This window comes from Oryctolagus cuniculus, chromosome 2, assembly GCF_964237555.1.
Source record: "Oryctolagus cuniculus chromosome 2, mOryCun1.1, whole genome shotgun sequence".
Classification (NCBI taxonomy): domain Eukaryota; kingdom Metazoa; phylum Chordata; class Mammalia; order Lagomorpha; family Leporidae; genus Oryctolagus; species Oryctolagus cuniculus.
This window is the reverse complement of record NC_091433.1, coordinates 161,994,297-162,238,089: the sequence shown is the minus strand read 5'-3', so window position 1 is coordinate 162,238,089 and position 243,793 is coordinate 161,994,297. Positions and strand designations below refer to the sequence as shown.

Genomic DNA, 243,793 nt, shown 5'->3' with positions numbered 1-243,793 from the left:
CCTCCACCTTGCAGCACCGGCACACCAGGTTCTAGTCCCGGTCGGGGTGCCAGATTCTGTCCCGGTTGCCCCTCTTCCAGGCCAGCTCTCTGCTGTGTCCCAGGAGTGCAGTGGAGGATGGCCCAAGTCCTTGGGCCCTGCACCCCATGGGAGACCAGGATAAGTACCTGGCTCCTGCCTTCGGATCAGCGTGGTGCGCCAGTCGTAGCGTGCCGGCCGCGGCGGCCATTGGAGGGTGAAGCAACGGCAAAAAGGAAGACCTTTCTGTCTGTGTCTCTCTCTCTCACTGTCCACTCTGCCTGTCAAAATAAATAAATAAATAAATAAATAAATAACTACACATAATTGCTTACTTTAGAAGGCTAACATTTTCAAAAATGTTGCCAATTTTCATGTATCCTCCTTGGTTCTATATACTTATGCAATTTCTCTTTTTTGATGAATGTGGATGTGATTTACTGTCTTCACTTTGGGTAATAGGCCAGAATAGGAGATAAGAATCAGAAACACATAGAAACAGACAGCTTCCCAAAAATTATCCAGTGCAGCCTCCACATCAGATAAAGAAATGCTCTAATGAAAAGACATGTTTTCTTTTTTTAAAATTCTTTTTTTAAAGATTATTTATTTATTTATTTGAGAGGTAGAGTTACAGACAGTGAGAGGGAGAGATAGAGAGAAAGGTCTTCCATCTGCTGGTTCACTCCCCAAATGCCTGCAATGGCTGGAGCTGTGCCTATCCAAAGCCAGGAGCCAGGAGCTTCTTCCGGGTCTCCCACATGAGTGCAGGCGCCTAAGGACTTGGGTCATCTTCTACTGCTTTCCCAGGCCATAGCAGAGAGCTGGAATGGAAGAGGGACTAGAACTGGCGCCCATATGGGATGCTGGCGCCTCAGGCGGAGGATTAACCTACCGTGTCACAGCTCCAGCCCCAAGACATGTTTTTTTCTTAAATGCTTCACCGGATGGATGAACATCCATTTTGGTTTGCTCCTAATATTCCTTTCAGGATTTGTTTTCTCGTCAACCTAATAGGGTTCACAGTTCCTAGACAAGTCTTATCTACCACACACATAAAACCACAGCTTAACAATAAGAACACATTATTGCACTGTGGATGCAGAGTGGTTCAAGTTTCACATAGTGGCATAACCAGGGAATCAAAGTATCAAAGGGACTTTTTCTTTCTGTTATCACACTCTTCTTTACTCTTCACTCCACACCAAGATCTTACCAAGAAGCACCAAAAATTGTCTGCATTATCTCAAGGCATCATCCTAAATTATTCTTACAGAATTATTATCCGCTCTTGCTCAATATGTCTACCAATCTCCCAGTAGGATTTTGAATTATAGCATTTAGTTGATCCGTGGCTAATACATATAGACAGACAACAAACAAAAGGTAAACGTAATTCTAGAAATTAATCATTTACTATTAAACTTTTAGTCTTTTAAAATTTTTCTTCAGAAAAATTCCTACTCATTGTCACATAGCTTATCTTTCCAATGTACCTTCCTTTTCATCACATCATTCATCTGACCCATGGAAAAATACAGTCATTTAGAGTGACTTCTGCCTTCCTTTCCCATCTTATGGACTATTGCTATCAGTCTCTGGAATTGTTCTCTTATTTAACTTTACATCTGAAACTTTATTGATAATTTTTTAAAGATAAGGACTGTGTCTTAATCATCCCTCTGCACACCAAAATATAGTATTTAGAATATCATAGATATGGGATTGGTGTTGTAGTATAGGGTAGTGGGTGAAACCACCGTCTGCTGCATTGGCATCCTATATGGGCACTGGTTCAAGTCCTGGATGCCCCACTTTCAATCCAGCTCCCTATTAATGTGCCTAGGAAGGCAGCAGTGGAGGATGGTCCAAATGCCTGGGACCCTGCACCCATGTGGGAAACCTGGAAGAAGATCCTGGCCCTGTCTTTGGCCTGGCATAGCCCTGGACATTGTGGCCATTTGGAGAATGAACCAGTAGATAGAAGATATCTCTCTCTCTCTCTCTCTCTCTCTCTCTCTCTCTTTCTCTCTCTCTCTCTCCTTTCTCTGTGATTCTGACTTCCAAATAAATAAATTTTTTTAAAAAAAAAGAATATTATAGAAGCTCAAAAAATGCTTAGTGAGTGAATAATGCTATGTGATAGAAAGTGAACCTAATACATGCCTTCACATTTATTCTTAGAACAAAAATGAAATTGCACTGGGACATTTTTTTTGGTATCTCTGGCACAAGTATGAAGATGTATTAGGGATATAACCTTTGGGGGAGTTCCAAAATGGGGGAGTAGGGAGAGAGCTTACTGCTCTAGTCTAGTAGAAGATAGTTTTTAAAAAAAGTGGAGAGAGTGCAGTCTCAAGGAAGAGTTAGGGAAAAAACCACAGAGGAAACTGCAAATTAGAGGGACACAGTGGACCTACATGGAGGGTGTGAATGCTCCCAACTCAGGAATCCAGCAGCCAAGAGCCTAGACACCAAGTGTTAGAAAGTCAGATGAGACCAGACCACAGCAGCCCAATCCACTAATGATAAAGCTGCAGGAAGAGCTAGAGGGAACTAGGTTTGGAGCCCCATGGGGTATAGTGTACCTGCCAAACTAGAGGAAAAAAAAAAAAAGGAGGGACGCGTTTCTCTCTTCTGAATCACTTTACAACGGTGTCCTATAATAAGCTGATAGAGCAGGCACCATTATGGACACATGTAACAGTTATGCCAGCTCTTGTCTGTGCCCAGCAACCAGCTAAGTGGAGACTTCTGACTCTGGTGGGGAGAACTAACAGGGTGCTGGGAGCTCATGACTGTGGGAGGCTTGTGTGCTGGGACTGTGAAAAAAACTGAGGTTGTATGGGGTGACTCATGGTGTGGCTGGGACTTTGAGCGGTCATTGTGGGAGACTCCCTGCTCTCAGGATTTCCTGGTTACCTGGTGAGGGACATTGCTGAGGAGTCTGAGCTTACACTGAGGACTGCACAGATCCACTGTGTGGTCCTTGGGGCAGAGTGGATGGATATTAAACCCTCTGGGGGTAGCTCTCAGGTGCTGATCTCCTTTGAGGAGAGGAGATCATCTGAGCAAAATAAACTTCCATTCTGATTGAAAAAAAGAAAGAGGAGATTTACCATGCCAAACCTGGGTGTGTCACCTTAGACACACCCTTCACCCTGCTGAACTGAACAGAGCTCCCTGGCCACAACTACTACAAGGCTCTAGATATTCACTGAAAGCAGACACTCCACTTATCTACAGAGAAATAGTACAAAGATAAAAGCAATCACAAGAAAAAAAAAAAAAAAAAGAAATCAGTGATTATCTCCACAAATGCCAAACAACAAATGCACCAATTCAAGAAACAAGAATAAGGAAGACAACATAGCGCCCCCAAAAGAACACAACATTGCCATACTAGATTGTGAAGATGACGAGATGGAAGAAATGAAAGAAATGGAATTCAAAAAACTGATTATAAGATTATATAGAAGTAATCAGAAGCAAATGCACAAACTACTGAAATCCAGATAGGACATGAAAAAAAATTTCTCCCATGAAATTGATATCTTAAAGAGAAATCAAATTGAATTGAAGAATTCAATATAACGAATAAAAATGCAGTGGAAGGCCTTAACAACAAAATCGGTGACGCAGAAGAAAGAATATCCTACTTAGAAGACAAAGCACGGGAAATTATACAGTCAAACCAAAGGCAAGAAGAAGAAATTAGAAAACTAAAACTGTTCGGAATCTTCGGGCTACTATCAAATGACCCAACATATGTGTTCTAGGAGTTCCTGAAGGCGTGGAAAGAAAGAAAGGATTAGAAGGAGTTTTAGTGAAATAATAACAGAAAATTTCCCTAATTTGGAGAAAGAAAGGGGCATCCAAGTACAGGAAGCATATATAACTCCTAATAGATATGACCAGAAAAGATCTTCACCATGACACATTGTAGTCAAACTCACCAAAGTAAAACAAAAAGAAAAGATTCTAAAATGTGCATGAGAGAAATGCCAGTTACTTTCAGAGGATCTCCAATTAGACTCACAGTGGACTTCTCATCAGAAACCCTATAGGCTAGGAGAGAATGGTGAGATATATTCCATGTCTTAAGAGGAAAAAAAACTGTCAACCCAGAATACTATAGCCTGCATATCTCTAATTTATGAATCAAGGTGAAATAAATACCTTCCATAAGAAACAGAAAGTGAAAGATTTTGTTACCACCCATCCTGCCCTATAAAAGATGCTTAAGAATGTGCTGCACACAGAAACACAGAAACATGGTCATCGCTATAAAAGAACATGAAGGAAGAAAACCTCCCAGTGAAAGTTCAAAGTAAATTTGAAGTAAAAAATAGAAATATTTTTGGAAAATGGCAGGGCATTGGGACTGGCACCATGGTGTAGTGGGTAAAGCTGCCACCTGCAGTGCAGGCATCCTGTATGGGCATGTATTTGAGTCCTAGCTGCTCTATTTCCAATCCAGCTCTCTGCTGTGGCCTGGGAAAGGAGTAGAAGATGACCCAAGCCCTTGGGCCCCTGCACCCACATGGGAGTCATGGAAGAAGCTCCTGGCTTCGGATTGGCACAGCTCTGGCCATCCCTCTCTCTCCCTCTCTCTCTCTCTCTCTTTCTCTGCCTCTCCTTCTCTCTATATATAACTCCAACTTTCAAGTAAATAAATACTTTCTTAAAAAAAGAAAAATGGCACGGCTAAGTCCTTACTTATCAATAGACAATTTGAATGTAAATGGTCTCAACTCTCCAGTTAAAAGACACAGATTGGCAGAAAGGATTAAAAACAAAACCCATCTATTTGCTGCCTACAAGAAACATGTCTCACAAACAAAGTTGCATGCAGACTAAAAGTGAAAGGATGGAAAAAGATATTCCATGCCAACAGAAACCAAAAAAGAGCTGGTGTAGCCAACCTTTTTTTTTTAACTTTTATTTAGTAAATATAAATTTCCAAAGTACAGCTTAGGGATTACAATGGCTTCTCCCCCCCCCCCATAACTTCCCTCCCCCTTGCACCCCTCCCATCTCCAGCTCCCTCTCCCATTCCATTCACATCAAGATTCATTTTCAATTCTCTTTATATACAGAAGATCGATTTAGTATATATTAAGTAAAGATTTCACCAGTTTGCACCCACACAGAAACACAAAGTGTAAAATACTGTTTCAGTACTAGTTATAGCATTACTTCACATTGGACAACACATTAAGGACAGATCCCACATGAGGAGTAAGTACACAGTGACTCCTGTTGTTGACTTAACAATTTGACACTCTCGTTTATGGCATCAGTAATCTCCCTAGGCTCTAGTCATGAGTTGCCAAGGCTATGGAAGCCTTTTGAGTTCACCGACTTTGATCTTATTCAGACAGGGTCATAGCCAAAGTGGACGTTCTCTCCTCCCTTCAGAGAAAGGTACCTCCTTCTTTGATGGCCCCGTTCTTTCCACTGGGATCTCACTCGCAGAGATCTTTCATTTAGGGTTTTTTTTTTTTTTTTTTCCCAGAGCTTCTTGGCTTTCCATGCCTAAAATACTCTCATGGGCTCTTCAGCCAGATCCCAATGCCTTATGGGCTGATTCTGAGGCCAGAGTGCTGTTTAGGACATCTGCCATTCTATGAGTCTGCTGTGTGTCCCGCTTCCCATGTTGGATCGTTCTCTCCCTTTTTGATTCTATCAGTTAGCATTAGCAGACAGTAGTCTTGCTTTTGTGATCCCTTTGACTCTTAGACCTATCAGTGTGATAAATTGTGAACTGAAATTGATCACTTGGACTAGTGTGATGGCATTGAATTTATTTTATTTTACTTTATTTGACAGGTAGAGTTATAGACAGTGAGAGAAAGAGAGAAAGGTCTTCTTTCCATTGGTTCACTCCTCTAATGGCTGCTACAACTGGTGCTGCACTGATCCGAAGCCAGGAGCCAGGTACTTCCAGTCTCTCACGCAGGTGCAGGGACCCAAGCACTTGGGCCATCCTCTGCTGCCCTCCCTAGCCACAGCTGAGGGCTGGACTGGAAGAAGAGCAACTAGAATTAGTACCTGGCGCCCCAACCGGGACTAGAACCTGGGGTGCCGGTGCCACAGGCGGAGGATTAGCCAAGTGAGCCATGGCGCCGGCCAATGTGTAGCCATCCTAACACCAGGAAAAATAGACTTTAACACAAAAACTTTTAAAAGAGACAAAGAAGGACACTATGTAATGATTAAGAGATCAATTAAACAGGGAGATGTAACTACTATAAACATATATTTATGGGACACCTGGCTATTTAAAAGAAAAATTAAGGGATCTAAATGGGAACATAGACTCAAATACAGTAGTAATGGCAGACTTCAATACTCCACTTTTAGCAATGGAAAAATCAATTAGACAGAAAATGAGCAAGGAAACAGCAGATTTATTCGACACTATGGACAAAGTAGAACTAACAGATATCTACAGTACTTTTTATACTATAGTTGCAGAATACACATTCCTTTCATGAGTGAATAGAACTTTCTCTAGGATTGACCACATGCTAGGCCTTAAAGCAAGTCTCAGCAAATTCAAAAAAATTCAAAACCATACCATGCATCTTTTTGAACCACAATGGAATGAATATGGAAATCTGCAACTCAGGAATCTCTAGAACATATGCAAACACATGGAGACTGAATAACACACTCCTGAATGAACAGTGGGTCATAGAAGAAATAAAGAAAAAGAGAAATAAAAAAAAAATTTCTGGAAACACATGAACAAGACAACACAACATATGAAAAGTTATGGAGTATAGCAAAAGCAGCTTAAGAGGAAAGTTTATAGCAATTGGTGCCTACATCAAGAAATTAGAAAGCCAACCAAATAAGTGAGCTAGCAATGCATCTCAAGAATATAGAAAAACAACAGCAAAGCAAGCCCAAAACTTGTAGGAGAAAATAAAGAATTAAAATTAGAGAAGAAATCAACAAAATTGAAACCAAAAAACAATACAAATGATCCGCAAGATGAAGAGCTGGTTTTTGGAAAAAATAAACAAAATTGACACACCACTAGCCCAACTAACCAAAAAAAGGAGAGAGAAAACTCAAATCGATAAATTTAGAGATGAAAAAGGAAATGTAACAACAGACACCACAGAAATATAAAGAATCATCAGAAATTACTACAAAGAGTTGTATGGCAACAAACTGGGAAATCTAGCAGAAATGGATAGATTCCTGGATGCATACAACCTATGTAAATTGAACCATGAACATAAAAAACAAACAGACCCATAATGAAGACAGAAATTGAATCAGTAATAAAGGCCCTCCCCAAAAAGAAAGGCCCAGTACTGGATGGCTTCACTGATGAATTCTTTCAGACATTTAAAGAAGAACTAACTGCAATTCTTCTCAAGTTATTCAAAACAATTGAAAGGGAGGGAATCCTCCCAAATTCTTTCTATGAAACCAGCATCACCTTAATTCCTAAACCTGAAAAAGACGCAACAGAGAAAGAGAACCACAGACCAAATTCCCTGATGAATATAGATGCAACAATTATCAATAAAGTTTTAGCCAATCAAATCTAACAATAAATCAGAAAGATCACCCAATGAAACAAGTGGGATTTATCCTTGTTATTCAGGATTGGCTCAACATTCGCAAATCAATCAATGTGATACATCACATTCAGAAACCGCAAAACAAAAACCATGCAGTTATCTCAATAGATGCGGAGAAAGCATTTGATAAAATACAACACCCTTTCATGATGAAAACTCTAAGCAAATTGGATATAGAAGGGATATTCCTCAACAAAATAAAGGCAATTTATGACAAACCCACAGCCAGTGTCATATTGAATGGGGAAAAGTTGGAATCATTCCCACTGTGATCCAGCACCAGACAAGAATGCCTACTCTCACCATTTCTATTCAGGATAGTACTGGAAGTTTTAGCCAGAGCCACTAGGCAAGAAAATAAATTAAAGGATATAAATTGGCAAGGAGGAAATCAATCTATCCCTATTAACATATGTCATGAGTCTATATATAGGGGATCCAAAAGACTCCACTAAGAGACCATTGAAACTCATAGAAGAGTTTGCTAAAGTACCGGTGTTTATAGTCCATACACCAATGTCTTCAGCCTTTGTAAACACAGACTATGCCAAGGCTGAGATTGAGCTTATAAGATCAATCCCATTCATAATAGCTACTCAAATACCTCGGAATAAATCTAACTAAGGTTGTCAAAGATCTCGATGATGAGAATTATAAAACATTAAAGAAAGAAATAGAAGAAGATACAAAAAATGGAAAAATATTCCATGTTCATGGATTGGAAGAATCAATATCATCAAAATGTCCATTCTTCTGAAAGCAATTTACATATTCAATGCAATACCAATTAAAATACCAAAGACATTCTTCCAGATATTGACAAAATGATGCTGAAATTCATATGGAGGCACAAGAAACCTCGAATAGCTAAAGCAATCCTATACAACAAAAACAAAGCTGGAGGCATCACAATACCAGGTTTCAAGATGTACTACAAGACATTTATAATCAAAACATCCTGGTACTTGTACAAAAATAGATGAATAGACCAATGGAACAGAATGGAAACACCAGAAATCAATCCAAACATCTACAACAAATTTATATTTGACCAAGTAGCTAAAACCAATCTCTGGAGCAAGGACAGTCTCTTAACAAATAGTGCTGTGCAAACTGGATTTCTACATGCAGAAGTATGAAGCAAGACCCCTAACTAACACCTTACCCAAAATCCATTCAACATGGATTAAAGATCTAAATCTATGACCCGACACCATCAAATTATTAGAGAACATTGGGAAAACCCTGCAAGACATTGGCAGAGGAAAAGAATTCTTGGAAAAGACCCAAGAGACACAGGTAGGCAAAGCCAAAATTAACAAATGGAATTACATTTGCTAATTTGTTACATTTGATTACATTTGTTAATCTGAGAAGCTTCTGTATGGCAAAAGAAACACTCAGGAAAGTGAAGAGACAACTGACAGAATGGGAGAAATTATTTGCAAACTATGCAATTGATAAAGGATTAATAACCAGAATATACAAAGAGATCAAGAAGCTCAACAACAACAAAACAAACAACCCAGTTAAGAGATGGGCCAAGGACTTAAACAAATATTTTTCAAAAGAGGAAATCCAAATGACCAAAAGTCACATGAAAAAATGTTCAGGATCACTAGTCGTCAGGGAAATGCAAATCAAAACCACAATGATGTTTCACCTCATCCCAGTTAGAATGGCTTTCATACAGAAATCAATGCACAACAAATGCTCCTGAGGATGTGGGGAAAATGTACCTTAACCCACTGTTTGTTGGAATGTAAACTGGTAAAGCCCCTAGGGAAGACAGTGTAGAGATACCTCAAAAATCTGAATATAGACCCACCATATGACCCAGCCATCCTACCCCTGGGAATTTACCCAAGAGAAATGAAATCAGTAAATAAAAGTGATATCTGAATCTCCATGTTTATTCCAGCTCAGTTCACAATAGCTAAGACATGGAATCAACCTAAATGCCTGTCAACCAAAGACTGGATAAAGAAATTATGAGATGTACACATTATGTAGCAGTAAAAAAATGAAATTGGATCATTTGTAACAAAATGGATGAATCTGGAAAACATCAAACTTAGTGAAATAAGCCATTCCCAAAGTGACAAATACCATGTATTCTCCCTGATCTGTGAGAACAAATATAGCACCTAAAACAAAATCTGTATAGGTGAAATTGACATTTGGAGAAGGGATGACTTGAGCTCCCTTGTCCTGTTTAGTAACAGTTTCTTTTTTTGTTTTGTTTTTTCATATTTTTTTCTTCATACTATTTGTTGAACTCTTACTTAACATAGAGTCAATCATATGTATATAAAGTCAATTGAAAATTAATCTCAGTAAAAAATAAGAGTGGGTATAAGAGAGGAAGGATTAAGTTTGTAATTCTAAAGCTATATAGTTCTGCGTACATTCCTATGGACTTACTTCTAAGGGTACAGTTTAAAAACTTGTCTTGGGACTCCAAATCCCATTAAGCTTGGTGGTAAAAATGACATTTTAATTGTTAAAGTGATCATATTAAGTGTTAAAGTGAACATATAGATAGGATTAGGTGTTAAAGTGATCATATAAATAGGATCAAGTGTCTGGTAATAATAATAGATAGAATTAAAAAGGAGAGAATGTTACAACATGGGAAGCAGTCCACATAGCAGACTCATAGAATGAAAATCGCTTTAAGTAATACTCTGACCTCAGAATCAGCCATTAAGAATTCCTGGTCCGGCTGGAAATCCCGTAAGAGCATTACAGGCATGGAAAGGCAAGACACTGTAGCAAAAAATGTTCTACATGAAGGATCTCTGTGAGTGAGACCCCAGTGGAAAGAAGTGGCCATCACAGAAGGATGTACTTTTCTCTAAAGGGAGGAGGGAACTTCCTCTTTGCTTAAGGCCTTGTCCAAATAATGATAGAGTTTATGGACTCAAAAGGCTTCCATTGCCTAGGCAGCATATGTCAAGAGCCTTGGTTGTCACTGACATCATACATAAGAGTGTTAATTGTTAAATTAACAACAGGAGTCACTGTGCTCTAACTCCCCATTCAGAATTGCTGTCCTCAATGAGTTGTATTATGAAAGTTAACTATAAAACTAGTTCTCAAACAGCTTTTGTGTGTGTGTGTGTGTGTGTGTGCAGATTGTTGAAATCTTTATTTAGTATAAAGTTGGTCTTCTGTATACAAAGTTAATTGGAAATTAACCTTAATATAGAATTGGAAAGGGGATAGGGAGGAATTGGAAGTGTGGAACTGTGGGTGGGAGGGCAGATATGGTGGGAAGAATAACTATATTCCTAAAGTGGTACTTATGAAATTTGTATGCTTTAAATAATACGTCTTAAAAATCATAAAAAAGAAGATGTATTAGGGTAGTTGAATAATTTTATGTGCTTTTCAGTAATAAATACATTATTTAGAGTGAGTTGAAATTACTCATTTAGTCACTCAATTATACATCAAATAATTATATATTCTGGTTCAGGAAATGGTATTAGATATTCAAAATTAAGGGAAGGGTCACAAATCTGATCACACTCTCATTAAAATTTTCCAGGTCCCTATGCTCCAGTCATGAGTCACTGTGCACTTACTCCTCATGTAGGATCTCTGTCCTTAATGTGCTGTGCATTGAGATTTAATGCTATAACGAGTACTCAAACAATATATTTCACTTTGTGTTTCTATGGGGGTGCAAACTGTTGAAATCTTTACTTAATGCATACTAAACTGATCCTCTGTAAAAAAAAAAAAAAAGAAATTATCAACTCCCAACTTGACTCTCACTGGGATTAAACATGACAATAGGTCTGATCTGATTTCATCATCATTTAAAAAAAATCCTCTATTATTTTTCACTTTATGTTTCTGTGTGGGAGCAAACTGTTGAAATCCTTACTTAAGGTATACTAAGCTGATCTTCTGTATATTAAGATAATCGAAAATGAATCTTGATGTGAATGGAAGGGGAGAGGGAGTGGGAAAGGGGAGGGTAGGGGGTGGGTGGGACGGTATGTGGGGGAAGCCATTGTAATCCATAAATCGTACTTTGGAAATTTATATTCATTAAATAAAAGTTAAAAAAAAAAATTTCCAGGTCCCCTCCCCCGCTTTTTACCTCCCACTTTCCTGCCACTAACATGAGCACAAAATCTCAATTTCTTTACAAGAAAGAAAAAACATTTCCATCATTGCTTCCCAAGACTTTTCCCTGATTATCCCATACACAAACATTCAGATAATAGCAAAATACTGACAGAGATCACTCTAATGATTACCCTAGAGAAGTAGTCTGTGGAAAAGGCTAGGGGAGCCCTCATAAGTGCTGAAAACGGTGCTGTTTCTTCACTTATGTGCTGGGTATGTGGATGAATTCCATTCATGAAAACTTATTTAGTTGCATAATAACATGTTTTGTAGGTTTATTATTCTCCAATAAAATGTTTAGTTTCTTTAAATGCAACTTTGGGTTACACTTTTTAGCATGGTATTTTTTTGTTTTTATTGTTAATGCTTTGAATTATTAGAAATTATTAGATTATTAAATTATTATTTTCTTTTCCTGCTTGTGTCACAGTGGATATCACAGTGGATATTTATCTTTTTAAGGCAAAAGAATATTTAAATTTATGTTAGCAAAAGTATTTCTGGAGAAACCACATAACAAGTGATCTTGAATGTGGGGTAGAATAACAATAGAGTGTTAGAAGCAGATTTGACCTCCACTACTCTGCATATGTGTGATAAAAAATGAGGAGAAAAGATGTAAGCTTTCATTACACTCTATGAAAAAATAAAAAAGGTGACCCATTACCCTCCACTTTGAATTTCCATAGTTAAAATACATTTCATTATAATTTTCCAAACTAAATGCGCAACTCTCAATGTTAGTTAAATTGTATTTTGAATCCCCAAAGGTCCTAAGCTCATAAGCATAATCTAAAATGTAAGTTGAATGTCAAGTGAGCTTCTTGTTCATTTTAGATTCATAAATTAGAATTTAAATGTGATTTAACATGTATGTGAGTGGGTCCCTGAATACGACACCAGCTTTCATTTAAATCATTCTTATCTCATTTTTTTTCATTTTGATCCAAATCCTCTTTGAAGAGTGAAGGGTGTTAAAAATTTCAATACACATTTAATGAAACATGACAACCTGAATTGGTAGAGATTATAATAAGGACAGAATGCCACCACTAAATAATAATTTAACCTCTGTCTCTCAAAAAATTTCCACTCAAAGATTGGAAATAATTATTGATAATAAGAAATTAGTTATTTCTTTCAATGGTAATTTATTAAACAAATTAAATAAACATCTGAGATGGAAAACTAACACAATTTCCCTCCTATCTCTTGCCAGTACTGTACAGGATACTACTGATACATTAACTTAGTTATCTGTCTCCCTCTGTAAAGGGCCAGGAAACATATGTGCAATAATGTAACAGTGAGGCTAAAGGCAGGCTTCCCATCCCTCTTTTTCTGCTTACTAGTCATGTGACCTTGAGCACATTATTTAGCCATTCTTACTCTTTGCATCAAGGTCTCAATGTATAAATCAGTGATTAAATCATAGGGTGAATGTCAGAATTAATAAATTAATATATGTAACTTTTTTATAAGTGTGCTTGGATAATACTAGGAGTTCAACACATATCAAAATCATTCTTAGATCATTTGCTCAGCCTGTCAGTAAAGTAGCATAGCTGAAATTCAAATATGTATTTGCTTGAATTTGAAACTAAGTTCTTGAACCCCAAAAAAGTCCTTTTATTTTTATTAAATATATTTTATCCATATGGACAAATCAATGGAAAAATTAGTTAGGATTCAGAAAAAGTTTGTTAGACTTCTGGTTTTTTACATTAAATCCAACAACTTACAATGGATAATAGTTCACAAGTGTCATTTCATATACTGTTGCATTGTGGTCATTACTGTTATAGTTTATACTTTACAGAGAGGAAAGAGACTTACAAAAATTAGTGTCACTGTCCAAAGTGTCACAGTAATCAACACACTGGGCACCCAGACTGAAACACAGGCTTCTGACCCCAGCCACTCTCAGTGCCTAGTACTCTCCTCACTGCCTCCTCCCACTGACTTGACCTTATCATGGTCCTTACCATGGCCTGAAATGTAAAGGAGCTATTTATTTTATCCCCACCAGCATTCATCCCAGAATCTCCTTAGCAGGACTCTAACAGCCCTGTTGTCAGCTACTACATAAGTGGAACAAGTCGGCCACAGATTCTCTGCATCCTCTCAGTATTTTGCAGTGTGTTAGATTTACTCATATGCTTTTATATGTGATAAATTAGAATGTCTTCTGCATAAGATCACAAACTCTATCTCCAAAGTTCTTGGCACATACTAAACAAATAAAAGACAAAAAAGGGTATTCTTTCTCTTTTACTAAAAAATAAAAATGACCTATTTTTAATAAAATTGTTGTCACCACAAATTAGTATGCCCTTTAACAGTGGTTATTTGAGGATTCACTAAAATGATATAAAAGTTCATTTAGCAGTTGTAGTTATGAATCACAATATCACATAACTTACATATTTTATGTTACAATAATTGTGGCCAATATTCACATGAGATTCCAGCTCATGGGTATGAGAGATATCAATAGATTCATATCAATCCTTTATTACAGCGATAGCTTCCTTTAAAATAGGAATTCTCTGTCAACAGAGATGATATCAATAAAGCTTCCAAAGAAATTATTTTTTCTGGAAAAAATTATTTTTTAAAAAAAATCTGCAGGGGCTGGTACTGTGGTGCAGTGGATTAAAGCCCTGGCCTGAAGTGCCAGCATCCCATATGGGCACCGGTTCTAGTCCCGGCTGCTCCTCTTCCATTCCAGCTCTCTGCTATGGCCTGGGAAAGCAGTAGAAGATGGCCCAAGTCCTTGGGCCCCTGCACCCACTTGAGAGACCCAGAGGATGCTCCTGGCTCCTGGCTTTGGATCGGCACAGCTTCAGCCATTGCGGCCATCTGGGGAGTGAACCAGTGGATGGAAGACCTCTCTTTGTGGCTCTACCTCTCTCTGTAACTCTGTCTTTCAAATAAATAAAATAATTATTAAAAAAAAATTCTTCACCTAAGGTTCTGTTGACTCCTGCTGTTGAAATAAATTAGACTGGTTACTATTTTTTATTGCAAAACAGAAATAATTCTCAGTCTTGGCTGTAAGTTGCAACTTCATGAGATGGATTTAAAAATTAATATCTTTGCCTGGATCCTGTGTGTGTATTTATTCCATCAGAGGCGCAGTGTAGACATCACCTGTCCTATGTGATTCTAACATGCAGAGTGAAAATCATGGCCCATGTTAGGGTTAGAAGTCATTAGGATAGGAAAGACCATTTTCTTCTCAACACCATTAAGTACTATCTAATCTGTTTTCTTGCCATTACCTTATATGTCTTAAAAGAATCTTTAAAAAGATACTTTTTAAATTAAATTAAATTGCTGTGCAATTTTCTTCTAATACCTTCTCAGGAGACTGGAAAATATCATGAAACTTTCAGTTGAAGAAACTGAAAGAGGTATTGCCTGAGCAGACCGGTCCTGCTGAGAAATCCGAGTGATCAGAATTCTAGGGATCTGCACCTTCCGCTGATGCATGTTGAAGAAACACAGGGACTCTGGTCTACAAATGCCTCACCAGTACATTCTCCAAGTCTCGTGCCTTTTATATCCATTCTGAAGTGCTTGAAATCTTTGGCATTCTGCCTGGGACCATCAATATCTCTCACCTGAGCAAGGGGATTTTTTTTTTTTTTAAATAACCAGTGGAATCTTTCCATTAAATGGAATGACCTTTCCTGTAGGTCAAAGTGTTCCACGCTTCTGGGAAAGTAAATCTCTACTCTTATTTTCATCGGGAATATTGCCGCCTATGAATCCCCATGTAGCACTTCCTCCTCTTGCTCCTTGGAGTGTAATAGATTGGGCCCTTAAATACTCAGTCTGGTCATAACACGCAGATAGAGGTCTCAAACCTGTGCTCCATGTTCTTTGGACAAACTTCAACTTTCCTCTCACACTTAGCACCATAAATCTACTTCCTGCCTCGGCATACAATACGTAGAATATGGAAGCCCTTTTTTTTTTTTTTCACGTGAGACTGACAACACTTCCGACTCTCCTGCCCAAACATGATCATCTCAAGATTCTCTACATGTGCATTCATCATGAAAAGCTTAAGAAGTAGTGAGTCAAAGGGCAAGTGGCTTAACTGTTTACCATCAATTTTCTTCCATAAATGTTGACATACTACGTACAAAAATAGCAGTAAGTCATTCTCTATAACTTGCATTATGCCTCTTGAGTTCGTTTGCTAAAGAAAACACAGGAACAGACATTTCTCATGAGGAGTGCACGCTTGAAATGTACTTGGCAGGAAGCAAATGAGAAAACAGGAGATAATGACATGTATGCATTGCAACTGTTCACACTAGTGGCATCATTTATATGAACGTTTTACATATTGAAAATTGCAGAGACTCCTGCTGTGCTGTTCCTTTTGGGAAGCAGGCTGGTATGCAGTGTTTAATTAAGTATTTTAAAACCAAGCTTTTGTAGGCCTGTTCCACTTTAGCTAAAGTTATGACAGCTTGTCTCTGTTAGTTTAAAAAAAGAAGGCATAGTTTATTCCCTCCTCTCTCTCTCTGTTTCTCTTTCTTTTCCTCTCTCTTCCTCTCTCTTTTGCAGATACAGGATCTAAGTATTTTTAAGTGCAGTAAAATAGCCTATTTTAGAAATGTAGAAAGGGTAAGTTAATGTGTTTTTGATTTAATGTGTTATAAATGTAAATAGGCATGTAAAAGAATTTGATGAAAAACTTTATCTTTTAGTATAATTAGTTCAATAATGGCAATGTATTAATATTGAAATAAAACCACATTTGCTCTTTCTCTGCTACCATTTTGGTGACCTGGAACATTCACAGTTTAGAAGAAACCACTTCATTTACATCCAAGAGGATTTCTTTTCCAGATAACTGATTTATCCAAATAACATCATCTCTTTCGTTAGCATTACAAGTTATTTTTATTAATTTCTTGTACTTTTTGATTAAGCATTTTTGTGTCATGTTTCTCATCAGAGAAAGAAAATCATATTTAATATTTCTTTCTCCCCATCCCCCATTCTCTGTCATAAGATTAAAGGCCTAGCTAAATGAAAATTTAGCTCAATTCTTTAAGTTATTGACAATATTCTTAACAAGATAAATCTTGTGTTTAAATTACATTTTCTGGTGTAAAGTAACTTTGTCAGTCTTGGAAAATCACATGCATTTTATAGCTATGAGATGTAATATTTCCCTTGACATGGCTGGGTTTATCAGCATTCCAGCAAATAGAGACAGTGATATTGTTGTTGTTCATGTCTTCACATTCAAACCTGTACCTCGGGTTTCCAAGTCACGTGATTTTTGCTATTCTGCCACAATCTACTTTTGCCAAAACATTGCTGATGATAAAATAATAATCATCTTTGGTGACACAGCCCTTCAAGTTTCTCAGTTTGAAGTCATTAAACAAAGACGAAAGAAAGAAAAAATGCTAAAGGTACAGAGAAAAATCTAGTGCTTACAGCTGGTCTCAGCAACTTCAACTTGCGCAAGACCCCGTGTTTGTGAAAACAGCCCAAGAATCTTTGAACAGGATGTAATCATCCTCCTTGCTGCTGAGAAATACTGAAAAAATGACTTCAGCTGCCAAAAATAATAATGCCGTTCACAAGCAGCTCTTCCTATGGCTAAGGGAGGACTAGCCACACATGTGAGTTTCTGCTGGCTTCCAAGGAACAAGCAAGGAAAATGACAAATCTCATCTACCCCACCCTAAAACGCACAGCATCAGAACCCTGTGGGCATCCGGGGCCCATTCCAAAAGGTGCTGACAATGCCAAGGAAGACTCACGTCTACAGAAATCTGAACCGTAAGTGACCCAGAACAAAAGGATTTTATTTGGCAGCAAATCTGTGCTGCCACTTTCTCTCCGTAGCCAAGCCGCCCTGTCTTGTATAGGCAAAGCTGTTAAATACCTGTTAGTCACCAGCCCCAACCCAAACCTTTCTTCCTTTCTTTTTCAAAATATTATCTGGCACATTCTGGGAAAAGACTTCAAGGGCTAGGCAGGGAATATTCGTGAATGATCCTTTAGATAAGTTTCATTAGGAAAACTCTGCACCTACCTCTGTCAAGCCTTGGCTGCTCAGTCCACATGGGCTGGAGGTGGAAAAAAGATCCGGTGTGATGGCTTCTCCAAATTACCAGAAAGAAAGAACCTGGGATGCTTGTCCTTTAAGTGTCTCTAAACATGGCTTGCATAGCTGGATCTCAGCTTATCTGTGCCTTTCGGCTTTCGCTTCCATACATGGATCTGTTCCCAACAGTAACTCCAAGCTGTCGAAAAGAAGCTATCTGGCAGCTCTCTGCTCATCCAGCACACGGATGATAAAAATACACATGTAGAGATCCTTCCAGCCAGGACCATGTCCCACCCCACGGTCCTGCCGCTCTGTATTTTTGCAAATATTCTTTTGTGATTAGCATTTCTACTATTAGGATGTTTACAACACTGCCAATTTCTACCTGTTTCTTACTTAGAGTCTAAAGGAGTGGGTTTAGGTAGCTTTATGAAAATAGAGGCACCATTGTGCTTCCTTACCAAGATCTTTATCCTTACATCTTCTAGTGATATGACGCCTGTGAGACCTGTGAAGTGTTCAGTGAATGAACGACTGAATGTGTACGTGGATGGCTGAGCAAACAGATGACATTTTCATGTGAATGAATGACTGTATACTCCGCATATTTATTTAATTGGGAATGGAGGTTAACACTCTGGATTCTTTGACTTAAAAGAAAAGGTAACAGAGGGTCCAAGTAATCAAAATCCTTAAGAGAGAAGAGGTCAGGTTCTTATTCAAATGTTTTCTCATTTAGGTAATTGTCAAAGTTCCCATGAAGTTACTGCATAGCACATGGTTTGAATTTACAAAGCTTTTCTTTAATGGTAGAAATATAAAATTCCATAGAATACTGCTTATTATATTTGCTCATTGTGAACTACAGTTCAAATGGCATATAAACATGGATAAACCTGGTTCTGCATAGTAGAAGTACTCCCACGGGTTCTTTTATTTTTAAGATGTATCTTTTTCTCCTTCTTTCAGTTTCTTTTTTGCTCCTGTGAGATAAGAAGCAAAAATAATGAGAGACAGAAAGAGGGAATTTCCAAATCATTTTCCATTGATAAATTATTTTTTCAAGATCATTTAAAATCTTCTTGCAGTTTCTTTTGTTTGAATGGTAAAAAATAAATTTGAGGCATACAGGTATAATTAATTTTGATGAGTGGAAAATGGGATATCTTTGCTTGGAATAATCCAGGGGAAAACAGATTAAACAAGAGTGGCAAAAATGTCACAGGTGGTTGTCACAGGTGGTGATGGGTATGCATCTTCTCTATATTATTTTCTCTTTGCACATGTTTAAAATTTCCAGTCAAATATAAAGGAAAAGAAAGTCAAAAGTTAAAAACAGAGTATTAAAAGAAAAGAGATTGAGAATATTCTCGCTGCTCTGACTTTGTAATAATTAGGACAGACTAAACATTCGCTATATTAAGACCATACATGTATCCCCAGGCCTAGTTCTTTCCCTGTGTTTGGTTTTATAAATGTTCCTGATAAAATAAAAATAAAAAAAGAAAAAAAAAGAGAAGAGAAAGTACAAAGCAAACGTATTCATGGCAAGTTTGAACAATTGTAGATTTGAATAAAGAATAAACTGTGAAAAACCACTAAGGTCAGAACAAGAAAGAACAAGGTTTTTTTTTTTTTTTAAGATTTAAAACACTCTGACATTCCAAACTCCTCATCCATGCCTCCAATCAGAGCTGTGCTACATGATAATAATGTATAACTAATGAAAATTAAGATATGATATTTGAAAAATTAAGTTAATGTAGCTCAGTGCTAGTCATGGCAGGTAGTAGCCTTACCCAGGATCCATTCAGTATCCTCTCTTCCTTTGCCAGTTTCAACTTTATAAGGCCTGAAGCAAAATTCTTTTTTCCTTTTGTCCCTTGTGACACAGTTCTGGCCAAACAGGTGTCAATAGGAGTCCCTAAAAGGGACTTTAGGAAGAGTTTTTATTTCTCTGTTAATAAGAGGCAGGTTCAGCTTTCGTCCTTTTCTCCCCTAGCTCCCTTCAACCTAATTCATTCCCAGAGACTAAACTTGAAGCCTGGAGAGGCAGCAGTCATTTGGTGACTAGACAGGGATAAGAGCAAAGATAAGCGCCTGTGTGGTAAGGTGGATGGGGCAGACAGAGTGACTGGACTTCTGTTCTTGCCAGGATCAACCCTGAGCTTTCCCTCTGGGCTTCCTGTCACCTGAGAATAAAATAAAAATGTAATTAATACAAAAAATGGAAGCTAGATTAAGAACTCAAGACACAAATTCAAAGGCTGTTCTCTGGTCCTGGTCCTGGCCCTATAACTTACTCATTGTGTGAGGTTGATTGTGTCACAGATTTCTATCTCCTCTCTGAAAGTCAAGAGAAGACATGATTTTCCTAGCCTACAATTATCCTATGAATTGTTTGTGATACAGCTTCATGAATTGTAAGAGATTACATCGATATAAAGTATTGCTTATTGAATATGATACAGGTGCTGCACTGTGAAGCCACAGTTAAATATAACAGGGCTTGGAAGTCTGTCTTCTGTTCAAAGAAGAATTTGTGGATGCTTACTTTGATGGGCTTAACTTCAAACCTCCTGGGGATTCTTCTCTACAGTTAGTAATATCCAGGTACAGGACTCTCTTATATACCAAGATGTGTTTGCCCACTTTGTGTCGGCCAATGGAGCTGATATGTTCTTGGTGAGGTTGTCAGTAGTAACAGGACAGTTCCTGCTTCACGTCAGTAGGCAGAAGGCTCCAAATACTCACTCTGTTCTGCTCTTTCTCAACTGTTGGGGGTGCTGTGGGGTTCATGTTAGGAAAAGATCTTCTGATAAAGAGATTGAAGTCTTCTCATGTTTCCCAAGAAAGAGGTTAAATTGTTTCCTCTGAGTCTTGTAAATGAGGAAATCAGGATTTAATGTACTGACGTATATTTATCTAACTCTGTGGGGAAGGATACAGTTCGGTTCACCTGAGCATATGAATTCACTATTGGGAACATTAAAAGATTAGTTTATTTTTATTAGTTATTAGTTTATATGGAAGGCAGACAGAGACAGACACACAGGTATACAGAGATCTTCCATTTGCTTGTTCATCCCCCAAATGCCTACAACAGACCAGGACTGAGCCAGGCCAAGACCAGGAGCCAAGAGCTCTACCTGGGTCTTTACATGGCTGTCCCTGCGTCTCCAAATGCACTCCCCAAATGCCTGTCCCAACAGGCTGTTTTTTTCAATGGGATGTCCTGAACCTTCCCTCAAAACTGTGTACACAAATACACATGCACTTCATCTTAGCTGGGAGAACGTAACCTGTGTTATAAGATTCGGCTCAGTGACTCTTCCCTGCCAAAGTCTTCACTTACACAGAGAGAGCAGGAGAGGCAGAGAGAGAGAGAGGTGTTTTCCATCCTCTGTTTACTCCCCAGATGGCCACAATGGCCGGAGCTGCGCCAATCCAAAGCCAGGAGCCAGGAGCTAGGAGCGTCGTCTAGGTCTCCCATGTGGGTTCAGAGGCCCAAGAACATGGGCCATCTTCTACTGCTTTCCCAGGTCATATCAGAGAGCTGGATCAGAAGTCGAGCAGCCAGGACTCGAACCAGCTTCCATATGGGATGCTGGCACTGACTGCAGAAGGCAGCTTCACCCGCTACGCCACAACATTGGCCCCCCACCAGGTCTTCTAAAGCACATAAAAAGGGACTTCAAAAAATTCAGATAAATGGAATTAAAATATAAAGCTTGGACTGGCACAGTGAGTTAAGCTACCAGACACCTGTCAGGGTCCTAGCTACTCTGCTTCTGACCCAGCTGCATATTAATGCTCTTGGGAAAGCAGTGGAAGATGGTTCCAGTGCCTGGGCTCTTGCCACCCATGTGGGAGACTGGGATTGAATTACTGGATCCTGGCTTCCTACTGACTGAGTCTCCATTTGGGGAGTAAACCAATGGATGGAAGATCTTTCTCTTAGTCATTCTACCTTTTAAATAAATGAATAAATAACTAAATCCTTTTAAAAGATATGCTTATTTTATGCAAAACATTTTTTGAAATCCATGCATAGTTTTTTTTTTTTTCATGGTATATATTGTATGGCGTACTGTACTTTTTCCCCTTTTCCCTCTGGCTTTGGCCATTAGACTATCATTATCATCCTCTAGAATTGTTCTCTTCTTTACATCTTAGACTTTACTAATGTGTTCTTTGAGGATAAGAATTCTGTATCAATCATCACTTTGCACACCAAAGTACAGTATTTAGAATGTCATGGATACTCAATAAATGCTTGGTGAATGAATAAGACTAGTTGCTATTTATGAGTAATTACTATGTGATGGGAACTGAATATAATACATGCTTTTTTCATTTGTTCTTAGAATGAAAATGAAATTGCACTTAAATATTCTTTTTTGATAACTGTTTAGCACAAGTGTGAAGACATGTTAGAGTAGTTGAATAATTTTATGAGACTAAGTAATAAATATATTACTTAGAGTTGAAATTATTCATTTATTCATTCAATTATCCAGCAAATATTTTTCTTCTTTTGCTTTTCATGGTTTGGGTGTCATAGCTAAGAATCTGTTGTGAAATTCATGGTTACAAATATTTAATCCCATGCTTTCTTCAAAGAACTGTATGGATTTAGCTTTTAGATTTAGGCATTTGATCCTTTTATAGTTAATTCTCACATATGAGATAGGATACAGTTTCAATTTCAGTCTTTTTCATGTAGGTATCTAATTGTCAAAGTAACTTTAGTTGAAAGATGAATTGACTGTCCATGTTGACAATAAATTGAACAGAGATGTATGGGTTTACTGTTGAATGCTCAGTTCTATTCATTGACCTATATTTGTTTGTTTATCCTTTATACCAGCTCCATGTTGTCTTGATTATTGTAGCCTTGTATCAAGTTTTCAAGTTTTGAAATCAGGAAATACGAGTTCTCCATCTTTGTACTTTTTCAAGACTATTTCAGGATCTTTGCAATTCAATATGAATTTTAAACCCAGATCATCAGTGTTTATATTAAAGTCATCTGGGGTTCCAACTGAGATTATTTGTAGTCTGTATAGATCATTTTAGGGAACATTGCCACCTTAGCAGTGTTAAGTGTTCTGATCTATAAACATGAATAATTTCCTATTTATTTGGATTTTTAAAAAATTATTTAGACAGTGTTTTTAAATATAAATATGAGTATAAACATTGCACTTCTTTTGTTAAATTTATTCCTTGATATTTTATTCTTTTGATGTATTCAGAAATGAAATTGCTGTGTTAATTTCGCTTTCAGATTGTTCACTGCAATTGTATAGAAATACAAGTAATTTCTATATGATGATTTTGTATTCTGTAATTTTAATTTATTTATTAGTAGTAATAATCTTTAAGAGATTCCTTAGGATTTTTAATATACAAGATCATGTCATCTGCAAATAGTGTTTTTTTCCCAAGGGTTGCAGTTTCATTTATTTATTTATTTCAAAGTCAGAGTTACACAGAGAGATGAGAGGCAGAGAGAGAGAGAGAGAGAGAGAGAGAGAGAAAGTCTTCCATTTGCTGGTTCACTCCCCAATTGGCTGCAACGGCCGGAGCTATGCCCATCCAAAGCCAGGAGCCAAGGCCCAAGGACTTGGGCCATCTTCTACTACTTTCCCAGGCCATAGCAGAGAGCTGGATCCGAAGTGTAGCAGCCAGGACTTGAACTGGCGCCCATATAGGATGCTGGCACTTCAGGCCAGGGCATTAATGTGCCAGTGCTCCAGCCCCCATAGTATTAGTTTTACTTCTTTCTTTCTTAAGTCTTTTTATTTTTTTAATATTTATTTATTTATTTATTTATTTTACTAACTGACTTGTCTAGAACCTCCAGTACAATACTGACATAAGTAGCTAAAGGAAACATCCTTGTCTTGTTCCTAATTGTATGAAAAAACATCCAGTTTTTCACTATTATTGTGGGAGTTTTCTAGTGTGCTCTTTATTCTGATAGGAAATTCTCATCTACTCCTAGTTCATTTTTTTCTTTTTTTAAAAAAATCATGAGGGGGCCGGCGCCATGGCTCAATAGGCTAATCCTCCACCTTGCGGCGCCGGCACACCGGGTTCTAGTCCCGGTCGGGGCGCCGGATTCTATCCCGGTTGCCCCTCTTCCAGGCCAGCTCTCTGCTATGGCCAGGGAGTGCAGTGGAGGATGGCCCAGGTGCTTGGGCCCTGCACCCCATGGGAGACCAGGAAAAGCACCTGGCTCCTGGCTCCTGCCATCGGATCAGTGCGGTGCGCCGGCTGCAGCGGCGGCCATTGGAGGGTGAACCAACGGCAAAGGAAGACCTTTCTCTCTCTGTCTCTCTCTCTCACTGTCCACTCTGCCTGTCAAAAAAAAAAAAAAAAAATCATGAGGGTATTGTATTTTGTTAAATGCTATTTTAGCATCTACTGAATGATCATAAAATGTTTTTACTCTTTTGATATGATGTTTATGTAAGTTAATTTTTAGAAGCTAAATCAAATTTACCTTTTCCCATTTGGTCATGGTGTACAGTTCATTTATTGCTGAACTCAGTTTGTTATTATCTTACTGATGGTTTTTATTTGTCAATATTCATAAGAGATATGGTCTATAATTTTCTTTTCTTGTGCTTTCATAATCTGTTTTTTTTTTTTTTTGTATCAGAGTAACAGTTGATCATGTAATTCACAGGGAAGAATCTTCATCAGTCTGGATTTTGGAAGAATTTGTGAAGAATTTTAATGAATTCTTCATTAAATGCTTGATTAAATTCATCAATGACATAATCTGGGTCTTGGATTTTTGCAGAGTTTTGAATACTGATTCATTCTCTTTCTTGTTATAGATCTATTTATTTATTTCGTCTCGAATCAGTTTAGGTACTTTATATCTTTCTGGTAATCTAAGTTATCTAATTTGTGGATGTATGATTATTATGCCTATTATCCTTTCTATCATTCCTATATTATTATTCCTTTTAGTTAAAATTTTCTTTTTCTATTATTATTCCATTTATTCCTTTTAGTGCTTTTTGCCATGTTAGGGAGGTAGTAGCACGGAGGAGCTGTGGCGACCAGGACCCTCCGGAAGCCTCACTACAGCAGTGCCTGTGTCATCCTAAATCCCCCTTCTTGCAGCTTCAGCACTTCACCTTTACAGCCGATACTAGCTAAAAATAACCACCATGGTTGCTGACTATGTCCCCTGAGATGAGCTTTAGCTTATTATAATGTCATTATAATAAAATTACCATGGCCAACATTGCCATTCCCATCATAAACCTGATGCCATGACACTGCTTAGATTTCCAAAAATGCGTAAGGAAATGAACAGCACTTAAGTCTGATCGCCAAACTCCACCCTCTTTGAATATTCAATTAAGTTTCATCCCAGACACCACTCCCTAGGCAATCAGATCATATTAAAGATGACCCCAAGCCTCGTGGAGTGCAACTCCTGTACTTTCATTTTGCATACAAATAAATCTTACTTCTCTGCTGATTTTTACCTACATCTTATCCTCAATTCTTTTCTTGCTTTAGAGGCAAGAATCTGGACCCAACCACCTCATAACACTTGATTTCTGAAAGGTCAGGAATAATGTTCCCTCTTATTTTCAAATCCATCTTACCAGTGTTCTCCTTTTCTCTTGGTTGAGCTAAGGCTCTGCATCTGGAGGTGAGCACAATGTCAAGATTCAGTAGGGATGACAGATTCTAACAACCGAGATCTTGGTGAAAAGAATGGGGCTGTAGCTTGAGGTCACTCAACTTGACTCTTCTGGTGTAGGATCATTGTTCCCTTGGGATATGGAGCAAGAGCCTCAGTGTTTTCAGCAGTTAGACCCTCCATCCGGTGAGCGAGGACTGGACAAAGAGGGAACCCCTACTTTTGACCACGTTTTCCCAGAACTTAGCCCTAGCAGCTGACAGTCGAGGGCAGGATGAAAAAACCCTTCAGTGTTGCCCCTCCTCTGAAGATGTCACTCTGTGCTTGGCCTCAGAAGTCAGGAGGGATGCCTCCTCCTCACTGATCGGGGGTGGAGGACAGAAGAAGACTTCCTGGTTCAGATACAATAGACTTTCGCCTTTTTACTATATTTTAAGAGATTTTCTTGACTGATATTTCTTCATTTATTACTTTCTCTTAGACATTATGTTTTCAGAAGTATCCAGAGGATTCACTTTAAAATATAATAATTTTTATAAGTTTCACTGGGGAGTGAGTCAGAGGAGCTACAAATAGTGTCATGTCAGAAGTTGATCTTGCCCAGATTTTTTTTTTAAGAGTTCAGATTATTTCTATATGGTGTGTGTTCTTCAAGGACAAAATGGCTATCTCCATCACCTTCACATTTTATACCTTGGATAGACTAGGCTTGTGCTAGATATTCAATTGGATTTTGTTGAAGTCAGTTTTAAAAAGCATAAGTATGTCTTTATACGTTGGTATCTTTAGAGTAGTCATATTTTCACTACTTAATTTCATCACCCAATTTTACTTACATTTACAAGTGAGATTATAGTCTGATAAGTACAGTGAATCGCCACTCACTCTACAGTATAGTCAGTGATTTCTCCAAAAACAAAATTGACTCACTTTTCCTTTTGTTATTGATTTCCCTTCTTTTCCCCATTTATAATTAACATAAATCATGAGTGAAATACTTGTACTTGCTTTAATTATCAAGGGGTGAGATCTCTTTCAGGCCCAAGGCATAAAGAAGAGATGATTTCTATGTCTCTCAGCAGAGCTACTGCTCATGTGGGAGTTGGAAAACCCCTAAAATTAGAAATAAGAAGCTTTTCCTTAAAGAGTTCATTAAACTAACAATATCATTTCTACAGTTTTTATTTGTCTACATTGCTCCAAAAATGGTTGGATAATCTAATCAAAGGGGGTTGTGGTCAGGATTTCCACTCAATAAAGGTAAAATGACAAAAGTCTTAGTTGACAAGAATATTTTAAGTAAGGGTATTAGGCCAAAACTTACCTCCGTCCACCTTATAAGTAAAGTGAAAAGACAGATGACTGTTAAAAATTGAGCTTAAAAAGCCCAGATGTTCAATCCCTACCACTAATTTTGGGACTGAGTGAAGAAATAATGCAACAGAGATCATTACCACAATAGCCCCAGTTTTCATGATGGCCAATTCACTTTTTTTTTTTTTTTGACAGGCAGAGTGAACAGTGAGAGAGACAGAGAAAGGTCTTCCTTTGCTATTGGTTCACCCTCCAATGGCCGCCATGACTGGCACGCTGCTGCCGGCGCACCGCGCTGATCCGATGGCAGGAGCCAGGTGCTTCTCCTGGTCTCCCATGGGGTGCAGGGCCCAAGGACTTGGGCCATCCTCCACTGCACTCCCTGACCACAGCAGAGAGCTGGCCTGGAAGAGGGGCAACCGGGACAGAATCTGGCGCCCCGACCAGGACTAGAACCCGGTGTGCCGGCGCCGCAAGGTGGAGGATTAGCCTAGTGAGCCGCGGCGCCGACCGCCAATTAACTTTTAAGTTATCTTAGTTGCAGGCTGTAATATGTACCTGTGCCAGCTCAAACTTCCAAAGGAGTGCTTTTATCCAATTCTTGCACCTGTTTAGAATAAAGCTATTTCTACTTCCTCTGAAATTTGCTTTAATTTTTGTTTTTTCAAATTATAAATCTTGTTCTGCTTTCTGGTATTGTTATTATTTTTGTATCTGTAGATCATAAACTCTATATGGAAAGAATTCATATTTATTTTACAACATAGCATTTTTATTCTGATGGTTTTCTTTTTTTTATTTTTAACTTTTATTTAATGAATATAAATTTCCAAAGTACAGCTTATGGATTACAATGGCTTCCCTCCCGTAACGTCCCTCCCACCTGCAACCCTCCCCTTTCCCACTCCCTCTCCCCTTCCATTCACATCAAGATTCATTTTTGATTCTCTTTATATACAGAAGATCAGTTTAGCATACATTAAGTATGTTCCCACACAGAAACATAAAGTGAAATACTGTTTGAGTACTAGTTATAGCATTAAATCTCAATGTACAGCACACTAAGGACAGAGATCCTACTTGAGTAAGTGCACAGTGACTGATGGTTTTCTAATAAGATTATAAGTACACAAGAATATGAGGGCAGTTCAAAATATTTATGGAAAAATGAAATTAAAAGCTTGATTTATTTGATAATAATTTTGAAATCCAGCACATATTTTTCATAATATGAATTTTATATGAACTTTTTGTAGAATCCTTATGCAGCATAGATTGATGAATATAATGATAAGACAATATAAATTATAATAAGTAGAATTTTAAACTGCTTTAACAAATAGACTCTAAGTTTAGAAAATAGAGACATCTACCTTGAGGCAAACTGTGCAAGTTTATAATGTATAAGTGTATACACTATAAATGTATAAATGTGTCTCTAGACCTCAGTAAGCATTCTCCTAACTTACTTTGCGATTTGAGCAGTCAATCATTGCATGAATAGGTTTCTGATCCACCCATTGATTTATGTAAAGTATAAAACATAGATGTTAATGTACTGGATTTTTTAGAAGGAAAAATGGATTTGGAGCATTATTTGCAAAATAAATTGATTCTGGGTCATCTCATTTTTATGATGTAAGTGAAAACCATTATACACTACGTAGAAACAACAACTTCTACAGGATTATATTACTGCAAATAAAGGCATGACAATCTGCACTGTAGTAATTAAGCCCCATTGATCAAAAAATCTGTCCAATGATATTGCACCTGTATTTTACCCAGAGTTGTTTATATCAACAAAGCTAATTTAAATGAGTGATTAATTTAGAGGTACCTTAAAATTTTACAAACACAAGTGGTTATAATACTTTTTATTAGTAGAAGAAATGTTGATAAGGGTCTAAATATCTTACAATGTTTGTGATAGACAAAATAAGGTAATTTTGGAAGTCTCCAGGAAGCCTTATGTTTGTTTCTCACTAACAAATATATAGCTGTAGCATCTTTGGACACATTGTGAAAAATAATATGACCCTGCTTGTACATATTTGGATCATCTCTGCATCATCCTTCCTTTTGGACAAATGATTCTGGTTTTGGATTCCATAGTGGGAATACTTTGAACTTCATTTTCTTGAAGATTAAAGTGAATTAATTTATTTTAATACAATAGCTAACAAAAATAAGACATTTTAGTTGAATTAGGTTCAATTGTTCTAATTTAACATCACAAATCATATGTACAAAAAGAATTTATGCTCATTTTGACGTTTAGTCCATGAAACTCGTAAATATTGGATATCTCCAGACTGGTATAGATTTTGTTCTTAAAGTATCTGTGAACAGTCTTTCCTTTAAAATTTATTTAATCAAGAGAGAATGAGAGAGAGAGAGAGAGAGAGAGAGAAAGAGAGAGAGAGAGAGAGAGAGAGAGAGAGAGAGAGAGACAGCGCCCAAGTAACTCAATAGCTTAGGATGAAGCCAGGAACTGAGAACACAATCCAGGTGTCCCTCATGAGTGGCAAGGACCCAACCATTTGAGCCATCATTGCTGCCTCTCAACATAAGCATTTGCAGAAAGCTTGAATCAAGACCCAGAGCCAGGAATTGAACTTAGGCACTGTGATGTGGGATCTAGGCACCTCAACCACTAGATTTACTCCACCCTCTTCCCTTCTTAAATTTGGAGTCATCATTTTCATTTTAACTCCTACCTGGGCAACTGTTGCAATTCTTTTACTCATCATATTATAAAGGTAGACAATAAATTTAACCTGGCAATGAATTTACAGGTGCTTAATACACAGTATTGCTGTGATGTGTGGAATGTTGACAGGTTTTATGGCCCTTTCTTACTAGTTTTTTTTTTTTTTTTTTTTTTTTTTTTTTTTTTTTTTTATCTCCTTCTTTTTGCTTCACTATTCAACCGCACTTCAAAATGTTCATGGAGAAATAGAATTAAAAGATATACCTACTTTGGTGCAAAAAATTGAAATCCATGCAGTTTGTTTTTCATAATATACATATTTCCTAAATGTTCTAAAGACTTTTCTTATGGAGGTCAGAATGAATGGCAAATGAACAATGTGAATGAAGTTGTGTCAAAGACTGAAGGTACTCAGATTTTGATCTACTTGCAAATAATGTTCTACAACAGCTTTGTGGGTTCTGGGAGAATAAACAGACTACTAGATCAGAAGTAAAGGATTTTAGTACTCACAGCATAATAACAAGCAAAATGAACATCAGAATACTTGCTTCAACTCATCTGGACCTCAAGTCCCTCAGGGGTGAGGGAACAGGCCCCAGAGAGATGCCTTCACATTCATGGAGTTGCATTACAGAAAGAAACCCAGGGCTGGTGTTGTGGCATAGCAGGTAAAGCTGCAGGCTGTGACACTGGCATCTCACACTGGTTCAAGTCCTGGCTGCTCCATTTTTGATCATGGTCCCTGCTAATGCGCCTGGCAAAGCAGTAGAAATGGCCCTTGCATTTATATAGGAGACCTGGATGAAGCTCCTGGCTGCTAGCTTTGGTCTGGCTCAACCCTGACCCTTATGGCCATATGGGGAGTGAACCCATGAAGGGGAGATTTCTCCCTGTCTCTGTAACTCTAACTTTCAACTAAAATAAATAATTTTTTTTTAAAGACAGAGAGGAACTCAAGCTTGGGGAACCTGACTCTTTTATAATGGATAACAATCATGACTATCCTTTGCTCTGGAAAGAGATCTTAACTTTAGTACACTGAAAGTAGGCATGCTAGCCTTATGCTCTGGAGGGAGAGAGGCACAGTCTCCATATTCTAAGGGTACAAAGTATACAAATATCCTTGAAGAGATGGCCTAAGTCAAGGAGTACTTATTGCTTCTGTTTGCCAGATATGTACAGTATGAGAAACATGTGGAGAATTGTTTCCCAATAATTTGCAGAGCCCACTATATGGTAATCACATGCTACAGTGTTCAGTGATTGATTTTTTTGTCTTTGTTTTAAATGGAAATTTTGAATGATAAAAGGAGAATGAGACAGCTTGGGTATATGAGGACTCAGGAGCTGAGTTGAAGGCAATTATAATTAACAAACATTTTTGCTGCTTGGTAAAAGAGACTGGGGGCAGGAGTGGAGAAAAATAAACGTACTGTTTGAGCATTGCCAGGCTAGGTAATATATGTTTTTGTTTTTTTTTTCCTCATTTACTCTCCATAAAAAGTATACACATTATAAGCAATATAGTAAGTATAGATGGACAAAATACTAGTGTATTTAAATAAAAAAATGAAGGAATGTTTGATTGTGTTGTCTCTAAGGACAATATCCAGTAAATAAAATATTTTCTAATCTTATCTTATTCCTTAAATATACCAAAAGTCAACACTTTTTAAAAAATGTGGCTTATACACTATGGAATACTACTCAGCTATTAAAAGAATGAAATCCTGACTGGCAACAAAATGGATGTAACTCGAAACCATTATGCTTAGTGAAATAAGCCTGACCCAAAAAGATACCACATGTTTTCCCGATTTGTGGTAACTAATAGAGTATAACAAATGTAATGTATACAGGCGATATTGACATTTTGAGATTTGATTATTGTTTGCAGCCTTCGTCTCTACTGTTGAGGAACAGTGTATTTTTTCTTCTTGCTATTTGTTGAATTCTTTACTTAGTAGCAGAGCGTTAAGTTTATGATTATAAACAAACTGAAAGTATGTCATTGTAAAAAAATAAGAAAAGAAAGAGGAGGAAAAGTAGGAGCATGGGCAGGATGGAGAGTAGGGTGGGAAGTATCACTATTCTCCTAAATCTGTATATATGAAACTTGTTCACCTTATAAAAGTAAAAATTCTTTTCAAAAGTCTGCTCTTTAATAACCTATTCATAATGATTTTTATTAAAGTGAACAGTCATTTAATGGAGAGAGTGGGCTTTATTTACTGGTAGCTAGAGATCCTGAAAGAACTGAAAATGGAAAGCCAAATGGAGAAAAATCCTAATATTTCATGTGTTGGTAACATGGAAAAAACATATCATTTGACATAGAAATTAACTTTTTTCTTTTGATAGAAGAGAGGTTTTAACCATCTTCTATTTTGTGGTAAACATTGTGTAGATTTGATGTTAATTTTTCTCTGAACATTTGGTATCATTCTCTACTGAAATCATTTGTTTCTGGAGATTTCCTTTTTGGAAATATTAAAATTATATATTCAATTTTATTGTATTTATTAGGCTATTCAAATTATATTTTTAAGATTAGGTGAGTTGTACTAATTTATAATTTTCAAGGAATTGATCCTGTTGGTTTGTAGTATTGTTAAGTCATTCAATCTTTTTGCTGATTTTATTTCTAGTTATTCTATAAACCACTGTTGTGTACTTATCAATTTTGCCTTTCAATTCTATGAGTCTTTCCTGTATAAACTTTGCTGGCCTGTTAGATGCATACACATTTGAAGTTGCAAAAATTTTAGGTTGGTTGTTCTTTTATCATTATATAATGTCATTCTCTGTCTCTGAACACTTTCTTTATTTTGAAGTCTACTCCATCTGAAATAATTATAGCCACACTTGCTTTCTTTTGATGAATGCTTATGATATGTGATTATGATGTATATGATATATGATATCCCATTGATTACTTTCTGCCTACTTACATTGCTACATTTAATTAGAGCTATAAACTGATATTTTGCAATCCCTTGATGTCTTTTAATCACCTCCGCCAATCTCTTGCTTTTAATTGCTTTGTTTAGAATATTACTTCATTATGCAAGTATTGATTATGTTGAAGGCTACATCTGCCATTTATTTGTTTGCTTACTGCTTGCTTGCTTTATTTTTTATTTATTTTGATTTCTTTTTCTACCTTTGCACTTATTGAAACTTTTTAGAATTCCATTTCTATTTATTTTATTGTTTTTGAATGTATCTCCTTGCACTACTGTCCTCCAGGGTATTTTACATTATAAAGGTCTATTAGTGTCATCATTTTATCAGTCTGAATGAAATGTGGAAGTCTGACCTTCTTTATGTCTTTTTTACACTTCCCCACTTATCCTACAATTAATCTTATTTTCTCCACCTGCATTTAAAACCACAACAGTGTTACTTTTTTAAGTTTTTTTTAACTTTTATTTAATGAATATAAATTTCCAAAGTACAGCTTATGGATTACAATGGCTTCCCCCCTATAATGTCCCTCCCACCCGCAACCCTCCCCTTTCCCGCTCCCTCTCCCCTTCCATTCACATCAAGATTCATTTTCGTTTCTCTTTATATACAGAAGATCAGTTTAGCATACATTAAGTAAAGATTCCAACAGTTTGCTCCCACACAGAAACATAAAGTGAAAAATACTGTTTGAGTACTAGTTATAGCATTAAATCACAATATACAGCACACCAAGGACAGAGATCCTACATGAGGAGTAAGTGCACAGTGACTCCTGTTGTTGACTGAACAAATTGACACTCTTGTTTATGGCATCAGTAATCACCCTAGGCTCTTGTCATGAGCTGCCAAGGCTATGGAAGCCCCCTGAGTTCACCGACTCTGATCATATTTAGACAAGGCCATGGTCAAAGTGGAAGTTCTCTCCTCCCTTCAGAGAAAGGTACCTCCTTAAGTTTTTTACTTTACCTATCAAATATAATTTAGAAAACAGAAGAGAGAATAAAATCATATTGAACTTATGCATATGTTTTCTTTCTCTGTTCTTATTTTTTTTCTAATAGTTACAGGTTCCTTTTTTGTTATTTCTTTTCTGTATAGAGAACATCACTTAGCTTTTCTTTTAGGAGGGATTTGCTACAACTTCCTTTTATCCCAGAATGTTTTCATTTACTTTCAATTTCTGAAATATATATTCACAGGATATAGAATTCTGCCTTGCAAATTCATTCCCTGTATTGCCTAAAAAATGCTCTGTCACTTCCTTTTTGTCGCTCCCCCTCTTCGTGGAGGAACGACACAGGACCCTGCGCTGTTCTTTTGTCTGCTCGGCCCTCCCCGGGTTTGCTGCTGGTTCTTCCCGGGTTGGCTACCGTCCCTCCACCTCCGTGGAAGGGCAGCTCCCCCCTGCCACTTTCCCCACTTCCACGGGGGAGCGGCACACCGCCGGCCGGCTCTCTCAGGGGCTGCTCAGGTGTCCCTTCAGATAGATGTTCCTGGTGCATGTTGTCTCTCTCCTCCTTTATAGTCCTCTTCCACCAATCCCAACTCTGCTACCCACACGCCGAGTACGCTGCTCTCCTCCAATCAGGAGCAGGATCAGCTCCTGCAGGTTATTGGTTGAACTGGAGGCAGCTGTGTAAAAGTTGTTTACTCCTCTCCCAGCGCCACATTGTGGGAGAGCAGATGCATAGAATAAGTCTTAATTCCAGTAACTTAGTCTAGTCCGAGTTGCTCCCCACACTTTTAACTTCTGTGGTCTCTGGTGAGAAATCAGCTGGCATTCAAACTGCCTTTTCTCTTACTAAAGGTCATTTTTCTATTACTACTTTCAATATTTTCTTTCTTTTAGTTTTCAGAAGTTTGGCTCCGACATCATAAACAAACAGTGGTTTTTCAAAAGTTTATCCTGTTTGGCATTCATTCGGCTTCTGGAATCTGACAATTTATGTTTTGCCACATTTGGACATTGCTAAGTGACTATTTCCTCGTGTAATTTCTCTGCCTTGCCCTCTTTTTCATCTCTTTGTGAGTCTTTGATAATGCAAAGTGTGTTTGCAGTCCACATGTCCTTGACAGTCTGTTTTTTTTCTTTCTTTTTTTTTTTTTTTTTGACAGGCAGAGTGGATAGTGAGAGAGAGAGACAGAGAGAAAGGTCTTCCTTTTTGCCATTGGTTCACCCTCCAATGGCCGCCACGGCTGGCGTGCTGCAGCCGGCGTACCACGTTGATCTGAAGGCAGGAGCCAGGTGCTTCTCCTGGTCTCCCATGGGGTGCAGGGCCCAAGGACTTGGGCCATCCTCCACTACCTTCCCGGGCCACAGCAGAGAACTGGCCTGGAAGAGGGGCAACCAGGAAAGAATCTGGCACCCCGACCAGGACTAGAACCCGTTGTGCTGGCGCCGCTAGGTGGAGGATTAGCCTACTGAGCCATGGCGCTGGCCGGCAGTCTGTTTTATTTTTCCAATCTGTTTTCCTTTCTGCTGTCAGATTTGGTAACTTATATCTCCAGCTTCCGGTTCACTGATTTATTTCCTTTACCCCTCCAACTTGCTTAAGCAATTGGAGTGCATCCATTGAGCTATTTATTTTGTTTATTGTAGTTTTTAGCTCTAAACTCTCCATGTTTTTCCTCATATTTGCTGTATTCTACAGAAACTTTGTATATTTTTGTTTGTTTCAAGCATGTTTGTAATTGTTCATGGTAACATATTTATCTTATCACTGTTTTATTTTATTTTTTTTTTATTTTTATTTTTTGACAGGCAGAGTGGACAGTGAGAGAGACAGAGAGAAAGGTCTTCCTTTTGCCGTTGGTTCACCCTCCAATGGCCGCCGCGGCCGGTGCGCTGCGGCCGGCGCACCACGCTGATCCGATGGCAGGAGCCAGGAGCCAGGTGCTTTTCCTGGTCTCCCATGGGGTGCAGGGCCCAAGCACCTGGGCCATCCTCCACTGCACTCCCTGGCCACAGCAGAGAGCTGGCCTGGAAGAGGGGCAACCGGGACAGAATCCGGCGCCCCGACCAGGACTAGAACCCGGTGTGCCAGTGCCGCTAGGCGGAGGATTAGCCTAGTGAGCCACGGCGCTGGCCCTTATCACTGTTTTTTTTTTTAAAGATTTATTTTATTTATTTGAAAGACAGAGTTACAAAGGGAGGCAGAGACTGAGAGAGAGGTCTTCCATCCGCTAGTTCACTCCCCAATTGGCAACAACAGCTGGGGCTGCGCCAATCCAAAGCTAGAAGCCAGGAGCCTCCTCTGGATCTCCCATGTAGGTGCAGGGTCCAAGAACTTGGACCATCTTCTACTGCTTTCTCAGGCCATAGCAGAGAGCTGGATCAGAAGTGGAGCAGCTGCATCTCAAACTGGCACCCACACGGGATGCTGGCACTGCAGGCCAGGGTGTTAACCCACTGCACCACAGTGCCAGCCCTTTATCACTGTTTTTATCTATCAATTGCTGCTTTTCATTCTGTTCATGATTTTGGTGGTTCTTGGCATGACAGGTGATTTTGATTGAAGATTTGTGACAGTAGAATTTATATTATGACACTGAATATTATTTAAATCTCAATTTAAGCAGGTTTTCTCTAAAATGATGCTTGTCGGTATGTAGACTTGCTGGACTCATTATTGCCATTTGGGAGTAAATGTCCAGGTTTCCCACATGGTCTCTATTTTTTTTTTATTGATTTTCACTATGGAGGATTAATCATATATAACCTTAGTACTTTTACTTTCGCATTGTGATCCTCCTGTAGCCAATGTGTGCAATATTTCTGCCATGAAGGAAAGGCTTTTTTTATGCATCTACTGAAGTGTGTGCATGCTTTCTGTTCCTCATTCTGTTGATGCCATTTCTTGCATTCATTTATCTGAATATTGAGCCATCCTTGCATCTCTGAGATGAATATCACTTGATTATGATGTGTGATCTTTTTTACCACATGGTCTCTATTAACACTGGAGATTATTGATTGTACGGGGGATATTTGGCTCTTTTCTAGGATTTGACTGCTACTTTTCTGGTGGGAGAAGTTGTGATAACTCATTTCTGCTCTTTGTATGGCATCCATGACATGATGAAGGAGAAATAACATTGCTGCATTTCAGTGACAACTGAGAAAGTTCTGCCACCCCTAAGATTGCCCTCATGAGAAGTAATAGGATGTCTATGTATGTAGAAGTCCATGCTCTCCTCTCACCCGCTTGGTATTGGGTGATTGTCGCTCCCCCTCTTCATGGAGGAACGGCACAGGACCCTGCGCTGTTCTTTTGTCTGCTCGGCCCTCCCCGGGTTTGCTGCTGGTTCTTCCCAGGTTGGCCACCGTCCCTTCCACCTCCGTGGAAGGGTGGTTCCCCCTGCCACATTCCCCACTTCCGCGGGGGAGCGGCACACTGCCGGCCGGCTCTCTCGGGGGCTGCACAGGTGTTCCTTCAGATAGATGTTCCCCTTAGATGTTCCTGGTGCATGTTGTCTCTCTCCTCCTTTATAGTCCTCTTCCACCAATCCGTGCTCTGCTACCCACACGCCGAGCGCGCCGCTCTCCTCCAATCAGGAGCAGCTCTTGCAGCTTGTCAAGTTGGTGAGAGGCAGCTGGGTAGAAGCTGTACGCTCCTCTCCCAGCGCCACATTGTGGGAGAGCAGATGCATAGAATAAGTCTTAATTCCAGTAACTTAGTCTAGTCCGAGTTGCTCCCAGTTGCTCCCCACAGGTGATTACTACTGGTGAAGATGAAAGTCCAAATTCCTTACTTAGTCTTCTCAGGCAGTACTTTGTCAGGGTCATGGAGTACCTTGCACAGATTGGGGAGGATGAAAGTCTAAGCTTCCCACTAGACCTTTTTTTGGCATATATTGAGGTAGTATTTAGCTGGAGTAAGATATTTTTGTCCAAAATTTTTCTTTCTATTCAGTCGTTTTCTTAATCCTTTGATTTGGGTGAGCAGATTTTTTGAAAGTATATTTCTCGCCAACTAGTTTCAAATTGGGGATTTATGAGGAAAAAGAAGACACAAGAAATTCATCATTATGCCATTAATGCGATCTAAGCCCTCTCATTGACCTGCATTCTCTCTACCTATCAGTTTCATGTTTGTGCTGCATGTAGTTCTCTGGGTTTTTAGTTGTACCTAGTGTGTAGAATAGAGAAAACTACACCATCTTTCCAGAAGCAGAAGTTTGAACCATCTGTATATCTATATTAAATTTAAAAATTACCAGAGAAACACACACACCACACACCACACACACACACACACAGAGAGAGAGAGAGAGAGAGAGAGAGTTTCCTTCTTCTGGTTCACCCCCCAAATATCTGCAACAGCTGGGGATATGTGCTGGGGTTTAGGTTGGCAGTGAAAATTAAATCTAGGTCTTCCATGAACATGACAGGAATCCAGCCACTTGAACTGGCACTGCTCCCTCCCAGAACCTGCAGAAAAGGGAGCTGGAGTCAGGAGCTGGAATCAAAGCCAGGTACTCCAATGTGAGGTTTCTTATCTGTCATTTTAACTGTTAGGCTAAATGCATACCTTTGAACCATCTATATCTTAAGAAATAGCTAATGTTTTCCATTACCAGGTGCATTGATGGCTAAAAAATCAGTTGAATTTTCTCTATGGCTGTATAATCCCATGCCTCAACCCATTAGTTATCTTTAGATTTGATAAATATGGCCAGTAAGGAAAAATTAGAGAAATACAGACAAGAAGCAAAGGAATAGATAGATTTCAACTTCAGAATGGTGATTTATAAATTTGAAAAATAGATTATATTTAGAAGTTTATATTATAATCATTTATAATTTTCTTAGCTGTTTTGTTTTAAATTTTTATCCAGTGTTTAAAAATAAAGAAATGCAAGTATTTTATTGGATAGTAATCTGTAACACAAAGATTGCGCATTTTTTTGCCCCGAAGTATGTCAAAGCATGGATAGCAACTACATACATATGGATTAAAAGAACATAGTATTTAATTCAGTACATTTTTAATGTGAAAAACATATATAGAAAACTCCTATTTTTACATGTATAAGGTAAAAGTTCATCTATCTTTCTTAAAAAATATTATAAGAATTCCTGGGCTGAACTGTTGTGACATTAGCTGTATATGACATGTCACTTAGAAAAGTTGGTAGGTGTGGGGATTTAGCATAGCAGCTGAGCCAACACTTGGGATGTCTGCAACCTATATCCTACTGTCTGCTTTAGAGTCCTGACTCTGCTCCTGTTTCCAACTTCCTGCTAATACATACGCTAGGAGGTCAAATGATGGCTTCTGTAGTTGGATTCTTTCCATCTACTTGGGAGACCTAGATTGAGTTCCTGGCCTCCGGCTTCAGCCTGGCTCAATAGAAGCTGTTGTGGGCATTTTAAGATTAAATCGTCAGATGGGAGCTTTATCTCTCTAAGTTTCAAATGCATACAAATTTTATATAAAAGAAAGATGGTGTAAGCATCAATATTATTACCCTGTAATAAGAACTTAAAATTTAACAGAACTTTGGGCTTGATAATCATTTAACTTGGAATATATTTTATTAATTAGCTTAAATGAAATAAAATTTTAATGTATTTTTATCCTTCTCTTTTTGGATACTAACATTCAAAGTTGAATTCAACATTCAGCCCAAATTGCCTATTTATTTCAAATTAACTCTTTAGATAACATTTTTGTTGTGGTCAAATATATTCCAATATTTAAAAATATAGTTATTCCACAAAGTATAGATCTAACAAGGTTTCTTTTTTTTTCTTTTTTTCTTTTTGACAAGCAGAGTGGACAGTGAAAGAGAGAGACAGAGAGAAAGGTCTTCCTTTGCCGTTGGTTCACCCTCCAATGGCCGCCACGGCCAGTGCACTACAGCCTGCGCACCGCGCTGATCCGATGGCAGGAGCCAGGTGCTTCTCCTGGTCTCCCATGGGGTGCAGGGCCCAAGTACTTGGGCCATCCTCCACTGCACTCCCTGGCCACAGCAGAGAGCTGGCCTGGAAGAGGGGCAAACGGGACAGAATCCGGCGCCCCGACTGGGACTAGAACCCGGCGTGCCAGCACCACAAGGCAGAGGGTTAGCCTAGTGAGCCGCGGCGCCGACCACAAGGTTTCTCACCCTTTGAATTTTATTATCTTATTTGAAGGACAATTAGATCTCAGATACAAAACTTAGACATCTATTTTAGTTTCTCTTCTATTTCTTCTCTATCCTTTGCGATAATCAGTTTCTATTATCACAACTATAATGCACAAGCTGTTAATTTTAAATACCTCTCTTTCTTCATGGTCCCCTTCCCTCTGTACTCTCTCTCTACCATTTCTGGCTGTATTTGACCTTTCCTTTTGGAATAATGCTGTGACCTAAAACATAAGACACATTCCAAACTGAACTGAAGAGCTAGGATCTTTCTCCCACTCAAATACTCCCTTTGTGTTGATTCCTTTCTTCATAGATGGTGATACCACCCTGTCAGTGTTTCAGGCTAGAACATCTCATGAAATTAGTTCCATCACCAACTGTGCTTTGAACTTATCCTAGATTCATCTGAAATATCTTGTTGAATTTTGTATTTTTTCCAACATAATTTCCATGATTTCCCTTATTTTTCCCTGGAATTAGTTTCTGACCTGATCTTCCTAATACCAGTCTCTTCACGTACATGTCATGCTCCATTTGAGTTGTATTTCTAAAGCATAAATCTATAATGATAGCTTCATTAACTATAGCAAAATTCCACATTGATTCTTCTGATAAACCATCTCTGGTTTTCCAGTGATCACAAGATAAAATTTAAACTTCACTGATGTTTCATTTAGATACATCTCCTATCATTCTTTCTCATATATTCTTTTTCATTAAGCTTATTATTTTTCTAATATTTATCAATTGATTTGAAAGGCAGAGTTACAGATGGAGAGAGAGAGAAAGATCAATCTTCCATCCATCGGTTCACCCCCGCCCCCCAAATAGACACGACAGCCAGGCTGGGAAAGGCTTAATTATTCCTTAATTTTAATTTTAATGAACTCTTGCTTAAATCTCACACATAACATAATATCTATGATTAAGCCTTTGTACTTGTTTTTCTAGAATTCTTTCCCTTTTCAAATGTTGTTTGTCCTTCAATAAAAAAAACTATAAAACACTGTGAAGAATTTCTTGAACTATCCCTCAACTTTACAGTTGAATTTTGCTGATTCTTTTGTATAGAATTATGGGGCTGCATATTCTCTTCAGTTATGCTGTGACTTCCTTGAGTGCTGGTACTGTGTCAAGTTTAATATTGTATCTGCTGCAAGTGAACAATGTTGGATATCTGGTAAGTATCATCCAACAATGAAAAGGGCAACCTATGACACGTTAAAGGATTCTGAATTTTACAGAGCCAATGAGGGGCCAGAGGTCTTTTTAAAATGATAGGTGATGTATTTGGGAGCAAAGATGGCTTGCTTCTGTTATTTATAGCAATTTATAGCTTAGTAAGTATTTTGATTACCTTACTATTAGCCATAATTATCTTTCACCTAATGGAGAAATTGGCCACTAACCTTGTATGATTGTAGCTTCACATTGATTGATGTATTTAATTTAATGGGAAAGATAGCTCTATTGGCAAAGCCACAAGAGTTTAATATAGTTCCATGGCTAGCACTTTTCTGACTTGGCCCAGTCTCTTAAAAATTCAAGCATATTAAATAGGACCTGCAGGGTTCCTTTGACCTGATGTTCATGTTCATGTCAAAATTTATGGAAATAAACTCCCAGATTTCCTATTTGATTCTTCTTATTTTCAGTTTTCCTTCTTGGCACCCATTGCACTCTGCTGTCTGATACTCTAATTCTTTAAACTGACTATTGGACTTTCAGTTACATCTTTATCTATGATGTCTTCACAGATTTATAGCTATATAATCACCTTCTAATTTTGCAAGACTGCATAAACTCTGTCACCTCCATAATGCTTTTTTAGATCATATAAAGTCAAATAATCATTAAGATCGCAGGGTTGGAGCTACAAACAAGCCAAATTGGCAAATGAAATGTCAGATCATGAGATGTCTACTAACATGTGTGAGTCTGAAATCCAGTCTGTTTTATCATATGTGGGATTGTAATCTGGTTTTATAACTGTCTGTCTTGATTCTAATAAAATAAAACATCTTCCATGCCTGCATTAATTGTCAATAAAATATATTATATTCTATCTCAGAAGCAAGTGAACTAATAGAATTCTGAATTAAGTTTTTTTTTTTCTATATAGTAATTAAGCACTGAGGCATACAGAAAGAAAAATTAAATTTTGATGGAAGCATCTCCCATGGAAACTTCTATTTTCAAACACTGAGTTTCTCAGTCTTCCTGTTGGGTCAGCTTGTATCCCTGGTCCCCAACAAGATACAGTCCTACAAGCCAGCAATCAGGGTAGAGACTGCCTGGCTTACAGGCACTCTGCCAAGTCTTTCTTTTTTTTTCTTTTCTTTGTTTGTTTTTTTTTTTTTTTTTTTTTTTTTTGACAGGCAGAGTGGACAGTGAAAGAGAGAGACAGAGAGAAAGGTCTTCCTTTGCCGTTGGTTCATCCTCCAATGGCCGCCGCGGCCAGTGCACTGCGGCCTGCGCACTGCGCTGATCCAATGGCAGGAGCCAGGTACCTCTCCTGGTCTCCCATGGGGTGCAGGGCCCAAGTACTCGGGCCATCCTCCACTGCACTCCCTGGCCACAGCAGAGAGCTGGCCTGGAAGAGGGGCAACTGGGACAGAATCTGGCACCCCGACCGGGACTAGAACCCGGTGTGCCGGCGCTGCAAGGCGGAGGATTAGCCTAGTGGGCTGTGGCGCCGGCCGCCAAGTCTTTCTGAAATCTATAGTCCTATTTTGGTCTTGATATATTTTTACTTAATACAAATCACAAACTTATAAGAAGATAGGTATGTAAAGTGGAATTTTTTTTTCTGTATACTATCCTTTTATTTATATTGCACATCCTATACATACTGATATACAGATAAGCTCAAACAGGAATATTTCTATATCTCTTGGGACTTGATATTGTTTCTTGCTATTCCATACTTCTCTGTTGTGAAGGGAGTGACACTTGTGCCTTTTATTGGGTTTTTATTTTAATTTTATGCATATACCCTGTGCTGTAAGTATCTTCTCACACTTTGACTTATGTTGCTGTTGATTTCTTCTGAGAGTTGGTTCTGAGAGGAGGAGTGTGGTGGGGGCAAGAGCTATGGAGTCACCACACAGACCCCAGGAGTCAGGTGAAAGCAGCCCTGAGGCAAACAGCCTGCAGACTCGTTTATTTCAGTTGCTACAGCTGCTTATATAGCCAAGGCAGCCAGTCTGGTCAAGGGGTGGTCTATGCCCTAACCAATCACAGCCTGTTGCTAGTCAGGCTCTTGTTGCCAGGCAGTTTCTGAAACCATCCAATCATGGCCTGCTATCAGTCAGGCTCTGTTGTCATGTGGTTTCCGAAGCCATCCAATCACGGCCTGTTTACAGGCAGTTTCTGTGTCAGCAGCCATCTTGGCATGATCTTTTCACCTCAGTGGACATCTTGACATGACCTTTTCACCTCATTCCACCACAGACTTACCTTTTCACTTTAAAAATAATATCACTTTATTTTTCCCTAGTTCTAATAGTTCACTTTTGTATGTGCTTTAATTCAAATGTGAAGTCTTTAGAGGGAAATTTTTTATTACTTTAAATATAAATATGTTTTTAAATTTATATAAAAGGAATACATTTCATGTATTCATATCTACAGTTTTAAGGACATGGTGATGCTTCCCACCCTACCTTCCCTTCTTCCCTCTCCCTCCCCCCTTTCTTTCCTCCTCATTCATTTTTTGTTTTTCTATTCCTTTTTGCGATGATGCACTTTCAATTTATTTCATGACCACAAACTTAACCCTCAACTCAGTAAAGAATTCAACAAATAGTAAGTAGAAAAAATACTGTTCCTCTAGAGTATAGACAAGGGTTATAAACAATAATCAAATCTCAAAATCTCCCTTGCACTTATATACATTCCATTTGTTTGTACTCTGCATACTAGTTACCACAAATCAGGGAATATGTTATTTATCTTTGGGGACTGGCTTATTTCACTAAGGATAATGGTCTTCTTTAGAATTACATCTATGCAACATTTGTGGGACAATACAACATGATCAGATCTACATTTTTAGAAAGTCATCTACGCTGTTGTGTAGATGACAGATACAGAGGAATAATTACCATGTGCTTGAAAACTGCTGAGGACATCTTGCTTCATCCTAGTTTAAGACTGTGGCTGCAGACATCAAAAGGTATGGATGTACTTCAGAAAATTCATGGAAAAATTGAATTAAAAGTTAAGTTTATTTTGGTGCAAAGTATCTTTCTGAAATACATGCATAATTTAATTTTTCACAATATGTTTTCACTAGTAGTTTTTGAATACCACTCATATACATGGCTTTTAATATTATCTGTCTCTTATATTTATTTTTTTAAAAATTAATGCTTGTGGGGTGGTGCTGTTGTGTAGTGGGTTAAGCTGCTGCTTACAACACCAGCATCCCATATGGCGCTTGTTCACATCCCAGCTGTTCCACTTCCAATCCAGCTCTCTGCTAGTGGCCTGGGAAAAGCAGTGGAAGATGGCTCCAGTGTTTGGGACCCTACCACCCACATGAGAGAACTGAAAGAAGCTCCTGACTCCTGGCTGCGGCATGGCTCAGCCTTGGCCAGTGCAACCATCTGGGGCGTGAATCAGCAGATAAAAGATCTCTCTTTGCTTTTATCTAAAAACTAAATAAAATATATATGTATTCTTTAAGATTTAAGAAATTTTAGCATTTTCCATGATCATTTCATGTATACTATCTCTTGTTTCCTCATACTTCTTTGGCTATATCCTCTATGAATATTCTTTCTGCCTGAAATATCCTTTATTCTCTTCTTTTATTTAGCTAATTGTCCTTGAATTTCAAGGCTCAGACCAATTGTTCTTCCTGAAGGCCCATCTAGTGCAGTTCAGATGTTCCAGGCAGAGTTTGCACACCTCTGCCATCCCACTCTATAAAAAGGTAGCAATTACTATTTTATTGAAACATTTCAAAAGGCTTCAAGTAACATAAGACAAGGATATAGGTTTTCATTTGTATGTGAATCACTAGCACTAAGCACAGAGTAGGTGTTCAACACAACGTTTAATGGAATATATGATGATGAATATATGAGGATGAATGAATTTTTTCTGATCCAAAGCTAATGAACAATGTCATAGAATAATTGCATCAGCATTAATGAGACTGAGCTCTCCAAGCAGAGGTAGGTTTTAGACAGGCACAGAAACTGTTGCGGTTCAGATAACAAACATACACATCTTGAGTGCCTGAGTCAAGGGTCAACAGGAATGTAGGGGATTCTAGGCTAAAAGTCCATGCAGAATCTGGGTAACAGTGAGGAGCTTACTTTGAAGCTTAGGGTGATGGAAGGGAATAGCAGAAACCTGACAGGGCTCGTTGTAGCAAGCTTAGAATTTGACTTCAGATGTGTTGAATGGAGGAGTTGTGGCTCTATCCACTGTTCTCTATCTGATTTAATTTTCCTTCTTTTTGAGATTTGATGATAGTATGTATTATAGCAATCATAAAATTACATTGACAGACCCAAATAATCTGTTAGGTTTTTACATGGCAGCTTCTGGAAGAAAATACTTAATGCCTTCTTTTTTTTTTAATTTATTTAATGAGCATAAATTTCCAAAGTACAGCTTATGGACCACAATAGCCTCCTCCCCCCCCCCCCCCCCGTGTCTTCCCTCCCACCCACAACGCTCCCCTCTCCCACTCCCTCTTCCCTTCCCCTTCACATCACAATTAATTTTCAATTATCTTTATATACAGAGGATCAATTTAGCGTATGTTAAGTAAAGATTACCACATTTTGCTCCCACACAGAAACATAAAGTGTAAAATACTATTTGAGTACTAGTTATAGCATTAATTAAACACCTAAGAGTAATTGTGTATTAATTACAGAGCTCAACCAATAGTTTTAAGTAGAATATAAAATGCATCTTTTGTATTGTTGTGGCTTCCCCCCGACCTCCCTCCCTCCCGTGGCCCTCCCCTCACCCACTTCTTCTCCCCTCCCCCCCCTTCATCACGTTTCATTTTCGGTTACCTTCATATACCGAAGATCAATTTAGTATATACTAAGCAGGGATTTCAACAGGTTGCACTCACACAACCGAACCAGGTATAGGGTATTGTTCGACTAGTAGTGTTTTTTTTGAGTTTCATAGATAAACATAATAAGGACAGAGATCCTGCGAGGGGAGCATGAACCCAGTGACTCTCGTTGTTGATTTAACAATTGGCACTCTTATTTATGATGTCAGCAATCACCCGAGACTCTTGCTATGAGCTGTCTAGGCTATGGAAGCCCCTTGAGTTCACCAACTCTGAATTTGTTTAGTCAAGGCCATATCACAGTGGAGGTTCCTTCCTCCCTTCAGAGAAAGGCGCCTCTCTCCTTGATGGCCTGATCCTTCTGCTGGAGTGTTGTTCACCAGGATCCTTCATTTAGATTGTTTTTTTGCCACCGTGTCATGGCTTTCCATGCCTGCGAGATTCTCATGGACCTTTTAGTCAGATCCGAATGTCCCAAGGGTTGATTCTGAGGCAGGATTGCTGTTTTGGGCATTTGCCATTCTGTGAGTCTGCTGTGTGACCTGCTTCCCCCGCAGGATCATTCTCAACCCTTTTGATTCTATCTTTCATTATTTGCTTACACTGGTCTTATTTGTGTAATCTCTTCAACACTTACCCTATCTTTTGGATCAGTTGTGTATTTATATTTGTCTCTTTACCAAGTGTGCTGGCATTGGTACCTGCCTCCTTGGTAAGACTGAGTTGAAATCCCCTGGCACATTTCTAGTTCCACCATTGGAGGTAGGTCTGAGTGAGTATGTGCCGTCCTATATATCTCCTCCCTCTCTTATTCCCACTCCCATGTTCCACAGAGATCAATTTCCTATTAATTTTTAAACGCTTAAGAACGGTTGTGCATTGATTGCAGAGTTCAACCAGTGGTCTTGTGTAGAGCATACCGAGCAACAACAACAACAAAAAAAAAATACTAAAGGAACAAAATAGTAAGTTGTTCCTCAACAGTCTAGACAAGGGCTGCTCATGTCATTGTCTCTCATAGTGTCCATTTCACTTCAATGGGTATCATTTTAGGTGCTCGTTTAGTTGCCATCGATCAGGGAGAACATGTAATATTTATCCCTTTTGGACTGGCTTATTTCACTCAGCATGATGTTTTCCAGCTTCCTCCATTTTGTTGTGAATGCCCGGATTTCATTGTTTTTTACTGCTGTATAGTGTTCCATAGAGTACATATCCCATAGTTTCTTTATCCAGTCATCCGTTGATGGACATTTAGGTTGATTCCATGTCTTAGCTATTGTGAATTGAGCTGCAACAAATATTGAGGTGAAAATGGCTTTTTTCACCCCTTTAATTCCATTTGGGTATATTCCAAGGAGTGGGATGGCTGGGTCCTGTGGTAGTGCTATGTTCAGGTTTCTGAGGACTCTCCAGACTGTCTTCCATAGTGGCTTTACCAGCTTGCATTCCCACCAACAGTGGATTAGTGTCCCCTTTTCTCCACATCCTCGCCAGCATCTGTTGTTGGTTGATTTCTGTATGTAAGCCAATCTAACCGGAGTGAGGTGGTATCTCATTGTGGTTTTGATCTGCATTTCCCTGATGGCTAGGGATCCTGAGCATTTTTTCATGTGCCTGTTGGCCATTTGGATTTCCTCTTTTGAAAAATGCCTGTTAAGGTCCTTGGCCCATTTTTTTATTGGGTTGTTTGTTTTGATTCTGTGGTGTTTTTTGATCATTGTGTAGATTCTAGTTGTTAATCCTTTATCTGTTGTGTAGTTTGCGAATAACGTCTCCCATTCTGTTGGTTGCCTCTTTGCTTTCCTGACTGTTTCCTTTGCTGTTAAGAAACTCTTCAATTTGAGGTAATCTCATTCATTTATTTTATCTTTGATTACCCAAAAGACAAAAAGAAAGATCTTTCATCTGATGGTTCACTCCTCAGTTGGCTGCAGTGGCCAGGACTGGGCCAGGTAGAAGCCAGGAGCTGGGAGCTTCTTCTGGGTCTCCCAATGTATGTGACAGGGTCCAAGTACTTGGGTCATTCTCTGGATCAGAACCAGAGATCTCAGAGATCAGAAGCCAGCACTTGAATGGGTGCCCACATTGGATGCTGGTATTGCAGGAAGTGGCTTTACCCCCTACATCACAACGCCAGCCCCAATTTGCCATATTTATAAGACTACTTGCATTTGAAATTATGCCTGAGCTTTATAAATCAAAATAACAGTAATTACCATAAAGGTAGGTTCTAGGAGGTCTCAAACAATCCTAACAGCCCTACATAACTGGAATATTTAATTCATATATCCTCAGAATTTGTAACATGCTTGATTGTGTGTGTCGTTTGTCTTCATATATCAGACTACATGATTGAGTCACACTGGAAATTGAAACCTAACAGACAGCTTTATGCAAGATGATCTTGGGTAAACTCAACCCTGCCTTTGTGACTCTTGATAGAGTCTGGGCTTTTCTGTGCCATTGTAAATGACAGGCTCTCTTGTTTCCCCTTTCCAAATTTAGGTTCCACAATCTGCAAGAAACATTTTCTCTTTATTTGCAAAGAGATTGTTCAAGCTTCTATTTATGAGTCCCTGGACAATAGAAATGAAAGCCCAAACTGCTCTCACATTCCTGCTGGGCTTCAAGGTCCCTACCTCACCATAGGAGCCCAGGGAGAGTCTTTTCCCCTCCAGTCACGGTCTTTGCAAACAGGGATCTTTCTCCATGAGAAACAAGGGTGGGGGTGGTATTTGTTGATTTTTTAAGAATTTACATCTGTATTTCATTTAAAGAAACAAAAGAATAAGCAAACCAAAACAAACAATATTCTATTATTTCTGCTCTCTATGAGGATTGGAAATCCTCCTTTGTAACAGGACTAGAATATTCCTGATCAGGAACTGTGCCTAATATACTTTATAATAATCTGTTTATAATACCGGATTTGGTATACTATTTGTAAATAAATAAATTCCTGAATAAATATTTGTGAGTGGCCATTTCCCTTAATCCACCAAAAGTTTGCAGTTATGAAGATTCACTGACTGTGAAATCAGTGCTGAAAGGCTTTACTCATTATTGGGAGTAGTGTAGTATTTAACGATTATTCTACCTTCCCAAGTAGATAATCTAGTTAGGGATGATTACTTCCTGAGTTTCTCTCCAAGTAAACAAGAGACAGGCAGAGAGAATAATGAAGTGCAATCAAGAAGAGAGGGATGATGTTTTGCTTGTTTGTGTTTGGTTTTGCATCTGTGTCATTGAATGATATAGTAGGAAGAGCTAAAGGGATGAGCTGAAATAAGGGCCATTTCAAGCTATTGTTATTCAAAATGTTGAACAATTGGGTAGAGAAAAAAGTTGGAATCCCTGTACCATTTTATCTCCATACTGTAACTGGACCCCAGGAAATGAATATTTGTGTGTGTGTGTGTGTATATATATATATATATATATATTAGGTAGGAAGTCAGATATGAGCTTATGTGTGTGTGACATAAAGGCCTAAAGAAAAGACATCTATGTCCAGCATATGCACCTGCATCTCAAAGCCATCCAATAATGTTTTAAGGGCAGCCTGGTATTCACATCCTGCCCTGCCCCCTTCTTCCCAATAACTTGCCAGGTAGGGGTCCCTGCCCCTTCTGCCTGGCAATCTTCCACAGTCTCCCAGATGCAGCCCAGTATCTGCATTTCAAATACCCTGCTCAGATCCCCATTCTCCAGGGGGTCTTGCTCACTCTTCCTCTAAATTCAGGATGGCACCAGCTAGGCTTCCTCCTGTCTGATACCTTCAAGGGAAAACTCAGATAGGAGCTTCTTAATATTTACATCCATAAATCCTTTGTTTCAGGAGGAGATGTGTGAAGACAAAGACCCATCTCCTTAACCCCCCCCTCCTGGCCTCAACCAGGCATGCAGCCCTCTGCCTCTCTGCTGAGTCACCTGCCTGCCTGCCCAGGTGTAATCTCTTCACTCAACCATGTAACCTCACTCCTCCCCGTCTGAGCAACTGGGCACTCTCTCTCAGGTCCTGTCTGGAGAGGTGCCCATCCGTTCTTATGGATGTCCCTTCCCTAATAAACTTTGCTATTTTACTTTTCCACTACTCTCTGTCTCACGCCTGAATTCTTTCTTGCTCAAAGACAAGAACCCTGCCATTCACCGGTAACATTTATACACACACATACACACACACACACATACATAGATTCATATGGCAATTTAAAGACACTGATAATTAAGGAAGTATGCTGTCAAGCTAGTGTGAAACAGATAAAATACAGTATGTTAGGTTGGTGCTAACTTGGGGAAACTGAGTGGTGGCTGTTAGGTTTTAGGATTTTTAGGGTTTGAAAAACTGAGGAGGCAGCTGGTTAGAGAAGACCTATTTTTCAGAGAAGGGGTTCAGCCTGCCCAGACAGTGATGGGGGCTTGGAGCCAGGCTTCCTTCCATTTGGGCAGCAGGCAGAGTCCCTTCTTAAACTGCTTTTGGAGGAGGTGCAGAGTGCCACGTGGACCCTGATGAGGTGTGTGGGGGTCCTGGAGAAAGATTTCTTCCTGAAGTTTACAAAGCATTGTATTAGCAGTTTAGAATGGCCCCAGGGAGGGACTTCCCCAAGCAATAAACATTCCACTAGCCCTTAGACTATCTGTGCGTAGTTTCATTGGGTTTGGGGGTTTAGGCCTCAGTGGCCTAAACAGCAGTAGCAAGGCTGGTAAGCCCAGGAAATTCTTCAAACATACCTGGACATTGGTTGCAGTGGACAAATCAAAAGTATTTGAAAAGTGTCATGTTGCTGTACATTTTTTTAGGAGCTAGTCAAGTCTAGAGATTCATTATTGCTACCTACACCTGTAACTTATGAAGTATGTCATCTACACTATTCATTAACTCAAGGAAAAGGCATAGCAAGTGCTAAGAAAAATGCACACACATTATTCAGAGATATGTTTTTTCAGAAGCAGTGCTTCTCTTGAAACAGTTTAGAACGAGGAAATCAAGCTCAGTAAATCACTCTGCTTTTCAGTTTTTTTCATCCTGGATGTGAAATTTCAATTGCATTTGATGGAAGGAAGAATCTCTGAGCCAAAATATTCAACATATTTCTTATCCATGGATACAGATAAATGGAAACTAAAGCTCTTCTTTGACAATGTTAGTCATTGTGATGTTTTTAAATTGTTACAGAGTTAAGTAACACTGGTGAGTGTAATGAGATGTTTTCAAGTGTCTAAGTATTTCTGTGCTTCTCCATCAAGGTCATAAAGGTGCAAACTCAAAGCATAGTGTTGGGATCAAGAAATAGCAGTGAATGACGGTAACTTGGTGTGGGACATTTAAGACTTAAAGTTTCTTTTCTTTTCTTTTAAAGATTTAGTTTTATTTATTTGAAAGGCAGAGTTACAGAGAGAGGTAAAGACACACAAACAGAGAGAGACAGGTCTTCCATCCTCTGGTTCACTCCCCAAATGGCCGCAATGGGCAGAGCTGAGCCGTTCTGAAGCCAGGAGCTTATTATGGGTCTCCAAGGTGGGTATGTTACAGAGAATCGCAGGGTTCTTGTCTTCGTGCAAGAAAGAATTCAGGTGTGAGACAGAGAGTAGTAGGAGGTAAAATAGCAAGGTTTATTAGGGAAGGGACATCCATAAGGATGGATGGGCACCTCTCCAGACAGAGCCTGAGAGAGAGTGCCCAGTGGCTTGGACTGGGGGCGGGGGAGGAGCGAGGTTACATGGTTGAGTGGAGAGATTACACCTGACCAGGTCAGGCGGGTGGCTCAGCAGAGAGGCAAAGGGCTGAGCACGCAGTCCAGTTGAGGCCGGGGGTTTTTAAAGAGATGGGTCTTTGTCTTCACACATCTCCTCCTGAAACAAAGGATTTATGGATGTAAATATTAAGAAGCTCCTATCTGAGTTTTCCCCTGAAGGTATCAGACAGGAGGAAGCCTAGCTGGTGCCATCCTGAATTTAGAGGAAGAGTGAGCAAGACCCCCTGGAGAATGGGGATCTGAGCAGGGTGTTTGAAATGCAGATACTGGGCTGCATCTGGGAGACTGTGGAAGATTTGTCAGGCAGAAGGGGCGGGGAGCTCCACCTGGCAGATTATCAGGTAGAAGGGGGCAGGGCAGGATATGAGTACTGGGCTGCTCCTGAAACATTATCGGATGGCTTTGAGATACAGATGCATATGCTGGGCTGGCACCGTGGCTCACTAGGCTAATCCTCTGCCCTGCAGCGCGGGCACACAGGGTTCTAGTCCTGGTTGGGGCGCTGGATTCTGTCCTGGTTGCCCCTCTTCCAGGCCAGCTCTCTGCTATGACCAGGGAGTGCAGTGGAAAATGGCCCAAGTCCTTGGGCCCTGCACCCCATGGGAGACCAGGAGAAGTACCTGACTCCTGCCATCAGATCAGCACAGTGTGCTGGCTGCAGCGCGCCGGCTGCGGCGGCAAAAGGAAGACCTTTCTCTTTGTCTCTCTCTCTCCCTGTCCACTCTGCCTGTAAAAAAAAAAAAAAAAAAAACAAAAAACAAACAAACAAACAAAAAAAACAGATGCATATGCTGGACATATGGCCTGTTACACACACATAAGCTCATATCTGACTTCCTACCCAACAGGTACAGGGGCCCAAGCACTTGGGCCATTTTCTATTACGTTCCCAGCCATGGCAGAGAGCTGGATTGGAAGTGGAGCAGCTGGGACTTGAACTGGAACCCATAAGGGATGCCCGTGCTGCAGGCTGGGGCTTTAACCCACTGTGCTACAACACAGGCCCTGAGGTTAATTTTCAAAATGAGGTGTTGTTCCCTGTGAGACTTCATGTAGCATGTAGCTCAAGATAAATGCAAACTCACCGAATAGTGACTCCGGGTATACAGTTATTGAGAACTGTCTTGATTCATTTCTGCTCTTACAGCCACATTCACACTGCATCCATGGATTGTATTACTGTCTATGGAGGAGAGAAAAAGGTTTTCTGGTTATTATTTTTAATAGCTTCTGTGCTGTTACAATTTTATTTTACAATAATAAAATGACTTTGCGAAACATTTTGCATATTGGACACATAAAAATCCTTTCTCATTAAATGGATACATTCGCTTCTATAGTTAGTCATCAACTTTAGTGTTAGTGGGTTTCTCTTTACTGTGTTTGGAAGTAATATCATTCTTTCTGGCCCCTATGAATATAATTATTTTATTTATACAGACCACAGGAACTGCTCAATAGATATTTATTATTGAACAAACTATAAGTGCAATATTCTGTGTTTGGTACCAGTTACAGTTTACAAAGTACTTCAGCAGAGCTTACTTACTTAAACCTTACTATGTGTTCAATATGCATGCTGCTGTAAGCCTCGTAATTTTATAGTCACGCCTCATATCACACACACATATACACATACACACAGACCACACACACACACACACACACACACACAGACATCAGTTGCAAAAAACACAGGACTGTGTAAAAGATATATTCTCGAATATGTGCATTGTGCTTCACTTAGGATTTCTTTTCAGTAAGTTTCTTTCCGATAAACATTCTCTTGTTTGTATTTTTTAAGGATGACATAATAATTCAAAAGCCTCTTATATTTTTTCTCTTTCTTATTTGTTCCTCTGACTCTATAAGACACCGATGGGCTAGTCACCACAAGGAACACAAATACAAGAAGATGAAGTTCTTGACTTCAGAGGATTAAAATTCATTTGCTCTCTTCATTTAATCCTCCCCAATGAGCACTCTCATTAGACAATGCCAGTTCTAAGAAACCAGCAAATAAACAAACAAAAAAGCTCTGATTGTAGAACCTTGAGAGCCAGGCTCCAGCTTGGGCAGCCTTTATGCTTGTTGGCACCATTCTGCCTAAACTTGCAGGCACAATGCTGTTTTTCATTTGCTCCCCTTTATAATGTAAAGGACGGGGCAAATTATTCAGAGCACAATCAGTGGATCCAGAGTATTGAAATGCTCCTCTTAACAACAATGTCAAGTCAGTTTACTTGTTCATGAAACACTTGAAAAATGAGAGAGAACAGCAGGTCTTCAAGAGAGAACAGTGGAAGAGTTGGCTCTGAGTGCTTTTATTACCAGAAGAGAGTGTTAACATGCATAGAAATGTTAAATCTCCACTGAAAGAAAGCAGTGAGTGACACATCCAGTTGCAGTTCTCTCAACCCTGGATTAGTAATCACTTGAGTTCCTACAAGGAAATAGTTTTGAAGTATAACAAGTATTTCAGTTTCACCTGCTGAGTGTTAATGCATTTGAAACATAAGAGGAGGGGAAACCACCACAAAGGAAACGCAATACCTGCACCACCACTTACACGCTCTGAAACAAAAATTATAATGCGGTTATAGGAATGCATGTTCTGTGGAACACTAATTTCATTAAAATGTGCTTAATCCTACAGACTTGAAGAGCATCAGGTCTGACCATGAGATAAAATACTACTGCTACTACTACTACTTAATATTCAAACAATAGTTTTCTTTTGAGGACCCCAATATAATTTATGAGTAGAACTTTATCTTCTTATGCAGACATTTGGAATTTTAGCCAGTATACTTTAATAAATCTAGAAATCTGGAAACTAACAAGATCTCACCATAGGTGGGGGAATTTTAGGAATTTGACTAACTCTAATTTCTTACTGTGAACCTGCAAAACAGGGGAGTATTGATCCCTAAATCTTAGCAGCCCGTTTACTTGAGTAGTTGTTCATGGAGTGTTGCTCCAAGTATGTAGGGATACCATCTGAAGCCCGGCCCCAACATTGACACATTCTATTTAAAGTTCTGCCAAGTAACAAATTAAATAGGACAACTTTAACTCACTTCTTTGAAAGACCCAATGACCTTTACACAGAATGGTAAGAGGTTTGTTCAAGAATGAAAATCCAGTGAAGAGGCTATGTCAGACTTTACATCATTGTAGAAATTTTTCATTTAGAAATGGCCTTTAAAGAATTTATATTTCACATCAAGGTAGTTATTTTAGGGTTGTGATACCATGACAAAGAACAATGGAGTCCTTATAATTTTAGGATTTCTACAAGGTAAAGCACGTTGTTGCCATGGGGATCAGTAAATATTACTAGGGCACTAGTTGCCACTGCCAAGACTTGGGCAGGAGAAGGTGGTTCCCACAGGCTGTTTACAGTATGATTTCTATTAATGAGCAATTAGAAATTCTTAGTGACTTGGTATAAAGGAAGCACGGTGTCATGTGGGACAGCTAAGCAGCAAGCCCACTATCTGATACTTAGAGATTTATGCAACACTGATCGTGCTCCTGCTCTGTCATGTTGAAAGTAGTGTTGAAACTGAAGCTCTTTTGTGTGCCATTTCACCCAGTCTCAAAGGACAAATTGTTTATGGAGATCTATGCAATACAGAGTAAGTTACTTCTTTTTCAGGGTTATAATATAAACTTAGCATATTAAAGTTAACTCTTATAAAAAGTTGTTTTGGTTTGTAAAATAGTATTCCAAACCAGGATGAAACTAAATTTTATTAATACTGTTTTGCAGCTTCTAGGCAAGGAGCTGAAGTATTATTTTTTTCTGATTAAGTTATGTGTCAACATTAATGAGACTAACTCTTTCACTTGTCGAGTGCTATGTAGTTTGCAAAGCAAACCAATAGTTTTTCCTGACATACTTCACAACACTGGAAAATAGACCTGGATAGTAATTAGTTAGTACTATCCTGTATGAGGAGATTAAGGATTAAATGGCTAACTTTGCTGCCCAGTGCTACATAGATAATAAGTGTACAATGGAGTTCTAGGCTAATGAAAAAATAGTCTCTACTGTGTTATTAGGAAATTTCCATACTTTCTCTATTACTTTTTAAAAAATATTGTTTTAATTCATTTGAAAGGCAGAGTTAGAAAGGGAGAGACAGAGAAGGAGGAAGATGGAGAGAGGGAAAGAGAGAGAGAGAGAGAGAGAGAGAGAGATCAATCTTCCATCTGCTGGTTCATCTCCCAAATGGCCACAATGGCCAGGGCCATGCCAGGCTGAAGCCATGGGCCAGGAAATTTTCCAGGTCTCCCATGTAGGTGCAGAGGCCCAAGTACTTGCACCATCCTCTGCTGCCTTTCCCAGGGAACTGGATTGGAAGTGGAGCAGCTGGGTCTCAAACTGACACCCATATGGGATGCTGGTATGACAGGCATCAACTTTACTTGTTATGCTGCAATGCCAGGCCCCTGGAATTGCTCTTAAAACCTCACCAAGAGCTTCATATTTAATTCTGTGGTGATTAACATTAGCACACCATCCAAATTATTATTTTAAAATTCTATTGTACCAAGCAGTTAAATAAAACCATCCATTGGTGAGAACTGAGTATCATTATGATTATGTAAAACATATTTATTTCAATAAAATTTGGCACATATCAAATAGAACCAACTTTGACTTCATTATAAATTCAACTCAAACCACTTGTGCCTTGTCAGCCTTAGCCAATTTATCATTACACAACTTGTCCTTTTTTTTTTGCAATGTTTTGATGAATGTCAAGGTAGGAAAACCAAGTTGGAAAAAAAAAGTGTTATTGTTGTTTCTACTTTTCATGTTGCTTCCTTTAAGGTGTATTCTTTATATAGAATATTCATTGAGCTGTTTCCTTTTTTAAGTGAGTATAATTCATCAAGGCATCAACACTCAGTAAAGTACAAGCATATTGATTGACTCTGCTTCAGGGGTTGTAAAGTACATGTTTTTGCTTTCATCCACATCACTCTTCTTCATGCAGGCTCATTCCTCCCTGAACATAATTTATCAAAGCTGTCACTCGACTTGATACAGAGCTCATTTTTCTCACTGTCTCTTGAGGAGAGGTTTTAGTTTTTTCCCCCATCTGGATCCCCAGCGCTAAAGGTTTCATATCTCTATCGAGCTTCCTGGTCGTCTTAGCCTTAGTCCTTTAAGCCAGCCCATGACCTTCCACAATGTTTATTTTCTGCTTAATTTAGAGCTGGCTTCTCATGCTTGTAACCAAAGCAGCCTGCTTGTTACAGAAGAGTAAAGAAAGTGTTGTAATTGGTATGCTTTCACAGTTGAGCAGTACTTTAAAGTAGTCAAATATTTTTTGTCAGCAACATTGTTTCTAATAGCAATATTATATTTTCTACAAATTATTATCATTCGTTTACTGAGATATTGTGGGATTTTTGCTTTGACTTCACATGTTTTTCACGGGTTGTGTTTATTCCCACTTCCCCTTTATTTGCCAAGTGAAATATATTTCTATAAAAAAAAAAACTCGCTACAATCTATATTTGCACAGTGGCTCTCAAAACATATCACGCTCACCTAGGCTTGGGACTCCTTTGTTTAGGTAATACATCACTCATTGGCACACTTATTTAGGAGATGGAGAAAGTGAAATACCAGTTGCCTTGGCAATTTCTATGGATCAAAGATAAATGTCATTTAACCTTTTCTCTAGTCTAGAAATCTGTTTGTTCTGCTAATTGAACCACCCTAATCAAATCAATAATGTCCCTTATCTTCAGTGAAGTAGGTAAGAAATCCATTCTAAAGTGATGTATGAGCTATGTTTTCCTCCTGTGTACTGCCTACTAATCTGGATTGTGGTTTAACAGGCACTCATAGCCAAAAGGTAAGTGTGACAAGGTAAAACATATTTTTGGTGAGTTAATTTATTTTTTTTTTATTTTTTTTATTTTATTTTATTTTTTTTTATTTTTTGACAGGCAGAATGGACAGTGAGAGAGAGAGACAGAGAGAAAGGTCTTCCTTTTGCCGTTGGTTCACCCTCCAATGGCCGCCGCGGCCGGCGCGCTGCGGCCGGCGCACCGCGCTGATCCGATGGCAGGAGCCAGGAGCCAGGTGCTTTTCCTGGTCTCCCATGGGGTGCAGGGCCCAAGCACCTGGGCCATCCTCCGCTGCACTCCCGGGCCACAGCAGAGGGCTGGCCTGGAAGAGGGGCAACCGGGACAGAATCCGGCACCCCGACCGGGACTAGAACCCGGTGTGCCGGCGCCGCTAGGCGGAGGATTAGCCTAGTGAGCCGCGGCGCCGGCCTTGGTGAGTTAATTTATTACTGACAAAGATGTAGGTCTTTTTTATTTGTCTTTCACTCTGTTCATACCCATCTATCTGCGTTTGTCATCAAGGCCTACATGGCTAGTGTTTTCTCTAATTAAAACTTCACAAGTTAATTCTCATCCTTGAAAATCAAGGTCTTGAAAAGAAATTCTACTAACCTCCCTAACCTCCTAAGGATAAAAATACCTTTGTCTCCAAAACACCTTTAACAGCTATTTAGCACCGACCATACTGGATTTCTTTTGCTGGGTCATGGATCTGTGTCTGCCACAAGATAAAAATCTCCAGAGGTAGGCATTTTGCCTAGTGGTTAAGGCATCAGTTAAAATGTCCACGTCTCACGTCAGAGCACCTTGGTTAAATACCAGGCTGCAGCTCCTGGCTTCCAACACAGACTCCGGGAGGCAGTGGTGAGGTTCCGGTGATTGGGTTCCTGTCACCCATGTGGTGACAGCCCAGTCTAGTCTTGGCACTTCCAGGTATCTGGGGAGAAAACCAGTGGAAAGAAGTATATTCTCTCACTCCTTTCTCACATATAAATAAGTTAATAATAAAAAAAAATGAGAGGAAAGAGTATGCTATTTTGTTTTCTACCCTCTAGCACCGAGAAATAGGCATTGGATATAGAAACCAATTAGAGTGCTTTTTGAATTACAAAAGGAAATTTAGGAGTCTATAAAGCAGGTAGGTAGATGATGAAAAGAAACATGTGAGTCTTTCCAGGAAGGCAGACTTGCAAATACACCCCTCCTATGAATGGTTCATCATGACTGGATGTCTCTTGTAAATCTTGTCTTGAGTCTTTCCAGGCTGCCAAGAGTAGATTTTTCAAGTGCAGCCTGCTGATTAGAAACTCCAGGCAGGCCCTAGAGGAGGCTCATTTCTCTCTGTAATAAACACCAGTTGAGTATCATGAACTCTTGCTAAACCAAGCCATCTCATTTCCCCTAAACAGATTGGCTCAAAATTTTCATTTCTTGAAGTATATTTTCTCAATTAGTTAGAATTGACAGTAAATTCTCAGAGTTTCTCTTATATCCTAAACATGGAACTCACTTCTTTAGCCTCCAACTGTGGGCACATGCACTGCAACATTACACTATGGCATATGAAAGAGCCTGAGACCTGCAGAATTACGGACTTGAGTGAAAGTCACGAGCTTTCCCACTTTCTATCTGTGCCATGTAAGTTGTGTTAGCTCCTGCTGAAAGCCTTCGCTTCTTTTCCAGAAAGTTACAGCTTACAATATCTTCCTTCTGTGTTTTTTATAGTATAAGCTCTGTAGAGTCTCTAATAACCGTCCAACATATAGTAGATCAATGGTAATTCTGTTTTTCAATACAAATAATTTTTCAATTGATATTTAATGTACTGAATTTCATTTGGTTTCATACTTCTAGATCATGAGATTTCAATATTTTGAATCAGATTAAATAGAGTATGTTTGTCTTTGAGTTCCAATGAAAAACCAGCATTTTATTAGGCCTACAATAGCATTAAAGAAATTTATGTGAATATTCAGCTGAATTATTTTTATTTGTGAGAGAGAGATATCTTCTACTTGTTGTTTTACTCCCTGCATATCCACAACAGCAGGTCTATGCTTCACATGTGGATGACAGGACGAAGGACTTGAGCCTTTAGCTGCTGATTCCCTGTGTGCCCAATTGCAGGAAGCTGGAATAAGAAGCAGAGTTATGACTGGAGATGAGTCACTCTGATATGGAAGGCAGACAACCCAAGTTGTGTCTTAACCACTGTGCCTAAGGCCTTCCCTAATAACTTAATTAAAAAAACATTATTGCAGGGGCCGATGCTGTGCTACAGCAGGTTAAGCCACGACTGGCATTCCATATGGCCTAAGTGCTTGAGCCTCTGCACTGAAATGGGAGGGCCAGATGAAACTCCCTGCTCCTGGCTTTGGCTTGGCCCAGCCCTGGCTTTTGCAGCCATTTGGGGTGTGAGCCACTGGATGGAAGACATTTCTCTCTCTCTCTCTCATCTCTCTCTCTCTCTTTGTAACTATACCTTTCAAAAATAAATAATAATAAAAAATCATTTTAGAGGAAAGGAAAGAGGAAGGAAGAAAATTAGGAAGGGAGGGAGAGGGAGAAGGAGAGGGCAGAGGCTGCTGTTTCATTTCTTACTGACTTACTCTGCATCCACAATAGCCAGGATGAAGCTACCAGCTGGAAGCTCAGTCCAGGTCTCCATTTTAGTGGCAGGAACCCAGCTACTTGAAGCATTACTGCTGCCTTATATTAGCAGGGAGCTGGTCAGAGGCCGGATACGGGAAATAAACCCAGGTACATTCATGTGCAGCGAGGGCATCTTAACCATTAGGCTAAATGTCATCTCCCAAGCTCATATATATATATATATTTAAATTGGGTATGTGTTATAATTTTCATTCAAATATAGTTGTGCATATAAATATGAAAGATAGGAAAAGATTCAGGCCTGAGCATTTATCTAATTTATCCTTTCCTTTGTCCATTTACTTTATCCTTTCATTTTCTTAAGAGATAAAAGCACAGTGACAGGGAGACAGCTGGAGAGAGATCTCTCATCCTTTGGGTCATCACCCAAATGCCCACCACAGCCAGAACCAGGCCAGCCCAAGGCCAGGAGCCTGGGACTCAATCTAGACCTCCCACTTAGCTGGTGGAGCTCAAGTACTTGGGCCATCACACACTGCCTCCCAAGGTATGCATTAGCAAGAAGATGGATCAGAAGCAGAAGAGAGGCTCAAACCCAGACACTCTGAAAAAGGATGTGGGCATCCCGAGCATGGCTTAACCATCATTGTGCCACAACACCTGCTCACCATGGTTTTCTTAAAGTATGGCATATTTGTCTTCTCTTTTTCAAATTATTCTCCACTTGCCTCCCTAGATATTTTATTCCTCTTTCTGTATCAGAAAGAGTGGTCTGGGGGGATTGACCTCACTAATGGAATCACTGGAATTCTCTTGCTCTTTTGCTTTCAGATGGGCTCAAGCATTGAGAAAGACTTCACAGATAACAAAGGCTGGAGAAAGAGGTAGCTTGGTGGTGATCTTGTCTACAACCATCTTTCCCCACCTAGCCCTCATCAACAGTGCTACCCTTCATGTGGCCATGGCTTCTGGTGGAGAGCCCATGTCTACAACTTCATCTCTCTGAAGACTTCACTAGCACTGCTCCTTGCCCTTATCTCTACATGTAGAAGTGATAAATGGTTTTTGATAACAGAGTTCCTTGGTGCTTCATATGTTTTGTTGAACTCTGAACTCTTCCCAATCTATAAAATGTCCATTGCTTCAATCCTTTTTGGTTAAACTGTTACTGTTGTGACCTGTCTAATGTGAAGTCAGTATATCCTCAGTGCCAAAGAAAATAAATTTACTTGCCAGGATTTCACTCCATGGACTCAAAATGAGTAAAAGGATGATATTACTTCTTAAGTGATGAAATTAAGATCCAAAGAGATTAAACTAGTCCAAAATCACATGATTGGTAAATTCATGGTCAATAGATTCAAATATTTTTTGAAATTCAGTCAGGCAGAGGAGAGTAAAGCTAAATAAAACATAGTCCCTGCCCTTAATATTTTTATATTTTATATTCCAAGATAGGTGAGAGTTGGATGACCCAATAATTAAAATTTAAGAACAGTAAATTCTCTGTACTAAATTAATCCAGAGTAGGAAGACACAATTTAATCTAGATCTTGCAGAGGAAATCAAGTGAGAGGAAGCAAAAAAGATATTTATCTGAGTAAAGTGCAAAGTATGTATTGTTTGTCATTCCAGAACATTTTTCTTGCAACCATTATATTGAGTAGAGCCAAATGTGTTTTCTTTCAGATTGTTTGCAATAGCTTCTTCTAAAGTATGTTATCCAATTTTTTCATAATCTAATCTATTCTCTACATTGGAGTTAGAATAATAGTTAAAAATGCAAATCTCTGAAACTTTTCTGCTTAAAAGTGTTCAGTCTCTCCAAATTTTCCTTGGGTTAAAGAAAAACAATGGCCCCTCTGGCCAACTTATCTCTATACTCATCTCTTTATTCCCTCTGTGTTAATTTATATAATGTACTTATAAGTACTTGAAAATGTTATTCTCCTCTCACCAAAAAACTTTCAGATACTCTCTTCCTTGTTTTTAACGTTCTTCTGAACCTCCTGCATTCATCTAGGTGATTTCCATCCACTCTTCAAGCCTAAGCTTCAAAATCAATCCTGTAAGTAAGCCAACATGAAAACCCCCAAGCCAGGTAGAGTCCACGTCATGTGATCTCATGAAGTCTTACAGTTACTCTACAATTCTAATTGAACTAAATGTTCTTGTTTCTATGCCTTTCACTTTTGGGAATCGGTATGATTTTCATCTATTCACTACTTTATCTCCAGTTTTAGGTTCAGTGTTGTGATGGAAAAACTCAATAAGTAATTTTTGAATAACTATGGGCTCTAAGAAAGCATTGTGCATTGGGGAGGGAAATTCATTAATCACTTAGAATGTTGAAAAATGAGGCTGGAGATGACTGCAAAATCCTAATCTTGAAAGGGCTTTGAATGCAAAATAAGAAATTTGGACTTTTATCGAAAGGGATAGTTAAGGCCGGCGCCGCGGCTCACTAGGCTAATCCTCCGCCTAGCGGCGCCGGCACACCGGGTTCTAGTCCCGGTCGGGGCGCCGGATTCTGTCCCTGTTGCCCCTCTTCCAGGCCAGCTCTCTGCTGTGGCCAGGGAGTGCAGTGGAGGATGGCCCAGGTGCTTGGGCCCTGCACCCCATGGGAGACCAGGAAAAGCACCTGGCTCCTGGCTCCTGCCATCAGATCAGCGCGGTGCGCCGGCCGCAGCGCGCCAGCCGCGGCGGCCATTGGAGGGTGAACCAACGGCAAAGGAAGACCTTTCTCTCTGTCTCTCTCTCTCACTGTCCACTCTGCCTGTCAAAAAAAAAAAAAAAAAAAAAGGGGATAGTTAGTCATTATTGTTATTATTATCTTAATTCTTGGGCTTGCACATATATGTTGATGGGGTGAAGAATGGGTCTGTGCAGAAGGAAGGTATAATCTGGTAGACCAGTGGAGTAGACAATGAAGTTATCTAAAAGAGTAATAGTAAGAGCACACATAAAAGTAGTGTTTCTCAAATTTGGTGCATATCATAATCAGTTGTTCAGGTAATAAATTCAGAGAGGCACTGCTTCTTTGATATAGGACAGAATCTATATTTTTATCAAGTTTTCCAAGAATTGTGATACCTATACAAATCTTAGAACCACTGAAGTAGGCCAGTGCCACGGTTCACTAGGCTAATCCTCTGCCTGCAGCGCCGGAACACCGGGTTCTAGTCCTGGTTAAGGCGCCGGATTCTGTCCCGGTTGCTCCTCTTCCAGTCCACCTCTCTGCTGTAGCCTGGGAAAGCAGTGGAGGATGGCCCAAGTGCTTGGGCCCTGTACGTGCATGGAAGACTGGGAGGAAGCACCTGGCTCCTGGCTTTGGATCGGCGCTGTGCGCCGGCTGAGCAGTTATTTGGGGGGCAAACCAACTGAAGGAGGACCTTTCTCTCTGTCTCTCTCACTGTCTAACTCTGCCTATAAAAAAAAAAAAAGAACCATTAAAATAAAGTTAAGGCAGCAAGTACCATCTTAGTCTAGCTGAATGATCAGAAGCAGAAAATGTGCATAAAAAAGGCATCAGTATCAACTTTCAGGTTATTGTGTCTTTGGCTAACACGGGGAGGAATAATTAGCCTTCCAGCTGTATTATTGTAATGAAAGTCAGTTGTATTCTCCTCACTGATCTGGTGTCTGGGCTCTGCAAAAGTCAATCCTAGTTGAGGATTGAAAGGTTGGAGCCAGAATCCCTCTGGACATGATATATGACAGATTATACACAACTCAGATTTTCTAATTCCCAATCTGTCTATATCAGGTCTTAAAAATCACAAGTGACAAATTACATGACATTTTAAAATATATATTTTTCTTCTAAGTATGATATTGTTTCATTGTCAACATGATTTATACATGAAAGAAAAACTGCAATTCACTGCAGTCGTTTTGGTTTAACTAGGATAATATTTGCTCATTTCTTGCCAAATCTTTTGTGATTCATAGGAATTATAGTATTGAACCAAACTCTGAATAATATTAAATCATGTGAAAGATCAACTGAGAAAATATTTGCTCATTAACTTAATTTAAAAAGGCACCACCCACGCACTAGCATGGTGCTAATATTGGCTGATCTTTAATGATATTACTGAACTTTTTATAAAAGTGCTTTGCACATTTAATATTAGTTTGACATTCGTTTAATGCCTGGAAATGATATTTCCTAAAATTTGGATTTTGATTTAAAATATATAGTTGGGCAATATCTGGGTACAAGAATACAAGAATCAAAAAAGATCCAAATAATGTAGTGGTTTTCTGTTAATTCTCCTATATCTAATAATACTTCAGATAATAATTTTTTTTAATATAACTTTATGTAAGATATTAAAATATTCCTTCATTTGCTACAAATGAGAGACAACTTGGGGTAGTAGATATGACTTCAGTTCTGATTCAGACACTGCTAGACATCTCTGAGACCTTGAGTTAATCAGTTGATCTTTTTATTTTTAAAGATTTTTTTATTTTACTTGAAAGCCAGAGTTACGCATAGAGAGGAGAAGCAAAGAGAGAGAGAGAGGGAAAGAGAGAGAGAGAAAGTCTTCCATCCGCTGGTTCACTCCCCAATTGGCTGCAACGGCCAGAGCTTTGCCAATCCGAAGCCAGGAGCCAGGAGCTTCTTCCAGGTCTCCCTTGCAGGTGCAGGGGACCAAGCACTTGGGCCATCTTCTACTGCATTCCCAGGCCATAGCAGAGAGCTGGATTTGAAGTGGAGCATCTGCAATTCTAACCAGCACCCATATCGTATGCAGGCACTGTAGGCGGTGGCTTTACCCACTACACCACAATGCCGGCCCCAGTCAATCTTATCTGAGAGTCAGTTTCCTCAATCTTAAAATTGTAAGAAAGATTGTCTCTAAATATCTCACCTGATTCCACAATTCTGTGGTTCTAGGTTCTAACAACTAATCATCTCTATAGTTTTTAATAGAAATATGACTTAATCGGAGAATATCTGTTACAGTCTTAGTATATTTTACCAAGGTCTTGACCTTAATTTTGCCATATACATAAGAATCATGGGTTCTGCTGGGATGTAACTGTAGGAAAATGAATTATCTTCTGTGTTGAGTAGTGTCAATATGACTCAATAATATGCCAAATTTGTCAGCATTATCACCAAATGACATCTTCATTAAGGCTGTAAATACCACCAATGATACAGTTCAGTGCTATTTTAGCAATAGAAATTACATAAACATATTGTTTGCATTTTTATTTTTGTAGTTACTGCAAATAAAAGTGTCCTTGTTAAAAACATTTTCTCCAAATAAACATAAATTCCAAAATAATTCTGTAACACATTAACTTAATTCATTAAATGTAAGGATGTTTCATTTCTCCAAATAAATGCTTCCTTACTAAGAACTGAAACTACTTCTATCATTTTCCTAACATTTCTTTCTTCCTATTGAAAATTCTATTTTTACAATTTCTTGCCTACAGTACTAGGAGTTTAGGACAGTCATGTGGCACTGTGGGTTAAGCCACTACTTGGATGCCTGTGTTCCTCATTAGAGTACATGGGTTCTGTCCTTCCTGTACTTCCACTTCCAGCTTCCCGCCAATGTGCACCCTGGGAGGCAGCAGGTGAGTGCTCAAGACCTGGGTCCATGCCACCCACATGGGAGACCGAGGTGTAGCTCCTGGCTCCTGGCTTTGGCCTGATCCTGTCACAGTTGTTGTGAGCATGAGCGAAGTAAATCAGCAGATAGAAGTGCTCTCGCGCTCTCTCTCTCTCTCTCTTTATCTCTCTTTCTCTGTCGCTACTCCTTTCAAGTAAATAAACACTAAAAAAGAGTATGGACCATGAAAATCATAGAACTCCACCAGATTTAAGCTTACTAGAAACCAAGATGATTTCTCTACCTACCTAACTACTGAGAAATACATAAAATACAGATAATTGCAATCTATGTATTTGCTATTTGTGAATAATATAGCACTTCAAAAGAAAAAGTGCATTCTTTTGTGGTAGATACTAAGTAAAGGCAGATTTGACTCCAAAAGGAAGAAAGAATGATAAGCAACTGAACACATAATTCGTTAGGCTCAGCATACCCCAGTACCTTGCTGATGCAAGTTTCCCAGTCTGCATATGATCATCAGGAAAGGCAAGATTGGAATCACCCTGAGGGATGTAGTAGAATTTACCTGAGGTAATAGAATAGAGCTCTTGCTTCATAGTAGTTAGCTAGCAGGCAATAACCACTCTTTTGTGATTAGTTTAGCATGTGGAATAAAGCTACACGAAAGAAGTTTCCCTAGGTTCATGCTATTTTAAGATTGTATGCTATAAACACATTTATTTTGACCTTAAAATTGACTTCATTGAAGTAAAGAGTAGAATAATGGTCACCAGGGACTTGGAAAGGTAGACGGTTAGGGGATATAGAGGGAGGTTGGAACTGAAATACAGTTAGATGGGAGGAATAAGTTCTAATTTCTGTAGCACAGTAGGCTGACTGGAGTTTTTGAAAATTTATTGTATATTTTATAAAGAACTGGAATGGAAGTATTTGAAAATTCCAAACACAAAGAAATGTCGATTTTTTAAGGAGATGGAAATTTTTTGATCATTAAACATTGCATACATGTATTGAATTATCACATTGTGCGCCATAAATATGTCCAATTTTTGTGTGGTAACTAAAAATATAAAGAAACATTAATTTTGTGTTGCCTACTGTTCTTTGTGGCATATCAGATAAAAGTCAATAAGCATATTGGGATTCCTCACTTCTTTTCCTGGTACTGCATGGTTGGTCATAATTACTCATATGTTTTCAGCAACTGGGCTCAACCTGTTATTTTTGCCACCTGATATAATTTAGACTTCTCAAATTAGCTTTTTATGGTAGTCTTAAGAACCTTGCCCTATTTCTTCTTCTTTTTTTTTTTTTTTTTTTTTTTTTTTTTTTTTGACAGGCAGAGTGGATAGTGAGAGAGAGAGACAGAGAGAAAGGTCTTCCTTTTCCGTTGGTTCACCCTCCAATGGAATCCATCGATTATTCCATCAAGAAAAATGGTCATCAAACATATATTCTTTCAAGAAGTACATAATTACAATATTTTGAAAAAGAAATTTGAGAAAGCATAGTGGGATTACACATTAACTAGCTCTGACTGTTTTTTACCCTCTTACACTACTGTCCCCTCTGTTCTCTCTCTGTCAGTCTACAAACTATGGCCTCAGCTGGCCATGCCAGATCACTTGGTCACTTGGGGTCTTCTGTTTCCCACAGAGCTTTGTCCGTGGTGTTGGTGCTTGAACAGTCCAGGTACCTCTCGGAGAGGAGTGGAGACACTTCAGAGGGAAAAGGAACAAAAATATTCACTTGCTTTGTGCTGAAGAAATTATAAAATGTCTTTCTGAGGATGGTCTTTTCTGTGCTCCTATTCCTGCTGTGTTCTGGCTTTGGCAGCAACTGCTCTCTTGTTTGTAAAGACACTGAGGTTTACAAGAGCTGAACGACCTGCTCAGGGTCATGGGATCAGAGTTTTGGGAGTGTTCCAAGTCAGTTTTAGTCTATATCTTCCAAATGCAGCACTGGGATTCTTTCCACTAGTTCTTTCCAACATCTCTATTCTGGGATTATTATCAGTTGTGCCTGAACCTGTCTCTTGGAGTTCCTGTCATGCACTCAAGGACTTCATGAGGTGCTTTGATTATGAAAAAGGGAGACATCTGAAAGCTCAGGTATGATGAAAACCAAGAATGTTAACAGGCACTTAAAATAAGATGTAAGGATTTATGAAGATATGTATACCCTCACTGTGTCATCTCACAAACGCGGTGATTAATGTTAGGAGCTATCCCCATAGCACTTGAGAAGAAAAGTAGCTGTTGGCATGATGGTAGCTCTGTTTCTGGATTAGGTAAATTCTCTTCCATGAATTCAACAGAAAGGGATGAGGTTATCATGGACTCAGTACTCGATGTTTTCATTCAGCATAGTACCAGTGGTGTGGGCAAGATATTAAAATTTCCTGAAAGATGTATGTACTTTGGGTTCAGGCTGACTTGGTGCTTCTGGAAAAGTTAAATATTAAAATGAAATTAAATAAGATGTAAAAGTTGTTCTGTAGCACCTTGCACATGCATTAAAATAATTAAATCAATTGTTTTCTATGTTGTTGGATGAATGGGATAAAAGCATTTTGAAAATATCCCTAGACTTCAATAGATAAAAGCTTAATAGTTCACAATAGTAAAGGTTAGTTGTTTTAATAATAAAAACAATAGCATATTTTGAATTTTTTCTTTTACAATGGCAATTCAAAACTCCAGGTCATATTACAATCATTCAAGAATGAACAAACATACAAAACCCAAGCCATGTGTCTGACCAGTTAAACCTGGATCTCTGGAGAAAGGACCCGGGTAGTGTTTTAAAGCTCCCCAGGTGAATCTGACATGTGGCTTAGCTGACAAACACTGACTGCTGACATCAATGGTCCTGGAGAGTCTAAGCATGAAATCTTCTTTTGATGGTCATGGTATATGTGTATCTGTTTCAGGGTCAGTGATAATGGCCTATGGGTTTGTGCCCTCACCTTTCATGATGTTCTATTCATTCCCTCAGGTGTCTGAAGAGGGCGTGTCAGCTTGCAGTGTCTCTCGCAATGGCAAATGATGCCCATGAAAGTAATGTGAGAGCTGATCCAGGCCTCATAGAGCTTGAGGGAGGACACCAATTTGCAGGCTTCTAATTGCTCAATTATAAGTTACCATGACTGTTTCTTGCTTTTCTATGTCTCCTTTGATCCTTTTCTTTCTCTTTTTTTTTTTCTCTTTGTTAAGCCCCCCTGCTTCTCAGCTTCTTGGTTTCTTTCCTTTTTTTCTTTAATTTCTCTTTCTCAGAGAAAATACACTTCCTGGAGGATAACAAAATAAAGCTAGTCTAAAATCGATGCTAATATATAGCATTATAACACCAGCTAGTTATAAGATTCTTGGCAGTTCCAGATTACCACAACACAACTTGACTTTTGAATTTAACATCACATGCAAGGAATACTTACAAAAAGTGAGTTCAATTTTAGTGATTATTTTTAAATAACCATTAATGGATTATTAATATTTCTGGTGAATAGTTTCTAATACTCTTAATGGGAACTATTTCCATTAATTAATTTAGCTTCCTAAAAACATATTTATCTGGAATTCCATGGAGGAAAATGTTTTAGAAGTGATATTTTATTATACTAAAAGCCTTTGCTTAGTTTCTGTTTTCCATAAGCAAAGTAGTATTGGAGAACAAACTTTAAAATATGACTTCTTTTTTTTAAGATTTATTTATTTATTTGAAAGTCAGAGTTACACATAAAGAGGAAAGGCAGAGAGAGAGGTCTTCCATCCAATGATTCACTCCCCAGATGGCCACAATGGCCGGAGCTGCGCTGATCTGAAGCCAGGAGCCAGGAGCTTCTTCCAGGTCTCCCATGTGGGTGCAGGGACCCAAGGACTTGGGCCATCTTCTACTGCTTTCCCAGGCCCTAGCAGAGAGCTGGATCTGAAGTGGAGCAGCTGGGAATAGAACCGGCGCCCATATGGGATGCCAGCACTTTAGGCAAGGATGTTAACCCACTGCGCCACAGCGCCGGCCCTTACAATATGACTTATGAGTGCTTCCTTGTGATCCAAAATGTTCACATTCAAAACTCACACACAAATATTATGCCTTAGAGATGTTCAAAAACAAAACTAAATCATATTCACTTCCTTTAATGTTTATATTTGTGTCAATACCAGTGACTGAGCAGCACTTTTCCTTTCCTTTCTTTTTACATTTTATTTGTTATACAAGTTTCATGTACTTCATATATGCAGATTTAGGAACACAGTGATGCTCCCCCCCCCCCCGCCCTCCCTCCCACCCATGCTCCAACCCTTCTTTCTCCTCTCACTCCCATCCCCACTCTTAATTTTTACAAAGATCTACTTTCAATTTACTTAACTATTGTAAAGTTAACCTTACACAAAGTAAAAAGAGTTCAACAAATAGTATGAAGGAAAAAAACACTGTTCTTCAACAGAAGAGACAAGGGCTATAAACAATCATCAAATTTCAAAATGTCCATTTCACTTTAATACATTACATTTTTTAAAGAATTACAGAGATAGAGAGAGAGAGAGAGAGAGAGAGAGAGAGGGATCGATCTTCCATCCACTGGTTTACTCCCCAAATGGCTGGAGTTACACCAATCTGAAACCAGGAGCCTGGAGCTTCTTCCAGGTCTCCATGCAGGTATAGGGGCCCAAGCTCTTGGCCATCTTCTACTGCTTTCCCAGGCCATAGTAGAGAGCTGGATCAGAAGTGGAGCAGCTGGAACTTGAATCAGTGCCCATATGGGATGCTGGCGCTGGTGGTGCCTTTACCCACTACACCACAGTGATGGCCCCAAATACATTATATTTTAACATTAGTTCTGAATACTTCTTAGCTCTTCCAGCCCGTGTTGGAGCTTTAGGTAGGGAGGGGGAAAAGTTTCTATTTCAACAGGTATTTTCCCAATCCATGCTGAATAAAATATGTCTAATAGTTCATTTATTGATCCTTAGTCTGAGTCCCTGCCTCAACTAAAATGTCTAAAGATCCCCAGCACAGTCTAGCAAGTCTTATATCTAACGAAATAATTTTTAACTGAATTACTCACTTTACCCCCAACCCCCGCCATTAGGTAAAAGTTATGACCAGCACATTAGTTATGGACTGTTTTCTCCAGGGGCCCTCAGGGTACTGAGGGAGACAGATGTCCGTGATCAATTCTATGAAGCACAGTAAATGTTATGAAAGAGAGCCCAGAAGAGGAAAGGAGACATATGGCTTGCAGGACTGAGAAAAGGACACCAGAGCTGACACATGATTTCAGCTTAGGAAGTCAGTCTGCAGTAACTATGCAAAGAGCTTGGGCACAGTAAAACAAGTCAGAGGGACAGCACAATGTGAAAAGACACACAGGCATGTTCAGAGAGTGATGTGAAATAGTGTACAGGCTAGCACATTTATAGAGGGTGGGTAGAGGGAAGATTTTTGAAGGCTTGGTTAAAGCCAAGAATTTGAAGGTTTTTGTATGCAAAAATAAGGACTTTGTGCTTGATTCTGTAGATAATAGGGCAGTTAAAGATATTTTAATGCAGAGAGTGATTTCTGGGTATTTGTTCTTCAGAAAGTGCTGTTTTTTTGCCACAAAAAAAGGATTAATCAAGAGCTAATAGTAGGTTAAGCAGTTCAAGAAAGAGATGTCCCTGGCCTTGGAGAGAATATAGAGGATTAATGTTTGAGAAGATTCCATTGAGTGTAATGGGTAATGCTTGCAGTTGGTGAGGGAGTTTGCTTAAGAGAAGGTTAACTTTGAAGTGCCTGGGATCACTAGAGGTAACTAACTAATGGTCACTATAAATTCATGATTAGAGTTTGAGAGAGAGGTGAAGTAATTGGATGTATGAGAACAAGCAGAGACTAGAATGGAAAGAAAAATCAATCAAAAGCAAAACTCCCATGGCAAGGTTTTCATTGCCATACTTCAGTCAGTTTTTAGTAGACTCCATTTTTAGGGTTTAATAGGGTTTTTACAGGTTGATTGGATGAATTATACTTTGATTCATGTTATAGGCTTATTGGTCACATTTTACATATCTTTTGAGTCTCTGAGAAGAGAATAGCCTTAAGTGGTAATGTATTATTATTTTTTTTTTATTTTCAAAGACATTAAGATTTTACATCAGCAACGCTGTGTCTCTTTAACACCAACAATGATAGTCATTACTTGCCATTTTAAGCTAGAAGAGAAGCGCTAAGCGTTATATTCAAATTCTTATGAAGCAAGAACAAGTCATAGTCTCTGTTTATACAGATGAAGGAAATGAAGCTTGGAGAGTTTATAACTGGGGTTCAAAGTCAAGTTCCCTGTCCCCAACTTCTATACTCTATGCCAGTAGCTTTAATACATTTGCACATGCCTAGATACAATCCCAGAGACCTTGAATTAATTGCCTGGAGGGAAACTCATACACTGGTTTAAAAGGTCTGGTAATTCTAATTGCAAACCACTACTCTCAACCTTGTCACCTCACTGCTTTTTATTTTGGAAGGTATCACCATGGAAGATATCACCACATCACACCAATTTCAATGGCTCCAGGAAAGTGGTGCACTATGGAGTCACGCACTGTGGCAACTGGGCCCAAACAGAAACACCTTCTGCAAAGCCCGTCAAATCCAAGAGATTTAATCAGTCTAACTAATTGGATTTTTTTAAATAGTGGAGCCTGGGATTCTTTCTATTTTAGGATTATGGGATAGTTTTTTTTTTTTTTAATCACACTTTAGTATTTTCCAAGGATAAATATAATCAATCAATCACAGATCAAGAACACTTTAATTTTTGGAATGGAGAGCCATGTTGTGGTGTCATTTTCCAGAGCTATGTCCTATGAGGCTGGATAGAATGATCCAGCCACGAAAGGAGAGAAGCTAGAAACAATCAGTCTCAGAATTTGTGGTTTTCTTAATGCGTTGGGAAGTCTCTGGCGTCATTTACTCACATGGACACTTCTTGGGGCTCCTGATCAGCTAGAAGGGTCCAGGGATCTATTGGAAAAGAACAACAGAATCAAAGGCAGGGAAGGACAGAGCTAGGCTGAAAGTCCAGGCAGATCTGCCTGTGCTGTGATCCCAAGAGGCAGCAGACTTGCACCAAGTGCCACACAGGATGTTTCTGAATGGAAGCAGTGGGCATGGAACCAGAGCAATATGAGCATCTCCTATGAAGAGAGGACCAGCATTGGAGACAGTCTGATAGAGCCTACACTTCACGAGCTATGTGACCTTGGCTCAAATAATTAACCTTTCTGAATTTCAATTGGCTTTTCTAGGACAGGAGAGGCAGGCTAATACGTCCCTCAAAGGATTTAAATGAACTCCCAAATGTGAAGGTACCTGGTTCAGAACCTCTTTCGTGAATTTTCCTTTACACTGGCCTTGGCTGAACGATGCTGTTAGTAAAAACAGAAAGGGCCACGGAGTTCTAAGGAAAGTGAAATGAAGTGGGCTGGTCATGGAGCACAATTGCAGGGCTCGGAGCTTCTGTTCCACCGCACATCGTCAATTCCACTTGTTTGCAGAAAAAGGAGATACCGTTGCCTGCTGCAGCCCCCTAGCCATTTGGGAATCATTCAGTTTGCCCTGCCTTTGGCAGCATCGTCTGGATGCTCTGTAGATTCTCCTCGGAAACAGCACAGGCAACAGTTTCTTCATTTTCTAAGGCTGCTGCCGGAGTTTCATTTAATTAAGAAGGCTGACCTTTATAAAGGCAGATTTCCACCCCCTCTTCCTTTAGCTTAGCTTACTATGATCCTAATGGAAGCTGAAAATCTGATGGTAAAGAGGGTCAAGTTTTCACTGATAAGGCTGACACGTTGTTCCTATTCTTACACAGAAATTTAATAGGCAGAATTATAGATACATAAGCCAAAATCCCTTTCAGATAAATCTGACCTCAAGTACATGAGAAGGTGAGAACAGCAGGAAATAAAAGATAAGCCCTGGAGGAATGTGTATCAGAAAGAACATCTCAACACCAAAGAACCAAGCACCTCTGAACACATAGACTTGTAATTAGCCTTATTCAAAGCAAATTAAAGTTTGATTCTTAACTCTTGGAACCTGTGGAAATACAGAAGGAGCCTCTTAAAGGCTTGTTGAGCACAGTATTGTGGTGCTCTTTAGACAGAAAAACCAAATAAACCAGCAAAAAAGGAGATCATGACCACAGTGCAGCTTGCTCTGCGTTTGCCAGTCCTTGACATCGGCCTCTAAAACGTTAGCAAGGACGCAAGGGCCCTCAAACACAGGTGGAGTCTGGAGAACAATTGGACTTTGGCCCTGCAGAGAATCAAGCCTCAACTTTCCGGGAGCCAGTCTCTGCTTAGGAGATTGTCTTGACCCCAAGGGTAACAGCCACTACTGCGCTAGGGTTGTGTTCTTTCTCTTCTCTTTTGGGTGGGGAATACATTTTGCCTGGTCTATGAGGACACCATTCACCTGAGTGGAAGGCATGTCTGTTAGCAGAGCTGATTCTTACTGTATGTGATGAGCAGTGGGTGCTCTTTCACTCTGGCCCCTCATGGCGACAACTCATTAGGATGATGACACACTTAGGAGAAAGCCACTGGAGCTAGCAATGAGTTTTTTCCTACATTCATCTAATTGGTAAATGGGTCTTCTCTAATCAGTTATCAATAGTTTATTGACAGACTAAACAAAATATGTCTGTTGTCACCCTTGGGTGGGGAGAAATTCTGAAGTTTGTGGCACCTGAATGTGAGCACTTTTACTGCTGTATCCTGACAGTAACAAGCAAGTACTGGGGCAAAGAGGGAGAATTCCATTTCCTTCTTTCAGAGAGGTGTTAAATGTTATTACAAATTGAAGCCAACAACAACAAAAAACTTAGGATAAACATCCTTAGTTAAATCTGTACACATTATTATGCACCCTAGTTTTCATTGTCAGTAAAAACAGTAAATTAACATTAATTACCAAGGCATATTTCTGCTGAGTGAATGAAAAGAATTTTTCTCATATTGCTAATCTAACAGGCTTGTTCCAGGTGTTGGCATCACTTTAAATGAAGACAAGCCCAGTGATTGGGGGAGAGTCTATGTATTGGGGCGATTAAAGCAACTGTATTTTCCCAACAGTCCCCCTGGCCCTGGGATCTTGACAGTATGTTATAAATGCGTTCCTGGGAGATCACATATTTTGCCATATATTTGAGTGAACTATAGGAAAACAATGCTATCATCAAGAGGGTTTCTTTGTACCAGTTGGTACCCACCACACACACACATGCACAGCCACACGCAGATCTTTCGTTTTAGCATATCCAATATATAAAAGTTACTTTCGATCTTTACACCCCAGTATTACATCACTCCCTTCCCAACTCAGCTCATTATAAGCCTTTAGTGAAATCTGAGGCCACACAGCAATCCTTGTAGTATGCTGGTTCTTTTAACAGCCATGCTATGACAGAGTCCAGCTATTTTTACTTGAGCTGGCATGGCATCTAAATGTATTGTCACACATGATAATAACAGTCATTGCACCTATCACAGTAGGAATAAAATCTAGCCACAAAGAGAATGCTGAGTGGAGGAGCACATGTCCTTTATAAAGGCCCATGGGCAGAAGTCTATGAATTCTGTAACTTCTATTTTTACTAAGACAGGTATTATCTGATAGAAGCTTTTTCCCCTCTTTCTTTCTTACGCATCATTTTTTCCAGATATTAACAACACCTGCAATATTATCTCCAGTTGATGTGATAATTCATATGGCAGATTTAACACAATGCCTGTCAGTTTTCTAAATCCTCCCTGGGAGATGCAGTTGTGTAGTCACTTCCTCATGTATTATCCTAGCTGTTCTTTCTATTTCCAGAAAACAAACCAGTGAAGCTAAATGAAGCTGAAGCTATCACTGTTGTCCTGAACCAGTGACATTGGATTCCTCCCCAGGGGACCAGTTGCATCTATTTAAATACAGTTTTAGGTGAGTATGTGGAGAAATCTTTACTAAACACAGGGCTCTGAGTAGAATGCAGTATTCTGTTAACAGTAGTATTTAGGCCTTTAATTTGCAGAACAATCTATTAGGTTTATATAGCTGTTAAATGAGGTTTGGGTGATCTAATGTGGAGATACAGTACAATTCTATTCTTCATCATTTATTCAGTTGCCAGACTAACAATAGACAGGAAGATTGCTGAAGACGCTCTGTGTGCTTCCTTGGGAATGGCTGCATGTGAACTTGAGCACACGTGAATGGGCATGTTGCTATGAAGTCTGAGTCCAAATTACGGTTTCTTAGATTAATTGTTTATGAGCTAGAAATTTGTGTTATTCACTTATAGACATATAGTCCATTTTCTATCTTACTTCCCCTATCCTATTTCTTTTTGCTTTTTTAAAAAATATACTATAATAATTTCTTAATTTAATGTGTATCTGTTCCTCTGACATAAGAGAGAGAAGTACAAGCAAGTGGCATAAAGTAACATGTGATAAAATGATGATATCCAAACTGAGCGTAGTGACAAGAGAAAAAGGCTGTGGTCAAGGGGGAGATATAACTAAGAAAGACAATGGAATGGGAGAGAGAAAACATGTGACTTGGGTTCTTTCTTCTCAATACCAAACAGTTGTAGATGCTGATTTTTTCATTTTTAAAGATTTATGTATTTATTTAAAAGGTAGAGCAGGCAAGAGAGAAAGAGAGAGAGAGAGAGAGAGAGAGAGAGAGAATATTCTGTCTGCTGGTTTACTCCCCAAATGTCTGCAAGGAGCAGGACTGGACTAGGGCTGGGCCACACTAAAACCAGGACCTGCTACTCCATCTGGGTCCCATGTGGGTGCCAGAGACCCAAATACTTAAGCCATCTGCTGGCTGGTTTCCCAGAAGCATGTGCAGAGAGCTGGCTTGGAAACAGACAGTACAAGGAGCAGCTTAACCACTGTGCCATGATGGATCTTGTCCCAGGTACTGTTTTTAAAGTCATGTTAGAAAGGGTTGTAAAACCTACTCATGGGCCTTTCAAAAGCAAGAAACTTTTATTTCTAGTACTCTTGTTGGTATTGCCACAGTCCCCCTTACATAATGCTGTGTGTTATCTTTGGCTAAATATCTTCCCTGGTAGACCAGTGGGGCAAAATGGTCATTGACAAACTCATCTGTATTTTCTCAGAGCCAGTAGAGAATTTGGCACATAACAACCTATCAAAAGTTTGCTTGAAAATAGGTCAAAACAGATTGTTCTTTGAGATACTTAGAATCTGTGATTTAAGAACTCAAGATTGCAAGGCCTAGGGCGAACCCCCAAAACAATGCTTTCTGCATTGGGCAGGGGTATTGAGAGAAATTGTGCTTGATTTTTAATACAAGAAATAGATACCAAGCATTAAAATAGAAAGTACAGACTTTGTGCATTACATAAGGGAAGAAGACTACTAAGGGAATAGAAGTAGTTTACTTCTTGGGGGTGTAGTTTGGGAAAATGTAGTTTTTCAAGGAGATGATGACAGGAAGGGAGATCCTGGGAAATTTATTCAAGGCTCCTGAGTGACAGGAAAATCTTAGATTATCCTAATGTGTGGCTATCAATTGCAGAGAGGAAAAAATGTATATATTCAAAGCCACATAAAAGAAGAACCAGGACACTTTGAACATATTTATTCCCAACTTTCATTCTTGAAATCCTGATTTAGTAGGTCTCAGAAGGGCCCACAGATTTTACCAGGCATTATGACCAGCACTAGAATCGCTGATCTATAGTTATCTGTGATTTCTGTAATCATGGTCCCAAATGATCAGGGGCACTATGTATGTTAGAGATTCAAAGGGAAAAAAAGCTTATAAAGTACAACAGTTCATGACATGAGTTATATATCCAATCAGACTTACATAAGAATAAAGACAAAGATAATTGTCAAATTTTAAAAAATCATTATTCAAAACAAGTTTACAAGACAGATTTTAAGAACTCATTCTATTCCATCACAAATCAGGATTAGATTTTAAGCAACATATAACTGGTGAGAAATCAAAGTACCACTGGAAGTAAATGAGAGACTTAATATAGACCAAATGTTACTAGTAAGTGGAACTTTTTAATAATTTCCCAATATAAATCAATAAACATCTGAGTATAGGCAAATATTTTAATATTAGAATCCCACTGCATACTCTTTATTGACCATTGCATTAGAACATTTTTGCAATTTATAGGAAACTCTATTTCATTCCATATTTCAGGTTGAACTATCTTCTCACCATATTTCAGCCTCATCATGGAGTCCTGAGTCAAAGTTCCCTCCATATGCAGCTACATTCAGACAACTAGCTGGACACTGTGGAACCTACCTGAATATTGCAGTAAAGATTCTCATGTCCAGAGTAGGCAACAAGGAGACAAGAAAGCTCATCAAATCTATAACAAAATTGTTTTATCAAGGCCAACACTTGTGTTGCTGTCTTACTTGCAACATTATACACCATTTTGCTACTTAATCAAGTGAAAATATTAACAAATGATTGTTCATATTGATACAAATGTATATTTAATTAAAACATTCAGTAAGTAAAGCTTTCTGAGGCTTACATATTTAAGAGATTAGCTATATTTAAGAAAAAATACAAGACTTCAATGGATATAATTGATTTTTTCTACCTTTGCCCACTATTTAAATTCTAAATAAATTATGCAAAAGTAAATAATTTGCATATTTACTTGTAATCCATTTCCAAGAAGGTCATATGTTTAAAATGAAATTTATGTCAAAAGCTGAATTCATAACAGCAGTCATAAACCTCTGAGTCGAAACTTAGTGATCACTGCAAATTGAAGCTTGTTATTAAAAAGATTGCTAATGAAAGACAATTATTTATTAGCAATTATTTTCCCTTTTCAGCATCAATAATGTAAATATTTGATATAATTAATTAAGAAATGTTCTTTACAGAATTCAGCTCATGGAGGTGAAATAAATAATAGAATTAGAAATTGATCAATACTTCTATTTAAAAAATCTGATTCGGACAAAAATCCTTAGTTGATGAAAGTGTTAGATGAAAATTGATAGAGACATTACAAAGGCAAGATCAAAGTGTCATCAACTGAATAGGCTGGTCAATCTTAGCACCATTAGTGGAAAATAAGTCAGATTGTTACTTAATAAAGCATTCTCTCCCAAAATATGTGCATTTTAATTTATTGGAAACTCTAGGGCCAATTTTTTATTGTGAATATACAGGATACAGAAACATATTTTTGGACAGTATAAGGAAACAAAAAAAATCTAGATTGTGAGTTCCTTTATTTGACAACTAAATCAGTTTCTTCGATAAATTAAAGACCTAAAAAATTCCATGTTCCTACTCTCAATTACAATAGACTCAAGGGACACATTATACAATATTTAGTTGGAATGTCATTTTCAACAAATTAACTTAAAAAAGACATTTTAAAAAAAGAGGAAATCTTAACAGATTAGAAATGAAAGAATATCAAGAAATTACTTAAGATTTTTGTTGGTTGTGATAATAGCACTGCAATTATATGAGAAAATGTTTAAAAAGTCATGGAAAAATGGAAGTAAAATATAATATGCATTTTCTATCAATTATTTGGAAATTCTTCAAAGTTTAGGGAAACATACTGAGACACATAGGAATGAAATAACGTGGCATCTGATAGTTGCTTTAAAATATTTAGGCAAAGTAGAAAGAGAAGGAAAAACAGGTTTAAAAAAATAAAGTTGGGACAAAAATACCAAAATCTAAATAATTACATATCTAGGTGATGGATCTATGGACTTTTTATATTGTTTATTGTACTTTTCTGTATGTCTGAATGTTTTTTAGTAAAATAATTTTAATATATATTTTATTGTATCCCTTGAGAAACATTGTGACATTTTATACAATCTGTTTGCTCTTGGCTAAAGATTATTTACAGTGGACAAGCTTCTTTAATGTATTTATTTATGATATAAATACAATTTAATATGTACTATTTTCATAAATATTCAACCTCATGATCTAACCATAAAGTCAATTTGGTCAAATTGTTTTTAGTCAAATAAAAATATTACTTGACTGTAATTATAAAAATCCAATTATATATCACACAAATGACTAATATGGCAAAAGAAAAAATACATTTATTATTTCTGAGTTAATTAAGGGACTATTTTCCTGCTCTTGTTAGGTAGGAAGTCAGATAGGAGCTTGTGTGTGTGTGACAAAGGCCTAAGGAGACATTTAGGTCCAGCATATGCATCTCAAAGTCATCCCGATAGGGGCAGCCCAGTATCTGCATCCTGCCCTGCTCCTTCTACCCAATAACCTGCCAGGTAGGGGTCCCCGCCCCTTCTGCCTGATAATCTTCAAGATGCAGCCCAGCATCTGCATTTCAAATATCCTGCTCCCATCCCGATCCTCCAGGGGGTCTTGCTCACCTTTCCTCTAAACCCAGGGCAGCGCCAGCTAGGCTTCCATCTGTCTGATACTTTCAGGGGGAAAACTGAGATGGGAATTTCTAGTATTTACACCCATTTATTTACACCCATTTATTCAGGAGGAGATGTGAGAAGACAAAGACCCATATCCTTAACCACCCCCCACCCCCCACCTCAACTGGACGGGGCTCGCTCAGTCTTCTGCCTCTCTGCTGAGCTGCCCACCTGGCCTGCCCAGGTGTATTCTCTCCACTCAACCGTGTAACCCCGCTCTCCCCCAGTCCGAGCAACTGGGCATTCTCTCTCAGGTTCTGTCTGGAGAGGTGCCCATCCGTTCTTATGGATGTCCCTTCCCTAATAAACCTTGCTATTTTACTTTCCACTCCCTCTGTCTCATGCCTGAATTCTTTCTTGTGCAAAGACAAGAACCCTGCCATTCACTGGTAACAGTCTTTCTTTTTCTTTCTCTCCCTCCCTTTCTTTCCCTCCCTCCCTCCCTCCTTCCCTCCCTCCCTCCCTCCCTCTCTCCTTCCTTCCTTCCTTCCTTCCTTCCTTCCTTCCTTCCTTCCTTCCTTCCTTCCTTCCTTCTTATGTGAAAGGCAGAGAGAGAGAGAGAGAGAGAGAGAGAGGGAGAGAGAGAGAGAGAGAGAGAATCTCTTAGCCGTTGCCGTGGCTCACTAGGCTAATCTTCTGCCTTGCGGCGCTGGCACACCGTGTTCTAGTCCTGGTTGGGGCGCCGGATTCTGTCCTGGTTGCCCCTCTTCCAGGCCAGCTCTCTGCTGTGGCCAGGGAGTGCAGTGGAGGATGGCCCAAGTGCTTGGGCCCTGCACCCCATGGGAGACCAGGAGAAGCACCTGGCTCCTGCCATCGGATCAGCGCGGTGCGCCAGCCGCAATGCACTGGCCGCGGCGGCCATTGGAGGGTGAACCAACGGCAAAGGAAGACCTTTCTCTCTGTCTCTCTCACTGTCCACTCTGCCTGTAGAAAAAAAAAAAAAGAAAAGAGAAGAAAAAAGAAAAAAAAAAAAAAGAATCTCTTATTCTCTGGTTCACTCTGCAAATGTCCACAATAGTGGGGATGGACCAGCTGAAGCCAGGAGCCCAGAATTCACTATGGGTCAGCCATGTGAGTGGCGCAGACCCAAGTACTTGAGCCATCACCTGCTGCTTCCTAGGGTGCACAATAGAAGGCATCTGGAATTGGAAGTGAAACACAGACTCAAACTCTGTAACTGTTATGGGAAGCAGGTGTCCCAAGGGACATATTTTTTTTCTTTTAAAAGACTTATGGGTTTAGTTGAAATATAGTTACAGAGAGAGAAGAGATGGAGAGAGGAGAGAGATCTTCCATTTGCTGGTTCATTACCCAAATGACCTCTATGACCACGGCTGGGCCAGATCGAAGCCAAGATTCTGGAACTCCCATCTGGGTTTCCCATGAGGATGGCAGAGACTCAAGCACTTTGGCCGTCTTCTGCTGCTTTCTAAGGTGCATTAGCAGTAGGCTGGATGGGAAGTGGAGCAGCTGAACTCCAACTGGTGCCCATATGGGATGATGGTGCTGCAGGAGGCTGATGAACTCCCTGGGCCACAAAGCAGGCTGAACCCCCAAGTGACATGTTAAGCACTGCACTTAGCACCTGCCTCTGGAGGGTCTTTCAGTGTAACAACAGGGTCATTTACCTTTGGTGTGGCCCCTTGGGTTAATTCCTGGGGGGGAACAGAAGAACCTTATGACAGAGTAAGATGATTTTAGGATGATTAACATGATAGATATTTGAAAATTCATTAAATTTATCTGAAATACATTCTTACAAATCACAGAGGGGAAGAGATATTGAGAAAGCTGTGGCAGGTTCTGCCCGTTTAATACTGAGTGTTGGAGCTATAGATAGGAAATAAGAGCTATTGAAAAATGTTGAACAAAATGTGTTACACAGAGTCTTCTGCTATGAACTTGGATGATGCTGTAGTATGACAATGAATATGGAGAGTAAATTGTTGCAGTGAAAATGGCAGAGAACTTGGTTGGCTAGGATATGAGTGTGGATAAAAGTTTTAAAAATGCAAATCGGGTTTTTCACTCCCACTTCACAACTTTTCTTTGAGAGCGTTTTAAACAAAACTATGTCTATCTTAGGCAGTATGACTTTAAAGTAACGGAAAAGAGGGATTACACTTCTTAGACATAGATCTGAATTCCCATAAATAGAAACTCAGTGGTTAAACAGAGCCCTGTCCTGAAAGGCACAGTGAGGCCCACTGAATTGTCAGGGTTCCTCCTTCTTCTTGCCCAGTTAGGGCTTTGGGGAAGAAATCAAAATGAAAATATGAAAAGAATAATTGAATGGATTCTATGTATCTAGGTACTCATTTAGACATCTAATCATATTTAGACTGTAAAATATAAAGAAAACCAAAACATTTTAATATGTTATGAAAATGTTAACAAGCAAGTTTTTTTAGTAGATGCTTACAGATTCTAAATCTATGTTTGTCTAAGAATGAGAGAATTGGACAAGTTGCACGTAAAAAGGATATAGGAAGAGGGAAGATTAAAGTTGGATCCATACATTTTAAAAGGCAGAGCCATACTTTAACCTTGTCAAATTAGTCTTCTAATTATGCTCTTTAGTATATTCAGTAGAATTCTTTAAGCCATATTGCTATATTACCTCTTTGCCAAATTATAAAAAGTACTTCCTCTCATTTCCTGAAACACAGGCTTGAACTAGCATGAAACTAAAATAAATTTTCATTTTGATTTTTCTAATAGAAAAATATTTTAGTTTGATAAATTTTGCAATTTTATTTCTTTGTCTTTAAGATATTCTATTTCCTTCTCCATATAGCACTGTCTTTTATGATATTTAATGATAAAGTTACACACTTTTCACTTTGTTTAAGGAAATCCTATCTCTACTGAAAGAAATCTGAATCATATTACCCCTTTATAATTAATCTACCAACACAGATCTTTTATGGCTTTATCCTCAGTTCCAAAATGATCATCATTACTGACATTGGTATTTTCAATTAATTTCATGTGGAATCTCCCATGGATTCCCTTTGAATCTGTGAGCGGAAATGAATGCTTCATTTGACTATTCAAGTCAGTGTTCAAAAAAAGTGTTGAGCACACCTCTCTGGGTGTTACATTCCTGATAATTGTTGATCCAGGCATGAGAGCAGAGAGTCACCATTGGCCAATTCTTTGGGAATAAGTGGGTAGATAAAAACTAATTTTCTTCTACATCTATAGTTATTTAGAAAAAAGTTCTGTGCCAGTGTCTCATGTCTTATTTGAGGAATATTAAGAGAATCAAAATTGATATTTAAATTTTTAAGCGCTAGATTTTAGTATTTAGAGGCTTCTACCTAATCTACTGACAGCATCAGAAACAACTCAAGCAATGAGTGCTAAACTTGACTATGGGCATTTAGCTTAGTGGTTAAGATGCCCATATCCCATATCAGAGTACCAGGGTAGATTCCAAGCTTTGGCTCTGATTCTGGATTCCTGCTAATACAACCATGGGGGCAGTGGTGATGGCTTAAGAAAACGGGTTCCTGCTACTATATTGGATCCTGCTACCTGGATTGGATTCCTAGTTCCTGGCTTGGACTTCATCTGGGGGCTATGCAGGCATTTTTGGGATGGACCTGCAGATGTGGCATCTCTCTCTCCACATCCTTTTTACTCCTCCTCCCTCAGTGGCTGATTTTAGAAACCTGAAGGGCAGGTAGACCCTGATCTTTGCTTTGAACTTTACAGATAGCACTGTATCTCTGAGGATTTAACAGATGCGGTTCAAGCCTACTGCTTGTCTGATGACCTAAGGTAAGTGCCTGCCCTTATCTGAATACTGCCTCAAGGGAAACAATTTTTAGAAATATTGTTGCCAATGTCTTTCAGATGACTTCAGAAAGGGAAGACAAAGAGAGTTCACTGACAAAAGTATTCCATGATACAGACCAGAAATAGCACTATGGAGTGGAGAATAGAAAAATTCTGAGCCCTGGTTTTAAAGTTTTGGTTCAAGACAAAGACGATAGTCACCTTGAAAGCTTTCTCTGCTGTTTTCAAGGTAATGTCCATGTTCCCTGTTTTATTGCTGCCAGTCTACCTATTAACATTCTGACACAATATTCTGATAGAAAATGTATTTTGAGATTTTTCTCTATGTCTTTCATTCTTTTTACGGAGAATTGACCCAGTGATGTTTGTGATACCTGCCTATAAACAGAGAATCCAGCTTGAATTATAAAAAGAAAATCCATTTACCTAGATGTGACACAATATTCCATTTTTATTGGTCATTAAGCCTACTGGGATACACATATTATAATTCATCCCCAAAAGTTTAAAAATTCAAGTGCTCTGGAGTCAGACTACCAGTGTTACATCTCTGACTTACTTCATTATAAGGGTGCTTTAGGTAGGTCATTTAACCTTTTTAGCTTTGGTGTCCTCACATCTAAAACTGTCATGGAAACAGTAGAAAGTGAAACCTGGATGAAGCATCCTATAGATAGTATTTTGTATGATGCCACATACATATTAAGTAAGTATGCAGAAAGTTTTGGCAATTATTAACTTTCAAAACAATTTTTTGTTTGTTTTCATGTAAAATTAGTTTATTTTTATGTAACTGCAACTATAGTTCATGATGCTTATATAATTATTGGCAATCATAGTCAGTTTCTATTTCTAATTTTTCTTAAGCTTTAATTGATACATAATAATTATACCCACTTATGGACTACAGGATGATAATTCAACATATTTATACAATGTGTAATGATCAAATTCAAGTAATTAGCATTGATATAACCTCAAACCTTTCTCATTTGTTTGTGTTGGAACATTCAAAACTCCTCTCCTCTAGCCTTTTGATATACACAGGGTGACTAACTAGTCATTCTACTGTGCTATGAACATTATAATTCATTCTATTATTACTGCTTTTTTGATACCTGTTCTAATTTTTTTAAAAGATTTATTTATTTATTTGAAAGTCATAGTTATACACAGAGAGAAGGAGAGGCAGAGAGAGATAGGTCTTCTATCACTGGTTCACTCACCAGTTGGCCGCAATGCCTGGAGCTACACCCATTCAAAGCCAGGAGCCTGGAGCTTCTTCCGGGTCTCCCACATGGAGACCTTGGTGCAGGGGTGCAAGGACTTGGGCCATCTTACACTGTTTTTCCAGGCCATAGCAGAGGGCTGGATTGGAAATGGAGCAGCCAGGACTTGAACTGGCGCTCATATGGGATGCTGGCACTGCAGGTGGTGGCTTTAATTGCTATGCCACAGTGCCAGCACCTCTAATTTTTTTTTTTTAAAAAAAAAACAAGTATTTTATCTACTTTAGTATAAGTAATTCTCATTATTATTTTATTTTGATGTAATATGGCAAAGTATATGTTGATAATAATTCAAATTAATAACAGGATATAGAAAGCTAAGCTTTGATTCCACTAATGAAACATACATTGAAAACTATATACCAGGTTAAGTATATATGCCATGGTTGCTGACTTCAGAGAATTTGTAGGTGAGTAAATGGACACATGTTTAAATAGTAATCACAGCATAATGTCACAAGTCCGCTAGTGAACGTAGGCATAACGCTTAGGATGAGCATAAATAAGTGACCTGGGAAACAGAAATGGCTTTGCAGAGAAATGATTTATCAACTATGCTTTTTAGCTGCTCATTTTTTGAATGTCAGAATTGTATTTGTTCCATAAGAGAGAACTGAAGAGGAAGAACTATGTAAAGCATGATTGTTCCAACAGTGTAATGGGCTCAGAATATTCTATTTGCAAAAGTCTGAAACATAAACCCATAGCCAAGGAATTAAAAAGAACAGGGCCTTAAGTTAAAAAGCAGTATCTAACCAGTACTGTTCAATAGAAATAAAATGCTAGCCATGTGGATATTTAAATTTTCTAGTAGATGGGTTTTTTTAAAAAGTAAAAGAAACAATTTTTGTATTTAATTTAAATCTGTATATCCAAAAATTACTATGACAACACATGATTCATATGAACACTATGATATATTTTATTCTTTTTTTTCTACTGTCACCACAATCTAGTATGTATGTATATTCACAAGATGTCTCAATTTGGTCTAGCCACATGCCAAGTACTCAGTAACTACATAAGGATAATAGCCACTGAATTGGACAGTGCAGAGATGATCAGATTATAGAGAGCTTGAATGCCCTGTTGAAGAATTTGGACTATCCTATATATGCCATTGATCTTTGATGATGTGTAAAATCTACTCATTTGATATTTTCTCTGTATTATTGAAAATATTGATGATTAACAAAAATATTTGGTCAAATTACAGGGGAAAATTTGTATTAAGCTGTTGAACTATCACCCATCCTCAGATTTTAAGGAAGAAAAAGGGAAGATAAAGTCTTCCTTAATGACAAGATGGTGTTTTAACTCAGTTCCTTCTGGAGCACTCCAGGAAGCTGGGCTGGGCCCTATGGAGAATGCCATTACCAACCAATAATCCTTGATAGTCCAGAAGCAAAGCCAGAGGCTGGTTTAGACTACTTTCTAAATCACAAACTTGGACCTCCCTCCTCCTCAGTGAGAAGAGGCATTAGAGTAACAAGGGAAACTGCAAGCAGGAGGGTTGGTCTTTGTGTAGAGGATTGAGCTATTTTCAGATTATGGTCGGGTTTGTAGCTTTTGAGAGAAAACTAACTGTATAAAAATTTATTTATTTTATTTGAAAGGCAGAATGACACAAAGAGAGGAACACACATACATATACAGGGAGGAAGAGAGACAGAGAGAGAGAGAGAGAGAGAGAGAGAGAGAGAGAAAGAGAGAATCTTCCATTCACTGGTTCACTCTCCAAATGGCTACTTCACTCTCCAAATCCCAAATGCTGGTGATCAGATGCTGAGCCAGATCAAAGCCAGATGTAGCCATGAGTTACATCTGGGCTCCCACATGGGTGGCAGGGACTTAACTGTTTCAGCCATCATCTGCTGAGTCCCTGGTGCATTAGCAAGAAGCTGGATGGAAAGTAGATGTGGGGCTTGATCTCAGACACTCCCATATGGGCTGTGGCTGTCCCAAGTGGCTGCTTAGTTTGCTGCACCACAATGCTGGCTCTGGGAGGAAACTTCTTAGGAAAGATTAACATCCTAAATCAGAAAGAGTCCCCCGACTTGTGAACTTAATTCATATGTCCCAGTCCACTGAGCTTTTCACTGCTCCTGTATGGAGGAAAAGAAAAAGAGTTTGAAGAGCCATACCTTAATCTTTCAATGTAGTACCTAGCACAATGGTTATAAGCATGGACATAATGGATATTAAACCACCGCAAATGCACAATAGTGCCTTTGCCCACAGAGATGGAATGATCTGACCTGTTCTAAAAAGTGACGAGACCAGCATAATGATGTTCTAAATCTACCCCACGGGCTAAAATAAGTTTCCAGACACATTTCTGAATGTTCAAAGAATGAGAGTATTTCTTGGCTTCAATGAGTGAGAGAAGAATTAATTATTTAAAAATAAATTGCTTCACAAATGGTGTGGCATCCTGGTTGTGAGTTAGAAAGATTACCCATCCTGTTTTGCATGTAATAGTTCTAGTCTGTGCCTTTCCCATTCAGCATCCTGTTTAATTTTGCATCTTTCACATTTTGAAAAATGAATAAGTTATTAGCAGTAGTTAATTTAAATAAGTCAGAATGGATTTATCCTTCCCTATTGCACTTCTAGCTTCTGTCATAGACTTGTCTAATAAAGTTTCTGAAATACGTATAAAGTGAATGGAATTTTCACTTCAACTGATAATGAAATCTTCAAGAAGATTGATAATGGCCCAATCTTCCTGCCCCATTCCTCCCAGAATTAATCTGACATCTCTCTTTTGAGTATTTATCATCAGGTCCTGCTTATAAAGCAGTGTGTGCTAACAGGGAAAGCTAGGGACCTGGCGCTGTGAAAGGTGTGCACTTCAGCTGCTCTTGGGCATTTGTGCTGGCGTCAGCTGTGCTGTGGCCTCCACTGCTAGCCTCAAGATGTATGAAGCAGCCCAGGCACCAAGTTACTAGGTCAGTAGAAATGTGGGCAATTAGAGAATACTTTGTGTGTGGTTCTGCCAAAGGGTTTATAGGGAACAGTCTGAAATACTGCAGTAGGTTTGTAGTGTAAATCTGTAATATTAATTTTTGTCTTTTTGAAAGATACTCTTTAAACCATGATGAGTTCACAAAATGAACATGAATCTATCATACAAAAATAAGTACTACTTTTGTATTTCTTGAGAGTTTGATGATTGATGTCATGGGACACAAGAAGCCTGAGACGCAAACCTGCTGGGCAAACCGTTGCATCTACTTCAAAAACTAGTAATCATTTGCAGAAAACTATACAAAATAAATAATTACTACATGAAATGGCAGAAAGTGCATTTCCATATTTACATATCACTTTTTATTTATATCAGCGAATGAAAGGCAGAATTACAGAGAGGCAGAGGCAGAGAGAGAGGTCTTCCATTTGCTGGTTCACTCCCCAGATGGCCACAACGGCCAGAACTGCGCTGATCCAAAGCCAGGAGCCAGGAGCTTCCTCCAGGTTTCCCACGTGGGTGCAGGGGCCCAAGGACTTGGGCCATCTTCCACTGCTTTCCCAGGCCATAGCAGAGAGCTGGATCGGAAGTGGAGCAGCCAGGATCTGAACCGGTGCCCATAGTGGTGGCTTTACCTGCTATGCCACAGTGCTGGCCCCGGAATTGTTCTTTCTTTAAAATTTTTTTGTTTTAATTAGTTTTTAACATTCAGTGTGCTTTGTTACAATTCTAAGAACATAATGCTATTCCTTTGCTACCTCCTTACCCCCTCCCTTCCACCCTCCTTTATTCTCCCTTTCTTTTAGCTTTTGAGACAACATATTTTAAATTTACATTACTGCAAAAAGGATTAATATTTTGCCAAATAAGAAGTGTAGCAAGTAAAAAGCAAAAAGACCCTAGTTTAGTGGGAATATAGACAATGGCTATAAATAATAATGGAATGGAAAAATGACTATTTCACCCATATACAATAAATTTAAAAGTAATCACAGATCATTCAAACAGTAGTAGTATAACATTTTTAACTGTTGATTTTGCAAAGGTATAAAACGCTTTACAAAATTATGTTTGCAGTGATGTTGATACACACAGACGTTTCTTACTTTTTTCTTTCAAAGGATTATTCTTATAAATGCAATTAATTTTTAATTTTAACTTTTCTTATGTACTTATGAAAACTGTTAGCATGTTGGCTTCCTGAGTAAAAGAATTTGGCAGAGTTAAAAGATGTCAGTATAATATTAGTGCTATCTAATTCCAAAAGAAAATGAATTAATTTCAATAATGATTCAGTTTTAATCCAATCCATAGAATAAGAATAATTCTTTGTAAATGTATTTAGTAAAAGGTGAAATAGTTGGAAATATTGTTGACTCTATTGCCAATTTTTGAAAATAAGACATATGAATTTTAGTTATATTTGTTTTGAAATTAAAATATTCTGGTCTATATAGAGAGAAGTCAACTGGAGATGCTATCATACTTCAAACTCATGAACCATAAAATGAAACATGGAAGAAAATTGTACTGGTTTTGTAAAAGATTAAAAACAGTAAGACCGCGTTAAAAATGTGTTTATAGAAAAAGTATCCAGGAGCCAGTGTTATGATATAGATAATAAAGCCACTGCCTGTGACACTGGCATCCATATGTGCTGGTACCAATCCTGGCTGCTCCACATACTAGCTCCCTGCTAATGGCCTGAGAAAAGCAGTGGAAAATGGCTCCAATACTTGGGCCCACTGCCACCCATGTGGGAGACCCGGAAGAAGCTCCTGGTTCCTGTTTTCGCCCTGACCTAGCTCCTGCTGTTGCGGTCATCTAGGGTATGATCCACTGGATGGAAAATTTCTCTCAGTAACTCTGACTTTCAAATAAATAAATAAATCTAAAAAAGGAGTATCCAGTGTTATAGTTTGGGATAGAGATACAATTAAGAAATAGATTAAGAAGCGCTATGATTAAGTGCTAAAATTAATTATTCTGTGATACTGTGTTTATTTTGAAAATATATTTTGATCAACATAAGTAGGGTGTTTGTTACATGGTGTTTTTTATCTAAAAGGAAGAAATTTTTTCTTTTGAAATGGCTGTCAAATGCATCATTTTATATCTATTATGTAGTGATATTAATTTTTTGTAAAAATTAAATAATTTTAATTTTAATGTGCTCTTTTACTCTCAAAATTGTCCTTATTCAAAAGATAAAATTAAGAGCAGACCCTGGAGTCTGGGTACCTGGGCCTAATATCCTGCTTTGCCACTTATAACCCATGAAAATTTAAACGATTATTTAAATTATCTGTGTTTAAGTTCCCTCTGTAAATCAAAGATAGCAACAACATGTACCTTCTAGGGTTGTGAAGATTAAGTAGAAAACCAAGTGAATGTTAGTTCTTATTTTATTTTAAAGATTTATTTTTATTTATTTGAAATAGTTACAGAGCAAAGTAGAGCCAGAGAGAGAACGAGAGAGAGAGGGGTCTTCCATCCTCTGGTTCACTCCCCAAATGACCGCAATGGCCAGAGCTGAGCTGATCCAAAGCCAGGAGCCAGGAGCTTCTTCCAGGTCTCCCACACAGGTGCAGGTGCCCATGGACTTGGGCCATCTCCTGCTGTTGCTTTCCCAGGCCATAGCAGAAATCTGGATCAGAAGTGAGCAGCTGGAACTTGAACCAGCACCCACATGGGATGCTGGCACTGCAGGCTGTGGCCTTAACCCACTGCACCACAGCACCGGCCCCCTGTAGTTCTTATTATTATCATTTTCATTATCATTCTCTTCCAAACTTTTTATCCAGAAACTTTTATAACTTAGAAGTACTAAAAATCAAAATTATTTGCAAAGTAAGCAACAGAGAAAAAAGCAAGTTAAAAAAGAACTATGAATAATACAGAAAAATCATTTGACATTTTTATAACATTAGCATTTTCAATTTATAAAATACTTTTATTTTATAAAATATAAATGGAGCTGTTTTATTTTCCATGTGTCAAATAAAATGTTTTTGTATCAACAAAATCTTAACCATAATAAAGGTAAATAAATCCAGTGTTAAAACAAAATCTAAATTCCTAAAAAGTACTTTAACAAAAATAAAAGTAGCACTCCCATGTAGTACCTGACAGTTTTTGTCTAAAGGAGGGTTGCTTCAATAATAAGAGAATTGGAGTAATAATTTCTATTCCTGAAAAAAGACTTAAGATTATGAAAGCTATTCTTTCTACAAGATAATGTGGATTACTTTTTTGTAAATTTTATTTACTATTCGTAAATAAAATTCTTAAAGAGTCAAATTAGGGGCCAGTACCGTGGTGCAGTGAGTTAAGCCACCGTCCGCTGAGCCAGCATCCAATATGGGCACAGGTTCAAGTCTGGGATGCTCTACCTTCAATCCAGCTCCCTGCCAATGTGCCTGAGAAAGCAGCCAATGATGACCCATGTGCTTGGGCCCCTGCACCCGTCTGGGAGACCCAGAATTTCTGGCTTCTGGCTGCAGCTGAGTCCCGATCTGGCTGTTGGGGCCATTTGAGGAGTGAACCAGTGGATGGAAGACCTCTCTCTGTCTCTGCCTCTCCATCTCCGTAACTCTGCCTTTCAAATCAATAAAATCTTTAAAAAAAAGAGTTTAATAAGCTAAGATTTAAATGGGGGTCTTAATTAAATCAATAAATAATGTTCAAAACAAAAAGTTTGTATAGAATTTTTGTTAATTAGATGTATGACTTATCTCTTCTTTTATGGGCACATTTGGGCAAAGTTTTTATGAGGATAAACACATATTAGACAAACACAATAGAAATTCTTCATAAATCTGTAGTAAAAAATAGGTTTTCTTCTGATGGGCTTGCCCTATTTAGTGTGTGTGTGTGTGTGTGTGTGTGTGTTTGCATATGTATTATACCCTGCTAAATTTCAATTTTAGATAATTGACTTATAATTTATATATATATGTTTCAAATATATCATATAGGATATATTAAAATTTTTAATTATTTGAAATTCAAGTTTAACCAAATGCCTTGTATTTTATCTGTCATTTCTATTTTCTTTAAAAAATATATAAAATGTGAACTTCATTTTTCCATATAAGCTTCATCAAGTTGACATTTTTGTAAGAGTTGATAACACTCGGGGCTGGCCCTGTGGCATGGGAGGTTAAGCCTCTGCCTACAGTGCTGGCATCTCATATATATTTATATAGGAAATAGTTGCAAAAGACATTTAAAAAGAAGAGCATTATGGAGGAATCTCGGTGTTATATTTTGCTAATCCCCTCATGATTAAGCTCTTTAATTCTCTCAAATGATGCAGACACAGTATGTTTATATAATAAAAAAATCTAATTGCTAACATATTTATGATGTTATCTATAAAACAAATTAAAACAGTTTTTAAGTGAACATCTGGTAGAGTGTTCATTTCAAATAAAGTTTAATTCAAGATTCACACATTTCACAACATGATAATATTTGTAGGCACTAAAATATAGCCTTCAAATATAGCACAAGTGATTATCTTGAAAGGGATCTTTTTAAAAATCTTTTGAAGTTGATATAATAATCTATCTATAGAAGAAAATCAATTTTAAATAGAATTCTTAAAAAAGAGTTAAATGTTGCTTTATTTTGATTTCCTTTATTTGTGATAGCCTTCCATCAATAATATAATTTTGCATAATTAAAATGCATTAAAAAGATATTTCTTGTAATTATAAAAATCAAATAAAATTACAAGTACTTGAGATATTTACTTGCTAAATATTAAAATTGCCAAAATATCTTCATAAACATCTTCAGAATTCTGAAAGGCAAATTTAATAAATATATCTTATAAAATAAAACAATTGAGACATTAGTATGTTATTATGAATTTTTACAATAAGTTGTAACAAATAATTATAGGTACCTGTATATTTCTTTTGTTCAATGGAAACCAAATTTTAAATTTAATATTTCATTAATAAAATACATTTTTGAAAATTTCTAATGAGGTAAAATTGACTTTGTAAGAGTATAGTAAAATAAAATGAATGTTTAATAAATAGAATATGATTTTACTAAGGTAATTGCCAATTTTTTTTTTTTGACAGGCAGAGTGGACAGTGAGAGAGAGAGACAGAGAGAAAGGTCTTCCTTTTGCCGTTGGTTCACCCTCCAATGGCCGCTGCGGCCTGCACGCTGCGGCCGGCGCACCGCGCTGATCCGATGGCAGGAGCCAGGTACTTATCCTGGTCTCCCATGGGGTGCAGGGCCCAAGTACTTGGGCCATCCTCCACTGCACTCCCTGGCCACAGCAGAGAGCTGGCCTAGAAGAGGGGCAACCGGGACAGAATCCGGCGCCCGACCGGGACTAGAACCCAGTGTGCCAGCGCCGCTAGGTGGAGGATTAGCCTAGTGAGCCACGGCGCCAGCCCAATTTTTTAAAAAAGATTTATTTATTAATTTGAAAGTCAGGGTTACACAGAGGAAGAGACAGAGAGAGAGAGAGACAAAGACGTAGAGGAGACAGAGAACTTCTATCAGTTGGCTCACTCCCCAAATGGTGGAAATAGCCAGGGTTGAGCTGGGCTGAAGCCAGCAGTCAGGAGCTTCATGGAGGGGCCAAAGCACTTGGAGCATCTTCTGCTTTTCCAGTCACATTAGCAGGGAGCTGGATCGGAAGTGGAGCAGCTGGGTCTCCAACTGGAGCCCATATGGGATGCTGCTCTACTGCAAAGCTGGACACCAACAGTTGTTTTATAAGAGACATTTTAGAAAATTTAAAAAAGATTTGGCTATATAGTTAACAATGTCATCTTTTTTAAAAAAATTATTTATTTGAAAGTCAGTTACACAGAGAGAGAAGGAGAGGCAAAGAGAGAGAGAGAGAGAGAGAGAGAGAGAGAGAGAAACAGAGAGAGAGAGAGAGAGAGTCTTCAATCCACTGGTTCACTCCCCAGATGGCAACTGCAAGAGCTGTGCCAATCTGAAACTAGGAGCCAGGAGCTTCTTCCGGGTCTTCCCATGCAGATGCAGGGGCCCAAAGACTTGGCCATCTTCCACTGCTTTCCCAGGGCATAGCAGAGAGCTGGATTGGAAGTGGAGCAGCTGCGTCTTTAATGGGGTGCCCAAGTGTGATAATGACACTGCAGGCAGTGGCTTTACCACTATGCTATAGCGCTGGCTGCAACAATGTCATCTTTAAAAATGTGAAAATAATTACTTAGAAAACAGGAATGGAATTAATTAACTATTTTGGAGAAAAAAACTTTGAAAAATATAGTGTCTTCATAATATGTAGTAAAATGAAATTTTGATATATTGGCACTCAAATTTTTAAAGAAAAATATCAACAAAGAAAAAAATAGATGAAATTATCTCAGGTTCTGGTAAGTTTTTTAAAGAAAACTCTGTGAATGAGGTATGGAAGGAAAGATAAGCAAATTTCATTTTTAAAAGTTCCAACACAGAATTCATAAAAATATAATATACAAAATAGAAAAAATGAGAAGTACAGACATAATGTTAATAAGATCAATAAATTAGCAAAATAAATATATAAATACACAAATATGAAGATAAGAATACATATAAATTATGGATAAAGTAGAAATTTTTGAATACAATATAGTGCAATAAATATATAGGCACAAAAACACAATATATGGTACACATAAAATGCATTTATAGAACTGAAACATCTGAACTTCAAAGATAATGTATCATAATGTATACATTGTGTATATTACAGCACCTTTGACAGTGTTTCAAAAACTTTAAAAATTTAGGAGCTCAAAAACTAGGTAAAGTCAAAGTGTCTTTCATAACACTTGGAAAAGGATACAAATAGACAATTAAAATAGAAAATATATACTGTAGTATGCTCTATAAAATAAATAATCAAAGAAAAATGAGCACAGCGTAAAGGTGGATGTTTGACACAGCAGTTAGGATGCTGCTTGGGATGCTGGCATCCCACGGCTGAGGACCCCTTTCCAGTGCCAGCTCCTTTAGTTCTGAGGCAGCTTCCTGCTAACCACCTCTGGGAGGCATCAGCTGCTGGTTGAAGTAGTTGGGTCCCTGCCTCCTCTATGTAAGACCAGTTTGGAATTCTGGATTCCTGGCTTTTGTCCTGGCCCAGCCCTGGTTTTTGCAGGCATTTGGGTAGAGAATTAGTGGATGGAAGATCTCTCTCCATCTCCCTGCCTTACAAATAAAATGAAAGCAAATGAATATAGGGCTAAAGGTATGCAGACATCAAAGGAAGCTCAATTGTGAAAAACACTCATGGTCAAACCACAGAATCCATTTATTCAGCATGCTGGTGCTAATCCTGTGAATAGAAACTAGAGGCCAGTGTTGCCCCCTGATGCCACTGGATAAGATTGTACCATCAACTGACAAAGCGAACTATAGTCTAGACTATTTCTACTTCATATCTCACACCAAGATATATACCTGGTTTGACCTGGCTGCTTATCTGCCCCCATTTGCCAGGATGTAGAGACTAAACACTAGCTTTTTTGATTCCATTAAGAATCACAAGGTGAGAGAATCCTTTTGTTTGATGGGAGTTCATATTCTGGGTAGTCAAATATTGCCAGCAAGTGACCATTTTAAAGGATTATGTACTGGAATGACCAAAATATGATGTAAAATGCCAAACTGTTAAAGGGAGAAAAAAACTATATTACAAAGAAAGTTGAATTCAATGGAAGTCAATAAAGGGAAAAAATAAAAGGAATTAGAAAAAGTAAAAGAAAACATTAGGGTACTGTGCATATGTATTGCTTTTGACTATCCAAATCAATTATTTTTTCAAATAAAATGGGTTTAACTTTGAGAAAAACTTCTCTCGACTCTACTCTCTGTGTTCGTGTTAGGGATAAGCCAACTCACTGACTAGCTGGCATAGTCAGCAAACTGTGCTAGCCAAAGGCAGAACATGTTACTTTTGGAAGTCAAAGATGGTGACAGAATTTTGGGAACTGTTAGAACAGACAGATACACTTATTTCAGAGGATTTGCCTGCTTGTACAGGAATCTGCAATTTCCAGGTAGACATCTTGACCTTGGGAGGGAAGATGCTGATTGAGAAGGAGGCCAACGAGAGGAAAAGAGGAACCAGAGATGGAGAAACATATCCTTGGCCATCATCATTGCAGTCCTGCCGGAGCGGGTTGAGTCCTAAGAAGAAAACTCTATTAACTTACTAAAGAATAGTGAATTGCCAAATTGTTCTTTTTCCTTTAAATGAAATATTACAAGCACATTCTAAAACTAAAGAGAATTTGGTCAAAAATAGCCAAGAAAATTTGAAAACCTTTTGATGATTAATAAATGTCAAAGCATACAAAAATGCTCAAAGAATTAAAACAGTGTGGGTTTAGTTCTGGAACAACATAATTAATGGAAAAGAAGAAAGTACAGGATAATTTATGCATCTCTGGTATTACCTTATATGATAATTTTGGCATTTCATATTAGTGGGGGAAGGAATAGGCCATGTAATAAATAATATTTGAAAAATTATACCAATATGGAAAAACAAGGAATTAGATCCATATTTTAGAAAACCATTTCTTTTTTGGATGTGAAAATAAAATTATAGATGAATTAAACACCTAAATTTCCACAAATATCAGAAGTTATACATAAGAATGCCTTGTTGTAATTGCTATAGACTGAAACGCTTATCCCCTTCCCCACCCAAACTTCATATGGTGAAGCCCAGTCCCCAGGGAGACTGTATTTGGAATTGGCTTTTAGGAGAAAATAAAGGTTAAATGAGGTCCAGTGGTAGGTCCTGTGAGGAGAGGGAGCAAGCAGTCCCTCTGTGTGCATGCGCCAAGGCAAGGCCATGCGAGCACACAGTGAGAAAGTGGTCCTCAGCAAGCTGGGAGGAGACCCTCACCGTACCCCAGCCATAGTGACACCTTGATTTCAGATGTCCGCCTACAGGGCTGTAGGAGTAAATTTCTGTTGTTTCAGTCTGTGACATTTGCTTATGGTAGCCCAATATGACTAATATAATAATTTTAAATGAAGTTTTTTTAAACATATCATAAAAGCTGGAAATAAAAAATTAGGAGCTTTTATACATCTTTATTGCATGGAAGAATGAAACCTTGTTTCATAAAAACTATTACATATTGGGGGAAAAAAGCAACAGATTTGGGAAAAACACTGTTTTCTAAATTAATAATTCAGCTTCTAAAATCAATACAAAAATGACAAGTAATCCAAAAGAAAAATTGACGATTAATTTTTCCAATGTTAAATGAATAATAAACACAAGAAAACTGCCTAATCTTAGTAATGATAAAAGTGTTACATAAAGAAAAATACCCAAATGATATTTTTATCCTTTTAAAATTTTTATTGAAAATGAGTGAATGGCAATATCTAATGTTGGTCTGAATGCAACAAAATAGCATTGCATTTGTTAAAAATAAGAATACCTGTAAACTAATACAGTGCTCTTACAAAGCAAGTTGGTGGTATCTGTTGCAATTAAAATAAACATGCATTTTTTAGAAATATATCTGTTCAGGTTATAACACATGCCTTCAGCATGAAAAATACACATTTACTGTAAAATGGTTTATAATAGAAAAACACAAAGCAATCTAAATATTTATCAAAGGAGGTGACCTTAGATAAATTAAAATATATGCATATATGAACTACTTTGTACAGCCAAAATCAAGATTAATTTATTTGTATTTATGATGGGAAGATTCCATAGAAATTGGTAAGCATGAAAGTAATTCACAAATATATGTAGAATATATCCTTTATACATGTTAAAAAGTGTATGTGTGCATGTGTGTGCATATAAATTTACACAAAACAAAAGGAACAGAGAGATAAACATTAAACTTCTAATGATGTTTATTCCTATAGATGGAAGTAGTATGGGAGGACTCATTTTCCTCTTTTATTCTATATTGCTCAATTTTATTACAGTGAGTATTGATATAATTTAAACAAGTAGAAATAGTATTTACTTTGTAAAAGTTATGGTGAAAATGCAAAAGAAATGTTGGTATCATTATAAAATATTTCTCTTTTGGAAATAATTCAAAGAGTAAGAACCATAAACTTACTCATTACTTGTTACCAGATTATGTTACCTGTTTTTATAAATTCTGTTGTGTTAGTTTAGTTCCATTGAACAATTGGTACAAGAACTCTGATAATTGAAAACAACTTATGCCCAAACTTTTAGTTTAGTGATTGGTCAGGTCACTGCACTGAGACACATTTTCATTTCTGCTAAATACCTGTCTAGCTTGTTCCTTCCATTTCAATGACTCCTGTTGTAGTTCAAATCCTTGTCACTCACCACGTATGTTTGACTGGACTCTTAGGTGACCTTTCTTCTTAGAGTCTCTCCTCCTTCTATCTTTTCTTCTCATTGATATTAGTGTTGCTTTTTAGAAATCTAATTTTACCTTTTTTTAAAAAATTAAAAACTTCAGAGACTACCATATATTCAGGAAATATTTACAATCCTTAGCATGTTATTGATGTCCCTGTGTGATCTGGTCCCTATCAGCCTATCTGTACTCTTTCACGAAAGCTTATAGTTGAAGCTGAAGGTATAGGAGAGATCAACCCAACTGTTTTTTTAATATTCTTTTAAAAAATTTATTTATTTATTTATTTGAAGGTCAGAATAACAGCCAGAGATGAAGGGAAGGAGGGAGGGAAAAGGGGGGGCAGAGAGAGAGAGAGAAGAGATCTTCCATCTACTGGTTTGCTCCCCAAGTGGCTGCAACGACCAGGGCTGGACCAGGCTTAAGCCAAGAGCCAGGAATTTCATCCAGGTCTCCCATGTGGGTGTCAGGGGCCTCATTGCTTGGGCCTCCTCAGCTGCTTTCCCAGGCACATCAGCAGGAAGCTGGACTGTTTTTCAGGAAATTCACAGATATAGCCAGTCTGTGTTCCAGTAGGGGAAGAGCTGGGGCCTGGGGAACAAGACCCTACTGCTCTCTGTTTTTTCATTCCTCATCATGTCACCCAATGGTAGAATACAACTGGGAATTGGAGGGAAAAGAGACCAGATGAGGCACTATCTAAGATATCTTGTCCAAAGATAACTCTGGGACACAGAGCAGAATGGAAAAGGAAGGCATATTAATACGTGGTAGTATAAAGAAGCCACCTAAGCCATCATTATACCCAAATGGTGCCAACCATCCATGATTTTTGGACATTATTTCTTCTGTGACTCACCTCTACATTTTAATTTCTTTCAAAATTAAATTTACCAAACCTTTTAAACTGTGAATGTCAGAACCAGGCTGCCAATAAAAATTATACTTCTAGGTCTCAGCATTTTTCTTATTGCTTCACACCTGAAACAGAAGATGTCATTACAGTTCTTGAAAGGCATGCAGATACCAAATAAAAATCTAGAATTAAAATATTAGTAATGATGAAACGAGAAGTGTGTGAAATGTGATCAATGACCTCAAAATTAAAATTTAAGAATTGACTTTTACATGGAGTCAAACTTTTAAATTTGCAACCAACTTTCTAGTTATTAAAGACATGCAGTATTACTAAGGATTATATTGAAAGACTTTAAGTGCTTTTTAAAATATTCTGTTTAAGAAAAGAGACTTTTCCTCAAACATATTTACTAGACATCTTGGGTGTTTGTGCAATTCCTGACCTAGACTGTGTTGTTCTCTGTTGGTCTCCATTAAATTGACAGTCTTCTCGATGATCCATGTACATCGGCACTTTCACAAGTTTCCCCTTATTTTAAGGGGAGAACCCAGAATCTAACAATAGATTTATTTTATACCTAAATATTGAAATAGAAGTTCTGGCTATAGGGTAGACACTTTAGAGTCTCCTGATTTACTTTATATTCCATTATTTCATTTGTGAGTAAAATATGAAAACTATATGGAAACTACCCCAATACTCTTTGGTAAGAAGCTAATTAGCAATGAATGAGTATAGTCAATAGAGAGGTTGTTATAGGAAATAGGGCAAATCTTGCTAGGTATAGTGCCAGGCTATAACCTTTATTATACAACATATGTCTCAATTAAATTTTCATGTGATATAGTGCGTGAAGATTTCTAGGATAACAGTAATGTTTCAGAAACTAAAATCCTGTACTAATAAACCTTGAGACAGTAAATCAATCAGATACTCAAGTCAAGCATGAGAGTTTCAGCCAAGGGCAAAGTTTTATTTTAAATGTAAATGCATTTGCATTTACAAATTTAGCTTAAATCAATTTGCATAAAACTTTATTAATTATTTCTCAATATTCAGAAATCATAAATCCATTAAAAACTCTTTAATTGATATTATAATTCAGAGTGATCTTTATTCTCAGTGATGTGAAATAAAATCATAATATAACTATTTATTCAAACTACAGGGGTACAATCTTTTTATAGGAGTGGACATTTGCCAAAACAGCACTCCGGCCTCAGAATCAACCCTTGGGGCATTCAGATCTGGCTAAAAGGCCCATGAGAGTCTCACAGGCATGGAAAGCCACAATACAGTGGCAAAAACAATCTAAATGAAAGATCCTGGTGAACAAGACCCCAGTGGAAGGAACAGGCTATCAAGAAGGGAGGCGCCTTTCTCCGAAGGGAGGAAGGAACCTCCACTGTGATATGGCCTTGACTAAACAAGTTCAGAGTTGGTGAACTCAAGGGGCTTCCATAGCCTAGACAGCTCATGGCAAGAACCTCGGGTGATTGCTGACGCCATAAATAAGAGTGCCAATTGTTAAATCTACAATGGGAGTCACTGGGTACATGCTCCCCACGTAGGATCTCTGTCCTTAATGTGTTTTACTATGAAACTTGAAAACAACACTACTAGTCGAACAATACCCTATACCTGTGCGGTTGTGTGAGGGCAGCCTCTTGAAATCCTTGCTTAGTGTGTACTAAGCTTATCTTCTGTATATGAAGGTGATTGAAAATGAAACTTGATGAAGGGCGGGATGGGAGAGGGAGTGAGAGGGGAGAGGGCTGCGGGAGGGAGGGAGGTTGGGGGGAACCACAACAATATAAAAGTTGCACTTTGTAAATTCACATTTATTAAATAATAAAAATTAAAAAATTAAAAAATAAAAATACTTAGATAAAAAAGGAGTGGGCATTTGGCACAGTGCTTAAAAAGCAGATTGGGACACTCACATCCAATATTGGAGTGCTGTGGTTTAAGGTTAAACTACACAGCTTCCAATTCAGCTTCCTGGTAATGCACATCATGGATAGCAGCAGAATGTGGCTCAATTCATCGGTTTTTGTCACTCACATAGAAGACCTGGCCTAGCCCCAGCTGTAGTGGGCGTTATGGAGTAGTAAACTAGAGCATGAAAGATCCTTGCTCCCTCTGTCTCTGTGTCTCTCTTTCTTTGCCTCTCAAAAAAAAAAAAAAAAAAGATAAAATAACATTTTAGTTAAAAAGGACCGTGTTTACAAAATTTAGAGCTCCTTGGATGTTCATTTTTTATGTTTGCTTTTCATAAGACATACCTCCAATTCTTATGTTTTCTTAATTAAGAGAGAATTTGTAAACCATGACATTCACCTTCTTTGTAACTTTTGTGTATGCACAATGTTGTATAACAATCAACACTGTCTAATTCTGGAATATTTTCCCAAAAGAAATCCCATGCCCATTTGCCATCATTTCCTATTAACCTGCCCATCCTCATGGCAACACCTGAAAACGCATAATCCTGTCTCTGTAGATTTGCTTACTTGGGATAAATGTATGTCCTTTATGTTTGGCTTTTTCAAATTATCATCATTTCAAAGTTCATCCATTTTGTGGTAATAATCATTACTTTCTCTTTGTGGCCGAATAATTTTCCATTGTGTGAATAGATCACATTTTGTTTACTCATTCACCTGTTGGAGAACATTTGGATTATTTCTACCTTGTGACTATTAAGAATGAGGCTACATTGGACATTTGTGCCAATGGATGTTTTCAACTCTCTGATATATTGCTAGCATGAAATTGCTGGTTCATATGGTAATTCCATGCTTTACTTTTGTGGAACTTCCAAAGAATTTTCGAAAGCACTGTATCATTTTACATCCCTACAAGCAAAGTGTGAAGATTCCAGTTTCTCCATGCTCTTGCCAGGATTAGTTTTTCATTTTTAAAAATTTTATTTTATAAATGATTTATTTATTTTACTTGAAAGGCATCTACAGAGATTTGAGAGAGACAGAAAGAGAGAGAGGTAGGGATCTTCCTCTGCTGATTCTCTCTCTAAATGGCTATAATGGGCGGGACTGGGCCAGGCCAAAGTCAGGAGCCTGAAACTCCATCTGGGTCTCCCTGTGGGTAACAGGGTTCAAAGCACTCTAGCCATCTTCCACTGATTTCCCAGATACATTAGTGGGGAGCTGAATAAGTGGAGCAGCCAGGACTCCAACTGGCACCCATATGGGATGCTGGTGCTGCAGGCAATGGTTTAAATCACTGTGCCACAGTATTGGACCCCAAGCTTAGTTTATGTCTGTCTTTTATATTATGTCATTCTAACTTTTGTTCCTAAATAGGAATCTAATTAGAATGTTTTTTTCTGTTATAAATACTATTTTATATACTTCTTACTAATTATACTTTTCTTTCAAATATTGTTTTCATTATTTTGAGCAACAAAATAGTACAGATGTACACTTACACTTGGGTCATTTTTGTTAGTTTATTTTGCTAATAAATTCCTAAAGGATAGAATTTTACTTAATTGTACACTAAGCATGAAAAACTCATCATTCTGAAAGGATTATAAAATCAAAGCCTTAGGTGTTAATTCTGGATTTGTACTTCGTTATTTATGTGATCTCTGACAGGGCATATAGATTGTTCTTTGTCTCATGTTTTATATTTGTGAAACAGAGAAAATGCACTTTGAGTTAATATTATTCTGGAAATTAAACATTTGTTTCCTACAGGAGCTCTAACAAATTAATACAGATAAACTAGAAATATATCGTTTTAAATTTTTTTGGTAAACAAAACACGTAGGCGCAAGCAGGCTCATTAGCCCCAACTCCCACAGCTGGAGGCTGAAGAGGACACTATTTTCTGAAAGTGAGGTGAGAGCAAACCATGGCAACCCTTGTAACTGGTGATATCGAAATGATGGCGAACGTGGTAGACCACATTGACTTTGAGTCCAGCCTGGAGCGCTAGCAGGGGGCAGAAGATCCAAATCAATAAAATCAGATATAAAAAGGAGATGTCCCAATGATACCATAGAAACAAAAAAGGATCATCAAGAATTACTACAAGCAGCTATATACCAATAAATCTGAAAATCTAGAGGAAATGGGTAGATTTATGCACAGATACAATCTACTAAAATTGAGTTATGAAGACATAGAAAACCTAAAAAGACCAATAATCAAGCTGGAGATTTTCTCAACAAAGAAAGGTTGAGTTTTGAATGGTTTCATTGCTGAATCTTACCAAATTTTGAAAGAACTAATTACAGTTCTTCTCAAGCTATTCAAAACAGTTAAAGGTGGAGGGAAATCCTCCAAAAAGGCTTGTATGTGGCCAACATCACCTTAATTCCAAAACCAGAAAAATATACATGTAGTAGAACTATAGACAATATCCCTGATGAACATATATGCAAAAATTCTCAAGAAAATTCTACCTGGTCAAACTCAACAACACATCAGAAAGATCATTCACTCTGTAGGACATTGGCATAGGCAAACACTTCTTGGAAAAACCCTAGAAGCATGGGTGATAAAAGCAAAACTAGAAAATGTGATTACATCAAACTAAGAAGCTTCGGCACAGCAAAGGAAGCACTCAGCAAAGTGAAGAGGTAACCAACAGAATGGGAGAAAATATTTGCAAACTATGCAACTGATAAAGAGTCAATATCCGGGTCTATAAAGAGCTCAAGAAACTCAACAATAAAAAAAAAAAAAAAAAAACAATTCAAGTAAGAAATGAGCAAAAGACATGAACTTGCATTTTTTTTTTTTTTTTTTTACAGGCAGAGTGGACAGTGAGAGAGAGAGACAGAGAGAAAGGTCTTCCTTTGCTGTTGGTTCACCCTCCAATGGCCGCCACGGCCGGCGCTGCGGCCGGCGCACCGCGCTGATCCGATGACAGGAGCCAGGAGCCAGGTGCTTTTCCTGGTCTCCCATGGGATGCAGGGCCCAAGCACCTGGGCCATCCTCCACTGCACTCCCTGGCCACAGCAGATAGCTGGCCTGGAAGAGGGGCAACCGGGACAGAATCCGGCGCCCCGACCGGGACTAGAACCTGGTGTGCCGGCGCCGCTAGGCGGAGGATTAGCCTAGTGAGCCGCGGCGCTGGCCCTGAACTTGCATTTTGAAAGGATGAAATAAAATGGCCAACAGACACATGAAAAATGCTAGTATTATAGTCATCAGGGAAATGCAAATAAAAACCACAGTGAGGCTTTACCTCATCCCAGTTAGAATGGCTATTATCTAAAAATCAAAAAATGGTAAAATGCTGGTGAAGATGTCTGGAAAACAGTACCCTAATCTACTGTTGATCAGAATGTAAACCAGTAAAACCATTATTGAAGACACTATGGAGATTCCTCAGTGATCTGAAAATATATTTATCATATGACCCAGCCATCCCACTCCTGGGAATTTACCCAAAGAAAATGAAATCAGCATATGAAAGAATTTTCTATATATCTTTGTTTATTGCAACTCAATTCACCGTAGCTAAGAGATATAATCAACCCAGATTTCTATAAACTGATGACTGGATGAAGAAAATGTGGTGTATAGAAACTATAGATAGATACTCAGCCAATAAAAGAATGAAATCCTGTCTTTTGCAACAAAATGGATGCAACTGGAGACCATGATATTTGGTGAAATAATCCAGTCTCAAAAAGACAAATATTATGTGTTTTCCCCAACATTTGGCAGTTAATATAGAATACAAAAAATGTATTGTAATGAAATGGACATTTTGTGATATGATTGTTGTTTTTAGCCATTGTTACACTCCTGTGTAACTGTGGTTTTCTTGCTTTTTGCTTGTTATATATTATCATTAGTGGTGGATTAAGCCCATCAATATAGTATAGATTAAAATTGTATCTTTGGAAAAACTGACCAAAAGAGGGGAGGAAGTAGGAGGTTTGAGGGGTAACTTGGGAATGAGGAAAGTGTGTTTGTCTTCTTGGATTGTATCTATGAAATGCATGAAATCTTTTTTGTTTATATTAAAAAATTTTTAAAAAAGAAAAAATAGTTAATATTCTGAGCTAAAAGAAGTATGTTAGCACAGCTGTACTTCCTCTGGTAGGTTGTGCATGCATGCATTATGTTGTCTGGCTTTTTCTGGCTTGTCACAGCTTCCTGTATTCCTTGGCTGCTGAATTCCTCATTCTGTCTTCAAAGCCAACAAGGATAGGTGGAGTCTTCCTCAACTTCTCATCTTTCTGGCTTTCTGACTATGCCCAAGGTGACCCTCTCCTTGTAAGGATTGATCAGAATAATTTTCCCAAATAATCCAGAATAATCTCTCAACTTCAATTTCCTTAGTATTCATTAAGTTTGTGATGTCCTTTTGCCATATAAGATAAAGTATTCATGATGCATGAGGATTAGGATATGAGCATTTTTGTAGTGTTATTGTTTTGCTTGTCACAATGAGATAATGTGTCTCAGAAAAAATACAGATTTAGCACACAGCTAATGTTGGATAAATGTATTTCCTTTTTATTGCTATCTCTTTTTCATTTTTATAAATTTATTTGTACAAAGAGAGCTGATTTTATGAATTTCATTTATATATATATTTTTTAAGAACATAGCAATGCTTTCTACCTACTCACCCTCCCCTCGTGGAGTTCAGTTATAAGTAATTAATTCAAACCCTAAGTTAACTTAAGTACATTTGGAGTTAAGACTTAATAGTGTGTAGTATGTTAAGATTAAGTGATATAAAATATGGGGCAACATATTAAAGTCAAGCAAAATCTGGTCTCAGGAGCTTTTAGAACCTGTTGCCAGAATCACCATTCCTCCATGACAGGCTTTATTTTAAGCCAGAAAAGACAGGCCTAAGAGTACAGGAGTGAAACTATTCCTGGAATTTAGATTCTTCTGCCTTCCTGTGTGACGCCTAGCCCCTGAGTTGCTCAAATGCACCAATAAAATGCATAGACTTAGGTAATTACCATATAAGGAATAAGGAACTCGCCTATGTATGTAGTGACATATGTACTTGTTTACTTGAGTGCATAAAAATGCTGGGAGGGGGAGGGGCGGGGCTTCTTGCCTCAGCACTGCACTGTGTCGTATGTGCCCGTGAGAGCCCCAGCTGGCTGGAAATAAAATCCTCTTGCTGTTGCATCCAGCCTGCCTTTTGTGAGTTGTTTTGGGGAGGATCTCATAACGGACACAACATCCTTCCTCCTTGCTTTCTTATTTTTCTATTTTTTTTTTTAAAGAGAAGGAGAGAGAGAGAGAGAGAGAGAGAGAGAGAGAGAGAGAATCTTCCATTCACTGGTTCACTCTCAAAATGACTGCAAGATGGGTGCTGGGCCATGCCGAAGCCAGGAGCCAGGAACTTCTTTCAGGATTCCCAGGCGGGTGCAGGGGCCCAATACTTGGTCCATTCCCTGTTGCTTTCCCGGGTACATTAGCAGGAAACTCAATTGGAAGTGGAGCAGCCTGGTTTCAAACTGGCACCCATATGAGACACTGGCACTGCAGGCTATGGATTAACCCACTGTGCCACAGTATCGGCCCCTTTTCTTTCAATTTTAGATATAATGTGTTTCAATTCGCTTTATAAATGCAAGTTCAAACCTCCCCTAAAGAAAGAACTCAGGTAGAAACATCACTGTTCCTGAGGTGTATAGACAAAGGCTATAAACAATAATCAAATTTCAACATGCTGATTTCACTCATGAACATCGCAATTTTTATACTCTATTTGTTAGCTATTACATATCAGAGGGAACAGGGACTATTTGATGAAATGTAAAGGATGATACTTCAAATGTGACAAGGAGATATTTTTCCAAACATGAGAAGATATAACTAAAGACTTAGAATATAAACACTTTTATTCTTCCAGAATAAGCCCTCTTTTGGATTTTAGTATAGCCTTGTGGCCTTCTTTGAGTTGGTTGAATGTCTTTCAGTGAAACAATCAAAGTACTTTCACCACCAGCCACCATTGTTTCACCCTGTTTCTGGCTAGGTGGCCACAATGTCAGTGCAATTTGAATGGTATTTGTTATCACCACAGTCTTTACTTAAAACTAAAGAGACCTTGATAAATTAAAATAAATTGTCACTTCTGAGAAATGGATAATTTGCTTTGTTTTCTGTGATGTATTACATTTCCCCTTTATATATTCACATTTATTCTGGATTTCTATGACTTGATGTGATAGCTTTCTATTGAAATAAGATTCTTAGACATAGTAGATTTTAGGAAGCAGGGACATTACCCTCACCGTTACCAATTTCCCTACTATGAAGTGTGTAGTCATTTACAAATTTTCCCTTGCCTCTCTCTACACACATGCACAACCTCGCCTTCTCTGGGTGTATATGGGTAATGTGCACTCACACACCACAATATTTCCTTCAAAATACCAGGTGTAATTGCCTGAATTTCAGTCTTTGACAACTTTTGGGATTAAAGATCATGGGTTAAAATTTAGCTACTAAATGTTAATTATCTTAAAAATAGCAAACAGTGCTACTACCACAGTCAAGAGACCTCTACTAATGAAGTCTCATGTTCTGCAGAAAGATAAAGTGGCATTTCATTGGTAGAGACCAAAACAAGTATGGATCACTATATTCAACTATGTGATGAGCTTTTGTCTTAATTACCCAGAATACTTTTTGCCAAAGAGAACTAAATCCAAATTCAGGACCAGACTTTTTGTACTACGATAGGTTTCTATGACTAAAAAGAAACTCAGTTACAGACTTTTTGAATGGAAAATTATTCTTGATTCTTCCTTTTCTTTTGTAATTCTAGCTCAGGATATGCTAGGACTTTAAATCCATAAATATATATTATATATATAATTACATATAAATATATACAATATATTTATATAATATGTTATTTATATAATATATCCATATTTTTCTGTAGGAGTCAAATCAAAGCTATTAAACATTTTATGTTTTTTTTACACATCAAAGTATATTCAGAATCTTCATCTTCCTTAAATATTCTATTACATTCTATTGTGAGAATAAACTATAAACTGCTTCTTATTTTTCTATTGATGATTATTTAAATCATTTGTAATTTTCAGCTTTTTCCCTTCATAAATGACCTTGCAATCCAATCTGGTATGTAGGTCTTTGCTTTGATTATATTTGACTATTTAAAATATAATTGGGAGATAGTTACTGATGTATGCTTGTGTTACACAAATAGAGAATAGGCAATTATGTCCATTTACAGTAGAGTTGGGGAAAGGCCACTTACTGAATTTTAGACTTACATTTATAGGGATTAGAACACAAGAGAATAGTTCAAGCCAAGGTAAAGAAATATCTTTGTGATCTGGAGGCCAACTCTGGCCCAGGGGGTTAAGCTGCTGCCTACAGTGTGGGCATCCCATATGATTGCCAGCCTGGCCCAGCAAGGGCTGTTGTGGCCATTTGGAGAGTGAACCAGCAGATAGAAAACCTCTCTCTCTATGTCGCCTTTTCTCTGTCTGTCTGTCTCTCTGTCTGTGTCCCTCTCTCCCTCTCTCTCTCTCACTTTGCCTTTCAGATAGACAAATCTTTAAAAAATCTTTGTGATCAAGAATATTGATGACAAGTATGATGATAGCATTTATTGAAAACTTATTTCATGCAGTCAGTGAGTTACATGGTTCCTGCTAAAACCTAGTTAGGTAGATGTTCATATGCCCATTTTGCAAATGAAGAAATTAAACCAAATGTACATAACCTAGGTTATATAGTGGAATTCATTCTCAGGGCAAGAATTCTATTCTATTAAGCATAATTCCAATCAGAAGCTTAGCAACATAAGTAGAAAGTGCCTTGAATTAAGTGTGTGCTCTTTGGGTCCTTGCTGAATTTCATTTCTGCTTACTGAAATGACTCTGGCCATGTCTGTTATTACTCATGTGACATGAAAAATCTGTGGGTTTTGGGTCAAGGCTACTCAGCTTCTTCCCTTCAGCATACAAATAATAAGGATATTATATTGCTATTTAAATGAGCTGACATATATTAGATTTTTTTAGTTCATTATATGGAGAAGTGAGGAAATTAGAAGAGATAGTAATAAATATATATAAATATATATTTCAATTGTTATTATTTTCATTTATCTTTCATTGTTCTAACCAAGATGGAAAAGGACTATTGTCATTACGTTTGTTTAATTCTATCAAAGTGTGTTTTTGGTATTTTTTTTTTTTTTTTGACAGGCAGAGTGGACAGTGAGAGAGAGAGAGAGGTCTTCCTTTTTTTTTTTTTTAATTTTTAATTTTTTTTTTTTGTCAGGCAGAGTGGATAGTGAGAGAGAGAGAGACAGAGAGAAAGGTCTTCCTTTGCCGTTGGTTCACCCTCCAATGGCTGTGGCCGGCACGCTGCGGCTGGCACACCGCGCTGATCCGATCTCCCATGGGGTGCAGGGCCCAAGCACTTGGGCCATCCTCCATTGCACTTCCTGGCCACAGCAGAGAGCTGGCCTGGAAGAGGGGCAACGGGGACAGAATCCGGCGCCCCAACCGGGACTAGAACCCCGTGTGCCGGTGCCACAAGGTGGAGGATTAGCCTAATGAGCCATGGCGCCGGCCCTTTGGTAAAGTCTTTTACTCAGGACCTGAATTAGAGGAAGCTAGGAGAAAAATTACACAGTAACCGAGTGAATACTCATCCTTTCTTTAATTTTACATATATTGATAATATTTAATGTCAGTTCTTTAGATTAAATACATTATTTTAGCCATTTGCACAATTTTGAAATGCATTGATAGTGATTGAAGTCATTTTCTTAAAGCAAAATACATATATTATAAAGTTCTAGAAAAACTACTTAGATACTCAAGTCAAAATATTTGATTTGCTGTTGATTCTTTCTACTTTATCATTTTTTCACAGTCGTAGGATCATTTTTAATTTTCTTTTATCTCAGAAGAATTCCAATTCTACATTGATGGCAGAAGATGAAGTTTGTTCTCCTATATCTGGTATTGGACTCAGAGAACGTACATAATTTACCTTGAGGCAGGAATTAGACAAAGGATGTGTCTCTTAATTAAGGAGTATGAGAATTAAAACTAGTGGAAGAAGCAATTTATGAAAGATAAGAAAGAACCTTCATTGAGCAAATTGCCAAATTCCTCGCATGGTTCTCAGATGAGGAAGAGGCAAAGAACCTAAAAGTATTAGACATGGACTTGTGTGTAGTTTATATGTTTAAAGTTCTTAGTACTTGTTAAACATTACTATTAACATTATATGGACTCTATAAAAACAATTCTGATTCATGGATCTTAGAAAGAAATTTGTTTTGGAATATGAAATTGCCTCTTGCCATGCATTTCTCTCTCTCTCTACCTACCCCACTCTTGCACTATTTCCCTCCCTCTCCTGCTTTGCTTGTTGTTTCTTTTATTTTTTTAAGGGGGGGGGCTGCTGCTTCATAATAAGTATGTTGCTACTTTGAGCTTCAATAGTTTTGGAGCTAAGGAATAAGGGGCAACACCAAAATACTGATCAGAGTCAGTTAAGTCGTCACCCCAAGCATTGGCTGATTTCCCCTGTCTAAACACAGAAAGCAGGTCCTTTAAAGGATGAGAAACTTTCCAGGGACTCTCTTCTTATCGGCCACATTTTATCTGTGGCTATTTATATTTCCATCCACTACAGCACAAGAAGCTGCAGCTTGGGAAAATGCATCTTTTAAAATACATCCAAGGGTCACTCAAGCTTGATTTTATACACAGGAATGTAGGCAGAATATCAGGGAAAGTCAAATTAATATCGCCATAAAAATACTAAAAATGCCCTAACACAGGTTGATGAAATGACAGTTTCTATATTATCTGTAAATATTAGCTATTTCTGCCCAGAGAGCAATGTCCTGACATTGCTTTTTTCTCTGGCCAGAGATGTGAGTTCTTCCAGTCTATTTGGATCATCTCAGGGTCTATGTGGCTGTACCTTTCATTCCTTTTTTCTGTGCCTGATAAGTCCCCTGCATGGATCTTAGGAGCAAGTGTTTGTCAGGAAGTATGCAAAGGAGTGGTGGAAAAAGACAAGATTAACAAGAAGGAAGGAAGAAGAAGGAGATGGGGAGGGAAATCTATCTTAAATATTCCTGATAATATCTCATTTGAGTTACTGTTCAAGTAAAGCTAAGCTTTTTTTTTTTTTTTTTTTTTATTAAGAAACAGAACTCTCACATCTGCACAGGCAAAAGGAAAGAGCTTGTTTTGTTGATTTTGGTTAATCTGAATTTTACTAGAAGGAATTTTAAAGACTTTATAAGTACCACTGATTAAAAATTTTAAAGATACACGAATGTTTTTCAATATTTAAATAACTTTTTTTTAAGGTTAACTCTACAGATTCCATTTGTCCTATGTGTGTTTCATTTGGTAGAAGTAAAATTATACTCTTAAAGGCATCCAACACAAGTGTCTACTTCCTTTCTATATCCCCTTCATGGCACAAGAAGGATGCTCAAAACGTTTTCTGTTCTCTTCCCGTTACCTTTAGAACTCGACTGGAATTCAAGGTTATTCTCAAAGTTAGGGGATGCTTGGACCATCCTGCAGCACAGTTCTGGGCTCTACCAAGGCACCTGTACCATGATCAAGTCTCATTCATGTAGGGACACAGGGGTTTGGAAGGCTATCAGTAAGAGGGCATAGTACAAAGTATGGTACATTCCAGTTCCACGAGAAAATGAATGTGATTTATTATGAGGCAATAAAATTAGTACTTGGGAAACTTTAGGCTGCATCTTTTTACTATAACCTCTACTATAGTCCAAATGAGAGAAGAACAGATGTAATTATATGTTATCACTGTCAGCTGTGTTGTATATCGAAAATGAAGAAAAATCTCAAAGAAGGGGAACTGTAACTAGCCCTGTTTATAGCCAGCCCTATCTATGCCTCCTAAAAACAGAAGGCATTTCCAGTCTTGGTCATATGATTGAAAGACTTAAAAACAAAAGAGAAAGTGATGAAAATTCAGGCAGAGAGGGCCGGCGCCATGGCTCAATAGGCTAATCCTCCACCTTGTGGCGCCGGCACACTGAGTTCTAGTTCCGGTTGGGGCGCCGGATTCTGTCCCGGTTGCCCCTCTTCCAGGCCAGCTCTCTGCTGTGGCCAGGGAGTGCAGTGGAGGATGGCCCAAGTACTTGGGCCCTGCACCCCATGGGAGACCAGGAGAAGCACCTGGCTCCTGCCTTCGGATCAGCATGGTGCGCTGGCCGCAGCGCGCTGGCCGCGGCGGCCATTGGAGGGTGAACCAACGGCAAAAGGAAGACATTTCTCTCTGTCTCTCTCTCTCACTGTCCACTCTGCCTGTCAAAAAAAAAAAATAAATAAAAAAATTCAGGCAGAGAATGAGTTCATTAGCAGATGACTGAGAAACATGGGAGAGTAGTTTCTGATAATTATTTTGTATGGAATAAAAATAAGGATATTTTACTGAAAAATCTTTTTTACTTATGTCTATCTATGTAGGTTAGGAGGATTTCACCTTCATTGAATTATGAAGAGAATTCATTGGTTAATTTGGTCCTAATAAGGAGAAGACTTCCCTATAAATAGGCCTATGTGTATGCTTTTAATAGAACAGCGGTCTTTCTTCATCTGAGAAGTCATCCATTCTCTTCAACTTGTCACCATATTTACAATGGAAAACTAAGAAAAAAAGGGTAATAAGAATAATCTCTGAGGAACTTTTGCTGAATGTTTGAAATAAAAGGCTTATTTTTGCATCTTCTACCTATTTTTGTTATTTCTGCATTCTCTTTTATTTTCTGAAGTATGAATGTCATATTTTCAAAGGATTAAAGTAAAAATTATATAGAATAAATATTTTATCTTTCCTGTCTAAATATAGTTCAGAAGATCATAGAATCAAATCTTTAAACATAAAAATAAATAAAACTTTTCTGCTTGATTGAAAGCAAGATATGGGCCGGCGCCATGGCTCAATAGGCAAATCCTCCACCTTGCAGCGCCTGCACACCAGGTTCTAGTCCCGGTCGGGGCACTGGATTCTGTCCCGGTTGCCCCTCTTCCAGGCCAGCTCTCTGCTGTGGCCCGGGAGTGCAGTGGAGGATGGCCCAAGTGCTTGGGCCCTGCACCCCATGGGAGACCAGGAGAAGCACCTGGCTCCTGCCTTCGGATCAGCGCAGTACGCCGGCTGCAGCGGCCATTGGAGGGAGAACCAACGGCAAAAAGGAAGACCTTTCTCTCTGTCTCTCTCTCTCACTGTCCACTCTGCCTGTAAAAAAAAAAAAAAAAAAAAAAAAAAAAAAAAGCAAGATATGAAGAACATTTCACTTCCTTTGCACACCAAATGTCTATTTCCATGTAAACATATAAAATAAAAGCATGCACTAAACTCAAATAACTATGAAAGATTTATTAGCAAGGACTGCTTGTTTAAATTCTTTAGATATGAATGTGTACTTTCCATTATTCAATTATTTTGGGGCTCAGATTTTCAATAGATCTTTTATTTTATTTTCCTATCCTTTTCATCTTTAGAATTTAATAGGTTATTGAAGGCAGCACAAGAACAACCATTTAATGGAACTATTTACAGGAGATTATAGCTCAACAGACATTAGTTTGTCTTTAAAATATGACTATGGAAATGGAGTGAACTTCTGCATAATAGACGCTATAATATGTGAAAGGGCTGCAAAATGTAGTCAGTCTAAAACATCTTATACAAAATTAAACTTTTACTCTATGTGTGTGATGTTGAGAGACTTGGCTTCTATTTATTGGCATGACACCTGGATGTTCAACAGGCTGGCTTGATTTCTTGAGATTCTGTGATTTCTCTGGTAAAGAAAAAAAAAAAAAAACAGTTCAGAAATTCCCAAGAGGGTACCTCTACAGTTAGAAGACAGTAAGGAGGTGAAAGAAAAAAGTCAGAGAGAAGAAAGGCTAGTGTGTATTTCCATTAAATTTTGTGTAGAGGCTACTCTAAATGAGACTGGTTCTTAAACATGAGGAGTTTTAATAATAATAATACATATTCTTCATAGATGAGGGCCTTGACCTATCAGTGTATTCAATACACACACACACACACACGTGCAAACATAGGAGTAGTTTAAAAATTTTTGGAAAAATGGATTTAAAGTTAAATATATTCTGGTGAAAATGTGTTTTTTTGGTATCCATACATAGTGGTTTTTTTCTTGCATAATTGCATTAAATTTTTCCTTTATTTGAGAGAGAGAGAGAGAGAGAGAGGCAAGAACAGGCAGAGAGAGAGAGAGTGAGAGAAAGAAAGAAAGAGAGAGAGAGAGAGAGAGGGAGGGAGGGAGGGAGAGAGGGAGGGAGGGAGGGAGGAAAGAGAAGGAGCACTTCTATTCACTGGTTCAGTTATCAAGCGCTTACAAAGGCTTGGCCTGGGTTAAGGCCAAGGCTGGGGGACAGAAACTCAATCTAGGTCTCCCAAGTGGGTGGCAGATACACCATTACTTGAACCATTACTGCTGCCTCCCTGAGTTTGCATCAGCAGGAATTTGAAGGCAGTAGCCAGAGCTAATGTAGAACCCAGGTCCTCTGATGTAGGGTATGAGCATTTTAACTTTTTTTAAAAAAAGTTATTTATTTATTTATTTGAAAGTCAGAGTTACACAGAGAGAGAGAGAGAGAGAGAGAGAGATATTTTCCATCCGATGGTTCACTCTCCAATTGGCCACAACTGCTGGAGCTGTGCTGACCTGAAGCCAGGAGCCAGGAGCTTCTTCCGGGTTTCCCACATGGGTGCAGGGCCCAAGGACTTGTGCCATCTTCTACTGCTTTCCCAGGCCATAGCAGAGAGCTGGATAGGATCAACTTGTATCTTATCTGGTAAAGTAGATGCCACCCTCATGCATAGTTTTTCCATACTATGCATTCCCATAGACTTTTTAAAGCATCCTCATACATATCACTTGAAAGGAACTAGTTTTGTGCTTTATGTCTCCACTGGGCCTTGTGATCTTTCAGGCAATGCAGAATAATATCAATGTAACAATAATGGAAACGATCCACAGGGCCAATCCTTAATAGATAGCTTCTTGTATCTAAGGTCTAGGAAATGACTGTGCCAGGAAAGATCCATTGTTTTATAAAGTGCATGATCAAACTTGTTTGCAAAGGTAAGGTCTTTGCCTCATAGAATAGTATTATAAAAGAAGTTTAGAACGAATCAAAGAGATTACTATGACTTTCAGGTGTATGTGATTTATTATATTTATTATAAGAAATATGTTAAAAATAAACAAAAAGAACTATGAACTTTGATTCATTTCAAAGTGCGAGAGTTGAAATTTGTACATTTTTTTTTTCTTCAAACGTTAACAAATGGGAGGTAAATGATCTTGAGAGTTGTATGGCAATTTAGGAAAGTATGCAGTGGGTACTTCCTGGAAATACATGTAGCAGGGTTAGCAGTCAACATCGCAATGGCTGTCAAATGCACAGCCGAGAAAAGGCATACATTGATTCAATGGCCACATCCTGGTTCTTATCCAATTACCTCTAGGTCCTGTGCTTAAGTCAGGCACCACAAACTGATTGCCATGGGTAGAGGTTTTCTCTGAATGATTGCTTGAGCTTTTCAACTTTTATTGCTATTTTTCCCTCATTGATGCCTCAAACACTTGTGGGATCTACTTGAGGGTAGCAATAAATATTCATTACTCAGAATGTAAAGGAATATTACGGAGATAAGTGAGAAAAGAAGAAACCTCCTTCCCCTTCTTGGAGAGTGGCTGACATTTGACCCAGTCACCTTAAAAGAGTGACAGATTTTCTCTTAGGAGAGAATTTCACTTTCATTTTGGAAAAACTTTTTTTTGAGTATGAAAGGTTGTGCCATTAGGCAATGTGCAGAGGAAAAAGCAGAATGGTAAAAGAAAAGAAATAACTTGTTCTGCAAGAATCAGTAGTGGCAGATTTTGTGTGGGAGGCCAAAGAACTGGCAGATTTGGTATCTGGAAAGATGAGATTTGGATCAAGGGTCTAAAACCATAACTTTTGATCTGGTTGCACTTAGAATTTACAAGGAACAATTGAATTAAAATTCATTTCCTGTTTTCACCTCCCAAAGACTCTATCTTACTTATCTGAGTGGTGTCTATAGGAGAGCATATTTATAAAGCCTCCACAGGGATTCAAATTCTCAGCCAAGATAATCATTGCAGAGAAGGTGGTCATGTCACAGGATGAGGGAAATCGATAGTAAATAATCCCCAATAGTGGGAATAGGGGTTGGATAGTAGTTCTTCTAGCTTTTCCATGCTCACTCTGTGCCAGTGTCCTGTCTTTAGTGGCTGGAAGTGATACCAAAGCTGACTAGCAATGGTCAGGTTTGAAACAAGAATTCTGCAGAGATCAGTCATCAGGAACCACAGCTGATCATAAGAATGTATGCTGCTTGATATGCTGCAAATATCTTGTTGGGTTCTGGGTTTCCCAGTGTGTGTGTAAAGTGATTTGGGGATTCATTTGGAAATCATTATCTCAGGGAGATCTGGACTTAATCTCTGTTGAGGAGGTAGATCTCATGTTAAGTGTGGTTACATGCACACACATCCACACACCCACAGCCCTCAAGTGCAGAAGCAAGAGAGAACCTGGAAGTGTTGGATATATCAATGATCTTGGTTGTGGTCATAGTGACATGTGCTCACTTATGCCCCAAATCATCAACTTGGTCATTAAATATGTGCAATTTTTTGTTTCAATCATTTATATCTCAATAAAACTGCTACTAAGAAAAGAATCCATTTGAGCTTAATAAAATTTTTATCTACCTGTTTGATGAGATCAGCAGTCACTTAGAATAGTTCTTGGTTATACTCAGTCTTCCACCCTTTAAAAGCTGTGTGATACTTAGGGTATTAATTCTTCTTTTTTTATCTCTCATATAGGATTAAAGAATGCACTTCAGATCAGGCATGATGTTTGCAGGAAAAGGACATTTTTCAGATTAAAATATGGACCTGCAGTTTTCCTTTAGAAATTTGTCATTAGGACATCAGCATGTAGGTATGCAAAGAAATGTGTATATATATATATATATTATAGTTATTAGTGCATTGCTTGTAGCATCAGATGAGAAATACTTTAAATGTGTAATCCTAGGGAATACGCAGAATGAGTTGTAGGTCTAACATATGATGAAATCGTCTGTGTTCCTTAAGGATGAGTGTGCTTACCCAAGTTTACTTTAAAAATTCCAAATTATTTTCCATGTTATTGTTGCAAGAAAAGATGTTTATGAAATAGTTACTGGTTGTTCCTTCATCTAGAAAGGGCTCACAGTCCTGACAACTGTGTTTAAAATAGAGGCCCTGCAATCCTAGTCGACTTTTCTCAAAACTGCCTCTCTGGGCAGAAGGCCCACTGGCTAAAACACGTGGTATTCATCAAATCAGTAGGGAACCAGAAAAACATGCAGTATCGAATCTATGTCCAAGCTCATATGCTAATTGGGGGTTCAGAGATCAGGTGGATTTGGAACCTCTATTTGAGAACATTTTTTCTGAGGTAGATGATGCACCACTTTTGGATTTCAGGAGTCCTATTGCTTTGAAATAACCAATTGGAAGATGACTGGGTAAATTAAAGGATATAAATTAAGGTTCTCCCCATATGGCTACAAATAGTTATCAAATGGGAAACTTCAAAAAATATAGATCATATAATTGCTGATTTTCACAGCCCAGTGAATCTTCTTGAATTAGAATCTCCTGGTGTGGGGCCCATAGATAATTACTTTTAATAAAATGTTCTATTTTTCAGATGCACATTTAGGGTTATAAATAATTTCTTCATCTATCTTAGGTAAGAAAATCAAAAGCAGTAGAACTACAACAAAAAGGAAGGAAACTCAGTGGAAACTGAGAGGGCATTAAGAGGCAAATAAGGAAAAATTGCAAGAGAATAATAATGAGAGAGAATGAGAGGGATAAACTTTAGACAGAAGGAAACACCAAGTACTGCATACAAATTGCCAACTGTGATTTGTACTGGCTAGAAGAAATGAACCAAGAGAACAATATTTCCTGGTCCACGGGGGCTACAATTACTCTTGCATTAGTCATTTGTAAACTGCAAGTAAATTAATCGTAATAGGGCATTGTCACATCATAAATGTCTCCTGCTTGGAAAACCAATGCTTCCGTTTTGCCCTTTACCCTGCATTCCAGCAGGAGAGCTGAACATCATGGTGGGGAGCAATCTCTACTTGGCAGACGTTATCCCTTAATTAGATCTCCATCACCTTCAACTTCCAAGGTTCTTAAGGAAATATTTCCCAAAAATGCATCCCTTTAATAGGAACATAAAAAATAGAAAAGCAGAAATACCACAAATGCATATGACTAAAAATCCCATCTACTCTTACTGGATTCTGAGGGATGATAGTAAAATGTTGTCAATGGACTCCAATTGAATACAATCTAGTTAACAGTTCTATACAGAAGTGCTGGGGGATAGAAAAAAAATGGCATTTTCTAGATATAAAATATATAAGATATGGAATTGCTCTCAGATTAAATGTCAAAAAGGGAAAAATAAGCTGAGCTAAAATTACTTTTCTAAATATGACTAGGCACCTCACATATAAGAACTAAAATGAATGTATTTTGACTTTCAGACATTCATTTCTACTGTTCCAAGTTTTACTTCCTCTTAAACCAAAACTCTACCTTGAACTATGGTGTTATTATTTCAAATAATTCTATGTTTGTATATTTCTGAAAAATTAAGACCTTCTACCCTCTGGATCTCATGGCCTCTAGGGTAAGGCAAAAGTATAGATGTTCCTCATCTGTAAAATGGGCAAAAATATCTGCCATGAAATGGCTAAGTTAATTAATATAAATAAAGTATTTGGAAAAATATCTGGTTCATTGTAAATACTATACAAGTGTTTGCTGTGACTGCTATAAAATTATAAAAACTAAGATTCTCCTACAGTTTTTAAGTTCCATAAGCAATTTTCCCTCTGTATTTCCATATTTCTTCCTATAACATTATAGCAACACATCTTAAGTGATGTGTGTGTATGTGTGTGTGTGTAGTAGTAGTAGTAATATAATAATTAACTAGTTTGGTGTCAGGGAGAGTTCTAGCATCAACAATTTCTTGTGTTTTTTTTAATATTTATTAAATTCGTGTGAAGGGCACAGTCACAGGGAGAGAGAGGGAGAGACAGACAGTCAAACACACACACACAGCGGTGGGGGGGGGGAGAGAGAGAAAGAGAGAGAGAGAGAATCTTCCATTCACTGGTTCACTCCCAAATGGTCACAATGGCCAAGGCTGGGCAAGACTGAAGCCAGGAGCCAAGAGCTTCTTACGGGTCTCCCACATGATGGCCTTGGGCCATCTTCTGTTGCTTTTCCAGGTGCATTAGCAGGGATCTGTGTTGGAAGAGAAGCCATGAGGACACAAGTCAGTGCCCACACAGGATGCCAGCATTGTATATGGTAGCTTTACCCACTACACCACAACAGTGGTCACAATTTCTTGTTATTAATGTCCATTGACACACTTGTGACAAAAAAAAAATCAAGTAGAAATCCCATATTTTTTTTCAGCATGAAAAATTGAAGGTAAGAAAAGAAGAAAATGGCTTGATAAGACACAAAGAAAATGTGTCCCTGCTGAAAGAATTAACTGCCTATAAAGTAGAGATATCATAGTTTCATAGAGAGAGAGGGCGGGGCTTGCCATTCACATCAGCCAAAGCAGCCACACCAGTAATACCAAGACAGTGACAGATATTGCAAGGAGACCCCAATCCTCTCTCAGGGGAGGTATAATTTCTTTGGCTCTTCCTCTGTCCTTCCCCTGTGTTTGTGTCTTCTTTTCTATCCTCTATGCACTCCATCCAACACCACCACCTTCAATAACAGTCTCTTACTATCTGTATAGTACATGTGGACTTTTCCCTTTTTTTATAGTGAAAAAAATATTTAGAATGAACCAGCTGTACTCAGTTCAGATGATCCCAATTTTGTTGGTGACACACATAGCATCATAGTCAGGAGCCAGTTGAACATATGCCTTCTCTCCGTCAGATCGATCAAAGTGTTGATGTTGGCCAAACTCTATCAGTGCCATAGAGTTTCTTCATAGCTTGTTGGATCTGGTGCTTGTTGCCCTTGACATTCACAATGAATGTGAGTGTGTTGTTGTCTTCTAGCTTCTTCATAACAGACGCAGTGGTCAGAGAGATCTTGTTGATGGCATAGTAGTCAAGCTTGTTTCTCCTAGGTGAGCTCTTCTGAGGATATTTGAGCTTCCAACAAAGATGTGCTGCCTTGGGCTGCTGGAACGTGTGGATTGTCTTTATTTTGTGGATGCCTTTCAGCACTGAATTCTTTTTTTTTAACTTTTATTTAATAAATATGAATTTCCAAAGTACAGCTTATGGATTACAGTGGCTTTTTCCCCCCATAACTTCCCTCCCACCTACAACCTTGCCATCTCCCGCTCCCTCCCCCATTCCATTCACATCAAGATTCATTTTCAATTATCTTTATATACAGAAGATCAATTTAGTATATATTAAGTAAAGATTTCAACAGTTTGCACCCACACAGAAACACAATGTGTAAAGTACTGTTTGAGTACTAGTTATAGCATTAATTCACATTGTACAACACATTAAGGACAGAGATCCTACATGGGAAGTAAGTGCACAGTGACTCCTGTTGTTGACATTGTTTATGGCGTCAATAAAGCACTGAATTCTTGACCTTCAAAGATTAGCTTTGGCTTTGGCTTTGGCTTTGGGAGGGGCAGAAGCTTCCTTCTTTGTCTTTGGTGCCATCTTCTTGAAAAGCGACTTTTCTCAAGCTGGTGGTATATCATCAAGGCTGTACCCTTTCTCCTAAATTATTGAATTTGCTGCTTTGCTGAGCCGCAAATGCAGAATGTAATATATTTGTGTTAAATGTTGACCAGAATATCCATGATTTTTGTCCCAAATATAAACACTGTGTTTCTGGATCACATCAAGTTGTTTCCAGATAATGTATTACTAGCTTCTTTCTGTTTTTTTTTTTTCCTTAAACAAGCTAACTTCCTATTAAAATTGATATTCCACCTCCTTTTGTCATGACATTCCACTTCTAACAGACTTCCAAAATTTGTGTTAGTTTTATCTTCATAATTTTAAATATCATACCAAAAGTGTACCCTCTATTTATAACATTCATCAGAAAAAATAAATTTAAGTAATACACATATATCACAGGGACAGATTGCAAGGTAGATAATATATAATTTTTGCAAATGAACTCAAAGCTTGCTACATTTTCTTAAAAATAACAAGTGCTTTTTTCCCATCCAAAATGTGTTTCAGTGTCACTATTTTCAAAGTCACCAAATTAATTTTAAGACAGTGAAACTCCAGATATTTTGTGAAACAAGAAGAATGAACAAATTTCTTTGCAAAGCATGTAATGAAAGAAGGTTTGTAGACGTTTGAAGATTAAACAGAATCAGCCTGTCCATCTTAACAATGGCATGAATACCAGGATCCATTTACTATGTATTATTTCAGAGCAGCCTCCTGAGACCCCAGTGAACTTACTCTGTCTTACCACCTGATAACAAGTTCAAAATCCATATCCTAGATCTATTTTTATCATCTTCTTACATCTGCATATCATTTAATACTTCCCATTGATCAGAATCCGTTTTTTTTTCTCTTTGAAGGTCAATCATGATTCACAATCCTTCTCTACTTTCAGTGAAAATAACAAGAAACTACCAGGATTAGCAAAATAATAGATGATTCCCAAAAGAAAGATAAATGAACCAAGAATATGGAGCTGAAGCTCCATTTTGACTAAACAATAATTCATATTCCTACACTGTCCAATAGTACATTAAAAGATGGTGATGCAGACGATCACTTAATTGCCTCTTCTACACACATTTAATCTTGATACTTAGATTGTCCTATTTGTGACATTTCACAAACTCATGTTTATGATTATGTATTTCACGTGGTTTTATTTACAAAAATGTTGTTGAATCTCTTGTTTTGTATATTGCCCAATGTTTATTTTATAAAGAGCCATGTGACTAATGTTTTAAACTACATATTCATTTATTATTCATTTAAGCAACAAATATTCAAAAAACTCAATGATAAACGTTCTTTATATAATTGAAATTAGCTAACAAGAGAGACAGAAACATTCCTCTAATCAGTCTTGCCATCTACTACTATGGAGACCCAATAAACTAGTGAACAAATAAATGATAGTTGTAGGGGCAGGTGTTTGGCCAGGCTATTAAGGTGTTTTATGAGACACATTCCATGTAAGAGTACCTCTTATATACCTCTTACAGCATTTGATACTCAGGTTTGGCTGTTGACTCCAATTTCCTGCTAATGCAGACCCTGGGAGGCAGCAAGTTATAGCTCAAGCCAATGAATCCCTTCCAGTCACATGGGAGACAAAGATTGAGCTCCCAGATCCCAGCTGGGCATTTGAGGAGAAACAATTTGAGGGTAAATCTTTCTCTGTCTCTCACTCTGATCTGTGTCTCTTTTTGCACTTCAACTACATTAAAAGTAACCATTAATTATAACAATATAAATGTTTACCTCACTTGATCTACAGTTAATATTTCATTTTATCAAATAATGAGAATAATATGGCTTATTGTACTATAATAATATTATGTTTAATGCTTGGATTTTATATAATGTAATATTATACATGGGGAGACTGTAGTTCAAAATAACCTAGTATATAATGTATGAATAAAGAGAAGAAAGAAATTCTAAGCCTACAGTTATAAAGTGATGTCAAAGGAGGGGAAATATTTATTATCCTATTTTCATATGTACACCTTGTATATATGTATTGAAATATACACTATAGCCCATACATATATGCAATTATTACTAATAAAATTAAAATGTATATTTCATGAAATTTTAAAATGTTCAAAAGGAAGAATGATATAAAAAGAGGTAAGATGGAAAATCAAAAGCTGAGTTTGACTTTTTTTCAGTTTTTACTTATGAGATCTTGTATTAAATCACATCTCTCAATCTTTGCTTTCTCAGCACAATATGAAATTAATGAATACCCGCCCTTTTTAAGCTCCTTCTTTTCAGAAACCACTGAGACATCCATGTATATGTAATGGAATATAAGTAATGGCTAAGGTCTGAATTTTTTGTCCTGCCTCTCCAACCTAGTCCCCAGTGTGATTTGGAGGTGAGGCCTTGGGGTGGGGTGAGGGAGTGATTGGATCATTAGTATGGAGCTATCATGAACAGGATTAATGCTTTTAGAAAAGAATTACCCAGAGAGACCCCTTGGCTCTTCCATTATGTAAGGGCACAGCAAGAAGACATTGTTTATGAATCAGAACAGGTGCTCACCAACATCAAATCTGCTGGTGCATTAATTTTGGACTTCTCAATCTCTTGAAATGTGAGAATTCAATTTCTGTTATTTATAAGTTCCCAAATTTATGGTATTTTATAACAGACTAAACAAAGTGATGATCTGTGAATGTAAGACATTAAGAAATCATTGTTCAATAAAGAAATAAACTGTAGCAGGTTTATTTTCTATCATAAAGCTCAAATACTTTCCTGAATATATAAGAGTTGGTATATTTTATATATCCTGCTAACATTTCACTAAATCCTGTTGAAACAGAATATGAAATTCTAGGATTGGTATAAAAAACTTAAAGATTATCTAATCCAAGTCCCATCTCATACTTGAAATATTATCTATAAATTCTAGATTACGAAAAAAGGGCTTAAGGGGCCGGCACTGTGGTATAGCAAATAAAGCTGCAGCCTGCAGTGCTGGCATCCAATAGGAGCACTGGTTTGAGTCTCGGCTGCTTCACTTTTGATCCAGCTCTCTGCTATGGCCTGGGAAAGCAGTAGAAGATGGCCCAAGTCCTTGGGCCCCTGCACCAGTGTGGGAGACCTGGAGGAAGTTCCTGGCTCCTGGCTTCAGATCGGTGCAGCTCTGGTCATTGAGGCCATCTAGGGTGTGAACCAGCAGATGAAAGACCTCTCTCTCTTTCTCTGCCTCAGCCTATCTATAACTCTGCCTTGCAAATAAATAAATAAATAAATCTTAAACAATTAAAAAATATTTATTACTTATTTGGAAGTCAGAGTTACAGAAAGAGAAAGGGAGAGTCAGAGAGCAGGATCTTCCATCCTGTGGTTTACTACCCAGATGGCTGCGACGGCCAGCGCTAGACAAGGTGGAAGCAAGAATTAAGAGCTTCTTCCAAGTCTCCCACCTAGGTAGCAGGAGCCCAAGGACTTGTGCCCATAGTCTGCTGCTGTTCCTCAGGCCATTAGCAGGGAGCTGGATTGTAATTGCAGCAGCCAGGACATGAATTGACACCCATATGGGATGCCAGCATTGCAGATGGTGGCTTTACCCACTATGCCACAACACTGGCTCCAACTTTTACATTTCATTTTGATCATTCAAAATTATGCCAGAGGGGCTGGCACCGTGGCGCAGTGGGTTAACGCCCTGGCCTGAAGCGTGGGCATTCCATATGGGCGCCAGTTCAAGTCCTGGCTGCTTCACTTCCTATCCAGTTCTCTTCTATTGCCCGAGAAGGCAGTAGAAGATGGCCCAAGTCCTTGGGTCCCTACACCCACAAGGGAGACCCGGAAGAAACTCCTAGCTCCTGACTTTGAATCTGCGCAGCTCTGGCCGTTGTGGCCAATTGGGGAGTGAACCAGCAGATGGAAGACCTCTGTCTCTCTCTCTGCCTCTCCTCTCTCTGTGTAACTCTGACTTTCAAATAAATAAATAAATCTTATTAAAATAAGATTATGTTGGGCCGGCGCCGCGGCTCACTAGGCTAATCCTCCGCCTAGCAGCGCCGGCACACCGGGTTCTAGTCCCGGTTGGGGCGCCGGATTCTGTCCCGGTTGCCCCTCTTCCAGGCCAACTCTCTGCTGTGCCCAGGGAGTGCAGTGGAGGATGGCCCAAGTGCTTGGGCCCTGCACCCCATGGGAGACTAGGAAAAGCACCTGGCTCCTGCCATCGGATCAGCGCGGTGCGCTGGCCGCAGCGCGCTGGCCGCGGCGGCCATTGGAGGGTGAACCAACGGCAAAGGAAGACCTTTCTCTCTGTCTCTCTCTCTCACTGTCCACTCTGCCTGTCAAAAAAAAAAAATAAGATTATGTTAGAAATGTCTTCCTAATTTATTGCTGGAATATTTCTTGGTTACTTCTGCAAAATGGACCAAACTTAAAGAGATGGTGAGTATGCATATATATCTTGTCTACCATATGAGGGCATTGACTAATGAGGCATTATTCATAAATATAAATGTTTATTGTGGTAATTTTCCTAGGCACTGAAAATAAAATAAAATAGTAAAGAAATGTAGTTTTCCAATTTTTCTAAAGGTAAAATTCGAGCTGGTAATATATGCATTTCTCTCACGTGGGTGGCTGGAACCAAAGTGCTTGAGACATCATCTACTGCCTCCAAGTTGCATTAGAGGAAAACGAATGAGAAGCACGTTGGGACTCAATCCCAAGTACTCTGCCATGGGACTAACCTGCTGCACCACAACACGCATCCCTGCCCACTGCCCAACTGTCTTGAACGAAGTCGACTCAAATTATTAGATTCCACAGATAGTGACCTCTGGATCTTCTTTCTAGTTCAGGGATATCACTTATAAAACCCTAATGTAAGGAAATGGGAAAAATAATGCATTTTTCATTGCAGATCTTAAGCTATTTCCAAGGCATATAAATAACAGTGCAAGTTCCTTTCCCTGCAACACCCGTAGCATTCTGTTCACTGTAACCTAACATTGAGATATTTATACAACATGGTAGATCTAGATGTAGGCTCTTATACTTACTCTATTTAAAAACCTGCTTGCTTGCAAATAGAGTGATTTTAGGGCTGAGTACATGAAATAGCAGAAGTACTAAATTGTGTGTTGTATGACATCATAGTATACGTTCATTAAATGTTCATTTTGTTGTTTTTGCCAAAATCATGCCACATGTTATCCATCAAGCCAAAATTAGCTACTGGTTGACCCAGGGTATCAGTTAGTACTTAATCACAGGCAGTGTAGCCACCCACACAGTTCCCTACAAGAGAACATTTGTAATTATCCTGATATGTTCACATCTTTTTTACTTTCTCGTGTCTCTGCAATTTAGTCACCACATTATGTATTAAGGGTAAGGATCATAGCTGAATTTTGAAGATCAACATGTTGTAAAGGACAAAAGAGTTGTGGTTAGCTTTGGGATTGAATTCCATACTTACCATTTTTTTTATTTGACAGATAGAGTAAGACAGTGAGAGAGAGAGGCAGAGAGAAAGGTCTTCCTTCCATTGGTTCACCCCTCAAATGGCCACTATGGCCGGCGCACTGCGCCGATCCGAAGCCAGAAGCCAGGTGCTTCCTCCTGGTCTCCCAAGTGGGTGCAGGGCCCAAGTGCTTGGGCCGTCCTCCACTGCGCTCCCGGGCCACAGCAGAGAGCTGGACTGGAAGAGGAGCAGCCAGGACTAGAACCCAGCGCCCATATGGGATGCCCGCGCCACAGGCGGAGGATTAGCCAAGTGAGCCACGGAGCTAGCCCTCATACTTACCATTGATAAGTTGTGTGGAAAACCACATCATTTGATGCTTATTATAAATTCTTATTGTAAACAAAAATTGAAGATTATTGTAAAAATTGTAAAAATATTGTTATAAAAATTAAACTTTTAATTTATAAAAATAATGTATAAATTTTATAAATTAAATTAAGTTGGTATGCACAAAATAGGTGTTCAACAGTTTCTGTTTCTTATTTGTATATTCATATTGCATCTTTTGTTATCTAAACCAATAGCTTTTTCATTTATATCACCAATAAATTTATATAATATCTAGGATTTTTTTTTTGACAGGCGGAGTGGACAGTGAGAGAGAGAGACAGAGAGAAAGGTCTTCCTTTGCCGTTGGTTCACCCTCCAATGGCCGCCGCGGCCGGCGCGCTGCGGCCGGCACACCGCGCTGATCCTGGCAGGAGCCAGGAGCCAGATGCTTTTCCTGGTCTCCCATGGGGTGCAGGGCCCAAGCACCTGGGCCATCCTCCACTGCACTCCCTGGCCACAGCAGAGAGCTGGCCTGGAAGAGGGGCAACCGGGACAGAATCCGGCGCCCCGACCGGGACTAGAACCTGGTGTGCCGTTGCCGCAAGGCGGAGGATTAGCCTAGTGAATGCAGCGCCGGCCTAATATCTAGGATTTAATTAAGGCTTCACTATCATGAAATATGTGGCTACTTCAAAATGTTCAAGGAAATTTTACACTATCTTTTTTCATTTCTATTTATTTATAGAGATTTATTTATTTGAAAGGCAAGTGACTGGATGGATTGAAACAGATATATATATATATATATATATATATATAGAGAGAGAGAGAGAGAGAGAGAGAGAGAGAGAGGCCTTCATTTCCCAAACAACTAGTGCCAGGCCAGAAAATCCATCCAGGTTTCCACATAGGTGGTAGGGATCTGTGTACTTGGGCCAACATCTACTTTCTTCTTAGATGCACTATCAGGGGATTTGCTAAGGAGTGGAGTAGTTGAGACTCGAATAGGCGTTATGACATTGTACCACAATGCTAACCCCCTGCATTATCTTTTAATCTCAATTTTCTGCACACTTTTGGAAGTCCCTTTATAATGCAACCAGAGATCTTAAACACTTGCAAATATTTTACTGTATAAGAAGTACACTGAATACTGTGTGTGGTGCCAAGTGATTCTGAAACTTTCAATAAAAGTGTAGCAGTAATAGGACACTTGTAGATACACGCTCAAATACTAATCCATTTTATGCACAACACATACATAATATAATAATTCAACTGAGTTGTCCAATATAATTTTAAAGTCTGCAGGAAAAAAGACAGTACTAATAGTACTTTTTCTAGAAAAATGGGAAATTTACCTAAAGCCTTTCAAAGGGCAAATCCAAGAATCCTTATCAAGGAAGCTACTTCCCTGCTTCAAGGATTTGTTATAAGCTCAGTCAAGAAGAAATGAAAGGAAGTGTTAAGACACGGGCTTGAGAGAATCCTCTGAGATAAAGAATGTTTCAATTTTTAATTTACTATCTAAGCAAAAGCTATGTCATATTCACAACCCTAACATGATGAAAATAAAATAATTTATCAGACAACAGAGAATTCTGACCATTGTGGTGTTCCATTTATATGTAACACAGATGAAAAATTTCTAAGCATATAGTGACTGAATAGAAGAGGGACCTTGTATCAGATTTAAAAAATCAACATACTGAAGCCATTTTACATTAAGCTAAAATGCATATAGGTATCTAAATGACTCGTGTTGAACATCACCCATTATAATAAACACATTGCTTGCTAACTTCCTCCATCTGTGACTCCCATGACGTTTGCCACCAGACTCTCCTCAAGCGTGGATGGTTCATTGATGTGCTCAGAAACCTTGGCCTCTGCTCGTGTATCTGGTTTGCTTCTTTTCCAGTGCTTCATCCTAAGCAATTCAAATCTCCTCTCAGCCATCTTCGACACTTTTTCTCTTAGTATCATAAATATTAATAGAGGAAATGTTTAATTTTTCAATTTAATCTGTGCAGACATTTAGAGTTTGTAAGAAGATCTCTGGGCTGGGAAACTCAATATCTGATTTTGCCTGTCATTGCTACCTGACCTTGGACAAACAGCTTCTCTGAACCTGTTTCCTCATCTGTGAAAACTGTGTGACAACGCGCGTGGTGGACAGTGCGAACAAGGGCTCAAAAAATAAGGCATGTGAAAGCACCATGTGGATCAGGATGTGACATCCAAGTCAGATTTCAGTTTCCCATCAGCAGAATTCTTCCAGCATCCCAAGGCATAAGGTACCATCCAATCATCAAGTGTCTTCTGCTGGGTGTAATTCATCCTATTATAGTCCAGCCACCTCTGTATACATGTGGATTTACTCTCTCTTCACAGAGTAACAAATTTTATCATCTTCAGAGTTTTCCACATATTCAGGAGACCAGCTATTTGTAGAAACTAGGATAAAATTTTGCTCCAGCTCTGGGCTCTTGGTTTCTTAATAGAGAACAAATTTTAAAAACCTTATTATTTAATTTATGGGGCCAATATTGTGCTATAGCAGGTTAAGCTGCCACTTGTGATGCCAGCGTCCCATATGGGCACCTGTTCCTGTCCTGGTTGCTCCGTTTCCAATCCAGCTCCCTGCTAATGTGCTTAGGGAAGTAGAAGAGGATGGTCCAAGTGCTTGGGCTTCTGCACCCAAGTGGGAGAACTGCAAGAAGCTCCTGGCTCCTGGCTTTGGCCCTGGCTGGCCCTGGCCATTTGGGAAGTGAACCAATGGATGGAAGATCCCTGTCCTTTCCTGTAACTCTCTCTTTAAAATAAATAAATAAGGCCAGCGCCACGGCTCAATAGGCTAATCTTCTGCCTGCAGCGCTGGTACACGGGGTTCTAGTCCCGGTTGGTGCGCAGGATTCTGTCCCGGTTGTCCCTCTTCCAGGCCAGCTCTCTGCTATGACCCGGGAGTGCAGTGGAGGATGGCCCAAGTACTTGGGCCCTGCACCCCATGGGAGACCAGGAGAAGCACCTGGCTACTGCCTTGGGATCAGCACAGTGCACCGGCAGCAGCGCACCGGCTGTGGCGGCCACTGATGGGTGAACCAACAGCAAAAGGAAGACCTTTCTCTCTGTCTCTCTCTCTCTCACTGTCCACTCTGCCTGTCAAAAAAAAAAAAATCTTTTTAAAAAAATTGTTTATCTGAGGGCAAGAGAGAGAGAGAGAAGAGAAAGATGATAGCACACTCCCATCTGATGGTTCACTAGTTCATTCCTTGCCCCTACCCCCATCCCCGCCACACCCAGTGCCCATGATGGCTGTCTGGGCCATGGCTGAAGCTGGGAAGAGGGAACTCATTCCAGGAATCCCCAAAGTAGTTATCACTGTGGTTTCTCAGGGTCTGATTGACAGGAGATTATAATCAGGAGCCACAGCTAAGAACTGAACTCAGGTACTCCAGGGTGCGTTGCAGGCATCTTAACCACTAGGCTAAATGCCTGCTCCAGTTTCTTGATAGAAGATAAGATTAAAGGTATCTTAAATTAATTACTCTTTCACGGCAAAGGGATAACAAAACATTCCAATAAACCTTTATTTATATCTCTTCAGGCAACAAACAATAATAGTTAAATAGGAAATATTTTTGGTTGCGAGAGAGAGACAGACTAACAGAGATCTCCCATCCACTGGTTCACCCCATAGATTCCTATAAAACCTGGGGCTGGGCCAGGCTGAAACCAAGAACCCTGAATCCAATCCAGGTCTCCCACATGAGTGACAGGGACCAATGATTTGAGTTTCTGAGGGTGTCTTTAGCAGGAAGCTAGAATTGGTAGCTGAGCCAGAACTTGAACCTTGGTACTGCAATATGGCCTTATTTCTGCAGTACAAATTGTTTCAATGAAATAAATCAATGTTCTACAGATGCAATTTTGATAAGCTGACCTGGCACACTCTTGGTGTACTTTTCACTCAGATCAAATTATTCCTATCCTTCAGGAATTTGCCCAGGTGTCACTCTTCATACTGTCACTGGTCACGGAGGGGAGGGCTGTTGCAGGAGCAAGTCTCATGGATTCTTTTCCTCAGTTTAGTATAGAAATAAAAAGCAGGGAACAATTTGCAAAGAGGCAGAAAGCTTTATTCAATTGGCAAGCGACAGAGAAAGCGTCTGGTCTGAGAGGAGACCAGGCAGAGTGCCCGAGGGGGACACTGGCTTTGAGGAAGTGTCCCGGGTATTTAAGGCATTACTATATGTTCACTGGGTCATCCTATTGGGGTGCCCATTGGACAGGGGGTTTCACATACTGATCTTGATAGGCTTGGGGCTCATGGAGACTGTCTCCTTAGAGGCTCAGCCCCCTCTGCTAGCTCTGGATGAAAGCTTGCAGCCACAATGGAGGTGTGATTTCAAGCCATAAGGTCACAGGAGATAGAATCAGTCTGACTCTCCCCAGGGGCTCAGCCCCTTCCCCATCCCTTTCCCCTTCTAGCTCTGGGTGAAAGATTGCACCCACCCTGAAGGTGTGACTTAAAGCTGCAAGGTCATACGTGCAGCACAAGGTGCTATTAGTGGGGGAGATGCCAGTTGGCCTGGACACAGGCTTTCCAGCCAACACTGACAGCTTGCTTGTGAAGGACATTCTGATATCGGAAATGACCCCCTAAAATATATGTCAAACTGTGGCCCTTAAAGTTCCCCAGAAACACAATCTGGGGTGCCACATATGTTACTGGAATTTGGGGTGCCATATGATATCACCATATGCCTATTAATAAATCCCCAATATTAATAAGCCTGAGAGGGTTCTTGCCTAATATTTAGAGAAGAATTCTAAATACCGGCATCAATAAATAAGGCAGCATGGTACATTTTTAGGCTTTTATTTAGTGCGAAAGGTGCGTAGGAAAATGAGGGCTTTAGTTCAGTTTAAAGAGAGGGGAAAGTCTGGAAACTAGGGTCGCATCCACACCAAGCAGAGAGCAAGCCAAAAGCCACGTGCAGCAAGTGCCTTGAGCTGCTATCCACCGCTTATCACCTGCAGCAAAGCAGAGGCAGAGTGCCTTTTGGGACGCTCCTTGCCTTTTATATATTTCTCACAGGGGAGTGGCTTGTGGGCGCTCAGGTATGGCCAGGTAGGGCATGATGTCACATGGGGGCCTGGTGAAGGTATCAGGTAGGGCATAGGGTCACACGGGGCATGGTGAAGGTGTGGTCTTCCAGCTCACAAACCTAATTGATTTTAACCTACATGCCTGCCTACTTCAATTCCACCTACCTCTGAAGGGGCCCTCCAACCCCCAGCCCCATTGGCCATTTGCACATACTAAATCCTCCCTAATTTGAATTCTTACAATAGCTTGAATGACAAAAGAGTAACTAAAACAAACTGTTTTATAAGGATTGGTAACATTTTATTCACAGCAGATAGTGCTTTTTACATAGACGATGAACACCAATGTTGTACTTTATATCATGGGAAGATCTTTCAAAAACCTTGGCCGTGGTGTACTCATCTATCAAATGAGTACTGGAAAAGTGATTTTAGTTTTCAGATCTCTTTCTGACATTTTAAGACTCTCTCTCCCTCTTCCTCTCTCTCTACGTAAATACAGAGAGATGTAAATTTTGGGGATATTTTATTTTCTCATACTTTCAATATTTCTTTCCATTCATGATACTTTCTCATTTCCAGAACAAAGAAAAGCATATAAAAATATGAACTACAATTAGTTCACTCAAGCATTGCATTGTATAGGGTAAGATGGTTTAGTCTATTTAATGTAATTATTTCTATGAACACACAAACACATACACACACACAGTGTACCTACTTTAACTTAGAAAGACAGAGAAAGCCTCATGGTATTGAGAATAAAAAGCTTTAGCTTCTAAAACTCTTTAGCTAAAGAATTTGTCTTTGTTGAAATAACAAATACTGACATTATTTTTTTCTGAGTACTTCTGTTGCAGTCTATTTATTTTTAAATTTTGCATTATATTTATTTTTCCAGGTTTATTGAATACACACACACAACACACACACTGAATTGTATATTTTAAAGGTGTACAGTGTGATGGTTTGTTCACATATATATTTCGAAATCACTACTATAAGTTAATGAGCACATCCATCATCACATTCAGTTGGTACTTTATATGCACGCTGTGTTTATCCAATGTGTGCAGTGTGAACAATTAAGATATACTTCTTGGCCAATTTAAAGTAAACAATACTGTGTTGTTAACCATAGTCACTATATTGTATGTTAGACTTCCAGAATTTATTCAACTTATATCTAAAAATTTGCAGCCTTTGATTAAAATCTCCCCATTTCTCCCACGTAGATGGTTAAAAGAGTTACGTATATTTTAAACTTCAGGTAATTTTGTAAGTAACTGTAATGTAATAATGCCATTTATGATGAATTCAAAGCAGTAAATCCTCATCTAAAAACTTGACATTCCAAAGTTTTGGAAAGATTATTCAACTCACTTGAAACTGAAATCACAGTTTCTAAAAGACCAAGAGAAATCTTCTAACGTGAAGATGCTCAAAATCAGAAGGTCAGACTGTGTGTACTTTCTTTAATCTCTCCCTGGAAAGGAATGTGAATGCTACATGTGAATGTGTTGTCTTTTAGCCCAATAATATGGTATAGAGAATAAAGTAACTTTTTTAAAAGATGTATTTATTTATTTGAAAGGCAGAGTTTCAGAGAGGCAGAGGCAGAGAGAGAGGTCATCCTTCTGCTGGTTCACTCCCCAATTGGCCACAACGGCCGGAGCTGTGCCGATCCGCAGCTGGGAGCTAGGAGCTTCTTCCCAGTCTCCCACGCGGGTGCAGAGGACCAGGGACTTGGGTCATCTTCTACTGCTTTCCCAGGCCATAGCGGAGTGCTGGATCGGAAGAGGAGCAGCTGGGTCTCGAACGGGCACCCATATGGAATGCCGTCACTGCAGGCCGTGGCTTTATCTGCTACACCACAGTGCTGGCCCCTAAAGTAGCTTCTAAAAATTCCGTAATAGAACCTTAGCATACATGATGAATTGATAAGTTTGGGCTTTCAATGTTTTACCTTATTTTAATTTGCATGTGATTTATTTTGACCTGTCACTATAAACCATTAATAAAGAAAATTATTAAGAACTTATTTAATACAGCTACAGTCTCTCCTGATGATTTTGGGAGAGATAGATATAGATATTGATATAGATTCAGATATAGATACAGATATAGGTATAGGTATAGTTATAGATATATATCTGCAGAAAGGTCAAGATTATCTGCAATTGCCCATTAGAACATCGTGCTTTTGCTTACAGGTGTGATCAGTGGTAGAGATTGAGCTCTTTGTGGTATTTGAAGCTAAGGAGTATATAATTCACTATACCACCCAATATATCAGCCTGGGTCTCTGAATTCCATTGATTGAATCCTTTCTGGGCTAAAGGTTAGATTTTGTAGTCGATTCAGGCTTCCATGACAAATATAATAGGCTGGGTGATTTAAATTTAAATTTAATTTTTTTGACAGGCTGAGTTAGACAGAGAGACAGACAGACAGACAGACAGAAAGGTCTTCCTTTAACGTTGGTTCACCACCAAAATGGCCGCTATGGCCGGCGCACCACACTGATTCAAAGCCAGGAGCCAGGTGCTTCCTCCTGGTCTCCCATGCGGGTTCAGGGCCCAAGGACTTGGCCATCCTCCACTGCCTTCCCGGGCCACAGCAGAGAGCTGGATTGGAAGAGGAGCAACCGCGACAGGACCTGGCGCCCCAACTGGGACTAGAACCCGGTATGCCGGCGCCGCAGGTGGAGGATTAGCCTAGTGAGCCATGGCGTTGGCCAACTGAGTGATTTAAATAGTAAACATACTTCTTAGATTTCTGGAGACTGGGAAATCTAAGCTCGAGGTGACTGAAGATTATATCTGATGAGTGCTCCTTCCTCGATTGCAGAAAGCCCTCTTCTGGTTGTATTTTCACACGTAGAGAGCAGAGGAAAGCTCCCATATGTATCTTCTCATAAGGGTACTAACCTCATGCGTGGGTATTCCACTCTTATGATTTAATCACCCTCAGAAGGAACCTTTCCTTATGCCATCAAGTTTGTGATTAGTATTCTAGCTTATGAATATGAAGAGGAACATTCAGAACATACTATTGGAACATCAACAGTTGTGTATCAAATGCCAGTTATTGAGCCGGCGCCGCAGCTCACTAGGCTAATCCTCCGCCTTGCGGCGCCGGCACACCGGGTTCTAGTCCCGGTCGGGGTGCCAGATTCTGTCCTGGTTGCCCCTCTTCCAGGCCAGCTCTCTGCTGTGGCCCGGGAGTGCAGTGGAGGATGGCCCCAGTGCTTGGGCCCTGCACCCCATGGGAGACCAGGAGAAGTACCTGGCTCCTGCCATTGGATTGGCGTGCCGGCCGCGGCAGCCATTGGAGGGTGAACCAACGGCAAAGGAAGACTTTTCTCTCTGTCTCTCTCTCTCACTGTCCACTCTGCCTGTCAAAAAAAAAAAAAAAAAAATGACAATTATTGTGTTATAAAGCTCAGTGATGAAATCCTGCTGTAACTCCAATGAGCTAGTGCTTATTTTGATGACACATTTGTTATGTAATGAAGTGACTTCTGTACTAATTGTGGTGACTTTGGGCAATGTGTATAATCTTTCTGTCTTAATAACTGCTTTTCCTCATATTATTTAAAATTATTATTTTTGATTGACATATAGTACTTGTACATATTTGTGAAGTATAATGTGATATTTTGATTCCTGTATATATATAGAAATGACCAATTTAGGGTAACTAACTTATCAGTCACCTTAAACTTGTGTCAACTTTTTACAGTGTGCACATGCAAAATCCTCTCTTAAAATCTTTTGAAGTATATAATGCATATTACTAAATACATTCATCTTACTCTGCTTTTTATGAAGATGAAATGAGAAAACAGATGGTAATTTCTCAGCATTGGCCTGGTCCTAGTGAAGAGTACAATAATTATTCATTTGTAGCACACCATTTAGTTTTAACATATATAGTATCTACGAAAAATTTGAACAGCTTCAAAAACCATATTATTCTATAACGAAGTTATGTAAGAACACATAAACACATGACTAAAAGCAAATTACATTTTTTAAATTTTATTTTACTTATCTTTTTTTTTTTTACCTAGAAATCTTTTTATTTAAGGTATACAAACTTCATGCATTTCATATATACAAATTTAGGAACATAGCGATTCTTCCCATCCTACCTTCCCTCCCATCTGCACTTCTGCCTATATTCCTCTTCCCTCTCCTACTTCCACTCTTACTTTTTTTTACAAAGATCTATTTTCAGTTAATCTTATTCTTATAAGATTAATCCTATAGTAAGTAGAGTTCAACAAATAGTATGAAGAGAAAGAAAAAAACAAAACACTGTTCCTCAACAGTCAAGACAAGGGCTATTCAAAATCACTGCATCTCAGAGTGTCAGTATTACTTCTACAGATTACCTTCTAGGTACTCTATTAGTTACCACTGATCATGGAGAACATAGAGTATTTGTCTTTCTGGGACCTATTTATTGCAGTAAGTATAATTGTTTCTAGTTGTATCTATGTTGTTGCAAACAACAGGATTTCACTTTTTTTTTCTTTGCCACTGTGTAGTATTCCATATTGTATATGTACTATTATTTATTTATCCAGTCAACAGTTGATAGGCATCTGGGTTGATTCCTTATCTTAGCTATTGTGAATTGAAGTGCAATGAACATGGGGTTCAGAGAACTCTTTCAGATGTTGTGGGACGAACATTTTTTTTTCTGAAGAACATTTTACATTTTAATTAAAAAAATGATTTATGTCAGGAAATAGTCATTTACAAATCTTGACGTGTTTTTGCCTGTATCTAGAGGAAGACTGTCTTTAGGAAGAGGTTTGTAAGGTTTCTGTAACAAAGTGCTGTTATTTACAAAGCAAAAGAAAACAAAAAAACAACAAAAAAAACCAACACCAACAAAAAGTTCCGTTGTCTTTGTCCTATTTAAAACTTTAGAACCAAGAGATTGTGATGGCAGAGGCGTGCCTGCCGCAGTGACCAGGGCAGGAGGCGGTTTTTCTCAGCACGGGAGCCTCCGCCAGTTGTACTTAAAAGCCCTCGCAGAGCACACGCGGCCCAGCCGCCTTCGGATCCGCACAGACCCCAGGCCCGCCCCGCTCGCCTGCGCAGTTCCTCCCGCACCATCTTTCCCCCCCTTAACTTTGCCAGCATGTGATTGTTGATTTCTGTATGAAAGCCATTCTAACTAGGGTGAGGTGAAACCTCATTGTGCAAAGCCAAATTTAAAATTCATTATCACAAAAGTTTACATAATGTTACAAATAAGTGCTGTTAAATCAATGTTATGGGATTGCTTCAGTACTGTGGTTTATATCCATGTGAGGAAGAGATAATATGAAATCATAGAGAGTAATGGCTGGAGATCTAGATGGCCAGTGTTCCCAGTGCAGGTTCGTGTATTTAATGTTCGGACCAGAATGCTGCCCAATACAGCTGTGTGGAAGACATTCATTAGGGATTCTTTGGACTGTATGATGAGAATGAGGTGCTCTCATTCTGTTGGAAAATGAAAAAATTTAGAGAATTCCCATACCACTCCACCATTAGATCTAAGTATATTGTTGCTGTCATCATATCCTCCAAAACTAACAAAGCAGACCAGTGATTTGTGTGCAGAAAAGACATCAGCATTTTGCAAATTAAGTATTCTTAGAATACATAAAATTATGATTCTAAGGGTGACCCTACAATTTGATGCTGACTACATGTCCACATATAACCCCAATTTTGAATAATAAATTTTAAAAGCTATGTATGGAAGTAGAGGTCATTGCGTTAAGTGAAATAAGCCTAGTGTGGGAAGTCATGCATTATTTGAGTCTGCTTGGATTTGGACTCTCAAAAAAAAAAAAAAAAAAAAAAAACAGTGACCTCACAGAAGTTATAATTACAATAGCGGTTACCAGAGGCTGAGGAGAGAAGTGGAGTGGAAGGAAAGGAAGAAACCTGAATAGCAAGTTGTAGTTGACTGAAAGTAAGCAGCTCTAGGATTCTCTTGTACAGTGGGGTAAATATACTTAACGTGAATTTACTATGCATTTATTAATTTAAAAAACTAGAAAGGATTGTGGATGTTTTCACTATTATGATAGATATATTTATCCTGAATGGACATTAAATAATATAAACATATATTATAATATCATATGGCATCCCATAAATATGTACAGTTTTAATGTTGAATTTTTAAACATAAAAACAATTTTAAAAGTAGTAATTTACATATATAATGAATAATTATTTGGTTCAAATTAAACAACTGCCTCCCATTCAAAAGGCATACTTTGGAGATTTTCATCTTTGTTTTTGAAAATCCAAAGAGAAACAGGAAATCCATATTGCCTGATCAAAGTACTGAGTGGCATTCTAAGTTCTGGACCTGATCCCTTGACAGTTGGGCAGTATTAGGAAAGAAGGCCTGTGTTGTGAATAGAGATCTCTCTAGGAGTCACAAGTACATTAGGCACAGTGATGCTATCACGGCCTTAGGAAGGTGTCAAATGTGGGATGTTGTGCTTGAGGTAAATTGATTTGGGGGAAGAAAGGAAAAATTAACCTACATTGGAAACTTGAAGATTCAGTGGTCAGCTGATCAAATCAAAGTAGGAACAGGGTTTGGGAGTGAGGATATAAATAAAAATCCTATCTAGAAAATAGTGAATTTCCCTTCATGTTCCATGCAATCCATTTAGAATGGCAATAAGTAAGAAAGAGTAACCATGGTTCTATTACTGGTTTAGAAATACTGTCTCTCTCTTCACTTTTCAATATTATTTAAAGAGGGAAAAATTACACTGAAATACTATTTCTATGTTTATATCCCTCCAAAATCCTATATCACCTCTTTCACTCCCAAATTGATTAACTTGTATTTTCTTTACCATCTTTTATAGTTCTCAGTTTTCTACTCACAACTCACACTTTCATTTTGTTATATTCTTGGATTATTAGTAAGGATCAAAGTAAGGCTTTGATCTTGCCCTAATGGCTCAAAGAATAATTCCCCTTTATCCTTTCTTTGTCTGGAGTCTCAGCCCTGCTGCTTCAGCTCCAGGTGTTTCTTATCATTTCCCTGAAGATAATTTGTTGTCACTGCCTGAAATATAAAATAATTCGTCACACACTTATGAAAATGTAGATATTATTTATTATTGTCAGCCATTACAATTACATAATCCTAACTAGATTGCAATCAGAATTTTTGATTTGGTTTGTTTTCATAACTGTGTCACAATTTCAATAACTGTCATTGAAGTATCTTATATTTAATTTTTATAAAATTTTTGAAGATTGCTTTCAAGAATTTTGGAGTGTTTTTTGCATGCCACCTCATTTCCTTCTTTGCTTGCATATTCCATTGCCATTAGTTGCAAATAGTTATAATTATATTAAGAATTTTGTATTTTATTCTGTGGCTCAACTGTTATGAACTCCATTCCTTCTATTACACTTGATAAGATAACAGGATCAAATTAGACTGAGATATTTATTCAATGAATCATACAAACATTTCTTTATTTCTCATCTATGTTCTTACAGGTTGATGAACAATTATATTTTTAGCATGATTCAATTGGGCTTAAATAGTTGTTTACAGTGTCACATTTAAGCTGTATTGTGTCCAAACCTTGATATTATTAGACATCAGAAAAGGTTTAAACATCAGCTGACCATGTTTTTCTTTAAGATCGGTCATTTTATCATCATAAAATATACCCCAAAGTTGAGAGGAGAAGGTAAGGGAAAGGCATTCTCTTCCAAGGTTCCTCCTCGTACTTCTAATCCAGGTACTGTGAGTAAAACTTTTTTTGTGTTCTAGATTTATGTTACCCTTTATGCATCTTTTGCTCTGGTTCTCATTTAGTTTTAGCAAATTCTTCAAATAAGTACCCTATTTAAACAAAATTTTGGTGTTCTAAGTATCATAGAGTTGGAGGTCTGTGGTGTATTGTTTGACCTATTTGTGAAGGCACTTGCCTCCCTCTTGGAGTACCTGGGTTGGATTCCTGGCTCTGGCTCCAGATTCCAACTTCCCATTAATGCAGAACCTGTGAGGTAGAAGTGCAATGAATGGCTCGTGTAGTTGGGTCCGTACCACCCCAGTGGGAAATCTTACTTGAGTTCCTGGCTGCTGACTGTAGCCCTGATTGCTGTGGGCATTTGGGGAACTAACCAGTAGATGGCAGCTCTGTTTGTCCCCATCTATCAAATAAATAATTAAAAATAAAGGAAATGGAAGTCTATACAACGCATTCAGTAAGATTCTGTGAGCACTACCAGGAGATGGTGAATCTTCAGAGAGATATTGGTGATGTGTAGTGTAGCCTTCTACACATGATAATTCTGTTTCCAATTGGAATGCCTGGAAATTACTAAGAAAAAATACTTGATATGTAGAAATACAAAGCGATTGAATGAATGAATAAAGGAAAGGATTATGGAGGGTGAATTGCAGCATAATGAAATTGTAACAGCCATATGATGACTAAATATTATTCCTTCAACATGTGCAAAGGAAATCCATAAGAGCTTGTTGACCTCTTCTTAAAGAGTCTTTATCATCACTTTGGTAGCATGCTGTCCTTGTAATTGTCCCATGGTGTCTAATTTCATACAGAATGATCCTCTAGATATCCATTTCTCATGGATGGGAAAAGTGACACTTGAGTCAGTTTTCTAAGACTAAAGATCACACATCCAGTTTGTGGTTTAGTCTCCATGACTGTCAGTTATTAGTGATTCTAAAAATCCACAGTATGCAGCCCTCCTAAATAGTGTCTTTGCAATGAGAACAGCTATCTCAAAAGTAAAAATAGTTATTGAGCACTGAATTTGCCAGGATGTGTAGAGAAATATCAAAATGCAAAAGATCGACACAAATGAAATTTTGGTAAAATGCACATCATTTTTTACATTCTTTACTGAGTTTCATATCTTTTTGTTAATCTTGGAGCTCTATTGATCAGTTCTTTCGATGCTAGACTAGCTATAAATTATTCATGATTTTGGCTTAATTTAAACCAATCTGAAAACACTCCACTATACTCTTAAACCAATATGTAAAATCAGCATAGTATAATGGTTAAAAGGTAGAAGCAGATATTAATTTCTGCCCTCACTCTCAGTCCACTGCTTAGCATTGTTAGTTATCCTGGGCAGTTTACTTGGGCAGTTTCACTATTCTTAAATGGGTTTGAAGAGCAATGGGTACATGGTAAGTGTTCAAAGTATCAAGGTATCATTTTTTTAAAAAAAGATTTATTTATTTATTTGAAAGTCAGAGTTACACAGAGAGAGGAAAGGCAGAGAGAGAGAGGGGTCTTCCGTCTGATGGTTCACTCCCCAGTTGGCTACCACCGCTGGAACTGGACCAATCCGAAGCCAGGAGCCAGGAGCTTCTTCCAGGTCTCCCATGCAGGTGCAGAGGCCCAAGCACTTGGGCCATCTTCCACTGCTTTCCCAGGCCATAGCAGAGAGCTGGATTGGAAGTGGAGCAGCTGGGTCTCGAACTGGTGCCCACATGGGATGCCGGCACTTCAGGCCAGGGCATTAACCAGCTGTGCCATATCACTAGCCCCTAGATGGCATCATTTTGATAGCAGGCTAATTTCATGTAATTTTTTACTAACGTATATATCTGTACTTCATTGTGTCTATATAAAATAACTATGAAGGCAAATAATTTTTTAAATGAAGCACAGGAAAGTTTATTCTTCAGCCTTCTTTAATCTAGAGACATAAAATTAAATTTCAACTTACTGGTGTATTATCATTCCATTATAAGGGGACACTTGCAGTTATTTGAAAAAGAAATGTTGTCCATATGGACTATAAAACATTTTGTATGGCTTACATTAAACTGGTCACTTATGTGTTGTCTATTATTGGAAGACTTGAAACTAAGATATGGCAAGATGTCATCCACCAGAGAGATACAGAATAGAATGTAAAGTCTCTGAAGAGTTTTTGTCTCTTTTTTTTTCCCCACTGTATCAGAGTCTTTAAAACTTCCTGGCACCTAATGAGTGATTGTTAAGTATATGTTGCATAAAGAATGTGCAATATCATAAAGACAGTATATTGAAAAGATGATCAATCATTTTAAATATGAACCACCAATCAAAATCTTCTGATCAAATGCTCTGATGCTTTTTAAATCTGCTTCTCAAAGGAGCTATTCCAATGTGGCACTTTCCACTTTATGTTTCAGTAGGTGCCCATTGATTAGGTAATGCTTTTTTTTTTTTTCAAATGATGCTATTTATAGACTATGTAACTCAAAGAGTTTTTAACAATGCCTGGACTTCTAGTAAGCTCATCAGGTAAAGTAAGAAAATATCCTTACATTCTCAGACACAGAATAATAAAAATAAGTCAATATGAGTATTCTGATAAAGGAAAAATGAGTACCAAATAGGAAACAAAAGTTTTAGACCAAAAAGAGAAAGAACAATCAAAAGGGGGGTAGGGAGATGATCATTTGGCACAGTGATTGAGACTTGGGAATGCATGCCTGCTGTCTTGGAATGCCTGGGTTTGAGTCTAGATTCCACCTCTGATTTCAGCTTCATGCTAATATGGACCCTGGGAGGCATCAGTGATGGATGAAGTGTTTGGGTTTCTGTCATGCAGTTTGGAGACCCAGATTGAGTCCTTAGCTCCTGGGTTCAGTCTGGTCCAGTCTGAACTCACATCACATGTGTTCTGGATTAACTTTTTTTTTTTTTGCTCCAGAAATCTTTTATTTAAGGAATGAAAACTTCATGCATTTCATAAGTTCAACTATAGGAATACAGTGATTCTTCCCACCACCCTCCCACCCACACTCCCACCCCTCTTCTTCCTCTGTCTCCCATTCTCATTCTTATGTTTTACTAAAAATCTATTTTCAATTGACTTTATGCACATATGATTAACTCAATATAAAGTAAAAAGTTCAATAAATAGTATAAAAAAAAACCCCGTTACTCAACAGTTGAGACAAGGGCTGTTCAAAGTCATTGCATCTTAAAGTGTCAGTTTTACTTCTATAGATTACCGTTTAGATGCTCTATTAGTTATCACAGATCAGGGAGAACGTATGGACTTTTTCCTTTTGGGACTGGCTGATTTCACTAAGTATGGTGTTTTGCAGTTTCATTCATTTTGTTGCAAACAATAAGATTTCATTTTTTTTTAACCACAGGACTATATTGAATATCAATTGAGAATGGGCATCCTTGTCTGATTCCAGATCTTAGGGGAAATGCAGCTTTTCCCCATTCAATAGGATGCTGGCCATGGGTTAAGCCTCTGCTTGTGATGCTGGTGTCCCATATGGGCTCTGGTTCAAGTCCCAGCTGCTCCAATTTTGATCCAGCTTACTGCTAATGTGCCTGGGAAAGCAGCAAAAGATGGCCCAAGTCCTTGAGTCCCTGTGGAAAACCCTTGTGGAAAAGTAGTGAACATGATTTAAAAAAATGGTTCAAAGGCCGGCACCGTGGCTCAATAGGCTAATCCTTCGCCTGCGGCGCTGGCACACCGGGTTCTAGTCTCGGTCGGGGCACCAGATTCTGTCCTGGTTGCCCCTCTTCCAGGCCAGCTCTCTGCTGTGGCCCGGGAGTGCAGGGGAGTTTGGCCCAAGTCTTTGGGCCCTGCACCCGCATGGGAGACCAGGAGAAGCACCTGGCTCCTGGCTTCGGATCAGCACGGTGCGCTGGCAGCAGACACCACTGGGGGGTGAACCAATGGAAAAAGGAAGACCTTCCTCTCTGTCTCTCTCTCTCACTGCCCACTCTGCCTGTCAAAAAAAGATGGTTCAAATGACTTAAAACTGTAATATTCAGGACATAAATTCATACTTGCCATAATGAAAACAATAAACTGTTTTTTCTTTCCATAAACAAAGAATCAAAAAAGATAAACCCACATACTACAATAAAATAAGTCATACCTCCGTTAAGAAATTGAGGTGAAGAATATATATTGACAGTTTTCAAAAAACAAACAACTCAAATTAAGATATGCATGCAAGATTTGAACAGATGCTCTAAGTAGTTTTATGGATAACAAATAAGTCAAGACAATATAGACATTAAGTTCTATACATCCTCCTTTAATTTTCGCTTTATCTGCATACTATAGAATCATCATTTGAAAATTGAAAACTAAAACCACAATGACTTACTGTTACAAACCAATTTGACTGTACAAACCTAGACTGGTCATAACAAATGCTGCTGAGAATATGGAGCAAGTCTTATTTCTTATGGAAACATAAAATTACACTACCACTTTGAAACAAATTTGACAGGATTTTACAAAGGTAAGGGTATTTCAACTTTATCCCTCAGTAAGTTCACTACTTCATAGTTACCTAAGATAAATTAAAATACATATTTATACAAAAACTCACTTACAGCACTCTAATTGTAACAGGTGGATTCTAAACATCAAAAATGGTGAATTACAAGTTATGGAGTACCCATACATAAAAATCACATTCCACAGCAATAAGGGATAGTTATTTATACATACAACACATAAACACTTAGAATAATTATGTTGAGTGAACAAATCCAGGTAGAATAGAATGTGCACTACATGATTTCATTTGTATACAATTTTTGAAGACATAGATTAATTTCTATTGCTTGGATACAGATTACTGGGTGCCTTGAAGCAGAGGGGACAGGAAGGGAATGGACAGGTATAGGAATTAACCTTGTGGAATAGATATGTTCATCATCTTCCTATGTTTTAAAAAGTGTTTATATATTGATCCTGTCAAATTTATACTTTAAATATGAGCAGTGTGTTGTAATTGATTATTAACATTTTTGTTACTTTTTGTTTTACTTGAAAGTCAAAGACACAGTGTCAGAGAAACAGAGATTTCAACCTCTTAGTTCACTACCCAAATGCCCAGAATAGCCAGGACTGGGCCAGACTCAACCTAGGAGCCCAGAACTCAACCCAGGTCTCCTACGTAGGTGGCAGGGATCCAAGTGATTGCACTTTCACCTCTATATCCTAGGATGCACATTAGTAGGAAGATGAATAGAAGCAGAGGATCCAGGATTCGAACCAGACACTCCAACATGAGAGGTGGGTGTCCTAAGAAGCATCTTAACTGCTATGCCAAATGCCTGCCCCAAATCTACTTCTCAAAGGAAACATACTATTCTTGGAGAGGAACAGAGTGGGCTTGTTCTATCCCAGACTTTTTATAATGTTACTGTGAATAAGAGTGTGATATTCTTGTAAAGATAGACAAATAGAGCAGTGGAATAAAATAGAGATCCCAGAAAAAGACCCAAAGCATCTGTGGAGTCTTTATGTATAAAAAGAGTGCTACTCCAGAGCTGAGGAAGGAAAATATTTTTCAATAAATCATGCTATGGCATTTTATATACACACAAATAAAAATAAAACTTGTTTCCTACTTCATGTTAAACATGAAACTTACTTGTATGTAGAAAAATTAAAAATATGAATAGGCAAAGCACCTAAGTGTTTGGAGGACATTAAGGCAGAATATAGTCATGTCCTAGGATGAGTAGAATATTTATGAAATAAATCAAAATGCTAATTTAACTATATTAATATTGTTCATTAAAAGACTCCCTTAAGAGAGCTCAAAGGCAAGCTATAGTCTTGGTGAAGAAATTTCAATAAATAAAATGTTGGTGTCTTAAGCCTGAGACTGTCCCCTGACCAGCAGGGGGCAGTACAAGCACTCCCCGACAAGGCGAATGGGAAAGGTAAGGTCGAAGGGTCAAGAACACAGCAAGCACCCGTGAGTTCTGTGGAAGCAGGGACTACTTTATTGAGGAAGTGTAAAGGCTTATAAGGCTTACAAAAGACATGCGCAGTAGGTGAGCCAATCAGTGAAAAGGTCATGCAGGCGTGGGTTGACCACACACAGGAGCATATAGGGATCATGCACTGCCCATGTATCCTGGACTAAAGCAGACCTATCCCTGCAGGTGGTCCGATCTCGCGTGGCTTAACTTCAGCGGGAGCAGACACGCCCGCAGAACATCCGCCAGGCGCCATGTTGTTAGGGACTATTTTAGGCGATGCCCAATAATAAAATATTTATTGGGGCCAGAATTGTGGTGTAGCAGGGTAAGCCACAACCTGCAGTGCTGGCATCCCAAATGTGCACTGGTTTGAGTCCAGCTGCTCCACTTCCAATCCAGCTCCCTGCTAACGTGTTCTATCCCACATGGGTGCAGGGGCCCAAGCCCTAGGGCCATCTTCCACTGCTTTCCTAGGCTCATTAGCAGGGAGCTGGACTGGAACTGGAGCAGCTGGGACTCAAACAGGTGCCCATATGGGATGCCAGCCCTGCAGACAGCAGCTTTATTCTCTATGCTTTAATAGTGACAAAATATTGCTTTGCACTCAAGTAAAAAGAATTAGATCGTATTTTAAATGCAAAATATGGAACGGTGGCTAAGGGTGAGAGGGTGCAATTTTTAAAATTGCTCAGATAATATTGAGGTTGTTATTGAAGTCAGATACACTGAATTTTAAGTCTAGAATAGGCCTTCCAAGAATGTGATTCTGTGCAAGCTGTTCATCCCTACTGAGGTTTATTTCCCTCAACTGTAAAACTGTGATAATAATATTATCTACCTCACAGCATAATTGTGAAAATAAAAATGAGATATGGATGCCTCCAATTAGGACCAGCACAGGAACGTGACATATTTATTCTAGCATGTTAATGTGTGTTTACTTCCAGCTATTCTAAGCAGTTCGTTATGTCTGAGAATATTTTTTGGGCTGCAATAGTCATGGAACACCATTGCAGTTATTAAGATACTATTAACATTTGATTTACAGGCATAAGCGATGAAATTTCAATAGTGGGACTTGGGAGTTATCAAAGGTACAGGTTTCAACTGACTTGTTCGCCTATATGGTTGATTTATTTAGCTGCTCTGAGGCCTTGAAATGTGGGGCATTATGTTCACTGATATACACACCTCTTGGAAAACATATACATGCTTCTAATCTAATAGCTTCACTGCACTAAATAATTCTTTTTTTTCCCCTGTATTCTACATAGTTTTCTACTTTGAATAGACAATGCCAGTTTGGTAAATTTACTACGAAGGGAAAGTTACTCATCACCATGTAAATAATTTACGTTCTGTAAGTGTAAGCTTTGGCTCATTAAATGTTATATTCATGTTTAACTGAGAGTGCATTCAACTTTGATTTAGTCAGAGTTGTTAATTTTTTTAACTTTGTCATAGATACATCCTGCTAGCATGTGCAAGTATTTTTATTATTGTGAAAGATTCATATTTTTAATATTATTTATTGTACTCCATTAATCACATTAAAGAGACAAAAGAAGCATTCCCATGTCTGTTTACCTATCTACATGCTGCTACCATCAAAATGAGAACTCTGAAATGCTGGAAGATAACAAATTTAGAGGTATTAGTGCAGAAAGTGTGGTTTGTAATTTTGTTTTATTTTGATTACTTTTAAAGGGACTTATTTATTTATTTGAAAGACAGAGTGACAAACTGAGAGGGACACACACACACACACACAAGAGTGAGAGATCTTCCATCCATTGGTTCACTCCACAAAGGACCACAACAACCAAGGCTGGGTCAGGCTGAAGCCAGTAGCCAGGAATTCCATCCGTGTTCCCTACAAAGGTGGCATGGGTCCAGGTTCTTGGTCTATCTTCCACTGCCTTCCCAAGTACATTGTCAGGAAGCTACATCTGAAGCAGAGCAATGGAGACTTGAACTGGGACTTCAACGTGGGTTGCCATAGTCATAAGTGGTGGCTTAACACATTGTGCCACAGCGCTGGCCCAGTGATTTGTTTTCTGATAATTTGTTTTTGCTCTTAAAAACACTAAAGTTTAAACTTCTCTGTTTTAAAGAGTGCATAGTTTCAGGAAAAACCATAGTGTAGACTAAAAAATAAAGTTTCCTTAATGTGGATGGGGTTTATTTTGGAGTAAAGGAAGTGGTTCACAATTAGATAGAGGTGGTGTTTCCACATCATGAGTATACTGAATGTCACTGAATTGTTCACTTACAATGTTGAGCTATGTTACATGAACTTCATCTCAAATATTATTTTCAAAATTTAAATGGACTATAAAGCATATTTTGACATACAAATATAAAGTGTATTTACTACTGATATATTTATTAAAAATTTTGACATTTATATAACAAGAAGGCATCCAAATAACTGTTAGGAAACAGAATTTAGAAAAGATCACTTTCATAGCCATTCCACAAACATGTTACAGGACAGAGAGCAGACTCTCAACATTAGCTATCATTCTGATTTCTCTTTATTATGACAACTTAGCAACATCTTTTATCATCATTATTTTGAAGTATTATGCCTATTAATCTAGTGAATTAGTTCACTGTAGTGTATATTTTCCCTTAACTTTCACTGTTTTTCTCTGTCTTCACCCATATCCAACAATAGACTCGTAAAAAACTTTATTTGTTTAAAAGAGTGAGAGTGAGTGTGTGTGTGTGTGTGTGTGTAAGAGAGAGAGAGAGAGAGAGATGTTTCATTCCTTGGTTCACAACTCCAGATGTCCAGGCTGAAGACAGGAGCTCCTTCCATGGCACCCATGTGGGAGGTAAGGGCCAAAGCACACGGACCATTTAACATTGCTTTTCCCAGGCCATTAGCTGGGAGCTGGATTGGAAATGGAACAGCCAAGACTTAAACTGGTGTCCATATGAGATGTTGGTGTCACAGGCGGCTGCTTTACCTGCCACACAACCACACAACAAAACCAGTCTACCCAACAAGAGATTTTTTATATAGTTGGTTTGTTTTTGTAATTTAAAACGTTAGTTAAGAGATAAAAATTATAAATATTCGATATGTGGAATGTGAACTTTGGTACAGGCATACGTTGTGTGACAGTTACCACAGTCAAATGAAGCAGCACAGTCATTACACAGTCATATACACAGTAGCTGTGTATATGAAAAATCCATTGTTTTAGTAAATTTCAAATAAGCAATATAGAATTAGTAACTACAGTCATCACGATGCACAATAGCTTTCTGGAATGTACCCATGACTGAAAGTGTATACCATGCTGTGGTTTTAACGTTTTCGTCCCCCTCAGATTCATGTGTGGGAAGCTCGGTCCCTGATACAATAATGTTGGGAGATGGAGTGTAATGGGAGGTGTTCTTGAGGGCTCTGCCCTTGTGCGTGGATTCATGCTGTTGCAGAAAATGCTGGCGCGATGGGGTGCTGTCTCATTCCTCCACTGTTGTGCATGTGAGCCTCAGCGTTCCTGTCTTCTGCAGGTATCGTGTTCAAGCTGCTCTCTTGGCGGTGGAGACTGGGCCCGTAGTAGACACCAAATCTGCCAGTGCCTTATGCTTGACTTCCCAGTCACCAGAGCTGTGACAGCAAGAATAACAGAACATCTGTTTCGTTCTTTCTCATGGCTCCAACTTATTAAACACTCATTTTGTTCATACATTCTGTTACTATTTTTAAAGTTGTCTGTGTTTTCTTGCATTTCCCTGCACTCATTTAAGACAGTTCTTTTGAATTCTTTTTTCAGGTACTTCAAAGATTTTTGTTTGTTGGTTTCTATTATGAAAACTCTCCTCATTAGTTTCTTTGGCGACGTCAGGTTTGCCTGATTCTCCATTATTTGTGTAGCCTTGCATTGGTGTCTGTGTATTTCATGGAGCAAACATCTCTTCCAGTCTTCACAGACTGGCTTCAGCACTTCAAGACTTTGTCTTCTTGGGTTCATGTGTGGTTGAGGTTGCATCCAGGATCTTCGTTAAGTGTGGTTGCAACTGGATCTCATGGCCATTGCTAAGTCCACAGTGGGGTGTCTTCAGTTGGCTAATCTGCCAGCCGAAGACCATGCAGGTGTGGATCCTGGATCCTGCCTAGTCCCTTGAACTACCTCCAGTACTGTGGTCTGTAGGGCTGGAACTGGGATAGGTCCACTTCAGGGTTTGCAGGTGTGAGGCCTGTTACCAGGTGTGCAGCTGGGTATGGCTTCTGCTGAGAAGACTCCCACTGGGTCACTGTATGTGTTCTTATATAGGCAGTATTGGTCCTACCCTACTGGTGAGAAGGGCTGGGACAAGAAACACTTCCCCTGGAGTCCACAGGCCAGTCCACCTGAGGTCTGCTGGTTACAATTCTCTGAAGGACACAGATGGCTGTGCCTCTCTCCAGGTTCCAGGACGGGCTTGACTACTTTCAAACAACAGCACAGAAGGACTTGTGCTGAGTTACAGGGAAGTTTTAGCATCTGCTGTGGGACTGAAGTACAGTGTGCTTGCTTCTGGATCTTTGAGTAGACAAGATCAATTTCAAACAGCAGTTGAGGGCTGACATCAAGTTTCACAAATGTTTCAGAATCTGCCATGGGACTGAAGCTGCAAGCCTGAGCAGTTAAGAGCATAAGGAGTGTCTCCCTCCAGGTCCCCAAGCACACGGGGTTGCTCCCAGATCACACTTGGGGGTGGTTAGAGCCATTTCAGGGTCCTCAGCTTAGACTGAGGTTGGCAAGTCTGTCACCCAAGAGACAAAGGGGCATGATTCTTAGCAGTTCTCATGGCAGGTGACTTGGTCAGCAGGACCAAAGGGAAAAAACAACATCCCTCAGGGACTAAGGCTGTGTCTGGGTCTGGGTCTGGGTCTGGAGCTGGGGTTATGGTCAGTGCGCTTCCACCGAGGTGCCATTCTTCCCTCTTAGGTCTTGGGCTCCACCATGCTTTCATAGCCTCCTGCCTGAATCCCCAAGATCCCGGGAACGTAGTTTTGTCTGTGGATGGCTGTTAAACTGGTGATGCCGTAGGGAGATACAAACGGAGGACGTCCTATTCTTCTGCCTTAATAACATCAGAAGTTAGTGCTGAAGGGATATCTGGTAGTCTGTATCAAACCAGTTTCATATTTCACAGTCCAGGTTTGTGAACCTTTTACTGTAGTATATTAATTCAAGATTATTTAAGCACTATCATTTCTATTCCATTGGCCATTTAACCTGAACAATTCTTTGAAGAGTCACCAAAGTACAATGTTGATTATTTATGTTTCTCTTATAATTTAAATTCCTTTTTCTCAAGTAGATAATATTTTTGTCAATAAGCAACCAGCACCATTTAAACAGCACAGAAAAAAACATGGATTTCTAGGTTATTGTCTCAATATGCTCCCTACCCAAATAGGTATCACATTTCAAAGGCAAGTTCATGGCTGGAAGGCAGTCATCAACTTTTAGACCATTTTTAAACCCCAGTTGTATGTCTTATAAGCAAAGTGACTTTAACCAAAAGACTTTATCTCTTTGTGCCTCTTGTGAATTCATAGGTTAAAAGAAACAATGCTTATATCTATTCTATTGTAGTGATGAACTCAATATATCAGTTTGCACAAATGAAACAGCATATATAATATATGAAGGAAAAGGAATAGTAAATATTTTTTCAATAATGAACTTTAAAATAGATTATTATTGACATTCCATATCAGCTTCCTATAATAATAATATTATTATTATTGACATTCCATGTCAGCTTCCTATATTATCATCATTATTCCAATTCTAGATTTTTCTTAATTTTCATTTAACTGTTGGTGTATATTATGTACTTTATTATCATATAGCTTGTGTGTTTCTCAAGTTTATATACTTAGAGATAATGTTCTAAGTAATAGTTTATGTCTTACTTTCTATATCTAATTATGGGTTTTGATATTCATTCATGTTGATGTTTGCAGCTCACTAATCACTTTGTGATTGTATTTACTAATTCAAAGGTTCCAGTCATTTTGGGTTTTTGGAATTTGGGATCTAGAAAGTACGTAAGTATTTTAATGGGTTTTCTGGACACAAGCCCAGGAATTTTCTTAACTAATTTGTCTAGAAATTTAATTCAAACTTTGAATTTGCACATAAGTTAACTCCACAATAAAATGCCACAATTGTTCCCAGGGGCTGCATTAATTTACTGTCGTGGTATCTATATGACAGTTCCTTTTGCTCCACATGCTACCTCACATGTATTAAGCTGGTGGGTAAAAAGTGTCATTTCATTATTGCTGAAATTTGCATTGTTCAGATTATTTATAAGGCAGATTTTGTTTTTCACTTTTGAATTCCCTCTGAAAGTTTCTTCTGTGAAACATCCTGTATGTGATATCAGCATAATGTTTACATTCAATATCCTCTGTTTTTTTAGACTATAAAGATATATTTTAGTTTGAGTGGATTGAAAATAAAACATTTCTAAATTATCCAAGCCAACAATGATATAAAAATTTTGAATACATTCTAGTTATTTTTGTATTAAAGAAGTTTAAGTGTCATGAACATTTTAAGTAGAACATATAAGGTTAAATTACAGTGTTGAAATACAGCTAGTTGGTATTAAGTTCATTACTTGTTGAAAAGCTTGTTGGATATAGCATATCATAATCAACTCTGAAATTCCACAGAGACTGACATATAGCAGAAACTCAGTATAAATATTTTCATTTATTTTTAAGGATTCTGCAGGGATTTTAATAATGTGTATTTAGTAATTTTATTTATTTTAAAGATAGCAAGAGTGAGAGAGTTGTCTTCCTTCTGATGGTTCACTATCAAAATGCTTACAAGTCAGGGCTGGGCAAGGCCAAAACCCTGACCAGAAATTCCATCTGTGTTTCTCACATGGGTGGCAGGGACCCAAGTAATTGAATCTTGACCTGCTACCTCCTCAGTGCATTAGCAGGAAGCTGCGTGGGAAAGTGGAGGCAGGTCTCAACACCAGGTATGGGATGCAGATGTCTCAAGCGGCAAACTAACCTGCTACAACACAATGCCTGCTCCAAAATAAACATCTTTAAATAAACCAGTTGATTCTCTTAATGAAAAGGAAGTATGAAAAGCATTGCAATATTAAACATAAATGAAGTCAAATGGTTTTTCAGAAAATCTCTCACTGAGACAATATTTTTCAAAATAAATGAACTTGGCATTTGGAGAGAAGAGCTAATAGTTCACAATAAATTATTCTCTGATGAAATATACTTGTTTAGAAATTTATCTGGATCCTTTAACAGTGAACAAAACATATAATGATACAGCTCTTCTTTGGCTTCTCATCATGTCCATTGTGGAAATGTTTCTTATGTTGAAAGTTGACATGAACTTGACTTTAAATTGCACTTTCTATTACCCAGTATTGTTATTGTGATGAGCTTAGAATAATGAGGCAAGTGATGGGAAAAGATATTTTTACTCACTTGGACAGTAAAACCATTTTATAGAAAGATAGGATTATGTTAGAACACCAATAATCCTCTTCTCAGGACATCATATTCACATATCATTAATTTTTCTACTGTGCATTATGCATTAATTGAAAGTACTATTTGGCTATATGGAAGACCATCTTTACCACTTCCATATTTAATCTAAATATGTCCCACCATTTGTTGGAATAAATTTGCTTTTTCATCATTTTTGTGTCTATGACAGAGAAGAGCAATCTCAGTAACATTCTTTGCACATGGGCTTTTGTCATAAATTAGAGTTATTTCTATATCCATTGAAAGAATTTTCCCTGGGACATTTTATCCCTCATATGACAATGACAATTGTGTTTGAGGATTTAGTGGAAAATATTGGTGAATATCATTGAAATCATTAGGATATTTGATGAACAGCTTTTCGTTCCTTGTTTTAGTTTGTACAAATAAACTATGGAAGCAATGTTATCTATCTCATAACTTTTTAATAAAAATAGTTATTTATTTGAAATGGAGAGAGAGAGAGAGAGAAACAGACAGACACAGAGAGAGAGAGAACCTTCCATCTACTGCTTAACTCCCCAAGTGGTCACAATGGCCAGAGCTGGATCAGGCCAAAGCCAGGAGCCAGGAGTTTCCTCCAGGTCTCCTACTTGGATGCAGGGGCCCCAGAACTTGGGCCATCTTCCATTGCTTTCCCTGGTGCATAGCAAGGGGACTGGATCAGAAGCAAAGCAGCCCGACTTGAGCTGGCACACATATGGGATGCAGGCACTGCAGGTGGTGGTTTACTCGCTATGCCATAGTGCCAGCTTCTCATAACTTCTTTTATAAGATATTTTGAGGATTCAAACTTATGTTTTAAGCAACTATGTTTTGAGCAACTTGTGGCTGGATAGATGATATATAATGCATATTAATATATTAAGAGTAAGACTAATAATCATAGTAAAAGTTATAACAAATTTCAGGTGACTTTTAAATGTGTTCTCACTTCTCAGAAAATTTTAAATTGGTGACAAAGAATTTCTTGGAAAATTTTAAAGGGAAAACTAATCTTAATGTTTTTCTACATGAAAATAATATTCAATAATAAAAAAACCAGCCATTAACCAAACTTTTCCACCGTATCCTAACTGCCAGAAAATGGCTCAAGTGAGGTTTTTCTTTGCTAGTTCTTTTATAAAATGTGAATTTGCTTATAGGTCTGTGGAAACCTTTTTGAATATAGCCTCTTGCCGGAAGCTCAAAATTATTTAGTGCTGACTGTAATTGCATCTTGGAGGAGGTAACTGACAGCATGTTGACTCGTATTGCCAAAAATAAAGCTTTTAGGTTTCCTGAGAGTACATCTAAAAATACAGAGTTTTGCTTGAAGATTATCTAGCCCGCCAAAGAATCTCTTGTTTTTTTTTTTTTTTTTCAAACTGGAAAATATATTTATAATTGTGACGTATCAAATTTCCTTAAAATTTTTCCAATAATCTGGAAGCTAGAAAAATTAGAAGACTGGCTCATAGTAAATAAAAAACAGTCTTATATGTTCAGACATCAATTTTCTTTTAGCATCATTCATAACAAATTCTTGCAAACAAAACTTTCAAAGTCATCAGGATATTCAGATCATACAAATCTGATAATTACGGAGTCTTATTTTTGGCATATTACATACAATAATCTTTTGTGTAAAGTAGTAAAATCATAATCAACTTTATGCCTATGACTGATATGTTTTTGTCTTAAGAAAAGTGCTAAGGTCTTATATTAACTACCTCTTGACTATGGCTTGCTTTGAATGCTGAAATAGGAAAAATAAAACAACTCCCCACTCTAAATCTTAACATAATCCTTCAGAGTATTCACCAATGGATTTACTGAATCTCATTTTTATTAACAATGCCAATTATGCCCTAGGAAGTGATCAGAAAATGAATCATCTGTCATCATCAGTTGCATAGATATGAGTGTATTTCCATCATGAACCCTTTTATTCAATCTAGCTATGAATCATTCTTGGTAATTTTTTCATGGGTAAGAAGTCACAGAGATAGGCTAAGCTTGGGAGCACAGTGTTTCTACAAAACCAGATCCAGAATTGCAAACTAATCATTAGAGAGCCATGTCACATCTCTGTGCTTTACAGTTGTCAGATCAAGAACTTTATTTTGTTTTGCTATATTGACTATCTATACTATCCGGTGCTGTACATGACTGTGCATAACCGTGCTGTTAGAAATAAATAGAATATTTTGAAATAATGGTTTTATGAATTTTAAAATATATTTTGTATAGTCATTGCTAAAGTGTGCATGAGTTAGAAAATAATGTAACATCATTGAATTGTGTTAGTATCAGTAACTGTCACTCTTCTTTCTTGTCTAAATTAGTCCTACTACCTATGTTCATGTGCTTGGGAAATGCAGTGGCATAAAAAGACACACAGGTAGAAGAGTTACTGCAATTTAATTAGTAATAAAATCTTAAGGGAAAAAGAAAAACACTATATTTGCTATTGGCTCTTATTGTTTAACTAATTAATCTATCTATCTATCTATCTATATATATAAGTTTGTAAAAGAGAACCTGGCTTTTTCATTTTTAACTGGAATTGCTTGGCATCATAATGACAGGGCTACATGTTGAGGTGGAGAAGCCCCAGTGACTTGGTGCCTCATATTTCACCTTTGCTACATGATTATAAACCATCAGTCCCTAACTAGATTAGAAACAATTGCATGCATAATTGCATATAAGATATTTCCATAAATACAAACAGTTCTTTCCAAAGAAGTGTGATGTATGGTGAAGCAGTTGATATCGCATTCATTCCTGTTGTCTACTTCTCCTGCCCTTAAGGAAATATATCTCAGTGGTTCAGATTCAGAATTAGAAACTTCTTGCACAGGTGAATGAGTCAGACTAAGTCTATGATTAATCCCAGTTATTTATGATCTGTCTTGTTCTGCTGTTATCTTTACCTAGTTATTTATTTTAGGTAATTAATTACGATGCTTTCAAGAGAGCAAAAAATTGAAGGTATTAATATGAAACAGTGAGAAGCCTCTTTAAAGGCTCAATATAAACCAGATCATTACATGTCATGTTAATCTGACTGTTGACTGGGGTAATTGTATTATTTGTAGCCAAATATAATTTTCTATTAAGTATAAACCAAGAAAAATAGTGAATATATTTACTAGACTTGCCTTTTCAGAATCAGTGTCAAATGATGATGCATATAATTCCATGCATAAAGGGTCATCATTTTATACTTTATATACTTTAATATAATTAATACTGGTGAGAAATTGAACTACTCTTGTCAACTGCTATACATCTGAAAGAGTAATGATCCTAAGCTTCTGATTGCAATTAGTGTTACATTTATTAAATTTTTGAAAAATATTTAAATTACATAACTAGAAATATTTAAATATTACCAAATGATTTAAACTCCTATTTTGTCAGGTGAAACAAATCAGTTTTCTTTTAAGAAACAAGCACTGTTTGATAGATATCCTTTGTTACTTCTTTTTTAAGATACGCATTTTGTCTTGTTGTATTTTCCTAAATATTACCAAATCACTCACCAACTTTGCCTTCCTCATGTATTCTAGCTCCAGCAATGTACATGAAGTTTCCTTCTTCACATTCTCACCAACACTTGATATTGTTTCATTTATACATTTAAAAATCAAATGTCTCAAAAACACTAACTATAATAATTTGTATTTCCTATGTATTAATGAGATTGAAGTGTTTCCCCCATGTATTTTTGGCCAAGTATTCTTCCTGTTTTGTTGATTGCATTGTTTCTTTTCTACTTCAACACTTCCCTTTGTACTTCATTCTTTCCAGCTTCAATACCAAGTGTCTTGGGAATGGAGTGGGGTGTGGGATGTATCATTATGCTCTTAAAACTGTATATATTAAATAGATGTTGATAAAGACTCATAACATCAGTAATATTCACCATAGCTACCAAAAAAACTAAGTACATTGGAACAAATTTAACCAAGGATGTGAAAGATCTCTGTAATGAAAATTACAAACATTATAGCAAGAAATAGAAGACACAAAGAATAAAAAAATAAGAATTAAGATTATAGACATATAGACCAATGGGACAGGATAGAAACCCCAGATATTAATCCACACAGCTGCAATCAACTAATCTTTTACGAATGAGCTAAAATCAAACTCTGGAGAAAGGGCAGTTTCTTCAAAAATTGATGTTCGGAGAACTGGATTTATATGTGCAGAAATATGAAACAAGAACACTTCCTTATACCTTTACAAAAATCAACTCAAAATAGATCAAGGATCTAAATCTATGACTTGATACCATTAAATCACTAGAGGAAAACATCGAGGAAACTACAAGACATTGGCATAGGCAAAGACTTTTTGAAAAGACCCCAGGATCATAGGCAATAAAAAGCAAAAATAGACAAATGGAATTACATCAAGCTAAGAAGTTTCTGACTGCAAAGGAAACACTCAATAAAGTGAAGAGGCAATCGATAAAGTAGGATAAAATATGCGAATTACACAACTGATAAAGGATTAATATCTAGGATCTATAAAGAGCTCAAGAAAGTCAACAGCAATAAAACAAACAACTCAGTTAAGAAATGGGTAAAGGACATGAGCAGGCATTTTTAAACATGAACTATAAATGGCCAATAGACACATGAAAAAATGCTCAAGATCACTGGCTAAATTACTTATTCGTTCATACACATCACTTGTTGGTCTCATGTCACATTTTCCTGTATTTGTAACCCACCTTCACGTGTACTGGATGAATGATATTCCTTCTCTTACCTTTTATAGCACCTGGAATAAATTGGTTTAAAAGTATTTTCTCAGATTATTCCATAAATATGCTTTAAAAATAAGCAAAATTATAACTGTGACATATTTTGCTTATATTTATTTTATTTGGATATTTCTTATAATTTGAGAATTATAATAACCTAATTCATGATAAAAGCTACATATAAGCAAAATATATAGTTTCAAGAATATAAGCAAAACATACAGTTTCAAGAATATTTATAAAGCAAATGAACTACAACTGAAGAAATTAAAATATAATTTTAATCTATATTACTTTAAATCAAAGTTAAAGGAAATTTATTCAAAGCATGGACAATTAAAAAAATGCACATGTGTTTGGAATTTCTTTAGAACCTGAAGTAGAATAAACTTTTGAAAATCTTTCACATGTGCTTAGAAAAAATGTCTTGTTATTGAGTTCTGTGTGTCTTCAAAGTAAACCATATTAATCGTTTTATTAGGAATAATTAATCTTATTCTTAATCTTATTCTTAAAATAGTTCTTATTGCCTCCCCTCCTTCCCGTGCTTTTTGTCTCTGTGTCTCTCTCCCTCTCTCATTTGAACATGCTCAGTTGAACTCTAGCTCTCCCTCTCCTGCTGCTTTTCATCTCATTCCATGAACACTTTTGGATGTTTGGTTTTGGTAGTCTTAAAGATTTAGGCAAAAATATTTGTTAGATGTTACAAGTTGAAGAACAAGCATATGCTAAGACGGATATGAAGTACTCTATAAAGTACTCTCTGGCTTTTTTTCACAGATAATACCATAAAGACAGAATGCAAAATAATATTTCGTCCTTGCTTCTGACAGTGGATTTAGGATTCAATTTCATTTTGCCATAGCTCAGAAATCTATGGTTAGCTGGGATGGGAAGACAGCTGAGCCTGTGCACACCTGAGGTGGAGCAGAGCATCTGTGCTCCATTTAGTTCTGCCAAAACCCATAAAACTTCTCTTACTTTTCGTTGCTGCATGGTCACATACTTTATCTTACTGGTGATTAGTATGAAAACTACTCCAAGACCTCAAATTATTTTTTAAGATTAATTCTCTTTGACTCCTTTTTTATGAGCTTACAGGTCTGTTTGTTTATTTTTTTTAGAGCTTCAGTTTGAAGATTGTGGTCTGTATGGGATTTCACTGCCTAAGGGTAGGTACAAAAAGGGTAACTGGATATCTTGGCTAGGGTTTAGGCAATTGTGGTTGCTGGGCTTGGTCCTTGCTTTTCCTTCTGAAATTGTTTTTACAACCATGCACTGGTGTTCAGTAGACCTGTGTTGTATTTTCATGGATCCTCCCCTTAAACTTGCTGTAATGCTTTCCAAAGCAGGATGGAACATGTGAAACTTTCTCCAGAGATAATCATGCCCAGATGTTGAATTTTCCTAACCTACCTGTCTCTCTAGCAGCTATCCCCAGTCCTTTCCCAGCTAAGTGAGTGAAATGATAGGCAAACCCAAGGGTTTGGGCTGTGGCATTGCTCTGTGCTAATGAAGGATTTCCCCTGGCTGCCCTGTTAGTCCTCCAGCCCTACTCACAATCCCTCAGAGGGTGAGATCTTACAGGGTTTTGCTTTTCCCTTGCTTTTGCTAGATTTGTTGTCATTGTTTTTGCTGAAGGTCGTTAATTCTGGGCAATTAGAATAAATAGATTTTCTGTCTCCAGCTTGTTTCCCATTCTAGGAAAAAAAGTCAATGGTAAACCATGGCAATTTTTTGACTCTGGCAAGTTGCTAAGTTGCTATGAGACTACTTCTGCATGAAAGGAATTATCTTTTATGTTTCCTTAGCATTCTGCATAGCCTATTATTCACATGCCCCCTAAATTGTAGACAACGGTAGTGAGATTTTAAATTATATGTGTAGTTGCCTTCACCTCCGCCATGCATTCTCCCTTTGGGAGGAGATATATAGGAATGATGCAAATCTTGTCATCATCTGTCATTGTTTTCCCTTGATAACCATGTTTCAAAAATTAAGGTATAGGGATAGATTCTTTCTCATGTTAACTGATGATTTATAGTAATCATCAAGTTATCCTAACTTGATTATGGGGAAGCATCAAGGTGTTGAGTGAACTTTTAAAAATGTCCATTGTTCATTATATAATAATGTCCATTATTCAATGCAAATACTTAACAATGCACATTCATAAAGGTTCTAGAACGCAGGTCTTAGAATCACTTCTGAGGACTATGTTCAATATTCTAGTCCTCATATAATTCCTTCTTCTAGGATGTAAGACATTTCTCCTAGGACTACATTACATGGCAAAAAGGGCATTTGCAGATATAATTAAGGTTGCTAATCAATTGATTCAGTCTTAAAATATGGAACTTACCTGTGCACACAGATATACCTGGGATAGCCTTTTTAAAAAAAATATATATTTTGAAAAGTGGGGTGGGAGGGGGAAGAGAGAGAGAGAGAGAGAGAGAGAGAGAGAAATTCCATCTCCTGATTCACTACTCAAAGACCAGAAACAGGGCAAGGCCAGGAGTCTGAAATTCAATCTAGGTCTGTAACACAGGTGGCATGGACCTAACTTCTTGTGACATCATCTGCTGCCTCCCAAGATCTACAAGAGCAGGAAGGTAAAATTAAGAGCTGAACTAGTTCGGGAACCTAGGTGCTCTGATATAGGATGTAAGCCTCACAACTGATGCCACAACTGCTGGCTCACACATGCAGCCCTTGAGTGAGTCATTGAAAATCAGAAAATTTTCTAGAGCTGCTTCCAGAGCAAGAAGTTGGATTCTGTTAAGAGAAGAAATGATGGACCGCTCCACAGAGGGCTGCACAAGCTGGAATGCACATGGCATCTAAGAGTGGAGAGTGGCCCCTGACCCATGGTCAGCAAGAGAAAGGGTCTTCAGAGTTCCAACCATAAGGCACTGGATTCCACCAACAATCAGAATGAACCTAGAAATTGAATTTTCCCAGAGTCTCTACATAAAAAAATCCAGGTTGGCCGCAACTTGGAATTTGGCCTTGTGAAACCCCAAGCAATGAACCCAGTGGAGTCCACTCAGATTCCTGACCTAGAGAATTGTGAAGTAATGGAGGGATTTCATTTTAAGCTGCTAAATTTGTGGTAATTTGTTATGTAACAATGGAAAATGAGTACAAGTCACATTCAAGGAAGTCTGCTGGGTAACTTGGAAGGCAGCTGCTTTTCCCGTAGAACTATTTCAATGACAGAAAGATGCTAGGCTCAGATTTATGAACCAACTCCTTTTGCTGTGGTGACCACATTCACCTCTACTTTTTTTGGCTTCCAACCTCTTTATTGGCTGTTAGAAACTCAACTGCTTAACTCTTACTGTCACCTGCGATGATCTGCCAACCTCAATTCCCATTGACCATCTGATCAGAGTTGCAGCTCAGTAGGAATGGACTCTCATTCTTTTTCCTCTCTTTTCTGTCCCCATCTATCATATATTCTATGTAGTATTATTTCTGTACCAGAGATCTGTTGAATAAAGGGAACTCCTAACTTATCTTCTCTCTTTTCCAGTAAACTTTGTTTTTTTTTTTTTCAAAATAATTCATCTTCTACAACATACAGAAAGCAGCCATAGATATCGAAGGAAAATTGCACTGAAGCCCAGCAAATGTCATATCTGTAAACAAGGTATTATAATATAACAAATGAAATATCTCTCATTAAGATATAATATCTTTAATGATAAATATACACAATCAATTTTATTCAATGAGAAAATATTTAAATCCTCTCCATTGTCCAAATGAGTATTCATACTTCAATGTGAGACACTGTTATTTAGCTCCATAGGTATTTTTTTTACACAAAACTCAAACTCTGTGAAAATGTTTCTAAGTGGTAAAGAGATTATAATTAAAACAAAGCAAAAGAAATAGTAACTTGTCATATCCTTTTATTTCCTTTTATTCTAAAAAATCCAAATCATTGTTTAAACAAGGAGTACAAATTTATAAAGACTACAAACAAACATATGGGAAGGAAAAATAATTTTAGAGGAAAAATATTTTAATTTTACTACCAAAAAGTACCTTGCCAAGTTTGGGAGATTACTTCTTAAATAAAAAGATAAAATGTTTAATAAATAAACAAGTATCTTGGAAAGTGAGGTTTCTGACAACTGATTCATATTTAAAATTTTCTATCCAAATAACAAGGGCTCTTTTATTTATCTTTGATTACTTGGAATCAATTCTAAATCTCAGATAAATATGGAAACATGAATCATTTGAAGCATAATTATATGTTGCAAAAATAATATTTATTTTCTGTTTTTCATTATTATAATACTGCTGGAGTATTAGGATATGACAAATGATGTGAGCAATATTAGAGATATTTTATAGAAATTCTTATTAACATTCTGACTTCTCCCCAAAATGTCCTATACTATCCTGATACCAGGCAGCAATGACAATCAGAAGGACAGATTGTGTTGGCAGGAGTGTACTGGGGAAGAAATTTAGACATATGAAGCACAATTTGTTTGAAACAAAGACATTTTACAAAATAATTGCAAAAGATATCAGAAGTGAGAGAAATTGGAAAAATTATTGGGGGTAGTTTCAGTCTGAGAACTATTGATCATTGAAATCAATGGCCTTAAAAATTATAATCTGTCGCCGCTTGCATGCAGGGAAATCTTAGTGATATGCAACAGAACTTCCACAAGTTCTTCAAATCAAAAGTAATGTACATGTCACACACACCAAAATAGCTTCCAAGGATTGTTTAAAGATTGCTTTTAAATTCATGTGATAATCTCCCCTAAGCCGGGGTACATTACAGAGAGGAGTTTAGAGTACCTATGAACCACTGAATAAAAATGTAACAGAAACCATATAAGAATCTGTGAAGATTTAGTTAGATATCAGTTCCTTCATTGATTCAGCACTCCCTCAGGCACGCAGGAGTTTACATGGGTTTATGTCTATTATAACTTAAAATGTGTTGTTTTATTTTCTCTTTAGATTAGAAACTCCCGAGAATGAAGATCAGTTGACTTGGGATGTGTGTGTGTGTGTGTGTGTGTGTGTTTGTATTACCCCTTTACAGATCATTAGTTATTTGTTTATAAATTACTCACCATAATTGACCATCCCCCAGAGGACTGAGAGTATATTTCTATAATGCTCTTAGTGTATATTTTTGATGAAATGAAGACCTTGGTAAGTGAGGATTATTTTCATTTGTATGATTGTTTTTGTTGTTACGCATAGGTTTGGAGGCAGAAAGAAACATCAGTTAATGAAAGTTTGCCATTCTTATGTTAAGATTTCACAGAGACAGTATTGTATGAAGTAAATTCATTGGAGGTTTATCACATTTCCCCAAACATAAGTAGCAACATTTCCAACCCTTGTATCTTTCTATTGCCACATCTGATGACTAAAGTCATAGAAATAATTTCCTCAATTTAAATATGATTTATTTCTCTTTTTATCAGAAGTGCCTGTAGGTAAATTGGTTGTGGTTGTTATACCTGTGGAGTCATAGTCCAGCGGAGAAGATCAATAATTAATATAATATTAAGGAAATTTATCATGGGGTCCTTTAATTTTAGTACACTGTGGCTAAAATTAGAGCCACATGTTCTTTGGATAGAAAAACTAATTTATCAGTGAATTATTCCATTTTTATAAAGAATTATTCATTGTTATTCTTTTATTGAGGGGATTTTTTATTTTTTAAATTAGTTTGTAATAGATTCAATATAGTTTGTAGATAAAATTTTAGGAAAATACTGATATTCCCTTCTTCCCTCTCTCCATCCTCTCCACCCATTCAAGCTCTCCCTTTCTTTCTTTTCTTAGTTTTTGAGATAACATATTTTCATTTTACATTACAGTAAAGAGGCTTAATACTTCATCAAATAAGAAGTTTAACAAGTGAAAATCAAAAAGACCCAGTTAAGTTGGAATATAGGCAATAGCTATAAACAGTAATTGAATGGAAACTGATAATTTCACTCATATACATAAATGTTAAAGTAGTCACAGATCCTCAAAATTGTAGTAGCATAACATTTTTAACCATTGGTTTGACAAAGGTATAAAATAGAGTTCGACAAAACTATATTTGCAGAGATACTGGTACCCACAGGCATTTCTTTCTTTGTTTTTATTTTCCTTCCTTCCTTCCTTCCTTCCTTCCTTCCTTCCTTCCTTCCTTCCTTCCCTCCTTCCCTCCTTCCCTCCTTCCCTCCTTCCCTCCTTCCCTCCTTCCCTCCTTCCCTCCTTCCCTCCTTCCCTCCTTCCCTCTTTCCTTCCTTCTTTCCTTTACAGTTTGGCTCCCATACTTAAGGGACAACATGTGGTATTGGTCTTTCTGGGTCTTGCTCATTTCAGTCAACATGATGTCCTCCAATTGCATCCATTTTGATGCAAAGGGTAGAATTACACTCTTTTTTATTTATAGCTAAATAGTATTCCATTATATACATATACCAAATTTTCTTTATCCATTATTTTGATGATAGTCACCTTGTTTGATTCCAAATTTTGACTATAGTGAACAGTGCTGCTATAAACATGATGTTGCAGGTATCTCTTTGATACAACGTGTTCACGTCTTTTGAGTATATACCAGTTGCGGGATTGCTGGATCATATGGCAAGTCTATTTCTAGTTTTTAAAGAAATTTCCTTACTATTTTCCCTGGTGGCTTCACTAATTTACATTCCCACCGTTCACCCTTGTCCATATCCTTGCCAGCATTTGTTACTCTTAGGATTTTTTTTTTTTTTTTGTAAAAGTTATTTATTTATTTGAAAGTCAGAGTTACACAGAGGAGAGGCAGGGAGAAAGAGAGAGGTCTTCCATCTGCTGATTCACTCTCCAATTGGCTTCAATGGCTGGAGCTGTGCTGATCCAAAGCCAGGAGCCAGGAGCTTCTTCCGGGTCTCCCAGGTGGGTGCAAGCACCCAAGGACTTGGGCCATCTTCCATTGTTTTCCCAGACCATAGCAGAGAGCTGGATCAGAAGTGGGACAGCCAAGTCTTTAACTGGCACCCATATGGGATACTGGCACTGTATGCTGCAGCTTTACCCGATATGCCACAGCGCCGGCCCCCAACTCTCAGTATTTTGGATCCTAGTCCTTCTGACAGGGCTGAGGTGCTATCTCATTGTGGTTTTGAATTGCATTTCCCTGATGGCAATTGATGTTGAGCATTTTTACATATATTTACTAGCCATTTGTATTTTTTTTCCTTTGAGAACTATGTATTGAGGTCTTTGGCTCGTTTCTCATCTGGATTGATTATTATTTTATTGTTGTTATTTTTAAAGTTGCTAATATATCCTTAATATTAATCTTTTTTCATATATGTAGTCACAAATATATATATATATATATATATATATATATATATATATTTGGACAGGCAGAGTGGACAGTGAGAGAGAGAGACAGAGAGAAAGGTCTTCCTTTGCCGTTGGTTCACCCTCCAATGGCTGCCGCAGCCAGCGCCCTGCGGTGCGCCGGCCCGATGGCAGGAGCCAGGTACTTATCCTGGTCTCCCATGGAGTGCAGTGCCCAAGCACTTGGGCCATCCTCCACTGCATTCCCGGGCCACAGCAGAGAGCTGGCCTGGAAGAGGGGCAACCGGGACAGAATCTGGTGCCCCGACCGGGACTAGAACCTGGTGTGCCGGCGCTGCAAGGTGGAGGATTAGCCTAGTGAGCCGCGGCGCCGGCCAGTCACAAATATTTTTTCACATGGATTTCTCTTCATTACATTGATCATTTCTTTTGCTGTGCAGAAGTTTCTGAGTGTGTCATAACCCCATTTGTTTAGTTTTGCTTTTGCTGCCTATGCTTTGGGGGTCTTATTCAAGAAGTTGTCCCTTTTACCAATGTCTTGGAGTGATTCTTTTATTCCAGCATTTTATTCCAGCAACTTCATAGTCTCAAGTCTTAAATTTAGATCTCTGATCCATCCTGAGTTCATTTTTGTAACTGGTGAGAGATATGTATCTAGTTTCCTACTTCTGCAGGTTTTGCCAGCACACTTTTTTTGAAGAGGTTATTTTTACTCCACTGTAGGGTCTGAGCACTTTTATTAAAAATTGGTTGGCTGTATGTACATGGGTTAATTTCGGGACTTTCTATTCTGTTCCATTGATCTCTGCATCAATTTTTATGACAGTCTTAATGCTGTTCAAATTGAGAATAAATATATTTACTCTCTTTATATTTTGTGTTTGCTTTTAACGTGTATCAAAGTTATTTCAGCAAAAACATTGTTGGGAATATGATAGCATTTAATGATAGACTCCAAATTATTTTAAATATGAAGTCATTTTTTAAAGTGAAAGAATTACATCAATATATTTTACCAACAAAGTTCATATAAGACCACAGATCTCATTTAGATAGTACTTATCGTATTACATAGTGTATCATGTCACTTTGAGATATATTACATTCTTTGATATTTAGGCAGACATCTTAGTGAAGTTTAGTGTAACTTTTTGGTGATTGATGATGAGTTTTATAATTTGGAAGTAAATAAATCAAGTGATCCTCTGCCCCCTTTAAGACCAGTTCTTTAATATCAGGCGAAAAATTCTCAGCTTGCCCAGGCTCCTTCATGTATCTCAGGCACTTTTCTCCTTTCAACCTAATTATATAAATTAGATATACTTGTCTTTTCAAATAATTTATTTATTTATTTATATGAAAGGCAGTGAGACAAAGAATCTTCCATTCACTGGTTCACTGTTCAGATGCTTGGAACATCCTGGCTGGACCAGGCTGAATTCATAAGCCTGGAACTCAATGCAGGTCTCTGATGTGGGTGGTAGGGACTTAAGTACCTGAGCCATTACCTGCTCCCTCCCTGGGTGCACCTTTACAGGAAGCTGGATCAGGGAGCAGCAATTCAATTCTAGACACTCTGATATGGGAAGCATGTTCTCCCAGGTTGTGTCTTAACTATTGCACATAATTCCTGCTCTCCCAGTATGAAAAATAAAAGTTTGATAGGAATAAAAAGACTTAAGTTTGAATAGCAGTTTGGTCACTCCTTTCCCCTGAGCGACTGCTTCAGTACTTGGATTTTTAATCCTATCTACCTGGATTCTAATCCTTGTACTGCAACCTTACTTGCTAAGTGACCCTAGGCAAATGTTAACTCTGTGTACTTCATTCATTCTGTTAGTGAAAGGACTATGATCATACCAAATAAAGGTTTTCAAAGGATTAAATGAATGGATCCATGTAAGTTGTTAGAATAATATCTAAAGTAGAGTAAAACCAATATTCATGTTTGCTTCTATTTAGGCTATTATTATTTTACCTTTAGTAAATCATTCAATTTGTGTATATTTAAAATGATAGATTTTTAATAGATATTGAAAAGCCATCAATTCAAGAAATTCTAATTGCATACAAAATGACACTCTTGACTGACAACCTAAATGTAATGTAAAAGTGTAGAGGGTTGATGTGTTAGTAATTTAAAGTCTTTACCAGAAAATTCCTTATTCTACAGAACAATATTTTTAAACACTTTATTCCATGTGAATGTGATCCTATAAATAACTCAGACTAATAGCCAATTTAAGTACTTTCATTTACTATAACCTTCTATCTAAAATATCTGACAAAGTTGATCACTTTCTCTTTGATTTTTTTCCTTTCAGCAGAAATCATCTGGCCTCTTTTTGGATACCATTCCTTATGGGATCATAAACTCATTACAAGGCAGCTAATTTCATTTCGGAATAGCTCTAATAGCAAGAATGTTTTATAATATTTGAATTAAAGTTGGTCTCCCACTAATATTTCTTTCCCATGACACAGAGCAATCAAGCACTCCGTTCAATAAACTGTTTGATATCAGCTTTCCCCATTCTCCCAGTAGTTGCTAAGCATCTGGTATATGCCTCAGACACTGTTCATTTTCTCTAGGATAAACAATTTGCTTCTCACGCTACGGTTTCCACCTTTGTGGTCATCTGTTTTGTGCTTGTTTCAAAAACCCTCAACTATAAGAACTGAAATGATTGTCTAGAATTGACCCACACTAGGCCATGACCAAATCTTCTGTATAACAGTACAGAATAACGTAAGTTTAAATTTCCATGATATATGAAGTGTAGGTATATTTTCTTTGCTGTAGGAATACATAGACTGGAGGTATGTTCCTTAGAGGAAGAATTTCATTTTTTAAAAGATAATGGATTGAACACAGGAATGCTGATTTGGCTGAAGGTATAAAATAAGTGAAGTATAAGAAGCCCTCTAATCAGCTTTTCTCTTAAAATGATATGAGACACTTGGTTTTGCCCAATGCTATTTCAAATTAGTCAAAACAAAAAGAGCAGATATGTGAGTCCTAATGTTGTGCTTTATAAAAAAAAATGTTAGTGCAGTAAAGAAGTAAAATTTTCAGATTTTCTTCAAACAGCCACGGTTTTAAGCTCCTGGGGGAAAATGCAAACTACAAAGACAATTCTGCAGATATTGGCTCCATCTGTCAAGTACTGTATAGTTGGTCTACAAATACTGGGCTCTGTAGTAACATCTGTCTTTTCACAGATGATGTAAACAATTTGCAAAGGCAGGAGTAACACTGTTTCTTCACTATGAGGGCTGTGGGAATTAAGAGATAGTCTGTAACTAAATGTCAGTGAAAGATGGAAAAGGGGTAGCTGTTTAAAGCATATGCTATGAGGGCTTTCAGGGGATAGAGTTGAGGCTCATATGAAAAATTGCGGGAAAAAGTGGTTCATCTCAGTGTGGAGCACACTCCTGAGACATCAGGAGTCTCCTGTACCAGGCAGGCTTTGAGCTTGACTTGCTTCTCTCTGTGATTTATGCAGGAGTTTCTGAAGTGGCTTCATGATTAGAATTGAAAACCTTCCAGGTAATTTTCAACTACAGCATTTGAAGTGTTTATGGTTCTTATTTAATTTAATGTGTAATTAAAATTAGGAGCCAAATTGTACATATAGCATCGTTAAATGTTAAGTCTCTAAATTAACCACGCGCTGTAAAGGAGCTAAAATATAAGAGCCCTGACTATCCCCTGTAGCTTCATATATTCCTTTTTTAAAGGTGCTTTTATATATGGGTTTGTAATATTAACAAAGATTCATATATTTCTATTTTTAAAAATGTATATATTTTTGTATATGTAAGTATTTCAATAAAAAGAATCACGTTATTTGCAAATTTTCTGTGGCTTATTCTAGCTATTTTGTTTTCCTTAACATTACTTCTGCTAGAATACCTAAGAGAATATTCAGAGTAATGACTATATGCAGGAATTGTTCCTCCATAATTCTGAATTTTAAATGAAAATATTTGAGCCTTGTCACTAAAGTATATATTGTTTGTATTTTATTAAGTAATGCTATTGTATTTATACAATTTCCTTGTTATTTTTTGTGAGGAGTTACTGCTGGATTGTAGTAAAATTCTTATTTTTCATCTATTTGCATGATCATACTTTCCCTTATTTTGGCTGATTGAGTTAATAAAATGTATTGATATTTCTTATTATATTTATTCACACTCTTGGATTTAATTCTCCTTGTCCATAGTATAGTGAATGGTGAATGTTTTGCAGGATTCTTTGAACTTTTATGCAAATAATTTTATCTCTACATTCATGAGAAAAAAATAGGTGTATAACATTTTATTTTTGCCACAACAGGTCCAGGTTCTAAATACACGTTGGCTTTATAAGTTAGGGAGATTTCCATTTGTCTTTGACTAAAGAATTTTAATAAATTAGGAATGATTTGCTATTTAAAGTTAAAGAAAATTCAGTTGTGAATATATCTGGTCCTCATCTCTTTTCCAATGTTTAGAACATTGATTATATTTCCAATTTTTTCCTGGAAATTGACATACTGAAATTTTGCCATGCTAAAGTTAATTGTGATGATTTATATGTTTTTAACAAATCATCTATTTCCTTTAGACTTGTAAATAGATTTAAGGGTAATGTTCTCTTCTAGTTCTATTACTTTTGCCAGAATCTGTGTTATACATTAAAAAAAAACTTTGCCTAATTTATTATATTTTTATTTTCCTTAATCAAATCCTCAGGAGGTTTATAAATTTAGCACATTTAATGCAAATATTAAAAAACACTTTTTAAAATCAGTTGCCCATTTTCTATTTATTTGTTTGTATTTGTCAATTCCTTTTTGTTTTTCAACTTTTATTTAAGAAATATAAATTTCCAAAGTGCAACTTTTGGATTATAGCGGATTTTCCCCCCATAACCTTCCTTCCACCCGCAACCATCCCATCTCCCACTCCCTCTCCCATCCATATCAAGATTCATTTTCAATTATCTTTATATACAAAAGATCAACTTAGTATATACTAAGTAAAGATTTCAACAGACTGCACCCTCTCAGACACACAAAGTATAGAGCACTGTTAATCTATTTTTACATTGTTTTTCTAATTTACTTTTCAGTTAAAATTTTTTTGCTTTTTTATTTGAGGAAGAGATAATGAGAGAGAGAGAGAGAGAGAGATCTCGCACTTACTATTTCATTCTTCCAAGGGCCCACAGCAGTACAGGCTGGAACAGGCCAAATTTGGGAGCTGTGAATTTAATCCAGATCTCCAACATGGGTGGAGCCTCGTAGGGTCTGTTTTAGCAGGATGTTAGTTATCTTAAAATTTCATTTCTTCTTTTGATTAAAGAGGCTTATAAAATAGTTTTTAACTTCTAAGTGGTTAAGACTTAAAAATAAATTTAAAATTTAAATGTATAAATTTTTATTTAAAATTTGTTGAATTATGAGAAGATTACATTCTATAAAGTTTCCACGTGTATTATATCAACATTTAATCTGCATCTGAAGCTTTTGTTTCTGAGTGTATTTTCCCTGTGGGATCTCCTATGCATCGCAAGACTCTTCTGAACACATCTCATATCTGGTTTCTTCAGGGAATAAGCTCCGCCCCCCCTTTTTTTGTGACTGGTCTCTGCCTCTGCAAATCACTCTAGTAGTTTCCTGCAAAACTTCAGTTCAAAATTCCAGCGTTTTTAAAAAAAATTTATTTATTTATTGGAAAGTCAGAGTTACAGAGAGAGGAGAGGCAGAGAGAGAGAGAGAGAGGGAGAGAGAGAGAGAGGTCTTCCATCTGATGGTTCACTCCCCAAAAGGCCACAACAGCTGGAGCTGGCTGGATCTGAAGCCAGAATCCAGGAGCTTCTTCTGGGTTTCTCCCACGAGGGCAAGACCCCAAGGACTTGGCCATATTCTACTGCTTTCCCAGGCCATTACAGAGAGCTGGATTGGAAGTGGAGCAGCGGGGAATTGAATCAGCATCTATGTGGGTTGCTAGCAATGCAGGTGGCAGCTTCACCCACTATGCCACAGTGTCAGCCCCTCAGTATTCTTTTAAGGTCTACTATAATCAAATCACTCCTTATTTTTTGATTTTTGCATATTTCTGTATCTTTTACCAAGTCACTTTGTCTTTCTGGGGCTGATCAATCACTGGTATTAATAACTGAGTATTGAGGGGAGCCCACAAGCAAAATAGACCCCTTAAAATGCTACCTGATTCCATCACAGTAAACCTTGCAAATTTTATTTTGTTTTAAGATTTAAAACATGGGAACTGGTGCTGTGGCACAGAAGGTTAGGCTGCTGTCTGCAGTGCTGGCATCCCATATTGGAACCTGTTCTCCTCTGGCTACTCCACTTCCCATCCAGCTCCCTGCTAATGCACCTGGGAAAGCAGCAGCAGATGGTTCAACCTCATGGGCCCCTTCACCCACATGGGAGACCTGAAGGAAAATCCTGGCTCCTAGCTTCAGCCTGGCCCAGCCCTGGCAACTGCGGCCATTTGGGGAGTGAACCAGTGGATGGAAAATCTCTCTTTACCTTTTCTCTCTCTCTCTCTGTAACTCTGACTTTCAAGTAAATAAATCTTTTAAATAAGATTCTAAACACGGAATAGTTACTTTGAGGGTAAAATATTTTGATGGGAATCTATTTTTCAGCCCTATGGTTTCATATTTCCTTTATGAAGAGAGAGGCTAATTCCAGATGTTGCTTTTTAAAATTATTTTTGCTCTATTTTGCATATAGTGCTTTAATTTTAAAATTTCTTCAAAATATTAAACTTTGGCCAAACACATGCACATTTTCTGACTCAGAAAACCTTGCCCTGCCACAATAATAAGCTGCATTGATAAAAGGACTTGCAGACAGCTTAAAAACACTGCCATATGGTTAACCTGACCTGGTTTTATTTGAACTGAGTTTCCCAATGCAATATAATACATGTTTTTCTATGATTCAGAACAAGTCAAGGCTTATTCTTGATCTGGGTCCAGGGCATGTTGGAGACTTAGAGTGGGGGAAGGGACGTAGATGAGCCACCTTCTGGGAGACTATAACAACATCTTTTAAATCTTCAGATTCTGGTACATAACGTTACATCCTTTTATTTGTCTAATTTGATGTGTTTTTCCAAAATATCTACTTTTGGATTACAGTAATACAGTCCATTCTTAAACTTCACCAATTCTCCTGAACAAATTTCTTTACAAATATAATTTGCATTTGTAAATACCCTATATAGTCAAGTAAATAAGTAATGATATATCATGAGATGCTATAATTGTTAAAATTGTTTCTGTGTGTTACTATTATAGATAATTTTTAGTTTTTCATTGTACATTTTTATATTTTCCAAATTCTCAAGAAATAGCAAGTATTATTTTTACCAGAAAAACATGATCTGAAGGCCAGCACTGTGGCTTAGCGGGTAAAGCCGCCGCCTGCAGTGCTGGCGTCCCGTATGTGCGCTGATTAGTGTCCTGGTTGCTCCTCTTCCAAACCAGCTTTCTGTTATGGCCTGGGAAAGCAGAAGATAGCCAAAGTCTTTGGGTCGCTGCTCCTGGAAGAAGCTCCTGGCTCCCGGCTTCAGATCAATCTAGCTCTGGCCATTGGGGCCATTTAGGGAAAAAACCAGCAGATGGAACATCTCTCTCTCTCTCTCTCTCTCTCTCTCTCTCTGCCTCTCTGTAACTCTGCCTTTCAAATAGGTAAATAAATATTTAGAAAAAAAAGAAAAACATGATTTGGGGCTGGCATTGTCACAAAAGGGGTAAAGCTGCCCCTGTGAACGACATTGGCATTCCAAGTGGGTATTTGTTACTAGCCTGGCTGCTCCACTTCTCTGATTCACCTCCCTGCTAATGGCCTGGGAAAAGCAGCAGAAGATGGCCCAAATATTTGGGCCCCTGTCATCCACATGGGAAACCTGGAAGAAGCTCCGGGCCCCTGACTTCAGACTGGCACAGATCTGGCTGTTTTGGGCAATCTGGGGAGTGAACCAGCAGATGGAAGATCGCTATCTCTCTGTCTCTGTAATTTCGACTTTCAAAATAACTAAAAAAAAATCTTTAAAAAAAAAGAAAAGAAAAACATGGACTTTTGAAATATACTTCGCAAAAGAGAGAACTTAATTTGTTTTCTTTTTTTTCTTTTTCTTTTTTTTTTTTTTTTTTTTTTGACAGGCAGAGTGGACAGTGAGAGACAGAGACAGAGAGAAAGGGCTTCCTTTGCCGTTGGTTCACCCTCCAATGGCCGCCGCGGTCAGTGCGCTGCGGCCGGCACACCGCGCTGATCTGATGGCAGGAGCCAGGAGCCAGGTGCTTTTCCTGGTCTCCCATGGGGTACAGGGCCCAAGCACCTGGGCCATCCTCCACTGCACTCCCTGGCCACAGCAGAGAGCTGGCCTGGAAGAGGGGCAACCGAGACAGAATCCGGCGCCCCAACCGGGACTAGAACCCGGTGTGCCGGCGCCGCTAGGCGGAGGATTAGCCTAGTGAGCCGCGGTGCTGGCTAATTTGTTTTCATTCTTTATATTTTCCAATGGTATCCAAAGAAACTTACAAAAATATGTAATTAACAAATTAAAAGGCATTTTATTGGGCGTACATTGACACAAATTATTTCTTTCTTACACTTATAGTTATAATCACTAATATTTTGCAGAGCAAACTGAATGTGTTTCAAAAATAAGTTATTAAAATTATCATAAAGCAGCATATTTATAACAGAGACAATCTTACCTTGCTTAAAAATCCTGTATCTTCATTGGTTATAAAATAACATTCAAATTCTTTTTTTATGCCATATGCTATATACACTCGAATTGTGTTTCCCCGGTATATCATCCCAAATAATTCTTAGCACTGTCTTTCAATCCTCTCACATTTCCCAGCCAATTCACAAGCCCAAATTCTAAGATTAGATCCAATAAATTAGGTAGCAATGATGCAGAAAAATCTATCTCTTACCTCTTCATCTCTCCTTAAAATGCTAACACGTACCTCTGCCCTCCTGATTTTTACAGTGTGACTCATTTATTTGCACAAACAGAAGCCATGGAAAGAGAATTTCCTTATCTTCCTTCTACCCAGTTCTCCTGTGGTCTGCACTGATTTGTTCTACTTTCCACCTTTAGCAACGTATAAACTCTCCTTGCCTTCTACTTTCACCATTTTACTTGCTCTCCTCTCCTGAAATTATCCATTCCCCAAATCCACTTATCATGAAGTCTTCCCTGTTTGCAAAATTCTTATTTTTTCATTAGAAACAAACAAGAATGGCTTTTGTCTTCATATGACTCCCTGGAGAACAAATCTTTCTCCAGTTATTATCTGACTTCTCTTATTAAGGGAAACAATAGTTATGTTATTCAAGTGGAGGTTAAAAGCTTTCTTCAACTGTTGCATATCAATATCTGAAGACCAGGTAATTCCCTGAGTGAAACCAGTATTTAATTGCTGGAGGGTGGGCGTTATGACAGGGAATTATGTGGTTTGGCTCAGGGAGCAATTTTCATCTGTAACTGCTCTGAAATTTGCTATTGGGGCAGTTGGAGGTTGTTCCAGTTTTTGTTTCTTCTGCTTGATATCGTTGGCACATTGACATCCCAATAACTGTCAGAACAGTTTTGTCAGGAGGTGTTTTGATAGGACTGTGGTTTCTTGGTTAGACAAGGTCCAAGGGAGAATTAGCATAAAACAGTGGAAGGGTAGAAAAACAAAACAAAAAAGGGAATGAGAGCAAGAGTTGATGCAAAGGAAACAAGGAATCAAGTCATATCTGCTTTAGAGGAAAAGCTGTGTAATTATTTTTCATACTCTTCAGCATCTTTGGTGTCACACATCTTATTTTCTTTTGACTTCATCGTGCTTCCTTCCTGAACACTCTCGAGAAAATCCTCTTGCTAATCTCTTCAATCATGCTACCTTACACATTCTATGTTAAATGTTAAATACTAGTTCTGATTTTACATGCATTTTCAAGATAATCTGATGGTGTGCAATTTCTGCCTTGTTAAGAACTTAATATCCCTATGGTGGATGATTTTAATTAAAACTATATACACAGTCCATCAAAATAAATCTTGGGGTCCCTAATGACCTCATGATTGCTGAGTCTGAGAGTGGAACCCAGTGTTTGATGCACTCTTTAATCACTCCCTCCTTACAGCACTTCCTTCTGCTGCCTCTAGTACTCACTGTCATGGTTACTTGAACATTTTCTGGACTAACTTGATGGTTCTTCTCAAGTCTCTTAGACTCTCGGCTTCTCCTTCCTTTCTTTTACAGTTGTGGAGCTCCAAGGATCAGTTTCTCCCTCTTTTCTTGCCCACTTTTCCTCACTTTCCAAGATGATTATAATTAATGATAAGGCTTTAATAAATCTGTACATTGACAACATTATCTTCAAAATATATCTGTAGGCATTGAATTTTGCTTGAGAATAGATATTTTTATCTTCTTTCCCAAAGGGTAAGGACTTGGACTGTAGGCTAATGATGTCTGGAATAGTGGTTGGCACTTGGTACATATCCTATACATTTTTGTTAAATAAATAATAAAACAAATATTTTATTATTCCCCCAGTATATAACTTAACATCCAATCATAACAATTTAGTTGTGAAGTAGTCCACATTTGACTTCAGGGATAATAATTTTCAAATATTTCCTTCTTGGAAGAGTTTACAGTCTTCTACTAAAATGCATCAAAATTATTCATCATTTTTTCTGCCATTCTATATCACTTTGCACATACTCACAGTATGTTCATTATACTGGAAAATTTTACTGTAGTCAGTGGAATGTACATTGGGATATAGCATCAGAATGTCAAATATTTGATCACTGGGATCATGTCTCTGGTAACTTTTTGTTCTTGCTACCTAAAACCATGTTTGACATATTATAGATGCAAGAATACTTGTCTTAATCTAACAAATGCTATTTTCTACACTTTGCTTAATCAGAACTTAACTTGATTTAAAAAATAAAAATTGTCTTTTTCCTGGTTGGTCAGTCAGTGTACCAAATTGGCTATATATTCAGATTCCACTGTCAAGTATTTAATTTATTTTTTATTAAAATTTGTTCCATGAGATATTCATTCTCTCATTCCAATGGCCAAAGGAATCACATTGTAGGCATTTACATCTCCTAATAAGAGAAGAACAACCTCTTCGCCTTGGGTTCAGGTCTCATTTGAAGGTTTGTTAGGTAGAAATGATAACAGTAATCAAACACATTATAAATGCGTTTGGAGGTGAAAAATGCTAAATGAAAGTATGCCATTTACACAGAGGCACATATAAGCACATATGTAGATTATGTAGATATATTCACCCATGCTGGAAAAGCAAGAGAGAAAATTTGAAAGAGCTGCATCAAAATAATATCCATTTTCTTTGGTACATGATTTTTATTTTTATATATTAAATTTTTCTGTCTCATTTTCAAAATTTATCTTATATTTTTTCTCATAAAATACATCATTCTTAAACAAAATAAGAATGATAGTTTTCATATCTTCTCAACAGCAGTGAAACAATAGGGTGCAATAGTTTAAGGATTAATGGACAGAAAATTCATTGAGTCAGAGAACTGATTCTGGTCCTAAATCTGTAAGAAATTATGTGATACTTAAGGGAATTCACAGTTTTGGTTATCGGTTCCCCATATCTAAACTTGGGCGTGGGGTAGAGGGCGAGTGTGTGACAAGTGGCCTAAAATCCTGTCCTCAAACAGGCCTTAGAGTTCATTATATAAAATCTGATCTAACAACTACTTGTTCCCACGTTGCTTAACTCACATGAAAAGAGTAACTTCATTTACTTCTGGATGCTCTATGAAATAATCATCTCAAAGTCTCTGAAGTTCAAAAAATCGCTGACTTTCAACCTGCAGTGCAACCAACGTGGCAAAGTTCATCTTTGATCACGAATCTTTTGTGGGGACTTTCTCATTTCAGAGTATTTTTTTAGAATCAACTCTTAGTAGCATATTTTTCCTATATCCATATTTGCTTCGATTATGATTTTAGCCTTCTTAGGCGCAAGCTACAATTAAAATATGTGTGGGAGGATATTAAATTTTGGATATCACAAATGCAATTTCATACACTTCTAACAGAGAAAAACAAAAAACATTCAGAAACTGTCTATAGAATGGGTGCCTTGGATGTGAAGAACTTGCACGTGTGCCGATTTGTGCATGAATAAATGAAGACAGGATTCAATTGATAAGTGCTCATCTCATGGCCTCAGGCAGGTGGTGAAGAGGCAGCTGGAGCAACTGTAAGAATGCCTGAGGAAGATTTAGACTCGGTTGCCAGCTGACACCTTTGGACAATTGCAGTGTGTGGGAGACACAGTAATGAGTGCATGCACAAGGCAAACTCTTTAAAAAGCCATCTTATCACAAACTAAATCCAGTTATTTTTACTAAAATTGCTACTTTGATTTGTTCTTCTGTGATTTCCTGCCTGCCTGTCTCCTTCTCAGGGGATTGAGCTTCGTTGCGAAGTGCGGTGGGTGAGCTCCTGGTGAAAGTGAAGAAACAGAAAAGCCATAGCCCTGAGATGCAAGGCACAGAGAGAAGTTAAGAGGATGTAAGGAGGGCGGCAAAGCAGGTTGCTACCCACCCACTGCCTCTAGAAACCCATCAGCTAAAACAAGGGCTCAGCTTTAATGATAGCTTTAATAATAACAGTATTTATAAAACATATCTCTAAAAAAAACAGTCAAAGCACTTCCCACTGACAGTCTTATTGTGCCTCGTATTGCCCAGCTATTCCACCCTGCTTCCGCAGGAGCACGAAGAGCAGTTCAGCTGTAAGGGCCATCATGCATGCACTGCTGTGGGGTACGGAAGACAGAGAAGCAGGAAGCACACGGACTGCAATGCCTTCCTCCTCCCTTCCCCACAGTTGCCAGTTTTATCCCAAAAGTAAACAAAAACCCCCACAAAGCTTTTCCAAAATTTTGTGCACATTTTGTATCTTTGAAAAGAAATGCTAATATTTTCTCGGTCTTTTTCTCTCGTTTGTAAGGTAGCTTCTCTGAGCACAATTTTCCATTGCCTTTCCACCTAGCTAGACAAGCTGTGCCCTTGAAGGTCTGGGTTTGTTTAAAACCACTCAGGTTTTTTATTTAATTTTAATTTTTATAATTCTCATATATACAACACTGTATTGTCTATTTTTCAAGCATGACAGAGTAATAGAATCAAATAAAAGTATCAGAGTTGCAGATATTCATAATCATGAGTTGCGACAAAGATACAGGAATAAACATGACCTTTGAATTCTTTCTCAATATTCACATAATCTTAATGGAGTTAAATATATGTCTGATATTCATTCTCTGAAAGCTACTAGTGTATTGTTATATTTCTTTGAAATTTGACTTACATCTGCTTATGTTCTCCTACTGAAATGTTCTTTAACTCTCTTATCTGCCCACCTTCACAGCATGGACTTCGGGACTACCAAAGATAGGAAGTCAGCTCCATGACTCACTTCCAAATTTTCCAACTATGCAACAAGGCTTGAATATATTCAAAAAAAATGTTGACTAATATATGATGAGTGCAAGATGATTAACTTTTTCACAACTTAGCATGTCCATACATACTATTGGGGGAGCTGCTATCAATAGATGGTCAGGAAAATAAATCATGACAACAATGGCATACTTTCCAGTGGTTTCTTTTCTTCCTTCCTTCCTTCCTTTTTGTTTTTTTGAGTTTTCATTTGTTCACAAGAAGATAAGACATCAGAGACTGTCTACCTCTATCAAATGAGAATTGCAAATTTTGCCCAATCACAAATAGTTCATGCTTGTTAGTCATCTACATTTGAATTATATACACTGTCAATTAATACATTGAAGTTTATACATCAAAATGTAAATACTATTTGTCTAAATAAAGGGAAGAGGCCATTTTGTAGCTGGAGAGGTTAGGAAGAGCTCATTAAGTGATCTAGCTTTATGGACGTTTAGATATCTTGCATAGAATTACTCTTGTGATAAAAATGTACAGACTTACTGCATGCCAAGCTTCACTACCCCCTCAATGGTCTGTCATTCATGCAACCACAGGAATGTTCGTGTGAAAATATACAGTTACATAACGTATGATGATCATGCCATCTTGGGGAATTTTATAACACACCATTTATTTATTTCTGAACATTTTCCTGGATGGTTTTCAGAAGTCACAGCTAGAGCCAAAGTTGTCTTCGTCCTTAGACAGACCTTGAACAGTATTCAATAAGTAATCATCTAAATACGAGCATGAGTTTTCATTCTAATACCCATTTCCTTGAATCAATCTGGATGGAAAAGGAGAGTGAACTAAATTGTTCCAATATGTTATAAACACTCTCATTTTCATGTGGAAATTCTTATTGAAAAACCTCAGACCCTTATTTTTGATGAAGAAAAAGAGCAGATGTATCAAAATTAGTTTAGCTTGATTATAATATTATCATAATTATATTATTTTGAAACTAGAATTTTAAATCATGATTCTTTAATTTGGAAAAGAAAAATATATTTTCAGAGTTCACAAAGAAAATAGATTATTTTTTTCTGGAAATCATATGCAATATTCAATGTGATTTTCCAAACAAAATCATAATAATTTCTTGGCTTTCATTGCATTAATATCTATCCTTCAGCAATAACAGGGTACTTTCAGGCAATGCCTTTACAGAGGGGCTTTTCCAAAATATTTCCTTTGCTAGGAATTTAAAAAGAATGCTATATTAGCAATTCTCCTTTCTTGTGTGACTTTTCCCATTTCTCGTGACCTGCTAATATAGAAAAACAGGCTTCTTATTAATAATAGGTGTATTCTTTCTGAATCTCTGTTTATCACACTCTGCCCTTCACTCTTTTTCTTTTGTTTTTTTTTTTTCGTTTTATATCTATGTGTGCATGTATAATGTATGTACCATATGCAGATGAATTTGTAATTACTTAATTATATTACATTTATAAAACATGCATTATACTATTTAATTATATAACAATTATAAAAATCAAATTCATTTGTTCACTCAACTTGAATCATCTCTTAGAGTTACCATGGCAGTTTGAGAGAGTTTGACTTATTCCATTGAAATGCATAATTCTTCTGTTTACATAATTGGTAATTTTCAAGTTGAGCATGTGAAATTTCAAAATTCAATTATGCATCTTGTAAAGGAGGAAGCTTTTAACGAAAAGCAAATTATGTTTTAAAAGTCAATGGTGGGCCGGTGCCGCGGCTCAATAGGCTAATCCTCTGCTTGTGGCACCGGCACACCGGGTTCTAGTCCCAGTCGGGGCGCTGGATTCTGTCCTGGTTGCCACTCTTCCAGGCCAGCACTCTGCTGTGGCCCGGGAGTGCAGTGGAGGATGGCCCAGGTGCTTGGACCCTGCATCCCATGGGAGACCAGGAGAAGTACCTGGCTCCTGGCTTCAGATCAGCACGATGCACCAGCCGCAGTGTGCCAGACTCGGCGGCCATTGGAAGGTGAACCAACGGCAAAGGAAGACCTTTCTCTCTGTCTCTCTCTCTCTCACTGTCCACTCTGCCTGTCAAAAAAAAAAAAAAAAAAAAAAAAAAGTCAATGGTGGCCGGCACTGCAGCTCACTAGGCTAATCCTCCGCCTTGCGGCGCCGGCACACCGGGTTCTAGTCCCGGTCGGGGCGCCAGATTCTGTCCCGGCCAGCTCTCTGCTGTGGCCAGGGAGTGCAGTGGAGGATGGCCCAGGTGCTTGGGCCCTGCACCTCATGGGAGACCAGGAAAAGCACCTGGCTCCTGGCTCCTGCCATCGGATCAGTGCGGTGCGCTGGCCGCAGTGCGCCGGCAGCGGCGGCCATTGGAGGGTGAACCAACGGCAAAGGAAGACCTTTCTCTCTGTCTCTCTCTCTCACTGTCCACTCTGCCTGTCAAAAAATAAAAAAATAAAAAAAAAATCAATGGTGTGGAAAATGCTGTAGTATAGCAGGTAAAGCTGCCACCTGGGAAGCCGGCATCCCATATAGGTACTGGTTCTTGTCCTGGGTGCTCCACTTCCGATGCAGTTCTTTGCTAATGGGCTGGGAAATGCAGTGTAAGATGGCCCAAGTGTTTGGCTCCTGAAACTCACCTGGGAAACCCGGAAGAAGCTTTGGCTCCAGGCTTCCGAGTAGACCAGCCCTGACCCTTGCAGCCAACTGGGGATGAACTAGTGGATGGAAAAGCTGTCTCTTTGCCTCTCCCTCTACTTCTGTAACTGATTTTCAAGTAAATGTTTTTTTAAAAAAGTCAATGGTGAATCTATGTAGTTTATTTATTTAAATAAGCTTTACAATGATGAATAATATTTTAGCCTAGAATATCCTTCAAATATTTATCTATGAAAATAACCTCAGGAAATACTTTAGAAGAAATACAAGTAAAATTTAGGATTAGATTAATAAATTTTTCATAGGCATCTTAGATTAGATGAAACAGACTACATAGTACTGAGTTTATACTGGTTGTTTCTTTTGTTGATTACTAAATATTTTTTGAAATTTGACTCTTGCTTTTGTGAAAATAATTTCAATAAGTACAGAAATTTTTATTTATTTGATCAATATTATCCATAAACACTAATTAATATTATTTTAAGATGGAAAATTATCAACTTAATCTTGTTTAATTTTTTTCTCTAGTCATAATTTTATTATCAATAATATATCCAGGAGACTGGCACTGTGGCATAGCAGGTAAAGCCACTGCCTGCAGTGCCGGCATCCCATATGGGCGATGGTTCAAGTCTTGGCTGCTCCACTTCCAATCCAGCTCTCTGCTAAGACCTGGGAAAGCAGTGGAGAATGGCCCAAGTCCTTGGGCCCCTGCACCCATGTGGGAGACCCAGAAGAAGCTCCTGGTTCCTGGCTCCTGGCTTCAGATCGGCCCAACTCCAGCTGTTGTGGCCATTTGAGGAGTGAATCAGCAGATAAAGATATCAATATCTTTCTCTCTTTCTCTCTCTCTCTCTCTCTGCCTCTCTGTAACTCTGCCTTTCAAATAAATAAATAAATCTTAAAAAATAATAATATATCAAGAGCAAATGTAAAGTAAAATTGAATAAATAGGTATTAATTGGAATACAATTCTTTGTTTAATTTATGCCCTCTTCAACTTCCTCACTTAAGAATGAATTTTAAGAAGTAAAGAAATTTTTGGCTGGTGCCGCAGCTCTCTTGGCTAATCCTCCACCTGCGGTACTGGCACCCTGGGTTCTAGTCCAGGTTGGGGCATCAGATTCTGTCCTGGTTGCTCCTCTTCCAGTCCAGCTCTCTGCTGTGGCCCGGGAGTGCAGTGGAGAATGGCCCAAGTGCTTGGGTCCCTGCACCCACATGGGACACCAGGAGGAGGCACCTGGCTCCTGGCTTCGGACGGCTAGCGCCAGCCCTAGCAGCCATTTAGGGGGGGTGAACCAATGGAAAAAGGAAGACCTTTCTCTCTGTCTCTCTCTCTCTCTCACTGACTAACTCTGCCTGTCAAAAAAAAAAAAAAAAAAGAAATTTTTTAAAAATGCAGAAAGGAGAGGAAGAAAATGTCAGATTTAATTGTGAGCTAAACTTTTATAATTCACATTTAATACAAGTTCAGCTCTAATATTGCAAATATATATTTTATAATAATTCAATTTTCCAAATAATGCCCATTTTAATAGACTATTTTTATTCAATTTTTTTTATTTTTGGCTAAAGCTGTCATGTTAAACATAAACATTTATTTAGCAAAGAAACCCAACTCAAATGCCAGACAAGGAAAGAATATTTGAAAAATGAATTCTCAAAACCAAAAAGAAATGAATGTGATTATATTTGGAGGTGAGACTTTAAAGATGCATATAATTTACTCTACATGTTTTATGTGTTATTCCATTTTTATTTTCATTTTTGTTTTATTTAATGCCATCATCACTTAAAATATATTTATCAGTGTGGAGATATGTATATACATATATATTTATGTATATATATATATATATATGATATAGTGAACACTTATTCAGGATAGATTTCTAGTCTACTCACTACAGGTCTCCCAATATAATTAGAATTATATCTATCCATCACAAATTATACATACAATAAAATATGTAATATATTTTAAATATTTATATTGAAAATCAATATGGGGAGGGACACACACACACACACACACAGAGTTATCTTCCATCTGCTGATTAACTCCCCAGATGACCAAAACAGCCATAGTTGGGCCAATTCAAAGCCAGGGGCCAGGAGCTTCATCCAGGTCTCCATGTAGGTAGAAGGGGCCCAAATACTTGGGCCATCTTCTCTGGCTTTCCCCAGAACATTAGCAAAGAGCTGAATCTTAAGTGGAGCAGCTGGAACAGAAACCAATGTTCATATGGGATGCCAGCATCATAGGTGGTGGCTTAACCCAGCACACCAGAACACCATTCCTTAGATTATATAAAATTAAATAGATTGATGATATTGAAGAGTCATGAACCACATGACTAAAACCGTAATTAAAGATGAAATTGGGTTAGTTGTAACTGTTAAAGCAAGGCAGTAAGGCTAATAATATTCCTAGGTATCAGACAAATGTCAGTTTTCACGGTCTGACATGAGTGAATGCATGTGTGGTACCTCTCTGGCAGGACCATGGATAGCTCTGTAGTTTGCAGTCCATTTGCTCTAAACTGCAAGCAAATGGACTGGCTTCACCCTCCTGGAGTTAGACCCTTCAGACTTAAAGTTATTCCAGCCAAATAATTGCGTTATTGGGCCTATTGGAAAAGATAACAAATCCAGAGATCTTACAAAGTAGGGGTTGCTCCAGAAATCATTCATTTTTGGAGAATTTATATATATTTAAATCAGGTTAGGGAGATGCAGGGAGCCAATCAGGTTGCATGTTAACACAGTGAAAGCCTTAAAATACTGTGCATGCATAAATAAATTTTTAAATTTAAACAGAACAATAAAATACCACATAACATACTAACTAGCAACTTATATATCTAAAGATAAAATTCGAGTGGCATACAATTGATTTTACACTCTTTTCTAGAATCTTAAAGTATGTCCCTTCTTTTTAAGTTAAAAGACATGATTTAAATTAATTTTGTACTGTTGGAAAATATTCACTACTATACTTTTTTTTAAAGATTTATTTATTTATTTGACAGGTAGAGTTACAGACAGTGAGAGGGAGAGACAGAAAGGTCTTCCTTCTGTTGGTTCACTCCCCAAATGGCAACAACGGCCAGAACTGCACCAATCTGAAGCCAGGAGCCAGGAGCTTCTTCCAGTCTCCCATGTGGGTGCAGGGGCCCAAGGACTTGAGCCATCTTCTACTGCTTTCCCAGGCCATAGCAGAGAGCTGGATCAGAAGAGGAGCAGCCGGGACTAGAACCAGTGCCCATATGGGATGTCAGCCCTGTGGGCAGAGGATTAACTTACTGCGCCATGGCGCTGGCCTACTATTCTTTTATATGCGTATGTTTCACATGTCTCATCTTCTCCTACTTTATGTGTAGCTCTATCTTCCTATTAGTCCCCCAATAGCAGAGAATGTTTATTAGAAAAAACTCTTTATACGTTTTTAAAAACATTTCTCCATCTGCACTAGAAACAATCCTTACTCCCTCTTTTTCTGTTACCTTGCCAGAAAACATGAGAAACTTGAAGAATGTGGATGTCAGCCTCCACACCCATGGTCCTTATTACTGGGCAATAATAAATTGCTAAGATTTTCAAATCACAAAATATTAGTAATATTTAGGAATAGCAATCAGTATTTGATAGATAATCTTATTATCAAACATTTACTGTGTTTTGGCACTGTGTAAGACATATTCATTTTAATATATTTTTGCAAGTATTGGATATTCTTGAAAAGTCAATGGAAAATTTTAAGAAAGGGAAAGATAGGCTAAGAGGTTGTCGGTATAGTAGTTAATAGCATCAGCCCCACAGTTGGATTTTCTCAGTTTTAAATACTGATTATTTAATTTAGGCAACTATTTGACCCTCACAATATGTAGCTTCCACAGGTATAGAATGGGACCTATTGACTTTGTCGCTGTTTTGAGGAGTCGATTAAATAATATAAAATTCCTGAACATTATTTCTTTCATAATAAGCTCACAATCATTATTTACTACCAAACATAATCTCAATCTTAATACATAATTCGGATTACTGTTGTGGAGCGTGCCTTGTATGGCAGAGTAAGACAGGCAGTTAGGACACTACAGTAGTGGCCCAATATCAGATGATGGTAGCTCAGAGGCATAGTGAGGAGAAAAAATCAATTGATTCAATATATCTTTTGAGGCACAGTCCACAGGACTGGTTTATGAATTAAACAGTGATGGAGAGAAGAAAAAAAGGAATTAAGAGTGGCTGCATGAATGATGGTGGTATTCTCTGAGACAGGAAAGAGTGGAGAAGGCAGAGGTTATAGGGAGAAACAAAGTTTTCTTTTCTTGGAAATAATAAAGTTCAGATGGAGATAATACCACCATTCAGAGGTTTCAACATGGATGCAAGTTTCACTAAAAAAAAGTATTGGACATCATTAAGTTTCAGAAGTACTAGACTCACTTTTAAGTTTCTAGCTCTGTGTGTAGCTATAAATATTTGCAGTAGTATGATAAAAAATGAGAAGGAACTCTTAACCTCACAACGCAATTATACTTTTACCATTTTTTAAATGAGCCTTTAGGAAATTCTTAGCAAGAATTATTTACATTAGCTGCTATTTTCTAACCATAATTAATTTTTATGGTAATTTTTATTACTTAGGTAATTATTTTGTGAACATTTGAAGCATATAAATCAAATTAAAGATTTTTATATATGGAAAAGAAAATAAGTCATCAAATTTATTACCATTAGAGGAATTATTACCTATTGTCTTTAGTTTTGAGGAATATGAGAAAAATAAAAACAGGAAAAGAACTTAATTCAATTTTTAAAGACAACATTAATAGTCTGATATATTTTCTTTCCAGAGAGAGATTCATATGTGTTTTCTATCTGGAAATAGTATTTTAGTATTAAAATAGAATACAAAGATTATTTTGTACTAGTACTAGTAGATGAGTCATCGTGAAGAAAGATAAACAAATACATAGAGGGAACTACCACTTATTTGTTCAATTCCCAAATGCCTCTGAGAACTGAAGCTGAGCTCAATTCTGGTTCCCAGTGTGGGTGTCAGAAATTCAATCACTTGAGCCGTCACTGCTATCTCCCAGTTTGCATTAGTAGGAAGCTGGAGTCAGGAGCCAGAGTCAGCTGTTGTGCCCGGGTATTTACTTCAATATGGGTCATGGGTATCTTAACTGGCATCTTAAACACAATGTCCATACACCTGATTTATAATCTGAATTCTCACAATTACTCAAGTAGTTAAGTACTTTTAATGTCTTTACCTTGTAGTTAAGAGAATTGTGATTCCAAAACCTTAGTGAAATTTTCAAAGATGTGAAAATCTCATTAAAGACTTAATCCAAGGTATCTTGGGTTCTAAGACTTGAAGTCTCCCTTACTAATCTGATATTTATGTTTGTTTTAGAAGGTCAGGTGAATTGCTCAGAATTCTTCTTTTGGGATTAGCTCTAGCAGGTGTTTTCTCAGTTTGATTTTTCATATTTTATATGATACTCTCATGAGGAGCCAAGGGAGATGTTGCATCCTCACACTCTCACCTTGTACTCAATTCAGGCTAGCATGAGGTCTGTTTTGGCTCATCCCTTCTGTTATATTTCCTGTTTTAGAGCACTTAGAAATATGTACCTGAATGTCACATAAATAATCATTCATGTTATGCATTAGTATTTTTGTAAATTTTTGAACTTTACATTTTAATGTTGACTAATTTAGTGTGGAATGTAAGAATATAATACTTTACTGTAACAAAAATTATTCTAGCATAATTTATTTAAAAATATTCTGCCACTTATATGAAATAAATTTATATAATTTGAATCTATGGTAAATCTTGGAATCATTGGGAACTTTATAGTCTGTTTTAATGAGGTACCTGTTATTGTATTGGTCTAATAATATTTGAATTCTTATAATTTCAATACATGTTAGGAACAAATGAACTTTTACTAAATTTTTAGGATCCTGTAATGGCATCTACATTTACTGAGCTCTTTATCAAAAGGACATAGAGCAAATAGACATTTAAGCTAGTGGTTAACACACTCTTTAAGAAGCTGTGTTCTATACCAGAATGCATGGGATGACACCTCACTCTGGCTCTTAATTTTACCTTCCTGCCAACGCAGATGCTAGGAGGCAGGGTGATGGCTTAAAAAGGTGAGTTCTTGCTTTAGACATATCCATATCTAAACCCATGTCCTGGACTGAATTTTCCACATTTTTGCTTTGGCCAGCCTCAGCCTGTTATTATAGTCATCTGGAGAATGAACCACTAAATGTGAGCTCACTTTTTCTTTCAAATAAATCAATTATTTTTTAAAAGAGCATAGATATTCATAACTTTTATTGTCTTTAAATAAGTCTTTTCTCTTGCTTTTATATTCATTTTCATTAAGTCAAAGTTGGCAGAAAGCTATTAAGTTCTTTGTGTTAATTCCTATTATAATACTCTCCACGTATTCCATAAGTAGTTTTAAATATGCTAATTTAGGTTAAACTGCTTCAACAATAATGCATACAAAATGATTTATTGAATTGTGTCCTATAACTGGCATAAGGAAAACCTGACATTTTTCAGTGATGATTTCCATATTGCAGATTTTAGCATAGATTTCCTTTCATTTTGTATGAATCTAGATGTAGAAACAAACACCTACAACAAGATTTTTAGAATAAATTTTTATAGTTAGAGTTTAATAATAATGTAATGAGTCACTTTAATGGCACAGCATTTAGCAAAGATATGAAATTTACTGACTAGAATTGGAAACAATTATTATTCATTATCAATTGAAAAATGTACTTATTGTCAATAAGCCTATGAACAGTATTTAAATACTAATTGATGGCATTTCATTTCTTAGGTGCAACAGAATAAGATATAGAAGAAATTACATCTTTTCTCCTTATTATGGAGTAGATGAAAAATTTTCTCAGTCCGATTTTCATCTTCCATAAAGAAAGGGTAAGTGTATCTGACCCCTAGAGTTAGAGTGGAGATTAACAGAGAAATTATGAATGAAAGGGATAGCCCATAATGATGTTCATTACACCCATGTTAGATTCCTCTCTGAACCCTCCCATTATTTCCAGTTGTGTGTATAGAAGAAATTGTAGTACTGTTTAAAGTCCCCTCTAAGAAAATTTAGCTTACCAAATAGCCTTAAAGAATGTGAATGTGTCCTGGCAAGGTTCAGGGTCAGACCCACAAAATGCCTTGATGTGGGTCAAATTTGCCCACCACTTCCCTCTGTTTCACTATTCCCTGCACTCACCAAAATTTACCTTCTTCCTCTAATCTTAGGCATTCTCCGAATATCTCTATTCAACTCAAATGAATGTATTACTGCAAAATGATTAGAACATATGTAGTGATGTCTCTCCGTTGGTCTGCAATACTGATATTCTCATAGGGAGGAAGTTGATATGTGAGCCCGTCTTCAGCCGATGCTTGTCAATCCTGGTAGCTTTGGATCCGTAAGGAGGGAAGGCCTATACTTCCAGGAATGGAAAGTTCCTACCTGTACTTCCAGGGAAGAAAAGTCCTTGTCAAGGTCCCTGTAGGTGCCTAAAGGTCAACCAATGAGGACCAGACCCGCCTCAACTCCCATGCCCTGAATCTATAAAAGGACCTCTCCCAATCTCCGACGCGCAACTGCTCCGGCCCCTGCTCTGTTGCTCTGTTGAGGCCATGGAACCTCGCCCAGGAATGGAACTCCAGTAAAAGCCTGTGAATTAATTGATTCGTCTGCCTGGGAAGATTTGTTATGCGCCGGACACTTTGCAAATCCCAGTGGACCTGAATTTTCTCACTATGAATTCATAGTTAAGGTTATGAGACAGACGTGTGATGATATTAGGTTTCATTAACTTAACAGGAAAATAATCAGATAGATAGATAATTGGGAAAGATTGTGGAGAACCAGCTTTGATATATTAACTAATGTTAGCAACTAATAAAAAATTGCTTTTGCTTCCTTAATCCCTATATTTTTTCACTAGATCATTACCTCTTCAGGGACAAGGTCTGTGTCTGTTTCAGTCATGATTTTAACTCCCTAAATAGGGCATTTGGGTGCAAGATAAACATTTCTGGAATGAACAAATGTGTTTATAGACTTGTTATATTAGGTGTAAATATGTGTGACTGGTATAACAATATGAAATATAAAAACACCGTGTAATAATGTGTGTTTTGACATTTTATTTCAAATTTTAAGCTTTTATATCTCTTAATGTTTTTAAGATGATAAAATATGGAATGAAATCTAAAAATCTATTTTAACTCTGAAATATTATATTGAGATGTTTGGTGTAAGAGAGATCTCTTTCCATCACCACTATACCACATTGTTGACAATCACTCTAAGAAGTTGAATTCATAAAGAAAAAAAATGAATTGCTGCACCATTCAGAGAGCTGTCTTCTTTGGAACGTCTGAAATGCACCTTGCAACCCAAGGATCTACTTTTCCTCCACTTTTTCAATTATGAGCTTAGGACTCTACTTTGTTTTCTTAAAAACAACATTTTCAAAACCTCACTCTCTTGTTTCTTACCGTGAGGCCTCTCTTTTACAATCTGCTTGATGTTTTATGTGGCAGTAAAATAAGTACATTTAGATAGCCATTAATCCATTTTAAAAGTTGAGGACTGTCAGGGAGAACACTTTTATTTCTGTCTCATTTGGCGTGTTGTTTAAGCCCAGAAATTTCTTGAATGTTTCTCCAGTAATGTATCTCCAAAAAAGGAGAGAAGCATTCATGTAAGCCTAGCCTCACGCCACTGAGTTACTGGCCTTATAAAAATGGTTGATTCTTTGAAAATGGATTCAAGTTCACAGAGAGTTTATCATCTTACTTTAGAAAACTAATTCATAAATAAGGAATGACCAAAAATAAGAAAATTAAGATTCATTAGGAAAATACATCGTTGAATTTGTAAATTTGGCTCCTAAAATATAATAAAATAATTTATCTTTTTTGACAGGTCTCTGAGGAAGTAAACTTTTGTTTTAAAGATTTATTTATTTCAAAGATTTGGTGGGGAGTGAAAGACGGAGAGAGACAGAGAAAGGGGAAATCCTCCATTCACTGGTTCACTCCTTCACTCCCCAAAGGCTGAAATAGCTAGAACTGGGCCAGGCGGAAGCCAGGAGCCAGGCACTCCATCTAGGTTTCCCACATGGGTGGCACTGACTCACGTAGATGAGCCATCCTCTGCTGTCTCCCAGGCACATTAGCAGAAAGATGGAGCGAAGGCATTGAGGCCAGGACTTGTACCAGGCATTCCAATATTGGATGTGGGTCTCCTGAGTACTGGCTTAACTTGCTGCACCACAACCTCTGCTTCCTCAAAAAAGTTTCTGTGCTAAGTAATCCATTTCAGCATAATAATAATGGTTCTGAAAGATCTTTACATTCAATAACCATTTCTTTTAAACAAATACTATTGCAAAAGGCAAGATCATCTGAAAATAACATATTCACCAAAGGATCAATTTAAAATATTGTTTAATTAAATTGTGTCTGATTTAGAAGAAAAAATAAAATATGTCAATTCTGTACTAGCAAATAATGACATATTATATTTACAATACTATAAAGTAAAGCTGTTCTGGAAAAATTGCTTAAAATGTTAGCAGTTCTTACTGAATGGATCACTATTAAATAATTGATGTTTAACAGTTACGATGAGTTTGTTCTTTGACTACTGTATGTATTATACATGGAGTTTGTCATGTATTTTACTTTATTCTACTGCAACTCTGTATAATCCTCCCTGTAGAGGGAAAGTTTGTGATATATTTAATAATTTTCCTGTCCATCTCTTTAAAAGCAGAATGCAGTTTAAAAACTAAAAGGAAGTCACTGCATTAACAGAAATATGGCAGGTCTAAATAAATAGTGACAGGAATATGCGATTATATTCAGAATAAATAAAAAATTAAGAGATGAATCATGATCTCTTTATCTGCCCTCACCCTAGACAAGGAGAGTGTGTGAAATGAGGCACACAGCATAAATATTGAAGTTTCCAAGAGAAGTCACAGATATGATTTATCATTTCTCTCAAAATCTTAGCAAAATAAAATTTTCATTTCCCACCTATTAAGAATGAATGCAAAGCTACACTGAGTTATTAGAAAATTTGATGACAAATGAAGATGATAATTCAGAGATGACTGATTGGATCTAAAATAGTTCTAGAAGCACACATTTGAAGTATCAGGTTGTATTTGTTAGGTAAAAAAAAAAGAATTATGACAACATCTCTTGAGATTCTATCATGCAGATTTATGTATTTTTTTCTAAAAAGATTCCTATTCTATGGTCAAAAGATAGCTATGTATTAGACATCCCTGGATTTATTGAGGGCAATTGTCTGGCCTGAAGATGTCTTACAAGGTTTGCAGTAAGGCAAATCAAAGTGAAGATGGATAAGAGTGATTGATTTCCAGGTGTATGTGTCTGGGATTGAGTGTGTCTGTGTGTTTCTGTGTGTTTCTATGGGATTGTATGTATATGTCTACAGACTGTGTGTGTGGGTGTATGTGTGTGTGTGTGTGTGTGTGTGTGTGAGAGAGAGAGAGAGAGAGAGAGAGAGAGAGAGAGAGAGAGAACCTAAATGATTATTTGCACTTGTTTTGGGAAGAGTGGAATGGCAGGGAAGAATAATGAAAAATTAGACAAAGTTAGGGATGTAACCTCAATACAAAATAGAACTGGAACACAGAGACAAAAGAGACCATCATCTGGAATACATCTGTCAAAATACCATCAGTCTCATAGTACATGGTATTGAGTTTCCAAAAAGAAAGGCATTCAGGACTCACCTAGTTCTCAAAAAGGTCAATAGACAAAGAAGACAGCCATAGAAAAGACATGAAACCTAATATCCTAGAAAAGCTAAGAAAGGGTTTCTGAAGATCTTCAGCTAATTGCATGAATTCCCTAATGTGGCTGACAAACCCTAAATTTCAGACTTCTGTAAGGCCACGTAGCCATTTTGGAGCATACTGACACTTGCTGCTTTATTCCCATAGGCTAGGTTGTTCAGATTAGTCATGTTGACTAAAGCAATGTTGAATATGCAATTTGGAGGATTCTTTTCTTTATGATTTAAGGTTATTTTTAGTCCGTGGTTCAGGTTTTATGCTACATTGAGAGAACACGGTGACTCTGTAGTTTCAATTTTATTTTCTTTGGCTTCTTTTCTACTTTGGCTAGGGGACATTTTCATCTTTGTGATCTATAATAATTCCTGATGTGGAGACTGGTTATTCTTATCAAATAGCATCCATGCAAGAAGAAGAGCAAGCAAGCTATTTTCAACCAGGTAAACTTGAGTAATCCACTTTTTTGGCTTTGCTCTCTAATTACTCTTCCATAGTGATAGGCTACTGAGATTAGCCATAGTGAGTAAAGTCAGAGAAAAGTAGAGAAAGAGGAACTCTCTCCAGTGTCATAGACCAAGAAGAACATTTCCAAATATATAATCTACACATTCCAGGAGTAATTTAAAATGTTACACAGTCGCATATGTAAATTTAAGATAATATTCGAAGCTCAGAGAGAGAGAGAGAGAGAGATTAATTTACTGATTCACTCTCCCCAAATAACCAGAGTTGCCGGGGCTGAATTAGGCCAAAGCCAGGAGACAGGAACTCCACCCAGGTCTCCCATATGGGTGTCAGGGATCCAAGTACTTTTTTTTTTTTTTTTAATCTTTTTTTTTTATCTTTTATTTAATGAATATAAATTTCCAAAGTACGTCTCATGGGTTACAATGGCTTTCCCCCCCATACCGTCCCTCCCACCCACCACCCTCCCCTTTCCCACTCCCTCTCCCCTTCCATTCACATCAAGATTCATTTTCGATTATCTTAGTATACAGAAGATCAGCTTAGTATACCTTAAGTAAGGATTTCAACAGTTTGTTCCCACACAGAAACATAAAGTGAAAAATAATAGATGATTTTTTTTTAAATGATGATGAAATCAGATCAGACCTATTGTCATGTTTAATCCCAGTGAGAGTCAAGTTGGGAATTGATAGTTTCTTTTTCTTTTCTTTTTTTTTTTTTAACAGAAGATCAGTTTAGTGTACATTAAGTAAAGATTTCAATCATTTGCACCCCCATAGAAACACAAAGTGAAATATACTGTTTGAGTACTCGTTATAGCATTAAGCCTCAGTGTACAGCACATTAAGGACAGAGATCCTACATGAGGAGTAAGTGCACAGTGACTCCTGTTGTTGACTTTACCAATTGACACTCCTGTCTATGGCATCAGTAATCTCCCTATGCTCCAGTCATGAGTTTCCAAGGCTATGGAAGCCCCTTGAGTTCTCCGACTCTTATGGACAACTTAATACATTATCCCTCATAGTATTTTTTTTTTTGTCTGTTCTACTTAATATGACTGGTTTAATTCTGTAATTATCACACAGTTATTCTTAAGTGTTGAAAATTAACTGAAATGTGATCCCTGTTAAACATAAAAGTGGGAATAAGAGAGGGAAGAGATGTATAATTTGGGGCATGCTCGGGCTGACTTGCCCCAATTGGTAGAGTTGGAAACATACTAGGGGATTCCAATTCAATCCCATCAAGGTGGCATGTGCCAATGCCATCTCACTAGTCCAAGTGATCAATTTCAGTTCACAATTGATCATAATGAAAGGACTAAGAGTCAAAGGGAGCACATAAACAAGTCTAGTATCTGCTAACACTAACCGATAGAATAAATAAAGGGGAGAGTGATCCAACATGGGAAGTGAGATACTCAGCAGACTCATAGAATGGCGGATGTCCTAAATAGCACTCTGGCCTCAGAATCAGCCCTAAAGGCACTCGGATCTGGCTGAAAAGCCCATGAGAGTATTTCAGGCATGGAAAGCCAAGACACTCTGGCAAAAAGATCTCTGTGAGTGAGATCCCAGTGGAAAGAACAGGTCTTCAAAGAGGGAGGTGCCTTTCTCTGAAGGGAGGAGAGAACCTCCACTTTGACTATGACCTTGTCTAAACAAGATAAGAGTCCAAGTACTTAAGACATAAAAGTCATCGACTGCTGCCTCCTAGTGTGTGTGTTAACAAGAAGGTGGTTTGGAAGCAGAGGTGGGGCTTGACTCCAAGCACTCTAATAATGGATGTGAGTGCCCCAATGGCAACTTATCCCACAATGCCGTAATGCCTGCCTCGCAAGTCTATTTAATTTAAATCATTTGTTGGATATGACTGGTATAATTGGATACAATTTGTTTATAGAGTTAGATCCCTTAATTAAAAGACTTTGAAGTATATTGTCAGGCAGTAATTAACATAAAATAAAACACTGGAGTTGAATGGTTAGACATAAACTTAAGAGTAAAGGGAATTATATTTGAAGGTCCATGAGCCTTTCAAGTATTCTCAAATAGGTTGTTATAATTTTTATAAATTTTAGGGAAAAATCCCAGAGAATTAAGCAGAGACTGAAACTAGTGCACATAGAAGGTGCACACATGTGTGCTAAGATCAGTTACTACCAAAACCTTCCTAGTGACTTCAAGTTACCTCCCTAGGTTTCTATGGCATTGTACATTTTATAACACAATCTCATGAAAAAACAGTTTAACTCACAAAAATTTGGTATATCCTGGAAACTTCTATCAGCATTCTTCAAAAAGTTCATAGAAAATGTGGACTATGAAAAACAATGCATGATTTCAATTTTTTGCACCAAAATCAACTTGGCTTTGAATTTTATTTTTCCATGAACTTTAGGAAGTATTCTCATACATAATGAATCTTTATGATTTTGCATACAAATAGAAATGAATAATCTAATACGTATTAGAGAAAAAGACTTTGATTTCTATATTCTACATTTTCCCAGCACACAGTCAGTAGTTACTTGTTTTTCTTGTAAATTATATTGTTTGCCTAATTTAGAAGTCTGTCAAGTTCTTTGAAAGTAGATACTGTATCTTACTCAGATTATATCTCTGGCATCTAATGAGAATGCCAATTCCAAATAAGGGACAGTATGTCTTCATCCAAATATATCCTATTTTCTATCCTCTGTGTTTATAGGAATAAGGCAGATTTTCCAGCTTTGATCGTTGGATTTAAATGACCCATAGTAAAAAAGACAGGGAAGATAAAAGTTAGCAAGATTTGAGTTTCCAGATCTCTATTTAAGGGAAAATGCTGACTCTTATGCAATTCCCAGGATCATGATATAAGATACTCATGGAGTGAGAACTTCTATAGAAAGGCAGTGTAAGGAAGTAAGAAAACAAGAAAAACTGTCCCACTGCCCCTTCTCAGAAATCAGTGCAGCTCTTGCTCTCCTTTGCCTATAAATTCTGATTCTCTTCAATTCCAGAGACATATGCAAAATGCACTTCACTGGTATGTAAACGTATGTGAATCACTCTTTTTTAAGAAATGGTCAACATTATGCTATGTGATATTCACAGGGAAATGTCAACAAGTACAGGATGTGGTAAATGAATACAGGTACACCCATGGATCCTGTATACTCACAGCCTCATAGACGCTGGATTAACACTACTTGCTAAGAAAGAATAACAATAGTTAAAAAGCATTTACATTCATATTATATGTATAATGACATCATTTGCCAATAAAAAATGAATACCCAATTAATATGATATTAATCACAGAGACTTTTGTTAATAATGAGTCTCATAAATATATATTTATGTATGATTTTAATTCCAAATGAGGTTGTTTTCATTTTTTCCTCTAAATTATGAATATGTATACAACACTACCTACCAATATATTTTGGAGTAAGCAAATTCCAAAGTTTATGGTATTGTCATGAACTTAACATTTTTAATTAAAATATTATGATTTTATTTTAATTAAGAGGTTTTGTTAGGAGTATATAGAATTGGCTATACGAAATACAATCTTTTAACTTAATTTTGCATCCGATTTCCATTCTTCCCTTTTTTAACTTAAAGGGAGACAATATGAAGGCCACTGTATGATCTGGATCAATGTGTGTTACCTCACAATGAAATCCATGCCATTCAATGTAGGTGATCTCTCTCCCACAGACCTGGAAGGTCAGTCAGCTGCAGATGGACCAACAGACTCTGCTTCTGGGGATTGACTGGACAGCACTGGGAGTAATGGGCACTTGGGAACCATGTGTCTCTCACTGATTTGTAGACTAGCTGTGCTTCATTTACATGGCACCCTAGCAGGTTTGCAGGAGTGAGGGAGAAGAAGAGAGAGAGATGGGAAGGCCACTTGAAGTCTGCATCCAGCAAGTCACAAAGTAAATCCAAATTCAAGTTATGGAGATATAGACTACAGCTCTTGATACTAGTATTTGCAAATTTACATTTATAAGGGAAACAAAAAGGAATGGCTGTAGCCATTTTTGTTAATAATCTACAACAAATATATTTTACACTAAATTTCTTGCAAGCCCTGAAAATTTCCTGTATCACTTCCTGATGTGTCTCTTCTACCTGTAGAAAACCTTTATATGCCATGGTAAATTGGATGTAGAATTATCTTCAAAAATTCGCTATGGGAAAGAAGAGGGAAAAGTCTGCTTCATGAGACTAGTAACAATCAGCTAGATCAACTTGGATTACTTTTCCTAGTAAGATATGTGACAAAAAGAATCTGGATAAACATGAGAAACAGCTTTTTTCTATGTGCCAAGAGAATTTATTATGAGAATGGATTTAATTCCAATACCAGCACATTGATGACTATTATTCAGATTCCTATTAGATTTACTCATGTAGAACGTGAATTCAATTTTTAAAAACTGTTAGCAATTCCTATTTTATTAGTATAATGTTAAATGACCTGAGTCCATGAAGGACTGGCTATTAGTTATGTATACAACTAAGAAGGAAATTAATCCAGTTTCACAAGGGAAAGGGTGTAAAACATAAGAAATAGAAAAAAATACACACTTTTGAAAACTGTAACATTTTAAGCATTTTCATGGGAATAACTTTTTCTTAATCTCTGACTCAGTATTTGCTTATTTGAGATTATTTTGTATAGAAAGATATAAAACTGTTGGAACAGAAGTTGCTTTAATAATCATGCAAATACACAGTATTTTCTATGTTTTAAGATAGTTAAAGCACACCTGAAACTACTGGGTCCAATCAAAACTTTACAATTTTATTTCCCAGGGGAACAAATAAAATATATTGTTCAAATGAAGTGTATATATGTTAACGTTGTCTTTTTTCTGGACCCTAGAGGGACTATTACTTGTTTAACTATCTTAAAGATATTTTCCTGAAATTGATGGGTACAGATTTTGATGTATGTTTGAAAGGGAATCTTTTATATCATTTATAGAATCTGAGTCTCACAGCAGTGCCAGCTGCATATTGTTGCTGGCAGATGTTTGCTGAGAGCAATTACAGATGTTGTTCTCGACAAACTCTGAGTTCACCTACACCGGAATTGTTGTTTGTCTGTAGAGAGGCCTTTCAAGGGATGCCAGTGAAGATTCAAGGGTGTTTGTGAAATACTAGCTCTGTTTGGATTACATTCGTTATTTTCATTTTGTGCCTGTTAATAAATTAGTCTTTAAATATATAAGCTTTAAATCTTATTTGAAAAGCTTATGTTGATCAATTATTATATAGTTTGTACTTCATTTTATAACTTCTTTTGTTGCTCCAGAGGTAAATTGAAGCCTAGCAATGAGCTGCAGTACATTTGCACATTGTCTGAAGACAAACCATAAAAGACTTGAAATAATTCTTGCAGATCAGAAGATGTTTAAGAAACAACAAAATGCATTATATACTGAGATTTGGTACTTTGTTTCCTTGCACAAAACCATCAGCCACAATTTTTAAAATTTAAACTTCTTGGGTAAACTCATAGCTTAAAAACTTGCAATATTATTTTCTTTTAATTAAGATTTATTTTATTTATTTGAAAGACAGAGTTACAGAGAGAGGTGAAGAGAGAGAGAGAGGTCTTCCATCCGCTGGTTCACTCCCCAGATGGCCGCAATGGCCAGAGTTTCACCAATTCGAAGCCAGGAACCAGGAGCTTCTTCTGGGTCTTCCACGTGGGTGTAGGGGCTCACACACTTGGGCCATCTTCCACTGATTTCCCAGGCCATAGCAGAGAGCTGGATCAGAAGAGGAGCAGCCAGGAATAGAACTGGCGCCCATGTGGGTGCCGGCACTTTAGGCCAGGGCTTTAACCCGCTGCACCACAGCACCGGCGCCACAATATTATTTTATATTTGGTCATTTTTATTAATCCTTCATATGAAAATATTCCTTCGTCATGGGTAATGGATAAGCAGAAAGGTACAATTGGCACAGATAGACAGCTGATGCAAAATCAAACTGTTCACATTTTAGGCTGCCAATCAAACCTTTGAATGCCCTTGATTAACATGAGTAAAATGCCAGTATTCCAAACTTCCCAAGGATAACAATTAGAAAATGAGTTATCATATGAACGCCAGTGTAATTTTTTTTTCATAATCTTAACTTACATATTTAAAATGGATAAATCACTTAGGTAATGCCAGAATTAGACTCCAAAAAAAGGTTCTTGTAGGCTATATACCTTTAAATCATTTCTATTTCTTACTTGATTGCATTGTAAAGTGACAAATTAAAATATGCTAATCTCTGGATATGATTAGATTATACAAAAATATGGACAAATAGTTAATGGAGCTGGCGCCGCGGCTCAATAGGCTAATCCTCCACCTAGCGGCGCTGGCACACAGGGTTCTAGTCCTGATCGGGGTGCCAGATTCTTTCCCAGTTGCCCCTCCTCCAGGTCAGCTCTCTGCTGTGGCCAGGGAGTGCAGTGGAGGATGGCCCAAGTGCTTGGGCCCTGCACCCCATGGGAGACCAGGAGAAGTACCCGGCTCCTGCCTTTGGATCAGCGCGGTGCGCCGGCTGCAGCACGCCAGCTGTGGCGGCCATTGGAGGGTGAACCAATGGCAAAAAGGAAGACCTTTCTCTCTGTCTCTCTCTCTCACTATCCACTCTGCCTGTCAAAAAAAAATAGTTAATGATAAATGATTACCTTTATTTTTTAAAAGATTAATTGATTATTTACTTGAAAGTCAGAGTTGCACAGAGAGAGAAAAAGAGGCAGAGAGAGAGAGAGAGCAGATCTTCCATCTGCTGGTTCACTCCCCAGATGGCTGCAACGGCCGGAGCTGCACCCATCCCAGGCCAGAAGCTAGGAGGTTCTTCTGGGTCTCCCATGTGGGTGCAGAGGCCCAAGGACTTGGCGACATCCTCTACTGCTTTCCCAGGCCATAGCAGTGCGCTGGATCGAAAGTGGAGCAGCTGGAACTGTAGGCAGCGCCCATATGGCATGCCAGTGCCGCAGGCCGCAGCTTTACCCACTACGTCACAGCACTGGTCCAGAAACATTAACATTTTTAAGTGTTATATCCAAATGAAGGAACATAGTGGTAAGAGTAAGTGTTTGGGAAGCAAGAAGACAATTATCGCCGGTGCCGCGGTTCAATAGGCTAATCCTCCAACTGCGGCACCGGCACACCGGGTTCTAGCCCTAGTTGCTTCTTTCCAGTCCAGCTCTCTGCTGTGGCCCAGGAGTGCAGTGGAGGATGGCCCAGGTCCTTGGGCCCTGCACCCGCATGGGAGACCAGGAAGAAGCACTTTGCTCCTGGCTTCGGATCAGCGCGGTGTGCCGGCCACAGCGGGACGGCCATTGGAGGGTGAACCAACGGCAAAAGTAAGACCTTTCTCTCTTTCTCTCTCTCACTGTCCACTCTGGCTGTCAAAAAAACAACAAACAAACAAACAAACAAAAAAACCAAAAAAACAAAACAAAACAAAACAAAACAAAACAAAACAAAACCAATTATCTTGGCCTGTGGCCTGAAGAGGTGGGGAACACCCAGCTTGCAGGCTGTATAAGGCCTGTTGAACACCTTTGGTCTGGCCCTGCCAAGGCAACCACAGGTGGGACTAGAAATTCAATAACTCTATATCAGGCTAATTTTTTAGTTGATAATTTTGTATGGCTTGTGAATGATTGCCCTTATCAGAAAAAAAAGGATTTCTACCTCTGCTAGATAATTAACTTCCTTGAGCCTCAATTATCTTATTTTCAAAATAGAATATTATCTACCTCATAGGGTTATTGCAAAATTTGAAAAAGATAATGCATTGCGCCGGCGCCGCGGCTCACTAGGCTAATCCTCCGCCTTGCGGCACCGGCACACCAGGTTCTAGTCCCAGTCGGGGTGCCGGATTCTGTCCCGGTTGTCCCTCTTTCAGGCCAGCTCTCTGCTGTGGCCAGGGAGTGCAGTGGAGGATGGCCCAAGTCCTTGGGCCCTGCACCCCATGGGAGACCAGGATAAGTACCCGGCTCCTGCCATCGGATCAGCGCGGTGCGCTGGCTGCAGTGCGCCGGCCGCAGCGGCCATTGGAGGGTGAACCAGTGGCAAAAGGAAGACCTTTCTCTCTGTCTCTCTCTCTCTCACTGTCCACTCTGCCTGTCAAAAAAAAAAAAAAAAAAGATAATGCATTGAAAGGACCTTTAACAAAAGCACAGACATAATCAATATTAACTAGATTCCCTATTTTACCTATGCCTTTGTCTTTCTCTGTGTGTGTGTGTGTGTGTGTGTTCTATAGCGGCACTCTGTTTTGTAGGCAACCCAGCTATTTCTGGGAATGTTATACTCCTCTAAATGCCAATATTGTTCATTTTTTTTAAAAGATGGATTTTAAAAGCAGATTGAGAGAGAGAGAGACAGATGTCTTCCATCCACTGGTTGATCCCACAATGGACACCAAAGCTGGGCTTGTCCAGACGGAAGCCAGGAGCCCAAATCTTCATCAGGGGCCCCCACGGATAACAGGAGCCCAAGAACTGGGCCGTCTGCTAGTGCTTTCCCAGGCTCGTTGAGCAAGGATCTGGATGAGAAGCAGGGCAGACAGGACTCAAACTCGTGCTCCTATATGAGATACTGGCTTTGCAGCTGTGGCTTATCCCACAATGCCAGCCCCCAGAATTCCTTTTAACAGGCAGAAATATGTACTTAGAAAACAAAAAGCAAATTTATTTTCATCATCATTTTCTCTGTAAGCATTTATGGAGGGCCCACCTAGAATTAAAACAAGCTGGATACCCAATAGGCCACAGACATGAATCCTCAGAACCTACTTTGAGTGAACTTGGAATACAAATAGAAATGTGAGACATGTATAAATCTAACTAGAATGCCAAGTGTGCAATGATAAGTTCGTCATTAGCAGAGAATGCACCATGGATATTTGGAGGTGAGGGAGGGCACTTGCTGTTTGGAGGTGTCCAATATATAGTTGGAGGCATTTGAGGGTGATCTTGAAGCAAAACAAAATTTGAGCTTAGGTCCTTGAGGAAGGGGAATGGCAGATATATGGAACAGCGTGAATAAAACTAACATTCACCACACAGGGACTAATATGCATGCTTAATTTGTACAGATAGTGTGGGGAGCAACTCGGACTAGACTAAGTTACTGGAATTAAGACTTATTCTATGCATCTGCTTTCCCACAATATGGCGCTGAGAAGGGAAACAGCTTCTACACAGCTGCCTCCAGTTCAACCAATAAACTGTAGGACCTGCTCCTGATTGGAGGAGAGCAGCATACTCGGCGTGTGGGTAGCAGAGTTGGGATTGGTGGATGAGGACTATAAAGGAGGAGAGAGACAACATGCACGAGGAACATCTAAGGGGAACATCTATCTGAAGGAACACCTGTGCAGCCCCCGAGAGAGCCGGCCGGTGGTGTGCCACTCTCCTGCGGAAGTGGGGAAAGTGGCTAGGGGGAACCGCCCTTCCACGGAGGTGGAAGGGTCAGTAGCCAACCCGGGAAGAACCAGCAGCAAACCCGGGGAGGGCCGAGCAGACAAAAGAACAGCGCAGGGTCCTGTGTCGTTCCTCCATGAAGAGGGGGAGCGACAGATAGTAAAACGCAAGGAAAAGATTAACCAATTGGAAAATTAGAAAACCTTATTATCTGGTAAGAAGTATTTCATTTTTCTTTCAATTGACTCAATATCCTGCCTTATTTTGTTTTTATTGACTCTTCTCTACATATTCAAAACGACTCACTTACAATCCCTCAGAATTTTCCCTGGGCTATCTTGCTTCCCTATAGTAACTTGGCTCATGTTTCTTTTGAATGCCTTTTGCTTTGTCTCCTCTTGGTCCCCTCTGTTTGGGCACACAGGCTTGTTCTCTAGGTCTATCGTGGAGGTTAGCGCTAAGTATCCCCTAGCTCTGAATGAGTCAGGACCACTCTGTCTGCTTTTATCTGCACATCTTGTAAATACCATGTCAATGGTACTCATCGACCTAACGTGGGTGGAAGCACAGAGATTCAGAGAGGTGTTCAGGAGCATGCTGTGTTCAGCACAGCAAAAGAACAGGGGATGTGTGTTTGGAGAAATCAAAATAAAATGCAAGTGGGGTAATTCACTTAAGAGCTTTTGCTTTGCTCCCCAGCAGTGATGATGTGATATTTTGTCAGTTTGAAATGCCTACAGTCAGACTTCTGGTTAAAGTAAAAAGACATTTTTTTTTTATCAGAAGCAATAATGTCATGAGGAAAACACTTAGCTGATCCATGTGGGCATAAAAAGCTTAATAAATGTCATTCTCTGCACATGAAAATTCAGAATGTCACAAAGGACAGACTGAGAACAGTGAGATGCAGCAGTTGCTGTCTGCTGCAGAAGCTCTCAATGTGACTGGCCCTGGGAATCAGCTGAGAGGACTCCCATTCAGATCAGGTTAGTGAATGCTAACCCCGGGTATGATTGTAAAGCCCAGGCGTGGCTAAGAGCTCTCTAAGTGTTCCAGGGTCTCTCGGTTTCCTGCTGAGAAGTCTCAGTGTTAGAAGCATTGAGAGTAGTGCTCAAATTACTGATTCATGATAATCATAATCATAATAAAAACTGGGCTGAGACCAAAATTTCTCACAATCCTAGTGTTGATTCTTCATCTTGTGAAGTTTGTAGTTTCCTATACATCATGGAATTTGGTCATTTATTATCTGTTTCTAGCAATGAACTATTTATTGAGTAGTCAACAAACAGATTTTGAGTTGTCATCTTCTCTTCTAGATAGAGGAAATGTAGCAGAAAAAAAAATACTGACACTCAGTGAGCTCATATTTGTTAATGGGAAGGAGAAAAAGACAACCACCACATGCATCAATGAGAAAATGAGTAGATCAATCGTGAGTGACACGAGGTGCGTGCTTGAGGTGGTGAATTCGGGCACTCTTTGTGTTAGGTGATGTGATACCTGCTTGTTGTCTGTTAGATGTTAGGGACACAGATATTCAAAATAATTTCCCAATGCCAAATAGTTGAACTTGAAGGTTGAAGAACAAATGAAACAAAATAAGCATGGAAACGAATTTCAAGGTGAAGGGTTAATTTGTACAAATGAATGGATCTGTGAGAGAAAATGGTATCTTCACACAGTTACAAATAAGTTCAATAGTGCTGGGACAAATAATGAAAAAGGCCAGGAAAAACTTTCAAGCACATAATGAAGTTAAAGTTCACTTTGCAAATGGATTCCTTGCTTTCCTCTTACCAGAGAGTTTCTCAAATCATATTATGTGTTATGTATTATACCTGATGGATTTATGAGACAAGATTCCTGGCCCATCCCCCATATTTCCAATCTGGTGATTCTTACCATACTGATCTGCATTGCTTTGAGAAGTAATGCTCTCAATGATAGCAAAGTAGTAAATAAATTTAATATAAGAAGAACATGATTGCATTTCCATGTTGTTAAGATTAAGGCTGGGAGAAGTGTAGGAAATACACTGAGGGCAGACTGATACATTTGTTAGGAAGGTTATGGCAGAACTATACGAAGGGGCAATGAGGGCCTTTTATTAGAACAGCAGTGTGGTGGAAATGAATAGAAAGTGAAAAATGAGTATTTAAAATATTTAAGAGCTAGAAGTGATATATGACAGGACTTGGGAACAGAATTTATGGAAGTAAGTAAGAAAGGAGGTGGAATATACAGGTGCTTGCAGGCATCGGGTTTGGGAAATTGGGTGGAAGGTGTTATCAGCAGAAAGATAAGTTTAGATTTTGATGCATTCATTTAAAAATGAGGTTCAGCTTTACCTTAACAGTCACTGTGTATATCTGTCGTGTAACACTTGGATGTAATCAGAAAATTCAGAAGAAATGATGAGAGAGACACAACAAAGGAAAACTGAGAGAGGAGAGAATTTCAAGAAATGAATGACATATGGAGAATGCTATTACTACGAATAAAACAAAATTAGAATGATGGAGCTCATTCTCTAATGGAATAGTGAGCGTTTGTGTTAAAAGTTGATGTACTTGTAAAGAAAGGCAGTGACAAATATGAAAGTTTATCTACAAAGCTCATATCTCCAGTATCTATCCTTCATTATGTAAAGACAAAAAAAAAAGTTGCTAAAGATATACATATACCTTCCATAATATTTTGTAGAACCATTAGAAATTTTTAAAAGATTTATTTATTTATTATTTATTTGAAAGTCAGAGTTACACAGAAAGAGGAGAGGCAGAGAGAGTAAAGAGAGAGAGAGAGAGAGAGAGAGAGAGAGAACTCTTCCATACATTGGTTCACTCCCCAGATGGTCGCAACAGCCAGAGCTGCGCCGATCCGAAGCCAGGAGCCAGGTGCTTCTTTCAGGACTGTCACGTGGGTACAGGGGCCCAAGGACTTGGGCCATCTTCTACTGCTTTCCCAGGCCATAGCAGAGAGCTGCATTGGAAGTGGAGCAGCTGGGTCTCAAACCGGCGCCCATATATGATGCTGGCGCTTGAGGCCAGTGTTAACCCGCTGCACCACAGCGCTGGCCGACCATTAGAATTTTTTAAAAAGGAGATATAAAACATGATTACAGATTTTAAATCTATCAGTAAAGAGAAATAAAAAATATTCTCAATACATCAAAGCCTGGGGCCAGCATTGTGGCATAGTGGCTTAAGCCATTGCTTGAGACGCCAGCATCCCTTGTGAGTGCTAGTTTGAGTCCCAGCTGCTCCACTTCTGGTATAACTCTGTGTAAGTGCACCTGGGAAAGCAGCAGATGATTGCCCAAGTGCTTGGGCTCTGTTATCCATGTGAGAAATGGAGTTCTGGCTCCAGGTTTGGCCGGGCCAGCCCTGGCTATTGTGGATATTTGGGGAGTGAATCAGTAGATGCATGATCTCCTTTTCTCTCCCTCACTCCCCCACTCCTTCCTCCACCATCTCTCTCTCTCTCTCTCTCTCTCTAAGTTAAATAAGTACAATTTAGGCTGGCGCCGCAGCTCAATAGGCTAATCCTCTGCCGGCACCGGCACCCCGGGTTCTAGTCCCGGTCGGGGTGCCAGATTCTGTCTCGGTTGCTCCTCTTCCAGGTCAGCTCTCTGCTGTGGCCTGGGAAGGCAGTGGAGGATGGCCCAAGTGCTTGGGCCCTGCACCCCATGGGAGACCAGGAGAAGCACCTGGCTCCTGGCTTCGGATCAGCACAATGCGCCGGCTGCAGCGCACTGGCCACAGCGGCCATTGGAGGGTGAACCAATGGAAAAAGGAAGATCTTTCTCTCTGTCTCTCTCTCTCTCACTGTCCACTCTGCCTGTCAAAAAAATAATAAGTACAATTTAAAAAAATTCCTAAGCCTCCATAAACAGTAGTAGCATGGCAGCATTTTCGCTTCTTAATTCTGGTTCATGGAGATATGCTTCAACAAACTCTATTTTTCTCTCTGAACCTTCCAATTTCTGTTAAGAATAATGACAAATTTAGCTTACATATTTCTCAAAAACATATTTCTATATTTTAATAGTACATTATATCTTGAAAATACTTATGGAAGTACTATTTAACATACACACAAGGCAAGATACAGTTTTAATTTTAAAATTTCTAGTAGATACATTAAAAAGTTAAAACATTTAAAATTTGGGAAAGCTAATTTTAATAATACATCTTGGTTATTATAATATATCCAAAATATTATTTCAATGTTTAATCAATCCTGAAATTACTAAGGTCTTTTACATTCTTTTCCCTTAAATTTTCAAAATCTGATCCAAAATTCACATATACATTCACACTGTCCACATTTCAGATGTTCGATAGCTGCTATGACTAATGGCTTCCTTACTGAAGGATGCAAAGTTAGACCATTTATTGTACTGACTGTGTCTTTTGTGTATAACCCTAAACAAATGTCAGAATTATATGCATAATTGAGTTTCACCTCAGTTAAAATGGTGTTTTACTGTAAAATATCCTAAAGTGTATTGGTTTTTGTGAGAAGGCCTGTTTTCAATAAACAGTAGTTTAATTATTTCAAAACCAGTTATTTAGTTCCTGTGATGTTCCATGCTCCTATTGAATGTTTGGGATATAGGAAAGATTAACACAATGCTGCCTACAAGGAAAAAGAGCATATAAATGATTCCATAATATTGTTTTTTTTTTCATAGAGAAAACATAAGATGACACAAAATCATTGCTTCCAAAATGATAGATTAGAAGTCTGGATATTCAGCACATAAAAAGCTCAAATTTGGCACCAATTAGAATAATGTTTGTGACGATAACAAACTTTGACTTAGGTTTCAAAGAATGAGTAAGATATGGTTGTGCAGAAAATAAAAAAAAAGTATTCAGATTCAGGGAACCTAGCAAATAAACTCATGGAAATGAGGATGAGGATGATGTGGAAGAGACACACATGCTGGAGTGGAGAGTTGATGAAAGAAAGGTGTGCTATAAAACATAATGGGAGCTTAGATGAAGTCAGCCTTTTTTCCTTGCCTTGAATGGAAATGTAGCCCTGTTTATGAAAGATTCCTTAAACGATTATAATGTGGAAATTTTCATGCACCTTCGGCTTGAATAAACTCTTGATGGAAAAATCTCATGCCAAGGGCAATATTCTTTAACACAAATAAATACTTTTCAGGACTTTGGAGTACAGCAGAAGACAACTCCCCTGTTTTCCTTCGGTTTTGCAGCAGTGCATGAAGACAACCTGGAGATAGTAGTGTAATCATCCAAGGCGTCATCTCTCTGGAGGGCAATTTTTTATTTCATACCAGGACCTGAAAATTGTTATTTAATTAAATATATCCTCTTCTAGGATTTTATAAAGAAATAATAAGAGAGATCCACAATACTTTGTATTTATAACAATGACAAGTTTAAAGCATCTCATATCCAATATTTATTTCATTATTAAGTAAATAACTTCTGGTTCCCTAATACCATGGTTCTATTGTGAAAATAACTATCATAAATTTAAAGATTTTTGGATTACATAGATTCTACTCATAACTCTTAATTTTTATTGAAATACAGTTACATAAAATTAAACAAAGCATTAAAGACACAGTATTGAATTATCTATGTAACCAATGCTCACATAAATAAATAAAACAGTGTCATCTCATCATAAACTCCGCTTACATTTTCTTTAATCTCACTTCTAGCAAATAAATGGGTCTACAGCACATTAATGTGCTGTACACTGAGGCTTAATGCTATAACGAGTACTCAAACAGTATATTTCACTTTGTGTTTCTATGGGGGTGCAAACAATTGAAATCTTTACTTAATGTACACTAAATTATCAATTCCCAACTTGACTCTCACTGGGATTAAACATGACAATAGGTCTGATCTGATTTCATCATCATTTAAAAAAAATCATCTATTATTTTTCACTTTATGTTTCTGTGTGGGAGCAAACTGTTGAAATCCTTACTTAAGGTATACTAAGCTGATCTTCTGTATATTAAGATAATCGAAAGTGAATCTTGATGTGAATGGAAGGGGAGAGGGAGTGGGAAAGGGGAGGGTTGTGGGTAGGAGGGATGGTGTGGGGGGAAGCCATTGTAACCCATGAGTCGTACTTTGGAAATTTATATTCATTAAATAAAAGATAAAAAAAAAAAAAACAAATAAATGGGTCTTTTCCTCTGTTTCAAAAATTTCTAATTGCAACCACACTGCTTGCACTATTTTGTGCTTTGCTTTTAGCTCAGTATAATATGTGACAGATTCAATGCATTTGCTGTTGAATTTCTTAATTATCATTGCCACAGAGAGTATCTCATACATGAACATACCTAATTATGTTTATCCTCTTGTTGAAGCATATTCAGGATGTTTCTTTTTTCCTTTTCAAACATTTATATATTTTTGATTTTTAAAGTTATTTATTTGAGAGGCAGAGTTATAGAAATAGAGGTTTTCCATCTGCTGATTCACTCTCCAAATGGCTGCAAATGCAGGAACCAGGCCAATCTGAAGCCAGGAGTCAGAAGTTTTCTCCAGGTCTCCCACGCGGGTGCAGAGGCCCAAGCATTTGAGCCATCTTCTACTGAGTTCCCAGCTCATTGGAAGACAGCTGGATTGGAAGAGGAGAAGCTGGGACATGAGCTGGGACCCACATGGGACGCCGGTGCCACAGGCAGATGCTGAACCTACTAAGCCACAGCCCCGGCCCCTATATTCATAATTTAAGAGTGATAGACAGACGCAGACAGCACTCTTCCATCTGTTGGTTCACCCTCCAAATACCTACATTATTTCTTGGCCAGAGATCAATTGGAGACCCAGGAATGCACTTCAGGTCGTCCATACAAGTGATCACCACTGTCTCCCAGGATTTGTATCAGCATCCAGAGCTGTATCTGTATCCAGAGCCGGTTACTCACCCGAAGTACTCTGATGTAGACATCCTAATTGGCCCCTTATCCACAAGGTTAAATGGCTACCCAGGAATATATTCAGTTTGAGTTATTGTGAATAGTTCAGTAAGGAAATTCTTTTCCATGAATTTCAATTTTTTCCATGAACTATCTGCATGTGTTCCATTCCACTGGTCACTGGGCATTTTGAATAGAGTTTAGTTGAAGGGGTAATTACAAGAATGCATAGATTTAGTTATTATAGTTGCAGACAGTAATTTTTCAAAGTGATTTTACCAATGCTATTCTTACCAGCTATGCATGATGTCGCTCCCCCTCTTCGTGGAGGAACGACACAGGACCCTGCTCTGTTCTTTTGTCTGCTCGGCCCTCCCCGGGTTTGCTCCTGGTTCTTCCCGGGTTGGCTACCGACCCTTCCACCTCCGTGGAAGGGCGGTTCCCCCTGGCCACTTTCCCCACTTCCGCGGGGGAGCGGCACACCGCCGGCCGGCTCTCTCGGGGGCTGCACAGGTGTTCCTTCAGATAGATGTTCCCGGTGCATGTTGTCTCTCTCCTCCTTTATAGTCCTCTTCCACCAATCCCAACTCTGCTACCCACACGCCGAGTATGCTGCTCTCCTCCAATCAGGAGCAGGTCCTACAGTTTATTGGTTGAACTGGAGGCAGCTGTGTAGAAGCTGTTTCTCCCTTCTCAGCGCCATATTGTGGGAGAGCAGATGCATAGAATAAGTCTTAATTCCAGTAACTTAGTCTAGTCCGAGTTGCTCCCCACACATGAGAGTATAGATTGCTCTATATGCTTGACAGACATTTAATCTTATATTTAACTTATTATCAGTGATTTTGGTGGATAGAAAAAATGGTAATGAAATTTATATTTTGATAACTTTTTAACCATTGTGAAATCAGAGATGTGACACTTCTGTTCCTATTTTTCTGCTGAAGTGTCTGTTTTTGCTTACTGATTTGTATATTCTGAATATATATTTTGTTGGATATATAAATGATAATTTTACCTTATGCACCTTGTGTTTTTATTTAAAAGTATTCTTTTTCAGCAATTGCACATAATTGGTTGATTGAAAATACAAGACTTTTAGGGGATACTCATTTGTGGGTTTAATAAGGGTCAAGAATATTTTAGGAGAAAAAAGATAGTATAGGCAACAATTGGAGTCTCAAGAAATTTCCAGGTGCAGCTCCTCAGGAATCTATCTTAGTCACACAAAGTGTATGTTATCTTCAGATCATAAATCACTAATGTATGTGTGAGGAAATTAGATAAGAGCAAAGTTCTACACTCAGTGCTGAAAATGTAGCATTGATTAAAAAAAATCCCTTGCCCTTATTTATATCCTATTAGCGAAAAAGAAACAATTATATTAACAAATGATTGGAAAATCTATTAGATGATGGTAAGTACAGTGGATAAAAATTATGTAAGCTTATGGAAATAGGGCATATTTGCTGTGATGGGTAGGAGAAGAAGTAAAACAAGGCTTTTAACAAGATGAGGCTTGAATTATGACCTTAAAAAAAGTGACAGAACAAGCAGTATTTTTTTATGGAAGAATAAACATCAAGTGCAATAGTCATGCAAAAGCATGCATGGGAGTGTTGAAGTAACACAAGTGTGACTGGAATAGAATAGGACGAACTGGAGTGGGGTGGAGGAGAATCAGAAGAGATGATGTTGGAGGCACAGCAAAAATCTAGTTCATGTAAGACATAGAAGATGTGGTAACAACCAATTGAAATGGAAAAAAACATAGCAGTGAGTTAAACAGATGTGTGACCTAAGACATACTTTGAAAGGAGTACTCTGCCTCCTATTTTAGAAATAGATTTTAGGAGAAGAATGGTGGAAGCAAGGTGTTCATCTAAGATGTTTCAATGATAAAGCAAGAAAATGGTTGTTTCCAGCTCTTGGTATCAGCACTCAGCAAATTTGTAGATTTTAAAAATGCCCACAGCTCGGGACACCAGCAGCGGAATCTACGCACCAGCGCTGGAACGCAAGGTGAGCCAAACCTCAATAGCCCGAGACACCGGCAGGAAAGCAAAAGGAGGACCCTAGAGAGAATGAGGCTTGAAGCCCCGTGGGGGAAAGTTCACCAGGATAACTGGAGGAGAGAGGAAAAAAAAAAGGGACCAGTACAAACACGAGTTTCTCTCTCTCTGCTCACCTCTCAAAGGCAAGCAAGAAAAAGAGCAGGTGCCAATTTGATCATACATAAAAGCTGCGTGACCTCAGGGCTGTGCCCGCTCACAGCTAAGCAGAAAAACCTGAATGGGGGGGGGGTGAATTAACAGGAGATTAGGACCTAGTGCATGTGTGGAGCTAATGAACTGAGACTGAAAAAAGAGATGGTGGGTGAGAGAATTCATGAAGTTCATGTGAGTACTCTCCAGAGACACTACAATTCGGTAACCTTGGCAACCCAGTGGGAGACTGCAGGAGAATTTGAGCCCACATTGAGGGCAGAACAGATTCCCTGTGTGGTCCTTGGAAAAGAGCAGGAGCCAGAGATCAGAAGCTGATTACCTTCAATTCCGCTCAGCTGTGCGGAATTACTTCCCTTCTGAATCAAAAAAAAAAAAAAAAAAAAAAAGCTAGAGATTTACCTGGGAATGTCACATTTGGCACACCCTTAACCCTGAGGAACCAAACAGAGCTCTCTGGCCACACCCATCTCGAGCCTCTAAGGCTCCTTCAAAAGCAGACAGTCCACTTAATATAGTCGTAGTATAAAGAGAAAAAAAAAAAAAAAACACCACAGCAAGGGAAGAAGAATCCAAAGAATATCTCCACAATACTAAGCAACAAAGGCAGAAACTGAGGAAACAAGAACAAGGAAGACATTATGATGCCCCCGAATGAACAAGACACCCCAAGCCAAGATTATGAAGATGATGAGATAGAAGAAATGCAAGATACAGATTTCAAAAAACTTATGAGAACATTTAGAAGCTTTCAAAAACAAATGCTTGAGCTACATAAATCCTTATTGGACAGGATAGAAAATCTCTCATGCCAAAATGAAATCTTAAGGAGGAATCAAAATGAAACGCAGAAACTAGTAGAACAGGAAAGTGTGATAGTGAAGAGAAATCAAAATGAAATGAAGAACTCAATAGATCAAATGAAAAACACATTAGAGAGCCTTAAAAACAGTCAGTGAAGCAGAAGAGAGAATATCGGACTTAGAAGACAGAGCACAGGAAAGTATACAGTCAAACCAAAGAAATGACGAGGAAATTAGAAATCTAAAAAAAATTGTTGGGAATCTACAGGATACTATTAAAAAACCAAATTCAGGTTCTAGGAGTTTCTGAAGGCATGGCGAGAGAGAAAGGATTAGAAGGCTTTTTTAGTGAGATACTAGCAGAGAACTTCCCGGGTTTGGAGAAGGACAGAGACATCCTAGTACAGGAAGCTCACAGAAATAAAAAGAATCATCAGAAATTACTACAAGGACTTGTATGCCAGCAAACAGGGAAATCTATCAGAAATGGATGGATTCCTGGACACATGCAATCTACCTAAATTGAACCAGGAAGACATAAAAAACCTACACAGACCCATAACTGAGACAGAAATTGAAACAGTAATAAAGGCCCTCCCAACAAAGAAAAGCCCAGGACCAGATGGATTCACTGTTGAATTCTTCCAGACATTTAAAGAAGAACTAGCTCCAATTCTCCTCAAACTATTTAGAACAATAGAAAAAGAGGGAATCCTCCCAAATTCTTTCTTGAAGCCAGCATCACCTTAATCCTTAAGCCAGAGAAAGATGCAGCATTGAAAGAAAATTACAGGGCCGGCGCTGTGGCTCACTAGGCTAATCCTCCGCCTTGCAGCGCCGGCACACCGGGTTCTAGTCCTGGTCGGGTCGCTGGATTCTGTCCCGGTTGCCCCTCTTCCAGGCCAGCTCTCTGCTGTGGCCAGGGAGTGCAGTGGAGGATGGCCCAAGTGCTTGGGCCCTGCACCTGATGGGAGACCAGGGTAAGTACCTGGTTCCTGCCATCGGATCAACGCGGTGCGCCGGCCGTAGCGCGCCAGCCATGGTGGCCATTGGAGGATGAACCAATGGCAAAGGAAGACCTTTCTCTCTGTCTCTCTCACTGTCCACTCTGCCTGTCGAAAATAAAATAAAAAAAAAAAGAAAGAAAATTACAGACCAATATCCCTGATGAACATAGACGCAAAAATCCTCAATAAAATTCTCGCCAATAGAATACAACAACACATCAGAAAAATCATCCACCCAGGCCAGGTGGGATTTATCCCTGGTATGTAGGGATGGTTCAATGTTTGCAAATCAATCCATGTGATACACTACATTACCAGACTGCAGAATAAAAACCATATGATTATCTCAATAGATGCAGAGAAAGCATTTGATAAAATTCACCACCCTTTCCTGATGAAAACTCTAAGCAAATTTGGTATAGAAGGAACATTCCTCAATATAATCAAAGCAATTTATGAAAAACCCATGGCCAGCATCCTATTGAATGAGGAAAAGCTGGAAGCATTTCCACTGAGATCTGGTACCAGAGTAGGATGCCCACTCTCAACGCTGCTATTCAATATAGTTCTCGAAGTCTTAGCATAAAGGAATACAAATTGGGAAGGAAGAAGTCAAACTATCCCTCTTTGCAGATGATATGATTATTTATTTAGGAGATCCAAAGAACTCAACTAAGAGACTATTGGAACTCATAGAAGAGTTTGCCAAAGTAGCAGAATATAAAATCAATGCACAAAAATCAACAGCCTTTGTATACACAGGCAATGCCACAGCTGAGAAAGAACTGCTAAGATCAATGCCATTCACAATAGCCACAAAAACAATCAAACACCTTGGAATAAACTTAACTAAGGACGTTAAAGATCTCTAAGATGAAAATTACAAAATCTTAAAGAAATAAATAGAAGAGGATACAAAAAAATAGAAAAATCTTCCATGCTCATGGGTTTGTGACTAAGAAATTGAGTATATACATATTAACTTTTAAGTTACTAAATCTTGTTATAAATTTGGGAATCCTTCTTTCCTACATGATTTGTAAAATTAAAAGACTCTAGCAAAATTCACACTTTTAAAGCCAGAACATTAATGATTCAATGATGAGTTGGAATCATATAAGACAACTTTGAGTGATGATGTGTAGGAACCTGTTTTTATCCTCACAGTTAACATCCCATGTTCCACATCAGAATATCTGCATTTGAATCCCAGCTCTGGCTCCTCACTCCAGCTTTCTACTAAAGCAGATCCTGGGAGGCAGCAGTAATAGTTCAAGTAACTGGACTCCTGTAACTCTCCTGGGAGACCTGGTTAGCATTCCCAGCTCCCTATTTTGGCCCCTACTAAGTCATGTGCAGTTTTAGACATTTGGGGATTGGATCAGAGGATGGAAGCTTGCTATCTCTCTCTTTTTCTCTCTCAGTCTCTCCCCCTCATTCTCATCCTCACTCTATCCCTTGCTCTTCCTCTTTCAAGTTAAAAAAAAAAAAACCTGTGTTTTTTAAAAGATGACTTCTGGATTGCACTGTATTTCATTGGTTACTAAAAGCATGAACTCATTATTTCTTGAATGGGAAAGACAGAGGACTGTAGCTATTTATGAAAATTGTTTGGTTGTAGAAATTGGCAGATCCATTTTGAATATGTTAAATTTAAGATGCCTTGAGTATCTGGCACTGTGGCATAATGGGTAAAGCTGCTGTTTGTGCTGCCAGCATCTCATACAGGCCCTGGATGGAGTCCTGGCTGCTTCACTTCTGATCCAGCGCTCTGCTATAGCCTATGAAAGCAGTAGAAGATAGCCCAGGTCCTTGGTCCCCTGTACCCGCATGGAATATCTGGAAGAAGCTCCTGGCTCCTGGCTTCGGATGGGCCCAACTCCAGCCATTGTGGCCATTTGGGGAGTGAACCAATGCATGGAAGACCTCGCTCTCTATCTCTGCCTCTACTTCTGCCTCTCTGGAACTTTGCCTTTCAAATAAATAAATAAAGCTTTAAATAATGCCTTGGATTCATCCTTTTGGGGCTGTGACTAAGAAATTGAGTATATACATATTAACTTTTAAGTTACTAAATATTGTTATAAATTTGGGAATCATTCTTTCCTACATGGATTGTAAAGTTAAAAGACTAGCAAAATCCAAAGTGAGGAGTGACAGAATTAGTCTATAGTCAGAACCATGGATCATTGTAATTTATTTATTTTTTAAGGAATTTATTAATACATTAGATTCTCAGGGTCACAGCAAATGCATAATTACTGACATGATTTTCATGTTAATGTGATATTAATACAAAGAGAACAGATTCAATATAGTTCATGTACACAATTCTAAGAATATAATGATACTTCTCTTCCTCCCTTTCTCCCTCTGAGGGAAGGAGGATTGCTCTAATTTAAATATAGAAAAAAAAAGTAATTTACATGGTTGAGAAAAGTTGCCTATGGAGTGTTTGTGGGGGGAAAGTGTGCACACACACGTGTGTGTGTGTGTGTGTGTGTGTGTGTGGAGGGGAGACAGAAGCTAGGGGTTGAGGCAGAGAGATAGCGATTTAAAGAAACTATTTCAAGAGATACATAGTGGATGGTTGTTTAACCCAGCAGTTAAGAAGCCTGTTAAGATGCTTGTATCTCATATCTGAGTAACTGGGTTTGATACTAGGATCTGAATCCTGATTCCAGTATCCTGCTAATACAAAGCCTTGAGAGACAGGGTTGTAGCTTAAGTACTTGGATTATTGCCATCCATATAGGGGCCCTGGATTTGATCCTGGCTCCATCTTTGGCTCCAGCCCAACCCTGACTATTGCAGGAATTTGGGGAGAGAACCAGTGGATGGGAGGTCTCTCTTTCTGCATGTATCTAAAACTCAATTACTAAGTTTTCAATTTTGTCTCTCAGGGTGCACATTAGTAGGGAGTTGGAATAGGCAACAGAGCTGAGACTTGAACCCAGGCATTCAAATATGAGATATGGGCATCTTAATCAAAGTGTTAACCATAAGCCAAAACAGATGCCCACCCATTTCTTTTTAAATGGGAAAAGAGCAGAGTATTTGTTTCCTGATAATTGATCCATTAGAGGGGAAATGATTTTGCAGAAGAGTGAGACATGGTGGGATCAACGGAATAAACAAGATACATCAGTAAGTCAAGTCTCAAGTCTAAATTTTTTTATGAGCCAGTAGTTTTGTTCAGTTGAATAACTAATGAATGCATTTGATCTCACATTTAATAATGCACAGCAAGGCCTGAAAATTCTTTCAAATGGACACAATTGGTTATAGCCAAAGTGGTTCACAAATGCATTGCTGGCTCAGTATAAAATCATCAAGGTTATCACAATTATTTTTAAAAACTATGAACATATTCATACATCCTGGAAATTTGATTATGAAAAAGTATTATAAATTTATCTACATAAAACCACATTAAAATTGTTTTTAAGATTTTGTTTATTTGAGAGAGTTATAGGGAGAGAGAGAGAAAGAGAGTCACAGAGAGAAAGATGATGGGAGGGAGATCTTCCATCTACTGCTTCACTCCCTAAATGGTTGCAATGGTCAGAGTTAGGCCAGGCAGAAGCCAGGAGCCTGGAACTTCATCCCTGTCTTCCATGTGGGTAGAAGGGTCCTCCAACAATTGGACCTTCTCCTGCTGCTTTCCCAGGTCTATTCTTCCTTATGGGATGTTGGTGTCACAGGCAGAAGTTTACCCTGCTATGTCACAATGCCACACTCTAAATCTATTTTTTTAAATTTTATTTAAGTTATACAAGTTTCATGTATTTCATATGTACAGATTTAGGAACATAATGGTACTTCCTTCCCTACCCTCCCTCCCACCCATGCTCCAAACTTTCTTCCTCCTTCTTCTCCCATTCTCAATCTTAATTTTTACAAAGTTCTACTTTAGGTTTACTTAATTATTGTAAAGTTAACCCTACACTAAGTGAAAGACTTCAACAAATAGTATGAAGGCAAAAAAAAAAAAAAAAACACAGAAGAGACAAGGGCTGTAAACAATTATCCAATCTTAATATGTACATTTAACTCCATTGCATTACAGTTTAAGTACTCAGTTTAGTTACCTTGCATCAAGGAACTATATGGTATTTATCTTTTTGGGACTGGCTTATTTCACTAAGTATAATGGTTTCTGGTAGCTTCCATTCTGTTGCAAAAGACAAGATCTCATTTTTTAAAGCTTATTAGTACTCCATTATGTATATATACCATAATTTCTTTATCCAGTCAAAAGGTGATGACATCTGGTTGATTCCATCCCTTAGCTATTGTGGATTATGCTGCATGAACATGGGGGTACAGGTAACTCTTTCAGATCCTGCTTTCTTTTGATTTGGGTAAATTCTCAGGAGTGGGAAGGCTGGATGATGTGGTAGGTCTATATTCAGAACCTGAAGTATCTCCGTATTATCTTCCACAGTGACTGGACCAGTTTACATTCACACCAAAAGCGGATTAGGGTACCTTTCTCCCCACATCTTCACCAGCACTTTTGTTAGTTCATTTCTATATGACAGCCATTCTAACTGGAGTGAGGTGAAGCATCATTGTGGTTTTAATTTGTATTTCCCTGATAGCTAGTGACCCTGAGCATTTTTTTCAAGTGTCTGCTGGCCATTTTAATTTCCTCTTTTGAAAAGTGCTATTCAAGTCCTTTGCCCATTTCTTTACTTGATTGTTTTGTTGTGTTGAGTTTCTTTAGCACATTATTTAATCTTTTGAGCTCTGAATTAGTTTATCAGTTGCATAGTTTACAAATGTTTTCTCCCATTCTGTCTGTTGTCTTTTCACTTTGATGACCATTTTATTACAGTGCACAGGTTCTTAGCTTGATGCAATCCCATTTGTAAATTCTGCCTTAGATTCCCTGTGCTTCTGAGGTCTTTTCCAAGAACGCTTCACCTACACCAACATCGTCAGGAGTTTCTCCAATGTTCTCCAGTAGGTTTATGGTATTTGGTCATAGATGTAGGTCTTTGATTCATTTTGAGTGTTTTTTGTGTGTGTAAGATATAAGATAGGGGTCTAGTTTCACACTTCTGCATGAGGAGATCCAGTTTCCCCAGCACCATTTGTTGAAGAGGCTGCCCTTTCTCCAGGGATTGATTTCAGCTCCTTTGTCAAAGCTAAATTGTTTGTCGATGTGTGGATTCATTTCTGGAGTTTCTACTCTGTTCCACTGGTCCACATGTCTGTTTGTTGCCAGTACCAGGTTGTTTTGATTATAACTGCCCTGTAGTATGTCTTAAAATCTGATATTGTGATGCCTCCAGTTTTGTTTTTGTTGTATAAAATTGCCTTAGCTATTGCAGTCTCTTGTGTTTCCATACTCAGCAACTAGGGGTCTAAAATTGCTGTCTTCATGTAATTTATATATTTTTGGACACTATTCTCCTTTAAAAGTTAGTTCTGGCCAGCGCCACGGCTCAATAGGCTAATCCTCCGCCTGCAGCACCGGCACCCCGGGTTCTAGTTCCGGTCTGGGCGCCGGATTTTGTCCTGGTTGCCCCTCTTCCATGCCAGCTCTCTGCTGAGGCCCGGGAGTGCAGTGGAGGATGGCCCAAGTGCTTGGGCCCTGCACCTGCATGGGAGACCAGGAGAAGCACCTGGCTCTTGCCATCGGATCAGCGCAGTGCGCTGGCAGCAGCGCGCCAGCCGCGGTGGCCATTGGAGGGTGAACCAACAATAAAGGAAGACCTTTCTTTCTGTCTCTCTCTCTCACTGTCCACTCTGCCTGTCAAAAAAAAAAAAAAAAAAAAAAAAAAAAAAAAAAAAAAGAAAGAAAGAAAGAAAGAAAAAGAAAAAGTTAGTTCTATGGTTCTTTCATTGAATCTAAGTAGGTTTACTTACTACTTCTACCAATAGTATAAAAATAAATGATAGTATAAAAATAAATGATAGTATAAAAATAAATGTTCCTGAATGAACAGGAGGTCATAGAAGAAATCAAAAGAGAAATAAAAAAATTTCTAGAAATGAATGAAGATGACAATACCTTATATCAAAACATATGGGATTCAGTAAAAGTAGTGTTAATAGGGAATTTTATAGCAATTGGTGCCTACATGAAGAAATTGGAAAGGTACCAAATACATGAGCTATCAATGCATCTCAAGGACCTAGAAAAACAACAAAACAAGCCACAAATTAATAGGAGGAAAGAAGTAATTTAAATAAACAACATTGAACCCTCCCAAAAAGACCCAATACAAAAGATCAGTGAAAGAAGAGTTTTTTTTTTAATAAAAAAAAATTGAAATGCCATTGACCCAACTAACCGAGAGAGAGAGAGAAGTGAGAAGACCCAAGTCAGTAAGATCAGAGATGAAAAAGGAAATACAGCAAGAGATACCACAGAAATAACAGAATCATCAGGAACTACTACTGCTAGGGTCTGCCAACAAATTGTGAAACCTAGGAGAAATGGATAGATTCCTAGACACATAAAAACTCTAATCAAAATTGAGTCATGAAGACATAGTAAACCAAAAATGACAAGTAACAAAGACAGACATTTGATCATTAATAAAGACCTCCCCAACAAAGAAAAGCCCAGGATTGCACAGCTTCACTGCTGAATTCTACTAGATATGTGGAAAGAACGAAATGTAAACCATATTATTTAAGGTACTATGAATTGGCAGTTGTTTATAAGTGCACAGTATCCTCCTCTGCCCTGACTGATACACAGCCTGGGAATCTACTTGCTTGGTTATTTTCCCATACTGTTGAGGTATGCTAGCTTTATCATCAGATGAGTAGCTGCAATGATTTTTACATCTGGGAACAGACTTATTCAAGCAAAATTACTCTTGTGTCCTAAACATATGGAAAAACAACCAGAGAATAATGTAAATACTTACCTCTGCCCCCTCTTTCTCGAGGCAACTCACAGAAAAATTGTTTTGGACAGCATTTATTTTTCCTGAGCAGACCAAGCATCTCGAGCAGAATTTATCTTTATTAAATTTAACTTGTTGTCTTGGCATTGCTATATTCCTTTCAATGTCTGATAATTCATTTTCCTTCTCATTTTTCCATTTACTTTATCTGCTTAAGTTTGTTTAGTGCAGAAGTGAGTTTCTAATATTTTATATTTCAGGTTAGCATCATGTGCTTCAAAGGAACTACAAATGACAGGGAAGTTACTTCAGGTTTACATTTAAAGGTCATTTGGCCATAGAAGAAGAAAATTGTATGTATTTCAAAGGAACATTTTATATTTTAGGTACTTAGTTTTAGAGATGAGAATGTACACTGACCTTTCTCCTCATATCTTTGCAGCTGAGTTCTTGTACAGATTGATTAAAAATGTACGTTGTGATTCTAGGTAGAGGGACACCCACTAGATGGCAACACTCACTGTAATTGCATTTTTAAAAAAAGTCATAATTTTATAATGTCTTATATTTGAAATCCTTATAGCAGGATAGAGAGACTTAAAAATCAGAACATCAAGTTCAAAACAAGGAAGGACATGTTCCGTAGCAAGAAGGGGAATGGTCAGGATGAGTTTTATTGGGTCAACCAAGCATGGTAAGAACAGAAACTTGGAATTAAAGAATGTCAAAATCAGAATTTACAAAGGCCAAGTTTCTTTCCAAACCACATATTCTTTTCATGCTCCTTCTGAGTTATAATCATCCAGAATCTTCTTGAATTATCACATTACAAGGAGGCTAAAGGACCAGAGGCAGCTCATTTGATGTATGGATAACTCCATGCATTAGGAAATGCGTTCTCTCACTAGCGTGGAATTTGCTTCACTGTCAGCTTATATTCATACATATCATTTCTGATTCTTCGCAGTGACATAAAATAACTATCTGTCTGCCACTGGAACATCTGAAGTAATCCCTGTTTTGTCTAAATGGTCAAAATAAGTTTCAACTTGGAGCTATAAACACTAAGATGGAAGAGCATATTTTTTTTTTAAACTTTTATTTAATGCATATAAATTTCCAAAGTACGACTTATGGATTACAATGGCTTCCCCCCCATACCGTCCCTCCCACCCACAACCCTCCCCTTTCCCACTCCCTCTCCCCTTCCATTCACATCAAGATTCATTTTCGGTTATCTTAATATACAGAAGATCAGCTTAGTATACATTAAGTATGGATTTCAACAGTTTGCTCCCACACAGAAACATAAAGTGAAAAATAATAGATGATTTTTTTAAATGATGATGAAATCAGAGCAGACCTATTGTCATGTTTAATCCCAGTGAGAGTCAAGTTGGGAATTGATAAATTTCTTTTTTTTTCTTTTTCTTTTTTTTTTTTTTTTTTTTTTTTTTTTACAGAGGATCAGTTTAGTATGCATTAAGTAAGGATTTCAACAGTTTGCACCCCCATAGAAACACAAAGTGAAATATATTGTTTGAGTACTCGTTATAGCATTAAATCTCAATGTACAGCACATTAAGGATAGAGATCCTACATGAGGAGTAAGTGCACAGTGACTCCTGTTGTTGACTTTACCAATTGACACTCCTGTCTATGGCATCAGTAATCTCCCTATGCTCCAGTCATGAGTTTCCAAGGCTATGGAAGCCCTCTGAGTTCTCTGATTCTTATCTTGTTTAGACAAGGTCATAGTCAAAGTGGAGGTTCTCTCCTCCCTTCAGAGCAAGGTACCTCCTTCTTTGAAGACCTGTTCTTTCCACTGGGATCTCACTCACAGAGATCTTTTGCCAGAGTGTCTTGGCTTTCCATGCCTGAAATACTCTCATGAGCTTTTCAGCCAGCTCCGAATGCCTTTAGGGCTGATTCTGAGGCCAGAGTGCTATTTAGGACATCTGCCATTCTATGAGTCTGCTGAGTATCTCACTTCCCATGTTGGATCACTCTCCCCTTTATTTATTCCATCAGTTAGCGTTAGCAGGTACTAGACTTGTCTATGTGCTCCCTTTGACTCCCAGTCCCTTCACCATGACCAACTGTGAACTAAAACTGATCACCTGGAACAGTGAGATGGCATTGGTACATGCCACCTCGATGGGATTGAATTGGAATCCCCTGGTATGCTTCCAACTCACCACTTGGGGCAAGTCAGCCTGAGCATGTCCCAAATTATAGATGTATAATTTGGAAGAGCATATTATATTCTTTAAATGTGGGCAATCATTATAACTACCATACAAATCAAGAAATAAAGCCCTGACAGAAACCAAAAATGATTCCTCCTATGTCCCTCCCAATAACATTATTTCCATCACCTCAACCCTCTAACCTCTAGAAACAGTTATTGTGTTGATTGGTAAGGAAGAATTTCCTTTTCATTTTTTATAGTTTTCCCACTTATGGACACATCCCTAAACAGTGTGTGTTAGTTGTACATGTCTTTAAACATCACGTAAATGGAATAATTATGTTTGTCATATAATGTGTACTGCTATCTTCATTTTTATAGAAAATTTGACTATGTTGTTGTATAGTATTATTTGTTTATTTTATGTGCATGATATAAATAGTTTCCACCTACAGCCATGCAGTATATTGTATATGTGTCCTGAACATGGAAATGTATTCATTTCTGTAGGATTATGTGCCCAAGGGTGCAATTCCTCTTGTACATCTTGAATTTTCTTAGAAAATGCTGAAAATGTTACCTAAACTAATTGTTCCAGTTTATAGTCTCACTATAAATTTTGTTCCACATCCTCCATAGAACTTGTGCTATCAGACTTAAAATTGTGCCTTACATGATAAATGTGATTTAATTTGCATGCTCCTGGTGCTGATTGAAGTTGAGTTTATTTTCATCTGTTTATTGGTTGTTTTAATTTTCTCTTTTGTAATATTTCTCATTCTATCTTTTATTATGGCATATTTTATAATGAGGGAAACTTTCATTTTCCTTCATAGTAATCTTTAGTCCATTAATGTTCATCAAATTACATAGTTTCTTAGACCACATCTTTTATATTTACTTTTGGTTTTCCCCTTCCTTATTACAATACAGCACTGAGAGTGAAACTCAATATTCTTTATGGGATCTGAACAATGCAGAATAAATCATAGTTTTAGTCCCCTTAATCTGAAGGCTATATTTCTATCATTACATTTAGATTGGCATTAGCAATTGTAATAGCTTTGTAAGAAAGTTATAATCTGTCCTGTAGAAATTGAAAGCCAGTATTCTGTTTTGCTAGCTAAGTGGTGTTCTTACAGAGTGATTTGAATAGATGGGTTAATTCCTCCAATTCATCAAGGTCAATTAATAGTTGTTACAACCTACCTACACATTGAGCGTGATTGTTTTTATCCTTTGTTGGACAAATGTGTTTGAGGCATGGATATTTTCCTCCTTGAACAAGAAGAAAGAAGTAGACAGAGCAAATTTTTGGTGTAAAAAATTTGAGCAAGTTTGAATACAAAGGAATTGAGTCTCGATATGAAGTTTCTTTTTAAAAAAAATAAAAGATGTATTTTTATTTATTTTAAAAGCAGAGTCACAGAAGGAGGGAGAGAGGGAGGCAGAGAAAGAGAGAGGTAGAGAGAGAGAGAGAGAGAGAGAGAGAGAGGAGAGAGTACACTTATTTTCCATCCACTGTTTCACTCCCCAAGTGGCCAAAGCCAGGAGTCCAGAGTTTCTTTTTGGGTCTCCCATGTGGGTGCATGGACCCAAGCACCTGGCCATCTTCTGCTGCTTTCCTCAGTGGGTTCAACCCACTATGCCAAAATGCCAGGCCCCTGAGATGACATTTTTTTAATTCACTTAAGCCATTCCCTTGTGTTTTTTTTTTTCTAAGATTTATTTATTTTACTTGAAGTAAGAGTTAGAGAGAGAGAGAGAGAGAGAGAGAGAGAGACTCCCATCTGCTGGTTCACTCCCCAATTGGTTGTAACACCAGAGCGGTGCCAATCCGAAGCCAGGAGCCAAGAGATTCTTTTGGGTCTCCCATGCTGGTGCAGGGGCCCAAGGACTTGGGCCATCTTCTATTGCTTTCCCAGGCCATAGCAGAGAGCTGGATCAGAAGTGGAGCAGCCGGGACTCGAACCAGTGCCCATACGGGATGCCAACATTGCAGGTGGCAGCTTTACCCACTATGCTACAGTGCTGGTCCCCAAGATCACATTTCTTTACATACAGTGTTCAAGCATTTTACAAAGAAATGATTGAATTGGCCAGCGCCATGACTCATTTGGCTAATCCTCCTCCTGTGGCGCCAGCACCCTGGGTTCTAGTCCCAGTTGGGGTGCCAGATTCTGTCCCAGTTGCTCCTCTTCCAGTCCCGCTCTCTGCTGCGGCCCAGGAGGACAGTGGAGGATGGCCCAAGTGCTTGGGTCACTGCACCCGCATGGGAGACCAGGAGGAAGTACCCAGCTCCTGGTTTCGAATCAGTGCAGTGCCGGACGTAGTGGCCATTAGTGGCCAACAGAAGGAAGACCTTTCTCTCTGTCTCTCTTTCACTGTCTATAACTCTCTCTCTGTCTCTCTCTCACTGTCTAACTCTGCCTGCCCCCCCCCCCAAAAAAAAGAAAGAAATGATTGAATTGTGTAAGGACATTATGTTTTGATTTTTGCAGTATATGTAACAATAACATTGAGCAAATTGTTTCATGGGATGTCATTATAGACAACCTTACTTGCAAATCTCATCCTTGCTTTTTGTTTATTCTGTAGGGTTAATGTCCTCTAGTACCCAACTCCAAATAACATTCAAATTTTGTGTTACTTTCAGTAGTCACCTGCAATTTATATAATTAATGTATGCACTAATGTTATATTCAAACTTTAACCTGCTTGATTCCAGCATCTTATAAGTCCAAACTTGACCGTTCCTCCAGTGAGAAAGGGTGGTGTGACAGCTTATCTCTCTCCACAATGATTTAGCTCTTCTGCTTTCTCAACAGTGACTTCTGGCTTCTCTAGGGTAAATAAATGAGAGATTGTGGGAGGAGATACAGGGCAAGAAAAATTCTTACTTGGCTTGCATTGCTGTGAATGGCGATAATGCTCTGAATTCTTAAAATATGTCACACTGACATATTAACATGTTGTACAACACTTTCCTGGATTCTTAGAAGAATTCTTTATTGTCAGGTATCCCTCACCTGCAGCACCTCCGATGCAGAAAACATGCTCCCTACTGGTTGGCTGCTTATCTGTAAACCTTCTTTCCACATTCCTGTTAGATCCCACTTGACTCTCCTATGTCAAGTTCCTTTAAGAAACTTTCAGGGGCTGGTGTTGTGGCATAACAGGTAAAGCCACTGCCTGGTAAACCAGAATCCCTTATTTGTGCATGTTTGATTCCAGGCTGCTCTTCTTCCAATCCAGCTCCCTGCTAATGTGCCTGGTAAAGCAGTAGAAGATGGCCCACGTGCTTGGGCTGCTGTACTTATATTGGAGACCTGGAAGAAGTTTATGGCTGCTGGTTTTGGTTTGGTCCTGTCCTTGCCATTATAGACATTTGGAGTGTGAATAAGTAGATGGAAGACTTTCTCTCTCTCTCTCTCTCTCTCTCTCTCTCAGTATAACTCTGCTTTTAAAATAAATAAAATAAATATTTAATAATAATAAGAAAGTTGAGCCAAGATGGCAGAATAGGGAGGGATCTTACTGAGGGTCCAAGAGAAGAAAGATAAATAAAATTGACACACCATTGGCTAACTAACTAAAAAAAGAAGAGAAAATAGACAAATCAATAAAATCAGATGAAAAAGGAAATGTAACAACAGACACCACAGAAATAAAAAGAATCATCAGAAATTACTACAAGGACTTGTATGCCAGCAAACAGGGAAATCTATCAGAAATGGATAGATTCCTGGACACATGCAATCTACCTAAATTGAACCAGGAAGACATAGAAAACTTACACAGACCCATAACTGAGACAGAAATTGAAACAGTAATAAAGGCCCTCCCAACAAAGAAAAGCCCAGGACCAGATGGATTCACTGTTGAATTCTACCAGACATTTAAAGAAGAACTAGCTCCAATTCTCCTCAAACTATTTAGAACAATAGAAAAAGAGGGAATCCTCCCAAATTCTTTCTATGAAGCCAGCATCACCTTAATCCCTAAGCCAGAGAAAGATGCAGCATTGAAAGAGAATTACAGACCAATATCCCTGATGAACATAGACGCAAAAATCCTCAATAAAATTCTGGTCAATAGAAGACAACAACACATCAGAAAAATCATCCACCCAGACCAAGTGGGATTTATCCCTGGTATGCAGGGATGGTTCAACATTCGCAAATCAATCAATGTGATACACCACATTCACAGACTGCAGAAGAAAACCATATGATTATCTGAATAGATGCAGAGAAAGCATTTGATAAAATTCAAAACCCTTTCATGATGAAAATCTAAGCAAATTTGGTATAAAAGGGACATTCCTCAATACAATCAAAGCAATTTATGAAAAACACATGGCCAGCATCCTATTGAATGAGGAAAAGCTGGAAGCATTTCCACTGAGATCCGGTACCAGAGTAGGATGCCCACTCTCAACGCTGCTATTCAATATAGTTCTCGAAGTCTTAGCCAGAGCCATCAGGCAAGAACAAGAAATTAAAGGAATACAAATTGGGAAGGAAGAAGTCAAACTATCCCTCTTTGCAGATGATATGATTATTTATTTAGGAGATCCAAAGAACTCAACTAAGAGACTATTGGAACTCATAGAGGAGTTTGGCAAAGTAGCAGAATATAAAATCAATGCACAAAAATCAACAGCCTTTGTATACACAGGCAATGCCACAGCTGAGAAAGACTGCTAAGATCGATCCCACTCACAATAGCCACAAAAACAGTCAAATACCTTGGAATAAACTTAACCAAGGACGTTGAAGATCTCTAAGATGAGAATTACAAAATCTTAAAGAAAGAAATAGAAGAGGATACCAAAAAAATGGAACAATCTTCCATGCTCATGGATTGGAAGAATCAACATCATCAAAATGTCCATTCTCCCAAAAGCAATTTATAGATTCAATGCAATCCCAAACAAAATACCAAAGACATTCTTCTCAGATCTAGAAAAAATGATGCTGAAATTCATATGGAGGCACAAGAGACCTCGAATAGCTAAAGCAATCTTGCACAACAAAAACAAAGCCGGAGGCATCACAATACCAGATTTCAGGACATACTACAGGGCAGTTGTCATCAAAACAGCATGGTACTGGTACAGAAACAGATGGATAGACCAATGGAACAGAATTGAAACACCAGAAATCAACCCAAACATCTACAGCCAACTTATATTTGATCAAGGATCTAAAACCAATTCCTGGAGCAAGGACAGTCTATTCAATAAATGGTGCTGGGAAAACTGGGTTTCCACGTGCAGAAGCATGAAGAAAGACCCCTACCTTACACCTTGCACAAAAATCCACACAACATGGATTAAAGACCTAAATCTATGACCTGACACCATCAAGTTTTTAGAGAACATTGGAGAAACCCTTCAAGATATTGGCACAGGCAAACAGTTTCTGGAAAAGACCCGGGAGGCACAGGAGGTCAAAGCCAAAATCAACTATTGGTATTGCATCAAATTGAGAAGTTTCTGTACTGCAAAAGAAACAGTCAGGAGAGTGAAGAGACAACCGACAGAATGGGAAAAACTATTCGCAAACTATGCAACAGATAAAGGGTTAATAACCAGAATCTACAAAGAGATCAAGAAACTCCACAACAAAACAAACAACCCACTTAAGAGATGGGCCAAGGTCCTCAATAGACATTTTTCAAAAGAGGAAATCCAAATGGCCAACAGACACATGAAAAAATGTTCAAGATCACTAGCAATCAGGGAAATGCAAATCAAAAACACAATAAGATTTCACCTCACCCCAGTTAGAATGGCTCACATACAAAAATCTACCAACAACAGATGCTGGCAAGGACGTGTGGAAATAGGGATACTAATCCACTGTTGGTGAGAATGCCAACTGGTCAAGCCACTATGGAAGTCAGTCTGGAGATTCCTCAGAAACCTGAAGATAACCCTACTATACAACCCAGCCATCCCACTCCTTGGAATTTGCCCAAAGGAATTTAAATCGGCAAACAAAAAAGCTGTCTGCACCCTAATGTTTATTGCAGCACAATTCACAATAGCCAAGACCTGGAACCAACCTAAATGCCCATCAACGGTAGACTGGATAAAGAAATTATGGGATTTGTACTCTTTAGAATACTATACCGCAGTAAAAAACAATGAAATCTGGTCATTTGCAACAAAATGGAGGAATCTGGAACACATCATGCTGAGTGAAATAAGCCAGTCCCAAAGGGATAAATATCATATGTTCTCCCTGATCGGTGACAACTGACTGAACACCAAAAAGGAAACCTGTTGAAGTGAAATGTACACTATGAGAAACGGTGACTTGATCAGCATAGCCCTGACTGTTAATGAACAACTTAATACATTATCCCTCTTAGTATTTTTTTTGTCTGTTCTACTTAATACTACTGGTTTAATTCTGTAATTATTACACAGTTGTTCTTAAGTGTTAAAATTAAACTGAAATGTGATCCCTGTTAAACATAAGAGTGGGAATAAGAGAGGGAAGAGATGTACAATTTGGGACATGCTCAAGCTGACTTGCCCCAAGTGGTGGAGTTGGAAGCATACCAGGGGATTCCAATTCAATCCCATCAAGGTGGCATGTACCAATGCCATCTAACTAGTCCAAGTGATCAATTTCAGTTCACAATTGATCATAATGAAAGGACTAAGTGTCAAAGTGATCACATAAACAAGTCTAGTGCCTGCTAATACTAACCGATAGAATAAATAAAGGGGACAGCGATCCAACATGGGAAGCGAGATACACAGCAGACTCATAGAATGGCAGATGTCCTAAACAGCACTCTGGCCTCAGAATCAGCCCTAAAGGCATTCGGAGCTGGCTGAAAAGCTCATGAGAGTATTTCAGGCATGGAAAGCGAAGACACTCTGGCAAAAAAAAAAAAAAAAAAAAAAAAAAAAAAAAAAAAAAAAAACACTTAAATGAAAGAAATCTATGAGTGAGATCCCAGTGGAAAGAACAGGTCTTCAAAGAAGGAGGTACCTTTCTCTGAAGGGAGGAGAGAAATTCCACTTTGACTATGACCTTTTCTAAACAAGATAAGAATCAGAGAACTCAAAAGGCTTCCATAGCCTTGGAAACTCATGACTGGAGCATAGGGAGATTACTGATACCTTAAACAGGAGTGTCAATTTGTAAAGTCAACAACAGGAGTCACTGTGCACTTACTCCTCATGTAGGATCTCCATCCTTAATGTGCTGTACATTGAGATTTAATGCTATAACGAGTACTCAAACAGTATTTTTCACTTTGTGTTTCTATGTGGGTGCAAAATTTTGAAATCTTTACTTAATGTATACTAAACTGATCTTCTGTATATATAGAAAATTGAAAATGAATCTTGATATGAATGGAAGGGGAGAGAGAGCGGGAAAGGGGAGGGTTGTGGGTGGGAGGGAAGTCATCGGGGGGTGGGGGGAAGCCAATGTAGTCCATAAGCTGTACTTTGGAAATCTATATTCATTAAATAAAAGTTAAAAAAAAACTAAGCACCAATAAAGATTGAGTATTATAGTCAAAAAAATATTTACAAGATCTTAAAGAATGAAATAGAAGAAGATACCAAAAAAATGGAAAAGTCTTCCATAGTCAAGGATTAGAAGTATCAACATCATCAAAATGTCCATTATCCCAAAAGCAATTTATAGATTCAATATGATACCAATCTAAATACCAAAGACATTCTTCTCAGATCTGGATAAATGATGCTGAAATTCATATGGAGGCACAAGAGACCTTGAATAGCTAAAGTAATCTTGTAAAACAAAAAAACAAAGCCGGAGGCATCACAATACCAGATTTCAGGACATACTACAGGGCAGTTGTAATCAAAACAGCATGGTACTGGTACAAAAACAGATGGATAGACCAATGGAACAGAATTGAAACACCAGAAATCAACCCAAACATCTACAGCCAACTTATATTTGATCAAGGATCTAAAACCAATTCCTGGAGCATGGATAATCTATTCAACAAATGGTGCTGGGAAAACTGGATTTCCACATGCAGAAGCATGAAGCAAGACCCCTACCTTACACCTTACACAAAAATCCACTAAACATGGATTGAAGACCTAAATCTATGACTCAACACCATCAAATTATTAGACAACATTGGAGAACCCTGCAAGATATAGGCACCGGCAAAGATTTCTTGGAAAAACCCCAGAGGCACAGGCAGTCAAAGCCATAATTAACAATTGGGATTACATCAAATTGAGAAGTTTCTGTACTGAAAAGTAGCAGTCAGAAAAGTGAAGAGGCATCCAACAGAATGGGAGGAATGATTTGCAAATTACACAACTGATAAAGGATTAATAACCAGAATCTACAAAGAGATCAAGAAACTCCACAACAAAACAAACAACCCACTTAAGAGATGGGCCAAGGTCCTCAATAAACATTTTTCAAAAGAGGTAATCCAAATGGCAAAGAGACACAAGAAAAAATGTTCTGGATCACTAGCAATCAGGGAAATGCAAATCAAAACCAAAATTAGGTTTCACTTCACCCTGGTTAGAATGGCTCACATACAGAAATCTACAGAGCAGAAGATGGTGGAATAGGGAGGGAGCACACCAAAGGTCCAGTAAGGGAAGGTTCAAAGAGGGGTGAGAATTTGTAGTTTTTAAGGAACGAGAAGCCATTCCTGAAACTGGGGAAATAGGGTGGACACGTGAGGAGGATGCGGACGCCTGAGGTGCAGGACACCAGCAGGAGTGTGTACACACCAGCGCTGGAAGCCGAGGTGAGATGGGGCGCTCACCCAGCACTACGCAACAGCTGCCACCGCCCCTCCCCCTTCCCACTCTGGGATGGACACTGAGACACACGACTGAGTGGGGGAGGAAATAGAAAATGAAACAGAGTGAGTGGTGCCTGCGGAAAGAGTGCACGATTCAGGGGTACTAATTGAGAGACTGAGTAAGCCAGTATCTCTTGGCAACTCCTCGGAGCTGTTGCAGGCGGGAAGCAGCCATTTTGTCTATTTACATTTGGGCTTAAAGGAGAACTGTCTTTGCCTCTACACTAACCTTCGGAGGCGGAGCCCAAAGTTGGAACAGAGCAACAGGACACTTCTTGCTCGAGGGAGGGTAACTCAAAGCCCTGACGCCCGTCTCCTCAAGTTACAAGAAAAAAAAAAAAACTGAATAGCGCCTGTGGCGGCGGGGAGGAGGTCAGGATCCAGAGCTGCAGTGGGCAGAGAGCAGCCATCCTGTCTGTTTACATTCGGGCTGTGTAGAGCAGCCTGCTTACACTGGATATTGGTACAGACTCACAGCAGCCTATAGCAGAGGGAAATCAACCTGAAAAACCACCCAGAGGGAATGCCAAAAAACAAAACAAAAACCCACAATAAGAGTATAGAAGAACATATAAACTGGCCAATGGAGCAGGCTAAACCAACCAAACAGAAGCAGAAAAAGAAGAAGTTGAAAACATGCCAGAAAAAGAATTCATAAAATTAATAATGAGAATACTTAGAAATAATGAGAAACAGTGTCAAGAGCTGAATGAAAAACAAGCCCAAGGATTAGAGATCCTAAAGAAAAGCCAGAATGAAATACTAGAACTGAAAAACTCAATTGACCATATAAAAAACACCGTGGAATCCCTCGGAAATTGAACAGATGAAATAGAAGACTGAATATCAGAATTCGAAGACAAACTTCCAGAAATAATACAGTCAGTTCAAACGCAGGAAGAAATAATTAAAAAATATGGTCAGAGACCTACAAGTTTCAATCAAACGGTGTAATGTTCGGATAATAGGAGTCCCTGAGGGGGTGGAAAGAATGGATTGGAAGGTGTCTTCAATGAAATAATATGAGAAAACTTCAAACAAAGGCAGCTGGATAACAACACACAAATACAACAGATAGCCAAGACTCCAAACAGAGTAGACCAGAAGAGAAATTCACCGTGACACATTGTGGCACCACTCAGTTCAGTGACACACAAAGAACAAATCCTAAAATGTGCCAGAGAAAAGCGACAAATCACATTCAGGGGTAAGTCAATCAGACTCACCCCAGACTTCTCATCGCAAACAATACAGGCAAGGAGACAATGGCATGATATATTTCAAGTTTTAAAAGACAAACAGTGCTAACCTAGAATACTATACCCTGCAAAGCTATCATTTATGAATGAAGGGGAAATAAAGATCTTCCACGACAAACAGAAACTGAAAGAATTTGTATCCATGCGTCCAACCCTACAACACTTGCTCAAAGATGTGCTGCACACAGAAATACAAAAACAAGAACTTCACTACAAAAAAAAAAAAAAAAGCGAATGTAGAGTAACCCACAAACAAAGTTCAAAATACATAAACAGCTCATTTCAGGAAACATGAAGGGGAAGACAGTACTTAACAGTAATCACATTGAATGTGAATGGTCTTAATTCCACGACAAAGAGACATAGACTAGCTGATTGGATAAAGAAAGAGAATCCATCTATATGCTGCCTTCAGTAGACTCACCTTATCAGCAAAGATGCACGCAGACTGAAAGTGAAAGGATGGAAAAAGATACTCCAAGCTAACGGAAATCAAAACGAGCTGGTATGGCCATCCTAATATCAGACAAAATAGACTTTAACATAAAAACTATTAAAAGAGACAGAGAAGGGCACTATATAATGATTAAAGGATCTATCCAACAGGAAGACATTACTATTATAAATGTATACGCACCTAATTACAGGCCGTCTGGCTACCTGAAAGAATTACTAAAGGATTTAAAGGGAGATATAGACTCAAATACAATAGTTACAGGGGACTTCAACACCCCACTCTCACCAATGGACAGGTCAACCAGACAGAAATTCAACAAGGAAACAACTGAGCTAATTGACGCCATAGACCAAATAGACCTAATAGATATCTTCAGAACCTTCTACCCCACAGACACAGAGTTCATGTATTTCTCCCCAGTACATGGAACATTCTCTAGGATTGACCATATACTAGGCCATAAAGGGAGCCTCAACAAATTCAAAAAATTGAAACTATACCATGCAGCTTCTCAGACCATAGCACAGTGAAACTTGAAATCAAAAACCCAAGAAGCTCTACACCATATGCAAATATAAGGAGAATGGACAACATGATCCTAAATGAACAGTGGGTCATCGAAGAAATTAAAAGAGAAATCAAAATATTTCTAGAAACAAATGAAAATGATATGATAACACAACCTATCAAAACCTGTGGGACACAGCAAAAGCAGGGCTAAGAGGAAAGTTTATAGCAATTAGTGCCTACATCAAGAAGCTGGAAAGGAACCAAACAAATGAACTCTCCATGCACCTCAAGGATTTAGAAAAACAGCAGCAAATCAAGCCCAAATCCAAAAGGAGGAAAGAAATACTAAAGATCAGAGAAGAAATAAACAGAATTGAAACCACAAAAACAATACAAAAGATCAACAAAACCAGGAGCTGGTTCTTTGAAAAAATAAACAAAATCGACACACCATTGGCCCAACTAACCAAAAAAAGGAGAGAGAAGACCCAAATCTGTAAAATCAAAGATAGTAATGGAAATGTAACAACAGACACAACAGAAATAAAAAGAATCATCAGAAACTACTACAAAGAGATGTATGCTAAAAAATTGGGGAACCTGGAAGAAATGGATAGATTCCTGGACAAATACAACCTTCCTAAACTGAGCCGTGAAGATATAGAAAATCTAAACAGACCCATAACCATGGAAGAAATTGAATCAGTAATAAACGCACTACCGAAAAAGAAAAGCCCAGGACCGGATGGCTTCACTGCTGAATTTTACCAGACATTAAGAGAACAACTAACCCCAGTTCTCAAATTATTCAAAATGATTGAAAGAGAGGGAATCCTTCTAAATTCCTTCTACGAAGCCAATATCAATTTAATTCCTAAGCCTGGAAAAGACACAACAGAGAAAGAAAACTACAGACCTATCTCCCTGATGAACACAGATGCAAAAATACTCAACAAAATTCTGGCAAACCGAATCCAACTACAGATCAGAAAGATCATACAACCGGACAAAGTGGGATTTATCCCTGGTATGCAGGGATGGTTCAATATTCAAAAGTCAATCAATGTAATACATTACATTAATAAACTGAGAAACAAAAATCATATGGTTATCTCAATAGATGCAGAGAAAGCATTTGACAAAATACAACACCCTTTCATGATGAAAACCCTAAGCAAATTGGGGTTAGAAGGAACATTCCTCAACACAATTAAGGCAGTCTATGATAAACCAAAGGCCAGCATCATATTGAATGGGGAAAAGTTGGAGGCATTTACATTAAAACTGGCACCAGACAGGGATGCCCACTCTCACCATTGCTATTCAATATAGCCTTAGAAGTATTAGCCAGAGCCATCAGGCAAGAACAAGAAATTAAAGGGATACAAATGGGAAAGGAGGAAGTTAAACTATCCCTATTTGCAGATGACATGATACTATATATAGGGGACCCGATAAACTCCTATAAGAGACTACTGGAACTCATAGAAGAGTTTGGTAAAGTAGCAGGATACAAAGTCAACGCTCAGAAATCAACAGCCTTTGTATACACAGACAATGCCAGGGCCAAGGAAGAACTACTAAGATCAATCCCATTCACGATAGCCAAAAAAACAATAAAGTACCTTGGAATAAATTTAACCAAGGAGGTCAAAGACCTCTATGATGAAAATTACAAAACACTAAAGAAAGAAATAGAAGACGACACAAAAAAATGGAAAAACCTGCCATGCTCATGGATTGGAAGAATCAATATCATCAAAATGTCCATTCTCCCAAAAGCAATTTACAAGTTCAATGCAATACCAATCAAAATACCAAAGTCATTCTTCAAAGACCTAGAAAAAACGATGCTGAAATTCATATGGAGAAACAGGAGACCCAGAATAGCTAAAGCAATCCTTTACAATAAAAGCAAGGCCGGAGGCATCACAATTCCAGACTTCAAGGCATACTACAGGGCAGTTATAATCAAAACAGCCTGGTACTGGTACAAAAACAGATGGATAGACCAATGGAACAGAATAGAAACACTGGAGATCAATCCAAACATCTATAACCAACTCATATTCGACAAAGGACCTAAAACCAACCCCTGGAACAAGGACAGCCTCTTCAACAAATGGTGCTGGGAAAACTGTATGTCCACATGTTGCAGTATGAAGCAAGACCCCTACCTTACACCTTATACAAAAATCCACTCAACATGGATCAAAGAACTAGAGATGCGCCACGACACCATGAAACTAATTGAGAGCATAGAGGAAACCCTTCAAGATATCGGAAAAGGCGAAGAATTCCTGGAGAAGACCCCACAGGCATGGGTAATCAAAGATAAAATAAATGAATGAGATTACCTCAAATTGAAGAGTTTCTTAACAGCAAAGGAAACAGTCAGGAAAGCAAAGAGGCAACCAACAGAATGGGAGACGTTATTCACAAACCACATAACAGATAAAGGATTAACAACTAGAATCTACACAATGATCAAAAAACACCACAGAATCAAAACAAACAGCCCAATAAAAAAATGGGCCAAGGACCTTAACAGACATTTTTCAAAAGAGGAAATCCAAATGGCCAACAGACACATGAAAAAATGCTCAGGATCCCTAGCCATCAGGGAAATGCAGATCAAAACCACAATGAGGTTTCACCTCACTCCAGTTAGATTGGATTACATACAGAAATCAACCAACAACAGATGCTGGCGAGGATGTGGAGAAAAAGGGACACTAATCCACTGTTGGTGGGAATGCAAACTGGTAAAGCCACTATGGAAGACAGTTTGGAGAATCCTCAGAAAACTGAATATAGCACTACCATAGGACCCAGCCATCCCACTCCTTGGAATATACCCAAATGGAATTTAAGGGGTGAAAAAAACCATTTGCACCTCAATATTTGTTGCAGCTCAATTCACAATAGCTAAGACATGGAATCAACCTAAATGTCCATCAACGGATGACTGGATAAAGAAATTATGGGATATGTACTCTATGGAACACTATATAGAAGTAAAAAAACAATGAAATCCAGGCATTTACAACAAAATGGAGGAAGCTGGAAAACATCATGCTGAGTGAAATAAGCCAGTCCAAAAGGGACAAATATCACATGTTCTCCCTGATCGATGGCAACTAAACGAGCACCTAAAATGATACCCACTGAAGTGAAATGGACACTATGAGAGACAATGACATGATCAGCCCTTGTCTAGACTGTTGAGGAACAACTTACTATTTTGTTCCTTTAGTATTTTTGTTGTTGTTGTTGTTGTTGCTCAGTTTGCTCTACACAAGACCACTGGTTGAACTCTGCAATCAACGCACAACTATTCTTAAGCATTTAAAAATTAACAGAAAATTGATCTCTGTGAAACATAGGAGTGGGAATAAGAGAGGGAGGAGATATATAGGACGGCACATACTCACTCAGACCTACCTCCAATGGTGGAACTAGAAATGTGCCAGGGGATTTCAACTCAACCTTACCAAGGAGGCAGGTACCAATGCCAGCACACTTGGTAAAGTGATAAGTATAAATACACAACTGATCAAAAAGATAGGGTAAGTGTCAAAGAGATTACACAAATAAGACCAGTGTAAGCAAATAATGAAAGATAGAATCAAAAGGGAGAGAATGATCCTGCAGGGGAAGCAAGACACAGAGCAGACTCATAGAATGGCAAATGCCCAAAACAGCACTCCTGCCTCAGAATCAACCCCTGGGACATTCGGATCTGACTTAAATGTCGCTGAGAGTCTCACAGGCATGGAAAGCCATGACACGGTGGCAAAAAACTATCTAAATGAAAGATCCTGGTGAACAAGACCCAGCAGAAGGATCCTGCCATCAAGGAGAGGGGCGCCTTTCTCTGAAGGGAGGAAGGGACCTCCACTGTGATATGGCCTTGACTAAACAAATTCAGAGTTGGTGAACTCAAGGGGCTTCCATAGCCTAGACAGTTCATAGCAAGAGTCTTGGGTGATTGCTGACATCATAAATAAGTGTGCCAATTGTTAAATCAACAACGGGAGTCACTGGGTTCATGCTCCCCACGCAGGATCTCTGTCCTTAATGTGTTTAACTATGAAACTCAAAAACAACACTACTAGTCGAACAATACCCTATACCTGGTTCGGTTGTGTGAGTGAAAGTTGTTGAAATCCCTGCTTAGTATATACTAAGGTGATCTTCAGTATATGAAGGTAATTGGAAATGAAACGTGATGAAGGGCAGGATGGGAGAGGGAGTGGGTGAGGGCAGGGCCACGGGAGGGAGGGAGGTTGGGGGGGAAGCCACAACAATACAAAAGTTGCATTTTATATTCTACTTAAAACTATTGGTTGAACTCTGTAATTAATACACAATTACTCTTAGGTGTTTAAATAATGCTATAACTAGTACTCAAATAGTATTTTACACTTCGTGTTTCTGTGTGGGAGCAAAATGTGGAAATCTTTACTTACATACCCTAAATTGATCTTCTGTATATAAAGATAATTGAAAATTAATCGTGATGTGAAGGGGAAGGGGAGAGGGAGTGGGAGAGGGGAGCGTTGTGGGTGGGAGGGAAGTTACGGGGTGCGGGAGGAAGCTATTGTAATCCATAAGCTGTGCTTAGGAAATTTATGCTCATTAAATAAAAAAAAGAAATAAAAAAGAAATAAAAAAAAGAAATCTACCAACAACAGATGCTGGTGAGGATGTGGGGAAAAAGGGACACTAACCCACTGTTGGTGGGAATGCAAACTGGTTAAGCCACTATGGAAGTCAGTTTGGAGATTCTTCAGAAACCTGAAGAAAACCCTACCATACAACCCAGCCATCCCACTCCTTGGAATTTACCCAAAGGAAATTAAATTGGCAAACAAAAAAATGGTCTGCACCTTAATGTTTATTGCAGCTCAATTCACAATAGCTAAGACCTGGAATCAACCTAAATGCCCATCAACAGTAGACTAGATAAAAAAATTATGGGATATGTACTCTATAGAATGCCATAGAGCCATAAAAACAATGAAATCTGGTCATTTGCAACAAAATGGAGGAATCTGGAAAACATCATGCTGAGTGAAATAAGCCAGTCCCAAAGGGACAAATATCATATTTTTTCCCTAATTTGACAACTAACCGAGCACCTGAAAGGAAACCTGTTGAAATGAAAAAATGACTTGATCAGCCCTTGTCCTGACTGTCGAGGAACAACTTATTATTTTATTCCTATTAGTATTTTTTTGTTCTGCTTATTACCACTGGTTGAACTCTTTAATTAGCACACACTTATTCTTAGCTGTTTAAAGTTAACTGAAAAGTGATCCCTGTTTAATATTAGAGTAGGAATAAGAGAGGGAGGAGATGTACTGTTTGGCACATGCTAACTCGGACTTACCCCTAGTGGTAGAGCTTGAAACATGCCAAGGGATTCCAATTCAATACTATCAAGGCGGCACGTATCAATGCCATCTTACTAGTCAAAGTGATCAGTTTCAGTTCATAATTGATCATATTGAAAGGATTAAGAGTCAAAGAGATCACATAACCAAACTAGTGTCTGCTAATACTAACTGATATAATTAAAGGAGAGAGAATGATCCAACATGGGAAGAAGGATACACAGAGGACTCATAGAATGGCAGATGTCCTAAACAGCACTCTGGCCTCAGAATTGGCCCTTAAGGCATTCGGATCCAGATAAAAAGCCCATGAGAGTTTCTCATGCATGGAAAGCCAAGATACTGTGGCAAAAAAAAAAAAAAAAAATGTCCTAAATGAAAGATATCTGTGAGTGAGATCCCAGGGAAAAGAACAGGTCATCAAAGAGGAAGGTACCTTTCTCTGAAGGGAGGAGAAAACTTCCACTTTGACTATGGCCTTGTCTAAATAAGATTGGAGTTGGCGAACTCAAGAGACTTCCATAGCCTTGGCAGCTCATGACAAGAGCCTTGGGTGATCACTGACGTCATAAATAAGGGTGTCAATTGTTAAATCAACAACAGGAGTCGCTGTGCACCTGCTCCCCATGTAGGATCTCTGTCCTTAATGTGTTGTACTATGCAAATTAATAGTAAAACTACTACTCAAACAGTACTTTATATATCTGTGTGGGTGCAAACTGTTGAAATCTTTACTTAGTATATACCAAGCTGATCTTCTGTATATAAAGATAATTGAAAATCAATCCTGATGAAGAATGAGATGGAAAGGGAGTGGGAGATGGGATGGCTGCAGGTCGGAGCGAGGTTATAGGTGGAAAAAATGCTATATTCCAAAAGTTGTACTTTCAAAATTTATATTTATTAAATAAAAATTTTTAAAAAACAATATAAAGAAATTTCCAGTTCAGTATATTCTTTGTGCACACAATCACCTTTAGCTCATATTAGGCCTATATGTACTAAACTAGTAGCTCCCTCTGAGGTGGAAACATGCCTTAATTAACCTGTTAATATTTAAGTTTCTAGGGGCCAGTGCTTTGGTGTAGTGGGTACAGTTGTCACCAGCAGTGTAGGCATCCCATATGGGCGCTGGGTCAATCCTGGCAGCTCTACTTCAAATCCAAGTTTCTACTGTGGGCTGGAAAAGGAATAGAAGATGGCCCAAGATCTTGGGCCCCTGCACCTGCATGGGAGAACAGAAGAAGCTGCTGGTTTCAAATCAGCCCAGCTCCGGCCCTTGTGGTCATTTGAGGAGTGAGCCGGTGGATGGAAGACTTCTCTCTCTCTCTCTCTCTCTCTCTGCATCTGCCTCCTTGTAACTCTACCTTTCAAAAAAAAAACAAATAAATCTTTAAAAATTTTTTAAGTTTCTAAGACAAAAATTAGACCACTGTGTAAATGAGGCTTATATCATTTTAGAAGCTCTCTGTTTCTAAAAATACTTTGGGAGTCAGTGTTATAGTGTAGTAAATTAAAGTAATGCTTACAATGCCAACATCCTACCTTGGAGCACCAGTTTGAGTTTTGACTGTTTTGATTATAATCCAGCTCTCTACTAAGTACCTGGGAATGCAACAGATGATGGTTCAAGTACTTGGGCTACTGCCATTCACGTGGTAGACCAAGATGAAGCTGTGGAATCCCAGGGCTCCTAGCTTCAGCCTGGACCATTTCTGCCACTTGGGGAGTGAACTATGTGATAGAAGGTATTCTCTCTTTCTCTCTGTCTCTCTCCCTATCTCCCTCTCTATTTCTCCCTCTTTCCCTTTCTCCCCCTCTCCTTTCTTCCCTTTCTCTGTTACTCTGCCTTTCAAATAAATAAATACATCTTTAAAAATTATTTGTTATCTTTCAGCCTCTTTACCATTTCATAGATGGTTAATGTAGATGAAGGAGGAATTTATTCTGAGATATAATTAATATTTTAGGCATTGAAAAAATCATTTAAACATTCATAAATAAAAGCACATTGTATCCTTTTTTGTTGGTAGTTATATTCACTGAGTGTCCTGTAAAGTACTGTTTTAGAACTGGAAGCATACTTTTGAAATAAGACAAAACAAAATCTATGTCACGATGATGCTATGTGTTTTAATTTGAATAGAGAAATGGCATTATGTATCATGCTAGATGATGATAAATACTGACATAAAACACAAGGAAAAGCCTCAAGATATTGGTGTAGGCAGTGAGTTTGTGGATAAGATTTCAAAAGGGCAGGTATCAAAAGCAAAACTAGACAATAGTATTATATCAAACTTTGAAGCTTTTGCACAGCAAATGAAACAATCAATATACTGAAGAGACATCTGATAGAAGAGGAGAAAATATTTGCAAGCTATTTATCTGATAAAGGATTAATATTCAGAATGTGTCAGAAACACAAAAAACCTCAGCAACCAAAAGCAACCAATCCAGTTAAGAAATGGGCAAATGACATCTCTCAATAGTTCTCTAAAGGACAATTATAAATTGGCAACAAATATAAGAGAACATGCTCATCATCACTAGCTATCAGGGAAATGTAAAGCAAAACCAGGGGGATCTATTAACTCACCCCTTTCAGAATGACTATTATCAAAAAGACAGAAGGTAACAAATGCTGGAGAGGATGTGGTAAAAGGTAGATCTTACGCATTGTTGGTGGGAGTGTACATTAGCACAGCCACTGTGAAAACAGTATGGGTATTTTTTAAAAATTAAAAATAAATCTTCCATATGATTCAGTAATCTCATTACTGGGCATGTATCCAAAGACATGAAATCATTGTATCAAACAGATACCTGCTCCATCATGTTTATTGTGACAATATAGCCAAGATAGGGAATCAACAAAGTGTCTTCAGATGAATGGATAAAGAAAAAAATGTGGTTTATATATAAACACAATGGGATTATAGTCAGTCAAAATAGAATGAAATCCTGTTATCGTCGGCAAAATGGATGGAACTAGAGGACATTAGGGTAAGTGAAATAAATCAGACACAAAAAAATAACTACTGGTTTCCCTCACATGTGAGAGTTAAAAAGAAAAAGTCATTAGGAACACAGAATGTTAATTTCTAGAGGCTTGGAGCTGTGGAGTTTGGATTTAAAAAAATAAGGGAAACTGGTTATGGTTTATAAACTGTAACAAATATGCTAATATAAGACGTTAATGATAGATGAAGCCTGGTGTGTGCTATATGGGAAATCTTTGTATAAGACAATTTCTGTTTTATAAACTTAAAACTATTGTGAAATAAAAAAAATAGATGGGCCAAAAGAGAGAATTATGGATAGACTTCTACTTTTACATAATAAGCTTAAATTTGACTTTATTTGAACAGAAAAAAAACCACAATGACTTTTGAATGAAAAGCATGAATTTATTTTTACTAGCGTTTAAAATACAGTGAAACTGAAGAGAGAGCTAAATGTTAGATATTCTTCCAGGGGGTGTACTCATTTTAATTGGAGTGAGTAGGGGTGATATCCTCAGGGGCTGATGTCTGAACAAGGACCTGCAGAAGGTGGAGGAGTGATCTGCACAGCTGTGCATGTCAAGAGGACTCCATGAAGAGTGGTCGGATGGGGCAACCACCTCAATGCCCTAATTTAGGAGCACACTTGGCTATTGTGAGGTAGGCAGGAAGACTGGTATGATTGGAAGGGAGTGATCCAGGGGAAAAGTGGTAGCCACGTTCTGAGATGAAAGTGGAGGACTCTGTAGGGCCTATAGACCATGAAGAGCACACTAGATTCTGTCCAAGTTCAACTGGGTCATTAAAGGTTTCCAAGTGGATAAAAATATCTGGATTATAAAACAAGTCTTCTGCATCCATGTGGAGAGGAGCCTCTGGAGTGGGAGGAGTGATGGCAGAAACCATTACTGAAAAGGTGATTCCATACTTTCCCTGCCCGTGTTCACTTCTCAGGCTCTGTTAAAGTGCTACACCATAGATGATAAGTACAAATGGTTGGGAGACCAGGAGAAGTGGTAATTGGCAAATAGCTTCAACTTAGACACGTGTTACAGCGAAAATCACCAGCCAAAGGAGCTGGTGATTTGCTTCTCAGAACCCTGGAGAGGCTCAGGGTTATTGCAGGCATGGATAAGGGAAGGTACGAGATGAGGAGTTGCAAGAAAGTAGGACAGGCACCCAATATTCCATCACGCAACTCATGACACAGAATCCTAACAGTTAAGTATTCATTGTTGAGACAGGAAGATAATCTCAACGGAACTGGATTTCTACATAATTACTTGCTATTGAAACCAGGACTGCATAAATGCCATTCACCTGCACAGATATTTCAATAGTTTTTAATTGTTCATTCTTAAACATGGTTACATCATCAAGGATCACCACACATTTGAAAAATTTGCAGTACAAAAAGGGTGGGGGCTCACAATAATACAGCATAGTGGAACATGACATAACTTGAAATATGTTTTTATATTCTAGAAAAGACTCAAGCCCTCACACCCGTTGCATCAAGACCATAATGCAATGAAAAGGACATCAGATAAAAAAGATCCCATGTGAAATAAAATTTTATTCTGGAAAAATAACCTGGATATGTATTTTACTAGAGATGACAGGAGATAAAGTTAAGGAAACACCCAGAAAGTAGTGTAAAAAAAAAGACACTATCAGGTAACTATAATCCAAAATCTTACTAATAAAGTTACAGAAAGAATTGGAAAAATTTGGAAAATATGAAATTGTTAAAAAATAAAAATTGTA

At 38.2% G+C, this 243,793-nt stretch overlaps 1 long non-coding RNA gene and 1 other non-coding gene across 4 annotated transcripts; both read left to right on the top strand.

Annotated features, from left to right (window-relative positions):
* Positions 1–17,278: 17,278 nt before the first annotated feature.
* On the top strand, positions 17,279–191,409 carry LOC108176367 (uncharacterized). 3 transcript variants are annotated; one of them, XR_007918264.2, is made up of 7 exons: positions 17,309–17,582; positions 75,419–75,529; positions 83,908–84,079; positions 159,312–159,359; positions 169,041–169,084; positions 188,585–188,685; positions 189,025–191,409. It is a non-coding gene; the product is annotated as an uncharacterized lncRNA (long non-coding RNA). The 3 variants fall into 3 exon arrangements; XR_007918263.2 differs by lacking the exon at positions 169,041–169,084 and having other exon boundaries at positions 17,279–17,582; XR_001793000.3 differs by lacking the exons at positions 159,312–159,359; positions 169,041–169,084.
* On the top strand, positions 19,212–19,343 carry LOC127490439 (small nucleolar RNA SNORA72). The gene has a single exon (XR_007918389.1). It is a non-coding gene; the product is annotated as a small nucleolar RNA SNORA72 (small nucleolar RNA).
* Positions 191,410–243,793: the final 52,384 nt, after the last annotated feature.